Source organism: Pinus tabuliformis, chromosome 1_2 (genome assembly GCF_031772625.1).
Source record: "Pinus tabuliformis cultivar Carrire ecotype Pingquan chromosome 1_2, CPIR1, whole genome shotgun sequence".
NCBI lineage: Eukaryota > Viridiplantae > Streptophyta > Pinopsida > Pinales > Pinaceae > Pinus > Pinus tabuliformis.
Window position 1 is genome coordinate 1,316,666,565 of NC_142298.1, and position 288,358 is coordinate 1,316,954,922.

At 39.0% G+C, this 288,358-nt stretch overlaps 2 protein-coding genes across 4 annotated transcripts; both read right to left on the reverse strand.

The window, feature by feature from the left end:
- Positions 1-34,763: 34,763 nt before the first annotated feature.
- Positions 34,764-182,841, reverse strand: LOC149211071 (putative boron transporter 5). Of its 3 annotated transcripts, XM_089396889.1 has the most exons (10): positions 182,662-182,841; positions 182,346-182,511; positions 182,069-182,235; positions 78,355-78,528; positions 78,114-78,209; positions 77,867-78,004; positions 36,855-37,216; positions 35,777-36,041; positions 35,115-35,231; positions 34,764-34,992 (listed from the first exon to the last, which is right to left on the reverse strand). In XM_089396889.1, exons 3-10 carry the CDS (start codon positions 182,228-182,230, stop codon positions 34,963-34,965), a joined length of 1,344 nt encoding a protein of 447 aa, XP_089253015.1. In that variant the 5' UTR covers positions 182,231-182,235; positions 182,346-182,511; positions 182,662-182,841; the 3' UTR covers positions 34,764-34,962. The 3 variants fall into 3 exon arrangements, with proteins under 3 accessions (XP_089253015.1, XP_089253016.1, XP_089253018.1); XM_089396890.1 differs by lacking the exons at positions 182,346-182,511; positions 182,662-182,841 and adding an exon at positions 181,524-181,673 and having other exon boundaries at positions 182,069-182,204; XM_089396892.1 differs by lacking the exons at positions 182,346-182,511; positions 182,662-182,841 and having other exon boundaries at positions 78,355-78,442; positions 182,069-182,232.
- Positions 182,842-194,599: 11,758 nt separating this feature from the next.
- Positions 194,600-195,049, reverse strand: LOC149211072 (uncharacterized). Its single transcript, XM_089399178.1, has one exon. It carries the CDS (start codon positions 195,047-195,049, stop codon positions 194,600-194,602), a length of 450 nt encoding a protein of 149 aa, XP_089255304.1.
- Between the last annotated feature and the right edge of the window lie 93,309 nt (positions 195,050-288,358).

A 288,358-nucleotide genomic window follows, 5' to 3' on the forward strand; every position in this document is an offset into this window, starting at 1 on the left:
TGTTGATGCACTAGTGTATACTTGGGAGATAATTTGATCTGAATAAAGGAGTTGATCCATGTCATTAGTCAAATGAGCAAAAATTCACACATATGGTACTTTTATCTTATATGATTGATTATGTTTCTGTTTAATTAGTGACAACACTTTATTCTCATGAATTGTGTATGGGATATATTCTTTCTGTTAAGTGTTAATTGAACTATTGTATAATGCCTAGCTGAAATTGTCTACTTTCATATATAAATCATCATACATACGATATAGTTTATACAATTTCTTTGACTAACTATTTAGTCAAATAAATTATCTTTATACGTTATCATATCTGTTTTATGCGTGATTGATCTTTATTATCACATGTCAAGCAGATATCTTTGTAGATCGCATATCACACAGAAATACCCAGGTTTATATTAGAATAATTTAGTTAGAGATTTTCATAATAGAATAGGTCATTTAGATTATCATTACTCTATTGCAATGACTCGTGAACCACCCACTCTCATCTTAAAACCCACACTGGAAAACTGGTCCCGTTATCCCAATGAACATAGTTTTTACTAGGGAACCCAACTGGGAAAAACTTTCCTTTGTTTGTATTATATCAGATGAGAACAATGATCTATTACAATGAAAACTTCAATGCTTGAAGCTCAATATGCACTGCAATACTGATCTACTCCTTACTCATGTGCTTTCAAAAACTATGTACACTCACTAGTATACAATAATGATTAAAATTATGCCTTTTTCCTCCACCCCACTAGGTAATTCGAATTGCATGCACGACTAGGGATATTTTTAGTAAACTGACAAGTTAATTGAGAGATCAGTGTGTTAACAAAAATTACAACTACTCAATTGAACTCATACTGACTCTATTCTTGACTAGAGCTCAAATAACTTACTTTCACTAAATATAAATCCACTAGATAGCTAGATCTTAGCAATCAACTCATGCACAACTATACTTATTTGCCTCATACTCGAATTGAGTAACTAGTTAACTGAGTGACCTGGCCATGTCACTCTTGCTAATTGTCTAACAACTCATCCTGTAGAAGTGGAAATTTGAATTTCTCCATTTGACTAAGGCACAAGTCAAATGGAGCCTTTTCTTGCTACAATTTAACAATATGAGGCATGATATTCATGACATTCCCATCCAAGCTCATTGATCAAATATTATTCTATAAGGATTCCTTGTGGATTGGAATCAAATAAAGAATCGATCTTTGTTTTCTTGACCTAGATCTTAGCATGGAAGAGTTTAGTCATCTCCCTCTCTTACTTGGGATGAATGCTACTTAAACTTGCCTTCTTTTACATTGTCATCTAGATAATATTTTCATATACAACTAAGTCATTGTCTACTTGGTTGCTTGATTACATGTCTATCATGTTCTTCTCTGCATTCTTCTTGTATTTATTTGGATGAAACTCTAGATGTAGCTTCCAACACTTATCGTTGGTGAGAACATTAATATTACAATGGTTACAACGGTGTTTTGGATCCTTGCACTTATGTGCAAGATTGTTTCCTTCTTATCCTTTCCTTTCCATTTCTTCTTTCTCTCCTTGGAAGCATCTTAGTGGTATTTATGTTTGGAACCACTTGGATATTCTTTTTTTGTTACCCATACTTTCCAAATATTTTTCTTGCAACAAGACTCACCAACTATCCTATATTTAAAGAGCATCACTTTTCTCCATAAATAAAAATATGTAGAACACCTAAATATTTGAGAAGTCCATCTAGTATTTTGGGAGAAATACCCAACACAATGGCCATTTTTCTAAACTTAGTGGTGTAGTATTTCATACTTTTTCCTTGCTTCTACTAAAAGTAATGTCGATGGATTTCATATTCCTCTTTGTATCTAATAGGGTATAGTCACAGACTTAATGAGGGATTTAAATACCTCCTATATTAAGGGTCTTTAGACCTATGTTTTTATCATATATTATGTATGGTGTAAATGATAGTAATCCTTGGTTAATGTGTAATATAAAGTAAATGAAGGTTTGTTGAGAGCAGGTACAACCACTCCAACTATCTTATCTATGTATAAATATACCCAAAGTCTAATAGAATGTTGGTTGGATTTCCTTCCCAATAATCATGTTATTCTTTTTGTATTCATGTGTGTTATTTTTGTTCCAAGATGTAGCTTGTTCATACTTATGTATGCTTATAATAGTCTAGTTTTGTTGCCTCCTTCTTTTGGCTGGGTGACAACAACAACGAATGAAGGAGTGGATCAAAATTGCAAAGGAAAAGGTAAATATTATCAGATCAAACGAGAAGTCTGCAGGTAAAATATGTTGCAAGTCTAATTTTTGTGAGAAATAGTTATGAAATAATATTGAGACCAAGAATTTTCTGTTTTGTTTGCAATCTGAATGATGGAAGATATGCTTTTCGATTTTTGATGATACACAAACCTCAGTACATCATTTAGCAGCCAAGAAAGCCAACAAAAGACAAATATAAAAACATTCACTATGGCCAACATATATAAAATTGAAGAATAATTGACATAGCAACAACAAAAAAATTCTGATAAAAATGCTTGTAGTAACAAAAAAGATATTCAAGAACAGGAAATCAAATAAATAAAACACACAAAGAGTTGAACATTTAAAATGATGACAACATCAAAGGAATGAATGGATTAAACCCCTTGGTATAAATTTGTAGAATTGTTCTTGGATTGTGACAGAAGAAAAGGTAGGTGCTTCTTATGCAGATAATTTTCTTAGTTTATGAACGATGGAAGACTCCCACGAATGATAGTCACACATTGGACTTGTCCGTTTCTTTTGTGGTTTTGAGCTGCATAGCCTTGACGAATTTTGATTGAGATTGACTCCCTAATAGGGTATTGACAGCCTTTGCATTTGTTTCATACTACCTTTTACCAGTCATATCTGTAGGAGTTGATGAAGGAAATGTGTATCCTATTTCCACAATATCCCAAACTTCTGTACCAAGAGATTGAAGATAGGCAGTGATTCTTACCTTCCAATAAACAAAGTTGCTCCCATTGAAAATTGGTGGCCTGATTGATGCTTCCTTTTCGTAGTTGCTCATGATGATAGATCTTCCTTCAAGCGATCAAGCTTCTCCTGAAGGACCTGCTCTGATTCCAATTGTTGAAAATAATACTGAGAGGGGGGGTGAATCAGTATTATCAAATTCCTTTTCAATTTACACAAATATTTGCAGATATGACTAATGAAACTTGCGTATACCCTCCAGACTTATAATTTAATTTATTCATTAGATGTTGATCATTAATTTGTGTGTCAGAACCATATAACAGTAAGTAGGAACAGAAAAGTAGAGCAGACAGTCACACAAAAGAACACATGATATAAGGTGGAAACCCAATGTGGGTGAAAACCACCTACTGCAATATGTCTCTATCTTCTTTCAATTAGAAACTTCTTTTTACAATGATTCTATACTGGTGCAATCTTACACTAGCACGCAGGCTTCAACCTGCAGAAGGCTACAACCTTCTCTCGTTCTCCAGACTCTCCTGGAAGGGAGCTACAACCCCCTTAGCTCTTGTACTAGCTAAGGTACTAGTACATAGGTGCTGACCTACAGAAGACTTCTCTTTTCTTCCAGGGACCACGTTTCATAAATTTTCAGACTGGATCCATGAACATCAATCAAACATCAAATAGATCTGCGATCAACCAACTTCTTTGTAGAAATAATGAATCAATAACTTCTCAGAACACAGTACCAGTAACCAGACACCAATTCAGAACCCAGAACACTGCAGTAATAAACAAAAGCAGCTAAAACATATTTCAAGAAAAGTCTGCTACTTCACCAATAGAAATCTACGTATATACGCTTATACGTCAAAGCGAACCTGCGTGTATACGCAGTATTCATTTCCTTAACCTGCGGGTATCCGCGCCTCCGCTGTGTCGAACCTGTGGGTATCTGCGCCTCTGCTGTGTCAATCCTGCGGAATGCGCGCCTGCGCTGTGTCAAACCTGCGTATATCCGCACCTTCGCTGTGTCAAACCTGCGGAATACGCGCCTGCGCTGTGTCAAACCCGTGTATGTCCGCGCCTTCGCTGTGTCGAACCTGCAGGTATACGCGCCTCCACTGTGTCGGACCTGCGGGTATAGATCTATAAATTATAATTTATCCCTTTTCTTAATCAAACTTCAATTATACCCAGATTATCATATTTATAGATCTAATCATGCGCCAAAGAGATCTCGACCTATCAGTAGATCTTAACCAACTTGTAATGCTCAGGTTCCTCCTTGATTCAGGTCCAGCTATAACTCACCAACCGATCATCAGTATTTCAAATCTCGATCTTCTCAAGATATTCAACACATCAGTCCACACCAAACCAAATGATCTCCTTTCCTTTTTATAGTCTAGGCCTTACTCAAACCATGGTCCAAAACCATAGAGATCCAATGCTAGGGACCCAATACCTAGGTTTAATACTGTAGATGCAAACCCACGGACCAAAACCATAGGTTCAAAAATGTCAGACTAAATACCATGGACCAACAATAAGATTTCCCACGTGTGCACGCTTTTCTCTGCATGAAAGTGCGTGTACTGTACATACACACCTTTTGATCGGTACACTTGCATATATGTATGCATCTTTTGATCGGTGCACCTGCGTATGTACGGGGCTTTGTGAAAAGGAACCTGGGGGTATCTCATTTTCTACCATTCTGAGAGCCTGAAATGTGATCTGCTATTTGAGTGAGTTGCCATCAAGGACAACACTTAGGTCATCGAGCCAAACCTGTGCCAAACCTGTGTCATAATGCTAACACTTGAGATTGAGGAGACACACAAGGACATTCTTTTCATAGATTGGGACACAAGGATCAAATAAGTTGAGCTAGTAGTGCTAAGAGCAGCTGGGTGGTGAAGAACATAATCAAGGCGGTAAACCACACTCTGTTTGCCACCAACCTGGTAAGAGAAGGCAATTCAAAAGAAATGTTTGATTTAGGTGATTTTCATAAAAGCTGGCAAGAAAAAGAAGAAACTCAAAGGGAAGCAATCGCAAAATTGGCAAAGACCGACTAGGATTCGTATTGGCAATACCTCATCAAGCCGCATGGCCAAATCATGACCCTTAACTCCTCACTCCATTCAACTCAACGGATGTTGCCACCTCTCACCGATGTGATTTTCATAGGACAGGTCAGAACACATTCTGGGGCACCTCCTCAAGTCAAACCGATTGCCTACATATGCGATTTGAAGGACAAGCTGGCAGACAGCAAATCATCATCATAGCCTCTACTCATCAAGCCACTGTCTATTTTTAGAGTTAGTTAACTAGTTAGGAGGAAGTTTGCTTTAAACCTCCTCAAGTTTTTGTATAATCTATTTTTGCACAATAGTTAGAATAGCATTTATACCCTTCTAATGAATTTAAAGAAGGGTCCAGAATTTTATCAAAAACATTTGCAAAGAATACACTATTGTAAGTTTGTGAATGCTTTGGTGAAATTATGGAACATGATTGTTTCTTTTAAATATCAGACTACTTTCCTTTGTTGATGCACTATTGTATACTTGGGAGATAATTTGATCTGAAGAAAGGAGTTGATCCATGTCATTAGTCAAATGAGCAAAAATTCACACATATGGTACTTTTATCTTATATGATTGATTATGTTTCTGTTTAATTAGTGACAACACTTTATTTTCATGAATTGTGTATGGGATATATTCTTTCTGTTAAGTGTTAATTGCACTATTGTATGATGCCTAGCTGAAATTGTCTACTTTCATATATAAATCATCATATATGTGATATAGTTTATACAATTTCTTTGACTAACTATTTAGTCAAAGAAATTATCTTTATACGTTATCATCTCTGTTTTATGCGTGATTGATCTTTATTATCACATGTCAAGCAGATATCTTTGTAGATCGCATATCACACAGAAATACCCAGGTTTATATTAGAATAAGTTAGTTAGAGATTTTCATAATAGAATAGGTCATTTAGATTATCATTACTCTATTGCAATCACTCGTGAACCACCCACTCTCATCTTAAAACCCACACTGGCAAACTGGTCTCGTTATCCCCAGTCGGAGCCACCACTTTAAATGGAAAAGGAATTGTTTTAAGGTTCGGAGTGGGTGGTTATCCCCCATGTTGGGGCAGTAGAAATTTGAGGCCGCAACGCTTACCTATGAAAGTCTTTCATTTTTGTGTTTGTTTATGCCTAGGAATACCCGCGATATTGCTAGTAGCACTCTTTTTCTCTGCATCTTCTACCCTTAAATATAGAAGTGTCTGCATTGTGGGGTAACGATGCCCATTAAAAGGGGCTTGATATGAATACAATACTTTCGAGTGTACTATTTTCTTTGGATTGTTTAATTCTCCAACTTTTATTTTATCAACAATCCTGAATATAGAAATTTAAATCTTCAACAAATTGTTATAAGGAAGCTTAGAATGACTATTAATCGTGAAAATTTAAGGGTTGCCCTTTTCAATCCAAGGGCTAGCTTGAAACCTAAAGCAAGGAGGTTTTCCTAACCTCCATAGGCTTCCTTGGCATTGATCCCTAACTCAGATCAACCTAATGAACAACAAGTAGTAGCCTACAAATCGATCAGTAAAAGAATATGCTTCCGTACCCATGACTTGATCCAATACTTCATCATTGAAAGGAATTGAGAATGGATCATGTATATAGGTAATGTTAAGGCTTCTGGAATCAACACAAACCAAGATGTTATCAACAACTTTCTTACTTACGATGACTATGTGGTTTATCAAATTTGGCTTTTCCGTTGGAAATATAATTATGCAACAAGCATTTTATCAATCTCCCTCTTTACCTTTCCTTGACTTGCAAATTCTATCTATGGGTTTGATGTTTAACTGGTATGGAATCAGGATAATCCATAGTTATATCGTATGTATATTTCACTTCTCCATTACCCTTCGGCTCTTGGAAGGAGAGAAGTTCAAACTCTTCTATGTTGCCTTATTTCCCAACATCATATACAATTTTGTTATAAAAAAAATGTATCCCTATACTTGTGTTCCATCTCCTTGAATTTTATTGTATCCTAATGTTGTGAACAAAATTGAGTGGGAAGCCAAGGCCTCATACCATCAAAAAACAAAATTTGTTTATTCTTAAATAGAATCATAATAACTTTGGGGACTTCACCAACATAAGAGAAATCAACACATGTTTTTTCTCAAACCTCACCCTTGTACTTGGTCTCTCTATGATTCTCAATGAAAGTATCAATGTTTAGGAATTTGCCCCAAGGTATGCATAAATGTATGCACCTGGAATCTATATTGACCGCTCTCTCTTTTCCACTTCCGCAAACAATTCTCAATATGACTAATACGAGATAACAAACCTTCATACTACAAAAAAATAATTGCTTTCCCCTTTGTTTTGGAAGGTTGTGGAATTCAAATTTAGGGAGAGGAACAAATCTTTGGACCATGGTTAGTTGAAAAACATCCCAAGAAGGAAGGTCATTTATGAATGGCCCACCACCAAGTAGGAGTATCTCATAAGACAACATCTAAAGCTTCAACCCATTATTACTCTACAACTCTACATTCCATAACATCTAGGAACGTTTCCACATTTCTCAGTACGTCATAAATGGGAGAATCCCAAAACTATGTGCCAATTTAGTGAACCATTTCTCTATTGCACACTTGTGACTTAATAATCCATGCCTATGGTCTTTCCAATTATAGAAATATTCTTTTGAATCAATATCAAAATAGTGGATGCTCCTCCAACATATTGATCCATCAATAATGATATTAATATAATAATAATGTCATCCTACATTGAGATTATAGATGTGACCCCACATATACATGTTCATCTTATCTCAGACCTTCATATAAATCTAATGATTTCACAACCCTAATATTGTCTACTTCAAAGGTCATTATCACGTTTTTCAAATAAATAGTGGCTAGATTTTCAAAATCAAATTCAATACCGAATAAATAAAAATAGTGATACTTCACATCCATGATCTCAATGACCTCAAGTCTGTGAACATTTTTACTCTTGGCAATTCCATTTCCACATCTTCCAATCTTTCTCATGGGAAAATTCATATATTGATTGGTCATACACAACTAAATAGGGGTATAAAGTAGCTTGGTGATACTCATCGCTTCCCAAGAATTCTTAGGAAGGAAGTTAATAGTTGACCCCTAATGTAGCATAACATACTTAATATCATGACCATATCCCTATGCACCCAAATAAAACTCCCTTTACGTTTCCTTTTTTCTCCTCCTCTGTCAATGTGAGTATCTCTTAGATTTAAATAGGAAAGGATATAAACTTCTCTGTTACCTCCTACCAAAAAATTAAGAAAGGCATGCAACTTTCAAGATATGTACTCATCACTGAGAATTTTAGAAAAGTAACTATAATAATTTATACACAAGGGTGGATGAATTACCTTGAACTTTTTAGTGGGAATCTTTCCACAACTCACACCAAGTTCAAAAGCATTTGACTTGCATTCATCATGGATCTTTGCAACTCTCAAAGTGGCTAAAGCGTACATATTCTTGAACATCTCAACATTTATGAAAATGGTTTTATATTATGCATCATCAAACTTGGAAGCATCTTATCCAGTTTTCCCAACATGATCAAGTAAAAGGTTATTAGCATTTGCTCCAACGTTATATCCTCCTTTGGTAACAACATTGATAGTGGATCCTACATTATGCATATTCAACCTTGGCTTTCATTGATAAAAGTTGCATTTTACCTACTTAAGTCTCCCATATCTCAATGAGAGTGGGGTAGCCCTCAATAGCAAAAGTATTAACTTCAGAATGGGTACACCAAGGTCAATGAGGCAATGGAAAATATTTGGCAATGTGTCCCACCTTGTCATAGTTATAACACCTAATTGGATTCTTCCATCTATAATTATAACCTCCTCCTCAACCTATTCCACCTTGTGGATATTTGTTGTTTGCAACTCAAAAATGATCACTCTCCATTCATTCAACCAAATCATATGAGGATCAACATTTATCCTTTCTATGGATAATAGAATTGCAACATGTACAACAAATTATGCTAGGAGTGGAGGAGTATTATTATGGTATTAGATAATGTTGTAGAGGGTGTCTATAAGTACATTAAATATCACAATAATTTGTTAAGTGGATAATTTGATATTGGGTTCTGCTATATAATGTTGATGCATATTGGAGGGGACCTGCAACAAAAACCTATGTAACTCCACCCCCAAGTCACCTTGGGAAATTACCATGAAGAGGGGTCTGCACAACTCTCCATCTACTTAGAGGACACTCATGAGAATGATGTATCTCTATCTTGCAATTGGTAAACCAAATATGTTCTCTCCCAACCTTCATTTTCATCAACTCTCGAATCTACTTTGTAAGGGTCACAATATTAGACCTAAGATTACTTAGGATCTTCCCTAGTAGTTCTAATATTTATATTACCTAGATACCCTATTTTGTACTCGATCATCGTAGTTACTCTAAGGCTTCACTGGAGGTGGCGAACATTTATTGCATCAATGGGATTTTTGTCAATCGTAACTCTCCCTCCCACCCCCTTAAAGCCAATTGTGTTTGTGGAAGTTGTGACTTATTGATCTAGCCTGACCACTAAGGACTATTTTGAACGTAGGGTTACAAAAATACTTCCTTTTCAAAGTTTGCAGAATTAATTTTTGGTAACCACCATCACGCCCATCTCGTCGAGATCTTTCTGACGATATAAAGTTGATCTCAATTCAAATTCCAAATTGGAAGTTATGACCATTTAAAATTTGGCCAATTAAATTTTGTCGTCTCAATAAGGGGCCACCATGTATGACCCAGATGTGTTCCACGTGGCTCTACCACGTCACCACGATTAGTCCCATGCCACTCAAATCAATGTGGCATCCACATAGCTAATGTGAGCCCTCCCTGGCACTTACCACCTCACACCAGCTTGTGAGTCCCACAGGTCTCGACCCCTTCGTGTTTTATTATTGTCCTTCATTCTATCTATTTTATGGGAAATTTGGTGTGCATACAAGCATGCCCTTTCGACACACCCCCAGATCCCCATGGAGGTGCATAACCATTTCATTCTCACACTATCCTTAAAATAAATAACTATCGGAGTTTCATTCATTCTTTATTTAGTATACACTTAAGGAATTCTCTCCTCATCTTATAAAATAGTTTACAGACTCACTACTCATGTTGGGTCCCTATAATACTAGTGATTACCCCATTACTATTGTAGTTATACCCCTTATTTATATTGTTGTGCCCCTATTACCCCCATATTGTTATTTTTGTGCCCCTTAGAATCCTTCTATTGTTATTTTTGTGGCTTTATAATATTATTGTTAGGTCGGCTGGATTATATTGTGACTCCTTAGACTCCTATATATAGAAAGGAGGTTTTGTCATTTGTATCATCCAAGAATTGTTCATTTATGTAATGTAAAGGAGGTTGCCCCCTCGAAGAGGCTGAATTCTAAGGCGTTGATCTTTCTTTTCTATCTTTTCTTGAGCTGGTTTCATAACATTTGGTATCAGAGCTTTGGATTCTAGGGTTTCGCTGCTCCAAACAGGTCATCGTGCCATTTTCGCTATAACTTTTTTTGTGACATTTTAGAAGTCGCAAAAAAAACCCATTTGAGAAGACATCGCGCTGAACCTTGGGTCCGAATTTCAGAGTATTTCGCGCGATATTTTCGGAGATATGATCTGAAGAAGTTGGTCTTTTTGCAGACTCCTGAATTACATTCAAAACAGGTGACCTGGGGAAAATCGTCATAACTTTCTTTCTGAGCATCGGATTGAAATTTCGTAAGAAGGTAAAGAAAGAGGACAGACTGTAGTTTTCTTGTATATATTTTTTAGAGTCAAAGGTTGGAACAGTGACATGTGGAACTTCATACAAGTTCGCTCTACTGAACTAGTCTATAATCAGGTCACTGCGGGAGATTGTGCATAACTCTTTCTTGGAGAATCCAATTTGGATCAGACTAGTGGCATTGGAAAGAGGACATAGAAGGCTACTATAGGTCATAGTTTCAGAACTAGATGATTCGAAATTACAGAGATACATCAGATTCAATATCAGGCTTCTACAAAGTAAAAAAAAAAAGGTGTGTAGTATTTTTTTTTAATTTTTGCATAAGCTTGGTTTGAAGGAATTCAAAGGGCATAGTAAAGCATTATTATCGGTAACTGATGCCCCGAGGAAAGAAAATGCAAACACCTAGTAAGGAACCTGAAAGCTCTAGCATGACTCATGAAGAAGAGGAAGAAATGCTACATGATATATCAAAATTACAAGAACAAGTGCAACAAATGTCACGCTCACAAAAGCTAACAGATGCTAAGATAAATGGCGTGGAATCTAAGATAAAGGGCATAGAAGCTAAGATGGATGATCTGAAGACAGATTTGAAGATAGACATGGCAGATTTGAAGACAGATTTGACAAATTTTCTACAAGAAATACTTACTAATGGTGAAAAGGTTGTAAAGGAAACTCATGATGTGAACAAAAGAAATGTTAATCATGATTCCATAGACTCTAATGTTGGATCGAAGACCCACCATATTCCAAAAATCGATATGAGGAAGTTTGATGGCAAGGATCCCGCCACATGGATATTACAGATGGAGCAATTCTTCGATCTCAATAATGTGCAAAACACACAAAAGGTACGTATGGAAACTTTATATTTGGAACCAAATCAGTTTGTATGGTATCAATGGCTTTGCTCTCGTAAACAATTTATCACTTGGGCAATTTTTACGGAAGAATTGATAGCACATTATGAGGATACAAAAAGCAACACTTTTTTTAGCCAATTGATAAGTCTCAAACAAAAGGGTTCAATAATGGAGCACATTGAGGAGTTCCAAAAATTGAACATAAGGGTAAAAGATATTCCAGAGGAGCATAGGATTGATGTGTTCATAGGGTCTTTAAAGGATAATATCCAACATGATGTGCGCCTTTGGGAACCTGATTCATTAGAGAAGGCATTCAGGTTAGCAAGAAAAATGGAAAGCAAAATTATGGCAACTAGGAAGCATACCATTCACAACTATAAAGACGGAAGTGTTGTTGCCCATAGTCTTCCACAACCTACAAGGTTGACACCACAACAATTGGAAGAAAAAAGAGCAAAAGGGCTTTGTTACAATTGTGATAGCAAATACACAAAAGGTCATAAGTGTGCTGAGAAGAAATTATTCTACATAGATTGTGAAGAGGAAGAAGAAAAGGAGCAAGAAAGGTCAAAAGAAGAGGATATATTCCAGGAACAAAGCCTAGATGAAGAAAAAATAAATCCGACCATATCTTGTAATGCATTGGCGGGAATTACCACTCCTCAAACCATCAAGATAGAAGGACAAATCAAGAAGAAAAAGGTAATAGTGTTGATTGATTCAGGAAGCACCCACAATTTTATTCATTGTAGGGTAGCAAAAGAATTGAATTGCTTCCTATATCCAGCACCAGAGTGTCAAGTGATGATTGCAAATGGAGGAACAATAAATTGTTCTGGAAAGTGCCATAATATCAAGCTATCCATGGGAGAATATGTATTGACTAGCCCAATGCTTTCCATTCCAATGGGAGGTGCTGATGTTGTACTAGGAGTCCAATGGCTACAATCCTTGGGTACAATAGCTTTTAATTTTCAAGAACTTTTCATGAAATTTTCTGTGGAAGGAAAGGAAGTTGAATTAAGGGGTATTGCAGGGAAACCAGGAAAGATAATCAGCTCTAATGGCATGACAAAGCTTCTAAAAAAGGAGCAAAGAGGTGTAATTGCACAATTATGTTCGCTAGATGTTTCCACATTGGAATCATCTATTTCTCCAGATCTCCAAAAAGTCCTGGACAATCATTCCAAGGTATTTGAGACTCCCAAAGGTCTCCCACCTATGCGTGATCATGATCATGCTATTCATCTGATTCCAGGAAGTGTTCCTCCAAACATCAGGCCGTACAGATATCCCTATGTCCAAAAAAGTGAAATTGAACGTATGGTTGCAGAAATGCTAGAGGCTGGTATAATTCAACCGAGTCAAAGTTCTTTCTCAGCTCCAGTAGTATTGGTGCACAAGAAGGATGGATCATGGCGCATGTGTCCAGATTATAGGGAGCTCAACAAGCTCACTATTAAAGATAAGTTCCCCATTCCTGTCATTGATGAATTACTGGATGAATTGCATGGATCAATTTACTTCACCAAGTTGGATCTTCGTTCAGGATATCATCAAATCAGAATGAAGATTGAAGACATTCCGAAAACGGCATTTAGAACTCATGAGGGTCATTATGAATTTTTGGTCATGCCTTTTGGCCTTACCAATGCACCTTCAACATTTCAAGGTTTGATGAATTCAATTTTCAAACCATTCCTTAGAAAATTTGTGTTAGTATTTTTTGATGATATACTAATCTACAGCAAGTCTTGGAAGGATCATGTTGAACATGTTGACAAGGTGCTACAACTATTGGAGGAGAAACAATTATATGCAAAAAGATCCAAATGTTTCTTTGGAGTCCAGGAGGTGGAATATTTGGGTCATATTGTATCTCATGAAGGAGTTAAGGTAGACCCTAGCAAAATTAAAGCCATTAAGGAATGGAAAATCCCCACATCCATAAAGCATCTGCGAGGATTTCTTGGGTTGACAGGGTATTATCGCAAGTTTGTTAAGAATTATGGGAGAATAGCAGCACCTCTAACAACATTATTGAAGAAAGATTCATTTTCATGGACTTCGGAAGCAACAAAGGCCTTTGAACATCTTAAAGAGGCAATGTGCCAAGCACCGGTCTTAGCTACACCGGACTTCACAAAAACCTTTATTGTGGAATGTGATGCTTCAGGAAATGGAATTGGTGTTGTTCTAATGCAAGATGAAAGACCCATTGCTTTTGAAAGTCGTCCAATCAAGGGAAAGTTTTTAAGCAAAGCTATTTATGAGAAGGAAATGTTGGCAATACTCCATGCACTTAAGAAATGGCGACCCTACCTAATGGGAAGACACTTCAAGGTAAAAACGGATCATGATAGCCTTAAATACTTTTTAGAACAAAGATTATCCTCTGAAGAGCAACAAAAGTGGGTCACAAAGATGTTGGGTTATGACTTTGAAATCATCTACAAAAAAGGGAAGCAAAATGTGGTGGCAGATGCACTCTCAAGAAAGGATGAGGATGTGGAAGCATTGTTGTGTGCCATTTCTATTATCCAACCAGATTGGATAAACGAAGCAAAGGAGGAATGGAAGAATGACGAAGAAGTGTGGGCACTTATTCGAAAGCTACAACAAGATTCCAGTACTTCTGATACATTTAGCTGGCAAAATGATTCGTTATGGTACAAAGATCGCTTATACCTCTGTAAGAATTCCCAGCTAAAACAAAAGATTCTTATGGAATTGCACACTTCTCCCTTAGGAGGGCACTCAGGATTTTTAAAAACTTACCACAGGGTTAAGAAGGAATTTTTTTGGGATGGCCTTAAATCAGATATTCAAAAGTTTGTGGCGGAATGTTTGGTTTGCCAACAAAATAAAGTTGAAACAATTAAGACACCGGGTCTATTACAACCTTTATCCATTCCAAGCCAACGTTGGGAGGAGGTTTCAATGGATTTTATCACAGGTTTACCCAAGTCTGAGGGAAAGAGTGTCATCATGGTGGTAGTTGACAGACTTACCAAGTATGCACACTTTTGTGCATTATCACATCCATTTAAAGCCAGTACAGTTTCTACTGCATTTATGGAAACAATTCAAAAGCTACATGGAAACCCAAAGATTATTGTAAGTGACAGAGATCCCATTTTCACTGGAAATTTTTGGACAGAATTATTTTCTTGTCTTGGTACTCAGTTAGCTCATAGCTCATCTTATCATCCTCAATCTGATGGGCAAACTGAGATAGTAAACAAATGTTTGGAAGGATATCTTCGTTGCTTTGTATCTGATAAACAGACACAATGGGTCAAATGGTTGCCTCTGGCTGAATGGTGGTATAACACTTCCTTCCATACAGCAACAAAAATGACCCCATTTATGGCACTTTATGGGTATCAACCACCATCCATCACATCATATTTAAGAGAAAATTCTAAGGTTCAGGCAGTGGAACATCACATCGAACATCAACAACAAGTCCTCCAACTCTTAAAGGATAACCTCGTGTTGGCACAAAATAGAATGAAACAACAGGCAGATCAACATCGCAGTGAAAGAAGTTTTGATGTAGGTGATTGGGTATTCCTACGGCTACAACCATATAAGCAAATGTCCCTAAAGCAAGCTAAGAAGGATAATAAATTATCACCAAAGTATTATGGTCCGTACAAGGTGTTGGAAAAGATTGGTACTATGGCATACAAATTGGAGCTTCCTGCAGCTTCTCGATTGCACCCAGTTTTCCATGTTTCATGTTTAAAGAAGGTTATAGGCGACAAGCTCCCAGTTCAAACAATATTGCCAGAACTTGACGAGGAAGGAAAAATTATATTGGAACCGGAAGCAGTCACAGAAACAAGAACTCGACAGCTACGAAATCGATCAATTTCAGAGTATCTTATCAAGTGGAAGAACTTATCCGCTGAAGATTCCACATGGGAGGATGAGAATTTTATGCAGAAGTATCCAGAACTACTCAAGCGTTGAGGACAACACTTTTTTGAAGGAGAGGGGCATGTTGGGTCCCTATAATACTAGTGATTACCCCATTACTATTGTAGTTATACCCCTTATTTATATTGTTGTGCCCCTATTACCCCCATATTGTTATTTCTGTGCCCCTTAGAATCCCTCTATTGTTATTTTTGTGGCTTTATATTATTATTGTTAGGTCGGCTGGATTATATTGTGACTCCTTAGACTCCTATATATAGAAAGGAGGTTTTGTCATTTGTATCATCCAAGAATTGTTCATTTATGTAATGTAAAGGAGGTTGCCCCCTCGAAGAGGCTGAATTCTAAGGCGTTGATCTTTCTTTTCTATCTTTTCTTGAGCTGGTTTCATAAAAACTCACCTTATAGGGTAGTTTATAGACTCAAGTTAAAACAGTAAGCCATCAAATTCATAGCCATATCAAATAATTGAAAACACTTGCAATAGCTGTTTACTAAGGGTACTCGGGAACCCAATCACATTCATGTATATAACTTTGTAGTTCATGAAGCATTAGCAATCGCATAAATCCAAAGGTTCAAGATAACCACAAAAACCCGTAAAGCAAATCATTCACCATGAACATGCATAAATCTCAACAACTTCTCATAGGTGATATTGATCCATACATTTACACATCTCATATCAGACATTGTCATCATTCACAGTCCCAAGAACACAAGTAAATATACTTATCGATTTAATTTGAAATGGTTGGAAATTAAAGGATGGGCTTCAACTCTCTACCCAACCATAGGCCATCTACACTGCAATGTTTTTTATAGATGACCACCCCCGAACCAGATTTAGGGTTTGAGAGTTACTTGCACAAGGGAATTTCACACTCATACTCAATCAAACAAACAAGAGAGGGAGTGCATTATCTAGGTGGCTTATCAACTGCCCTCAGGTAGCAAGCACCACAGTGACTCTTCTACCTCTCTAAAATCGATCACAGGGATTCACCCAAGGCTTAGTTAAGGCACTACTCAGATCCAAGAGAATGAATGCACTACATAGGTGTTTTATCATCAATATTTTCAATGCAAGCACTACATGAATCTAAATCCCATTTTCCATGTGGTTTATCAACTTATTTAGCAGGCATCGAGAGGTTTATTAGCTTCCTCAGCAAGCATTCAGTGGTTTATCATCTCTTTTTAGCAAGCATCACAGTGGCTCAACTCATTTGCATGTGATTTATCAGCCTTCCAAAAAGCACCCAAGTGGTTTATCAACTCAATTAGCAAGCACTAACTGATTCAAACCTCCACTGAGCTCCCCACTAGCCAATCAAACACATACACTTAGTTCAAGCCTTAACATAGTCATAGGGATGCTTCCCCAATCAGTGCACTAGCTTAGGGAAATCTCTTCTATCTATATAGTTGCTTTTGAGCTTCCACTCCTATGTGATTTTTTTTTCAACTACATTTTGTGTTCTCAATTACTTTTTTGTTCTACATACTCTACGTTCTATTTTTCCGCATCATGCTCACTTTTTCCTCTTTTGGTATTGGTCCTTCCCATTGTGTCTCACGATGAAGGGGACAATATCGGCGTCGCCATCCACCCAAGCTACCCAAAATTATTGTATGTTTTGCAAACCATTTACTTCATCATAGGATAGGTAACGGAAAATTATGAGGTGAGTGTGGTTTGGCTTAAACATTGCACAACCAACCTCTCCTCCTAGACATATGAATCCATGTCCACTCCCCCAACTCAACCATAATTTGAATTTTTACATAAAACAAATTCATGTAGTTATATTTACATGTGGGGCAACAAAAAGGGTTGTTACATAAATGGTGATAATTCACTAATAGAACACTCTCTATGTTGTGTATCATGAATTTTATTGTTCAATTGACCCAATAAGCCTCTAAATATGACACATGCTCCCACACTAATTTCCCCGCCATCAATTAGATCTCCTTCAACTCCATAATACTAGATTGATTTGATTTTTCTAATTGAGACTTAGTCACAAATTGTTACTTGAGTTCATCAAAGGTTGACGATACCCCATATTATGAATAGTCTGTGAACTTCATATACTACTTCAGGGATCTACCATGTTGGGAACTTCATTATTTTATGTACATCATTAGTATATTTAGCTCTCTATATAATTTCACAAAGAAACCAAGGTTGAGTGATGTCTTCTTCTATTCCATTCCCATAAATGTAATCTTAAGGGAAAACCACCCAATGCTCCCAACATACTACTAGTAGAACACCTTACTAAAGTTAATCCTCTAGGTCTTGGTTACACAATTAAATTATAACTCAGACCACTACCTCCTTGAGCTTCACAATATAGTTCCACTAACACCAATATATTTAGTTACTTCCACCTAAGCTTGACTAATTGGAATTTGAACAACCACTTAAGTTTGTAGAATTAAGTGCCTTATTATGCAAAAAATCAAAAGGTGTGGCTATAGTTAGCTCAATGTTACTAGCATTATGGATCATTGTCTTAGCTTAGGGAGCTTTTACCTCTTCAAGCAATTGGCACATATCAACAAGCACATCATCTAACTGCACCTCTCCTCTAGTATTGATATTCTTAGTCAATTTGGATTCGGGTAGTGACAATACTCCCTCCATAAGAAACACTCATCCTTTAGTCTACACTCCCACAACTATTTCAACTTCTTTCCAAATGGATCTTTTGGATCCTTATGGTCCTCTTTCAATTTTGATCTCATGTATTAGACTCCCTCCCAACAGTAGTGCTCTCTCCTACAAGCATAAGCTACGAAACTTCCCCTGTCTCTTTAACTTTTGTAACTCCTTCAATTCATATTCATTATTACCTTCATTAAATATCTCCATTTGAAGTTGTGTACTTCTCTTTTTCGTCGCTTTCATCTAATTTATCCACCATTGATTTGGGATCGATACCCTTAAATCACATTCATCTATTGCAATTTCTTCCACTCCCTCCATTTTACTAGATCTACTATCCTCTCAATGTCATTAGCACCATGTTAGCCACCCCCAAATCATATGGTGTCTACTTAGCCATATTAATAGGTTCAAAAGTTAGTAACTGCTCCATTACTAGTAGCATCTTTATCTAGAGGGGTATTTTATGGATCAACCTCTTATGTGAGTACCTTTTAAATTTGACTTATGCTTTTGAAAACACTAGCAAGATTCCACTACATATACTACAAGGTAAAATTTGATCATGATCTGCACCTAGAATTCAACTGCACAAGTGAGTTGATGATCTACTCAATGAAGCACAAGCAAGTTTTAAGCATTGCACTCTACTACCCTTGTTTCTTTACTTGCGTACTTAGGTGCTTGTTCAAGTCACTGCAACCATTTGTATAAGCTTATAGGTAACTCAACCGAGGAAAACTCATAATCATATCTACTAGGTATTTCACATAGAATTTTTTTTGTACACCATCAAGGATCTCATCTATAACTCTCACTTCTTGCACTACAAAATTTTCAATTTTTTTCCCTCTAATTTTGAAGGTTCAACCTAAAGAAGAACCATAGTGTCATCCTACAATTATGTCTTTGTTAAAGCATGTTTGAGAAATGAAACTATTTAAATCTTTTTTAAAGACGAAGGTTTTCTCTAGGTGTTCAATAGAGTGCTTTTTCGTAATCTAATGTGTCAACATATTCAATCTCCTAAAGGGAGGTCTCACATTAAGAATAGTTAAGAAATTTAAGGATGAAGAGAGAGGTTGCAAGATGAAAGGTGGCTTATTATTAAGTGATAATGCATATAAAATAATAGCTATATATCCCCAAATAAGAAACATTCATACAAAATGCATAAAGCATCCATTGAACATACATGAATTAGAAAAATAATTAGCATAATAAATCGCATTGCATAAATACCATAACTAAAATGAAAATGGAGGTCTTCATTCATAATAGTTAGTACAACCATTACAATCACATGTCTGCAACAAGAACATGGGTGTCCCGTAACATGTATAATCAAATATCATTCTAAAAATAACCTATCAACCTTACCACCAATAATCAAACTTTCAACCTTTTTCTTGTAGCTCTCAAGGATCTACTTATCCAATATTTACATTAATTAAGGTCAATTATGTCAAGGCCTAACTAACTTAGATAGCTAAATAAATATGATACATTACAAAATAATACCAATCGACTTGAGTCACAAAACACTCATCTTTCCCTTGTCATGCAACTATCTACTTACTCTATTGACATGGTCAACACTATCCAAATTGCACATTGTTCATCCTTTTTATACAACAATCTCAAAACAAATGAAGGGGCCAACAATATAGAATCTAGATATATAATTAACTAAGTCTTCATTCATATTTATGCTACATCTGAAATGTTTAAGAGACACATCAACTTCTAGGAAGTATTTCAAGTTACTTCCTAATAATTTGACTAATGAGCATGTACCACCTATCAAGAGGTGGGACATAATGTTGCAATGATGCCACATTATTTTTGACATGAATTAATAATCATGATGACTTTTTCTTGGACAATGAACCCCTTACAAGGGTACAATAACCCACGAGAGAAGACATGTTGCAAAATGGAATTGAACCTTGGTGGAAATAATAATGATGCCTCACTTTAATCAACTCGACAAGACTCATTTGGCACACATCAATTTGTGGGGGTTAATAGAAGAGAAGAGAGGCTTTTCAGAAGGTGAAGGTTGTAATTCTTAGGAGTAAAGGCTTAAGCTCACATGGATCTTTATGTCGAGGGTTGAATTTGGGTCAACCACACTCAACACAAATGGGAGTGGAGTACCTCGAAGGTATTCTTCAAGACCGATACCTAAGTCTAATCGAGAAGAGACTTGTTATGAGTATCTGTGGAAAAGATTGATAAAGCATTTGAGTTCCATACAAATGTAGAGGAGGATGGGGGGTTGAGAACCTCCCAAGTCCATGATAAATATTATCTATTGAGGCACAATTAGGACAATTCACAAGGGTGGGGAACTCCTCCCCTTGACCATACTCCTAGAACCCTTGTAAAGATCATCCTCATCTATCAAGGTGTGATCACGACCATCTTATGGAGGCTTGGAGACACCTCCCATTACAAATGCACAACCCAATACCTAACCAAGAGCATCCAAATGTCCTTTGGTTGAAAACATGGTGAATCCCACTTCGAGGGGCGTGTATGAAAAGTAGATGGATTCACAATTGAATGTGTGTTCTGTGGCCCACACAAATCACAACCATTGAATGTCAACAATCTAAAATCCAATGTAGAGTTGCCATCAAGATTCTAAGAAAGTTAGGTTGAGCCCAACAATTATGATTGCAACACAACTTGTTATTTAGCCAACGGTTAGCCTCCATATAGAGATAAAATATGAAGTCAAGTTAATTCTTGGGGATTCAAAGTACAATGAAAAATGTTTGAGTTTCAAGAGAAAATCACTATCAAGGAGCAGAGGATACACGAAGGTGATTATAGAAGAGAAAGAATTCACATATTAATATTTGAGTCATTTAAACCATGTAGAAGCTTTTAATTAGGAAATTTGTTACATGTACTAAAATTCAATGAAAAAAGTTAAATTTTATCTAAACAAGCATAGATTCATCTTAACTTTGAATCTATCAAGCGCCAAGAGGGATTGAACCTCTCAAGATGCAAACCCCTTTTGAGTGCAAAACTTGAAGATATATTTGCAGTGTTGATTTTTGTAGGTAGAACAGGTACTTTTACATAGGTCTCATGTTTAGGCATGCAAAAATCACTCGCAATCTCCTTAGAACACTTGCTCAAGTGTGAGCAAGTTGCTAATGTAACTTAGCCTAAGTCTAAATTAGGAAAAAGTACATATTAATATGTTGGCTTATTGAGTTAAAATAAACTTAGGAAGAGTAGGGGGAGGCTGTAGCGGGAGGGGTCTTATTTTGCCCCGATGAAAAATGGTTTCACTAATAACCAAGTTGAATACCTAGCCTTATGGAAGGGTCTAGAGATTACAAAGGACTGTAAAATTTCCAAAATAAATGTATTTGGGGATTTGATGCTCATCATGTGGCAGTTTACAAATGCTAAGAAAACTATTAATGGCAAGTCGAAAGCATTAAGTCAAAGAATTATTGCTTTAATATCAAATTTTTAAGAAGTGAATCTCTTCCATGCTTTTAGACATCTAAATTTGGAGACCGGTGAACTTACCAAATAGGCTTCTACCATGAATCATAATTAGAGGCGAGAATTATTGCCAATCCCTTGGCATGATATGCACTCAAATAAAAAAAAATGATTCCAAGGGAGCAACCTCCCTGTTTCCTCCTATACTCAAGGAATTGAGTGGATCTCAAAGAACAAACAATATGCAATAGTGGACCGTCAGGCCCAACTCTTTCACTTTTTCTGGCTGACCTTCCCTCCCCTCCAATCCCAGAATATCAACCATCAATCCAATTGTCTTTTGGAAGTGTACAAATGGCTACCTTCTCAGGCATCAACTCTAAATGAAGGTCTTGCCTATTTATTCGACATGCAGCATGGGAATTTACATTTTCAGTGGGTCAAGGTGTCCAGTTCATTTTGCCAAGGAATGGACTTAATTCTCCTATATTGTGGCGTCCTTTCGATGCAGCTCCTTTGCACTAGGAAATTATCTATGGAAAATTGGGTCATTTCACTGTAGCTTGGCTCATGCCAGATCTTGGGTTTTCTCTATATAATTATACCTCTTGGTTGTCGACTCTCTCAAAGGGTTATTGTAGTTTCTCTTTGTTCTTTGGTTTTTCATCCTCTTGTGTTTTTTATTGTTTTGTCTAGCAAAATTTTGAGTTTCCAATTCAACATGGCAAGTAATTTGAATTCTCATGGAAAAACTGAGGTAGCAATTGTGGTTGACAGGTTGTTAGATGCCTCTCAGCCTCTACTTGTCTCAATTCATAGGGTAGAAGATATGTTAGAGTAGAAGAGATGTTCTTTTCCACTCTTATTGGAGGCCAAATTGCTCTCCCACCATGCCAAAGTGGAAGATTCCTTAGATGATCTGAAGGAAGAAATCCATCTCCTTATTGATCAAGTGGCTACATTATAAGTTTCCTCAGCAACTACAATAAGAGTGTCACATGGTAGAAATGGTCCTGGAGCTCCTTCTGATTATAAAAGGCTTCGTTGTCCTAAAGGGCTCGATGAAGGCGATCACAACACCAAGTGATTCATGCTTGTTATTATGGAATCTGTTTGGATGTGGTCGATTACAATCACTCTTTCTTATAGACTATGTTATTTTGTAAATGCAAACTATCGCTTGGGACTTTTGGTAGAGTATATAGCAATCTCATTTTTTGGCTAATCTGGTTAGCAACTTCAAAGGCTAGTAAAATATCAATTTATTATGACAGAGATATGTTTTTTGTATCAAATACCAGATGTAAGGGTTCCAGGCCCTCTCCCAGCTTTTCTTAATATAAATATCCCTATCCATTACGTTTAAAAAAAGAACTTAAGAAAAGTAAAGTAATTTACTTTAGTGAATAAGTTTTAATCTTAGCCACATTGGAAGGGAGCGGAACGCGACCTGGTGAAAACGGGGGTTTGCAGATTCAGGACTCTTCAGATCTAGGGTTCAAAACTGGAAAAGAACAGGGGCAGAGTGGCAGAGTTATTCAAAAGAGGACAAATTCTGACCAGACGGATGGAAAACGAGGGGTCCATAGGGACCCCTTCGTACAAGCATATAATGATGCACAGACAGACAACACAGGAAGGTGTGCAAATAGCTGGATATGAAAGATCACAGAAAGAGGACGGAACCAACAAGGGAAGGAAAAGAAATGAGGGCAAGGAGGAACACCAGAATCAAAAGCTAAAAGGAAAGGAGGATGGTGGACGACCAGAAAACAGAGGCAGGGATAAGGCACCGCTTGCACATCCCGATCATGAAAACAGACAAGGAAAGAAGCAGATAGAAGAAGAAGAGGAAGTAGATCTGAATAAAGAGAACAAGGAAAGAGGATACAAAGCAGGAGCAAGCAATGGCAAAAAAACTCAATGCCCATGTAAACCTAAGGCGGTAGAAACCCTAAGGGTGGTGATAATAGATCCAGAAATTCAAGCCTACCGGGATCACATGACCGAACATGCAATAATCTGCAAGTTTATGGGACTTTGGCCAACAGAAAGGGTTTTGTGTCAATGGATAAAGCAACAATGGAAACCCAAAGGTGATGTTAGACTGCATTTAGGAGCGGAAAGTTTTTTTACTGTTGTTTTTGCAAACCTAGAGGATAAGGATAGAATTTTTTATGGCGGACCTTACTTCTTCGCTTCTACGGGCCTATACATTAGGCCTTGGAAGCCAAATTTTGTACTAGAAAAAGAGACCTTCAAGCAAGTGCTAGTCTAGATTCGCCTTTTCTCCCTGCCAATAGACTATTGGGGATATGCTGCGCTAAAACAGATAGGTGACAAATTAGGAACCTTCATCAAAGCTTCAGAAGCTACTCTGCAAAGAAGATACACTTCCTGTGCCCGAATCTGCGTGGAAATGGATGTATCAGGGGCTCTACATGAGGGACAGTGGCTGGAGTATAGGGATGAGGACTATTTCCAAGCCATTGATTATGAGCAAATCCCATCCCGATGCCGAAAATGTCATGAACATGGACATTTAGTCAGAGAGTGTCCATTAAATAAAGCAGTAGAAGACCTAAATGCAGACAAAGCAGGAAAGAACAGGGAGATCTTTACTCGACCAAGAGCGAGACAAAGAGCAAACAGGAAACGCCCAACCAAAGCAGGAACATCACAAGGTAATACTAGTAATGCTTTCGAAGTATTGGAAACTGAAACCAAATCAGAGGACAATAATAAGGAACAAAGTACCGCGGAAGCAAACAAAACTACAACAGAGCCTGAAACCAAAACAATGGAGGAAAATCTTCCAAGCATTACACTACAGATTCAAAAGATAACAGAAGGGGGAGATGACGACTCAGAAATGCTCATAAGTGACATCGGAAGTGATGAGATGGAGCTTAATGACATACTAGAGCAAGAAGGAGTTAGCTTACCAGACATGGTGGAGCACTGGAAAAAGAAGGGGATGGAACACATACCAGAAGAGGAAGTTAGAAGAATCAATGAGATACTAATAGCACAACAGAAAGCAGAAATCGAAAGACAAAGCAAGAACCTGGGCATAGCCAAAGGAATGGGAAACCGAACAAAAGGTCTACTCCAAACCTCCACAAGCTCCAATCAAAGGAAAAAAAGAGGAAGCAGAACCAATAATGACGCATTGCAGGAATTGGGTCAGATGCTCTTAAACTCTGGTAAGATGAAAGCTCTAGAAGCTTTTTCCCTAAACTACTAAATATTGTTTTAAAATGAAAGTCATCTCTTGGAATGCTAGAGGGCTTAATAGCCAATTAAAACAATGACTGTTAAAGAACAAAGTTCAAAAGGAAAACCCAGACATCATATTTGTATAAGAAACCAAATGTGCAAATAGCACTATTCAGAAGATAAGGAAAAAATTAGGTAAACATCTGGAATGCCTGGAAACCGCCAGCCATGGATGGGAGGGAGGTTTAGTTACCCTGTGGGATCCGCGAGTTATCACAGTCCTCTCCTCGGAAGCAACAAGATCCTACATAGCCATAGAAGCTCAGGTGGTAGGTAATTCGGAAACCTACTTATGCACGAATGTCTACGGGCCTCAGAAGTTAGAAGAGAAGTTTCTATTTCTGAGAACTATACTAAATCTGATGCTGAGATATCCCAGAGCAAAGGCTGTCATAGGAGGAGATTTCAATATGATAACCACCCTAATGGAAAAGAAAGGAGGGATAAGAAGACTTAACAAATATTCTGAAGTCTTTTCAGAGTTCATCGATTCTGCTAAACTAGTGGATGTCTACCCCAAGAGTGGAACTTACACTTGGAATAACAAAAGGGGAGGGGAAAGACAAATCGCTTCCAGACTGGACAGATTTCTAATCTCTGAAAGCATTCTGTTGGAGGGAGCTGTAGTGGAATCAGATATACTCCCAAGTGGAGGATCTGACCATTGGCCCATTTCTCTGATTGCTACTATCCAGGGCACTCCAAGAAACAAGCCATTTAGATTTGAGAAATTTTGGCTCACTCATCCGGACTTCATTCAACTTATTGAAAAATGGTGGCATGAACCGGTGGACATCAGAGGCACCAAAATGTATAAATTACAAGGCAAACTGAGATATATCAAAAACAAAATCAAAATATGGAATAAAACAGTCTTTGGGAACATTTTCAAAGAAAAAGCCAAGTTAGAGGAGCAATTAGAGCAGATACACAAAGGCTGGATCATGGGATACATTGACCCAGTAACAACAGACAGAGAAAAAATGCTAATGCAGCAATGGCAGCTTCGTTGCCAGCAAGAGGAGACACTGTGGAAACAAAAGTCCCGGATTCAGTGGCTCAAGGAAGGGGAACATAATACAAAATTCTTCCATAGATCAGCAATGGACCACAGGGGAGCGAACAAAATACTCAGTCTCAAAAATGAACAGGGAGTCATTCTACAGACACATCAAGAAGTTTCAACCCTGCTTACTTCGCATTTTAGCAGCATAGCTCAAGAACCAGAGGTTGACAGGACAGAAGCGATTGAGGAACTCATCAAATCCATTCCCAAGACAGTCACCGATGAGCAAAACCTGGCACTTACTCGTGAAATTTCTTTGGAAGAGGTGGAAGAAGCGGTGAAGGATATGCCTAATGATAAGGCGCCTGGGCCTGATGGTTTTACCATCAACTTCTACAAGGCCTGCTGGGACATTGTTAAAACAGAGGTATGGGAAGTGGTGGAAGACTCTCGGCGCTCTGCCTCAATCCTCAAATCCCTAAATTCTACTTTCCTCACCCTGATTCCAAAAGAAGAGGAGGCCAACATCCTGGCAAAGTTTCGGCCTATTGCTTTATGCAATGTTATATATAAAATTATCTCTAAAGTCATAGCTAACAGAATGAAACCTATTCTTTCGGGTCTCATCTCTGAAGAACAATCCGGATATGTTGATGGGCGACAAATCCTGGACAACATTTTACTAGCTCAAGAAATGATTCATACACTTCACTCCAGGAAAATCGCAGGTATGATGATGCAACTTGACTTATCAAAGGCTTATGATAAAGTCAACTGGAACTACCTGGAAGCAATTTTAAAGGCTTTCGGTTTTTCCAGTCAATGGATAGTGTGGATTTTAGCTCTAATAAAATCTACTAAATTTTCTATTCTAGTTAATGGTGCCCCTGCTAAGCAATTCTCTCCATCACGAGGACTCAGGCAAGGTGACCCATTATCACCCTTCCTCTTTGTAATCCTGATGGAAGGTTTAAGCAGACTCATTAGCAGAGCCAAAGAGAAGGGAAAGATCAAAGGTTTGCAGCCCCTGCCTTCCATCCCAGCGACCACTCACCAACAATTTGTTGATGACACAATGTTACATGGCATTCCAACAGTCAAGGAAGCCTTAGGTTATAAAAGGATCCTCAATCATTTCAGCAAAGCTTCAGGTATGGAAATTAACCTATCTAAATCCACCATTTTCTTTTTCAATACTCATTTAGCAGTGCAAAAAAATCTCACTACCATTCTAGGCTTCTGGAGAAGCAACCTGCCCTCTCGATACCTAGGAGCTCCTCTAACGGATAAACCCTGGCAAAAAACTCATTGGGAGAAGATCCTAGCTAGCATGGAGAAAAGATGCCAACATTGGACCCACAGAGCCCTCAATTTTGCAGGGAGACTAGTCTTAACCAAAGCAGTCTTGCAAGCTATTCCTCAATACATGCTATCTATACTTCCTGCTCCCAAAGGAGTCCTGCAACAAATGAGGGTAATTCAGAGATCTTTCTTATGGTCGGGAAATGCAGAGAAAAAAAGTGGGCACTAGTTGCATGGAATAAAATGTGTAAGCCCAAACATCTGGGAGGGTTAAACCTGCTAGACCCCTCCACTATAAATAGGGCGGGCGAGGCTAAGCTGTGGTGGAAATCGCTGAAGGAACCCAATCTTCCGTGGGCTAGACATTGGAAGGAAAAATACGCTCCAATGCATAATATTCAGCACCTGATCAGAATGCAAGAGAATCCAAAAGGCTCACTGATCTGGAACCTAGCAAGGAACAATCGATACATCATACAGGAGAACATCTTATGGGAAATTCGCAATGGAGAAACAGCCCTTTTCTGGGAGGACGCCTGGCAACAACTCCCCAAGCTATAAAGGCTTGAGTTTGTAGCCTTACAGCGAAATTACCAGGAGCACGGAAAAATAACGGTGAATCACTATTGGACTCTTAATAACAGGGACCGGGAATGGAGAAATTGGGCAATCAACGAAACAGAGAACATTTCTGAAGCAAACAATGACATCAGGAATCTGCAAACATTGTTAAACAAAAGAAGAATTAGAATGGCGGAAGACAACGACCAACTAAGATGGGGAAAGCAAGGAGGGGGCAATTTTATGCTCAAAGAAGCCAGACACTGTTTCGAAGACTCGGAGCAAGAAGAAAAGGTCAAATGGAGCAACAAGGTCTGGGATTCTCAGTTCTGGCCGAAAATTAAAACATTCCTCTGGCTCCTAATGCACAGGAAAACTCTCACTTGGGAGAATCTCCGAAAGAAAGGGTTCTGTGGCCCATCCAGGTGCCCCATGTGCGAAAAGGAAGAAGAAACAATGAATCATCTCTTCAATACATGTGAGGTGGCAAACCTCCTGTGGAATTGGGCGGAAACTACCTTGCAGCAAACGGCAGAGTAAGAGAGTCCATTCAAGCTACCATCGAAAATTGGCAAGGCAATTTCTCCAACAATCAATTGGTCAACATCATTTGGAAAATTATGCCGGGTTTATCACATGGTCAATCTGGAAGGAAAGAAACAGGAGAGTTTTTTTAAATGAAACCAGAAACATAAATCACTCTATAGAAACAATCATTCAAAACACCAGGCAACTGATTCTTGTCAAAGGCAAACCAGGCAAAGATACTAAAGTATCAATTGGGGACTTACAAATCTTAAAAGGCTTCAACCTGGACAAGGAAACCTTTGCGACCACCGTAAATCACCAACAGGAGATATATACCACTTTAAGCATCTGGAAGCGACCACCTTCAGGCTTCCTCAAGCTAAATTTCGATGGGGCCTCGTGTGGTAATCCGGATCTGGCAGGTATCGGAGGCATTATCAGGAATAGCGAAGGAGAAATTCAGCACATCTACAACAGAGCCTTAGGGGAAGGAACCAATAATGAGATGGAGTTCGCAGCAATGGAACAGGGTCTTAGAATTCTAGGGAAATTACAAGCGGGCACAGTGGTGGTAGAAGGGGACTCCCAACTCACAATCACAGCAGCAAGAAGGATGTATGCGAGAGCCAAAGCAAATAAAGTCACACAGCACTGGCGACTGGCCAAAGTAACAGAGAGTATTGCCGATCATCTTGGGCGTTTGAAAGGGCTAATTTTTCAAGTTGTTCGCCGCAAATCCAATATAGTTACGGACCATCTAGCAAATTATGGTATAGAGAACCCAAATATTATCATGGACAGTTGTTGGCAGGACGTCACCTGTCCAGAAGTTAGAAACAAATGTACCCTGCTCTCGAGGCAAGATATGGTGAATGAAAGATAAGGACAGTGGGACAGTGCTCTTAACAGGCATAGGGATATGATCATGATTAATCATATTGAGGGGAGAATTAAAGATAGGCAGAGGAATGTAGGACAAGCAGGAAATGGGCATTCAATGCATAGGCAGGGGAAAGTCGCGCCCATCAACTCCATAAGTGGGAAGTATGAGCGACGTCGGCGATCATACAGAACAAGGGACACTTGGCACGTTTCAGAGAAGATCAAAAGAGGCAATCTTGAGAGTAAAAATCCGAAACATCATCGAAAGTATAAACCACGAAAAAGGGATAATCATGAAGAGATTTGCGATCAGCAGGTGACACGATGGAAGGCAGCAAGTGGCTCTTCCCATCTCTCCTATTTATCTACAATACCCAGTATCGGCAGCGCCAATGTGACTTCAATTAGTCTGCAGAAACTCTTTTCTTCGGCCCTTAGAATACAGTGTAGTCGGGTGCTCGATTTCAAGATAATGGCGGGTGAGGGAAGCAGAAATGCTTCGGCAAACCGGGATCTCAGACAAGCCCAGGAGGCCTATGAAACAAGGACGTCGCAGAAAGAAAAACGGAAGATCGAGGAGCTAGAGGCCATTGTGAATGAGGAAGAGGAGAATTTGGAGCAGGAGCTGGAAAAGGATATGGAATGGGTCCACGACCCTGGAACTTCTACAACCCGAGCCACCCAATATGTCCGCACCCAAGCGGAAATGTGGAGAATGAAAATGTTGCTGGCAAAAGCGATAAGTATGCAGGGTGACTATTTAAGCCAGGCTAGACAGGCTCAACATGCAATTGTTGTTACTTTGGCTGAGCATGCGGCGATCTTGGAAGGACTGGAGTTCAAAATCAGCGGCCTGGAGCAACAATTCGACAGCATGCCTAAAAAGCTGACTATCTTGATCAGTCTTCTGCGCCATTCTATATGTCAGGATGCTGCAAATACTGGGGAAAGGGCGGAGGGGATCACAAGCAACAGCAAGAGCACGCTTTCAGCGCCACCGCAGGCGGGCAAAGCCAAAGCTCCGACTGGTCAGGATTCCCCCAAGAATTATGTGGTTCTCGAGATGTAACAGATCGTTGCGGCAAGCTTTGGATGAGTTCTTGGAGCAAGGATCTGGATATCCATTCGATGACCCTGGAATTTATCTGTCTGATCAGCTAGTTCTGTTTTTTTTCTTTTTTTACTATCTATGGCTTCATCTGGTCTAAGTTTGTTCACTGTCTGCATTTTTTTGTCAACCCCAAACTGTCACAGCCGCCCTGCGTGGTGTGCCCGGGGTTCTGTAGGAGGTCTTTTTGGTCAAGATGATGTGTATGCAAAGTCGCGATACAGACTTCTCTCTGCACGAGCAGACCTTTTGTAAATATGCATTTTTGTCTTAATATAAAAAGTTGATTTACAAAAAAAAAAAAGTTTTAATCTTAGCCATTAATCACAAGTGAGATGATATCTAATCTTGATCATTAATCACTTTAACATTAGGGTTAACGTCGGGGTTTTAACTCAATGTAAAGTTATAAAAGAAAGGCTAGGGAGAGGGAGAAGACAACATACAACAACATTAGCCTCAAGAAGAGGAGTGATACTCCAATGTGCCAAGTGCAAGGAGCAATGAGGGGGATAGATCTTGATTGGCCAAGGAATTTCGAAAGACAAATTTAGGGCTTAATCAGGTGGATAACTCTAAGTTTATAGCTGCATATGTAATTCCTCAATTGGGTCATTTTCCCAAGTCGGGAGCCCTATGATACTCCAGTGTGCCAAGTGCAAGGAGCAATGAGGGGGATAGATCTTGATTAATCGAGGAATTTCGAAAGACAATCTACGGCTTAATTAGGGGGATAACTCTAAGTTTATAGTTGCATATATACTTCCTCAATTGTGTCATTTTCCTAGGGCGAGAGCCCAAGTAAGTTTTGAGAGTATTTTAATGAAGAATAGTGTTTGAGCAAAAATTTGTGTATTATTGTGATTGAGATTATATTTGCTTCTAAACATTTTGTTAGAAACCTAGTTGTTTGTTTATTCAGTAAATTTTATGCTAGGAATCAAATGTCAAATAATGAGTTCTATGCACGTCGAAAGATTTGATTCCTCTCGACACTTAGTAGATCCAAGATTAAGATGAATCTATACTAGTCCTTAATAATATTATTTATATTTATATAAATTTTACATTTTTGTATAGAAATGTTCTTAAAAATATCAAATATTCTTATTTTTATTTATATATTTATTAATTAAATTTATTAAAATCTTATATATTTATTAAATATATATTAGAATGTTTCTATTTAAATATTATTAATTAAATTTATTAAAATTTCATATATTAATTAAATATATATTTTAAAATGTCATAAATTTATTTTAATGTGATATTTTAATAAAAATAACAAATTTACTTGAATTAAATTAATTTATTACTTTTATTTTTTATTTTTTATTTAACCCCAATTATATTTAATTTTTATTTTTTTTCATTTTACAACCATTACCACAACTTTATATTTTAAACTATAAAACAACTCAAAAAATTATTACATAATTTTATTATGTAATTCTCAACAAATATATAAAAGAATTGAACCTCTCATATGATATCAAAGAGATTTTTTTATTAAATTTTAATAAATAAATAACTATACAATTTTATTAACCATTATATAATAAAAAAATTGAACTTCTCATGTGACATCAAAGAGATTTTTTTTATTAAATTTTAATAAATAAATAGCTATACAACTTTATTTTTTAATGCGATCATTTATAATTACACGATTAAAAAAGTTTCAACACGCCATTTCCAATTTAAAAAATTATTATAATAAATTATATTAAAATAAATTACTCTCCGATCTTTGTTCAGGGGTGGTCTAACGTTACAATAAATCCTTTGTACTAATCAGAAATTAACAATGAACTAAAAAAAATCTCATATAGAAAAGGCATATATTTATTAGATATATCTTAAGCTAAATATGATAAATAATCTTATAAAAAATCTCAAATATATCTCATATAGAAAAGGCATATAGGCATATTTTTATTAGATATATCTTAAGCTAAATAACTATAAAAAATCTCATAAAAAATCTCAAATATAGAAAGGGCATATATTTATTAGATGTGTATTAAGCTAAATAATTATGGATATCAATTATAAACTTGTTTAGGTTGTACTTTTTTATTCATGGTTTCTAATAAATATTTTTTTATTGTTTTTAATAATATTAGTTTCTATTGTATATATATATGTTAATATTTTTTATTAATTCAAAAAAAGATTATACATTGTTTCTAATAAATATTTTTTATTGTTTTTAATAATATTAGTTTCTATTATATGTGAACATTTTTTATTAATTCAAGAAAATAATACATTTTACATATGTTGAGTTTTAATCAAAATATATTTTGTCTCATTCTTATCATATTTATTGGTCAAATGGTACTAACAAAAAGATAAAAGATAACATCATAACAAAGTTAACCGATCAAACAGGCACTGCCCACTTAGACCAAAATTAACACATAATCAAAATACACCAAATTTGCATATCTAACCAACAGGGTTACCTGGCCCTGAGTCATCCATTCCATCTCGACATGGTTGATGGAAGGCTTCATGAATATGAGCCTCCATATGGGCCATCATGCCTTCAATGCTATCAACCCTTGCCTATAGCCTCTTCTGACCCCACTGAAGAGAAACCATTATGTCTAACATGTTCCCCTGGTTACTCGTTATGTTGGAGATCATTCATGAAAGAGATGATCTCGTTGTGATTGTTGTGTCTGTAGAGAGATGATCTCATTGTGATTGTTGTGCCTGTAGTGAGCCAGTTGTGATTGTTGTGTCTGTAAAGAGATGATCTCATTGTGATTGTTGTGTCTGTAGCAAGCCATATGCTCCACTATGGTTGCCAACTGACAAATTAACTTCAAGAACATCAAAGGGGGGCAACAAGTCAAAACCTCCTAGTGAGTTGCTCGATCATCGCACAAGCTCCTATCTGACATCCACCTGCCCAACACGATGACTTTGCTTGGCCTCTCTAACCACCTTTGCAATGGGCTCGCCCACACTGGCGAATCATGTCTGCCTCTTCCATCAAGCGATGTTGGCTACCCTCCTTCGAACCAAAGACCCTACTCGCACTCCAAGTCCACCTGGGCATACCACTCGCCCTCACATTTTGTGCAGTTGAGCACTTGAAACCCCACACTACTCACCAATTGTCTCCACTACCTTTTGGGCCCATAATATCCCTTGTCAAAGTTCCAACAACGCCTAGCTCAGGATCCTTTCCTGCATGGCCACCCTCTAAGCAAACAAGCCAACCCACCGCGCTACTACAAACTAAATCACTCGAACATAAACCACCAACCACTTCCAAAGAGCAATCCACCCACACCAATCAAGACCTTGGGGACCAAAAGTGTGAAGGGGGGAAGCACTAAACGTCCCAAGGTCCCCCCGACCTCCTGCAGACTTACGAACTTCCTACGCAACAGATCTCATATCCACTACCATAATCCCCACAAATGAAACTCCAAAAGATAAAGAAAATTAGCCCAAGATGAAATCCCTGCTCTTCCAAGTGGGTTGTCCGAAAGCACCCTTCAAGCCCTATGAGAGTTTGCGCCCCGAATGCCCAGCTCTTCTCCAATTCCCCACAGACCCCGATCCAGGCTCCACCAGCGTGTCAACACTGCTGACTGGTTGAGGAGACTCCCTGAAGCTTCAAGCTACTCACATTGAAATGAAGGCCCCAGAATCTTGAAAGCCCCATGAGCCCCATCCTCCAAAGTACACAAACCAGTTCAACTACACAAAGCCTTGAGCGGCTTGGACCAAACACCTCCCAACTCCACATTAAAAACTTTTTGTTCGACTCTCATTACGCTCCACGCACTTAACCCAAAGGCCATCTCCCTTCGCACGTTTAAGGAATTAAAACACTCAAGATTCTCTAGAAACTTCAATGGTCAGGTGCCAAGTGAAGCCATCTCCATCTCGTCAACTTACATTAATGTAGCGTGGGGAGGGAGGTATAAGCCGACTACCTTACCGCTAATCCAATTTATATCACCACATTAGGTAATAAATATTTATATTAAAATATTAAAAAAATTAATTAATTAAAATATATATATGAATAATTTTAAATCAATATAATTTTATTTTTCTCCGCGAATAGTGTTAAATAAATATTAATTTTTATTTTTATTAGTTTGTAAATAAGATAAATATTATAAAAATAAAATCCCTTTATGGAACCCTTTATTTAACCATTAATAAAACATCTAAATAGATAGAACTTCAAATGATTAAATAATTAATTTAATGAAAAAAAAAGCATTAAACATTTTCATTAGTATACTTTACACATTTTAAACGGATGTAAGTAACAATATTGGTATTTCCGTGCATATAAATAACCTTTGTATTAATATCCAATTTCAAATAATTTTATTTTCACTTTACATCGTAATTCAAAAATTACTGCTGTATGATACTCTATATCATGTCACCATTTCCAATATGACCCTGTCGACAGTGCAGACGAGTTTGAAGTCAGCAATTCATATGAGAAATCTTTCAGAGACCATGGTGAGTATTTGATATAGAGATTTCATTGATAATAAATGACAGCTGCAGGAACAACTTACTGAACGATGCTTGACTTCGACACGGCTCCTTGTAGTAATCTCGTCCAGAATTTCGGCATCTGACATCTCCTCGGGCAGGCTTTCCACGGTGCTATGAGTGCGTGATAATTCTGTATCCTGATGGATTGGGCATGACAAAAATCAGCTTAAGCTCCCAAGCCAGAAAGAAATCTATTAAACTTCTACGCTTATAAGGGGATTATAAAACTCTAGCTGCAAACGTAACAGTGGCTCTAATATTTTTAATATGGGATAACATTTCTTTTTAAAGGTAACAAATGGATTTAACAGTTGGAAGCATATATTTCCACGTAGGAAGTAATAGGTTCACATTCAAAAAGTAAGAGTATATGTCTCCACAAACTTCAACTGTGAAATCGTTGAACAAAGTCCCATTTCACTGTTGAACAGAGGTGAGTTCTTTCAAACCTAAATAAGTAAACATATATGTCTCTATAAACAGAGAATCTCTTATCCCACAAACAAAAAGTCTCATAGTCTTATACAGCAATTTGATCAAAAATTCCTAATTCTCCCCGACATCACGAAACCGTTCCGTTCTCAAGTTACATAAAACTGAACTAAATATATAGCAAATATATGTGAAGCAAGACTTATATTACTGCTGTGGGAAGCAAAATAAATTTATGTATTTATATTACCGTTTTTTCACGGTATATTCCTGGAGCTTCTTCATACTCGGCTGCATCAAGTTCCCACAAGTATTTAGTATTGAAATACTTGGGAAGAATGTATTGTCGGATCGGAATAAGCACCAGGAACAACACCGGGAAAAGAATGCCGCCAATTGGAATCCAAGTAACCCCATAGCAAGCCAGCAAGTATAGGATCTGAAAGATGGTGAATGCAGATATGACCTTGAATGGTACTGTCTCCACAAACGAAGCATGAGCATTTTCTAGGACCCTGTTCATCAGTTTCATGCAATCAGAAAATTGAAGCTCTAAACGATTTAAGTATATTCTATCATTGTAGTACAAACATACTGGTATCTTTTGCACCTGGAGAAGTGAAGAAACTTTTACTGTGGATCTGAGTAATGCTTTTGAAAAACGCAAATTTATCAAATGGCAGAGGTATTAAGTCTTTCTGACTCCACTTACTAGAGGAGAAATCTATATTTGAGAATAAACATTGTGGGCAATTTAGTTGGCTACACTGGCCGGCGGCATTCCATATCAGCAATATTTGTCACAACATAGGATTCATTTGAGCAAATATTAAATATAATGCATTGGGCTAATGATTAGCTTACGGCCTTTACATCTTGTGGATTGGATGAAAATAAAAAGATATTCATCGATTGGCTTATGTAGTGCTTAATATTTACTCTATAAATTGTAAGACCTAATAGTACAAGTCTATAGTATTATTAATGTGGTATTCACATGTCAAGCCAATACAAGTTGGTAGGGTTATTGATATGTGTTTTACATCATCCCCAGTTTCTACATTCCCTGGCTTAGGCCACCGTCACTCTAACAAGGTGAGAAGTTAAGTGTAGGTGAAAATAAATAGCAGAATGCAAAAATATGTATTTATGCACCTTCACCTTCATCAGGGAGAGTAGAAGATCTATGCCTTCACCTCACTACCCACCTATTTCAGGATGAAGGTGTGTCCCGCGCAGCTTATTGATACGCTGGACTGGACGATATCGTCATTCCGGAAAAACACATTATCATTCATAATCTATCATTTTGCTCTAAACATACTTACTTGAATCTGCGGTTAGGCATGATAAACAGGAGGAGGCTTCTTTCCCAGAGCTGATTTCCTGGTAAGCTGTCGAGAGCCATGTATGCGAAGTAACCCCAGAGTACAGAGGTGGGGATTTTCTTAATAATTGGCATCGCTACTACACAGAGTCCAACCATAACGGACTGCATTAAGTTGCTCAGACGTTGCTCCTTCACCCTAACGGGAAGCAATGCATCCACATGTTTTTCTGGGATGAAATAACTGCCATCGATCCCCTCGGTCCCATTCAAATCTTGTAGATCTTCCATGTTCAAACCCACATCCTTCCGTGGCAAATCTTTCAGTTCAGTCAGATTCTTCAATGCTCGATGTTGTGGGGCCTGTAAAAACAATTTAATTAACTTACAGTGTTATCTAGAGGACTATAATCCATTTGTGCAATTAACTCACCTTTTAAAGCTCTCGGAGCCTATAATTGAACTGACATTTTTTATGTTTTTACATTTCATGGCCTCAGAAGTCTATTTATTTTTGGCCTATACAGGTTGAGATAGATAATAATTACTAATTTTCAAGAATCTATTGCGAGTCCCGTTACCCCACTGCATTAGTGTGCGTTAGAAAATGACAATGTGAGACAGGTGGTAAGAGTTGGGGTTAAATGAAGGTAACAAAAAGGATATGGAAACTGAAAATAACCTTCTAAAGGGTGGACTCAGCTTATTTCGGGATTTACTGACTAAAATAAAAAATTTATGTAAAATATTTATAAGATCGATTAAGAGACAGCAAAATATTTATAAGATCGATTAAGAGACAGCACTGATATATATATATGTGTGTGTCTGTGTGTTGGGGGTGAAAGTATCAATGTAGATAGGTAGATTGTTTTTTTCATTCAAGGTTGTCTCTGAATTAAACTCAAAAAAAAAAATATTAAGAATTTTCATTTTTTAAGGAAAGAGTTAATACCTGCAATAGGGTGAGTAAACTTTAGTAGAACAGTGGATTCAACAGGTAGCAAGAGTGGGGCAACGTAAGTACAAGACAATATTGACGTTAGTATTTGACAATTTGTTGAGGAAAGTACTAACTGGTTGATGAAGCTTTTGATTGGAAGCACGGACCCATTTACGGTTATTAGAAGTAGAGTGAGAGTCGAATGGACGAACTGTACTGCAATCTTCTTTTGTGGTACTTTTGTAAAGGCTTTACGGTTTCTGAGGATGGTATTGTATTAGTTTTTGGTTAATAAAAATTATGTTATGTAATTTATATTTTTTTTGCTTTTTGTTGAAATATTAGTAGAGTTGTAACAAATCTGTGGCGTGTCTTTATCTTTTCATTTCAGTTCGTATCAAAGGTGAGAATATCTAAACGTTGTTTAGAAGTTGTAAATTTTCAATTTTCAATTAGTAAAAAAAATAATCAGCCACAATGACAAATTTTTCACTATTTATTTTCACGATACTAACGATACCAGATAAATGAGAAAAAGTTGACAAAGAAAAAGGACATCATAGGTAAGGTTTTAATCCAATGTGCTATAGACGTGAGCATTTTACCAAAAGCAATGCAACAAAAAGGTACTGAGGAAGCTTGGGATAGATTACAATGTGCTTACCAAGACATACAAAGTCACATTGGTACATTTACATAATGAGCAGAGAGAATTTGAAAAATATTCAACTGAAGGAGGGTAAGAAGATAGATGATTTTTCCGTACGAGTGTAAGACATTGTTAACCAGTTACACACCCATGCAGAGACAGTTACAGACTAGGTAATTTATGAAAGAAATACTTAAACCTCTTGGTAAACTTCAATTGTTTTTCTGTTTACAAAGCTCTTTGTTATAGAAGCCTTAAAAGTCAATTTTGCATTTTCTGAACTCTGAAATCACCTGGTATGGGAAAAATTGCCTTCAATGCACCTTTTTCATTGTTATAGGTAAATACTATGAACCAACTGAAGGCACTGCCATGGGTTCCCCCTTCCCAAATTGTCGGTATTTATGTGGAACACTGAATATAAAGCCCCTCGACTGTTTTCCCCTTAAATGCAACTAAGGCACTGCGATGGGCCCCCCACTTCCTAAATTGTTGCTGGTATTTATGTGAAACACTGAATATAAAGCCCAACGCAAGTGTTGGTAGAGATTTGTGGACAACATTTTTGTCATATGGCTTCAAGGTATTTTTAATCTTCAAGCTTTTCTTAGTTATCTTCACAGTATTTCTCTCAACATCCAAATCACCATGCAGCTCCCTCTCCTGCCGTTCTTGTCACCAAAGAATTGATCCTTCTGCTGAGGAAGGAAACCTACACATAGATATCTTCATACCCTTCACCAACACCTCCCAGCACTAACGTCTGTTCTAAAAACTCTAGTCATGAGCACTATCAAAATTCCAGATTCTGATGACCTTTCTCAAGAGAAATCCCACCTATAGACAGCTATCCAAGCCATGATGTTTATTCCAACACCAAATTTAATAAATCTTTCCCTAGAACCCTCCATCCAAAATCCCATGAACCTGCCACCATAACCCAAACTACCCTCCCTCACAGCTACCAGTACTAGACTAGATTCACTTTCCTGTTGTGATCCTTGTTTCTTGGTTTATGACATATCCACACAAAAATCATATGAAAGCAACTTAAATAATGCTTCTGTATATCAAGGACATCGTGGATCATGACCTTCATCACGCAACATCGGAGATTTTGGATACAACATCAAAGAGTATGGAGTTAATTGGATTTTCAGATTCAGAACAAGTGGTTTCAACAGATGATTGAAAATCAACTTCAAGATATTATTTCCGTCTTGCATTGGATTATAGCATGAATGATGTAGGAGCATCTTACCTCCAAGTCAAAACGCATTTTGACTAGACTTAGGGGTCTTTCATTTTCAAGGGAGTTGGTTCTTAATTAAATGTAATTGTTTAATTATTTGTATTTCCTATGTTTTTAAAGAAAACTAAAGAAATTGTAATCAGAACTACTTCTAAGGAGAGATCTCGAAAATGTTGAGTGAGTTAGAGATATTTTAGAGTTAATTAGATCCCTTAGAGGATAGGTGGATCTAGAGGATCCTAGAATAGAGGTTTGTTGAGGATTTTGTGGATCTGAACTGATTGTAGTTCAGAATCCTCTTTCATATAATTATGTAAAATGAGAACAAAGGTATGATGTAGAAGAAGTGAGTGAGAGAGGAGTGTCGAGAGGGCCAGCAAAGTAATGCCAAATATGGCCATAAGGCCAAGAGGGGCGATTAATGTAAATCAGGCTGAGAAGAGGGCCTTTTGTAATCTTGTACAAAGTATGTATTGTTAATATAAGAATCCATTTGTTCGAGTGGGAAGGGATGCAAATCCCGTGTAGGTGTGAATTGAACCCTGTATACTATGTTATAAATGTGAATCAAGAGTGTTGCAGGTAAACCGAAACTTGAGAGAGTGTGTAAATAGTACGCAGAGGTTGCAGAGCCGTTGTTTAAAACTCAGGATGGAAAGCATCCGAGAACAAAAGTTAAATACAAAGGAATTGATTGCACAGAGGAGGTGGACATCCCTTGGAAGGGCCGAAGTCAGATGAACACGTAAAGCAATGATCCAAAGTAATCAAAGTCGCGTAGCAAAAGAATTAGAGGGGTTATTCGGAGGATCGAAACCTATGATAGAGCCGATTTCTTTTGAATCGGATAGATCAGAGAAGCGCAACAAAAGCGGGGAATACAATAATCATGAAAGATAGAGATGAGGAGCGCGAGGTCTATGTAGAAGACAATATTAAAGCCTAAGAAAGGAAGAGGGTGATCATATATTAATTCTTGTGTAAGCCTTTAACGAAAGTCAAGCACAGAGTACAAGCAAAAAGGGGAGCTTGCAAACAAAAGGTCGAGATAAGAGTATAAAGGGCCAAGGACCTAGAAAGGAGAAAGACTTAGCTTTTTTTTTAAGTTCAACGGGAGTCCATCTATTGACAAAAACGAGAGACAAAATTGAATTCCTGTCAAAAGAAGTCCATCAAGAGATGATGTCGGGTTGACGTGTCCTGGAGATTTCCCTTCCCAGATGATTGAAGGAAGAGTGCATAGAAGAACAGTCGGTTGACTAGGCACTGGACTTGCATGTTGGTTGGTGATGTGTAAAGGCCACATTAAATGGAACCAATCAAAGGCATCAGAGATTGAGCGATGCGAGCTTGGTATAATTTAGCGTCTGAACATTACAAAGGTGGGGCCCAAATGTTAACGGAAATGGAAGACAAGGTTGGCAACTTATGGAAATTATTCGAGTCTCCTAGAACCCATCTCCCGAGAGGATCAACGGTGTGCATGAAAGGGAGCCTCAGGATGACATGTTAACAAAGGTGTTGGGCCTATAGCTTAGAGCATGTCGAAGGTTGGGGAAGCGTCGGGGTGACATGTCCTGGAAGGATCTTTCTCGGGAGCTTTAAAAGCGACAATAAACAAAATTGTCGGGATAATATAGGAGCGGGCTTATGTGTATAGGTGGTGACATGGAAACGACATGTTGGTTGGTGAAAACCAACAAGAACAATGATGTGTCCCGAAGGTTTGGTTAGTGCTTGAAATTGAGCCAGGGCTAAGTTATATGAGGTGATCACGAAGAGTTTTGTCATTGAGAAGAGGAGCTACGAGAAAGGTAAAGGGGCTTCAAATTGAATTTATTCCACGCGCTTGGTATAAAGAAGAGTTCGGCCACAGTGATTCTGCTTATAGTTTGGGTCATGTTGGATATATAAAAGCTCTTGAATCTGGTGGTTTTCGAAAGGGTTTTGTATATACCCTTACAGCTCCTCCCACTTAAGTTTAAATGAGCAAGTTTTGGGCATAAAAGGGATTTATTTCCCAAAAGGGTTGTATGGAAGTGCCTATCAGATTAGATTCAAATTCAGTAATTTGGGAGTGTTGATCAGATCCTACCCGAGTATGCATCAAAAGTGGTATCAGAGCAGGTTTTAAACCCACTTGTTTGAATGATTAAAGAAATAGTGGCAGTATTGGAAGCAAACCAGCAAAGGAGATATTAGTAGAGGAGCTGTGAAGCAAGGCATTATAGCAAGATCAAATTTGGAGGAGTCTGAAAGAGGTAAATTTGCTTTTTGTTTTACAATTCATATTGAGTTGAAACCTGATGACCACGGGATGAAGTTTTGAGGGAAAGCACTAGATATTTTGGGAGAAAGGAGAGCAGAATGTTCTGAGTCACAAAAATATTGAAGGATTGGATGGTAGAGGCAGAGCCAGTACAATTAAAGGTACAAAGCTCTTGGGCAGAGTAGGTTTGCATTGAATAATTTGTAAAGACCGGACAGTGGTCTTTGTCATGACCCTGACTCTTGCATTTCAAACACCATACCTCCTTGTGCACCTCTGGCCGAACTGTCTTATCCTGCTTCAAGCTTTGCATCTCTAGGCATAGATTCTGCAGCTACGCAGGGATCTATTGAACTCCTAGATTAGGATCTTGGATCGGAGTCTCATGTAGTCTCATGGCAATCTCCAAGGCCTCTGCCTGAGTTGTTAGCTTCTACTATGATAGCGCGCTCCTTAAATGAGGTAGTAGCGAAGCCACAAACCACTCGCGATGTTGTCCATCTGTCAAATTCATATTGGCTTCGCAGATTTGACACTTCAATATTTGATCCAATTCCCACAGTGTCTCGCCTAGTCGCATTGTGATTTCTTTGAATCCCACAATCGACTGCGACTCAGACTTAGGCCTGCTAAATTCCCTATTTAGTGTTGCTTGGATGTCCACTACTCTCGCATTCGGGTTATCATTGGAGTACTTAATATACCAGGTCAGCGTGCAATCCTGCAGAGCGCTAACCAGTGTCGCTTTCTTTATATGGTCATCTGTAACACCTTGAGCTTCCCATACAGCCCTTACAACGAACCAGAATTGGTCCGGATCCTCATTTCCCAAACCTTTGAACAAAGGAAACTTCATTGTGTTTGCCATACTGAATCGCGGTGATGGTGGAGGTGGTACAGGTGAAGTCGAAGGTGATGGCGGTGAAGACGAAGGTGGTGTGCGCGGAGGTGGTATTCGCAGATATCCCTGTCTTATCAACTGAATAGCACTTCACGGAGAGGCCTTCGTTGTCCCTTCTTCGTCCCTTCGCGGAGGTGAAATCAAGGGGCTATACTCCGAACCCTTATTTCCTTCGTTTCTATAACTTTTTCCGCTTCGCGTAGTCCCAAACATCAAGGTCTCTGCATAACTCGTTTTTCGCACAACAGCATTTTAATCCAAGTATTCAAAGATTTTACGTACTTACCTCGTAGTCCTTTGAAAAATCGTCGCTCTGCCGCCTCACTATAGTTGTCTGAGGTGTCGACTGCAAATTCAGTAACAAATCCTCCTATGATGCGATTGAGCCAATGATCGACTGCACGCGCGATCTTATCCCCTGATGCTTCCAATCTTTGCACTAGCTCAGGAGTCCACACAATAGGACCGTCAAGTTTCCACCTTCCTTATCTATCTGCTAGCTTCTTGATCCACTTGTATAGCTCAGTAGGAAAGGATGCGAAAAAGATTTTTTGGATCTCTGTATACAGGGATTGGTCCAACCACTGTTATTTTGACAGTAGCGGGTTTCTGTTCTCCTGCGCCGCAAACTCGTGAATCCTTCTGTCCAACCAACCTTTGATTTCTTTCTTAGTTGGATTCCAGTGATACGACATCACACACCTCTCATGTAGATTCTGGTCCCAGCAACGGAACCATTTGTTGGCTTGTGGGGGCTTAACTCAGGTTCAGCATTAGTTAACCAAACAAATCCCTACACTACTAGCCCTTTTGGCATCAGCCCACGAGCACGGACTAAAGTCTCACCCGAAGCAGTATGGGGGGATGTTGGAACCAAGTTTCCGCACCCTTGAGATGGATGTGATGTCGTTTTATTCCAGCTATACCTACCTTCGCGCAGGTTGCTTAACCCTCTGTTCCACCCTACAGTACCTTCGCAAAAGGGTACAATCGTCTTTCACGCAACCCTAACCAGGGGTTGAAGTCCTTTCGCGCTGCTAGGGCAGCGAACTGTGATATCTTCCTAACTAGGCTAAGTGTTTATTATCAGATCTTAGTTAGCTTCGCGTAAACAGATGTTCCTACTTGCGGTCACTTATCCAACACAATTACATACATTCATGCATCATATAAGCATTATAAGTGAAATTTATACCCAATATAACAGATGCATAAACATGAAATAAAGACGCAGAAATTGTAGAATACTTCTCTTTATTGATAATTCCGACGATTACAGACTCGACCCACCCTGCGCACTCAGCTGCAGGGGTCTGCGCACTCAGCTGCGGACTTCTAGGCCTCTACGCACTCAGCTACAGAGCCTCTACCTATGCTATGACCCAAAACTTAGACTTCTACTCAGAGCTATCTCTCATACATCATATCTTATTCCATAATTCAATAATCTAATGCCCTAACTACTTAGAGCTTAGCTCTATTTATACAATCCCATGGTCCGCGGACCATGGGTAGATCTTCTACAGCCGACATTACATTTCCAAAATAAGGGCGGACAACCCTATGACTCTTTAACATCTACGCGCTCCGCGACCACAAAATGCGGAGTCTTTACATTTGGATTACAAAATTGGACCAAAATCTGGGCTTTAAGCCCCAAAACTGCCCTTGGGGGATCCCGCGCCCAATAAGGTGGTCACTCGAAGAACCATTTTTCTTCACCTTTCCCTTTTTCTTCTAGGTCTAGCCAAGTTGGGTCACCTAGGGCATCACCTATGATGTGTCCTCAAGGCCTCCTCCAAATTTGAAGAAATTTCGACGGTGGGATTGTGAGATATCCCAAGCCCTAGCTCTAAGATCAAACTTTGCCGTGGTGTTCCCTAGGCTAGTACCTCATAGGATCAATTTGACACCTTTAAGTGGAAATTCTTGTCTTGATAATTTCCCTTTCCTTGTTTGGGTTAATATCATCATTGGTTGCTAAACTCCTTCCCCTTAACCTAGGTTGGGTCCACTTGGTCTCGTGTCGTCCCATACCTTTGAAAAGTCGAGTCTTCAAGAACCACTTGGATATCAAGTTCAACAAGGATTTTAAAGATTAGGAAACTCCTTTACAAGTCATATCCCCTCAATCTAGCCCTTAAATCCTCACCTCCTACTAGAAAGCTTCGTACCTTGCTTGAAGAGCAAGCAAGCTCCATTCTTGACCTCCTTCTAGGAAAAGGATCATTAAGGTCACTTCACATCCATTTGTTGATTCGTCCTTCACAAGTGACTTTCCATATACTGGGTCTCCTCCCATCGATGAAAGTTCCTAAAGAGGAGGGAGTCTTAGTTGAGGTGGCAGTGGGCTAATCTCCATTGTTGCCCTTGATCTAGTAGTTGTCCCTTAAGGAGTCCCTTTTAGGCCCCCCCTGCTAGTTTGAGCGGTAAGAGGCCCAACTAAGGATCCCCTTGCCACCCCTTCCTTGGACCCAACACACCCATTGAAAAGCATCTCTCAATCTTATGTTGGTGTTACGGTCATCTCCTACGCCCTAGCCTTACTTTTATAACTTTACATTGAAATAAATCCCTAACCCTAATCTCCAAAGTGATTAATATTAAAAGATTATATCGTGCCTCACTTGACATCAAGGGTTGAGATTAAAACATATTCACTAAAATAAATAATTTAGTTTTCCTAAGATTACTTTAGCTCAATAAACCAACATAATAATATGTGATTTTCTCAATTTAGACTTAGGCTAAGTTACAATAGCAGCTTGCTCACACTAGAGCAAGTGTTCTAAGGAGATCTTTGGCCAACTTTTGCATGCCTAAACACTTAAGTCTATGCAGCAATATGTTCCTAAGCTACAAACATCAACAATCAACATAGTCATTAATTGGTTTTTTACCATTGGTAGTTTACAAGCTCGTGGTTTTGGTAAACCATGGTATTCACCCATGGTATTTGACAAGTAGGAGGAAAATAATAATAATAAAGTAGTGAAAATATATTTGCATTGTCGTTAATTGGTTGGTGATTTACAAACCCGTGGTTTTTGTAACCTATGGTATTTGCAAGATAATAATAATAAAATTGTGAAAAAATAACTTTTAAGTGAAAAGGTACCTGTATTAATATAGACATATGTGTTGAAGAATCTAGGGCACACATAAATTAGAATGATTCTTCTTTACATGATAACAATTTGTGAAGTATTTGTACACTTAATCTTAACTTGATTTTTTGTTCATTATTAGTGTGTGTATGTTAGCTTCATCAAACTGCTATCAAAACAAAAGAGACAAGAACGCAAATATTTGGCTTACTGCCAAGGCCAAAACCTCTCCCTCTTGGAGAGAAAAACCCACGCAAAATTCTTCTTATAGAGATTCCATTGACGAATACCAAGACCATGACCCTTGACACAGTTAGCCTCTCTGTAAAGTTTTGTAGATGTTCTATGCTAAGAGCAATTTCACTTTTCTCACAGCAATCATACAAGTAGATAAGCAAAATGCAGATAGAACATATAAGCAGATCTTACAGAAGACAAATCAGAAACAAGAAAAATGTATGTGTTTGTTTCGGCGGTCAACAGGATGCTTCAACCAGCAAAGTCTCCTTTGGTCAGCCAGCCCAGCATGTGTCACAACAACCCTCCAACCAGTAGATGAGTCAACCCAAGTCAGTTCTACAAAAGTCAACGCTGTCCTGAAAAGTCAACGCAGGGGCAGCAAGCTAAAAGTCAACGCAGCAGCAAAACGGTCAACCCTTTGACCTCGATTTTTGTGCCAGGTAGTATGGCCTTTAAAAATCAAACCTCCCACAAGTTTTCAGCTTGTTTGGACCAAGCGTTGACCAAAGTCAACGCTGGTCAAACTTCTGCGAAACCCTAGCAGCAGAAACCCTAGCAGCAGAAAAATCCTCTTCGTCCTTCCCACGTGTGGCTGAAATTCGTCCTCCAGGTAGCTCGTACTTTTTAGGATGAGACAGGAAGATGTGAGTTGTGTTGTGATCAAATTCTCTCCAACTTTTCCTGTATATATATATCCATCAATGAGGGTGTGTGACACATCTGTTGGGCATGTGAGCCTACATTACAAAACTGGCTGACCTTTGCACATATAATTTATTAAGAATAATAAATTCAAAATATAAGTTCTGCTCATCGGATTAAGACTATTTTTATATGGATTTTACACCTCTCAGAAAGAGGAATCCAACAAAAATATTAGCCTCTTAATCTGAGCATCAGAACATGGAGTTTGGACCTAGTTGTCCAAATTTAACACTCCCTCTCAACTAGGGAGAACTCCATCTATTAGTGCAATTAACATCGTGAGTCATCCCGCCGAAACTTGCTTTGCTGGCTTCTATATTTCAGAACAGAAGTGGGTCAGTCACAAAGACATCATTCCCTGACTGACATAATCAGTCCAGAGGTCCCAGACCTCACAAATCTTGATCCCGGATCAAGTGGTTGGACCATGCCATCCTAGATAGAGAGTACGGCAATCTCTGATGCGTCCATCAGTCTTTGCTAATAGTCTCTAGCTTTTCCACACCTCATTGGCCAAATGAGAAGTACTTCCCATGAGCCCTGAACTCAATGGGTAGGATGCATACGGGGCACAGATTAAATGAGTGGCGAACCAGCTCAATAATCACAAGGGTGGGGCAGAAGCATTATGAGTGCTTATAGCTCCGAGAAGCTATCCCCAAAGCCCCCCAAAGCTCCCAGAGCTCATCGTCCAACAGGACCCACATCATAGGGTCTTTCCACGACACCAAGACTCTCACGGAAGGTTAGGAACTTGACCTTCCCCAGGGGCTTAGTGAGAATATCCGCGACCTGCTCATCAGTTCCTATATGATCGAGCCTTACGGCGCCTCGCTGTACCATATCCCGGATAAAGTGGTACCTGATATCATTATGCTTGGATCGGTCGTGGAACACAGGATTCTCAGTCATATGAATCCCACTCTGATTATCACAGAGTATTACAGTGGTATCTAGCACATGTTGGCACAGCTCACTAAAGAGCTTCCTCAACCAAACTGCTTCACAACAGGCCATACTAGCAGCAATGTATTCGGCCTCCGCGGTGCTCAAAGCCACCGACTTCTGCTTCCTGCTCATCCATGAGATCGAAGCAGAACCAAGATTGAAACAGCATCCAGATGTGCTCTTACGATCCACCACACTGCCAGCCCAATCGGCATCAGTATATCCCCGGAGTATCACACTCCCGGCAGTGTATCTCAGCCCATGGTTTATCGTGCCCCGAAGATATCTCAAAAGATTCTTGGCACCAACCCAGTGAAAATGATGAGGCTCAACCATCTGTTGACTCAAAGTATTCACTGCAAAACATATGTCCGGACGGGTGTTCACTAAGAACATCAAAGCTCCTATGAGTTGACGATACTCAGTAGGATTGGCCAAGATAGGCCCTGCAGCGCTGCCACTCAACTTCTTAAAGTTGAGTTCCATTGGTGTCGACACGGACTTACAATCCACCATCCCAAATCTTTCCAGAAGCTTCACAATATACTTTCCTTGAGAAAGGAAAATCTCTCCAGGTCTCTGCCAGACCTCCAGGCCTAGGAAATAGTGCATCAGTCCTAGGTCTTTCATCTCGAACTCAGCAGCAAGCTCCCTCTTACATTGATGAATGAGAGGGTCATCACCTGTCAGGAAGAGGTCGTCCACATACAGCACTAGAATGAGAGGCTTTCCTTCCTCAACCTTAAAGTAAAGGTTTGGATCAGCATTGCTTCGAGTGAAGCCCAGCTTCATCAAGTAACTATCCATCCTCTCATACCAAGCTCTGGGTGCTTGCTTTAACCCATAGAGGGCTTTCTTCAACCTGCAGACATAAGTGTCTCGATCTTGAACTTCAAATCCCAGAGGTTGTTCTACATACACCTCTTCCTTTATTGCAACATGCAGAAAAGCGGTCTTGACATCCATCTGATGAAGACTCCATCCTTGCGTAGCAGCAAGGGCTATGATGGATCGGATGGTGGTATATCGAGCCACAGGTGCAAATATATCGTCATAGTCAATTCCTTCCTTTTGAGAGAAGCCACGGGCAACAAATCTTGCCTTAAACTTTTCAGCACTCCCATCAGATCCATGTTTAATCTTGTAGAGCCATTTAGCGGTGACAACAGATTTGTCCTTCGGTCTCGGGACCACATCCCAGACATCATTCTTCATAATAGCCTCATATTCTTCATGCATAGCATCCTTCCAGACTTGATGCTTGATGGCTTCTTCAAAAGATCCAGGTTCAGATTGTATAATAGTACTCATGGCAGCTAGATACCCTTGGTATCTACACGGCTTCTTGCTTTCTCGGAATGTTCCCCTTGGGGCAGCAGCATCTTCGAGGGTGTCCCTGAGCCATGATGGCCTCTTTCCTAGAGAAGGGGAAGGATCAATAGGGTCCATTGGCCCTTCAACATCAGGCATAGTCTCATCCTGGGGTTCTTCCAGATTTCCAGGTCTTTCTTCATGTTTTTCTTCAGATCTAGGAAGATCTACTACTTTCTTCAGGGAAGCATCTTCGTCAAAAGTGACATCATGGCTTATCTCTACTTCCCTTTGACCAGGTACATAGACTCTATATGCCTTAGAAGTCTCACTGTAGCCCACAAACATTCCTTTCTTCCCAGTAGCATCCAGCTTACTTCTCTTTTCTTTCGGCACATGAAAATAGACAGGACATCCAAAAATTCTAAAATGTGAGACATCAGGTTTCTTACCAGAGAAAACCTCTTCGGGAGTTTTGGAGTCCAAAGCGGAATGAGGGCATCGGTTTTGAATGTACACAGCAGTATTTGCAGCTTCTCCCCACAGAAACTTTGGAAGACCCTGGTCACATAGCATGGCACGGGCAGCTTCCACAATAGTCCTATTCTTGCGTTCAGCAACACCATTCTGCTCAGGAGTATATGCAGTGGTAGTCTCCCTCTTAATGCCAGCTTCTCTGCAAAAGTCTTTGAACTCATTTGACTCATATTCAGTGCCATTGTCAGTCCTCAAAATCTTGATCTTCTTTTCGGTCATATTTTCCACCAAGGCTTTGAAGGTACGGAACCACATGAAAGCCTCATCCTTCTTCTTCAAGAAGTATATCCAGGTTTTGCGAGAGAAGTCATCAGTAAATGTCATATAGTAAGAACATCCCCCCAGGGATGTTACAGGCAACATACCGGAAAGATCAGAATGGACCAGTTGCAATATCTCAGATGTCTTTGTGACACTTGAGGGGAAAGGTCCCCTTGTATGTTTTCCTTCAGCACAGCCCTTACATACACCTTTATGATTATTTCCAAAATCAGGCATCCCTGTCACCACCTTCCTTGCTTCGGGAAGAGCCTTGTAATGAAGGTGTCCAAATCTTCGGTGCCATAGTTCGGTTTGACGGATAGTATCACAAGTCATAGCTCCCAACGGACTCCCTCCAACCTGGTAGAGTGTACCAACTCTAAAACCAATTGAGATAGCTTCCTTGAGGCTCTTCTTCCACATGAGTACCTTTCCATCAGAGAAAGTTACATTGAATCCTTTGTCTTCCATGGCAGATACAGACACAAGGTTCTTCTTCAATTTGGGTACATAGAGTACATCTTGTAGATGGAGGACTTGTCCTTGAGACAAGTGGAGGGTCACAGTCCCGGTCCCTTTCACAGGATAAATGGCATTATCCCCAAGGATAATTTCTAGATTAGTATCCCTTTCAACCATGTCAGAAAGTGCTTCCTTGAATCCGGTGATGTGTCTTGAGGCACCACTATCGATTAGCCAGACATCCATAGTGTCGGGCGGAGATGCAGCTGAGAGAGCAGATATTAGAATATACTCATTTCTTTTATCAACAACATTAGACTCCTCATACCTGGTATTTCTGGTCCTTTTAGAAGGTGGATGGTTTCCTTCAAAGTGAGCCTTCCTCTTTCCTTTGGATTTGTCATTTCTTTGATTCCCATTCCTTCGGTTGTTGTTGTTGTCGTCACTATCGGGAGAATTCTTCTGGAAGGGGCATTCTCTAGCATAGTGTCCAGTCCTATGGCAGGTGAAACATTTACCCTTCTTCTTTTGAGTCTTAGTCCTTCCTTTGTCCTTGGAACCACCAGAGTTCTTCTTTCGGGAATGAGCAACATAGGCAGCATTTCTTTCATTATCAAATTCCTTCATCCTTGTTTCTTCTTGCATACATCTAGACAGAAGCTCATCAAAGTTAGGGATGGTATTATTGTTGAGAATGGTAGTTGTGAATACTTGCCATTCATATGGAAGTCCTCCAAGTGCGGTGAGAACCATCTCACGATCAGCTATTGTCTCCCCAATAGCTAGCAGATTGTTCCTGGTTTCGGTCAACTTCATAAAGAAAGTTTGAATAAACTCGTCTCGGCCCTTCTTCATATTCTTCAACTTGTTCTTGAGGAATAGCACTTGGTTCACATTGTTTACTCGGAACATAAGTATCAGTTTGTCATATATCTCCTTGGATGTGCCTAGTTCAGATATGTAGGCAACCAGACTCTTATTTATGGATTCCCTGATGAGCAGTTTTGCTCTGATTTCTCCCTTCTTATACTTGAGTTTAACAGCAGCAGAGGCATTTGATGGAGGTTCTTGAATCTTCCCTGTCACATGATCTAGGAGATCATGATCTTCTAATTTGAGATCTAATAACATCTTCCAGGCATGGAAGTCATCACTTCCAGTCAGCTTGTCATTCTCCCTGAATTCAAGCTTAGAGGAATCCATTTCCTTCGATGATGATTGCTATAGATAGAGTTTGTCTTCACCTCAGCTCTGATACCATGTAAAGTTTTGTAGATGTTCTACTCTAAGAGCAATTTCACTTTTCTCACAGCAATCATACAAGTAGATAAGCAAAATGCAGATAGAACATATAAGCAGATCTTACAGAAGACAAATCAGAAACAAGAAAAATGTATGTGTTTGTTTCGACGGTCAACAGGATGCTTCAACCAGCAAAGTCTCCTTTGGTCAGCCAGCCCAGCATGTGTCACAACAACCCTCCAACCAGTAGATGAGTCAACCCAAGTCAGTTCTACAAAAGTCAACGCTGTCCTGAAAAGTCAACGCAGGGGCAGCAAGCTAAAAGTCAACGCAGCAGCAAAACGGTCAACCCTTTGACCTCGATTTTTGTGCCAGGTAGTATGGCCTTTAAAAATCGAACCTCCCACAAGTTTTCAGCTTGTTTGGACCAAGCGTTGACCAAAGTCAACGCTGGTCAAACTTCTGCGAAACCCTAGCAGCAGAAAAATCCTCTTCGTCCTTCCCACGTGTGGCTGAAATTCGTCCTCCAGGTAGCTCGTACTTTTTAGGATGAGAGAGGAAGATGTGAGTTGTGTTGTGATCAAATTCTCTCCAACTTTTCCTGTATATATATATCCATCAATGAGGGTGTGTGACACATCTGTTGGGCATGTGAGCCTACATTACAAAACTAGCTGACCTTTGCACATATAATTTATTAAGAATAATAAATTCAAAATATAAGTTCTGCTCATCGGATTAAGACTATTTTTATATGGATTTTACACCTCTCAGAAAGAGGAATCCAACAAAAATATTAGCCTCTTAATCTAAGCATCAGAACATGGAGTTTGGACCTAGTTGTCCAAATTTAACACTCTCCAAGACCAAGACATCTTATCCTCTTCCTTGAACACTGTTGAGATCGTCATGATTGTTGCACTGCTGAAGCCATTATTGTTGCATCACTGAGATCTTCATCATAGCCTCTTCATCATATCACAGAGATCTCTTGTCTTTATTGAGATCTTCATTGTGACCTTGATTCTCTCCCTTGATCAATGCATCGAGGGCTTCATTGTTGCTACACCATACTTGGATCATCACTGTACTCTAGCTGGAATCATCATCATGTTGACTGTGAGTGACAGAGAGTGTACGTTATAACAAAAGTGTTGAGACAGTGAGGGCAACGATAGGATCATTGCGTTTCTCCTTAAGCCGAGACAGTGAGACTGAGGTTATACGAAGACAATCAGGATTCTGAGGTCCTTTCCATCACATATATACATTCACTGCCATGGAACAGGTCCACCGAGACTGTGATTTCATCCTTTCTTGCACTGAGATCCTTACCTTTCATTTAAGCTGAGACTATGATAGTTATTGCTGCTCCTCATTATGTCGAGACTGTGATCTTAATCGAGATTGTCATCATGTTTTTCCTTGCAAAATATATGTATGACAGAGGTACCTTATTGTACCTATCCGAAGATTCAGATCTCCTAGAGATACACGTCTGTCTGCACTCAAACGAAACAATAGATCTGCATTTTGTCACCGAGATCTTGTGCCCATTCGAGATCTGTGTCACGTCTTCCTGTGTTGCAGATCTTTGCTCCCATACCTATCTGTAATATGGTGATATCCAAGACCCAGAACATTAGCCTTCATTTAGGCCGAGACTGCAGAGAGGGTTTAACTGCGGCTCACTGTCTCATTCGAATCCTTGCCTGCAACTATATTATGTCTGAGGTTGCCCCTGCCTGCACCCATACAAGATCTTCAACCTGCAACCAATCCGAGACCTAAGTCGTGCCTTTCTGCACCCTATACCCATAGACATTTCAAAGGATAATGTGAATTATGTCTCTGCCATTTGCAGATAAATCAATAGGGTATTTATAGTGGTTTGTATCATCTATTTGAGCTGACATGAACCATGAACCGACGTGACCCTTTCTTCAAGCCGACATGTCATATATTTATTTATTTAATTCATTTTGGAGCCGACATTACATTCCTTTGTTGTTTTTCTTGCAGATTTCGGTGAGCTTGCTCTTGGAGGATTCTTCTTGGTCTTGGAAGGCTAGTTTGACACCAATACATTTTACATATGCTCCAAAGGAGCTTCTCCATTCATGACATGACTCTTTGACATAGCAATAAATCCTAAAGACATCAAGAAGAAGTCTTTTACCTAGAGACACTTCTTGCTCATGAAACCCATGTAACAAGATTACAAAAATGATTTATTTCCTTTTATTACATCAAATACAAAGATCATGTCATCATGAAGACCGAATCTAGTTACACTTTCTTCAACACTCCCTCTTAACTAGGGAGGTATTCATAATGGTAATTGGTCATTCTCAATTTGAAGAATTTCTCATAAGAAGAATCGGATTTGAAATCCATATGTTATAGATCATTTCAACCAACATTGTTTCCATTTAGCAAGGCCTTGACGAACAGCTCTATCTCTCACTTAGATCAGAGCACACAATGTTGGCGAGACCAATGATTGATAGACAAACATCATCATTGCTTCTCTTAGGGTCATATCCACCCGGGTGTTCTCCGAGTATGCCCTACTAGGACCATTCTCATCTTGGGTTCCCAGCCCCCAAGAATATCGGTCCTCTTGTCTGCTCTTGTCTTGGATGCACTACAACATCCTCAAAGAGTGTCGGATGCCAGATGATTACACAATCCTCCATTCTTTCTTCCAAACTGAAGACAAGAATGTCGTGTCTAACTCTCCCTCTTAACCAAGGACAAGTTCCAAGTTTCTCTTTACTCAAAAACTTGCTCGAGTTCCTTTGCTCATAGGAACTTCCCAGAGCTCCCTCTTACCCAGGGACTCTATCATTAGTGCTTTATAGGGTCTTCTAGTTGATTGATGATTCAAGACTTCGATGTCATCAATTTCTTCACATGTAGGGTCAGCCATCCATTACTTTCCTCCATCATGTCATTCCTTCTTTTCCAGAAAGTATCCTCCTTGGCTTCATATCTGGGGCTTCCTTCATAAGCTCATCTGTCTTCACTCTTCTTCAACAGTGATTGCTCTGGATCACAAGGTACATAGTTGTGACATCCTTCACAACTCTTCTTTCCTTGATCCTGCACACATACCCAGATTTTTCCAAGAGGTCAGACACCAAAAACAAATCACATATTACCAGTGACATCTTCTTGTAGGTATCAATCATCCTGCATTCATGTTGACACATCTCCCAATGATATCTGTTGTCAAGGATCCTCATCTTTTCAGACTTCCATCAAAGTCTTCACATCATTCCGGGAGGTTTCCTAGTCAAGTCTTCCTGATCCTTTGGATGTTGACTACCTTTGTCATGGTTGCATGTTTCACGATCTCTTTCATCCTCATGTCTTTCATTCCCAGGAGCTCTCAGAGTTCTTCAATTGTAGTCAACTACCTCATACTTCATATGAGGACATATTATGTTGATTTCATCTAGTTAAACTTATGTCTTTCCGCATCCTTTCAAAGGAGGAGATCTATTCCCTTTTGATCATGCTTGATCTATTTTATCTGCAACCACATATCATGACATTACAATATCAAATGCAAATACAAATACAATCATACATACCTCATTTTCCTTCAAGTATTTTCCTGCAGCTTCCTTGATTGAAAAGATCTTCAATCCCTTGGTCTGCTCCATTCTTCATGTCATTGAACCACCAACTCATGAGTTCCAAGAGTTGGAATTTCTGACGAGACATTTGCTGCCTTCCCAGACTAGGAGATCCTCCGCTGAGATCTCTATCAGAGATCCTTCAGGGTCTAGTATATCCCCATCTGGCAAATGTTTCCTTTGACTTCTTCCTCTTCTTCAATGTATAACAAGATTCCCAAGAGCTATGTTCTTCATGATTCCATACGAGCTCTTGATGCCACAATGCATCTTACTATGTTCATATCTGCAGGGACTTCTAATAGGATCCTTTTGAGAGGGATACCATCTCATCCATAGTGAAGATCCATTACTCCCTCTTTCCCTTGATCCTTTCCTTAGCTTTCTCTGTCTGTCAAGTAATATTTTCATAGTACTTACTTTGACAACCTTTCCTCTGCTTATCTGCACTTATTTGTATCCTATCAACTTGCCTTTCTCTATCTGACATAGACCACAGACTGTTGATCGAGGTAACCATTTTGTTTATGGACATCTGTTACCTTGCTTATCAATATCAATGATGATTGTCAATTTACCAAATCTCTTCATTGAGATTTTATGAAGATATTTCTTCATCCTTTGGCGCCCTCTGTACTTTATTTCAGAGAGTATATCCTTTTGTGTCTCCTTTCTTACTTCATAGAACCTTAAGAGTTCTCATGACTTCAAAGGAGACCTTGAGGTACTGACTTCACTCCTTCATGAGGATTATGTCAATCCTGTTGCAAGAACTTTGTCTAACCCATAGATCTTCTTGCATTGATGAAGTCAATAAACCAAAACTTGATTATAGAATAAAAGATACTTACTTGATACGTGAAGACAAGATCTTCACCTTGATCATGTTGGTTGTTGTTGAGGTAGATGCATTGATGCTTCCTCCAGATAGGATCCTTGCTGAAGCTTTTCTTCAAGTCCTTCAAGAATAATTGTCTTGAACATCTGGTCCTTGCAGCATCGACTAGAGGTTGCTTTCTATGATGTAATAGGATAGTGCAGCATCTGATTTGAGTCTTGTCCATGTGCTCTTGAATCAAAAGGGTATTAATCTGAGATAGTGACTATCACTGAGATGTTGTAGGTGCAGCTGTGGATGCATCTGCTGTCATGTACCCTGAGAATTGTTGTCGTTCAAAAGCCCTTATTGCTGCAGACCTGTGGTTCTGAACTGTTTCCTTGATCTAAGGTCTGCCATCTTTGAACTTGCGTTGATGCTTGAATCTTAATTCTTGCATGTCTCTCTTTTGCCCTTCCTTTGAACCTATCCCTTTGATACCATGTTGAAGAATCTAGGGCACACATAAATTAGAATGATTCTTCTTTACATGATAACAATTTGTGAAGTATTTGTACACTTAATCTTAACTTGATTTTCTGTTCATTATTAGTGTGTGTATGCTAGCTTCATCAAACTGCTATCAAAACAAAAGAGACAATAACGCAAATATTTGGCTTACTGCCAAGGCCAAAACCTCTCCCTCTTGGAGAGGAAAACCCCTTCTTATAGACATTCTATTGACGAATACCAAGACCATGACCCTTGACACAGTTAGCCTCTCCAAGACCAAGACATCTTATCCTCTTCCTTGAACACTGCTGAGATCATCATGATTGCTGCACTGCCGAAGCCATTACTGTTGCATCACTGAGATCTTCATCATATCACAGAGATCTCTTGTCTTTATTGAGATCTTCATTGTGACCTTGATTCTCTCCGTTGATCAATGCACCGAGGGCTTCATTGCTACTACACCATACTTGGATCATCGTTGTACTCTAGCTGGAATCATCATCATGTTGACTGTGAGCAGCAGAGAGTGTACGTTATAACAAAAGTGTCGAGACAGTGAGGACAACTATAGGATCATTGTGTTTCTCCTTAAGCCGAGGCAGTGAGCCTGAGGCTATACAAAAACAGTCAGGATTCCAGGTCCTTTCCATCACATATATACATTCACTGCCATGGAACAAGTCCACCGAGACTCTGATTTCATCCTTTCTTGCACTAAGATCCTTACCTTTCATTTAAGCCGAGATTGTGATAGTTACGGCTGCTCCTCATTATGCCGAGACTGTGATCTTAATCGAGATTGTCATCATGTTTTTCCTTGCAAAATATATGTATGACAGAGGTAGCTTATTGTACCTATCCAAAGAATCAGATATCCTAGAGATACACATCTGTCTGCACTCAAACGAAACAATAGATCTGCATTTTGTCACCGAGATCTTGTGCCCATTCGAGATCTGTGTCACGTCTTCCTGTGGTGCGGATCTTTGCTCCCATACCTATCCGTAATATGGTGATATCCGAGACCCAGAATATTAACCTTCATTTAGGTCAAGACTGCAGAGAGGGTTTCACTGCGGCTCACTGTCTCATCTGAATCCTTGCTTGCAACTATATTATGTCTGAGGTTGTGCCAGCCTGCACCCATACAAGATCTTCGACCTGCAACCCATCGGAGACCTAAGCCATGCCTTCCTGCACCCTATACTCATCGACATTTCAAAGGATAATGCGAGTTCTGTCTCTGCCATTTGTGGATAACTCAATAGGGTATTTATAATGGTTGGTATCATCTATTTGAGCCGACATGAACCATGAACCGACGTGACCCTTTCTTCAAGCCGACATGTCATATATTTATTTATTTAATTCATTTTGGAGCCGACATTACATTCCTTTGTTGTTTTGCTTGCAGATTTTGGTGAGCTTGCTCTTGGAGGATTCTTCTTGGTCTTGGAGGGTTGGTTTGACACCAATACATTTTACATAGGCTCCAAAGGAGCTTCTCCATTCATGACATGACTCTTTGACATAACAATAAATCCTAAAGACATCAAGAAGAAGTCTTTTACCTAGAGACACTTCTTGCTCATGAAACCCATGTAGCAAGATTACAAAAATAATTTATTTCCTTTTATTACATCAAATACAAAGATCGTGTCATCATGAAGACCGAACACTTACTTCATCAATATGTGTTTGTGTCTATATACATATATATGGCCTCTCATTTGTAAAGGGGGAGATCTCATCCCTTCATGATGTAAACATCAAGTATTGGTCTTAAGCATTGAAACTTAATTACTTTTGGTGAATGAGCATAGTTGACATCTCTATCTGTGAGAGATAATCTATCACCATTCTAAGCTAGTGTTTGGTCTACAATATTTTACTATTATAATAAAGAGTGGGTTCTTCCTATATTATTGTGCTCTAAAATATATTTCTTTGTATATATGCTGCATTTCCTTGCCTACTTCCATTTTGTTCCTTACGCAATTTGAATCTAGTTACATTAAAGGTAGAGTCTTTGATGATAAAGCATTTGCATATTCTTGGTTTTTATTGGCCTAATCAATATTGTGTTATTAGTAGGTTGATGTGTGCAAGTTACACAAAACAGCAGGTCATATCTCTAATCTTGAGGAGTATTTTTGCACTCAAACTTGCATCAAGAACAGAGGTCTCAAAATCAATTATGAAGGTGAAGAACTCTACACCAGATTGAGACCAGTTAATTCCATAAACAACCCACGTTAAAGAAGCAAGTGGGCTAAAAGTCCTTTGCTTACAAATAAAAATCATCTAGAAACATATCCCCTAGGCTAAGTAAGACGGGATGTGGAATTGAGAGTGAACAAGTAATGAAAATTCAAGTTTCCATCAATCAGAACTTCATAGACAATGTGGTTGCATATGTGATTCCACTACATGCATATGGAGTCATTTTGAGAAGCCCATACTTGTATGTGAGAGATGTCATCTTTAGGAGGAGATCAAATCAATATAGGCTAATCAAGGATAGAAAGGCATATACCATAAATGCACATAAAGACAAAACCAATCTCTTTCATTAGTGCTTCTTAGGCCAAAAGAATCATTGGCAACACAAAGAATTTTGTCTTGTTGTTTGTAAAGGAAGAGGGGTTCTTTGGCTAAGAGTGAAAGAAATGCTGCCCAAATTCCCATGTGGAGTATGAAGATGAACTCGAATGCCTGTACGCTACACAATGTTGAATAATAGGAAAGCCTTGCCGAAGCCAATTGTATGTTAGTTTCCCATTTGGGTATCCAAGGTAAAATGTCTCAATATGCAATGATTTATCTATATCTGTTTTTTATTGTGCTATGCTAGCTTGCATTTGTGGTCTAATGATTTTCCAATGGGTACTCTATAGATTTCAAATGTAATAAGAGATAAGACAAGAGAGAAGCAACGAGCTTGGGAAGCTAAAAGGTTGGGGACATTTGACCTTCAATGTATCCCCTAGCTAAGTCATCCTCCTATATGCTAATTCTCCACAAAGGAAGAAGGGTTCTTTGGCTAAGAGTGAAAGAAATACTACCCAAATTTTCATGTGGAGTATGAAGATGAACTAGAGAGCCTATAACCTACACAATGTTGAATAACAAGAAAGCCTTTTTTTGACAAAGGCAATTGAATGTTAGTTTTACTAGAATTTCTAAGTCTAACTGTTAGAAATCCTTCTTGTACTTTCTGATTTATTTCTTCCTACTTGTTTTGTTAATTAACAAGTTATTTACCATGTAAATATTGAAAATAAATACAAGTACAGTCTCAACACATACAGATCATCAACTGAAGGAAAAACAAGCACACAAGTGACACCGTTATTTTTGGACTAATGTCCTCGGAAAAACCCAATGTGAGAAAACCGTGCAGCTATCTGAGGGTTTTACTATTAAGCAGTTTCAAAATACAATCTGGGTGCCAAAAATGGCTCCCCCAATAGGGAATGCCCTCGGTAGTAGTACCTCTCAATCGGAGATAGATATCAGCCCCAATCTGCCCCACGAAATCTCCCAACGTCAGCCTCTAGGGTTTACGTCAGCCTCTCTGGCCCAGCGTCAACCTAGCATGAGCCTCTCTGGCCCAACATCAACCTCTATAGCCCAGCGTCAGTCTCTTGGGGCTCTGCGTCAACCTCTAGAGCCTCTGCGTCTCCCACGCTGGCCCTCCTCAGGCTTTGCGCAGCTCCTGGCTGCCTCTGCCTGCTTCTGCGTGGCCTCTAGCTGGCTCTGCGTCAACCCTCTCAAGGCTTCTGCGCTGATGTTCCAGTACTATCTTTGCCTCTCTGCTACTACATTCACTGCCCTCAGCTGCAACTCTAATCACTTCTTCGATTTCCTCAGCAAGCCTTGCCCTAGAAAATCAAATTCTTGATCAACTCAGTGTGTCCTCCAAGTGACCCTTAAGCCTCCTCTTATACTTTTCTCACTGACAATTCAACGGCCGAGATTAAGTCCCTAATCAACGGCTAAGATTAGATCTGGCTTGATCCATGACTTTTGGACCATTCTAACTCAATTTTATATTAATTCACAATAAAATTTTATTTTCCCTAAGTTTAGACTTAGGGACTCCATTAAAAATATTAATTATTTTAATATCTCCCAAACTGGTTAGATTATGCCCAAACCATTTCTAGGTCTTGAAGATTTCATGTGCTTTAGCTCTCCACCAATTTCATGGCTAGAGCACATCCAATTCTACCCCAAATCAACACTCCCTCTTAGCGAGGACTGTGCTCTATTAATACTCCTCTGCATCACCCTGATCATCCAGCATCGATGCCTGTGCTAATGCTAGGCCTGCTGCCCAACATCCTCTGCACTGTTGCATCATGTACTACTACCCATGGCCCTGCCACTGCCACTGCTGCATCTGTACAGCAGCTCCCCCTGCATCCATGTTGTTGCCCATGGCCGTGCCACTGCCACTGTTGCTTTTGCACTGCAACCCCTCTCATCATGTTGCATCATGCTGCCCCTAGCACTGCCACTGTTAATTGCTGCACTGCAACTCAGTTACTGAGAAGTAAGTAACTGATCTCCCAACTCTGACATCTCCGTCGGGCTAGAAACACTCCCGATGTTGAAGCTCCCTCTGTCATTAACAAGTGCTCCCTCTCTAACCTCTTCGCTACTGCAACAACTCTGTGCATCTCGCATTGCTGCCTCAAGCTATCCTGGGACTCTTGCATTGTAGCTCCCTCTATCGCTCCATCCGCATCCGTCTCTACCGACATCCGCCAGTGCTGCTACTCCTCTTCGGGGTTCCCGTATCAAGGTATAATCCAAGAGGTTAGGTACCTCGAGAATCCTGCCCCTCATCGCCTATAGTCCATCTGACTACAGCTCGATGTCTCCCCACTTCCTCTCAAGTGGCGTATGAGCACTCATGGCACAGTCATCATCTGTCTCCACTTCTTTCTCCGCCCTTGCTGGTGCAACCTTGGTCTCAGAAGCCTCTCCCTTGCTCTTCTTCCTCGGACACTGGCTCACATAGTGACCCAGTTCCCCACAGTGGAAGCATTTGACCTTGGAGAGGTCCTTCTTCTTCCGTTTCTCCTGCTTTCCCTCAAATGCTAGGGCAACATCCTCCTCTTCCTCCTTCTTGATTCTGACCCCCTTGTCGTTGCTTCCTGCCTTGGTTAGCCTTCTGATCTCTTCTTGACGAAGAGTCGCCCACAATGCCTCCCCCTCTAGAAGGGTCAACCTGCCCAGTATGCTCTAGACAAATACCTCCCAATCCTCTGAGACTGCGTTCAATGCGGTCCTCACCGTCATCTCCTCATCTAGCGTGGGCCCTATGGAAGTCAGTTGATCCCGGTTCTCCTTCAATCGACCGAGGAAGGTATCTATTTGTTCTTCCTTCTGCATCTGGTATGATCGCAGCTGATTTTCCAATAACATCTTCCTCTGCATGGAAGTATGCCGATACAATTTCGTCAAGGCCTCCCACATCGCATTTGCTATGTCCTTTTCGACAATATGTGGTACTACATGGTCCTTGACCCCATCAAGGATGATTCTCTTGGCCCTCGCCATTGCCTCTTGGTACTTTTCGTTCTCATCTGGGTCAACTAGGATCGCTATCGTGTTCAAGGCGAAGTGCTTGAGACGATTCCTGTCTAGAATGGACAAGATCATGGCCTTCCAAACTACGAAGTTTGAGGCTCCGTCCAGTCTGTCCTGATCTCTTACCCCGTTCACTACCATTTCACTGCTCCTCTTTCGACTCTTCTAAGTCTCTCTACTTCCCTCCTGGAGGTTCTCGGTGTGACTCCCTCTGAGCCTCGATTTCCCTCTTGGAAAACCCTCTGCCAATGTCGAGATGCCCCCACTCTGATCATTAGTGCAGCTGCACCACTGATCTAGATTTCTTGGCTAGAAATCCTTCGCAGATTTCTTGGCTAAAAATCCTTGGCAACAACTCCCTCCTCCTTGGTCTTTCCCTATCAGGTATTGTTCTGACCACAGTACCCCACCAACTTCATTCCGCAACTTACCCATAGCCTCCTATGCCCCAGCAAACTGAAGGTTAGAGCTTCTAAGCTCTACGCAATCCTGGCACCAGCAAAATCCACACCTCCTGGCCCCGGGCGTCAATCCTTCCTGACTGCTAAAGATGACCGGGCACTGCATAGGTCAAGTCTGCTCCTCTCTGCCACTGCGCTGATCCTCTTCCCGGCTCGAACTGATGACGCAGGCACTACGTCACCCCTTCCTTGCTGCTTTTTCGCTAGGAACAACTTCTGTCACTCGGAACAGTTGTTTCTGGTGCTGCTGCTCTGTTCAGCTGATGCCCTCAGTTATCCTGTGATCTGCAACCATGCTCCAATACCATGTTGGAATTTCTAAGTCTAATTGTTAGAAATCCTTCCTGTACTTTCTAATTTATTTCTTCCTACTTGTTCTATTAATTAACAAGTTATTTACCATGTAAATACTAAAAATAAATACAAGTACAGTCTCAACACATACAAATCATCAACTGAAGGAAAAACAAGCACACAAGTGACAGTTATTTTTGGACTAATGTCCTCGGAAAAACCCAATGCGAGAAAACCAGTGCAGCTATCTGAGGGTTTTATTAAGCAATTTCAAAATACAATCTGGGTGTCAGAAATGGCTCACCCAACAGGGAATGCCCTCGGCAGTAGTACCTCTTAGTAAGAGACAGATATCAGCCCTAATCTGCCCCACGAAATCTCCTAGCGTCAGCCTCTAGGGTCTGCATCAGCCTCTCTGGCCCAGCATCAGCCTCTCTGGCACAACGTCAGCCTCTCCGGGCTCTGTGTCAGCCTCTAGAGCCTCTGCGTCTCCCATGTTGGCCCTCCTCAGGCTCTGCGCAGCTCCTGGCTGCCTCTGCATGGCCTCTCGTTGGCTCTACGTCAACCCTCTCTCGGCTTCTACGTTGATGCTCTGATACTATCTCTGCCTCTTTGCTACTACATTCACTGCCCCTCTGCGGCAACTCTAATCACTCCTCCTATAACCAAGTGACCCTTAAGCCTCCTCTTATACTTTTCCCATTGATAATTCAACGGCCGAGATTAAGTCCCTAATTAACGGCTAAGATTAGATCTGGCTTGATCCATGACTTTTGGACCATTCTAACTCAATTTTATATTAATTCACATTAATATTTTATTTTCCCTAAGTTTAGACTTAGGGACTCCATTAAAAATATTAATTATTGTAATATTTCCCAAACTAGTTAGATTCTACCCAAACCATTTCTGGGTCTTGGAGATCTCATGTGCTTTAGCTTCTCCACCAATTTTCATGACTAGAGCACATCCGATGTTACCCCAAATCAACAAGTTTTCCCATTTGGGTTTTCAAGGTAAAATGTCTCCATATGCAATGATTTATCTATATGTTTTGTCTATTTTTCTATGCTAATGTAATGACCACTAGTCGTATACGTAGCAGAAATATTAAAATACTTCGTAGACAAATACATCCATTGTAGGATAGTAAGTGTAAATTGTATATTATATAAAGAATTGATGTAAGATGATACAAATGAGAAAGAGGGTCCTGTATATATAGCCATGTAAGTACCCTTTCACTAATAGTTATGTCCTTAGGGACATAACGTTTCATTAATTGCTAACTAATTAATCATTAATCTAATTTGTTGTCTTTTACATTATTTGTGTTTATTTTTATATAAATTTAGTTTGTTACGTTGCCTTCCCCTTCAAAAAGCTTACTGATGACAGATTGAAACTTTTTTGTGGTTCAAAATATTTCCTCATTTTTGAACTTTCATTTTTGTTGATACAAGACGATATGATGTTCTAAGCGATAGACAAAATTGCCATACTGAAAACAGATCCATCTTGGATTAATCTTCTGGGAAACCTTCTGACCCTTGGAGATGTGTGGTGAATAGTTATCATATCACTGGATTGAGCTTATTTCAGTATTCTTCGGAACCTAAGTTTCTTTAAGTTCCACATATATAGATTTGTAGATTTATTAAGGCGTCTACTCTTGTGATTTAGACGAAGATAAGGAATTTTTCTTGTTTGAACTTCCTTAAACGTTTTTATGGCAGTTTCCTGATTTCCATTAAGCATTGTTGTTGTTGACTTAACTACTGAATCCTTATTAGGGGTGTCCTCTGTTTGAACAACAAACTCTAAATACGTTTTTACTTCAATAGGGTTTCCATTTTACCTGAACTGCGAGATTTGTGGTATTGATGTTTGTTTATTCAGTTTGGACCAATGTTGCAAGAAGCGCCCCCCCCAGTTCCAAGGCCCGAAGCAAGTCCCGTGCGGATGCATCCAAGAAGCGTCCCCGGAAGCGCGCTTCTACCTGTTTTGGACGCTTCCTGGAAATTTCGGAAGCTTTCCTCCGAAGCGTGCTTCCAAATCTCCGAAGCGCGCTTCGTACGGCGCTTCGGAGGGCGAAGCATACGCTTCCGTACGATACCGGAAAAACGCCGTGCTGTATAGAAAATCGTTTTTTTTTTTCAATTTTTTTCTTAATTTTAGGTGAGTTTGCTTGTTGGGGGTGGGTCCACCTTGGGTTAGGGTGAAGAATGAAGGCAAAAAAAATATTTAAAAAAAAAATATAATATAGCAGATGCTCCCTCATGGTAATGTTAAATTCTTAAAGTAAAAGTGACATTCTCCTTTATTTTTCATTTTCCTCCTTTTACTTAAATTTTTAACATTACCATGAAATGACTCAGGATGTTTGAGAGTGGTTCCAGCCTCATTGGACTTCATATGGAGAAAATAGAATTTCATATCCTATTCAAAATTCAACAAAATTAACAGTTTTCAGGAATTCAGAATCAATGGGATTGTGGCATTTCATTAGATTATATCAAGTATGAAGGTATGCGATTAGCATAATCAAGAGCACCAAGCCCTATATGTACCCTAGTGTTGGTGGTGTTAATTGTTGAACTCCTTTGTCACGCGGCACGCCCTTAGCAAAAAATTACCTTTCAATCAAGTCAAAATCATCAATCAAGCATGTTAAGCTTTTTCTACCATCTTTTAAGTTTTGAATTAGGTAGTTTGATCAAAATTGGGCAATGTTGACTAATATCCCTAGACAATCGAGGTAGAGGCAAAGGGTAGACAAGAGGAGAAGAATCTAGATTCTAAATGGTTGATGCTCGAATAATTAATCATTAATGTACAATGGATGTTATATCTATCTTGATTTATGCAAAAATATGAATGTTTTCATGTCTTCTACAACTAATTTAGTATTTGGGATGTTTGTTTTGAGTATAAATGCAAAAAAATATAAATATATATATAGCAGACGCTTCGCTTCCTAGATTTTTGGAAAATGACGCTTCTGCATCCCCGCTTCCAAAAAACTTCCCCGCTTCGTGCAACATTGGTTTGGACTACTACATCTAGAGATTTTGATGTTTCCTTTGCAACAAGTTCTTTGAACCTATTCATCAATGATTTATTTTCATGCTTAAGTTTTTTAATCTATTTGAGCAGATTTTAATTATGATTTTTGAGACGTAAGCATTCCTCAACTTCTGAGTCAACTTTATTTTTGCCTTCATGCTTCTCGTCTTTTAAACACTTGATTTGTTCTACTAATGTTTGGTTAAGGCTCTTTAAACGTAAATTTTCTTCTTCTTGTTCTAATAAACGCTCCTTGAGTTCCTTCTTTAATGCTTTAGCTTTCTTGACTTGTTCGAGTAGTTTTTCTTGGTGATCTCTGAGGCGTGAAATTTCTTTGTCTTTGCTGCAAATGACTTCTTCAAGCTCTTTTTGCTTCTTTGATATAGTTTTTTCGTTATCTTGGAACATCAAGTCTGAGATATCCTTAAGGTCTTTTAATGAAAATTTTATTGATTTTAATTTACTTGTTAAGTCTTGAAACATGACCATCTTCCCTTTATAAGGAAACGTCAAAACTTGTTTCTCTATGTTTAACATGAATGTACCCAAATCCTTAAACCAGGGTTGACCGAGTATGATGTCAATCTTTTTATCCGTCCTTACAACATGAAATTCGGATATGTACTCATAATGACTTATTGTCACTTGTAGATCACTAATTTTATACTCTTTTTGGTCAAAAATATTTTTCTTTACACCAATGCTTAGCTCTGGAATTAATATTTGATTTTCCAAGTTGATGTTGATATATTTTATCATTGCTTGGGCTGATGGCGATATTAACTTCTCTTCTTTGTATACTTCCTTCCAATGTAATTACTCTGTGATCTCTAACTGAAAGACCATTATAGGAAAACCTTTCATCCTTCGTCATTTTAGAATTGAGCTCCATCATTTTTTTTTCAATGATTGATCCCATTTTGTTTTGTCGAGATGACTTAAGTATATATTTAAAGTTCCGTTGGACTTTGTACTTTAAACCTCCTTTAAAAGTGTCTTTTTAATTTATTTACTTTTATAATTCTTCAAAACTCTTTTAATCAAATTTCCTATTATCCTTAATATTTCAAAAGTCCTTTATATTCTTTTTATATATTTCTACTTACGCTTTTTTCCTTTTGTACTTTAAAAAGAATATTTAAATATTGTTTCAGTTGGCTTCTTTTAAGTAACCATCTAGTAAATGTTCGATAATAGACTTAGTGGCTCTGCAACTCTCTGACCTAGGGTTTTGGATCGCAATCTATGCACTGTTACCCACTCTGGCAGGGGGCAGTGCCCTTTTCACTGATCTAAGGCAGCGGGGGCTTGCCCTGGCCCAACGAATGAAGCAAGCAGGGGCCAATGGGGCCCCTTCCTACAAACAGATAATGATGGACAAAGGTAAAAGCCCATTGGAAGGAGCGCAAATCACGGGTTCAAACTATAGGAAAAAATGAGCTCAGCAAAAAGACAAAGCTGGATGGCAATACAAAGGAAACCCAGCATCCAAACCAAACAAAAGGCATCAAAATTCTGGAAGGAAAAGACAAACCAGATCCCACTCGAGAGCAGGTACCTCGAGGAGCAGGAAAGAAAACCAAAGAAGCGGAGGCAGCTGAAACCTCCCCCCTGAACGGCTCCGATCCAGAAGGACTAGCCACTGAAGACAAACAACATAGAGACCAAGGGCGTTGCAAGCCAAAAACCACAGAAAGCCTGAGGGTTATCATTACCGACCCCGAACTGCAAGCCTATAGGGATCATATGGCTATTCATGCAGTGATCTGCAAGTTTATGGGCTTTTGGCCCACAGAAAAAGCCTTATGCCAATGGATCAAGCTAACTTGGAAGCCGAAAGGAGATGTGAAACTCCACCTGGGGGCCAAAGGTTTTTTCACGGTTGTCTTTGCAAACCTTGAAGACAGAGACCGCATCTTTGATGGAGGCCCTTATTTCTATGCCTCTGCAGGCCTCTACATGAGACCCTGGAAACCAAATTTTGCACCAGAACAGGAAACATTCAAGCATGTTCCTGTGTGGATTCGCCTGTTTTCCCTCCCCATCGACTACTGGAGACCGGCGGCGTTGGAACAAATCGGCAACAAACTGGGCACCTTCATCCAAGCTTCCGAAGCTACCCTCCAAAAAAGGTACACCTCTTGCGCTAGAATCTGTGTTGAAATGGATGTTTCAGGTGCTCTTCATGAAGGTCTATGGTTGGAATATAGAGATGAAGTCTTCTTCCAAGCCATAGAACAAATACCCTTCAGATGCAGAAAATGCCATGAACATGGCCATCTGATCCGGGAATGTCCCCTGCACAGACCCGTAGAGAAGGCTAAGGATCTCCCAAGCAAAAATCAGGATGGTTTCGTCCGACCCATGGGCAGACACCGAACCAACAGAAGGAACCAACCGAAGACAGGAAACACCAACAAAGGGTCTATGAACGCATTTGAGGTGCTTGGAGAGGAAACTGGTGCAGATGAGGATACCCAAACACCAGCATCTGAGCAGGAAACCCCGGAAACGACCAATCAAAATGCCCAGATGCCGACTCCAATCTCAACTGATGACTTTCTCCTAGATCCAGGATTGAGGAAAGACGCAGAAGGGGACGAGGAAATGACATTAAGTGAAGTGGGCACAGAGGATCAGGACCTAAATGACACTCTAGAAAAAGAAGGAATGGACCTTAATACCATAGTTGAGCAATGGAGACAAAAAGGAGTGGATCACATTCCAGAGGAAGAGATTGACAGAGTCAACTTCCTCTTCCTATCAAGGCAGGATGCAGCCCTGAGAGGGCAGAAAAGGGGTCTGGGCACGACAAAGGGACTGGGCATCAAGGCACAAAACCTACACCAAACACATTCTACTGCAAAACACAGAAAGAAACAGGGTAGAAGAACAAACAATGAAGCGCTCCATGAGCTCGGCCAAATGCTCATCAACTCGGGCAAGATGAAAGCCCTTGAGGCTTTCCCATTCTCCTCATAATACCTATTTAAAGATGAAGATACTCTCATGGAATGCAAGAGGGCTAAACAGCCAAACCAAACAAAGATTATTGAAAAAGAAAGTCACAAAGGAAAATCTGGACATTGTTTTCCTACAGGAAACCAAATGCTCCAGGCTAAAGCTGGAAGGGATAGGCAGGAGCCTAGAAAAGAGAATGGAGCACACGGAGGTAGAAGGTCTGGAAGGGGGCTTAGCCATCTTCTGTAACCCCCACTCCCTACTCCTAAACACCGAGGCCTCCACATCTTTCATTTCCCTTGAAATGTAGATCCTGGGAGAAGCTGGCACATACTTATTCACAAATGTTTACAGCCCCCAAAGGCTGGAGGATAAGCTTCAGCTACTGGACAACCTATCCAAGCTACAACAAAGACACTCTAATGCTAAGGCCATCTATGGCGGCGATTTCAACATGATTACCTCTCTGGAGGAAAAGAAGGGAGGGCTTCGTACCCTAAACAGAGATGTTGAGGCCTTCATTTCTTTCATCAGAACAGCTAACCTGGTGGACATCCAACCCAAAAATGGCATATTCACTTGGAATAATAAGAGAGGAGGGGACAGGCTTATCGCATCTAGGCTTGATCAGTTTCTGATCTCGGATACCATTCTCCTTGAGGGAGTCACAGTGGAATCTGATATTATTCCATCTGGAGGATCGGATCATTGGCCCATCTCTTTGAATGCAACTATCTTTGGTACACCTAGAAACAGACCTTTTCGCTTTGAAAAATTCTGGCTCAGTCATCCGGCTTTCACCACCAACATCCAACTATGGTGGAACGAGCACTTGGACGTTAGAGGTACCAAAATGTTTCGGCTCCAAGCCAGATTGAAGCACCTAAAGGCAAAGCTACGAACATGGAACCAAGAGGTTTTTGGCAACATTTTTGAGGACAAACAAGCCCTGGAGGATCAGATGGCTCTAATACACAACAACTGGATCAAGGGGGACATCTCCCAAAACTCCATTAACACGGAGCGTGACCTCCTGCAAAAGTGGAATGAGACATTATGGAGACAAAAATCTCGCATACAATGGTTGAAAGAAGGGGAGAAAAACACCAATTTTTTCCATCGATCAGCCATGGATTATAGATGCACTAATAAGATAACCAAGCTTAAGGATGAACAGGGGACCTCCTTTCAGTCTCATCAAGAGATTGCCTCCATCCTCAGGAACCACTTCAGTCTTATTGCTATAGAACCGGACATCAACAGACAAGAGGCTATCAATGCAGTCATAACCTCTATTCCCAAGCTGATCACAGAGGAGCAGAACAGATCCTTAGACCGCCCGGTTACCCTTCTGGAGGTAGAAGAGGCAGTCAAAGACATGGCCAATGGCAAGGCTCCGGGACCAGATGGTTTCACCATTGACTTCTTCAAAGCGTGCTGGGACATTGTGAAGCAGGACATATGGGCGGTGGTCGAGGACTCTAGAAGATCCTCCTCCATACTCAAATCCCTAAACTCCACTTTTATTGCCCTCATCCCCAAGGAAGAGGTTGCCTGCACACCTTCTAAATTTCAACCAATAGCTCTCTGCAATGTGCTGTACAAGATCATCTCCAAAGTCATGGCCAACAGGTTAAAGCCTATTCTCCCCTTGATCATCTCAGAAGAGCAGTCGGGTTATGTGGAAGGCCAACAAATTATGGACAATGTCTTATTGGCACAAGAAATGATCCACACCCTTCAATCTCAGAAAAAGGCTGGAATGATCATTCAACTGGACCTCTCAAAAGCTTATGATAAGGTCAGTTGGAATTATCTCGAAGTTGTTTTGGAAGCTTTTGGTTTTGCCCAGCGTTGGATCAGATGGATTATGGCCATGGTCAAATCTCCCAGCTTCTCTATCTTGGTCAATGGCACCCCTTCGGACCCCTTCTTCCCATCCAGAGGCATTCATCAGGGTGATCCTATCTCCCCTTTCCTTTTTGTTATCTTAATGGAAGGCCTGAGTCGCATCATTAAAATGGCTAAGGATAGGAATGTCATCAAAGGTCTCCAACCCCTGAATCATAATCCTGCAACCACTCATCAGCAATTCGTGGATGACACCATGCTGCATGGTACCCCTTCAGTCAAGGAAGCCCAAGGTTTCAAAGCCATTTTGAACCTGTTCAGCCAAGCATCTGGTATGGATCTTAACCTGGATAAATCCTCTGTTTTTTTCTTCCATACGCACTTGGCGGTCCAGAGGCACCTCACTAATATCCTAGGGTTCAAAAGACGCAGCCTTCCATCTAAATATCTTGGCATTCCTCTCACTGGCAAGCCTTGGCAGAAACTCCACTGGGAGCATTTGCTCTCCAGGCTAGAGGACAGGGGCAATTATTGGACCAACAGAGTCTTGAACTTTGCAGGAAGACTTGTAATGACTAAGGCGGTTCTTCAAGCCATTCCTCACTATATGCTTTCTATTCTCCCAGCTCCAAAAATGGTGCTCCAGAAAATCAGGAATATTCAAAGGGCCTTCCTTTGGTCGGGCAAAGCGGATAAACACAAATGGGCTCTTGTAGCCTGGGCTAAGTTATGCAAACCCAAAAACCTAGGGGGTTTAGGGCTGCAAGACCCAGACACTGTCAACAAAGCTTGTGGAGCCAAGCTTTGGTGGCGTTGGATCAAGGAACCCCATACACCTTGGGCAAAACTGTGGAAGGCCAAATATGCCGAGAATTGGAGGACTGAGGATCTGATCAGAATGACAGATGCCCCTGAAGGTTCCCCTATTTGGAATTTGGCCAGAGCTAATAGAAACCTCATTCAGGATCACTGCTTTTGGGAAATTCGCAATGGCAACAATGCTTTATTCTGGGAGGATGCATGGCAACAGCTACCTAAACTAGAAAACCCCAATTATCTCACCCTACAGAGATGGTTTCAGGCAACAGGCAAGATAAAAGTCCATCAGTATTGGTCTGGCAACAACGAGAACCAGCACTGGAGGAATTGGAACTTAGAGCCTCCCCCCCCGGAGGATGACATGATAAACCTCCTCAGCACCCTAATCTCCACTTTGGATAAGAGAATGATCCGGTCCACTCAGGAGGAGGACCAACTCAGGTGGGGTAAACTCGATGGGGGAACCTTCAACCTCAAGGAGGCCAGAATGTATCTCGAGCACAGGGACCTCGAAGACAAAGTAGCTTGGTACTCTAATGTCTGGGACAACACACTCTGGCCAAAAATAAAGTCTTTTCTATGGCTTCTCATGCATCGCAAAATCCTCACCTGGGAGAATTTAGTGAAAAGGGGCTTTATTGGGCCATCCAGATGCCCCCTCTGTGAAAAGGAGGAGGAAACAATGAACCATCTCCTTAATGACTATGACTGGACCAATAATCTTTGGGATTGGATGAAGGAAATATTCAAACAAACAGACAGACACAGGGATTCTATTCAAGACTCCATTGCGAATTGGCGCACCAAGTATTCCAGTTGTAATACGGTTAACACCCTTTGGAGGCTCTGCCCCGGTTTTATAGTCTGGACCACTTGGAAAGAGAGGAACAGACGAATTTTTCAAAAAGAAGCCAGGCAGCTTGAAACCATCAAAACAGTAATAATGCAAAGTTTAAAAGAGACTGCCCTTACCAACTGCAAAGCTAAGCAGGCCAATTTGCTCACCCCTAATGATTCACGCATCCTGCTATTGTTTGGCATGAATGGTCTATTGGGTCACTGGACTCAAGCAAACCACCCTCAGCAAGCTCCCTCTCCTTCGACCTGGCTGCCCCCCATCTCAGGGTTCTGCAAATTGAATTTTGACAGGGCCTCCAGGGGTAACCCTAGCCCTGCAGGGCTTGGAGGCGTCATCCGTAATGACAGAGGAGAAATCCTTCACATTTTCTGCAGAGCAATTGGGGAGGCCACCAACAATGAAGCAGAATTCGCAGCCCTGGAACAGGGGTTGCGCGTCCTCATCCGTCTGGGTAAAGGCTCTGTAATAGTGGAAGGAGATTCTCTCTTGGCCATCACTGCGGCAAGGAGAATGCAAAATGGCACGCGGCCGGAGAAAGTCACAAAGCATTGGAGATTAGCCATGGTCACAGCGCTCATTACAAAACATCTCTCCTCCCTCAGCAGCATTGTTCTACAAGCAATTAGGCGAAAGGAAAATGTCTTAGCGGACAACCTTGCCAACCACGCGGTCGATCATCCGATGGAGATCATTGACACTTGTTGGCAAGATGTCACAGGAGACGATCTTAGGAATCAGTGCACTCTCATCTCAAGGTAAGACCTTACAGGAGGATCGAGAGCGGAGGACGGGCTGCAGGATACGGCTCATCAGTAACTTATGCGGACTAACCATACACTTAATGCCAATCGAAGGTACCACTGGCGACAATCCAATGGGGTACCTGGGGCAGGGTGGAAGATCACCCAAAAGGACGAAGGATATCGGACAGGGAGTACAATCTACAAAAAGAATGATCAGCACAGTCAACAAGAAGCAGATGAGGACACATGGCATTCAACCAGCAACCACAAGCATGGCAGAGTAATGGCTCTGGATCGAAATCATGAGAAGGTGCTAGGAAATCCAAACAAGATTTATTATGACAAGAACAACGGATCTCAGAAGGCGGAGCGGGAGATCTCAATCCAGAACATTCAACCTCCAGCTATAACTAAGGTAATCCACCAGGAAACCAAGACATCGCATTCTCCTCGCTCGATTCTTGGCAATCTAAACTCTGTCAGGAAGCCCGCAGTCTCTTCAACCCACGCCAACACCTGCAACAACACAATGGAAAAGGAGGGCAGTCGCAATAAGTCTGCTAATCGGGACCTGGAAAAATGCCTGTGAGGCTTATGAGACCTCGGTCTCTAGGAAAGAGAAACGAAAAATTGCAGAGCTTGAAGCTGCGGTCATCGAGGAAGAAGAAAAGCTGGACATTCAAGCAATGGAGAAGGAAATAGACTGGATCGCGGACCCAGGCACCACGGACACCAGAGCCACGCAATTCGTAAGAACTCAAAGTGAAATGTGGCGCATGAAAACCATGCTGGCCAAAGCGCTCAGCATGCAGGCAGAAGCAATAAAGGATGCGCACCAAGCCACTTCGCTCGTTTCAGCTGGAAACGCAGCAAGGTTAGACACCATGGAGTTCAGCATTAGTGCTTTGACTCAGGAACTCAAAATGTTGTCGCATAATCTGGGAGCTCTCACCAGACTCCTCAAGCTCTCCATCCAACAGGGGACAAATATTGCAGTTGACATCCCGGCGGAGGAAACCGACACCAGCACGGTGAAGCGCCCCATTCCTCAAAGAATTTTGAAGCCAGATATAGTCACTGCAATGGCCAGCCCAAGTAACACCAACAAGGATTATGTGGTATTGGAGCTGTAATGGTTTCAACTGCTAATTTACACAAAAAAAAGTAACCATCTATAATAATACCCGCTTCGTACTTATATATTATTTTCAATAATTTTATGACCTGGAATTTTCTTTAAATACCCCTTTATAATATAAGACTTTTCTTTACATATCTTTTATTTATAATCTTTTCTTTTATTTTTGAAAAGTTACAACCATAGTGAAATGTGGCTATTCACCTCTTTGGGGTATAATATAAAATATATGTCGACTTATGTGCTTTTGACTCAGTCAATGTTCTCTACGTAAAAAGTAAAACTTATCATTCACATAAAGAGTTTTGTATTCATTTTGTTTTTCTTTTACCTTGAAAATACCATGGGCAATTACCATGGGTTGCTAAAACCACAGGCTTGTAAACTACTTAATGAAGAATCATGATAATATTATCTAGTCTTCCTTCTCTTACGTATAGTTTTAAATATATTTGGAAAGATTCCCTCTTAACTTTATCATGCACTTTTTACCAATAATGTAGAACCTTTTTATATATATGAATTTTCTCCTTCAAAATTTACATCGGACTATATTTATTTATTTTTTATTTTTTTTTATTTTTTATTTTTTAATCTTTATATATACTTTTATTTTCTTTTTTTTCTTTTACTATCTTATTTTTTTCTTCCTTTTCTTTGTTGGTTAATGGCCAAAGCCCTCAATGAAAAAACTAGTGGAATAGAGAATCTCCAAGGTTGGTGTAGTGAAACGCTTAAAGCACGACGACAACAAGGTTGACGATAGGTTGATAGCCAAAGGCCGGATCAGACGTAGCTCTGATACCAATGTAACGACCACTAGTCGTATACCTAGCGGAAATATTAAAATACTTCATAGACAAATACATCCATCGTAGGATAGTAAGTGTAAATTGTATATTATATAAAGAAATGATGTAAGATGATACAAATGAGAATGAGGGCCCTGTATATATAGCCATGTAAGTACCCTTTCACTAACGGTTATGTCCTTAGGAACATAACTTTTCATTAATTGCTAACTAATTAATCATTAATCTTATTTGTTGTCTTTTACATTATTTGTGTTTATTTTTATATAAATTTAGTTTGTTACTGCTAACTTGCGTATATGGTCTAATGAGTTTCCAATGGCTACTCAATAGATTTCAAATGTAATAAGAGAGAAGCAACAAGCTTGGGGAAGCTAACAGATTGGGGGAAATTTGACCTTCAAACCATCCCCTAGCTGAGTCATCCTCCTATATGCTACTTCTCCACAAAGGACCCAAATTTCCATGTGGAGTATGAAGATGAACTAGAGAGCCTATAACCTACACAATACCAAATAATTAGAAAGCCTTGCCGAGGCCAATTGAATGTCCGTTTTCCTATTTGCATTTCCAGGGTGAAAATGTCTCCATGTGCAATGATTTATCCGTATGTGTTGTTTATTTTGCTATGTTAAATTGCATGTCAGGTCTAATGAGTTTCAAATGGCTACTCTATATATTTCATGGCTGTCGTGTTTACTTATTGAGCTGAGATTTTATTTACAGCTGTAGTATTGGATGTTTATTTCATACTTACAGTAGTTTATTAGTAAATGCATATCCCAATATCACGCTATCCTCCACTGTTGGTTTATTTCTAAGATGGGAGATCTATGGACACTGTTATTTGGCTATTGCGATGTTGTACAAGGTTTCTAAAGTTGTTCCTCTTGTGAATTTAACTATTGGAAGTGAATAAAAACAACACTGTGTTTTGGCATGGCTGCCATGAGCTGCCTATCAAGTTTGAGAGTTTAATTTGGCTGCCTGTAGCTTATCGAGGGCCAATATACAGCCCAATAAACCTGAGGAAGCCATCCACTGCATTTTAAGGCCATTGCTCAATATCTACAGACTGTATGGCCATTTTCCTACCAATTGAGAGGTCATGCGTGCTGTATGCTTCTATGTGGACGCATCTCCTGCTTGGGAGAGTAGTTATTGGATGGTTGAATGAATTAATAATACTTGTTCAGCATTTCCTTTAAATCTTTGTTTTATGCTCTTTCCTCTCATCAATTACGGTGTCCTTTCAAGACTTTGACTTCATTTCAAGTATGCTTGGTGAATGGTGTTCAGACCAATGCATATCGCATTGTGTTCTTTATATTCTTGCCACCATCTCATGAAACCGTCACCGATGTCTATCTCTTGTATGCTAGCAAGTGGTTTTGGAATGAATTTGAATTTGGTTATAAATGGAGAAAACTTGGAAGGGGAATCATCTCCAAAGCAATAAGTGGCTATTGAGCTGAGTTACTCCAGAATTCAAGCCTTGCATTGCAGAAAAATCCAAAAACAAGCAACAAGATATATTTTATTACTGTATTATACTTCTCAGTCTTGAAATTACTTACAGAAATTGCAGCAGATTGTAAATTGTTTGGAAATTTGTGTTGGTGAAATGGACAGGCTATAAGTCCACTGTTTACAGAACAGTTTTTGGCTATTAAAAAGATTGTTGTTTAATTGTTGGAGGAGAAATAAATAAATTTTTCACTTTCTTTTTTCAATCTGTATTATATTATAATAAAAATAAAAAATAAAAATCAGTCTACAGTGGATTTGAGTTGCATGAAATTTATGTCTTTTTCTATTCAATATATTGGATCTGTGTTGAGTTTTTATCATCTACAGAAAAAGTTGAGTTGCAACAAATAGATATATTTTCTGTCCAGTAACAAATTGAAGTTCATGTTAAACTTGCAACAATTATATTGAAAAAATATTCAAGTGAAATTTGCATGAATTACATTGTAAAAATACAAGACTTGTTTAAGAACTGGGTGAAGTAAAAGATGAGCTGGTAAAGAACTTTGTTGAACATATTCAGGAAGTGTTAAAGACCTCCTGGAGTAACAGAATGTGGCTACATAGTTTAGGTTCAAAATAATTATAAGTTTATTAAGCTAAGAGAAAGTGTGTGTAACACTGTAATTGTTTCGTTACCTGTATTAACTAGGTTTGTCAAGAGGTTAACAGAAACCAGACACGCTAGGTGCTCTACACTGGGATATGGGAGATCTCAATTAGGTTTTACAGAAATCTGTCCCATCCATATTGAAATCTGTCCAGGCGTCATGTTTGTGTTCATAGTACATACACTAGACCGTTGTTAAGACCAGGTTGAAACCAAGTACAAATTTGAGCTGTACACAAATGTCATATTTGTGTTTATGCACACTCAAATGTTGTTGTTGAGACCAAGTTGAAATCAAGTGCAAATCTGAGCACTTACCCTCATGAAACCAAGTGCAAATTTGAACACTTAGCCCCATTGTGAAGAGTAGAAACTTAATTTTTAGAAAAACAAAACAACTCGTTTACTACATTTAATCAGCATGAATATTCAAAAAGAACATGGATGGATGGATCTAGCATTACCAGTGCTGGCGAGTGAACAGACGATAGCGGTGTGTCCAGCTTTTGAAAAGTTTCTTGCATTCTTTCATACACTTCACTCAATGTTGCTTTCTTCTCGATGCTTTCTCTTGCAGTCTTCATAAGTTTTTTGCGTGTTATCTGGTAAACATATTAATACAGCAATCTGTTAACCAATTGTTCATAAAAGCAATTGCCAGACGAGCGTTCTGATCCTCAATAGTCTGAGGCATCTGCTGCGTTCATGTACCTGTCTCCTAAGTGTCGCCAAACTTTTGGTATGCATCGGGGATTGAGGTAGGACACCGTTTGATGGAGGCAATCCAATGAGTCCACTTATCCCAACCTGTGTTCACTTAAGACTGTCAGATGTACAAAGCATGTAAATTGATCTAACAGGAACTTAAAACTGTAACATTTACAAATCATGCAAATTGATATAACAAGAATCTTGAAGAGTTGTTGAGGGAATCGATGTACATACTACATACCATGAAACCTAAGACTAAGATATCATAATGGTAAGCTGAGGGGTTCCGTAAATTGAAATCTTTCTGCTGAGCCAACTGTGATGCCACGCTGTGATCAAACCAATACAGGCACGTCATCATGATAGCAGGGATTAATGCTGCAAAAATATATGAGACTGGAACCTTTCCCATATCCTGCACAGAAACAATACTCACATGTGATCGTAATAGCAGGGATTAATGCTGCAAAATTATATGAAACTGGAATCTTTGCCATATCTGGCACAGAAACAATAATTAAAAATTCATGTGATTCTGGCTAAATGGAATTATTCACATGGATTCATTATAACCACTGATGATTGGGATTTAAAAAAACAGATGTACAGTTTATTTATCCTTCTTTGTAGTTAATTTACACTGTTTTCTAAGGTTTTAATTGAGTAGGATTCTGGGTGCGATGGAATTACTATGGTAACCCTGAATGATTCGGATTTTGTAAAAGAAGACTTCAAAGGATTTTTATCGAATAAATCTATGTTCGATTGTAGTTTATTCATATTGTTTTCTGAAGTTTAAATTAAGGAGTCATATGATTCTGAGTAGATGGAATTACTAAACCCTGGGTAATTGTAAAAAAAAGAAAACTTTGATTTGCAAACCTTGAGGGATTTCGGTCCTTCATTAATCTAGGCATAGCACATTTTGTATTTGATTTTTGATTGTTTTTAATCTTTTGATTAAAAATATTATAATTATAGGTGAATGGAATTATTAGCATAAATTCACCATAACCGCGAGTGATTATCATTTAAAAAAACAAAAACACTATGGTGTGTAAATCTAAAGATTTTCATCCTACAAGAATTCTGAATTTATGCTGGTTTGTAGTTGATTTACAGTGTTTTCTAAGGTAGATTTTCATCTTACAAGAATTCTGAATTTATGCTGGTTTGTAGTTGATTTATAGTGTTTTCTAGGGTAGATTTCATCCTACAAGAATTTATGAATATATATTGATTTGTTGTTGATTTCAGTTTGTTCTAAGGTAGATTTTCATCCTACAATAATTCATGAATTTATGATGTTTTGTAGTTGATTTACAGTGTTTTCTAAGTTCTAACGTTTCACATAGGCACGCAGAAGATCCATTGGTGTGGGCTACCAGACAAAGACCAACGTTTTTTTGCAAAATTTTGGCACATTTCCACTAACATGTTGTAATGAATAATACTTCTAAATGGATTATTAGTGAAATTTTGAGGTAAAAAATGGACCTCAAAACAAAAATGTACAACAAAAATCAACTTTATAAGAACCAATAGGATTCAATATGATAATGTCAACCATGGAGGATGAATCACCATTTTTTGTGTAAAAAGGTAAAAGATTTAAAATAAAAAATAAAAATTACTTTTTCAACTTATCTCCCTACGATTTTACTCAAATTTTGTGTGGGAGCACTCGTTGGATGCAGAATTTAATTTTGCATCCAAGGAGTACCCATGGTGCATACTTTCGATGGACCTTACCACACAAAATAATAAAATAACTATGCTTTATATGAGTTATGCTTTATATAACTATAAGTGACCATTGTAACACTCCCTCCCACACCCGTGGCCTTTTTTGGGATGTGGGGGTTGTTACCTATTCATTTTAACCTGACCACCAAAATTTGTTATGAAGATGAGGTTATCAAAATCCTCACTTTTCAAACTTTGCAGAAATTAATTCTGATACCAGCATTGGAATCATCTCGTCAAAAGATTTCTGACGATATAAATTTATCTCAATCTAAGTCCTAGATCAAAAGTTATGTCCACTAAAAGTTTTGACTTGTTAAAATAAGCCACATCATCACAAGGGCACCACTTGCATCCACCTGGCCTTGGTGGCACGGCCACAACATCATTGTGAGGTCCTTGGAGGGGCGGTCGCTCCTTGACATGCCTAACCACTACAAGCTAACAGGTTACAAAACCTGGTGGTGCGCAGTCTCCCTAGTGGGCAGGGTTCTCACACTAGAACAACAACTAAGCTAGCGCGGAAAACACTTCAACCAAACTAGTAGTATCACTAGCATCTAGCGGTGGTATCATGTTTAGGAAGGAGGGGGTCCACAATCATTCACAATCATTAATCTGGGAGAGGTGGGTTGGTGCTAATCCCAACCACAGCCCCTACCCTCCCGTTAAACATTGACCATAAAGAGGGGGCCCTCAATCATCAATCTATTGCCCAACAACCATCCACCTAGTCTAATGAGCACCTAGGAATTTGGCAGTGAGCGATGGCCATTGTCAAGGTTCCACACCAGAACCACGGTCGAATCGATCGATCTATCATCAACACGCCTGTATGGTTTAACAACATGCCACATAGCTCAGCAATCAATGATGAGTAGTGGAAAGGTTCCACAGCAGAACTGCAGCCAGATAAATTGATCTTTCATCGGCATGCTCGTATGGTTTAACAACAAACCACATAGGTCCATGATGGGAAATAAGCGGCGAGTGGTGACAAGGTTCCATAGGGGGACCATTGTCGAATCAATCAATCTATCATTAGGGTGCCCATATGGTTTAACAACATGCCACATAGCTTGGTGGCCAGTGGTGGGCAATGAGCAATGGCAAGGTTCCACAACAAATTTGCAATCAAATCAATTCATCTATCGTCGACGCACTCGTTTGGTTTAACAACACACCACATAGCTCGATGGTGGGTTGTGAGCGGTGAGCAGTGGCAAGGTTCTATAGCATCCCCCTCCTCATCCTCATCATAACATAGGTTAAGAGGAGGTGGTTACTATGTTGACCCAATATCCAAAGTGTCATTATGGAAATGGGGTATAAAAAAATAGATCTTTTCAACTCACTTAGAGCCTTGGTTTGAAATCACCACTGCATTCGTCTCGTTAAGACAATTCCGATGATATAAAACTTGACCTCAATCCAATCTTCGGATCAAGAGATGTGACCATTTTAATTATGGCGAATTAGAGAGCGCCACATCAACATCTTGGCCACGTGGCTATACCCACCTAGCTAAACTCCCAGCACCACTTGGCAATTAATTATTGGTTGTTGACCTGTTCATGGGTTTAGGTTCCATAACCCACGCCTCGCAATGAATGCAACGCCTATACATATATGCACCATTTTATATATATATATATATATATATTATATATATATAATATATATATATATTATATATAATATATATATATATTATATATAATATATATATATATTATATATAATATATATATATATATATATATATATATATAATATATATAATATATATATATATTATATATATATAATATATATATTATATTCAGGCCACTTGAAGGGTAGTTTTCTGCCAGAAATATTCTCGTCTCCCAAGCCCATTACCCTAGCTCCTCTCCCTTTGCACTTTCACAAATTACTCCAAGGCTCTGGGTTTGACTGGTTTGTGGGCCCACGCATCTATACCAATGGTTAGGCTATCGGGCTCGTGTGTTTGCCACATCTTGGGCTACATCATCCACCCATTTTATTGTGCGCTCTTGTCTATGCTTTCGAGGAATAGCCTCCATGATTAAGTGTAATGTGGAGCCACATCGCTCAACGTGCAACTTCTTGTGAATGATCCATCACTAGCGTCAAGCTAACAGCCTTGCCAACTTAGCCCGATCCTTATCAACCTAGCTCTTCTTCTTGCATGACTTTCTATGGGATTCTGGGATGCAACCCCTCTAGGCTTACATCATCTTGGGCCCTAGTTCAGCCATCGATCACCTTCCCCACTTTATCATGGTCACTCATTACGCTGGCCTTGCATTGAGTTATGTTGCGCAGTCTTATGGCTATCGATCTGCCCTAGAATCCAGCCCTTACTAGGCTTGATAAATCCCTTCGCAATCATGGATAAGGTTTTAAGATCAAGGGAATGTGATATGGTTGTCGTCTGAGCCATTTGTGAAGGTTCACAACCATGGCTCTGCCACAGTGGTTCTGCAAACGCTTAAACTCAAGCCAACACTTAAAAATCGTTATCTAGGCTATATGAAGAACGCACTGGTGCTATCCCTTCTAAGCTTATGACCAATTCTACTCCTTTAGGTCCTTTACGGCAAAAAACACAGAATACGAAACAAGGACTTGCCCATTTAGCCCTTCAAGACTTGCGATCTCCTCAGTTCCTCAATAGCTTATGGAGAACAAGTCGACCTCAATCCAAAGATCCCAAGGCCCCTCTTGAAGGTCCAACCAGTACAACAAGCTTACAATGACAACTAAAGAGCATATGATGCCCAAAAGGAAACAAGGGATTCTCCTATTAAGTCCAATTACCAGCCTAGACCTAAGCACCACCACTTAACTGGCAATAACACAAGCCTACAACATCTCATTTGTTTGGATGGGAATTCCAAGCAACTTAATAACATAAGCACCCAATACATGAATACCCACTATGAAGTACCAATCAAACTTATCACTATGACTAAACTAGTCATTCAAGCAGGGATTTTTCCCACGCCATCTCCACACGAAGACAACACGCTCAGCCTTGAGGCTTCAACCTTAACAAGAGCATAGCAAGGATGCATCTTTGTATGGAATACAGAGCTTTAAAGTCAATTCATTCAAGCTCATAAGGTTGTGCCTCACACCGCACAGAATATAGATTTATGAGAGCGAGCCTTGATAAAATGGATGTACATCCCCAACACCAAGGTATGTATCATTGGAAACTTGAAGAAGACCCTCACATAAAATACCGGTTCAATAAGATTAAACAAACAGGAAATCCTCCATAGTACCACATTGCAACACATTAATGCAATGCAAAGTCGAAATCAACAGAGTCATCATATTGCAATAAGGAAGAAGAAAGCTCATGCTAAATAATTCTACACTTGGCCATCATCCTTACACACTACCACAACACCTTTAAAACAAAGACATGGCATACTAATCACTATAAGTATGAATTACACAATCATATCTCTACAACCATATCTCATGTATTAATGAAATCATTTCAACCAAAAATACAAGGCTCATTCGTTAACATAGAGGATACATTAGAAAAACTTATCTTAGGAGTTCTAGGCAACCACGTCTAGGACTATGACTCTCCACCCAACCATAGACAGTTGCATCCAAGCCTTACTTGCAACTGTCACCCCCGAGCCAAGTTTCAAAGCTTGAGGTGGGGTGGTTCTAAGTATTTTCAATCAGCCAACACTGTTGAAACAAGATGTCACAAAGCCCTCACAGCCTTCATTCACTAGCTAAGCTCTTTATATCTCATACAGTTCACGTAGAAACACAGTCATGCCAACATTTCACTATGCAAAGAACTCCAACTCACTTTCAGGAGGAGAGAGTCCAATATCAAGAAGGCTTAACAGTGACTAAGTTGTCAATGGGTGAGAAATCACTTCTCTAGGTGGCTCCACAATGAGTCAAGCACCAGAGTTTCAGCCCCAAGGCACTCCTGGTGGTTCAACAGCCCTCACAAGCACCTATGTGATTCTCCCCCATCCAACAAATTCACAAACCACAAGCTTCTAGTGCAATATTCTGCCTTACAAGCGTCTTGTTCTCTAAAACCAATCACAAGCAAGCCTCCTCAAAGGGTTCTTCAATTGGTGCCCCCTTTTTCCAGGGCTCAATTCAATGTCAAGATTACTTTTTCCTTTCGACTCTCTTTGTGGTTCTACATAGCGAGCCCATGCATTACATTCTTGGCTAATGTTCTCCTTCTTGCTCCCTTCAACACATGTTGAGTCGTGGGTGTTTTCCCCACAAGAGCCTCTCAGCCTCCACTTCTTTCTTCATCAGGATCCTCTCGACCTCCTATTTTTGTTCAGCAAGAGCTTCTCAACCTCCTTGCTTATCTTCCACAAGAACCACTAGGCCTATTGTTTATGTTCAGCAGGGGGCTCTCATCCTCCTTGCTCGTGGTCACTCTTCCTTTGTGCGTATATGGTTCCCTTCATGCAGTGTGTGATAAAAAAATGTCCTTTCCCTAGAATATCCCCCTGCCTCTCCAAGAGGATTGATTGCCTTCCTTCTTCACACAAGTTGCACAGCAATCCTCCCTTGACAGCGTAGCCCATGCTGCTGATAACTTCTTGTCATTTTCTTTGTTTGTTGTATAAGCAGAAGGACACTTGGACTAGTCCTTCCTCCTTTAGTTACATTCAATGCACAGACAACACATTTAGTTCTTTCAACCACCTAGGATTGATATTTGAAAACAACATTTCCTCAAGCGGACCCCCTACCTCAACCAATGGAATTTGTGTCCCTCTCTCAACCATTTTAATTTATAAAAGTATTTACATTGCATACACGAGGATAAGCAATTGCGTTGTTACAAATTATGTTACCCACCAAAATTGCATGACCCCATAGGAGAATTTTTCTCCTAGATTTGTCTTCAGTCGGCAACCCTTGACAGCCACCAGTGTAGCCGATATATTGTGTCATTTGCTCATCACTCCCTGAGCCAGTCATATGTCTCCTCGCCCATCTGTCAAGAGCATATGTTTGAAGGTGAGCAGTCCAATCCTAAAGGTATGTTTTTCATTGTGCAATTGAGTGCTTATGCTTGTTTTTCCTTGGGCACTTTGGGCATGGATTATTGGATGACTTAGAAGAAGAAAGGGTTTTGAATGTAGTTTGTTTCCCTCACCTTAAATGGGGGGTTAATCTTGAATCCTAGTCTTGTGGGATCTCCTCTATTGGCCTATGGCTTTAGAAAAAGGCACTACTTGGGAAACCCTGATTTTGGTAGCGTGGTTCTAGGATGTTGTTAGTGGGAGAGAGAACTTTCCGAATTGGGAAATGTTTTAGCTTGACTGCATATAAGAAGAGATCTGAAGAGGAACCATAGAAGGGAGATCAATTATGACAGTGGACGGGGAGAACCTTGCCCTAGCAGGCAAGGCCAAGGGCAAGAAGGGCCAAGGAGAGGTTGAATCTAGATATAAGGGCAAGAAGAAGGATTTAAGCAAGATCAAGTGCTTCCATTGCCATGAGTTTGGGCACTATGCTTCTAAGTGTCCTAATCGGAAGGAGGAGTCCAAAAAGGATCATGTAGCGAGGTTCCAGGCTTTAAACAAGGTCATGATCCTTTAAACCCTTGCAGTAAACCAAGCTTTAAACAAGGTCATGATCCTTTAAACCCTTGCAGTAAACCAGGCTTTAAACCCTTACAAAATTGTTGATCCTTGCCTCCTAAATTTATGTACACAAGCTTCTCTTGGCACACCTTTCTCTCACAAGCTCCACACATAAGCTCGTGAAACCTTCTCACAAACCCATGAGCTCTATTGTCTTATCTCACCAACTCATGCTCACAAGACAATGATCAAATTGTGCCTTAGTTCCTCCTTTTAAAGCAATTCGAATGGCTAAATTTAGTGAGTTTCTAATTAAGGAGTTTGTTTTGTGATTGTTGCCGGTCCTATCTCAAATCAAGGACTTGGGACTCAAACACACATGCTTTTCCTCAATTAACTCACAGTAGAAGACTAATAACTCGGCCTTCCACTTTAACACATCAGTTAACTGCTTCTAAACTCATCCTGATTTTTAGGAATAATTCTTAAATTTTAGGAAATCGTCTTAAATTATAGGAAACTCAAGCATGCCAAGAAGAAACTCGTTGTGGTCCTTGTTACCGCTCAAACTAGCAGGGGCCATAAAAGGGACTCCTAAAGGGACAACTGCTAGATCAAAGGGCAACGATGGAGGCTTAGCCCACTGTCACCTCAGCTAAGACTCCCTACTCTTTACAGACTTTCACTAATGGGAGGATACCCGGTACATAGAAATTCACTTGTGAAGGATGAATCAACCAATGGATGTGAAGTGACCTTAATGATCATTTTCCTAAAAGGAGGTTAAGAATAGAGCTTCTAGCTTGTTAAGCAAGGTACAAAGGTTTCTAGGATAAGGAGGTGAGGATTTGAGGGTTAGGTTAGAGGAATATGCATTATAAAGAATTTTCCCAATCCTAAATGGTTCTTGAAGATTTGACTTTTCAAAAGTGTGGGACCACACGGGACCAAATGGACCCAGCCTAGTTTAAGGGGAGGGGGGGGGGGATATAGCAACCAATGATGTTCTTAACCCAGACAAGGAAGGGGAAAGGATCAATACAAGAATTTCCAATTAAAGGTGTCAAATTAATCCTATCAGATACTGGCCTAGGGAACACGAGGGGAATGTTTGATCTTGGAGCTAGGGCTTGGGTTATCTCACAACTCCAATGTCGAAATGGCTTCAAAATTGGAGGAAGCCTTGAGAACACACCAGTGCAGTTGACGCTAGGAGATTGAACTTTTTCTTGGGCTATATTGTCGGGAAAATGATGCCTTAGGTGACCAAACTTGGCTAGACCTAGAAGAGAGAGGGAAAGATGAACAAAAGTATTCTTTGAGTGATCACCTCTTGGAGGACCAATGCCTTAATCCCCTGGGGAGAATGGAGTCTAGGAGAATAATGAGAAAGAAACTTGTATTTCGGTCAAGGAGGCCTTAAGGACTACTTTGCTTAGCCTTTAGGGCAAAAGGAAGAGAACTCAAAGCTTTTATACATCGCTTGGCAAAAGAGATGACTTATCAAGATAAATTCCTCAGTGGAATTATCCCTAGGAGATTTCATTCACATACATGGCCCAAACATTGAGAGATGCTATATAGAAAAAATAATTCCGCAAATTTGCAATTATGCAATGCAGCAATTAGCCCTATTATAGCGAAAATCTCATTCAATGCATATGACAAAAGTAAAATAAGAATAGCATTAAAAATGTGTACTCACATGTAATAGAACATATCCAACCATCAACAATTTGACAATAAAGAATCTCCAAGATAAAATACTCCAATCCAAACATCAAAATTCACCCATGCTCCAATTCTTCATCCCAGAAAAAGTGTGAAATTTTCTAAAGAGAAGAGAGATCCAATCCCAAGTGATGATGGGAAAATGAACTCATCTCACTTGTATTTATACACTAATTAAGAGTTCGAATTAGTCTCTTAGGCCTACATAAGCCCCAAAAATAAAATAATGTGCTAATAACCTAACTTTTGGTGACAAACCCACCAAACTAGCTCATAAATGAAATAATAACTCTCTTAAGAGGTCCAATGATAAACAATGCATATCGTAGGGCCCTCCAAGAGGCCTAATGAGGTCCATAGGTGCCATAATGAAGAATAGGACCCTCAAAAGTGATGGACAAGGGGGTGGCCCTTGTTCTCCAAACAATAAACTTGTGGTGTTCCCAGTGGGTGTGGGGGAACAATAATAAACTCATGGGTATCCAAATGAGTCGAAGATTCCTGTAGACCATATGTAAGGGCTCCGATGATGGTGTGGGTGATGCCATATCATCCTACAAGTCTTGGGTCAACTGCCAAGTGCATGGTACATCTATGGGGCTGGTTGAGCAAAGGTGAATGAAGTGCATCTTCCTCGCCCAATAGATGGATCTCGATCCAATCTCTGAACATCTCAGGGGATCCATGGAGTGTTGTCTACTGTTGTGGAGGCCCATGGATCTCAACACACACCCTACATGTGCCAATGTAACCCTCTAGAGGGTTAGGACCTCGTATAGGAAGACCAAACCCAAGATGGAGACCACCTGCAATCGGAGACCACCTGCAATCCCACATAAGATCCAATACGTCCCCTAGTCTTTCAGTACAAGAAGTCATCAAAGAAATTGAGTATAAGAGCTTACAAACTATGGACCACAAGTGGGGACTTCATAATGGTCTGCCCTTCCATAATTGTGATTTTTATGTAATTGGTGTAAAGAAGAAAAAATAAAATGATTGTATGCTTGCTTCATGGGTTTCATGAGCAAGAGATTTTATTTTTAGATGGCTCCCATTGAGAGCCTTTAGGATTTGTCATAAAAGTCAAATAGAGTCAATGTCATGTATGAAGAACCCTTCTTGGGCATGTTACAAATGTATATGAGTCTATAGAATTATCAAGAAGCCCTCCAAGACAAGCACTAGTTACTCCTCTTCAAGTTGGCCTCAAGATAAAGTGAAGAACTTATGTCGGCTTCACCTAATGGAGACACAATTGTTCGAATTCATATGTCGACTCATTTATATGGGACAACCACTATATATATGTGTGTAGGGTATTCGCATTTCCACAATCATCAAGCTCAGATCTCTCTGAAATTCGGATCACAGTTACAACGACAAGAAAAGAGACAAGTTCAGATGTCAAAGTACAGAAGGAACTCGGATAGGTGATGAAGGGACAACGAGGATCTTTTTGGGTTATCACAGAAACAAAAGTTCATATTTTTGAGAGGTGGTCTCGGTGCTACAGCAAAGGAACACAGTTTGGACAAGGGTATATATATTACAATTCAGTGCTATGAAGAAGCCACAGTTCGGTGCTATAATAGAGACTATAGTTCGGTGCTATGAAGGAGCTACAATTCAATGATATATCACAGTGTTTCAGTGCTACTACAGTGATGTGTTTCGGGGCCATCTCAAGTGTGTCTACAATTCGTTGCTATCACAGTATGCTCAAATAGGAGATGATCCCAGTACTAAGAAAGTCAAAACGGAAGAGGAGTCAAGAAGAAGAAAAAAGCAGAAGACAAGCAAGAGAACTAGTGTCTTGGTATTGGAGTGTCTACTAGGTCAAGGGTCTTGGTCTTGGTATTCGTCAATTGGAACCTCTATAAGAAGAATTTGTGCGGGTTTTCCTCTCAAAGAGTGAAAGGTTTTGGCCCTAGCTGATAACCTACATTCTATGTCTCTTGTCTATTTATGTTCATGCATTGGTAGTTGTTTGATGAAGACGAACACTAATAATCTAAGTAGAAGAAGATCCTAATCTAAAGAAGTAAAAAGCACTCACAAACAGTTACTAATCGAAAAGGAAACGCCTAACTATTGATGCCCTAGATTTCTCAACAAACCAAGTATCCTATTAGGTGGTTTCTACTTCTAAAGGGGATAATATGTCCAAAATACATCATTTAAAAGGTGGTGGTATGTGATAAAGAGGTGAATGGAGTAGGGGATAAGAAGGGGCAGCCCCAGGCCACATGTTGGGGTACAAGGGTAGCTAATAAAAGGGAAGTCCACACTTGGGTATGTAATGTATAGGAGGGAGCAATCGTGGTACATGATGTGCCTCGGCCTTGGTTTTTCCACCCTTCTTTAAATGCCTTTTGCCTTTTTATGATTTTTCTCTAATTAACTGGTCGGGTCTCAAAGGGTAAGAGCATGATGTGTGAGATGTAGTAGTGGATACCCCCATTTATGGTAGGGAAGTTCATTGCCCACCAGGGATTGGGACAATCATGGGTTCCTATATGATGAAGGAGGCTCATAGAATCTGTAGGAACCAGGGTGATTGTTAAAATTGGCAACTAGGGCCAAACTCCATGTAGGTCATCTTATTTATGGCAGCTAATATTTTTCTTGGATCCCTCTCATTGAGAGGTGTAGGATTTATCTAAAGATCATCCGATTCCGATAAGTATTCATGGAGTTATGAATTTATTTGTGTTATAAGACAATTCGTCAAGGTCGGCCAGCGACCAAATAAACCCCACATGTGCTCAACGTTTTAGTATAAAAGGAGATGACTTGAGAGTCGTTTCTCACACACACTTCTATCTTGATTTTTCTCCACTTGTCTTGGGTTTTACTGGAAGAGAAATCTAGGAGTGGTTTCCCTAGACGCAGATGGAAGGCAGCCCTAGACACAAATACAAGGCTGCCCTAACGCAGTCCTAAAGGCTATCCTAATGCAATCCTAAAGCAGCCCTAACGCAGGATGCCCTAACACAATCCTAAGGTACATCAATCATCAAAAGCTTTGAAATATAGTGCGAGTTTGGAGCAAGGAAGGCTGAGGCAGGTCCGAGTTTGTGGATTGTTTTGGGTGCGGATTTTAGAGAAGAAGAGCCGCAACTCTTAGCCATTGCAGGAGGCAAGAAGGATGGCTTGAGGTGACACATTGGAGCAGTCTTACCATGCAAATCAGGCCGCAGACTAGAGGTGAGTTTCATGATTGTTTTATGCATGATTTTGGGGTGTATATCTATGTTTATAGGGTCGCAGTGAGGGACTATTACAGCAGTTGTTGGGAGATGAAGTTTAGGTGGCCAAGAGGCCTAGAAAGGACCTCCTAACTAGGCCACAATCATCTCTAAGGACAGCGAGGCAAATAGGGGTATTCTCCCTATACGTTAGGCTTGTTGGTGTGCCCTAACTAGACTAGTAAATGCACAAAACCCTAGGCAGAAATCAGCAATAGCATGCAGCAGAATTGAGGGTTGTTTCTAGACTGATTGATAGATGCATGGGACAGCAAGGCAACTAGTACAGCAGTGCTAATAAATGGGACAGTTGGGCTACATGGTGCTGCTAACTAGTGCAACAAAGTAAATAGGACAACTGGGCTACATGGCGCTACCAATATGCATGGGACAGCAAGGTACATAGTACTATATAAATACATGGGACAGCTGTGACATGGCAGCAAAGGCACATGGGACAGCAGCAAGCATGGATAGCAGCCAACATGGGACAGTAGTAAGCATGGACAGCATGGCAAGCATGGGCAGCATGGATAGCAGTGGCAAGCATGGCGCTGCAAGCATATGAGACATGTTGTATGACAACATGGTTATGACACATGGGACAGCAGTGCAGCATAAGGTGCAGCAGTATGATGTGTACAGCATGGTCATAAGGTCCAGCATTGTGATAATGGGTGCAGCATGGTGCAGCAAGGTGAGGTACAGCATCATGACAAGATGCAGCACAATGATAGGAGAAGGAGTCACCTTGGAGAATCAGTTGAAGCAACATGTCTTCAACTGATCTCATGTATCATCTTCTTAGAGATGATCTATGCTCTTATCTAGATAAGTCAATGAAGCAAACAAAGTTCCTTCTATAAATTAATTACTCCAAAAGACTTGGAATATGAACTTATCCATCGAGGATATAAATATTATATTAAATAAATGAATGAGAATGTGAATAAGAATAAGAATGATTGAATGAATAATTTACAATGAGAACGAGAGGCTTGCTTACATATTAGGCAAGTGTCTCTTCATGAAGAGTCATGTCTCATTTAGACATGCCTCTTCAACCTAATTACTAATTAACTAATAATTATTTATGCTTATTATCATTTACATTATTTTACATTATTTATATATATTTTATTCGTTACATTGCCTCCTTCCTCAAAAAGCTTTGTCCTCAAAGCTTGTCGATGAAAAAGGCTTGATCTCTTTTTCGGCTTTGAAAGTCTTTCTGTCTCGAAACAGTGATCTTCGTCGATACCCGTTGATATGATCTTCTAAGTGACAAACAAAATTGTCGCACTGAGAAGGGATCAGACCATCCCAAATTAATTTTCTATGGAATATTCTGAACACTGAAATTTTGTAACGACTTGTCAGCATAAAACGAGATTGATTTTACGTCCTTATTCTCTGAAACATCAATTTTTTGTTTCTGGTCTGAATGGTACCGATACGTAGCATGGTTGATTTGTCTACTTTCATGATTCGGATGTCGATAGGGAACTTTTTTGGTTTGATTTCTCCTTACTAGGCATGCGGCAATTTTTATATTTTCTTCTGGCGAAGATGTTGTTGAGTTGGTTATGGAACATTCTCTTGGGAAGTTCATTGTCTGAACTGCAACATCCAAGCGCGTCTTTTCTTCAACTTGCTTGTCTTCTTCCTGAGTTGTGACATTCACTGAATCGGTATTTGATGTTTTGTCATCAACTTGAATTCCTACATTTGATGCTTCTTTCTCAATAAGTTGTTGTACCTTGTTTTCTAATGACTTCTTATCCTTCTTAAGTTTCTTAATTTGTGACAGTAATTTTTCGCTATGGTTTTTAAATCGAGAAACTTCTTCATTTTTGTCAACATTGATTTTGTCAATTTCTTTTTGCATATTTTGTAATACCTTTTTACCTTCTTGAGACATTACTTTTGAAATATCTGATATATCTTCTGGTGTTACTGAATTTGGTTTCAGCGTAACATCTTGGAGTGTTATTTTCTTCTTCTTGTAAGAAAATGTTAAAAACTTTTTCTTTGTATTTAAGATGACAAATCCTAGAGTTTCCATCCAAGGTGATCCCAAAACAATGTCACTATCGTCAAGAAATAAGGTTTTCACGGTGAATTGCGAGGTAAAAGTGTAATCTCCAATACTTAGGTGTAGATTGCTTATGTCATATTGTTTGTCATATTCGCCATAAATATTCGTTTCAACTATATTTGATTCAGGAATCACCAATTGGTTAGCACATTTAGGACTAACATAATTACTTTTTTTAGCAGGACTAATAGAGATTATGATATCTCTTCTTGCGAGTGATCCTTTGATTTTAAATAGTGTATCAACACATTTACTAAAGGTTTTAGAAAATATTTCATTACTAGTCTCCATTTTACTTCTAAATTATTAAATACCTTTTTAGATCACTTTTTTTTTAAATAAATACCTTTTCTATATATATATATATTTCCAAATATTTCTTTTATAAAAAAAAAAAATTGATATATATATATAAATTTTATATATGATTAAACTTATGTTAACAACCTGAAGCGAAAATACGACCTTCTACTGTATCATCAAACGACGTGACTCAGTCAACCGTCGCAGTATGGACAGTTAACGCTTCGCGTGGCTTGATACACCAGGTTACCACTTCCTCGGTGGCACATGGAATGCGACGCGGTGGTGTGTATTGGATGCAGGGCGTCAACTGAAGCGAATTGTCGGACGGTTGAGTGGATTCCGACAGACGGAATGTTGATTGGGGAAACAGAGTGGGAGCCAAGCCTGGTCGGACCACTACGCTACAGGTGGCTGCGGTCGGTGGGTACCGAATGGATGCAAGGGAAAGCGTGGGAGTGTTGAGCCACAGCAACGGGAATGGTGGCCAAGCGAACAGGAAGATGCAGAAAGGAAGATGCGGTGGGGGACGAGAGGTCTGTCTGCAGAACAACAACTACAGCTGCGTCATGGACAGTGTAACAAAAAAACCGAACACAAGTTTCCTTGAGAGCGAAGGATCTGAGAGGATGGCGTGGTTTGAGTTTCCTTGGCAACGGTGTTGTGGATTGTGGGTTGTGGATGGCGTAATGGTGTGAACCCACCCACAATGCGGCCAAGTAAGTTGCTGCTCTTTTTTTTTATTATTAATATAATTTTATTTTTAATAATAATTTTCTCCTTTTTAGATTTTTTTTTTTTAACAAATGGCCAACGGTCAACTAGAGAATTGGAGACCCTCTAGTGAATTTTCTTTTAATTTTAATTTTAATGGCCAAAGGCCTAAAAAAACGAAGAAAAGGAGAAACTCCCAAATTCTGAGCAAAATGCTTCAATTCTACGGCAACAAGGTTGATGAATTTCGATAGCCAAAGACCTGGATCAGAGAATGAGCTCTGTGCAGCGGTGGAGCGGGCAAAAGATCGACAACTCTGATACCAAATTAAGCAAACAAAGTTCCTTCTATAAATTAATTACTCCAAAAGACTTGGAATATGAAGTTATCCATCGAGGATATCAATATTATATTAAATATATGAATAAGAATGTGAATAAGAATAAGAATGATTGAATGAATAATTTACAATGAGAACGAGAGGCTTGCTTATATAGTAGGCAAGTGTTTCTTCATGAAGAGTCATGTCTCATTTAAACATGCCTCTTCAACCTAATTACTAATTAACTAATAATTTATGCTTATTATCATTGACATTATTTTACATTATTTATATATATTTTATTCGTTACAGTCAAAGTGTTGACTTCTGTTATAAATGTACTATCTCTCTCTCTCTCTGTTGAACTATTGAAGAACATATAAGAAGAATTGATCAAGGGTTTCCCCACATTGCGGTTTGTCCCTGGCTAGCGCCACATCTTGTGTCCTCTTGTCTTGGCTTGTCTTCTGCAATTTATGTTTATGTTCTATCTACAGTTTACTTTAATGCTGATGTGATTGTTAATCTGGAAAAGATATTGAGCTAACTGTGAATATTGAAATAAATTTCTCTAAGCATAGAACATACCTAAATTTAACATGGTATCAGAGCTGAGGTGAAGACAAAGCCCAAGCAAGAGTGAAAGAGCAATCACCGAAGACAGTTGGGAAAGGACAAAAGGATCAGTGGATTCCTCATCCCTCTTCAAATTCACCAAGGGTGAAATCGAAGCAAAGAATATTATCAGAATGGCGTAGCGGAAGCTTCTGATGGCCTACCTAAAGACCACTTCATTGGGAAGTTCGGATCTAAGGGTGGAAAGAAAGGCAGATGCCTTGTTTGTAATAAGTTCAGCCATTATGCAAAGGAGTGTCCGAATGGTAGGGACACATCACTTGATGATGATAACAATCATTCCAGGGACATCTTCAATGATCAGAGGAATGACAGGTAATGCAGGTCATCAAGGAAACAGTCGACTCTTCAAAGAAAGCAAGGAACCCCAGGTATGAAGAATCAAATGTTGTTTCCGATAAGATAAAGAAGCGTTATCTTGTATTGGCCCTCTCCTTCAGATTCTGTGGGAATCTGGCTTATTGATTATAGTGCTTCAAGGCACTTCATCGGATAGAAGGGTGATCTCTCTAATTTTGTAGAGATGGAAACAATCATAGGATTTAACTTGGAGCCGATGCCACCTATCCCGGAAAGGGTGTAGGGAATATTACCCCTCAATTGAATGACGGTAATTCGATTCATTTACCGAATCTCTTTTATGTACCTGATCGCAAGAAGAACCTAGTTTCCATTTCGGCAATGGAAGTCAAAGGTTTCAGGGTGGCATTCATCGATGGAAAGGTACGTGTTTGAAAATAGAATTTTCTAAGATGCCTTTACTCATGGGTTCAGGGTTGGCAATTTGTATCAAGTTGCAGGATGGTCCATTGGGGACGTGTCAGTTGTCACATCTCATCTATAACACTGGAGGTCTACTTATTATGAGGCCCTATCCGATGTGAGTCAGATGGTGACAGGGATGCCTAAATTCAAGAAGAGCATGAAGGTACATGTCCAAGATGTACCGAAGGAAAATCTTACAAGGGAACCATTCCCCTCATGTAGCAGGTCCACAGCCTTAGAACAACCCGAGGGGTTTGAGATTCATGATCGGGAATCTCATGTGTGCAGGTGGAAGAAAGCCATGTATGGCTTGAAGCAAATCACCCCGGGCTTAGTATGAGAGGATTGATAACTGTCTGATGAAGCTGAGATTCACTAGGAGTGAAGCTGATCCAAACCATTGCTCGAAGGTTGTGGATAATAGACCTCTCATACTGGCACCTTCTGAGGACGACCTATTTCTGACAGGTGCAGACCCTTTCATTTGCAGAAGTAAGAGAGAGTTGAATTCTGGATGTGGAATGATAAACTGCAAGCTCGTGACTACCTCGAGGATCTTAACTTTCAAAAGTTATATGGTAGTGATGCCGGACCAGATTTGGGAAATGCCTTTGAGTTTCATAAACTCATTCGCATTGATGTTCTTGGTGAACTTCCGTCCGGACATATGTTTTGCAGTTAGCATGATGAGCTCATATATAGTTGAGCCTCACTGGATTGGTGCCAAGAATCTTCTAAGATATCTTCGGGGCACAATCTATCATGAATTGAGATACACTGTCGGAAATGTGAAGCTGCATGATTATTCGAATGTTGACTGGGCAGGCAATGTGGAGGATCGCAAGAGCAATTCTGAGTGTTGGTTCTCTTTGGATTTTGCTCTGATATCATGGATAAGCAAGAAGCAGAAGTCAGTTGCTATAACCACCATTGAAACCGAATACATAGCTATGAGTATGATCTGGTGTGAAGTTGCCTAGTTGTGGAAGCTCTTTAGCGAGCTGTTTGTACACATGATGGATACCACCGTGATCCTCTGTGTCAAATAGGAGGAGATTCGACTGTTGAGGAATCTTATATTCTATGATTGCTCCATCATATAGACATCAGATACTACCTTATCTGGGATATGGTACGTCGATGAGCGAGGAGGCTCCATCGCATTGAGACTGATGTACAGGTCGCAGACATTCTGTCAAAGCCCAAGGGAAAGGTCAAATTTGTGACTTTCCCGAACGACTTGGAGTCGTTGAGAGACCCTCTTATGAGGGTCCTGCATGTTGCATGCATTGAGCTCTGTGAGCTCCGAGGGGCTCGGAGTACTTACTGGAGCAACACGCGACCATAGGGCGACTCACCCTCTCCTAATGATGTGTTGTGTACAAGGTGAACGACTCAGCCTTCCCTGTGATACCCCGTGGCAACTTAAGGATAGGATTAGTGGTTCTCCTGTCGAGGCATCCTACCCATGCAGTCTGGGACTCATGGGAAGTACCTCTCATCTGGCCAATGAGCAGGGAAATGGGGTTAGGGATTGTTGTCGCACAAAGTGTCTAGGCAGCCCGACAACGCTCAGGGTAAGGGCTATCACTCTTAATCCTTGCCCACTCTGTTTAGACTCTCTCCTAGGCAAGTCAACGAGGGTAGTCCCTGAGGTAAATGGATGAGAAAACCTGTGGATCACGGGCTCCAGGAGATTTAAATGATGGACAACTTGATGAATCTAAACGATTAAATCAGATGAATAGATTAGACGCTAATGTAACCAAGACACGACCACAAGATAGAAACAATTATAGAACAATGCCTTCGATATTTGAATTAACCATCAATAAAACAAGTTATCTAGCACGATTTTCAATATGTGACGAAAAGTGGCAATCATAAATAATCCGCAAGATATTCCAGATTTAAGACGATTATCGTTAATGACCAAGATCTAGATTCAATTAGTTTTCTCCAATAGTCAATATAACTTAAAACATTTATCGCACTTTGACCATCATAAAAAATGCATTTTATGACCAAATGACACTAAGGAACTTTAGGTTAAAATTTTTTAATTATTCCTTAAGCAATAATTTTTTATGGTAACTGAAGAAATTAAAATCTTTTGACGGAAAAATGAATCAAAGGGCATAAAAATAAAAAATTTAATGGGCCATAGGCCACATTTAAAATTTTTAACTTATTTGCGCAAATCCCTTTCAATTATTTCTCTAGCCACCAAAATTTGATTTAAGATTTAAAGTTTTTCTTTTAATTTTCTTTTTAGAATTTTTTAATGTTTTTGGATTTTTTAAAATTTTTAATTTTTAAATTTTTTTTTAGAATTTAGATCATAATAAAATCAAAACCATAAATCAAAATAAGAATATCAAAATCAAACCAAAAAATAAAAAATAAGAAAATCGAAATCAAATCAAAAAGTCAAAATAGCAAATCGAAAATCAAAAAAATAAAATAGAATAAAATTAAAAATTAAAAAACTAAAATACATTCTAAACACTGACTTTTTAATGTATATACAAACCTAAATGTAAAACGAAAATCAACTAATAAAAACCTAACCTAACGGACGTGCATTCATATAAGTGAAAGTAAAATATAAAAAAAAGAAAATCGAATTGTATTTGTTGACTGCAGGTCCACGGGAGGAGAAGAGAAGCTCGACGGCAGCTTGGGACAGCGGATTCATTTGCAGGTTTGCGTGGAAAGGAGAGGCAACATGCAGGTGGCAAAGGAGGAGCGATGAGGAGCTTGGATGACTGCGGATTTAAAATGGGCAGCGATGGTGAGAGAAGAGGGTATCACGCAGGGTTTGGAGAGGAGAAAAAAAAGCGTGAAGGAGAAGCTGAAATACGAAGGAGGGAGGAAAAGGTTGCAGGCTTGCAGAAGGGTCAACGGCAGCGTTGGGAGCTTGGAGATGCGGATTTGAGGAGAGGGAGCTGCGAACAACAAAGAAATGCGGCTAGAGAGGAAGGCTAGCAACTTAACAAAGCAGGGTGAAGGAACACGCAGGGAGTGACAGAGGTTATAGGGTTTTAAAGAGTGAGGGCCGAGGTTTTGCTTGACAGGTTTCAGGCAGCACGCAACCGGAGCAGGCAGTGTTAAGGAGTTAAACTCAAACGGGAACGAGGGCTTTTATGGCAGCGCTGAGGAGATGAGAGGACTGCGATGGCAGGCTGACAACTGAAGAAAGAGAGCTGCGTGGATCAAGGGTTTAGCTGCGATGAAGGAGAATGTCGCAGATTGGAATGCAGGGTTTAGGGGAGATGAAGGCCAGCGAGGGTTTGATGAGGAAAGCCGCAGGGATTGCGGGTTTCGGATAGCTGAGAGAAACTACAATGGGTGATGGAGCTGTAGGCTAAATGGGTAAATGAGCTCAAATGACAGCGTTCAGGAATGAAGATGCAAAGAGCAGAGGATGGCAGCGAATAGGAGATAGACCTTCCCAAAAAAAATCAAAATCTTCAGCTTAAAAATCACCGGTCAAACCCTTAAAATAAAAAAATAAATAAAAAATTAAAATATTTCCAGATTCAAGTATTTTAAATTTAAACTAGTCAAACCCTTAAAATAAAAAATTTAAAATTTTTCCAGATACCATGATTAAAATGTCACATTTCTGCTTCAGATTTTTCAATGAAACCCCTTTCTAATTTTCCGAAAATTAAAAATTTTAAATTTAAAACCCTAGACTGCAAAAGGTTGAATAATATTCCCTGCAAAATTTGATGTTGTTGAACCCTAGAGATCCAGATCTTACCCTCCAAGGCCTATATCTGGACTCTGCACAACCTTCAACTTCAGATATGTAGTTGCAATACAACAAGAAACACCCAAACAATATATACAATGACCCAAAAAAAACACCCAAGTCAGAAAACTAAAATTTTACAGATCTATGTACATAAATAGCAAATATGTCAGATCTAGAGGGTGTGAGTCTGACTCCGTTCCCAGATCTGATGATCTGAGGCTCTTAACAACCAAATCTAACGATTTAGCACAGAAAAAAAAAATAAATAAATAAATAAAAATAAATAAAAAATAAAAAATAAAAAATAAAATTTGAATTTTAGAGGAAGTACTAAGCTCAAAACCCTTCATGCATCACCCATAAAAAAAAATATATATCTTATGATAAGCCCAGGATCAAATTTAAATTGGGCTCTTCAGAAAACACGGATTGGGGGTTGGTTGGTTCAGCCGAGAACTTCCCCGAACGCCCGATGATCTAATAATCAAGGATTTTCCTGCAAAACTCAATTTAGCCGTCAACATAGAGCGAGAAAACGATAATAAAACTCAAATTTAATAGAGATACCTGCTATTATATTCAAAACATAAATTATCATTCAAACCCCAGCAACCAAGCAAGATACCTGTACTCAAATCGTTCTTTAAAAGCTATTATTAATGGCAAAAAAGAAATTACACACGAAAATAATACATCTTACAACATTTCCATGAAGAGTAACACCAGCAGAAATTAACCCCAAAGTCTTTCTTTATTGCTCATAAAAAGCTTACAAGAGAGAGCTTTTCGCTTAGTACACGATCAAAAGATCAAATCATACTGACTGACAAATGACCTCCTATTTAAAGATAAATCCTCCAACGACTAGTTCAAGTGATCCTTGTCAAAGTGATCTTGACCGTTGATGAAGATCAAAATTTCTTTTAATCTCATTCATCAAAATTTTAAATGTTGAGGAAATTTCGAATTTTTCAATTAAATGCATTTTAAATTTTTGAATTAATTTCCTCAAAATTTGAACTTTGACTTAACCCCAGGGACCAAAGGCATAATATTTAGCAAAATAATCAATTAAACTTAATCCCTAGACCTCTTAAAATTTAATTTTTTTAAAGGACCCACGAATTTTGCCTTTGGAAACTTTAAATTTACATAGGACCTAGGACCTATGAGGAGATAAATTATTTTTCTAACCCTCAAGACACTTTACATCATGATTTTTACATTTTTTACATCTCAAGGGGGAAAACCCATTTGCAAAAGACCCTCACAGACTACCCAGTTCTGCGACACAAATATAATCTAGCAGATCAAGCAATTTGTAATAAAATAACCTAACCAAATGGTTAGGATTATTCCCAAATCACTTTTACATAGACTCGATCTAGAACACTAGGACTCCCCTAAGATGCCAGTGACAAAACTCATTCCAGCTTTGGGGTAAGACTAAAGGAAAACTCTGCCAACCATCTAAGAATGGATGGGTGAGACAAAAAACCTCCCAGAATGTAGACCGTCACCAGAAAAGTAGGTTTACCTAGGTGATTACATACACAACACGGATCTGCTAAGATTATTTACATTATACACATGCAAATTGGGTTTACATTGTAAGATGATGATCAAGCTGATGATGATAGCTGGACGGCACGAACACATCGATCAGGCGCTATCCCTTTCGCGAAAAAGGGGGTGTACGACTATGGGTCGTTTACAGTGTACACGTAGTGGTCAACAGGGACCATAGTAGTACTATTGATGGATGCATCGTTGTATCTACCGTACTCCCTATGCTAGGATGACCTCCATTGATCTGCGATCAATGAAATTGATATGGGATCAATATGAGTGGTTTGAAACACTCTCTTGTGATATTGATCTAAAGATCAATAAAACTGACTTCGGGTCAGTAGAGAATGGTATGAGACATTCTCGATCAATTCTTCTTCTTCATGGTTCAGCAGAACAGAGCAGTGCAGGGCACTGATGGCAGAGATAGTATAGTCAGACATATGGATCAGTGGATGGAGTTCTCCCTAGTTAAGAGGGAGTGTTAAAATTGGCAACTAAGGCCAAACTCGATGTGGGTCATCTTATTTATGGCAGCTGATATTTTTCTTAGATCCCTCTCATCGAGAGGTGCAGGATTGATCTAAAGATCATCTGATTCCAATAAGTATTCATGGAGTTATGAATGTATTTGTGTTATAAGACAATTTGTCAAGGTCGGCCAGCAACCAATAAACCCCACATGTGCTCAACGTTTTAGTATAAAAGGAGATGACTTGAGAGTCATTTCACACACACACACTTCTATCTTGATTTCTCTCCACTTGTCTTGGGTTTTAGTGGAAGAGAAATCTAGGAGTGGCTGCCCTAGGCACAAAGAAGGCTGCCCTAGAAGTAGATGGAAGGCAGCCCTAAACACAGATAAAAGGTTGCCCTAACGCAATCCTAAAGGTTTCCCTAACGCAGACCTAAAGCAGCGCTAACGCAGGATGCCCTAACGCAATCCTAAGGTACATCAATCATCACAAGCTCTTAAATATAGTGCGAGTTTGGAGCAGCGAAGGTTGAGGCAGGTCTGAGTTTGTGGACTGTTTTGGGTGCGGATTTTAGAGAAGAAGAGCCGCAGCTCTTAGCCATTGCAGGAGGCAAGAAGGTGACATGTTGGAGCAATCTTACCGTGCAAATCAGGCTGCAGACTAGAGGTGAGTTTCATGATTGTTTTATGCACGCTTTTGGGGCATATATCTCTATTTATAGGGCCGCAGTGAGGGACTATTACAACAGTTGTTGGGAGATGAAGTTTAGGTGGCCAAGAGGAGGCCTAGAAAGGACCTCCTAACTAGACTGCAGACATCTCTAAGGACAACGAGGCAAACAGGGGTATTCTCCCTATACGTTAGGCTTGTTGGTGTGCCCTAACCAGATTAGTACATGCACAAAACCTGATCCAAATGGATCCCGAAAACCTCTAAGTCTTCACATAGTTAAAAACTATCGCATAAATAAAACCTTTAAAAAAGGCAGATAACACTATCGGGAGTGAAAAACATGAAGAAAACACTGAAATAAGGCCTATTGAACGCTTAAAACAACTTTGCACCTAAGTTATCGGAAACTCCTGAAGAATTTCCCAGAAACGCGGATCCCCGTTTCCGATACATAAACGGATACGATTCTTGTCTGAAACACTGTAAAAACGTTTTTGTGACGTTTCAAAAAATTCGAAACTTTAGATTTGGAATTGGATACGTTTCCAAGGGATTTAAATTTTTTTGGATCCGTTTCCGGTAAAACGGATCCACGAAAATTGTGATCAGAATCCACCCTTAAAATGTTAAAAAGCTTGAAAATTTGCATAGCCATAAATAAATAATAAAAATGAAGAAATTAGATTTGCAAATAAACTCACTATAAACAGAGTCTCATAAAATCTTTTCTAAATCTTTAGAAACAACAACACTCCATATATTTATCAAAAATTCTTACTAAGAAAAAGATAGATGTTCAAAAATGCAAATAAAGGGGTTTGATGAATGTCTTCGTAAAGAGATTTATTTGAGCGATTAATTTTCATTTTGGTTAAGGTTTTGTTAATTGTCATTGATTTTGCTTTTGATTTCATAAATCCCTCCAATATAACAAATCTTCTCTAGCCAATCTTGTGCCTGCATATAGTCACAAGACCAAGCTAACATTGAGAAGATTGAAATGTTCAGATAGGTCTTGATGGAATATCCCAATGATTCCATGGGCCTTTTAATTTTCATGCAAGGAAGATAGATATCATCTGCCATGCATGATACGTTCTTTGGAGGAGTTGGACTTGAAAGCACAAACGTTGTTGCATTTCTGATTACATTATTAATGATGATGATAATATGTTGAATGTTATAATAATCACTAATGATGATGACAATTTTTATGCTGAATTGATGATGATGATTTGTTTATGTTGAATTCATGACGATGACTATGCATTTTTTGATATAGATTCTAGATTCTAGATTCTAAAAGATGAATGGTAATATGAAATATATATATATATATGTATATGCATGCCGTTTCCTTGCCGTATCGTATCCTCATATTTTGAAAATTTGTCGTATCCGTTTCAAACCCCGTATCTGTATCCGTTCCCGTATCCGTTTCAGTGCAACTTAGCTTTGCACGGGAGTCTTCGGATCTAGCTGATCAATGGTCCGGATCCGATCGGCATATCGCAATCGGCGAAGGCAGGCAGAGCTTATCGGAGGTGACCATATAAATGTTGTGATAGCGATCAGCGGGGTCAACGAGGACCGTCGATCAAGCGCGCAGATTGATGGCCCAGGTTAACCCGCCATATCGCATCGGCAAATTACAACGGAGTGCTTACAACGGCCCGGGGGCTTATGCGATATGCGATTGCAACAAGTCGCACCGCAATATCACATCAGAGCAACACAAAGGAGCGGGGCCGATGCATGCGACTGCGATAGCCGGACCCGACGGGATTATAAATGAAAACACATATATTTTGAGTTCCGGAAAATAGGGTTTTCCTTTGTATTTCGCGTTTTCATTAAATAAACGAAATACAAAGAACAAAGCGCTGATGCGATGAAAACGGACCCAACAGGATTATGGGTGATAGTTGATAATATTTCAAGTCCAGTAAAAGGGTTTTTTCAATGTAAATCGCATTTTCGTTAAATAAACAAAAAACAAAATAAATGCGAATAAAACGATGAACCCGGACCCGAGAGGGTTTATACATGCAGGTGTATATGTTTTGAGATCTGAAACAAGCGGGATTTCGGGTGGGCCGTAGGCGCTAAGTGGTTTTGGCCGGGCTCTGCCCGAGCCAATACACTGGCTACCACGTGGCCAGGCGGCGGAGCGAGAAAACCACCATTTTTGGGCGATTAACTCCTGTATCCATGAACCGCCCGAAATGAACCTCAGCCATTGGATCTAGATCTCTCAGATCAACGATGGAGATGCAATAAGCGATATAAAGGCGGACCCGATAGGAGTTACAAGGCAGAATTTATAATATTCCAAATCCGATAAACGGCAGATTGGCGGATTTTCACAGTTTTAGTGTATTTCTCTGTGTAAAGAGAACGCTATTTTTGGGGATTTCACAGGCCCAATGGTCCCTTCCGTTGCAGAACAGGTGGCCACCTTCCTTGAAGAAGTTATGCCATGATTGCTAACTCTCAGAAGGGGATTCGAGCAAACAGAGGCCGGGAGCTCGAGAGCCTGAGAAGGGAAATGAACAGACAGCGCCGATTGGCTTTAAAGCCACAGATTGACAGAGACAGAGACGGGCAGTGCCGAGACAGAGAGCGAGTCTGTGTACTCAGAGAGACTCGAGGGATTCAAGTAAACTCCTGTTGTTTTGTATCTATGTGTTGAGACTCAAATTGAGCTCACTTTTGTAAAACTCTGCTCTTGAAGACATAATAGAGAGGCCACCACTGAAGGCTGGACCAAGAGACGTAGCCCAAGAGTTTTGGGTGAACTCCATATTAAACTTGTTGTGTTCATGTGTTGTTTTCTATTATGTTTCTTTAACTGCTTCCTTGTCTAAGTTATTCGCAATCTTATCGATCCATTGCAATAAGTAATATAGGCAAATCCATGCACATGAGTCTGTAATACCTTAAAATTAATCTAAGATTTTCATTTTCAGATCAACTGGTATCAGAGCTTTAGATTTGCTAAGGTTAAACAAGCTTGTGCTAGATTGTTGAATGCTAACTAGGTCAAAGCTCAAAATAGGAGAAGGAGAACTTGTTGAGGCTAATCCAGAAATTGGAAGAGTCTATCCTAGGAGGAAAATGGCAGAAGAAATTCCCTTGGAATCAGACTCTCAGTTCATGGACAGTTTCATGACTATGAGAGCCATGGTAGAAGAGATGTATCGAGAATTTAAGAAAGGTCGAGGTGAAAGTACTTCAACCTCCAAAGAAGACAAAGGAACAGAGGAACCTCTTCTAAATGGTCATTCAGAAGGCAAAGGGAAAGGGGAAGAGCCTCCTACATCAACACCTCCTTCTAGCCCTAAAAATAAAAAGAAGAAAACATCTTTGATTAAATTAGATGTAAAATTTGATTTGCCAATCTATGATGGAGAATTAAATGCAGAAAAGCTAGATAACTGGATTAGACAGATTGATGTATATTGTAGGGTGCAGAACATCGATTCAGAAAGGAGAAAGATTCAGTTGGCCAGACTTCGCCTTGGAGGAACTGCCCTAGTGGTGGGAAGGCAGGACACAAGCTGATTTGAAGAAGCATGGTAAAATTCTTTCTACCTAGAGTGAATTTGTTTATGCCATTAAAAAACAATTCTATCCACTACCTTATATGCAACAAGCAATGATGAGTTGGCAAACTCTTCGCCAATTAAAGGGGCAATGTGTACAAAGCTATACCCAGGAATTTAGAAAAAGAGATTGGGGAATCATCAAAACCCACTGCAAGCAAGAACAAGGAAAAGAATAAGCACAAATGGAAAGAGAGGAAGGCAAACGTTGTACAGAAAGACAAACCTTCATGCACTCACTGCAAGAAGGATGGACATGATGATGCACATCGTTGGTCTTTGCATCCGGAGTTGAAACCTAAGAAGTTCGATGGCAAGAAGAAAAAGATTGTCGCTGCTATTCAGAAAGATTTGGGGTCAAACTCAAGTGATGAAAAGACAATCACAGCCCCAGGTATAAAAGGTAAAAATTCTGACGCATCTTGCTAATAATTCTGCACAATCTATTGATAATGAAGAAAATGAGAGGAAAAGACATCATCTTTTTCATATTAGAGTTATTTCCAAGCATCAAAAGATTGATACTTTATTTGATAGTGGATCGCAAGTAAACTTGATTTCTAAAGCAATTGTAAAGAAGTTGGGACTACTAACCACATCTCACAAGAAGCCATATCCATTAGGTTGGGTATGTGATAAAGCAAAGCTACAAGTGACTAGACAATGTAAACTTAGGTTTGCTTTTGGTTCAACATTTGTAGATGAGGTTGAGTTAGATATAGTTCCCTTGGATATATGCGGTATTGTTTTAGGAAGTCCTTACTTGTATGATAGAAAAGCCAATTTCTATAGAGCTGAAAATAAGTATCAACTCACAAAAGATGGAATAGAATATATTGTAAGAGCTCATCAGCTCAAAAATAACTACACTCTCATAAACTCAAGGCAAATGAAAAGAATTGTAAATTCATGCAAGCAATTTTTACTAATGGTTGTAAAAGAAAAGAACCCTGATAAAACCAATGTATTTGAAGGTTGTGATGCTAAACAGAAAGTTGATTTAGAAAAAGTTGTTTCAGAATATGATATCCTATTTCAACAACCTAAAGGTCTGCCACGCAAAAGGGAAATAGTACATGATATTCATTTGCAGCAAGATGCTTCATTGCCTAACATCGGAATGTACAGGTTATCCGCTTTAGAGGATGCAGAGATCAAGAAACAGGTACAAGAGTTGCTCGATAAAGGGTTCATAGACCAAGCACATCACCATGCGGATCTCAATTCGTGTTGGTGAGAAAGAAAGATGGTTCCTGGAAGATGTGCATTGATTACAGAGCACTGAATAAAATAATGATCAAGAATCATTATCCTCTTCCTCACATTGATGATCTATTAGATCAGCTGAAAGAAGTTGTTTATTTTTCCAAGTTAGACTTGCGTAGTGGCTACCATCAGGTCAGAGTTGCAGAACAAGATGCATGGAAAACTGCTTTCAAAACAAAGCAAGGGCTGTATGAATGGCTGGTTATGCCTTTTGGCCTGTTAACCACTACGTGTCAACTACCCATAGCAGTACACCCCCTTTTTTGCAAAAGGGATAGCGCTTAATCGACATGTCCGTGCCATTCGACAGTCATCGTCGACCTGATCATGTTATGTTGTAAACCCAGTCTGTATGTGTAAATTGTAAATACTAAATAATCTTAGCAGATCTGAGTCATGTATGTAAATTGTCTAGGTAAACTTAATTTTCTAGTGATAATCTACGTTTCGGAAGGTTTTTTGTCTCACCGATCCATGATCGGCAGAGTTTTCCTTCAGCCTAACCCTAAAGCCGGAATGAATTTTGTCATTAGAATCTTAGGGGAATCCTAGTGTGCTTCGAGTCTATGTAAAAGTAATTTGGAAATAACTCTAACTATTTGGTTAGTTATTACAAATTGCTTGATCTGCTAGATTATAGTTGTGTCGCAGAACTGGGTGGTCGATGAGGGTCTATGTCAAATGGGTTTTCCCTCTTGAGATGTAAAATTGTAAAATTGTAAAAGTCATGATGTAAAGTGTCTTGAGGGTTAGAAAATGTTTTATCCCCTCATAAGTCCTAAGTCCTAGGTCCTAGATGATTTTTCCAAAGGCTAAGTTCGAAGATCCAAAAATTAAAACTTAATTAATTAATTAATTAATTAATTAAAAAATAACTAAATTAAAAAAATAATAATAATAATAAGTCAAAGTTTTGAGAAAATAAATGCAAAGTTTTAATTTTTTAATATATTAAAATGCATTTAAAATTTCGACGGATGAGATTAAAAGAGATTTTGATCCTCATCGACTGTCGAGATCATTTTGACATGGATCACTCGAACTAGCAGTTGGGATTTTTCCTTTAAATAGGGTGCTAGGGGTCATTTGAGATCATTCGATCTGTGAGTCTTGTGCTGAAGAAAGCTCTCTTGTAATCTTTTTCTTGTGCAATAAAGAAAGACTTTGGGGTTGAAATCTTGCTGGTGGTACTCTCTTGAAATGTTGTAAGGTGTTTCATTCATTTTCTGCATAAATTTATTTTCAGCCATTGGTGATAGCTTAATGAAGAGTAATGTTGAACACAGGTATCTTGTTCACTCACTAGGGTTTAAATGGTAATAAAATTTCTGAAAATAATGGCAGGTATCTCCATTAGAATTGGATTTTACTACTGTTTTTCCCTCTTTATTGATAGTTGAAGTGAGCTGTGCAGGAAATCTAGATTGTGAAGATCAACGGGTGTTTGGAAAAGTTCTTGGCTGAACCAGCCAACTCCCACAAAGCATTTTCCTGAAGAGCCCAGCCAGTTTCGATTCTGGGTCTATCATTTAAATTTGTCTTTTGAATGCATGAGAGATTTCTAAAGTATCTCATAGTAAATCTGAAATTCTGAAAATATTATTGTGGATTATTGACAAATCTGGCTACTTAAGAGCCATAAATCTGTAAATATTGTAATTGTTTGACTGGTTTGTAGGGTTTTAGTTTTAATCCTTGCATATATTATCTCTGGGTGTTTGTTTTGCCATTGCAGGTTGCAGATCTAAAGGTGAATTGCAGATCTGAAAGTGAGCTTCAATCTTGAAGCCAGATCTAGGCCCTGGAGGGTAAGATCTGGCCTCAGAATCAGTTTTCTGCAGGGGCATAGTTCTGCTGTTTGGAGTTTCATTTGCGTTGCAGGAAAAGAATTTTATTGTGAAGTGGGTTTCTCTGCACTTACGTACAACCATCCTCACTCAGCATTCCTTACCTCATCTACCATCATCCCTTTGCCATCGCATTCCATACAACCATCGAGCCCCACCGTTTCATTAATCCTATCGCTGCGCAACTTAAAAAAAACAACGTCTTGTCTCAGTTGCCCATCTGCTGGCCGTTATACACATAGCTCGATCCACCTCCACGCAAGTTGTTACCTCTCCTTTTCACGTTTCTGCTATAGCTGCCCTCCTCACATCCATTCATTCGGTCGTCGTCATCGCAGCACCCTCATCCTTCCCCTGTCCACCATCGAATCCGTATCCAAACGCAGTTTCATCGTTGCCATTGCTCCTTTTCCCAGCTCCCATCTCTGCGCTACAGCCTTTCCATCGTAGCTGCCTTCTCAAGTTACCCAAGCGCTGCCATAAACTGTTGCGCGCAGCCTCCATCTGCGTGTTGTCCCCTCTGCCAATTTGCATCAGTGGCTCATTTCCATCCCGTGAGTTTCCCTCTCTTCTGCTGCTCGAAAACCTTGCTGCCATTTCTTCCAGGCCTGCGGATTTTTTCACATGCAATCGCAACCCTTTCTGTGAGTTCTCCACATCTTCACGCCGACCTGCAATCATTCCTTTGTCCTGACAGCCATATCCACGCAGCCGATTCCACCTATGTATATTTTTTTTTTATCTCAGACGCAACAACATACGACAGATATTTCGATTTTTTTTTACATAAGTATATTAGTAGGGTTAGTATAAATGTTTTGGTCTTGTTTATTTTTTTACGTTAGTTCATTTTAATTCAGATTTTCATTTCGATTATTTTTGGTTAGGTCTTAGTTTTAGATCTTAAATTAATTTAAATTTAGTTCATTTCATTTTGACTTTAAAAAAAAAAGAGCTTAAAAATTTTTTCCTTCAGGTTTCATTTTTCTAGTTTTGTTTATTTTTCATTTCATTTAGATTTAAACTTTTTTAACTTAGAAAATAAATAAATATAAGGCATAAAAAGTTTTCTTTTAATTAAGATTAGATTTTAGTTTTATTTAGATTGTAGATTTATTTGGCTTTTGTTTGAATTTTGACTTTAATAATATATATATATATATATATATATATAAAGATAAAAATCCCAAAAGCATAAAAAAATAACCTTTAAGCCTTTTTTATTTTGTTCTGTAGTTTAGATTTTTATTTAAGTTTCATTTATATAGACTTTAGTTTTGTTTTGTTTTGTTTTATTTGAAAATATAAAAATACCAAAAAAAAATTGAAATATTTTGTCAGATTCAGTCTTGGCTCAAGGATTTGTCATGTTTGCGATTTTGATGTGTCTTTTTTCGCTAAGGCTAGAATTTTGATATGGGATTAATATTTATCATTTTTATGTGGTTAAACATATTTAAATGCTCATTTAAAGATTAGCTATGTGAAAATGATAACTGGTTAGCATTTAAAATTGCGTGGTTATTTAAAGCATTTAATCTTTTGAATTTTAATTGCTGGAATATCGATAAGCCATTGAACATTTATCGATTATCTCGCATCTGGTAAAATTAATCTTTGTTTGAGTTATTTGATGATAAATGATTGTTAATGAGTTCATATATCTGCAGCATTTGATAAACAGTTATTCAATCATTAACTCCATAAGGCACTGGTACATCAATTCTTAAATCAATCAAGTGCTTGTTGCCTCGCTGTATCTCCCAACCTAACTGGTCCACAGTTGGTCATCCTTTATCTCATAGGGTCTACCCCCCTTAGCCTCAGGAGACGGCTTAAACGGAGAGATCGGGGATCAGGGTGACAGCCCCCAGTCTAAGCGTTGTCGTGACAATCTATGCGAGAACATGGCCTAACTAATGCTCCTGCCACTTTCATGAGAGTTATGAATGATGTACTCCGACCTTTTATTGATGATTTTGTATTTGTATATTTAGATGACATTCTTGTTTTCAGTAAAACATGGGAAGAACATTTGAAGCATGTAAAGCACACTCTAGATGTTTTGAAAAGAGAAAATCTCTATGTTAAGTTATCAAAATGTGAATTTGGCAAAACATCTTTAAATTATTTGGATCATATTGTAAGGGGTGGTGAATTGAAGATAGATCCCTCTAAGGTTGAAGTCATTGTGAACTGGCCTAAACCCAAATCTGCTACAGAAGTTAGGAGCTTCCTGGGAGCAGCACAACATTGGAGAAAGTTTATTGCTAACTTTTCCTTGATTGCAGCTTCTTTACATGCTTTAACAGGATTGAACAAGGTGTTTCAGTGGGGAGGAAAACAGCAGAAAGCCTTCGACACCTTGAAAGAAAAAATTAGTACAGCACCAGTACTAGCATTGCGAGATCTTCGAAGACCATTTGAGATCGAAACAGATGCCAATGACTATGCCATAGGAGTAGTGTTGATGCAACACGGTAAACCCATATGTTATCATTCTGAGACATTTAATTCTGCAGTAGTTAATTATCCCACATATGATTAAAAAATTGTATGCATTAGTGCAGAGTGTGAAAAAGTGGAAACATTATCTATTGGGCAAGGAAACAATTATACATATAGATCATCAACCACTTCAATATTTGCACTCACAAACTAAATTGCAGCAATCAAAACACTATAGGTGGATGAGTTTTCTACAGCGGTTTCATCTTGTCATCACATATAAGAAGGGCATACACAATAAAGTTGCAGATATGTTATCAAGACCAATCATAAATGCATCTACTATACTTAAGCATAACTCAGTATTGCATGAAAGCTACATTGAACAATATGTTCAAGATGTAGATTTTAAAGATGTATATGCAACTTTAAGTCATGGCAAACAAGTAGAAGAATTGGATCATCATGTTAAGGACCAACTCTTATATCATTTGGGAAAGTTATGCATTCCTCAAACTGAAAGAGTTAACATAATCCGAGAAGCACATACTTCTCTAATATCAGGTCATTTTGGTGTAAGTAAAACAGTTGCACAACTGCAAAGTTTTGTTATTGGCCAAGAATGCATGAAACAGTTTCTAGATATATTAAAGTGTGTACCATGTGTGCTAAAAGCAAGCCCGGCAATAGAAAACTAGGCTTATACACTGCACTTCCAGTTCCCTCTCATCCTTGGGAAAGCGTTTCCATGGACTTTGTTGGAGGATTGCCAAAATCTAGAAAAGGTCATGATTATTTATATGTTATTGTGGACAGGTTCAGCAAAATGTGTATTTTAATACCTTGTAACAAGCAAATTACAGCTGAACAAACAGCAAAGTTGTTCTTTCAGCATGTATGGGTTCATTTTGGGTTACCCACTTCTATTGTATTTGATCGAGATTCCCGATTTGTTGGGAAGTTTTGGTCAAGTCTATGGGAGTTGATGGACACCAGATTGAAAAAGAGCACAGCATTTCATCCACAAACAGATGGCCAAACAGAGGTGGTCAACAGGACAGTGATCCAGTTGCTCAGGGGCTATTATAGCAAGCATCCCAAGCTTTGGGATGAACATTTATGTTATGTGCAACATGCTTACAACCGTGCTAAACACTCTTCTACACAAAGATCTCCTTTTGAGACTTGTTTTGGTTTTACACCAAGGTCTCCCTTGGATTTTGTCTTTAGTAAAGACATAGCAATTGATGGACATAGTGATGTGGACAAAGAAACCAAGTTCATTGAACAGATCCAAGAAATTCACCAGGCAGTGCAGGAATAGCTGGAAAGAAGCCAGGCCAAGTACAAGGCAAGGCATGATAAGCATCGAATTGAGCATAGCTTCCAAGTTGGTGATCAAGTCTGGCTGTACATCAGCAAAGACAAAATGCAAGGTGAAGGTAAGAAGCTGAAGCCAATAAGGTATGGGCCTTTCAAGATACCTGAAAAAATTGGTGAGGACGCTTTTCGCCTTGATTTGCCAGCTTACATGCACATCTATTCAGTAATTAATGTAGAGAACTTGAGACTGTTTGAACCTTCATTGGTTGAAGATATCGAAGAGCAAATTCAGTTGCCTTCTATTGATGATCTATTACCTGAATATCTCAATGACTTGCAGGAAGATACAGTTCTGGACAGGAAGGTGAAAGCTACGCACAGAAGGGATATTGAGTACCTAAGTATCGGACTCAAGGGTTTAAAACCAAGCAGTGCAAGATGGATAGAGATTGGACAAGTGAGGAAGCTGTATCCTCACTTGATTGATGCTTAAAAACCAACTTTTGGTGGTCCAAAAGCCTTTTCAGTGGGAAGGCGTGATCCAAATGGATCCTAAAAACCTCTAAGTCTTCACATAGTTAAAAACTATCGCATAAAGAAAACCTTTAAAAAAGGCAGATTACACTATCGAGAGTGAAAAACATGAAGAAAACAGTGAAATAAGGCCTATCGGAGGCTTAAAACAACTTTGCACAGGAGTCGTCGGATCTAGCCGATCAACGGTCCAGATCCAATCGGCATATCGCAATCGGCGAAGGCAGGCGGAGCTTATCGGAGGCGACCATATAAATGTTGCGATAGCGATCAGCGGGGTCAATGAGGACCGTCGATCAAGCGCGCAGATCGACGGCCCAGGTTAACCCACCATATCGCATCGGCAGATTACAACGGAGCGCTTACAATGGCCCGAGGGCTTATGCGATATGCGATTGCGACAAGTCGCACCGCAATATCGCATCAGAGCAACACAAAGGAGTAGGGCCAATGCATGCGACTACGATAGCCGAACCCGACAGGATTATGGGTGATAGTTGATAATATTTCAAGTCCGGTAAAAGGGTTTTTTCAATGTAAATCGCATTTTCGTTAAATAAACAAAAAACAAAAGAAATGCGAATAAAGCGATGAAACCGGACCCGAAAGGGTTTATACATGCAGGTGTATATGTTTTGAGATCCGAAACAAGCAGGATTTCGGGCGGGTCGTAGGCGGTAAGTGGTTTTGGCCGAGCTCCACCCTAGCCCATACACTGGCTGCTACTTGGCCAAGCACCGAAGCGAGAAAACCACCCTTTTCTGGCGGTTAACTCCCATACGCATGAGCCGCCTGAAATGAACCTTAGTGGTTGGATCTAAATCTCTCAGATCAACGGTGTAGATGCGATAAGCGATATAAAGGTGGACCCGATAGTTGATATAAGGCGGAATTTATAATATTCCAAATTCGATAAACGGCAGATTGGCAGATTTTCACAGTTTTTAGTGTATTTCTCTGTGTAAACAGAGAATGCTATTTTGGGGGATTTCAAAGGCCCGATGGTCCCTTCCGTTGCTGAACAGGTGGCCACCTTCCCTGAAGACGTTATGCCATGATTGCTAACGCTCAGAAGGGGATTCGAGTGGACAAAGGTCGGGAGCCAAAGAGCCTGAGAAGGGGAAACAAACATATAGCGCCGATTGGCTATAAAGCCACAGACTAATAGAGACAGAGACAGGCAGTGCCGAGACAGAGAGCGAGTCTGTGTACTCAGAGAGACTTGAAGGATTCAAGTAAACTCTTGTTGTTTTGTATCTGTGTGTTGAGACTCAAATTGAGCTCACTTTTGTAAAACTCTGCTCTTCCTGTTGTTTTGTATCTGTGTGTTGAGACTCAAATTGAGCTCACTTTCGTAAAACTCTGCTCTTGAAGACATAATAGAGAGGCCACCAATGAAGGCTGGACCAGAAAACGTAGCCCAGGAGTTTTGGGTGAACTCCAAATTAAACTTGATGTGTTTATGTGTTGTTGTCTATTATGTTTCTTTAACTGTTTCCTTGTCTATGTTATTCGCAATCTTATCGATCCATTACAATAAGTAATATAGGCAAATCCATGCACATGAGTCTGTAATACCTTAAAATTAATCTAAGATTTTCATTTTCAGATCAGAATCCTAGGCAGAAATCAGCAGTAACATGCAGCAGAATTGAGGGTTGTCTGTGGACTGATTGATAGATGCATGAGACAGCAAGGCAACTAGTACAGCAGTGCTAATAAATGGGACAGTTGGGCAACATGGTGCTGCTAACTAGTGCAGCAAAGTAAATAGGACAGTTGGGCTACATGGTGCTACCAAGATGCATGGGAAGCAAGGTACATAGTGCTATATAGATACATGGGACAGTTGTGACATGGCAACAAAGACACATGGGACAGCAGCAAGCATGGACAGCATGGTGCAGCATGAAAAGCATGGACAACATGGATAGCAGTGGCAAGCATGGTGGTGCAAGCACATGATACATGTTGTATGACAACATGGTTATGACACATGGGACAACAGTGCAACATAAGGTGCAGCAGTATGATGTGTACAACATGATCATAAGGTCCAACATTGTGGTGATGAGTGCAGCGTGGTGCAACACAGTGAGGTACAGCATGATGACGAGATGCAGCACAATGATAGGTGAAGGAGTCACCTTAGAGAATCAGTTGAAGCAGTATGTCTTCAACTGATCTCATGTATCATCTTCTCAGAGATGATCTATGCTCTTATCTAAATAAGTCAAAGTGTTGACTTCTGTTATAAATGTACTATATATATCTCTCTCTCTTTGTTGAACTATTGAAGAACATATAAGAAGAATCGATCAATGGTTTCACCACATTGGGGTTTGTCCGTGGCTAGCGCCACATCTTGTGTCCTCTTGTCTTGGCTTGTCTTCTGCGATTTATGTTTATGTTCTATCTGCAGTTTACTTTAATGTTGATGTGATTGTTAACCTGGAAAAGATATTGAGCTAACTATGAAAATTGAAATAAATTGCTCTAAGCATAGAACATACCTAAATTTAACAGTGATGGTCATGATGATGGGGTAGAGCTCATGTATTGGCTTTTGCCCACATGCTAAATGTGTTTGTCTCAGCCATCTTTTGCACTTTGTGGTGCATTTTCCTATTGAATGTGGTCAATCACGCTTTTACTTTTCTTTTTAGCTGCATCAACCTCTGCGGCATCATTCCAGGCCTGACCCAAGGTGTGGGCAAGGGATAGGGGAAAACTAGCCCTATGTGGACCCAAGTGGGAGAAATGATGAATGGGGTAATAATGAGTGGAAAGAGGGTAATATATGCAGATGAGGGAGCAAGACCACAACCAAAATTAGGGTTTCCCGTGAAATACCATCCCTAAAGCCAAATGGTCAATAAAAGAAATCCCACGGAACTAAAATCCAAGGTTAATATCCAAAAGGGGTCTAGGGGACAAGAGCACAGACCTAGCCCATTCTTTCTGCCAAACCCCCCTATTAATCCATGCCCAAAAGTGTCCATGATAAGCGAACTACAATACTGAATTGCCAAATGACAAGGCATACTATTAGGGTTGGGGGGCCACCTTCAAACATATGATCATGGCAAATGGGTGAGGGACCACATGGCTAGCTCAGGTGGCGGAGAAATAGCACAATGATCTAATTGGTGGCTGCAAGGGGTTGCTGGCTACTGACTGAGGACCATCTTGGAGAAAAAAATTATCTTAAAGGTATCACCCACAAAGTGGTGGGTAACAGTTCCTTTGATCAAGGCACAAATCAAAAAACCCTTTATCGATTTTATTTTCAACAAAGACATTAAAATAACACATGGACAAAATCCAAATATGAGCTCTAACCCTTGTCATTATGGCCATCATCTTGGTTCCTAGGGCCCTATTGACCACTCTGTGTCAACTACCCTATAGAAGTATACATTTTCGCAAGAAGATTCCATCATGATCGAACAGTAAAATCATGCAGATTTCACCATCATCTTCAGCGATCATTGTTTAAAGTTGTAAACCCATCATGCATGTTTGTAATGTAAATAATCTTAGTAAGACCATATCTGTATGTAACAACTTAGGTAAACCTATTGTTTTGATGACGATTTTCATCCTAGGAGGTTTTTCGTCTCACCGATTCATTTGTGTTTCTTGACACAAATGATCGGCAGAGTTTTTCTCTCCAACCTCACCCCAAAGCTAGGGTGGATTTTGTCGTCAAGATCTTAGGCAAGTCCTAGTGTTTTTAAATTGAATCTTTGTAAAAGTGATTTCGGAATAATTTTAGCTAATTGGCTAAATTATTCTATTACAAATCACTTGGTCTACTAGATTATATTTGAGTCACAAAATTGGGTAAAATAAATGAAGGTCTATAACGAACAAGTTTTTCCCCTTTGAGGGTTAAATTGTAATATCTTGATGTAAAAAAAAATTTAGTGCATAGTCCCTCATATTTAGACACCATGGCTAAATTATTTGAGGGTTGGAAAAATTATTAATCCCCTCATGAGTCAATTAATTAAATTTTCTTGCAAAAATAAATTAAAATCCTAACCCAAGAAAAATAAATTAATTTTGTGTACTAAGAAAAATTGATTCTCTTAAAGATAAAATTTGTGGGTCCCAAAGAAATTAATTTTTGGAGGTCCCCAACCAAGGGAATATTGAAAATTTCAAGAGATTTTGGCCCCTTGGGCCTTGGTAGTTAAGTCAAATTCAATTTTTTGAGGAAATCAATTTTGAGTTGATTAAAATTCAATTAAATGAAAATTTCGAATTTCCTCCCAAAAAAAATATCGACAAAAGAAATTAAAAGATAATTAAATCTTTATCAACGGTCGAAATTACTTTGACGGGGATTAAGCCAACTAGCCGTTGGAGAATTAATCTATAAATTAGAAGTCATTTGTCATTCAAATCATCTGATCATTGAGTCGTGTACTAGTTTGTGAAGCACTCTTGTAATCTTTTTTCTAGAATAATACAACGCAAAGCTTTTATGGTTTTATTTGATGGCAGTGGTCCTCTCTAGTGTTTTATAATAACATTATTCTTTATATTTTGCTGATCTTATTTGATAATTTGTTAGTTAATACCTTTCATAGAGTAATCTATTGCACAGATATCTTGCTTAGATTATTGGGTTTGAAGTAGCATTATAATTTGATTTGATTAACAGGTATCTCTAATCTTTGAAAATTTAATTGTTATTTTGTATCTCTATTGATTTAACAACTTAAATTCTAAGTGTGCAGAAAGCATCCATATTCAAAATTGGGCATTTGGAGAAGTCCTCAGTTGGACTAGCCGACACCCGCGACATAAGATCTGGAGAGTCTTCCTAATTAAAAACCTACGATCATCTGACAAATTTCTTCTTACAGGGATTTTTTGAGCTAGTACCTAAATTAAAATTTTTATTAATTTTTAATAATTGGTGCTAAATAATTAGATCTGACTAGCAAAACCCTGAAATCTACAAATCTGGAAGCGGAATCAGACTCATACTTTAGATCTGAGAGATCTGTAATTTAATTGTATAGTCTTTGTAGAATAATTTTGATTTTCTAACCTTTGAGGTTTTGGATTTTGTTTTAAATTTGATGTTTTGGGGTTTTTAACATACTTATAAATATTTTTTAGATTTATTTTGTAAATGATTTTTAGATTTCAAAAGCATAAATATTTATATGATTTAAGTTTTAATTTTGTAGTTTGATTGGGTTTTAATTAGATTTAACTTTTAAATTTAAATTTTTTTCGTTTTTACCCCATATTCAAAACTTGAAAAGAGTTTTTCTAATTTGTATATATATACTAACTTTTTACCTTATATTATTTCACTAACCCATTGCATTTTAAAAATCCTTCTTGTATATATAATTTCTTGGGTTCTTATTTTATTTTTATAAATATTTTATTTGTAAACATTTTATTTTTATTTATCTTTTGTTATTATTTTGTTTTAAATATATTTTGAAATGATAATTGTAAAATCTTGTAAATGATTTTATTTTATTAACTTTAGTTTTCGAAACCTTTTATTTTAAATTTTGTAAATATAATTTTATATAACCTTTCATTGTATATTTTCCATGTAGTTATTTTCTTCAGAAGTTTGAAGAGGAAGAATTTTCTTGGATAAAAAGCCAAAACATTTTACAGGGTCGTCCAGCGCTTTAGATCCACATCTTTTGAAGGCAGCCGCAAGCATAATTGGCTCTCCATAATAGTTTGATCTTAATTTGTGGCTCCACACCCTCACTGAAAAATTCTCTTAGAAGCCTGCTTGTCACGCCCCTACACCTGTGGTAGTCTTCCAACAGCTTATAGCGAGGTGCGGCACCACCGAACACTTTCTTTTCACCAATACTAATGTTCATGGACTACGCCTAATTCACTTTTCCTTACTTAGTTTGTGTTTCGCAACCAAGTAATATTATGTTTATCCTTTATACTAATGAACACCCATACTCATTCATTATCATCAGCGATTATAAAAGAGAACAACAATTGCACAGTATAAAGGGAGGGGCAACTCCCTGAACAATAAGTCTGCCCAACAATATATAATAATCAATCTTTTTTCAATAATACAAGCTTCACAAGTATTCTTGGCAAAATCCAAGTCTATACTTAGTCACTTTTACAACATAGGCAAAACAGCGTTTACAACACTTGTGCACACCTTGCACGGTGGGAGGGTGCTCACCCGAGACACCAAGACCCCCTCCTCAAGCCTTAAACAAATCTTCACTTCAATTGTTCACCCGGGCACACCTTGCCCACGCCTTCACCCATTCACCAAGTGTCTTTCCAAAGTGCGATTTCACCAAGAGAGCGCATGAGCTATCCACTTGCCTCTCTTATTTCTGCGCACTTAAACACTCTCCAACCTTGAGCGAAGATTGAACAAGTGAGTTGTTGTTGTTTGAACTCCATCACAATACATATATATAGCCATCCTTGTGGGTGGGTGGGCTGCCTAGCCGACCGCCCACACACCCCATACACACACCTGTTCGGCGCTCCACAAGTCGGCCTCACCCGCCCATCACAAGTCGGCCAACCCTTATCGCAACGCGCTCCTTGTGTGGGTATAAGTTCATCGCATTTCATTTGTTTCGTCGCATTGTCGTGTAGACCGCACCCGCGCCCTGCCCGTGTGCAGCCCAGCTCGCGCGCCCGTGCCTGCACTCGTTCGTCCGTCGTGCGGCCCGGCTCGCCCGCGCCCAACCGCGCCCGCTCGCCCAACCGCGCCCGACTACCCGAGGACCTTACATCCTCCTCCACCTGAAATCGTTGTCATCCTCGACAACATACCATCCCGGTAACCATCTACCAAGATCATCATTGTCCATGATGTCAACTCCTCCACATAAGGCAAACGTCCCTGCAACATATGTAGAACTCCATCTCCATCATGTCTCACCTTAGTGACCAACTGCCACCAAGCTCTCCATACCAAGGTATATACCTCATCAGTATGTCATACATCAGATATCATCTCGATCCATGATCATCGACCCCTCTGTCACAATCTCGACTGCAACATCCCGTGTCGACCTCATCACATGTCATCCCTCCATGTAGTCTCTCATCAGATGCTCCAACATGCCAACACATTTGTATCATGTGTCACCATGTCGATCCAACAGCAACATCCTTCTGTCAAGTGTTGACTCGTTTTGACTAATGCCAACATACCTCTGCACATTGGTACCCCTCATGACTCGAACTAGTCGGGTGATCAGTCCAACCATACGCCCAAATCACAAGAATGCACATCCTTATGCCACCACAAGTCTTCCCCTGACTTCTGCTACATCTCGGACTCATCAAGAATCTATCTATCATCCCATGCTCAGGTCCATGGAAACTCAACATGTCCAAGCCATGGTCTTGTTGCACAAGAGTGTACAACCTTTCAACTAGCTCATACATCTCCATAACAGCATCTGCACAACAACCTTTGCTTCGGCACTCCCCATAGAATGTCCATGAATGACACCTCTACACATGCACCTGCTTCATGTCCCTGCATCAAACTGTCATGCTCCATATCTCCAACCTGATGTCCATGACTCTAGTTGTCCATGATGTCCAACCCATGTAGACTCCATCCCAACATCTGGTCAACTGCATCCAACTCTGCATCTGTCATAAAGAAGCCCCCTTCCAAGGCCCCTTGCAAAGTTGGTGTGGTTCCTCCCTACCAAGGCCTCCACACCAACCTATCTCCAAGGTTGTCTATAGAGAAAGGAGGGCCAGGAAGTTTCCTCCCTAACTCTCATCCACCCATGTGTCAGATTGATGTTGTGTCCTCAAGTATCTATGCACAGCCTCAATCTCCTCACATGTACATCCAAGCTCACCTAGCTTGTCCTTTGTCAACTGAAAGTCATATATGCCCATAGCATACCTGCAAAATTCCACTATCCCAGCAGGATCTCTACCTCCATAATCCTCATCAACCACTGCCTCTGAAGTAGTACTCGGACTCCCTTCATTTGCAACTCCATTGTGAAGATCATTAGTAGAAGATGCTCCTATCAAGTGTCTCCATGTTCGTGAGGTTGTCTTCTCACCTTCTTCATCCTTCTTCCCGGCTCTTGCAACGAAATCAATCAACTTCTTTTCCTTCGTTGTTTGAGTCACACTCCCAAGTCCTCTTTGCTCCACATCCTCATGCTTCACATTCGGATCTTTGGGATACAAAACCATAGAAGTCATCCTTGGCCTATACCCCAAGCAACTTCTATTCATCTGTACTGTTGACCTCTACTGGTCAACTACCCATGCAGTACATCCCCCTTTTCTTGGCAAAAAGGGGCAGCACCTGATCAGCATGTCCGTGCCATCCTGCCATCATCAGCAACTTGATCTTTTTGATTGTAAACCCAGTCTGCATGTATTGATTGTAAATAATCTTAGCAGACATGAGTCATGTATGTAATTTGCCTAGGTGGACCTAACTTTCTGATGATAATCTACGTCCCGGAAGGTTTTTCGTCTCACCGATCCACGGATCGGCAGAGTTTTCCTTCAAACCTGACCCCAAAGCCGGGATTGATTTTGTCATTAGAACTTTAGGAGAATCCTAGTGTGTTGATCTGCTAGATTCTAGTTGTGTCGCAGAACTGGGTGATTTGTAAGGGTCTGTATTAAGTGAGTTTGTCCCCTTAAGATGTAAATTTGTAAAAGTCATCATGAAATGTGTCTTGAGGGTTGAAAATGTTTTAAATCCCCTCATGAGTCCTAAGTCCTAGGTCCTAGGTGATGTTTCCGAAGGGTTAGTTCGGTGATCCATAATAAAATGAATAAAAATAATAAAATAATAATAAAAAATTAAAAAATTGAGCAAAAACCCTAACTAATAAAATAATAATTTTTTAAGTGAATGCTTTTTTTAATAATAAATCGACGGATGAGATCAAGAGATGTCTTGATCCTCATCAACGGTCGAGATCATTTCAGCATGGATCACTCGAACTAGCCGTTGGAGACATTTCCTTTAAGTAGGGTGCTAGGGGTCATTTTCAGATCATCTGATCTGTGAGTCTGTACTGAAAAAGCTTTCTTGTAATCTGATTTTCTGGTTAATAAAGAAGACTTTGGGGTTCAAAACTGGCTGGTGTTACTCTCTGGAATTGCTGTGAGATGTTTGTTTTTTCTGCATATTTCAGTTTTCAGCAGTTAATAATAGCTGGTTTTCAGAGTACTGTGAGTACAGGTATCTTGCTCACGTGCTAGGGTTTGAATGTTGTAGGGTTTCTGGAATAATGGCAGGTATCTCCATTATTTCTTGAAATCTAGCAGCATTTCTTGCCCTCTTTACTGATGTTTGCTTGAGGTGTGCAGGAAATCTTTAGGTGAAGGGTATTGTGGGCGTTTGGGGAAGTTCTAGGCTGAACCAGCCGACTCCCACAGGCTTTTCTTTGCAGAGCCCAGCTGATTTTGCCCTGGGTCAATCATTTAAAGTTTATTTCGTATTTTGCATGAGAGATTTTCTTGCTGTTCACAGCAGAATTCAAGTTTTTCTGATATTTCGAAAATATTACTGCTGTTATTGCTAAATCTGGCATTTCAGGGGCCACAATCTGTAAATTATTAGGCTGATCTAGGGTTTTCAAGATTCCTTTTTTTTACAAATTTTTCATTAGGGTTTTCAGTTTTGGTTTTATGTACATATTACTTTTGGGGTGATCTGGTCTATTTCAAGTTGCAGGGTTTCTCAAGCATCCAAGGTTTCATCAGATCTGTCTGCCGCTCAGGGGATCAAGCTTCCTGCAAAACTTTTGCTGCTGCATGAACCAACCAGAACCATTTGTGGGCTAATAATGAAAGAAAGATATTGATCCGTTTTATAAATCACTGCTGGAGGACTTATGCTTCAAAACAAATACCGGACGCATCGCAGAAAGGAGACAAAACTATGTATAATGTGTAAAGACGCAGCGTGAAGCCGTTCGTCTCATTCTTGCTCAGTCAACAGAAGGCAATAGTATGATCGTCTCTATATCAGATCTGGGTACCTAGGTGCTTGCTGCCGCTGTCATTTGTAGAGAATCGAATCTGGCCGCCAAATCGATTCACTGTTTATGTGCTTGTGCATCCATCCTTTGCTGAGCCAGGGTTTCAAGACCATATCCCATCAGCAATACACGCTCCTCACTCACGCAAAGGCCCTTCAGTCCTCAGCGTGAATGAACGCCGGATTTGTGGTGCGTTCTGAAGCGCAGGTCACCACGTCAAACCAGCAAGAGGAGCCACGGTTTCAGGCATCGAAAAATCAAGGCCATCACCCAGGTAAATGAGGTAAGTTCTGAAACGAATTGAGTTTCTTCCTGTCGAGAGTCCTTTCCACGCGTTCGATTTTTTTGTTGACCTGGTTTTATGATTTTCTGCCGTCGAAGCTTCCTGTAATCGATTTTTGTTTCTTGCCTTCCTCCCGTGGCTGGCTGAATGTCACCGTTTCATATGTCGCCGCCATACCTGGTCTAAGTTTATGGGCACGCGTTCATGCCTGAGCCTGGTCAGGCCGCCTTGCAATTTTCTTTCTGTTTGTTTGTATTATGCGATCAACGAAATCGATTTTTTGGGTCATGCGTACGTTAGTTAATCCTTTAGCGTAGTTTTTTAGAGTTTTGGTAATTTTTAATTAGAATTTAATTTATTTCTTAGGATTCTTGTTTTAGGTTTATGAATGTATATATGGTTTAATTCATAGATTTTAAACTTAGATTAATTTTAGTTCAGTTTTCTTTAAGTTTGGTTTTCTTCAGATTTTAAAATAACTTTAAAGTTTTGTCACAAAAAAATAGAAAAAGGAAAATGTTTTTTGATTTGATATTTTTTTAGATGTAAAAATATTTATTTAGTTTTTGTTTTAAATTAATTTAGATTTTAAAATAGATTTTAATTTTATGTTCTAGATTTAATTTCAATTAGATTTTAAATAGATTTTAAAAATTTTGTTTTATTTTGGTTTTAAAATAAAATAAAAATACAAAAAAAATATTTCTTAAAGGGATTTTTAGGGTTTAGGTTTAGATTTAAAATTTTGCTTTTTTTTAGTATTTAAAAAAGAAAAAAAAAAAAAAAAAAAAAAATGAAAAATAAAAATTTTGTGGGAAATTTCAGGAACTTTCACGTTATATGCTGAGATGCTAAATTTTCAAGTTTGAGATACGAATTATGATATCTGTTTACTAATTTACGGTTTTCGTGGTGGTTTTAAGCATTCATCTTTTCGAAGTTTTCAATTGCTGGATATCGTTTTGGTCATATGATTTAGCTGATGATAGATGGTTGTCGTTCATGGTCCATGTTTCTATATCATTTAACAAGTAATCATTTCTACATCAATCTCTTAAGGCACTGGTCTGCTCAATTAATCAAATCCATCGAGTCCTTTTTATATTGTATCTCGTGTCTCCCAACCAACTGGTCGGCAGTTGGTCTCATCGTCTCACAGGGACTCCCCCCCTTAGCCGCGGGAGACAGGCTCAAACGGAGAGACCGGGGATCAGAGTGACAGCCCTCGATCTGAGCGTTGTCGTGCCAACCTGCGCGACAACATTTTTTGGCGCCGTTGCCGGGGACACTTTGTTCTCGGTGTTTCAAACGACAATCATTCATCTTCTCATCTTTCTCATCTCTCAGTTGAGCTGGCAGATTCAATATTTTGGCATCTTTTCATCACATATCAGCACCGCCTCTTGGGTTTGTTTCCTGTTTGGGTGGCGACTCCACTTTCTCATTTTTTCCAGACAAGAAGCTCTCCTCATATCTGTTTGTGGTTACTTTTTGGATCCTAGAATCAGATTCATTGTTCAAGTGGCGACTCCACTTCTCTCATCTCTTAATTCTCTTGAGCAGACATCTCTTTCTATCATCCATTTGATCCCTTGTTGTTCATCATGGATTATTCATGTAAACCATGTCATTTTACTAATAATCTCCATGATCTTCCGAAAGAGGCCATTTCTAAATTATTTAAGTTCTCGGGTGATGATCCGGTCGCTGTTAGACATCATTTAAACATGTTTACTTGTGTAATGACCATATATTGTAGACTTCCTCAATATAATCATGAAGATTTCAAGATGCGTCTATTTGTCCATTCTTTAGAGGGTGATGCCTTGAATTGGTTTAATAACTTTCCTAATGATTTTTTCACTTCTTTACAAGACATTCTCAATGCTTTTAAAGATAGATATGATAGTCCAAACAGCTTGCCTTCTGCCCCTAAAATTGTGCAACAGAAAGAAAGAGTTCAAGATCAGAATGTGTCATCAACCGGAACTACTGCAGATCAAGTTCATGATAGTAAAAAATCAGGGGTAAGTGACAATGAAAAGGAAGAACAAAAGCAAATAATACAAGATTTAATGATGCTGGTGAAAAATATGGAAAGCAACCAAACTAATCTTATCAATGATGTTAAAACTTTACGCACCCATCTGGAAAAACGTAATAAGGAGATTGAGGACACGCAAAATCAGCATGCTAAGGAAATTGAGGCCATGAAAACTAAACATGAAACATAAATTGGAAACATGCAAGCGAATCATGAAGAAGTAATAAATTCCATGCAGCATTGCTTGATGAACATAAAGGAAGAAAATGTTAAAGTAATAAAAGACATGGAAGAACATCATGCCAGACAAATTAGTGCTATAAGGGTTGAACACTCTAGACAGATGGATGCCATTAGAATTCAGGTTCAAAAGTTTCAGCAATTGGAAAATGAAAGAAACCAGATAACATCAATAGATCAGGAGCCTTCTCCATCTTATTATGAGGAGGTTATTAGTTCAGTTGAAAGATGGTTGATTGAAGATGGACTTAAGAATGATAAAGATCAGATGCGGGCTAAAGAGAGACATATCACGCATACTTCATCTGATAGTTTCGAGACAGAAAGTTCCAGCTCATCAGTAATTCATCCTGCCAGAAAGAAAAAGCGCAAGAGGAAGAAAATGAGAAGAAGATTTGACGCATCAGACGGCCGCGAGCTGCTTGATTTTCGGATAGGAAAAAGTCCTACCATATGCAAAATTGGACATGGCACATCCGACAAGCAGCCGACAGATTTGCCTGAAAGCAGGCAAATGCTCAGTATACACTATATTGAACACATCTGATGCCGTGGGGCATTTTTGTATTGTATTTCTAACTCTACTCCTCGTCTTTTCAGCGTTTCATTTATGTTTTAGGATTAGATTTACTTTTCATGTTATTAGATAGTTAATAAATGAGGAGCTTTTATGTGCTTAATGTATATGCTGATTTTTTGGATGGACGCTACTTATTTTTTGTGTTTTATGGATGCAGATTCTGGATTCTCACATTCCTGCAAGCAGCAACGTGTCCCCAAGTAGAGCCAGATGTTGACCTCTACTGGTCAACTACCCATGCAGTACATCCCCCTTTTCTTGGCAAAAAGGGGCAGCACCTGATCAGCATGTCCGTGCCATCCTGCCATCATCAGCAACTTGATCTTTTTGATTGTAAACCCAGTCTGCATGTATTGATTGTAAATAATCTTAGCAGACATGAGTCATGTATGTAATTTGCCTAGGTGGACCTAACTTTCTGATGATAATCTACGTCCCGGAAGGTTTTTCGTCTCACCGATCCACGGATCGGCAGAGTTTTCCTTCAAACCTGACCCCAAAGCCGGGATTGATTTTGTCATTAGAACTTTAGGAGAATCCTAGTGTGTTGATCTGCTAGATTATAGTTGTGTCGCAGAACTGGGTAATTTGTAAGGGTCTGTATTAAGTGAGTTTGTCCCCTTAAGATGTAAATTTGTAAAAGTCATCATGAAATGTGTCTTGAGGGTTGAAAATGTTTTAAATCCCCTCATGAGTCCTAAGTCCTAAGTCCTAGGTGATGTTTCTGAAGGCTTAGTTCGGTGATCCATAATAAAATGAATTAAAAAATGAATAAAAATAATAAAATAATAATAAAAAATTAAAAAATTGAGCAAAAACCCTAACTAATAAAATAATAATTTTTTAAGTGAATGCTTTTTTTAATAATAAATAGACGGATGAGATCAAGAGATGTCTTGATCCTCATCAACGGTCGAGATCATTTCAGCATGGATCACTCGAACTAGCCGTTGGAGACATTTCCTTTAAGTAGGGTGCTAGGGGTCATTTTCAGATCATCTGATCTGTGAGTCTGTACTGAAAAAGCTCTCTTGTAATCTGATTTTCTGGTTAATAAAGAAGACTTTGGGGTTCAAAACTGGCTGGTGTTACTCTCTGGAATTGCTGTGAGATGTTTGTTTTTTCTGCATATTTCAGTTTTCAGCAGTTAATAATAGCTGGTTTTCAGAGTACTGTGAGTACAGGTATCTTGCTCACATGCTAGGGTTTGAATGTTGTAGGGTTTCTGGAATAATGGCAGGTATCTCCATTATTTCTTGAAATCTAGCAGCATTTCTTGCCCTCTTTACTGATGTTTGCTTGAGGTGTGCAGGAAATCTTTAGGTGAAGGGTATTGTGGGCGTTTGGGGAAGTTCTACGCTGAACCAGCCGACTCCCACAAGCTTTTCTTTGCAGAGCCCAGCTGATTTTGCCCTGGGTCAATCATTTAAAGTTTATTTCGTATTTTGCATGAGAGATTTTCTTGATGTTCACAGCAGAATTCAAGTTTTTCTGATATTTCGAAAATATTACTGCTGTTATTGCTAAATCTGGCATTTCAGGGGCCACAATCTGTAAATTATTAGGCTGATCTAGGGTTTTCAAGATTCCTTTTTTTTACAAATTTTTCATTAGGGTTTTCAGTTTTGGTTTTATGTACATATTACTTTTGGGGTGATCTGGTCTATTTCAAGTTGCAAGGTTTCTCAAGCATCCAAGGTTTCATCAGATCTGTCTGCCGCTCAGGGGATCAAGCTTCCTGCAAAACTTTTGCTGCTGCATGAACCAGCCAGAACCATTTGTGGGCTAATAATGAAAGAAAGATATTGATCCGTTTTATAAATCACTGCTGGAGGACTTATGCTTCAAAACAAATACCGGACGCATCACAGAATGGAGACAAAATGATGTATAATGTGTAAAGACGCAGCGTGAAAACGTTCGTCTCAAAATCGATTCTTGCTCAGTCAACAGAAGGCAATAGTATGATCGTCTCTATATCAGATCTGGGTACCTAGGTGCTTGCTGCCGCTGTCATTTGTAGAGAATCGAATCTGGCAGCCAAATCGATTCACTGTTTATGTGCTTGTGCATCCATCCTTTGCTGAGCCAGGGTTTCAAGACCATATCCCATCAGCAATGCACGCTCCTCACTCACGCAAAGGCCCTTCAGTCCTCAGCGTGAATGAACGTCGGATTTGTGGTGCGTTCTGAAGCGCAGGTCACCACGTCAAACCAGCAAGAGGAGCCACGGTTTCAGGCATCGAAAAATCAAGGCCATCACCCAGGTAAATGAGGTAAGTTCTGAAACGAATTGAGTTTCTTCCTGTCGAGAGTCCTTTCCACGCATTCGATTTTTTTGTTGACCTGGTTTTATGATTTTCTGCCGTCGAAGCTTCCTGTAATCGATTTTTGTTTCTTGCCTTACTCCCGTGGCTGGCTGAATGTCACCGTTTCATATGTCGCCGCCATACCTGGTCTAAGTTTATGGGCACGCGTTCATGCCTGAGCCTGGTCAGGCCGCCTTGCAATTTTCTTTCTGTTTGTTTGTATTATGCGATCAACGAAATCGATTTTTTGGGTCATGCGTACGTTAGTTAATCCTTTAGCGTAGTTTTTTAGAGTTTTGGTAATTTTTAATTAGAATTTAATTTATTTCTTAGGATTCTTGTTTTAGGTTTATGAATGTATATATGGTTTAATTCATAGATTTTAAACTTAGATTAATTTTAGTTCAGTTTTCTTTAAGTTTGGTTTTCTTCAGATTTTAAAATAACTTTAAAGTTTTGTCACAAAAAAATAGAAAAAGGAAAATGTTTTTTGATTTGATATTTTTTTAGATGTAAAAATATTTATTTAGTTTTTGTTTTAAATTAATTTAGATTTTAAAATAGATTTTAATTTTATGTTCTAGATTTAATTTCAATTAGATTTTAAATAGATTTTAAAAATTTTGTTTTATTTTGGTTTTAAAATAAAATAAAAATACAAAAAAAGTATTTCTTAAAGGGATTTTTAGGGTTTAGGTTTAGATTTAAAATTTTGCTTTTTTTTAGTATTTAAAAAAAAAAAAAAAAAAAATTGAAAAATAAAAATTTTGTGGGAAATTTCAGGAACTTTCACGTTATATGCTGAGATGCTAAATTTTCAAGTTTGAGATACGAATTATGATATCTGGTTAATAATTTACGGTTTTCGTGGTGGTTTTAAGCATTCATCTTTTCGAAGTTTTCAATTGTTGGATATCGTTTTGGTCATATGATTTAGCTGATGATAGATGGTTGCCGTTCATGGTCCATGTTTCTATATCATTTAACAAGTAATCATTTCTACATCAATCTCTTAAGGCACTGGTCTGCTCAATTAATCAAATCCATCGAGTCCTTTTTATATCGTATCTCGTGTCTCCCAACCAACTGGTCGGCAGTTGGTCTCATCGTCTCACAGGGACTCCCCCCTTAGCCGCGGGAGACAGGCTCAAACGGAGAGACCGGGGATCAGAGTGACAGCCCCCGGTCTGAGCGTTGTCGTGCCAATATGCGAGACAACAGGTACCATCATGGTTCTTCCTTTAGCTGTGATCAAGAGAATGTCTCGGTCCACCATTGGTATGGCTTGTGCAAGCTCCATAAAGTCCAGCCCCAACACCATAGAATGATCATCCATGTCCACAACCCTCAAGTCCAACTTTCCAAACCACGATCCTACTTTCACCTGAGTGTTCTTCAACATACCATCAACAGCTCTTATGGTAGAGTTGACTGCTTTGAAAGCACTCCATTCCCTCTCCATCTTTGCTTTCTTCCCAAAAGACTTTGCTGCCTTCCTGCTTAAGAAGCTATGAGTAGCTCCCGTATCCACCAAAGTTGCAAATCTGTTGCCCTTCACGGTTACGTGCACAAAACTTAGCTTCAAGGAATCACCTCCCTCTATTGGCTTCGTCTTGCGCCTTACATCAGCAACCTTTTTCAAGAATTCGGCCTTAGAAGTGTCAATTGGCTCATGCTCCATCTTGACATTCCTCCTAAGGTACTTCACCTCCTTGCTTGGCTCTTCTAGACAACCTGATCCTGGTCCAGCTTGACTTCCTTCAAGCTTTCCCTCCATCGCATTCTGCTCAAGTGCACCAACCAAGTTCATAGAACTAAACTTCTGAATATCCTCTGGATTCTCTCGGTAGTGAGTTCCCAACCTGTCAACGTAGTCGAGCTCTTCTTGCTCAATCACAACAACCTTCTTACCAAGAAGCTTCTTCTTTATCTCTTCCTCAACTTGCTTGATTTCGGCTTCCACCCTGGCACTTTCCTTCCTCAACCGGGCTCTTTCATCAAAGAGCTCTTGAAGATCAAGACCACTCTGTTGGATCTCCTCATCAAGTTCCTTGAGTTCAACATCTGTCGTACTTTCGCATTGGCTCTTGAGTTCCTTAAGTTCCCTTCTTAGTTCCAAACAGCTCTCCCGAATCTTCATGTTCTCAGCCTTCATCGAAACCCAATCAGAACTCCATCGACTCATCTGTTCCAATACTTTGTACCGGAAAGCTTCAACTGCATTATGGCTAGACTCACCTATCGTAGGTTCATCCACCATCTCTACCTTTTCAGCCATCTCCATGTTCACCAAGTCCCTGCAATCATGAACCAGCTCTTGTTCCACTTGTATGTGAAACAGCTTCCTTCACCTGCAAGTACCTGTCATGAGCAACCCTGCTCAATCACCAATCATCAAGCTTCTTCAACCCTGAATCAGCTTCAATGTCTACACTTCGTCACGAGCAACCTTGCTCTGATACCACCAGTCACGCCCCTACACCTGCGGCACCACCGAACACTTTCTTTTCACCAATACTAATGTTCATGGACTACGCCTAATTCACTTTTCCTTACTTAGTTTGTGTTTCGCAACCAAGTAATATTATGTTTATCCTTTATACTAATGAACACCCATACTCATTCATTATCATCAGCGATTATAAAAGAGAACAACAATTGCACAGTATAAAGGGAGGGGCAACTCCCTGAACAATGAGTCTGCCCAACAATATATAATAATCAATCTTTCTTCAATAATACAAGCTTCACAAGTATTCTTGGCAAAATCCAAGTCTATACTTAGTCACTTTTACAACATAGGCAAAACAGCCTTTACAACACTTGTGCACACCTTGCACGGTGGGAGGGTGCTCACCCGAGACACCAAGACCCCCTCCTCAAGCCTTACACAAATCTGCACTTCAATCGTTCACCCGGGCACACCTTGCCCACGCCTTCACCCATTCACCAAGTGTCTTTCCAAAGTGCGACTTCACCAAGAGAGCGCATGAGCTATGCGCTTGCCTCTCTTATTTCTGCACACTTAAACACTCTCCAACCTTGAGCGAAGATCGAACAAGTGAGTTGTTGTTGTTTGAACTCCATCGCAATACATATATATAGCCATCCTTGTGCGTGGGTGGGCTGCCCAGCCGACCGCCCACACACCCCATACACACACCCGTTTGGCGCTCCACAAGTCGGCCTCACCCGCCCATCGCAAGTCGGCCAACCCTTATCGCAACGCGCTCCTTGTGTGGGTATAAGTTCATCGCATTTCATTTGTTTCGTCGCACTTGACTCGTTGTTTCATCACATTGTCGTGTAGACTGCGCCCGCGCCATGCCCGTGTGCAGCCCAGCTCGCGCACCCACCACGTGCAGCTCAACTCGCGCGCCCGCCCGTGCCTGCGCTCGTTCGTTCGTCGTGCAGCCCGGCTCGCCCGAGCCCAACCGCACCCGCTCGCCCAACCGCGCCCGGCTACCCGAGGACCTTACACTGCTGGCCTGAGAATCTGTCTGCTCTGCGGATTTGATTTGCATTCAATGGTGTCATAATTTTGCAATAATTTTTTCCTGAGGCCATTGACAAATTTTTAAAGTTAAATTCAATTTTTGAAGGGTGGCTTCAATTCTGAGCAAAATCCCACAAAGGATCGATTTTTCTGGAAAGTGTCTTCACATTTCTGACCCTGTACAGAATTCCTTTGATGCCTAGTTGCTTGAGTGAAATACCTTTGCAAGGAGGATCAATTAACATTTAATTTTTCTCCCAGCCACAAGAGAGTCGATTTGGGGAAAATTTCATAAGTTGCAAAGGTTTTCTTTTATTTATTCCCCTTGGGCATTTAGTGATTTTGAGCATAATACGTGTTTTATAAGATGACAATTGTGTTGCAGACATATAGCCTTTGTATGCAGGCCTAGTGTTCAAGTACTAGAGACGTGATATGAAAGAGGTCAGCGTGGTTTTATTGGAGAGGTTTTATCCCGTTTGAGGCCCTGCATTGTCATTTTGCCTTTTGATTTGATATCCTAGCTGTTTTGGAGGAGGGCTGCAAGGTATTTTGGCTTTGTTCCTCTCCCATCGCAAGCTACAACATACTGTAAAAATACACCAGACCTAAACCATTTCACTGCTGATCCTAAATTCCAAACTTGACACCTAACCTAAGCCTACAAATCACATTAATTTTAACTCGTAATAAGTGCAAGATCAATCCCTCATTAAGTATTAATGTTTGGCTATTATTTTATGTATATTTTGGTTCTTGATTTCAATGACATTGGTCTGATTTGATTGACTCTAAAGTTTATCATTGGTATCATTTGGATTGCTAAGGACATTGGCATTTGGGTTTTACACAGTGTTTCCTTGTCGAGTTTCCTAGCTCCCTCATGCTCCGACGACTTGGGGACGAGAGGGGGACATTTCCCCTCGCTCCCAAAAAACAAGGTATGCAAGAAACTTGAAAAGGGTTGTTTCCTCCATTTTTTGGGTCATTTCCTAGGTGAAAGGGGTCTTCAGGGGTCGTTTCCCTAGAAAATATTTGCAAAGTTTTTTTATGAAACAAAAAATCGTAATTTTTAGTATTTGTTGACCGACCAGGAAGGGTTTACATTATGTTCATTTCACATTTCATTTTCTGTTTGCTTCTTCGTTGCACTGAACACTGCCGCCATCACCAAGCAGCGTTTTGTCTCCTCCTTCGTTGAACGAAACGATGTCGCTCATGTATCAGACTTGACTTTTATATTATTCAATATTTAATGTCCATAGTTGGAAGTGGAACGTCAATATGGTTTAAAGTTTAAAGTTTAAAACTTTAGAAATTTATAATTTATTTTCATTGTGCATTGTTAGTAAGTTAGCAGACTAGTAATTACAATGTACAGTCACAAAATTACAAGTATGATGTATGATTATAATTTATATGATAATGATATCAATGATCATGCTTTTCGTTTTAAATTTGTTTCAGTTATATGATTCATCGACTTATATTTTATATTTATAAGTTTTTAAGACCCCGACATCCCCCCACGTTTCCTAAAAATTGGTGGGGAGCTTTTGCATAGGCCGCTCCTGCGTATCCTCGCTCTCTCGCCTACTCGTCCCCGAAACTTGGTGGAACATATTTTTACATTAATCAATCTTTTCAGGTCTAAGGCATCATTTACAGTGGTTAAACATATAAGAAATTTTAATAAACATATTTCCTAAGAAAAATTGCATACAACACGCAACAAATTTAATATCTCTCTCTCACATAACTATGAGCTATATCATGAATGATCGAGTTAGACCATGCAACTGATATTAAGATCTGGAGCTTAGCTGTTCATTTTCTCAGCATATGATAATTTGAGGAATAGTGCTGGTCGTTAAAGTGTTTACCATCATTAAGGTCTCTTCAAAGCATTGGATACCAACCATTTCTCTTTGGATCGGCAAATCTCAGCTGTCATCAATTATTTGCGCTTGTGTCTATTTTTCAATTGTCTCTAAATGATATATCATATGAGTGAGGAGCATTTGATATTACTGTCATTATTTTCAGTGCTTCATTATATACTGTTGGAATCTTGCAGTCTTGGCATCTCATTAGCATATCATTGATGCATGAGCACCCTTAACTTGCAAAGTTACATTTCTCTTGTACTTGCCACTCATTTTTATCATATGATATTGCTATATTGTGGAAGTACATTTCTTTATCATTCTTGCAAGTCATCTCTTGCTCACATATCAGTCTTGCATCTTGCACTAACATTTCCTTGCAGCATTACTTATCTTGTGGCTTGAGGTATATTGCATCATTGAACAAGTTCTCTAATTTATTTGAGCATTGTATCTAGGCATTGGTCTCTTATGGTTTCATCTTAAGTGTCATATTATTCTAACTGAAGTTATCTATCTCACATTGCTCAATTTAATAACTTGCACCCTAATCTTAAATCAAACTACCCAGAGAAGTAATTGTCTTACCTCAGATCTCCTAGAACTTGTTGACCCCTCATTATCACCCTTAGGAACTACCCCCCTTGACTTCGCTAGGAGAGAGTCTAAACGGAGTAAGGATCAGGATGACAGCCCCTACTCTAAGCGTTGCGCCTTAGGTGTACACTTTGGGTGACAACAGGCCCCATGAGTGCCCCCACATCATTAAGGAACCCATGTGCATCCCAACCCCTGGTGGGCGGTGAACTGCCCCACCTTAAAGGAGTAATAACTACTTATATCATACACAGCATGCTCTCATCTTCTAGACCCAAGTAATAAAAACAAAGAAAAATCAAGAAAAGGCAAAAATAAAATGAAGAAAGGTGGAAAAACAAAAGGTCGAGATAACTCATTTATCCACGATTGCTCCCTCCTACATCTATACACCTAAATATGTGGACATCCCTCATCATTACCATCCTTGAACCCATGGAATTTGGCTTTGAGACCCCTGTGTCCCTATCCATCTCATCATTATTCACATGACCCCTATCAATTGAAGGATGTACCTTGGACCTGTCTTTCCCCTTAGGGGTTGGGAACACCTAATAGGGTTGTTTATTAGCTACTCCTACCTAGGGAGGTAACACTATTACAAGCTTAAAGCCCCAAATTTGGAAGGGAAGCCCATTATGAAGTCTCAATGTGCCTTTGATTAACAAACTTGGTTATCTTAGATGCATTAATGAATTATTGTACTTGATGGTAAGGAAGCCCATTGGATCTTATATATAATTTGCAAGTAGTTTCTTCATGGGTTGGGCAACTTAAATGGGTCCCAAGTGTTGAAGAATCTAAGGCATTCAGAATTATAGAGATTCTTCTTAGCATGATAACAATTTGTGAAGTGTTTTTACATTTTATCTTAACTTGATCTTCTTGTCATTATAAGTGTGTATATGTTAGCTTCATCAAATTGCTATCAAAACAAAAGAGACAAGAACCCAAAGTATATGGTTTTCTGCCAGGGCCAAAACCTCTCCCTCTTGGAGAGGAAAACCCACGCAAAATTCATCTTATAGAAATCTCATTGATGAATACCAAGACCAAGACCCTTGACTGAATTTGCCTCTCCAAGACCAAGACATCAATCCTTTACTCTGCCATTGATAAGATCATCATCTACACCACTGGAGTCATTACAGCTGCATCACTAAGATCACTGAGATCTTCATTATTGCATCTTGAGATCTCTTGTCCTCACTGAGATCATCCTCTTCACTGCTACCATGCCATTGTCATCATACTGTTGTTGCATCTTCACTTGTAGTTCTTCTTGTATGAGATCATCAAAGATCATGATCCATATTCTATCCATGCTAGAGATAAGGTTTTGTATATATCACAAAGATCCTTCTTTTCATTCATATGACAGGACGGTGATTATATTCCGTTATACAGTAGTCATTATATGCTACATTCCTTGAGACTCTTATTACTGTTGTTCTTTGAGATTGCAACAGAGATATTACGTGAAACAATTGAGATGATAGATCCGAGTCTTTTACTTGACACAATCATGTCGAGATTGATATCGCAGGACTTAAGATAATGCCGAGACTGTTATGCGTCCTCATCTTAAGCCCTTTCTGCTCCATACGTTTGATATTGACACATGACTGCACCTACAGGTATGTCGAGATCCTTGATTCGAGATCTACACCTTCAGATCATAGATACGCCGAGACTATCATCACAGAAATTATGTTTATGCTGAGAATATATCTAACCCAGATCATATGTTAATACTGTGTCTATATCCGCACCTTTTTCTGCTCTATCCATCTGAGAACTTCTCCTTCAGATCACAGGTATGTCGTAAGGTAACTCGTAAGGGAGATCTCTGCTCCATCTTCCATGCGAGATTCATCTTCAGGTATGACGAGATAAGATATAGCCCAATCCTTAAGTCAATGTGAAGTCCTTTCTACTTCATGCATCCGAAATCTTGCTTAACTGCTCCTAATCCCCAATCGAGGCACAGTCAAGCCCTAATTCATTGCGGACCAGCTCCTTCTTCCATGCGAAAAACTTAAAGGAAAATGCGAAATTCTCATCTCTCTTAGACCCTAGATGGGTATTTATAGTGGTTTGTGCCACATATTTGAGCCGACGTGAGAGTATGAACAGTCATGACTTTTTCTCAAGCTGACATGACTTCCATTTATTTAATAATTTCCTTTTAATTCATTTTGGAGCCGACATAAGATTCCTTTGTTGTTTTGCTTGTAGATTTCGGTGTGCTTGCTCTTGGAGGATTTTTCTTGGTCTTGGAGGGTTGCATTGACATTAATACATTTTACATAGGCTCTTAAAGAGCTACATGGCATGACTCTTTGACATAATAATAAAATCCTAAAGACATGAAGAAGAAGTCTTTGACCTAATTATACTTCTTGCTCATGAAACCCATGAAGCAAGATATACAAAAATTATTTATTCTCTTTCTTACATCAATTACAAAGATCATGTCATTATGAAGACCGAACCTAGTTACATTTTCTTCAACACCAAGCCCACCAAAGGATCATATTTACACTTAAAGGGGATGCGTTGAGAGCCATGGGACTCCATCACGTGTTAGAGCATCATTTCATGCCATGGGCACCCTCAACACCTTCAGCAGTTTGCCCATTGCCCCACATTATTCGCAAGATGATGCACTTGGGACCAGTATGCCCCAACTGGCTTAGCATGATTATGGCAATTGATCCAAGGCTCAAAGGAGGTTTGTCTCACCCTTGAGAAATGGGAGGGCAGGCACCATCATCAAAGCCCTTATTAGCAACATTGTATAAGCTTTTCTTTCATCTAGTGACCCATGAGACCAACAGTGGTGCCCCAAACCCACTTTGGGGCCCCACATGATGACCTGCACAGAAAATTAGGGTCCATCCTCTAATTCATCTTTATTGGAGTCGTTTCTCTCATCATGGCACTTAGAGGACTCAATGTGGCCTTCCAACGGCCCTACATCATCATGAGGTCATTGACTCAGCATGCATATGGATGGCTTATTCATAACTTGTGTTAGCTACTTGGTCGGCTTGTGACCAAGACTTGTTATTAACACATTATTTTATAATTTTGGGGGCCAATTAGGCTAAGTCACTTTAGAGAGACTCATATAAATAGAAGTGAGAACTCATCATCATCACTTGGATTCTTCTTTTGTAAAAGAACACGCATTGTTTCTTTGGAAGCTATTGGAGATTCTTTTATGCATTTTGAAATTTGAAGCTGAAATTTTCGATCTTCTTTGGAGCTATCTCATGATTTACGGATGGATATATCATATTGTCATCTTGTAAGTGCTTCTTGTTGAATATTTTCATAGAAGAATGTCCAATGTATGGAATTGTCGCAACTAGGATATCAATCTTTAGACTCCTTATGGATGATTTTGGCCAATTTAGAATCATCTAAGACTCCATAGCCCAAAGGACTAGGCACTAGTCCAAGGATTTTGGCGATCAAACTCCTCTTTCTCCTTATTTTCTCCTCCTAAATTTCGATCCCCAAAAGGTAGGTCGGAAATCTAGGGCTTGCAGCAAAATTTTAGGGAAGTGATTTTTTGGGAATCTGAGGGTCTAAACATCAAGCTCAAGGTCTAGGCTACCTATGCTCCATGTTTGGTGGGCATCCGCCCGAGTTTCATCCATAAAATCTCTCTCTAGGTGGTACTCCAAGAGGGAAAACCTAGGTCTTTTTCTCTCACCGTGGGGACTTCCTTGAGGGTTTTATCAACATAGTATTCGTTGGAATAAATCATAAGAAACCCTTTCTCCTCACTTGTCTTGACCTAGTGAGTACCTTGGAAGCATTTCTTCCCACATTTATTCATAGAATCCTAGGTCTAGCACAAGTATTTCCTAGGTCTCTCAAGGGAGCAAAGAGTCTGTTAGAAGTTTTAAACATCATATAGAGCTTCTTTAAGAGGTCCTACCCCATCACTCAAAGTCTTGATCTTAGGAATACCTATTATTATCACATATCTCAAAACCTAAGTCTTGATCTCCTCAACTTAAGGCATTTCTTAGAGAGCATTTTAGCTTCGTGGAAGCATCGGTCCATTGTTGTGTCTCTCCTTGAATGGGATTTGTGGAATCCTGTCATACCTAAATCATTGATCTATTCATTCCAAGTGATTTCCCTTCCTACTGGGACTCCTCCCATCGGTGAAAGTTTGTAAAGTGCAGGAGAGTTTGACTGAAGTGATAGTGGGTCATTGTCCCATTGTTTTTAATTAGTCTAGTAGTTGTCCCTTAGGTTTTCCCTTCCTTAGGACCCTTTTAGATTATGTGGTAACAAGTTTCACAGTGAAACTACAACCAAATCGATCTATCTATTGTCGGTGCACCCATACGGTTTAACAACACACCACATAACTCGGCAATGGAAATACAATCTGGTGGCCGAGAAATACAATAAGCTAGGGTGATAGCCCAAGAGGGGCAATGGAAAATGCCAAATTCGAAGTATGAACAAAACAAGGGGGGGCAAGGCCCATAAAAACAAAAGGAACTGATCCTAAAATAGAAGGGGAAAGACCCAAATACCAATTTTACACGGTTTTCAATGTTGTGCATGGAGTAATGCACCAATCGCTCTAGTTCTACTGGCCTCTTGTACATTCCATTTAAATTCATTCAAAGAGATGTGAACTCCTAGTTTGTCTAAACATGAAACTCACAAGTGACATTACTGCTGAAAGAAAACTACAACCTAACCATCAAGCATCACAAACCCTTTTGAGCAGGTTGAGCTATTATTTTTAAATCAAGATTGTCAAGTAAAGGAAAAGAGAGCATGAACACATAGTTTTCTTACTTACATCATGAACATAACATTAACCAATACAACCAAGGCTTTATTTCCACTATAAATAGATAAGATAGTTGCAATTCACAGGTATGTTAGAAATCTTCATAATTCAAGCATTCAACACAACTATGGACTTCTAAGGTAACTTGTCAATCCCAAGTTTAATAGTGAAATTTAGGGAATCAATTATAAACATTTAAGGTACCATCATGCATCTGATAATGACCTACTTAGTTCAAGCATACACCCTATATTCTGTTAGTTTTTGAGTTTGGTAGCAACGAACAAGTGTTCAAGTCTCAGATGATGTCTAAGAGGCTAAGGAACACGAGATCTCCAAAACCCAAAAAACGTTTCACAAGATAACACTTGGGGATGCCTTAATTAATTTAATTAGCATAATTAGAATATTACCTAAGTCTAACTTAGGAAAAGAAGTTAATTAAAGGCAATTAATTAAGGAAGTTTAATTTTGCTCTAGAGGCTTCTATTGATGAAGTCAAATTGATCTTAGCCATTGGTTGAGATGTAATCGTAATCATTGAGATTCCAAGAGATTATAAGAGCAAGTCGAAGGGCATGGAAATGGCATCAATTATGAGTTGAGCAGTTCAATTACCCAATTGCAGGTATTCAACAAGGGCGCAGTTGAAGCTAGGCAAAGCATCGAAGTAAGGGTTTGAGCAGAGATTCAAGAGCAAGGGTCCAAAGGAATTTTTCTCAATATTTTTCAGTGTCCAGGAGACAGGAAGAGGAGGTTGAATTCATCTATAGAGAGGGCCACTACAGCGAGTGCCAATTAGCCAGTTTACCCAATGCAAGTTGTCGAAGGAGCCACATTCAATTTCCAGCTATGGGATCAGCGTTCCGGAGGAAGAGCGAGTGGGTTTCAAAGGCAAAGGGAGGCTAGACAACTTTCCTAGAGGTATTTCCAAGGTTGTGTGAATTTATTCAGCCAGGCAGTGTGCATTTTTGGCCGACAGTGTGAGTGGCCAGGGAGAGTGCAAGCAAGGCTAGGAGAGGCCAAATCAATTACAAAGGGAGACAAGGGTGTCTTCTAGATTATTTTGTCAATAAAAGATAATCGGAGCTTTGCCAGATTGGCAAGCAAATCATTGTACTCTTGAATTGGTGAAGAATAATAATAAAACCCTCATTTGTTCCACTAGTTTTCCCTTCGGGGTTTTTCCAGTGACAACTGTCCAAAAACAATCGTTTTATATTTTTGTGTGTGCGACTATTTCTCAGTTCCAATTTTTATTTTCCACAATGTTTTTATTGTGAAAAATGCAATAGTGAATTTATCATTATTTGTCGAATAATAATTCAAAAGACAAATAAATTGCCAATAGTTAGAAGATAAATCTCCAGTTGTTGCATTCAAGGAATTTTCACATGGTATAAAAGTGACAAACATCAGATCAGAGGCTCTAGAAGCGTTGGAAGCGAGATTGTGCAGTTCAGAGAGGGATCTGAAACACATAATTCTAGATTTGCGCAAGCCTAGCTAGGTAGTGTGAATTGCATGAGAGGAAACAAATCGATTTCTAGGCCAAGTTGGAGGAAAAGTTCGATCTGTCTCAGGAGCAGTAGCGACAGGCAGTAAAGTTGTCAGAAAGGGGTTCCAGTGAGCAAATTCGTTATTTTGCAAAGAAGATCTAGCGCAGTGATTTTGTAGCAAGCGTTTTGCAGTAGCATATCAGCGCGGGGCAAGAGAAAGCACATAGAGAGGGAATTTCCTAAAATTCTCAAAGGGTTTCCAGCTTTCCAGAGGAGGAAAGGAGGCCATGATTTCCAACAAAAGAAGGTCGTAGAAAGAAAAGCGATTTGACAGTGTGACTTGCCAATCAAGCCAGTGCGTGCTTCAAGGTTAATAGTGCATGTGCCAGAACCGACATAGGTTCCAAAGGTAGAGCGAGTTGCCCAAAGGAGTAGCAAGCAATGCGAGTTCCGGGAAGGAGTCCAAAGGCAAGAGTGAATTACCCAAGAGAAGATTTGCGCATTCCAAGGAGTGTGAGCAACAAGGAAAAGGTTGAGCTAATTAGTTGGAAGGAGAAGGAGATTTCCCAATTTATTTCTCCAGTTTTTTAGTTTCGCAGAGATGGTCGCAGTATGACTTAGAGATCAGGATAGGTTGGATGGAGCCTCCAACTTTGGCATCTGGAAGGCCAAGATGTTTTTCCTATTGGATGAGCATGGTCTAAAGGAGTTTGTGACAGCAGTTGTAGTTGTACCAGCAGATCCTATCTTGTTACATGATTACAGGAAGGATATGGCCAAGGACAAAAGGATGGTCTTAGACGGAGTTCGGGATCATATCGTCCCGCATATTACAAAGAAGCAAACTGCAAAGGAGATGTGGAACGCCATCAACAAGTTGTACTATGATCCTTCCGAGAGTCGGAAGATGATTCTCAAGGAGAAGTTGAGGACCATCAAAATGTAGAAGGGCGAGAATGTAACATCCTATCTCACCAGGATTAAGGGTGTCCGAGATGAATTTGTAGTTGTTGGAGAGAAGCCAATAGAGGATGAATTGGTGCGTACAACTCTAAACAGGTTTACCAAGGAATGATGAGCCGTCATTCAGGTGATTACTGGACGAGACAAGCTACCATATTGGGAATGCTTGTGGAGTGACTTCACTCAGGAGGAGTTGAGGCTTAGTCTCATAGATGGTACTACCAGCAACACTGGCAAGGGACCAAAAGTAGAAGGAAGAAGAAAACATCACTCTTACAAAGAAGGCAAAAGCAAAGAAGAGTCCCAACCAGGGGTAGGACTCTAAAGGAGAGAAGAAGAAGAAGGGCCTGTCAAAGGTCAAGTGCTTCGGTTGTGGTGAGTTTGGTCACTAAGTCACCCAGTGTCCAAAGAGGAAGAAGGACAAGAAGGGGAAGAAGACAGCAACTTCGATAGAGATCGATGACTTGTTCGCCAAATTGGAGGATGAGTTCACTACGCTTGTAGCATTATCCTCAGATGGGGGAGGAGTATGATACTCCAGTATGAAAAATCGAGCAAGATTTGAGGGAGGAATAACAAGAGATCTAGAGACAACCAAGGAGGGCTTGATCAGTAGATCAAATCCAAATGTTGTGAGTTCTCAAATGGAACATTACCTATGCTACAGGAGCCCAAGAGTTAAATTAGCAAGAGGATCGAAGTGCCTGCAAGGCGAATCAAATACTTGAGAGACAGTGCAGAGCCAAGGAGGCATAATCAGAGACTCAAGAGACAATTACAGGACCGGTTGCAGTGGCACAATAGATCAAATCCAATTGTTGTGAGTTCTCAGATGGATCATTACCTATGCTACAAGAGCCCAAGAGTTAAAGTAGCAAGAGGATCAAAGTGTCAACAAGGCACAGTCAAATAAATGAGAGATAGTGCAGAGCCAAGGAGGCGCAGCCAGAGACTCACGAGACAGTTTCAAGGCTAGTTGCAATGGCATAGTAGATCAATGAGAGTTTGAGACTCAAAGGGAGTTCAAATTCAGAGGGAGCAACCATATGGGAGCTTGGATCTTCAGGTTCTAAGAGATGAAACACACAAGTGCAGTGGTTACAACAGCGCAGGGGCAACTCAAATGCATCAGCAATGTGAGATTAGAGTATGTGCAATAGCATGGTGGATAGTGACTGCCAAAGTGTTTTCTTCACATTTTTTTCCAGTGACAAGGAGTTAATTCAGCTTGAAGATGTGAAGAAAAGTGGTATCACAGATGTTAAACACAAGCAACGTGGATCAGTTCGGCTACAACATGTTCCCATAGATCAGCAGGTGGTTGATACACTCATGAAGGCCCTGGGGAGGGCCAAGTTCATCTATTTCAGAGAACAAATGTGTATAGTGGAGAACACCTTCCTTGCTAAGAGGGAGTGTTAGTTTTTGAGTTTGGTAGCAACGAACAGGTGTTCTAGTCTCAGATGATGTCTGAGAGGCTAAGGAAAAAGAGATCTCCAAAACCCGAAAAAGGTTTCATGAGATAACACTTGGGGATGTCTTAATTAATTTAATTATCCATAATTAAAATATTCCCAAGTCTAGCTTAGGAAAAGTAGTTAATTAAAGGCAATTAATTAAAGAAGTTCAATTTTGCTTTAAAGGCTTCTATTGATGAAGTCAAATTGATCTTAGCGATTCATTGAGATGTAATTGTGGTCGTTGAGACTCTAACAAGAGATTATAAGAGAGTCGAAGGGCTTGGAGATGGCATCAATTATGAGTTGAGCAATTCGACTACCCAGTTGCAGGCATTCAACAAGGGTGCAGTTGAAGCTATGGAAAGCATCAGAGCAAAGGTTTCAACTGAGATTCATGAACAAGAGTTCGGAGGAATTTTCCTCAATATTTTCCAGTGTCCAAGAGACAAGAAGAGGAGGTCAAATTCATCTGCAGAGAGGGCCACTACAGCTAGTGCGGTTAGCCAGTTTGCCCAGTGCGAGTTGCCGAAGGAGCCACGTTTTAGTTTCCAACTGTCAAATCAATGTTCTGGAGGTCGAGCGAGTGGGTTTCAGAGTCAAAGGGAGGCTATACGACTTGCCTAGAGGAATTTCTAGGGTTGTATGAATTTATTTAGCTAGGAAGTAGGCGTTTTTGGGCTTCAGTGCAAGTGGCCAAGGAGAGTGGGAGTAGGCTAGGAGAAGCCAAATCAATTGCGAAGGGGGACAAGGGTGTATTCCGAATTATTTTGCCAGTAGAGTGTTGCTGAAGCTTTGCCAAATTAGCAAGCGAATCATTGTACTTTTGTTGCACTAGTTTTCCCCTCAGGGTTTTTCCAAGGAAAATTGTCCAAAAATAATTGTGTTATATTTTTGCGTGTGCATCTATTTCTTAGTTTCAGTTTTTATATTTCCGCAGTGTTTTTATTGTGACGAATGCAATAGTGAATTTATCATTATTTGCCAAATAATAATTCAGAAGACAAATAAACTGCTAATAGTTAAAAGATAAATCTTCATTTGTTGCATTCAAGGAATTTTCACATATTCATAAACACATAAGACAGTTAGTCAATCGTTAGCATAACAGTGAATTTAAAGCATTCACTCATGAAGATACAAGATTAAATATTAATCATAAGCACAAACAAGGAATATCATAATCTGTTCTAACATGCATAAACAAGTATACTTATTTGTGTGTGTTAAGGTGACTGGCAACTGAAGGAGAGACCTTCACTCTCCACCCAACCATAGGCTAGCTAAACTGCAACCTTTCTTGCAACTGACCACCCGTGAGTCAAATCCAAAGTCTACGGGGATGTTTGCTCAAGGAAAAATTCACACCAATGGCTTGGTAATGATCTGGATTGGATCATTATTTGTTTGCCATCCATCTCGCTACTTTTAGAGTAAAAAAATGGAGGAATCAACTCATAGGACCATTTTTACCAGCAAGATCTAGTTTGGAAAATTGGGGTCTAGAACTTTTCAAGAGCATTTTGAGGCATCAACGACACTTTTTTAGAGTAAAAATTTGTCGCTTCAGTACCACATCTTTCTTTCATATTCTACACACAAAGACCTTTCCAACTGCGCAAGAATCACATCAATTCGTGTTCGTATGCAAAATTTATGCAAGTTAGAAGTTGACCTTTCTGTTTTCACTACCATAATTTGAGAAGATGCCACATCAGTCTTATTATTCATGGAAAAGGGGCTAGCCATGTGACTATGATGAAGAAAACTCCAGAAGAGTCCATATTGTAACTTTGTTTAAGAGTTAAGGTAGTCAAAACTAACCACTAATAGGCTATTGAGTTGTTTTATAACCGGGCCACTAAAAGGAAAAGGGATTTCATTCTTTCAAGTGAATTTGTTCCATAAATGAGCAAAAATAGCCTAGAGGGATAAGAGATAGAGCACACATAGAGGATTTGTAGTAGCCCACGGGACACAAGTCATACTTCTTTGTATGCGCAGCCATTTTTTATTTAGAGAAAGAGAGCAAAGCAACCTCACCTTCCAATTGGGTTTTCTCTCGAAAGGGTTTCCCAGGTCATATCTTGTGTCATATCGTGGTTTGTCAATTCTTATTTCACTGTTCTCTATTTTCTGCATAATTTTAATTTGTATGCATACACAATTAACAATAATCTACAGATCCAGAAATCTAAAGATAAATAAAACCCTAATAGTGTATATAGTTTTATGAAATTTGTCATGAAAAACTATGCAATGGAATATCCACAACAATTTATGAATCATATTGATATTAGAGCAAGATTCTTTAGGTATATTGTGGAGCTCTACAGGGGATCTAGATCAGCTAGGCCAAAAGTCATAAAACCCTAATCATGGTCGACGAATCTGTGAATGACCCTCATGATCCTGTAAAGGAAAGGTTTTCGTGGCTAGAAGCACAAGTTGCAAATATAAGTCATACGAATATCCTCATGTCGGATTTGAGCAATAAGCTCAAGATATTTGGAGAAAATAGGGGTTCTAATGTAGAGGACAGATCAAAGAGGAAATCAAGAGACTGGGAAGAAACAAAGAACTGGTCGAAGAAAGAACCCAAAAAAGGTCAACCCAGTGCAAGTGTCGTGAATCATTCACAGTCCCTATTCAAAATAGAAGAAAAGGTCAATATCAAAACATACCAAGGCGAAGCCGACGCTCTAAGCTAGATCATTGATTGCAGCAATTCGAAGATATTTTAGTGTCCGTCATGTTGAAGAAAAACAGAAGATTTCATTTTCGCCGCTAAAATTAGAGAGCCATGCCCTCACTTGGTCGGAAAGCCACATGAAGACCCTGAGGTTGGAGGGAGATCCTCCAATGACTAAGTGGGAGGACTTCAAAACCCTCATAAAATCACAATTTTACCTTATTGAGTATGTAGAGGACCAATCGATCTGATGGCACTACTTCGGGCAAAAGCAAGGGCAGAGCATACAGGAGTATACCACAGAGTTCAAAAAGATGGTCATATTGCCGGGTACCTCCCCAAAGAACCCAGATATACTCCTCAAGTATCTGGGGGGTCTACATAACCATCTGCAAAAGCAAGTGATGTTGTTCAAGCCTAAATCAGTGAACAAGACTGGTGTACAAACACAATACATAAAAAGCATAAGCTTGAAGAAAGGGCAATCAAGTGGATCCAAACAAAAGGAGAAACAAAACACTTCTAAGGAGGGGAAGAAGTGGAAAGGGGGAAAAGATCAAAAGGCGATAGTCACAGCACACCAATGCAAAGATCCCAACAACCACTGCAACCATTAGAACATTGATGGCCATACAAAGGAGAAGTGTTGGAAGTTGCATCTAGAGCTTAACCCAAAGAACAAAAAGAAAGACAGTAAGAAGAACCTCATGGCCATCGATTCGAGCAAGCAAGTTGAAAGCACTTCAGATGTGGACAAGAAGATTGCTTGTACAACAGTGCAAAAGGAGGTGAATCTAGCTACATTTAGCAACAAGAAGAGAAAGAAATGACCAAATTCTTCCACATAAAGATGCAAGTCAAAAAACAAAGATTGATGCTCTATTTGACTCAGGATCACAAGCAAATATCATTACAACAATGTTGGTCAACAAACTGGGATTGGAAATTCATAATCATCCAAGCCCATATCCATTAGGATGGGTAAATAAGGATGCAGAGTTAAAGAAAACAAAACAGTGCAAAATTAGATTTGCTATTAATGTTGATTTTATTGAGGAAGTAGAACTAGATGTGGTTCCCCTTGATGTATGTGGAATGACGGTTGGAAGTCCCTACATGTACATGCGAGATGCAATATTCATGGGGAGAGCCAACTAGTACCAACTCGTCAAGGATAGAAAATCATTTACCATCAACGCGCATAAAGGCAATTCAAAAAATTCACTGATACTTGTTGATTTGGAGTAGCATAGGATGTGCTCTAGCCACGAAATTTGGTGGAGAGGTTGGGGCACATGAGATCTCCAATACTCAGAAAGGGTTTGGGCAAATTCTAAACAGATCAGGAGATATTAAAATAATTAATATTTTTAATGGAGTCCCTAAGTCTAAACTTAGGAAAAATAAAATATTAATGTGTATTAATATGAATCTGTGTTAGAGTGGTCCAAAATACATGGATCAAGCCAGATTTAAACTTAGCCGCTGATTAGGGACTTAATCTCGGCCTTTGATATGTCAACAGGAAAAGTATAAGAGGAGGCTTGAGGGTCACTTGGAGAACACACCAAATGATCATTCATTCTATTCTCTAGAGCAGGGTTTGCTAAGAGAGATAGAATCAATGATCGAGAGAGCAGTTAAGGGGCATTGAATATAGAGAAATAGAGAAGGCAGAGATTTTGCAGGGAGAGCAACGCAGCAGCCGAGGAGGGTGACGCAGAGCCAGCAAGGGTTCACGCAGGGCCACGCAGAGGCAACCAAGTGTTGCGCAGAGCACCAGAGGGGCCAGCACAGCTGACGCAGGGCCTCCTGGGGTTAATGCAGGCCTAGAAAGGCTGACGCAGGGCCAGCATGAGATAGAGAGGGGCTGACGCAGTCCAGATTGGGCAAAGGTTGGGGTTGCAGGAGCAATTTTGTGTTGAAGAGTTGCCGGAAGGATTTTTTCGGGGTTTCAGCCAGGAGATTTCTCTCAAACTGTGAGGTATAGCTACTAAGGAAATTCTTTGTTGGGTAGGCCAGTTTCAGCACCCAGATTATACTCTAATATTGCTTAATAAGAAAACCCTCAGATAGCTGCACCGGTTTTCCCGCATTGGGATTTTCCAGGGACATTGGTCCAAAAATAATGGTGTCATGTGGTGTGTTTGTTCTTGTTTATTTTAGTTGTTGATCTGTAATATGTTGAACATGCACTGGTGTTTATTTTCAGTATTTACTTTGTAAATAACTTGTTAAAGAAAAATAACAAGTAGGTAGGAATAAATTAGAAAAAGTGCATGAAGGGTTTCTAAACTAGTAAATTTAGAAACTTCAACATTGTATCACAACGTGATTGCAGATCACAGGAGGACTAAAAGACATCAGCTGAGCGGAGCAATAGCAACAAAAAACAGTTGTCCCGAGGTGACAGAAGTTGTTTCTAGCAGCGCAGAAGCCAAGGAAGTGTGACACAGAGCCAACTAGAGCCACGAAGAGGAAGCCGGGAACTGTGCAGAGCCTCAGAGAGGCCAGCATTGCTGATGCAGAAGGCCAAAGGGCTGACGTAGGGCATCCCAGGGCTGACACAGACCCGTCTGGGGTGACGCAGAGCCAGCGTGGGGCAGAGAGGGGTTGACGCAGTTCACAGAGAGGCAATTGTTGGAGTCTAGAAGGTTGCAGAAATATTGCAGACTGGAGTTGGTGAGGTACTGTAGTCAGAACAGTACCTGACAGAGCAGGGCCAGAGGAGTTGTTACCGAGGGTTTCTAGCCGAGGAACCTGGATCAACAGTGTAGTTGCACAAGACGATCAGAGTAGGGGACATCTCGACGAGCGGCTAAAGGATTTCCAGGAGGGAAATCAGGACTCAAAGGGAGTCCAGAAGAGAACTTCCAGACGAGAAGTAGAGACTCAAAGGAGTCGAACCGAGAACTTCGAGGAGGGAAGTAGAGGAGCATCATGGCACTACACGGGGTAAGAGAGCATAATAGACTGGACGAAGCATTGAACTTCATAGTCTGGAAGGCCAGAATCTTATCAGTGCTTGACAAGAATCGTGTCAAGAACTTTGCCTTGAAGGTTATAGTTATCCCAATCGACCCCAATGATAACAACAAGTACGAAGAGGCAATGGCAAGGGCCAAGTGCATTATCCTTGACGGGGTCAAGGATCATGTGGTACCACATATAGCCGAGAAGGAAACGACAGTTGAGATGTGGGAGGCTCTCAAGAACCTGTACCAGCATACTTCTGTGCAGAGAAGAATGCTGCTCGAGAACCAGATGAGGTCATATCAGATGAAGAAGGGTCAATCGATTGACACGTTCCTCAGAGGACTAAATGAGATCCAAGACCAGATGACTACTATAGGAGCGACACCGGATCAAGAACTTATGGTGAGGACAGGCCTGAATGTTGTCTCAGAAGATTGGGAAGTGCTTGTCCAAAATACCCTGGGCAGAGGAACTCTCCTACCTGGGGACGAGATGTGGGTAGCTCTTCGCCAGGAATAGATCAGATGGCAGTCAAAGACAGGTAGCAGCAGCAAAGGGATCAAAGTTCCTCAGGAGGAAAAAAATGTGGCCCTAACATTTGAGGGAAAGCAGGAGAAGCGGAAGAAGAAAGATCTCTCCAAGATCAAGTGCTTCCACTGTGGGGAGATGGGTCATTATGCGACCTAATGCCCAGGGAAGAAGAGTAAGAGAAAGTCTTCCGAGACTAAGGCAGCGCCAGCACACGCAAAGAAGGAAGTTTTGACAGACAATCACTGTGCCATGAGTGCACACGCGCCACTTGAGCGGAAGTGGGGAGACATCAAGCTGTAGCCAGGAGGACTACGAGCGATGAGGGGCAGGATCCTTGAGGTACCTAGCCTCTTGGATTAGACCTTGCTACGGGAGCCCCGACGAGGAGTAGTAGGATTGGCTGAGTGGGTAGAGACAAATGCAGATGGAGCGGCAGAGAGAGGTACAGTGTAGGAGTCCCGAGATAGTGCAGAGCTAGCAGGCTACAGCAGTGTGAGAGGCACAGGAGTGTTGCACCAGTGCAAAAAGGCACAAAAAGGTGTGCAACGGTGCGAGATGCAGGGGAGTTGTTGCAGCAGCGCAGAGGTCAGAGAGGGAGCACTTGTCAACAACAAAGGGAGCTTCAGCATCAATGGGTGTTTCTAGCACAACAGGGAGGTCAATTGGGAGATCAGTTACTTACTTCTCAGTAACTGAGTTGTAGTGCAGCAGTGGGCAGCACAATGCAACATAATGAGAGGAGGTGCAGTGCAGGTGCAGTGCTGGGAAGAAGGACCAGCAGCAGCACAGATGTAGAGGGAGTTGTCATACAGATGCAGCAGTGGCAGTGGCAGAACCAAAGGTAGCAGTACATGAGGCAGTAGTGCAGAGGATGTTGGGCAGGAAGGCCTAACATCAGCACAAGCACCGATGTCAGATTAGAGTAATACTCGATGAGGAGTATTGCTATAGCACAGTCCTCGCTAAGAGGGAGTGTTGATTTGGGGTAGCATCGGATGTGCTCTAGCCACGAAATTTGGTGGAGAGGTTGGGGCACATGAGATCTCCAAAACCCAGAAAGGGTTTGGGCAGATTCTAAACAGATCAGGAGGTATTAAAATAATTAATATTTTTAATGGAGTCCCTAAGTCTAAACTTGGAGAAAATAAAATATTAATGTGTATTAATATAAATTTGTGTTAGAGTGGTCCAAAATACATGGATCAAGCTAGATCTAATCTTAGCTGTTGATTAGGGACTTAATCTCAGTCGTTGATATGTCAACAGGAAAAGTATAAGAGGAGGCTTGAGGGTCACTTGGAGAGCACACCAGATGATCAGTCATTCTATTCTCTAGAGCGGGGTTTGCTAAGAGAGATAGAATCAGTGATCAGGAGAGCAACTGAGGGGCATTGAGTACAAAGAAACAGAGAAGGCAGAGATTGTACTGGGAGAGCAGCGCAGCCCCCAAGGGGGGTGACGCAGAGCCAACAAGGTCTCACACAGGGCCACGCAGAGGCAGCCAAGTGCTGCGCAGAGCACCAGAGGGGCCAGCGCAACTGATGTAGAGGCTCCCAGAGCTGACGCAGGGCCTCCTAAGGCTGACGCAGGGCCAGCGTGAGATAGAGAGGGGCTGACGCAGTCCAAATTGGGCAGACGTTGGGGTTGCAGGAGCAGTTTTGTGCTGAAGAGCTACCGGAAGGATTTTCCGGGGTTTCAGCTAGGAGATTTCTCTCAAACTGTGAGGTATAGCTGCTAAGGAAATTCTCTGTTGGGTAGGCCAGTTTCGGCACCCAGATTGTACTCTGATATTGCTTAATAAGAAAACCCTCAGATCGCTGCACTAGTTTTCCCGCATTGGGTTTTTCCGAGGACATTGGTACAAAAATAATGGTGTCATGTGGTGTGTTTGTTCTTATTTCTTTTAGTTGTTGATCTGTAATATGTTGAGCATGCACTGGTGTTTATTTTCAGTATTTACTTTGTAAATAACTTGTTAAAGAAAAATAACAAGTAGGTAGGAATAAATCAGAAAAAGTGCATGAAGGCTTTCTAAACTAGTAAATTTAGAAACTTCAACAACCAACCAAGCCAAGACATTAACCAATTCCAGCAAGAAGTATGTTTTACTATTTTTAAAAGAAAATTAGTTTGTAGAAGAGTCTGTAAGAGGCAAGGCATCCCTAAAAGGATGTACTAAGAAATAGTGATAACAGCTGGAAGAGGGTCTACAAGCATATAGGGATGTGTTCCAAGAGCCCAAAGAGTTACCATCCAAGAGGGAAGTGGAGCATGAGAACTAGCTATTGTCAAATTTTCCATTGCCAAATATTGGGTTGTATAGGCAATCTGTTATGGAAGCGAGGTGGAAGAACAACTACAGCAGATACTAGAACAAGGTGCCATTCATTCGAGTACATCACCATGTGAGTCACCCATCATCATTGTGCCAAAGAAGGATGGGACTTGGTGGATGTGTATTGATTACAGGGCATTAAACAAAATCATGCTCAAGAACAAGTACCCCTTGCCCAGAATAGATGATCTGCTAGATCAGTTGCAAAAAGCAAAATACCTCACCAAGCTAGACTTAAAGTCTAGATATCACCAAGTTCGAGTCAAAGAAGAAGATACCTGGAAAACCGCCTTCAAAACAAAGTAAGGTTTGTATGAGTGGTTAGTCGTGCCATTTGGCCTATGCAATGCACCAACTACATTTATGATGTTAATGAATGATATACTATGCCCTTTTATAGATTCAATGTTGTTATCTATTTGGATAATATACTAGTATACAACGCTACCTGGAAGGAGCACATTTCACATTTGACACAAGAAGCACAAACTGCTAGCAAATCTCAAGAAGTGTGAGTTTGCACAACAGTGTTTGGTGTATTTTGGGTATGTGATAGGTAGAGGAGAGCTAAAGATAGATACTGCCAAGATGGAGGCCATCGTGAAATGGTCAATGCCTACTAATGTTTCTAAGGTTAGGAGTTTCGTTGGGGCAACATGGTACCTGAGGAATTTCATAGCTTCATTTTCAACGATAGCAACACCACTCCATGCCATAACAAGTGGCAAAACTTTCCAATGGGGAAAGGATCAGCAACGGGCCTTTAAGGAGCTAAAGAAGAAAATTAGTCAAGCACCAATTCTAGCATTACCAAACTTGCAACAACCCTTCAAAGTGGAGACAGATGCAAGTGGGTATGCTATTGGCGTGGTCTTGATGCAAGGAGGAAGGCCTATATGCTACCATTATGAGGTACTTCATGGGGCAGCTCTTAACTACCCTAACTATCACAAGGAGCTCTATCCCCTGATAAAAGTTATGAATAAGTCGAAGCACTATCTGATAGGAAAGGAGACAGTGATCCACACAGTCACCAGCCACTACAATACCTGCAAGCCCAAAGTAAGCTATAGCAAACCAAGCATTACAAGTGGATGGGATTTCTACAATAGTTTCATTTAGTGATCAAGTACAAGGGAAACACAAACAAGTTGGTTGACATGCTTTCAAGGCCACCCATATCAATAATCACAACTTTGGGAACTCTAACGCACATGGAGCCATTCACTCATGATGCATACCAAGAGGCATATTCAAAGAGGATGAAGGAGGTGTTTCAGCAATCTGTGAAAATTCTATCACTGCAACATTTGATTTACTTTGCCTACTTATTTTCAATAAGTTATTTATGAAATTCCTTCAATAAACATTAAAATAAATTCTACTGCAGATATCACACCGTAATACAGAAACAAACACATGCACAAGAATCAACACATCAACACAGATATTTTGGACAATAGTCCTCGAAAAAACCCAATGTGGGAAAATCGATGCAGCAAGGGAGGATTTTATTATTCAGCAATTCTTCAGTACAACCGGGGAGGATTTTATTATTCAGCAATTCTTCAGTACAACCGGGTGCCAAACTGGCTTACCCAACAGAGAAAAATTCTCTAGCACTTCTCCTAGTCCCAACGTCAACTTGGCTAACCTCTGCGTGGCTCCCAGAAACTCTACGTCAGCCCCTACTTGTTTGCGTCAACCCTAGGTCTCTCTGCGTCACCCACGCAGGTCCTCTAGTGACTATGCAGTCTCATGTTGCCTCAGCGTCTACCTGAAAGGACCTGCGTCTGCCTCTCCTGCCTCTGCGCTGGTCTTCTGTTGCTGATCCTAACTCTCTGCTCCGTACTTGCTGCCTCCTGCTACTCTCCAGACCACTAGTTCAAATTTCTCAGCTAACCCTACTCCAGAAATCGAACTGACTGGTCTCCCTCAGTGTGTTCTCCAACTGACCCTCAAGCCTCTTCTTATACTTTTCTCGTTGGTCCATCAACGACTGAGATTAAGTCCCTAATCAACGGCTAAGATTAGATCTGGCTTGATCCATGACTTTTGGACCATTCTAACTCAGTTTTATATTAATTCACATTAATATTTTATTTTCCCTAAGTTTAGACTTAGGGACTCCATTAAAAATATTAATTATTTTAATATCTTCCAAACTGGTTAGATTCTACCCAAACCATTTCTGGGTCTTGGAGATCTCATGTGCTTTAGCCTCTCCACCAATTTTCGTGGCTAGATCACATCCGATGCTACCCCAAATCAACACCCCCTCTTAGCGAGGACTGTGCTCTAGTAATACTCCTCACTGAGTATCACCCTAATCATCCAGCATCGGTCCCTGTGCTAATGCTAAGCCTCCCTGCCCAACATCCTCTGCACTGTTGCATCCTGTATCGCTGCCCATGGCTCTACTACTGCCACTGCTACATCTGTACAGTAGCTCCCTCTGCATCCGTGCTACTGTTGGCCCTTTTCTCCCAACACTACATCTGCATTGCAACTCCCTCTGCATCCGTGTTGCTATCACCCCCATTTCTACTACTGAAACGGGTTCTTTATCGTCCCCATCTTTTCCCTGAAGTAATCAAACTTTGTCCTTCCAAGGGCCTTGGTGAGGATGTCTGCCACCTGTTTTCCCGTAGGAGTGTAGCTCAATTGTACAGCTCCTTGTTGGACACAGTGTCTGACAAAGTGACACCGAATATCAATATGCTTTGACCGATCATGAAACAATGGATTCTCAGAGAGCTTGATGCAACTCTAATTATCGCACATGATCCTAGTCGCCTCCATTTTCCCTCTTTATAGGTTCATAAGAAATTTTCTAAGCCATATGACCTCACACGAAGCTATGCTCGCCGCCATATATTCTGCCTCAGATGAGCTTAGAGCCACGTACTTCTGTTTCCTACTACACTAGGAAATCATTCCTAATCCAATGTTGAAACAGTACCTAGAGGTACTTTTCCGATCCACTGAACGTCCTACCCAATCTGCATCAGTAAATCCACTCAATCTGATATCCTTACCCCTAATATACAAGAGTCCATAATCAATTGTTCCCTGTAAATACCTGAGAACGTGTTTGGCTACTACCCAGTGTGCCCTCTTCGGTTCCACCATGAACTAATTGAGGGTGATAACAGTGTAGCAAATGTCTGACCTGGTATTGACCAAATACATCAGGGACCTATGAGCTGCCTGTATAAGGTGGGATCAACATCCTTGTCTTATGATGCATCAATCTTCTTCCAGTTCGTGATCATTGAAGTAGCCATGGGTCTATAATCCTCCATCCTGAATCTTTTCAGGATTTCTGTAGCATACCTCCCTTGCCCAAGGAAGAACTCTCCCTTCTGTTGCCAAACTTCCAACCTTAGGAAGTAATGCATTAGTCCCAAATCCTTCATATCGAATTCTGTGGCTAGATCCTTCTTGCAGTCCCCAATGAGCTTGGATGATCCTATCAAAGAGAGATCATCCACATACAATACTAAGATTAGCAGCTCATTCTCTATAACCAGATAGTAGAGATTCGGATTCGCGTCACTCTTGACAAATCCCGTCTTCTGCAAGTAGTCGACGATTCGACCATACCATGCTCTGGGTGTTTGTTTCAGCCCATACAAGGCTTTCTTCAATCTGCATATATGAGACTTCTTCTCATGTGTCTCAAAGCCCTCTGGTTGTTCAATGTATACCTCTTCTTCTATTACCCCATTCAGAAAAGCCATTTTGACATCCATCTGATGAATCTCCCACCCCATCTGAGATGCAAGAGATATCACGGTCCTAATAGATGTATACCTGGCTACCAGGGCGAAGGTCTCCTTGTAGTCAATTCCTTTCTTTTGAGCATACCCCTTAGCCGCAAACCTGGCCTTGTATTTCTCAACACTGTTGTCTGTAGCGTATTTGATCTTGTAGATCCATCTCAAACCTACTACTGATTTGTCTTGAGGCCTTGGCACTACCTCCTAGACATCGTTCACCATTATGGAGTTGTACTCCTCTACCATCGCATCTAGCCAAACCTGATTTTGAGCTTCCTCCTGGAAACAGGCAGGCTCCCCATCCTGAGCTATTAATGCCTGATATCTATCTGGTTGTTTTCGCTCCCTCTTATTTTTTCTTGGCGCACCAATGAAGTCCTCTGCATCTCACAGAATCTGACGAAGTTCCCTGCTAGTTCTTCATCTGCCAGCAAGTGCCTCTATTAGCTCCTCATCCTGTGAATCTTCCTGATCTGAGGAAGAATTCTTTACTTCTGTTGGTTGAAGAGGTTTAAGTTTTAACCAATGACTCTTCTTTTGACTGCTCCTCAGAAGGCATCTCATGAGATTTTCTGAAAGCCCTGTCCTCCATGAACTTTACATCTCGTCAAACCACTACCTTCCTGCTCCCTAGAAGATAGATTATGTATGCCTTAGCATTCTCGCTATATCCCACTAGGGAAATGACTGACTTCAAGCATCTTCCCTGTGAAAAATTTCTCTGGAGTAATCTTACCCAACGCTCGATGAGGAGTCTTGTTCTGAACATACACTGTTGTGTTGCATGCTTCTGCCCACAGGAATTTTGGCATATCCTAATCATACATCATGGCACTAGCTGCTTCTACAATAGTCCTGTTCTTCCTTTCTGCTACTCCATTCTACTCCAGATTGTACAGAGCTATCCACTCTCTTCTGATGCCCTCCTTAGCGCAAAAATCAATGAAGTCCTTATCGACATACTCTCCTCCATTATCTGAGCGCAAAACTTTTATTTTCTTCCCAATCAGATTCTCCACCAAAGCCTTGAACTCTTTGAATTGACAGAAAACCTCATCCTTGGTTTTCAGAAAATAAATCCAAGTTTTCCTTGAGTGGTCATCAATGAAGGTAAGGAAATACTCGACACCACTAAGAGCTTTGGTGGACATAGGTCCACAGATATTTGAGTGTATCAATCCTAGTACACTCTTGGCCCTATGTTTACTCCTAGGAAATGTTGCCTTGGCATACTTTCCTAGAGCACATCCTTTGCATACATCATCTCGTTCCGTACTAAGATCTGGAACTCCTGTTACAGTGCTCCTAAGAATTCTCAGAGCCCCATGGTGCAAATGTCCCATTCTTCTGTGCCATAGTTTGTTCAAGTCCTTGTCTCCATGACTGCCTATTAGTGTCATTGGTGATTCTAGTTGTAATATGTACAACCTGTTACTTTTGATCCCGATCTGCACTTTCTTTTTCCAGCTCGGGTGTTTGACGTATACCTTCTCCTTGATGAAGTAGACATCATAGCCCTTGCCTTGAAGTTGCGACACGGAAAGTAAGTTCATCCCCAATCCTGGTACATGCAGCACATTTGTAGCGCAAAACCGTTCTCCCGATTCTATTTGAAAAACTATGGTACCCTTCCCTACTGGAGTACACTTTGCCTTGTTCCCCATGGTGATCTGAAAGTTCATCTTCTCTTCTCAATACTCTGAGAAACATTCCCTGATTCCCATCATATGCCAAGAGGCTCCATTGTCTATATACCATACTTCTGATGATGCAGAACTAGTCATACAAGCCACTTCTTCTTCCATCCTGGAAGCCAACATGGAGAAATCGAAATCTCTTGTGCAATTTTCTAAAAATCTGTGCGAGTCCCCTGACGTGGATGCCTCTGCATCATGGTCTCGACCCATAACTGATTTTCCCTCCCTCTCTTTGATTACTCCCTTTGATACCATGTGAAAATTCTATCACTGCAACATCTGATTTACTTTGCCTACTTATTTTCAATAAGTTATTTATGAAATTCCTTCAATAAACATTAAAATAAATTATGTTGTAGATATCACACCATAATACAGAAACAAACACATGCACAAGAATCAACACATTGACACAGATATTTTGGACAACAGTCCCCAGAAAAACCCAATGTGGGAAAACCGGTGCAGCAAGGGAGGATTTTATTATTCAGCAATTCTTTAGTACAACCGGGTGCCAAACTAGCTTACCCAATAGAGAAAAAAATTCTCAGGCACTTCTCCGAGTCCTAGCGTCAACTTGGCTAACCTCTGTGTGGCTCCCAGACACTCTGCGTCAGCCCCTACTTGTCTGCATCAGCCCTGGGCCTCTCTGCATCACCCACGCAGGCCCTCTAGTGACTGCACAATCTCTTGCTGCCTCAGTGTCTGCCTGAAAGGCCCTGCGTCTGCCTCTCCTGCCTCTGCGCTGGTCTTCTGTTGTTGATCCTGACTCTCTGCTCCGTACTTGCTGCCTCCTGCTGCTCTCCAGACCACTAGTTCGAATTTCTCAGCTAACCCCGCTCCAGAAATCGAACTGACTGGTCTCCCTCAGTGTGTTCTCCAACTAACCCTCAAGCCTCTTCTTATACTTTTCTCGTTGGTCCATCAACGATCGAGATTAAGTCCCTAATCAACGGCTAAGATTAGATCTGGCTTGATCCATGACTTTTGGACCATTCTAACTCAGTTTTATATTAATTCACATTAATATTTTATTTTCCCTAAGTTTAGACTTAGGGACTCCATTAAAAATATTAATTATTTTAATATCTTCCAAACTAGTTAGATTCTGCCCAAACCATTTATGGGTCTTAGAAATCTCATGTGCTTTAGCCTCTCCACCAATTTTCGTGGCTAGAGCACATCCGATGCTACCCCAAATCAATACAATTGCAGAGTCAAAGTCATGTTCACAATGGCGATAATGTCGTTGACTACCATCTCTAGGATGGGTTACTCTACAATCTGGATAAGTTATCTGTTCCTAAAGGTGAGCGATTGCAGTTGATTAGAGGAGCTCACACCTCCAAGGTTGCAGGGCACTTTGGTGTAGGGAAGACAATGTCCAACTTGCAGAGGTATGTGTATTGACCCAAGATGCAAGAACATGTAGCTAGGTTCATAAGAGGATGCATGCTTTGTTGCACCAACAAACCTAATAACAAGAAACAAGGTCTACATCATCCCCTACTTGTACCCACTTGCTCTTGGGAAAGCATTTTCATGGACTTTGTGGGAGGTTTACCAACAACAAGGAAGGGACATGACTACTTGTTCATGGTAATTAACAAGTTCAACAAGATGTGTGATTTGATGCCCTATAAAAAGACCATCAATGGGCAAAAAGAAACAAACTTGTTCTTTGGATAAGTTTGGGTGCAATTTGGGATACCAAGGAGCATCGTTTCAGACAACGACACAAGATTTCTCAGTGCATTTTGGACTACATTGTGGGAGAAGATGGACATCAAATTGAAGAGGTCTACAACATTCCATCAATAAACAGATGGGCACACAGAAGTAGTCAACAAGGCTTTGGCACAGCTTTTGAGGGGCTATAATCAGAAGCATCCAAAGACCTAGGATGAAAATCTAGTATATATACAACACTCTTGTAACAAAGCAGTCCACACTCCTACTAGTACATCTCCATTTGAAACTTGTTTTGGATATTTGTTGCCTTCACCTTTGGATATTACATTTGGGAAGCAAGGACAAACGAGGGAGGATCTTACAGGGGATGCTTTGAGGGCTGAAAAGTTTGTAGAGAAGATCAAGAAGATCCATATACAAGTACAAGAGACACTGTAAAAATATAAGATCCGGCATGATCAACACAAAACAAAAAAATTGTTCAAGGTGGGAGACAGAGTATGGCTACAGTTGAACAAGGAGAGGCTACAAGGTCGTAGTAAGAAAATCAAAGCATTGCAATATGGTTCGTTCAAGATACTGGAAAAGGTGGGTGATAATGCCTATCGACTCAGATTACCACAATACATGCGCATTTACTCTTATGAATGTAGAGAATTTGAAACTCTATGAGCCTTCCATGCTAGAATGGGAAGAGGAACAAGTCCTACCTTCTATGGAGTATTTAGCTCTAAATGCTCAAGCAAAGGTGATAGAAGATACAATTTTGAAAAACAAGTATAGAACTACAATATAGGAGCAACATGACCTTTGATATATTAGGTTGAAAAGACACCTTTCAGGCAAAGCTAAATAGCACACCCGAGAAAAGGTGGAGGAAAAATCTCCTCACCTCATTCAATGGATGCTTTTGGCAACCAAAAACTTCCTCCCCAAATGGGGAGATGTGATTTAGATTGGATCATTATATTGTTTTCCATCCATCTCGATGATTTCAAAGTGGAAAAAGTGGAGGAATCAACTCACAAGACCATTTTTAGCAATAAAACCCAATTTGGCAAATTGGGGTCTGAAACCTTCCAGAGCATTTTGAGGCATCAAACGACATTTTTGGAGGGCAAAACTTTGTCACCTTAGCGATGCAGCTTTATTCATAATCTAAACTCAAAGACCTTTCCAATGACACAAGAATCGCGTCAATCGGAGTCCATATGCAAAAGTTATGCCACTCAGAAGTTGACTTTCTTGTTTTCACCACCATAATTTGAGGAGGATGGCATGTCAACCCCCATTATTCATGGAAAATGGGTTAGCCACATGATTATGATGAAGAGAACTCTAGAAGAGTTCATATTGTGACTCTGGTTAAGAGTTGAGGTAGTCAAACCTAACCACCAGTAGGTTATCAGGTTGTTTTCTAACTGGGCCACTAGGAGAAAAATGGGCTCCATGTTCCATAGATAAGCAAAAATCGCTAAGAAGGATAGGAGATAGAGCATACATATAATATTTGTGCACTATAATAACCCACCGGGCACAAGCCATAATTCTTTGTACTCACAACCATTTTCTATTTAGAGAAAGAGAGCAGAGTGGCCTCACTACCCACCGGGTTTTCTCCTGAAAGGGTTTCCCAAGTTATATCTTGTGTCAAATTGTGGTTTGTGGGTTTTTATTTCACTGTTCTCCATTTTTTGCATAATTTTAATTTGCATGGATATACAATTAATAATAATATACAGATCCAAAAATCTAAAGCGAAATAAAACCCTAATAGTGTATATTTCTGAATTTTAAATATAGTTTTATCAAACATGTTATGACGAACTATCTAGTGGAATATCCACAACAATTTACAGATCAGGTAAACACTCAAAGATGGAGTCCACTGTCCAAGTGGGTTATCAACTTCCCTTTGGCAATAAAAACCGCAGTAACCCAGTTACTCTCCTAAGTTCAATTACAAGGCTTCACCCAAGGTTCAAATGGGGTATTACTCAGTCCAAGAGATTGGATCCACTATCCAAGCGGCTTATCAATTGTCTTTTCATAGCAAGCAACACAAGGGTTTGCAGTCCACTATCCAAGTGGTTTATCAGCTCTTTAGCAAGCACCACAATGACTTAAATTGCCCTGTCCAGGTGCTTTATCAACCTATATAATGAGCACCACATTGATTTGGTCATCCATTAAGCCTCCCACTGACCAATTCAGGCATGCACACACGATCCAATGGCCTCAAACAAAACACAAGGAATAACACCCAAATTCACAGAGCACAAGGCTCAACAATTTGCTCCATAATCACCTCGACTTCATTTTGTCATGCTCCACAACTCCACAGTGTTTACACTAGTCTTGAATAGTCAAAAGAACATCAACCAACCAACCAAGAAGTAGAAGGAAAACCCAATCTAGAAGAACCTTGCTTGCTTCTCTCTTGTGAGTACATATAATTTCTTCTGTGTCCCTTCATTTTCTGAAGGAGCGTAGTCTCTCTTGGCTTCTACGTCGACTAGGAAAATGGGCACCGCCTTATGCTTCCATCACCCTAGTCCAATCACATAATGAACTAACGGTTAGTCAACTCTTCCCTAATTGCATCATATACAAAATTTGACATAGCATGGATTTGATTAGCCTGCCACTGAATTCCAAATTTAATTACGTCGACTTCAATATTTAATTCTGCTAGGTTCATGGCCTTTCAAGACACTCAAGCTCACCACCCTGTCAGACCATGGATCTATGCGTCCCTTCCTTTAGGCTAGAATCAAAATTTTATATTTTAAAAAGATTTTCAAGTGTTCATAGGAATTTGATTCAGCCAACCGTGGCTTTCACGTTGGCACACAGTGAATTAATTTTACAAAATCAGGGTGAGGTGAGGATGTTACAACTATAATGAATTATTTAGTTCAACCAACTCCAAAATTGTCTCATAGATGTTCCATGAATCTCTCAACCAAATCTTCATCCCTGACTTTGCCTATAACAAACATATGCAGATAAATATGAAGAAATACAAAGCAAGGGACACAAGGATAAGGAAACCCCCCAAAGGGGAAAATCTATTAACTTACCAATCCCCTATATTACACTTTCTATAAAAATGATCCCTTATATAATGATAGGTGACCATAGACTTCTATAATTGGTCTACTTCAATAAAATTTCATCATGCAATTTAGACATTAGTTATGATTCACAAGTAGGGATTATTCCTTCATACTCTCCCTTAACAAGTATTTGTGATTTCGTTATGTAATCATATGTCTTTCGTCATCCTTGTACTTGTGATTTCAATATGTAATCATCTACCTTCAATTGTCCTTGTACTTGTCCCATCTTCATCTTTTGCACTTGTAAAAATCTCTGTTTTCCCACCCCGGTTTTCAGTTTCTCCTTATTTCTCCCATGTAGTTAAATGCCCATTCCCATAACCATACATTTAACAGACTGAAAAAATAAATATTGCTGAAAACACAAATTCTGGAAATTTTTCAGAATGCTGGAAATTGCAGAATTAAAAATCAGCAATCAAAAACAGCCATTAAAACACATTAAAACACTGATATTTTTTGTCAACTTGACCCTGGAAAAACCCCCTACAACTCTTGGGGAAAACCAGTTTGAGAGCTCTTCTTTATTTCTGAAAATTGCCTTTTTACAGTGAAAATTATTCAGCAAAAAATCAGCAAGCAAATTTACAACTTATCTCCTTTCCCGTGCCTCACAGCAATCTGGAAATTACAGCAAACAGGACAGCAATAAATGTTGTACGGCCTCCCTTTTGTGTGCAGAAAAATCAGCAAACTGCTCCTCGATTTTTGTGCAAAAATCTGTCTTTCACTATGTGTTGAATCAGCTGTACAAATCTGCTCAACTGCTGCCTTGGAATGTGTGCCAAGTTGCTGTCTCCTTCTCCTCCCTGCTCAGAAATCTTTCTTGCTCTTTTGCTCTCCTTCTCCCAATCTGCTCATAAAAGAATGAATGATCTTTTCCTCCTTTTCCTCCCTTAACCCAACCCTAAATGACTTTTGGGTGATCCCTAAATCCAATGGCTGAAATAGATTTAGATCAATGGCTGAGATTAAATGCTCATTTAAATCTCACTTTCTATTTTTTAATTCACCCCACTTTAATAAAGACCCATTTAGTCATTTATTTCCAAAGTCATTTTTCCTTTCTAATTTTTCATTGACTTTATAAAAGTCACTTTAAAATTAGACATAGTAACTTTATCACTTAAAGTCACTTTCAAATTAGATTTAACTTTATAAAAAATTATAAAGTTACTTTAGGAGAAAAATTAAATTCTTTTGGACATTTTTCCCTAGGCCAAAGATCAAAGCCTTAGGGAACCACCTGTCCTCCGGTACCAAATTTCAACACTCCCTCTTACCGAGGAAGGTGTTCCTCACCACACCCATCTTGTCTCTGAAGTAGACATGCTTGCCCCGTGGTAAGGCTTTGGTAAGAATATCTGCAACCTGCTCATCAGTGGAAATATACTCAAGCTTCACAGCTCCCTTCTGAACATAGTCTCTGATGAAATGATATCTGATCCCGATATGATTTGACCTGTCATGAAATACTGGATTCTCCATGAGTTTAATGCAACTCTGATTATCACAGTAAATCACTGAAGGTCTCAACGGCTGACCAAATAAGCCAAACAACATCTTGTGAAGCCAGATGGCCTCACAACTAGCTAGACTAGCTGCCATATACTCTGCTTCCGCTGAACTCAGTGCTACTGACTGCTGCTTCCGGCTGAACCATGACACTACTGCTGAACCCAACCCAAAACAACACCCTGAAGTGCTCTTCCTATCAGAAGCACAACCTGCCCAATCAGAATCAGTGTACCCTGCCAATCTCACTCCATCTCCCTGCCTGTAGTCCAGACCATAATCCACTGTCCCCTGCAAGTACCGCAAAATGTGTTTTGCAGCCACCTAGTGAACCTTCCTAGGCTCACACATAAACTGACTCATCGTGTTAACTACAAAACAGATATCTGGTCTAGTGTTGACCAAATACATCAAGGAACCAATCAGCTGCCTGTACAATGTGGGATCCACCAACTCGGAATCCGAAGCATGAAGCTTCTTCCAGTTGGTGATCATCGGTGTCGGCATGGGTCTACAATCCTCCATGTGGAATCTGCTAAGAATGTCCACAATATACTTCCCCTGCCCCAGGAAGAAATGCCCCTCCTCCTGCCACACCTCCAAACCCAAAAAGTAATGCATCAAGTCGATGTCCTTCATCTCAAACTCCACCGCAAGATCTCTCTTGCAGTGCGCTATGAGTCTCTCTGCACCAGTAATGATCAAGTCATCCACATACAGCACCAGAATGAGAGGCTCCTCACCAATCACAATAAAGTAAAGGTTCGGATCTGCCTCACTCTTTGTGAAACCCATCCCCTGCAAGTATGCATCTATCCTGGAGTACCAAGCTCTGGGAGCTTGCTTCAGGCCATAAAGGGCCTTCTTCAATCTGCACACATGGGACTCCTTCCCATGCACCTCAAAGCCCTGTGGCTGCTCAATGTAAACCTCCTCCTGTATGAAGCCATTGAGAAATGTGGTCTTCACATCCATCTGGTGGATCTTCCAACCCATCTCTGCTGCTATCGATATAATGGAGTGGATCGAAGTATATCGAGCCACGGGAGCGAAGGTCTCCTCATAATCAACTCCCTCTACCTGGGAGAACCCTCTAGCCACAAACCTCGCTTTGAATTTCTCAATGCTGCCATCTGCAGCATGCTTTACCTTGTAAATCCATCTGGAAGTAACCACAGATTTGCCCTCAGGCCTCGGCACCACCTCCCAAACATCATTCTTCATGATAGAAGAATACTCCTCCTGCATGGCCTCTCTCCAGACCTGCTGGCTAGCTGCCTCCTCATAGCTAGAAGGCTCAGAGTCAAGGATGTTGGTAACCATCGCCATATAGCTACAAAACCTCTCAGGTGGTCAACTCTCTCTGACCGGCCTCTTCGGCTCAGCAACAGATGTGGCATCTCTCAAGGTGTCCTGAAGCCACTTGGGCTTCCTCTTCCCTAAGCATGCTTCTCCCATAGGAGAATGAAACTCCTCCTCCTCATCACCATCAGTAGCCTGAACTCCTGACTGTCTGTCTGTTGTCCAAATTACTTTAGGAGAAAAATTAAATTCTTTTGGACACTTTTCCCTAGGCCAAAGATCAAAGCCTTAGGGAACCACCTGTCCTCCGATACCAAATTTCAACAGCACTTTTCTTCTTTGGTCTTTTGCTTTCATCTTCATTTATCTATAACTTTCATCTTGTACCCGCAAACATAAACAATTGCACTCTCCCTGCATCATGATCAATCGTCATCTTGGATTTTCTTTGGATTACCCATAACAACATCTTGGGTTTTCTTTGGTTGACCCATTGCTATTACACCAATGGATATTTGTGGATGAGCCTCACCCATCACACATTTTAAATGGTTTCTACTTATCACATCAATACATCACATCAAGTGGTTTATGTTTACTACAAACATCAGTAATTTTGAATGACCATGAACCATCAAGTGGTTTCAGATTACCACAAACATTCCCCTTGTCATGAAAAGTGGTTTTGGCTGACCACAAACCTTGCACTACAAAATGGATTTTAGAGCACCACAAACTTTTCAATAGAGGGTATACTTACCTCATTAGGCATACTAACATTGACTCAAAGGCATTCAATCATGTGGAGAATTTTGTAATAAAAAATAGATCTCAAAATGAAAAATGCACTAACGAAATCAACTCTAAAAGAACCAATAAAATTCAAGATAATGATGCCATCTCCAAGAATAAACAATTTTGGAGGGAAAAGAAGACTATTCTTTTAGTTGTATTTTTTAATTCTCCTTATAGCTTTACTCAAATGTCAAGTGTAGGTGCTCATTGGATGTGAAACCAATGGGTGCCTATACTTGACATTTAATTAAACCCATAGGACATAAGCCAAAAATACAATTTAAAAAAACATAGTTTTATTTATTTTCCTTTACAAATTTATAAGTCTTATTTTAGTATTTTAACTATTATGTTGTTATTTTTCTTAAGAAACCCGTCTTAGACCCCAAAATTCCCTTAATGTCAAATTTCCATTCAAGCCAATCCAACCCTTATAAAAACATTGGATCAAAATATTTAGGAATCATTAAACTTTTTAGAGATATTATTCCTGTGGATACACTGTTTTTCATCAATACATAGTGCTAATATTCTTAGCTTGCTTCTCTTATTTCTTCTTCATTCTTGCATGTTCATTGTCTTTCTTTCTTCTTTGTGTCTTCATCGTTCATTTTCACATGCCATTCTCTTTGTTGTTGCATCATTCTCTCTATCATCATCTTCTTTCACGCTACTTTGGTTGCAATATCTTCGTTCTTCATTTTGCTTTCATTATTGTCTTATTATGTCATGGAGTTTGCTTCTTCGTCTCTCTTCATTTGTCGACTTCCTTTGTTTTGCTCTCTTTTATTTAAATCAAAGAGTCCATCTTTCATCTTCCTTCTTCTTGCTTGCAATTTTCTGTCACAAAGTTTGCATCTCCCTCTTTATTCATTGGTGTTCTTTTGTTGTCATCTTCTTCTATAATGAACGTCATTTGCTTTTTCATCATTTTTCATTTGGTTGCTTCATTTATTAAGTCTTCTTCTTTCATTTACACCTACATTTTTTTTATTTCACATGAAATAGCATCTTCTTCTTAATCCTTCATCTAAATCTTCCACTAAAATATCTGCATAAAATTGATTAGCTTTCTACTTATTCCTGCAAACAACTTATCATTGATGTCCATAAAAAAATAAAAATGATCTCCTGAGATACATAGGTTCCATCCTCCATACTTGCCAATTCTCTAGGAATCCTTTCCATCTACATGGTTCATCAACATGTTAATCTCTCTTTTAATCATAAATTGGTCCCCGCCTTCTCATATTCTAAGATTACTCCATTTCACAGACCCCCCTTGATCAAAAATTCAACTTCTTTGATTCCACATCAAGTTGGCACATGACTACACTTGCCACCCTCATACCCACCTAGTGGTTCATTCCACAATTTGATGCCACATCCTCTCTATGCATAAGAGAGATACTTGCTACATGAGGACACGTGCTATCACACTAATGCATGTAGGCTTTGTTGCACTCAAATTATCAAAGTTCCAAGGAAGCGAAAGTACCAACTTTTTCAACAAGGATCCGCTCACATATCAGCAGTCTAAGTGTCATGGTTATCCCATTCTGCAAGTTATGTAATGTAAATGATCTTAGGAAAACCTTGAATCTATGTAACAACCTAGGTAAGCCTATAATTTGATGACGAATTCCATCCTATGAGAATTTTGAACCTCGTTGATTACCTGTGTTTTTAGACACAGACTAATCAAAAGAGTTTTTTCCCTCCAGCTTGAACCCCAAAGCTAGGGTGAAATTTATTGTTGAATTATAAGGTGAGTTCTAGTGTTTTTAGTCGAGCCTAATGTAAAAGTGGTTTGGAAATAATTTAAGCTAATTGCCTATATTATTTTATTACAAATCACTTGTTTTACTAGATCATATTGTGTCACAGATAAGTTATGTGTCTTGAGAGTCTAAGTCAGATGTGTATTCCCTCTTTGAGTCTTGCAAATGAAAACTCTTATGTATTAGAGGATTGGAAAAATAATTAAATCTCATGTGTAAATCAATTAATTTTCTTGCAATATAAAATTAAATGCTAAACCAGAAAAATTAATTAATTGGAGTCAAATTAAATTGTCTTGGGAAAATAAATTTTCCAAATGGAAAAATTCGTGGGTCTTAAAAGAGTCAATTTTTAAAGATCCTTCACCAAGGGAATATTGTATATTTCAAAAAAAATTGGACCTTTAGACTTTGGTGGTTAAGTCAAAGTCAATTTTTTTAGAAAATTAGCTCAAAATAATTAATTTTTGGCTAATTAAAATGGAATTAAATGACAAATTCAAGAGGGTTGGAAAATAATTAAATCCCCTCGTGTGTAAATTAATTAATTTTTTGGAAAAATAAAATTAAATCTTAAGAAAGAAAAATTAATTAATTAGAGTCAAATTAAATTGTCTTAAGAAAATAAATTCTCCAAATGGAAAAATTCGTAGGTCTTAAGAGAGTCAATTTTTAAATATCCTCCACCAAGGGAATATTGTATATTTCAAGAAAATTTGGACCCTTGGACCTTGGTGGTTAAGTCAAAGTCAAATTTTGAAGAAAGTAGTTCAAAATAATTAATTTTGAACTAATTAAAATGGAAATAAATGATAAATTCAAAAATTCCTCAAAAATAAAAAAATCAAGAGCCAAGATTAAAATATCTTGAAGTGTTTATCAACGGCCAAGATTATTTTGACAAAAATCAAATAAATTAGTTGTTATTTTTCTATTTGGAGGATTTGTCTATAAACTAGAGAGTCGATTGAGTCTCTATTCATCTTGATCTCTGGCTAGAATTGTTGTTGAAGCATGTTGTAAACTATTGTCCCGCTAAGAACTATTTTTTCTACTATAATAAAAGATTTTGGGGTGCAACTCGAGGTGTTTTTGTTTGTTGATCTGTGATATGTATTGACTACGGGCTTCCTATGTGGTGCTTTATATTGTTATTTTGAGATAATACATAGTGTTTGCAGGTACTCAATCATTGGTCTCCAAGTTCACACACTGTGGGTAAGGGTTACTTTGCTTGGATCCTTAGTTTTTATATGGTGGATTGAATCTTCACTAGGGCTATAGTGAGCATGAATTTTTTTGAAGCGTTTCAGCCATTCTTTCAAGGAAAAATATATCATAAAAAAATATTTTCTCAAATCTATTTTAAAAACCCTTGTATAATTTGTAAATTATTTTTCTAACTTGGGTTGGGATTTTTAGATTTATTGTGTATATATTTGGGGTTTGGGTGATTTTTATTTTCATTTTTGCAGGTTGGATCAAGAAATCAAGTGGGAGAAGAGCTAGATCTAGGCCCTTGAGGGTAAGATCTAGTCTCTTGGAATTTTTTGCAAGATTTCCCATGGAGAAATTTTCAGAAAATCAAAGAGCTAAAGCATAAAAAAATTTGAGCAAGGGTTTCAAACATTTCAGGGCTTCTAGACCCGGTTTCTCCCTCCTAAGCCTCAACGTCCCTCCTTATGCCCTATTCGTGTTGGTTTAAGGCCATTTTTTGGCCTTGTCGTGGGTTTTTGAGGCCTCGGCCTCCTTCCTCCTCTCCTCCTTCGCCCTCCGTCCAGCTCCCCTTGGCCTCCCTCGTCGCTCCATCCTCCTTCGCTCCCTCCCTTTTCGACCTTCCTCCCTCCTCCCTTGCCCCTCCACTAGGCCTTCGTCCCTCGGCCCCTCCGCTAGGCCTTCCTCCCTCCTCTGTCCTCCCTCAACCTCCTCTCCCTCTTTACCTAAGCCGCAACCCTCTAAAGGCTTGCAACTCTCCCTTTTTTGGTCTTTAGGCCATAGGCCTCAGGTCTTTCCCTAGGCCTCTAAGCCCTCTTCATCCCCAACACTAGCCGCATTAGGCATAGCATTGGCCCTTTGTGGCCATATGATTCATCCTTGGTGTTGATTTGAAGTAGCATTGGATGTGCTCTAACCATGAAAATTGGTGGAAAGACTAAGGCACATAAAATCTCCAAGACCCAGCAATGGTTTGGGGAAATTCCACCCGGTTGGAGAGATATTAAAATAAATAATATTTTTAATGGGGTTCCTAAGTATAAACTGAGGAAAATTAAAATATTAATGGGTATTAATATAAAACTGAGTGAGAATGTTCTAAAGGACATGGATCAAGCCAAATCTAATTTAGTCGTTGATTAGGGACTTAATCTTGGTCGTTGAAGACTCAAGAGGAAAAGTAGAAGAGGAGACTTGAGGGTCAGTTGGAGACACACTAGGTTGATCAGTCAATTCGATTTTTTGGGGCAGAGTTTGCTAAGAAATCGAGTTAGTGATCTATTGCAGCAAGAGGCAGTTCGGCAATAGGCCAAGAATACATAGCAAAGAGGCAGAGAAAGTGTCGGAGAGACAGTGCAGAGGTAACCTAGGTTGATGTAGAGGCAGCCAAAGCTAACGAAGAGTTGAAGGAGTTGCGTTGTGGTGTTTCTATGAGGCAAACTAAGAGCTGAGAGGCAGACGCAAAGTCGTAGAGGGTGACGCAGTCCCTGGAGGGTGACGCAGCTCCGAAGATAGGTTGGAGCAGCTTTCGTTGTTCAGCTAAGGAACAGTCAAAGTTGCTGTGGGACCAATCATCTGATTGCTGATTAGCCAGAATATCTGTCTTCGGAGAAAGGTACTTCTACCGAGGATAATCTCTGAAGGATGAGTCGTTTCTGGCACCCTACTTGTATTCAGAAAACTGCATAATAATAAAACCTTCTTATCTACTGCAACGATTTTCCCGAATTGGGTTTTCCGGGGGCGTTTGTCCAAAAATAACGTTGTCCATTGTGTTGCCTCAATTTCTTTCAGTTGTTGATCTGTATGTTTGTGAAGGTTGCAATTGTGTTTATTTCGATGTTTATATTATTAAATAACTTGTTAATTTAAATAACAAGTAGGAAATAATAAACCAGATATTGCAGTAGGGGTTTCTGATGTATTAGCTTCAGAAATTTTCACACTAGGGCCCCGATCTATCATCCTAGCCCTTTTATCCCCGCAAATTTGTTTTCCTTAGTCTTGTTCTCCCTTTTCTTTGCTTATTTTGCCTAAATTGACCAGAAACCCTAATTTGAAGTTTTAAGGCTAAATACTTAGCGATTTTACACACTTAAAGTCTCAAAATTCATATTTTTTCAAGCGGCAATTGTGTTAGACATCACCATGGCGAAGACCAAATATGAAGGATAAGCATTGAATGAATATATTATTCACATGATATACATTTTATAATACATTGGAGTGACCATTGGATTTCATATTCCAAGGTCTCCTAGACTCCCTTTGACTGCTCACATTCCACACCAACCCTTAGAGGATTAGGTGTCCAACATTCTCCCCTTAATCCGAAGGGGTATGTATGAGTCCAAGAAGAAAGTTGTAATGTGCAAAAATGCATGGCAACACTAGGCTGAATGTGCTCTCTGAAATGTTGGCAGAAGATGGTGGTTTAAGGATGACCACCAACACTGGAACGCTTAGTGCGGTTCCTGGAACTCTTCCAAATCTGGAAAGAATTTGAAGTCTTCTGCGAGAGGAAGTGCTCGTAATGCTTTGAAGATGGGGACCTTCAACCTGGAAAAGGGAGGTCTACAACCTGCGTAAAAAAGGAAGAACCTCAACCTGAAAAAGGAGGTCTCAACCTATGGTGGTTTAAGGATGACCACCAACTCTAGAATGCTCAATGTAATTCCTGGAACTCTTCCAAAACTAGCGAGAAGTTGAAGTCTTCTGCTAGAGGAACTGTCCCCAATTCTTTGAAGAGGGAGAAGCTCAACATGAAAAGGGAGATCTCAACCTTGCATAGGTGGTTTAAGGATGACCACCAAACAAAGGCCTGCTCAAGGGCATCTCTGTCTCTGGCTACAACTTTGAATCTGGAATGGCAGGTTGCGGCTCAGGCATGCTTGATGAGGCTTTGAAACTTGTAGATGACCATCATTTCTCCTCCTATCAGATACAAGGTGAGATGATGGAGAAAACTCAACTGCAAGATTGTTCAATACTCTAGAACAAGTTCTAACATATGACTGAAATATCTTCTTGATTGTTGAAGCCCATTGCCAAGAAGTGATCCATCCAAGGTGAATCTTTGTTCTTGCGGGAGGTTTGTTTTTGAAGCATATGTTTAAAGAATGAGTGGTTTTATCATTATGACAGTGCTTACATGGATGAAGATCAAAATAGTGATCTTTCATATGGCCAACTCGGTCACAATGTTGGCATATAACATTTTGTTGTTGTTGTTGTGGAATAGGAGCAGAATCAGGAACATCTGAAGGTGAAATGTCATGAAAGAATCTAGCACTCTGAAACTAGATGGGGTTTTAGTAATCTGGAATACACATCCTTGTCATATCCAAGACCAATTATGTGTTTGTTATGGACAAGCTCTTCCCAAGGTCTGATGATGGGCTTGGGAAGTGCAAACTAGACTATTGCATCTACATGCAAATATGGTCTTGAACTAGGCACTGAATGTGAATCAACCTCAACTTTATATTCTTATTGTTGATGGGAGTCTATCTCAATGTTCTGAACAGAAACAGGTTCAGAATGATGACTCCACTGTTGTAATTCTTCTTGCTAAAGTTGAGATTCAAGCTATAAAAAATAAATCTTCTCTTGTGCATTTTGTAGATAGATTCTAATGTCAGCAAGAGATGATTTGTTGATTTTCACTGTGTCATTAGTTGTAGACTGTATTATAGTTTTCAAAAAATCTAATACTTCATAAACTTTGGCCATTTTCTTATCACAACTATGAACCAAAGAGGAAGAAGCAACACTCACTCACAATTCAATGTCACTGCAATATGTTTTGTAAATGTGCACCAAACAACCAATGTGCAATGGCTCTATTCAATGTACATACTAGGACTTCAACGCACAAACTTAATGCTCCAACCAGCAAGCAACAATGATTGTAATGCATTCACAATCCACTCACGCAATCACCATAGCAGTCAACACCATACGCTCTCATATGCCACAATGCACTATTTTCGAGTTCAACAACCATATATACACCAGCCTTTAAAAAATCTCAATGCACAACATATAATTAACGCACCTCCAAACTCAAGCTCAACATTCAATACACCACTCAGCGTTCAACGCAACTAACACAACCTTAAATGTGTAAATGAGTCAATGTACATATAATCCAATGCACATATAATTCATATCAAATATGAGCGCACGAATCCATGTATGTACCTTGAGCAAATATAACCATATAGTTCGCCAAATTTAATGTATCAACATTTATATATGTATATGCAATTGCATTCAAAAAAGGTGCTAACCAGTTGCTCACTCGAACCAACATTATCCTTGTTTGTTGGTTTCCTCGCTATTTTTTTGTGTGGATAATGAGAATGGTTTAGCTCCCACAGTACAACTCCAATCGTTTGGTATTCCTTCAGTCAGAACTTCACAAGCATTGGCAATCTGCCTCAATTCGTCATCTAAGGTTCGAGTTCATTGTGTTGAAGCCTTGAGGACACCTCATGAGGGGGAAGTGACATCTTTAGTCCCGATTTTATGTAAATGGCAACCACCCTTCCTGCAAAAGAAAATATACGTAGCCAGTAATAATACACGCAGGTTACTAGAGTAGCCTATGTAAGGTCATCCTCCTCAACCTCCTTAGCTTTCAAAGTGTTCTCAAAAGGAAATGAGGTGTTGCGAAGATCCGAATCAAGGTCACAAACTTTAGAAAACCTTCACAGTAAGGACGCGAAAGAACAGAAAGACGTCAATTTGATACGCACACAGAGTCATATTATCATAAAATAACGACAATCATACCAAAGTGATTTACCGTCCTCAATAAACAATTTGGTCACAGAATTTGAACCACAGAGTACTTTAACTCGAACAAATAAATTGAAATATTTCTTTTGCAGTTTCTACGTTACTACTCTCAACTAAAGCCCCATGAGCGTTGAACTCGCCATCGCCATGGATCCTCAAGAAAGCAGATCTCAAACTCTATGATGGGTATCTGTCTCTATTGCTATTGATGGATGATGATGAGACTTGAACCTGTAGAAAGCTCAAACAATGGCAACTATAGCTACAATTGTTAACAAAGGCGTGTTCAATGTCGTCTCTTCTTACTCCTTATCTACCGATTTTGCTTTAATTGCCCCCAATCTTTGTATCTAGAACAGATAGAATCATAAATTCCCTTCCATTATTATAGATTTTTGCGTTCCTGACTTACAAACACATAAGAGAATTCAAGTACCTAGAGATTTCTAACAAAATAGCCATTAAATTTTTGACTGAGCAGAGGGGTGGCGCCTGGGAGGAGAGGAATCCAAAGGGACAACTACTATATGCACAGAGAGCAGAGAATGCAACTCACAATTGCGTAAATGCTTAGGCCAATGTATATGACACGCTGAGAGAATAGGAGTTACTACACAATAGCACAAAAGCATTTTGTCAGGCCAACACACAAATGGTCAGATAAATCGCTCTTCAAGAGCAAAATCTAAAAGAGAAACGGTATTGCTGACAACAATTGTGAGTAGCATTGAGGGTATGGCATCAATTCTAATGAGTAAAGGGAAGAACTGATATGCAGAGAAAGGCACAAAACCAATGGCTCAAATTGGAGCAGGGCAGGAATACGCCTGCTCTGATACCATGTTAGACATCACCATGGCAAAGATCAAATATGAAGGATAAGCATTGAATGAATATATTATTCACATGATATACATTTTATAATACATAGGAGCCACCATTGGATTCCATATTCCAAGGTCCCTTGGACTCCCTTTGATTGTTCACATTCCACACCAACCCTTAGAGGATTAGGTGTCCAACAAATTTGATCCCAAATTTTCAACAAATTTCAACCACAGGATCTCCAAGACCTTGGGCCTAGGGTTTGACCCCTAAACCCTTATTTTGCTTCAGTTTTACTACAACGGTCAAATCAATAATATTTAAGCCCTAAAATCACATTTTAAATAGTCAAAATTACTTAGAATTGTAAAATCTAAATTTTCACAAGTTTTGGCCACTTAGGCATTATGAATTTGGCCTAGATCTAACCTTTTTCTTGTTGGAATTTTCTGTGTAAAATGTTGAATCAAGTCTACAAAATTTTTTGAATTAAGCACTTAAAAAGGGCCAAAATTTTCAAATTTTCAAATTTTCAAATTCCAGCAAAATTTTACTATTTTTGGATATATTAGAGATTGTCTTAAGCATTGTGTATATAATATCGCCGATTTTCGCAAATGTAACAATATTTTCGGGAAAACGAAATATCGTCGAGGAAATATCACAATATTTTCACTCCCCAAAAATATCACGATATTTCCGAAATATCGTTGATATTTCGGCAAATATCGCGCGACAATCCAAAATATCGCCGGTCGGGTAAAAAATCGTTGGGCCACGGCTGAAAAAGGAAAAATTTGGTTTTTTTCTCATTTTTGTTTTCTGATTGTTGGAGAAGGAAGGGGAAAGCATTATGCTTGCTATCAAGGAGGAATTGAGGGTTGAATAGCCATTATTGCCACCAACAACGAATTTTTTTGTTGATCAAAGATTGAAGAATTGTGAGACAATCTCCATTTCTTCCATTAACAGGTATGTTCTAAAAAACCCCTATGTTAATGATTTTTTTGATAGATTTAGGGTTATTCTTGCTTGCCTCTTTGTCTACCAACATTTTTTTTCTTCTTCTTTTTTCCATTTGCTATGATTTTCATGCCCATGAGCCAATGCAAGGGTTTTCTCCATATTTGGACAGCAAACTCCAATTCTTTTTTTAACTTTCAAATGCACCCTCTTATTGTCATTTTTCATTGAATTCACATTGCAAATAATGTAGCAAAAAAATTATTTTGTAAAATGAGGTGGTTATTACTTATTATTTTTTGTGTATGGATGGAGTAACTTTAATCATTAATTCCAATTTATTTTTTTGATGCCCGAGGTTTGAGTTAGCTCACTACAAAATTCAAATATGACAAAGCCTTGGACCCATTTTGGGAGTATGGGGAGCCTGATGGTGGGACAAATAGGGAATATCTATCATGCAAACTGTGTGGGACCAAGATGACAGGAGGGGATACGCGATTGAAATACCATCTGGCTAGACTCACTGGACATTATGTTGGGATTTGTACAGTTTCTAGTCCGGAGCTTATACAAAAAGCTCTTGAAGCAATTGATGAAAAAGACAGAAAGAAGGAAGAGGCAGAAAGAAACAAGGTTGAACATGCAAGTAGATATTTCGGGATATCTTCTTCTGATTTTGAGGTTGAGGGTAGTGGGAAGAGCTCCACGGCATCACCTGCTACTGCTAGTGCGAAGTCATCATTTTTTTTTCCACGAACAGGACATGGAACACAATCTTTCATAAAATCAATTGTTAAAAAAAAAAGAGAAGCAAGAAGCAGATAGAGTCATGGGGAGGTGTCTTTTTTGGAGCGACTTACCTCTCAGTATCACCAAAACCAATCCATTTTGGCAACCAATGTGTGATGCTATTGTTGTTGTGGACCCAGGGTACAAAAGTGCTACATATGAGGAGTTGCGGGGGCCAATTATTCAAGCAGAAAAGCAGGACATCAACTCTAGATTGGCAAAGTTGAAAAAAACATGGGAAGTTTCTAGATGCACGGTGATGTCTGATGGGTGGACAGATAGGAAGGGTAAGACCCTTCTAAATTTCTTGGTACATTGTCCTAATGGTACCATGTTTATAAAATCAGTGGATGCATCATCACATATCAAAGATGCAGCAACGATATGTGAGTTGTTAGATGGGTTCATTCGGGAGATTGGTGTGCAGAATGTGGTGCAAGTCATAACAGACAATGCAGCTAATTATGTGTCTGTCGACAAGATGTTTATGGAGAGGCATCGCACATTGTTCTGGACTCCGTGTGCAGCACATTATATCGATTTGCTGCTTGAGAATATGGGGAAACTCTCCTTCATCAAGGAGGTGGTTGATATGGCTAGGAGCATCCCCAAGTTTATTTATAACCATGTTTTTGTTCTTAGCCTCATGAGGAGGTTCACTAGAAACAAGGAGTTGTGGCATCCTGCAATCACACGTTTTGCCACAAACTTTATTACTCTTCAGTCTTTGCTTCCATGCCAGTTCGAGTTGAAGCAAAAGTTTGTTGTTGATGAGTGGTGTGATTGTAGATACAACAGAAGACAGGACAAGAGAGCCATTGCAAAAATGGTGTACTTTGACACGTTTTGGCAACGAGTAGATGAAACATGCTCAGTTAGTGAACCTATAGTAAAGGTTCTAAGATTGGTAGATGGGGAGAACCCTGCAATGGCTTATTTGTATGAAGCCATGGATAGGGCCAAGGAGGCCATTCGTTCTTATTATGCGGACAAGGGTTCTGCTGGGATTGCTAGGCATATGATGTTATGGGATGTGATTAATAGTCGGTGGACAGCAATGCTTCATCGACCCATTCATGCAGCAGCACTCTTCCTCTACCCCGCATTTTCATACAAATGCAGCTTTGACTTTGATGGCAAGGTGATGGAAGGGCTCCATTCCTATATTCATAGGATGGTACCTGATCCTGATCTTCATAGGAAAATCAACCGCGAGATACAATTTTATCGAGATTGTGTTGGCCTATTTGGCTTTGATGATGCTATTAGGAAAAGAACCCTCTTCATGCCACGCAAGTGATAATTCGTCACTCATTAGAAATTAGAAATTTCAATTTAGAATTTCCTTACTTATAATTCTAGATTTTTAAAATTCAATTATGTAACTTTTATTTGAAAGTTTAATTAAGTTTTAAGTTTTTGACTTTTTTATTTCTTTATTTTGTTGTAGATATTTGGTGGCGAAGCTATGGTGCAAGGGCACCGAATTTGCAGAAATTGGCCATAAGAATCTTGAGTCAAACATGTAGCCCTTTAGGATGTGAGCGCAATTGGAGTGTATTTGAGAAAATACACACAAAAAAATGCAACAGGTATAACTTTGAGCTCTAGCCTTCAGTTGAGCAATTACACTTTTAGTAATTTTAAATTTTTAATTTATGACCTTCACGTGTCAAGACTCATTAATTTGTTTGACGCTCTTACAGGTTGGAGTTCGCACACCTCAATGATTTAATGTATGTGCATTACAATATCCGACTTTGAGTAAAGCAAATAGAAGCACCAATGGATCTAGAAGCCATTTCCTTAGACAATATTGATGTATTGTCTCAGTGGATGGTGGAGTCTGAGGAGCCCATCTTGGAGGAGTCACCTTCATGGTTAGAGCCAGATGATCCATTAAAACAGGGGCAGCAAGAGGAGGAGGACTCAGAGGAGGAGTAGCACGAGGAGGAGGAGCAAGAGACAAAGGAGGAGGAGGAGGAGACTGTGGAAGCATCAACATCAACACCATCTGTTATAGATATAAGAGAGCACAACTCCATACCTAGCACTCATTATTTGACATTAGGTGCAGGGGCAGGGCTAAGGCCTTCTATTGCTACGGGCAAGCCTAGCAAACAGCCCATCATGTTTTCCCATAAAAAGGGGAGAGGGCACTGATTTCAGATAGATAGTTGCTAGTTTTTTTTGTTTTGATGCATATAACTCATGATGATGAGATACGTTTATATATGTGATGTTATTTTGTATTGGTCCTCCACATTTGAGTCCTTGATTGGACAATTATCAAGGATCAGCAAGATTTGGTATCGCCTTTGATGTATCATTTCTATTTGACATCATATATATCAGTGTTTTCTTCATATTTATGTGCAAATGTGTTTATTTCATGTTGTTATTGCTTTATATGTTGAAAAATCTAGAATATCATGTTTTCTTCTCTGGAATATCATTTACCCTTTATTTAATATCATTTATTTCATGTTTTCTTCTCTGGAATATCATTTACCCTTATATTCAATTTTTTGAAATCCCCAATGTGCTCTGCCATTGAACCCTTTTGTTTGAGATTTATCAATTGGCTAAAGAAGGTGTTACTCTTTGTATCCTCATAATGTGATATCATTTCTTCTGTGAAAATTGACCAAGTGACAAGTGCTTTACGAGAACACAACCCTTTATACCATAAAAAATGATCTGGTTCTAAATATGAAGATGCAATACGTACCTTTTGTAACAGTTGCACCTCATGTAGATCAAAATATTGCTCCATCTATAGTATCCAATTTACCGGATCCTTGCCATCAAACTTCCTCATATTGTCTTTTCTTGATTTTAGGAGCTCGATCTTGAAACGACTATAACTCTATAATTTCGGATTTTCCAGTTTCTAAAATCGCGCCCTGTAGTAGCCCTCTGCGTCCTCTTTCCAATGCCACCAGTCTGATCGAAATTGGATTCTCCAAGAAAGAGTTATGCACAATCTCCCAAGATGACCTGATTATATACCTTTTCAGAAGAGCGAACTTCTATGAAGTGCCACGTGTCACTGTTTCGACCTTCGAACCTGAAAATATAAAAAGAAAACTATAGTTCGTCCTCTTTCTATAACTTCTTACGAAATTTCAATCTGATTCTCAAAGAGAAATTTATGATGATTTTCCCAAGGTCACCTGTTTAGGATGTAATTCAGGAGTCTTCAAAAACCCTAACTTGCTCAGATCATATATCTGAAAATATAGCAAGCCAAGATCTGAAATTCCGACTTGAGGTTCATACCGATTTTTCAAATGGGTTTTTTTTTAGCTTCTAAAACTTCGTAGAAAAACGTTATAGCGAAAATTCCACGATGACCTGTTTTAGATGAAATTCTAGAGCTTGCAAAAACCCTATCTTCGTCAGATCATATCTTCAACAATATAGTGCGACAAAATCTAAAATTTGGACCTAAGGTCTAGCGCGATTTCTTCTCAAATGGGTTCTTTTTCGCTTCTAAAACATCACAAAAGAAAAAAGTTATAGCGAAAATTCCACAATGCCCTGTTTGGAGCAGCGAAACCCTAGAATCCAAAGCTCTGATACCAAATGTTATGAAACCAACTCACAAAAAAGATAGAGAAGATAGATCAATGCCTTAGAATTCAGCGTCTTCGAGGGGGCAACCTCCTTTACATTACACAAATGAACAATTCTTGGATGATATAAATGACAATACCTACTTTTTATATATAGGAGTCTAAGGGGTCATAATATAATCAGAGCCGACATAACAATAATAATGTAAGGGCACAATTATAACAATAGTGGGCTTCTATGGGGCACAATAATAACAATATGGGGACTACATGGGCACAACAATATAATAAGGGGGTTGTACTAATAACAATAAGGGGTTACATTGGTAGTATAGGGACCTAACAATAAAAATATAGGGCAACCCTTCTCACTTAGCTTGAGGGGCCTCGGCAACTCTTCAGCGGTTAACACAGTGACCTTGCAGTCGTCAAAGCCACAGTCTCTGCAACGTCAGAGGCATTGGGTGATAGAAGCACAACAGAAGGTATCGTTAATCAAGCCCTAGTCTGCTTCCTGTTGGCCTCCTTCCCACAACCTACCTTGGAGCCCAGCTTTAAAATAGTTAAAGAAAAGTTACATCTAAATTAGGCATTTAACTAAAAAAAAAACCAAGATATTTGCATCACACATAGCTCATAGGTTTGCATATCATTCAGATTAGTCAATCATCTTAAGCAGCAGGTGTCCATCCGGTCATTTGGTTCCAATTTATTATAAGCAAAAATTTGTGACTCCATTAAGGCACTGGTCTCATACTTTAAAATCTAATCTAATCAATAATCTTGCTCGAATTTAACCAATTGGTTAGGCCACTCATCCATGTCTCCTAAACAAGTTCATCTCATTCCATAGGGACTACCCCCATAGCCTGTTGTTGGGAGACAGTTAGAACGGAGTGGGCAAGGATTAGAGTGACAGCGCCCATCCTGAGTGTTGTCGCAGTGCCTTTACAATCCGGGCAACAACAAGCCTAACTCAACAGGGCTTACAAAACAACTGGGGAAATCAACTTTCTTATGGCTAGACTTTTACAACTGTAATAAAAAAATAAAAAAAAAATGGGGTGTCAAGTACAACACCAAACATGCACCCTTCTTCATAGAAATATATCAATGACTTCTTCATTCCCTGAGTTTTAACTTGACTCCAGTTCAAGCTTTCAACTTCAACTTACATGAAGCAGTAGAAACTAAACAATGAAAAAAGGAGACAAGAGAATTGAAGAAGAAGGAAAAAAATGAAAGGGGGTGCATGACTTCTTATACTTGACATCCCAAAGTTTTGGTCCAAGCTATAAAAGTTTTGATTTCCCCAAGTGTTTTGTAAGCTCTCTATAGTCAAACCTACGTGCATTAGTGTGTTCACACACATAATCATGTAGTGTGTATCTCTCTAATGCATAGAGAGGATGTGGCATCAAGTTGTGAAATGAACCACTAGGTAGGTACAAAATTGATAGATATACTCATTTGCTAGCTTGATGTGGAATCAGAAAAATTAAGTCTTTGATTAAGGGGGAACGTGAGAAAGTTGGGACCAAGTAATGATTAAAAGTGAGTTTAACATATTGATAAACCATGTAGGTGAAAAGGATTCATAGAGAACTAGCATGTACAAAGATGGCACCCATGTATATTGGTAGATGGATTGACTTTTATATGGACATCAATGATCAGTTGTTTGCAAGAAAAGGCATAAAGTTTGTGTAATAAACAATTTTATGCAAGTATTGCAATGGAAGACTTACACAAAGGATTAAGAACAAAATGGAGTTTCAAGTGAATAAAATGAAAATAAAAAATAATAATTGTAACAATAATAATAACAATAAAATAAAATGTAGGTGTAAATAAAAAAAGAAGACTTCATGAATAAAGCAGCCAGATGAAAAAGCAGTTGACTTTAAAAAGAAAACTAATGAAGAGAAGGAGGAAGATGCAAACGTAGTGACAGCAAATGATCAGAGTAAAAATGATGAAAAAACAGTTGACTTTACGGAGTGATAGCAAATGATAAGAGTAAAGTAAAAAACAGAATGATAAAAGATGGACTCCCAAACTTAAATAAAAAAGCAAAATGTATGAATCATCAAGGACAAGTCTTATAAAGATTAATGAAACACACATGTTTTCAAGCCACTCAGCAAAATCATTTTCATGCTTCTACCAATTTTGTGTTTTCCAAGTTTTCATGAGGATCTCCGTCGAGTGTGAAACCTTCAATACTCTTTAGGCACGAGTTGTCTAATCAAACTCCTATCTGGCTATTGGAACCCTGTAACACAAAAATCAGAGGTTTGACAATGTGAAATTTTAATATTTTATGGAATTATATCTATTCTCATCTTACTCTCCTTCAACATATTCAGCCAAAATCTTGGGCATTATTCCATTATGCAAATAAAACTTGTATCATAATAAAACTCTCGTTCTGAAATGTCTGATTTTGAAGTTTCTTTTTCAGAGGAGATTAGCTTACTCCCCTTCAGCATATTGAACATGGGCGGAGCCACAAGGAGATCCATTGTTTTTCCATGAACGGTGCTAAAATTTATACTGGAAAAGGGTGTATTTTGATTGATTTTTATTTCACTCAGAACAGGTCATCACTTTTCTAGATGCAATAAAAAAAAGTTTAATAATCCATCACAAATATCATCCTGAACAAACCTGAAAAACTGTCCACGTTTCTGTAGCTTCATGAGACCATGCAAGCGGACTTTGTAACCTTTTTGGGATAGCAGAAGGTATATGTCCAGCAGCTGAGTAGGAAACGCCAGTCCAAGCGATTACCATAACTGGGACACCATAATCTGCTATAAAGCTTCGCATCCAAGCTGAAAATTAAGATTGCAAATAAATACAAGATCAATTTGTATTAAGCTACTAGTAATCGGATTTAATTCTTAACCCGGTCTAAGCTTCAGGAAATTTTATTTAGTATTACCTGTACCATACCGCCATGAACGAGCTGTTCTACTTTTCAGTGATGTCAAGAGGAGACCAAAAGCTAAGATTAATCCAAACAGGCCGTTGGCGAAGCGCCACTGAAATTGAAACTGTACCCGTGAAGGATCTTCCCCGTCTGGTATGCGAAATTCTTCCACGGCTCCCTAATAACAACCACCCAATAACTTTAGATGTAAAAATGGCAAATAGGAAAAAAAATTAGACTATACATATCTGAACTTCCTTGCTTCTATGAAGTAAAGATTGATGAGAAAATTGTAAGAACCAAAAGACTGAGACTGGAAAGTATACACTATTGATTGGAGTTTCCTTGAGCTGACAGCAAGTACAAGTATGGGAGGGAATCAATTGGAAGAATAAGAGATGGCAAATGACTATTGAGCAAAAAGAACAAAGGCAATGGATAATATTTGTGTTTCACTCGTATTTCTTGACTAGAATAGCATGGGCTTTCTTCGACTAGAGTGGCAGAACCTTTTATAATTAGGCAATTTGGGTGCAGCTATGAAAGCTGTGTTTTTTCGTTTGTCATGCCGATTAGTTTAATTCGGAGATATGCAAGTTGTCGAAATCATTTATTTCATGATATCTATATTTGGATTTTAATTTTTTTAATATAAATTTGGATTAGAATAATAAATATAATTGGAAAAAAAAATTAAGGTTAAAAAAATTATATTATAATATTTATATTTATATTTAAAAATATATTATAATTGATAATTTTAAAATTAAAAATTAGGTATATTATAATTATTTTAATAAATATATAAATGGAAAATGTATTTTAATTATTAACAAAAATTATTAAAAATTTATATATATAATATTTATAGTTATATTTAAAAAATATATTATAATTGGTAATTTTAAAATTAGAAATTAGTTACATTGTAACTATTTTAATAAATATAAAATGGAAAATGTATTTTAATTATTAACCAAATTTATAAAACATTATTTTTTTATATGTGTTATTTTTAAGAATAAAAATTATTTTAAATCTATAAACTAATGAATTAATATGTTGATTAATTCATCTATAAAGACACCATGGCCTAGTTAAACAATTGGGATATTGACGAGAATGTCGCATTGCAAAACATTAATAACATTAAAAATATTGTTACTTCTAAGTTCAAAGAAAAATACTAACATTAAAAATATTGTTACTTCTAAGTTCAAAGAAAAAATGTGGTGTGAGAAAAACTTAGCAACTAAAAGAAAATTAAGATATTATAAGGAGGTCATCAACCGCACCCTAGAAGATCAAAAGTATCTTTCTATTTTAACTAGCTCAAAGAAGAAAATTAATATAGCCAAGATTAGAACAAACTCTCATGAGCTCCATAGTGAAACGAGTCGTTGTGTAGTGCCTAAAACACCATGGATGGAAAGGTTCTACCATCTCTATGAGAATAGGAACATCGAGGATGAAAATCACTTCCTATTAGAGTGCCCCACCTACAACCATATTAGATCTCAGTTTCAAAATCTTTGTTGCAACACTGACCTTCCTAGCCTTTTACGTTGTCAAAATTACAGTGAGCTCGAGAGGCTTCTCTCCAAGCTTTTTGAGTATAGGAATAAAATCTTAAATCAAACTAAATAATCCGTTTCTTTAGGTCCGATAGACCAAAGTTTGGTCTCAGTGGACTTTAACCATCATCATCATCATCAAGATCTTCCAAAAAATTATATGGAAATTATTGGTCTGTTCATTTCAAATCCCTCAATCTAGGTTCATCATCATGACTAGGGTAAAGAGCAAGATCAACATATTGCTAAAATATATGATAATGATGATGATGGTGGTGGTTAACGTCCGCTAAGACCAAACATTGGTCTATCGGACCTAAAGAAACAAATTATTTATTTTGATTTAAGATGTCAAATGACTATTGAGCAAAAAGAACAAAGGCAATGGATGATATGTGTGTTTCACTCATGTTTCTTGACTAAAATAGCATGGCCTTTCATCAACTAGAGTTGCAGAGCGTTTTATAATTAGCCTTTAGGCAACTTGGGTGTAGCTATGAAAGCTGTGTTTTTTTCGATTATTGTGTCGATTGGATTAGTTTAATTTGGAGATATGCAAGTTGTCCAAATCATTTATTTCATGTTATTTACAATTGGATTTTTTTTAATATAAAATTTATATTAAAATATTAAAAACTTAAGGTTAAAAGATTTATATTATAATATTTATATATATATTGAAAAATATATTATAATTAATAATTTTAAAATTAAAAATTATATAATATAATTGTTTTAATAATTATAAATGAAAAAATTATTTCAATTATTAATAAATTTATTGAAAGTTTATAAAACATTATTTATATATATATGGAGTTATTTTTATAATAAAAAATATTTTAAATTTATAAAATAATGAATTAATATGTTATATTTTATCAAAATTGTTTCAATTATAGTTAAAATTACTATTTGTTTCTCGAGGGGATGGTATAACGATGTCTAATTTTGATTAGAACATTAAAAAATAAAAGAGGAGATGGTGTTGCAAAATATAGATAATATTAAAAATATTATTGAGATGATAAATAATCATAAGGAGAACTGAACCTAGGTTATTATAAGAAAGTGACAAACCAAATCTAGAAAATCAATCATATCTATTTTAACTAGTTTGAAGATGAAAACACATTCTCTTATACTATACTCACATTAAATCTAAATTTCAAAATATTTATTACATTATGAATCTTCTTGATTTTTTAAATTATCAAAATTATGGTAATTGTAGAATAATTTCTTTTAATGTGTTATAAGCATATAAATGAAATAATAAAGTATTTAAAATAATATATTTTCTTAGGGTTAAATAAACTATTTTGATTTAAGTAGAAGTAATTATTATCTTTATGATATATAATTTAATTATTAAAATATAAATTACAAAATTGTTTTTAAAATATTGATTCTAATAAAAGTGGGTTTGGAGTATGTTTTATAACTTCTTTTGCTTCGCTAAGAGTTTGTCTTCTTTGGACATGAAGAAATAGGTTAAAGGCCCAAGATCCATAGGTATGTGGCAACACTGAAAGCCTACTCCTTCTGGTCAACAAATGAGTCATTCCAAGTGGCATGGTTTCCTTGAATAAGCGTGATAAGTCAACCTGCATTTGTAAATAACAATCAGAGAAGATTGTTATCATTGCCAGTTTGACAGCTAAATTACTATAAGTTTTCCTACAATTTATATATATATTATCACGATTAAATTAAAAACAAATATATATATATATATATATATATATATATATATATATATATATATATTTGTTTTTATATATATATTTGTTTTTAATTCCCCAGATGCAGGTGGCACTACAGCTCTTAATGCTCATCATGCAGCACATTAAAGCCTGGTACTGCCAGCTGCAGAGCAGCATGGCTTCCCAAGACTTCACCTTGCGCGAGCGGGAGGGAGGTTTTAAGGCTAGATCTGGTAGGAGATTTGCATTAATGGCTCGCGCTGTTCAACGCAACATTCCCTCTGTTATAATCATGTCGATCCTTTGTGTCTTCCTCACACCTTGCGCTCAGTCTCACGGCAACAGAACCTGGTTAGCGGGGGTAGATGGTGACGGGCCTATTCTTGCTCACAGACGCGAGCTCCAGGCTAAATTTTTCAGGGTAAGCTCTCCTCTGTTCTGGACTTAAGCATTGGTTGTATTGTGCCTTCGTCTTGGGTGTTTTATGTGCATTCAATTTGGTATCTCTGTCGTTTCAACCAACCCTGTTTTGTAGTCTCTGGTTTCTATAATCTCTCTGCGCCCTACCCTTCGTCAGTCATAATGGTTCGTTCGAGTAAAAGACATCGCTCTGTGGGGCGTCATGACAGTGGCTTGCATTCATCTGCCAATCACTCTGTAGAACCTGAGCAGGCGCCCATCAATCCTCCCCCCACCCATGAGGCTGTGCCACCTTTGAGCTCTGTGCGCAAGCCAATTCCGAACAGTGCTTTCCAAACCACGCACTTTAAATTTCAAAGTAATCTGAACAAGCCTCTTATTACTGCTCACATCACCATTATCCTCTCAGAAGAGGAAAATCAAGTCTCCCCTCTGGCCTGCATTGCTCCTGATCCTTCCCAAAGTAGTGAGCATTCCATGGATAAAGATAGCCCGGATAATTGGAAAAGTGAGAAGTCTGGTCAAGAGGAATTTCTCAAAATTATTTCGCCCCTTGAAGACATAGGCCCTGCTGTTGAGGAAGGGACTCACGGTGAAGCAAGTCACTCCATTGCAATCCCTGTCAGCGAAATGGATGGCAATGAGAGTTTGAGGACCGGCAGTGCGTGTCTGGTTGAGGAAAAGAATCATGGCAAGGTTAAGGAAGGGTAGCGCCACCTGGGACCGCTTTTTCCTTTCTGTTTTGGCTACTGCTCAGATAACCACCTACAGGCATCCTCGCTCACAGTCAGGATTTAGCACTCATGACCTGTTGTTTTTGGCTTCCCGCTGGGGAATTGGTGATACACTTACTGCTGGTTTGCACTGATTTCGCGCTTTTGTTGCCAATGTCTCCTTCTCAGCTAAACATGTCACTCTCTGTGTTTTATATTTGGTTTTTTGCTATATGTAACTGGTCTCCCCAACTTCTTTTTGTAAGGGGGCAGTTTTGCTTTGTTGAGTGTCCTCAAGCTATGATTTCTGAGGCCTCAACTCTATGTAAAAATATTCTTCTTTTCAGTTAATAGAATTTAATATTTGCAGAGAAAAAAAAATTATGTGTTTTTAATTTAATCGTGATAATATATATATATATATATATTATCACGATTAAATTAAAGACAAACAAATAAATATGTATATATATATATATATATGTTTTAATTATAATTTAAAACATATATATATATATATATATATAATTAAAACATATATATATTTATTTATTTATTTATTTATTTGTTTGTTTTTAATTTAATGTGATAATATATGTATATTATCACGAGTAAATTAAAAACAAATATACATATAAAATAATTGTTTATTAAGTCCGATAAATCATTGTTTGGTCTCAGCGAAAGTTAACCATCATCATCATCGTATAAAATAATTAAAATTAAAATTAAAAAATAGATATAACGTAATAGATATTATAATAAATAACTAAAAATAAAATATAATGTAATAAAAATTATAATAAAGAAATTGAAAATAACTAAACAACTAAAATGCAATACATGAAAGAAGTTAATAATAATAAAAATTAATTTGACGTTATGGTCAACACTTGATAACACCATGCATATTTCAGAAGCAATTTCCTGGGACCATTAAAAATTGGCATTCTTATGCTTTCGCAAATCCCATTCTTAAAAATATGGACCCTCCTCTTCGGATTCTAACCATGGGCACGACGGAAAGAACCAAATCGAAGAATCTTTTATAATAGCCCTCTACAGCTAAATGAGATGTGGAAAATTGTCAAAGCCAGTGGTAAAGATTCAATTATTCTTTCCCATACAATTAAGGCTGAATTGTTCAAGTCATGGGAGTTAATAACTCCAAACTTTCTCGGTCAAAATCCTAACAACCATATGACTTTATCCATTTCCACTTATTGGTCTCCTCTTTTTTTTTACATTAAGTTAAATTTTGATGGACCCTCCAAAGAAAACCTCGGCATGGATGGCTATGGTGGTGTGTTTAGAGATTATTCTAAACAAATTCTCTTTTTCTAGTATGGTAATTTAAAATTCACAAGTAACAACGCAATTAAACTTAAAGCTCCTAAACATGGATGGATTACATTTAGCCCTTTCTCTAAATTTCTCAAAGCTTATAGTTGAAAGGGATTCTTAACTTATCATCAATATATCATCAATAAAGTTTCCAAAAGTTAGAGATTAGAAAGTAGTCTAGAAAACGTAGCCAAATTATTACTCTGCAATCTTGTAATTCTCACCTCACATATCAAGAGATAGGGCAACAAAATCACAAACCTTCTAGCCAATCAAGGATGTACAAGCCAATCCAACCAATTAAGTACAACTTGGTAAGCTCTACCCATGTTTGATATAAAACAGCAATGCTTAGACCTTGCAAAACAAGATTCTTCTCCCTCGAATGAGGTGGTAGGGAAAAGATAGTTGGCAGGGTCACCCAACTAAGTATCACAACTGGTGGGCGTTGCACATCACCCCCCATCCTTAATTAAACTCCACACACCTCACCATTATGGTGACACTAAATTTACAGCATGAGGAGTTCGATAGCCTCAATTGGATTTTAATTACTAGTTAGTCCATCATCATCTCCAAGCTAAATGCAGACCAGAAGATGTGGGAGGTGTTGAAGTGTTGTGTTTCAACACCAATGAGGTTAATTGCACGGCAAGCCATCTACACCATGCATGCATAAACATGAAAGCACTATGAAAAAACAAGTTATTACCCAAGCTAGGGAACACTGGTATTGTCCATCTACACATCAACCAACACAAACGAGAACTCATGGTGGCGGGTTTCCACTTGCAACTCTCGGGTTCAAAAGGATCAGCTATAAAAATTTGTAGCCTTCTACAGGTGTGCTTCAAGTTTAGTTATTTCTATTACAAGCTTTTCAAGTTCTTTTTCCATTTATGGTTTTACTTGTATATTTTGATCCTCCCTTCCTCATTATCCTCCTTGTTGTCTCACTCCATTTCTTGCTATGATACCTCACGCTTTCACGCCTTTTCTTCAATTGTTTCTGCTTTAAGACCTTTAATATTTATTTCTAATGATCTTGGAAAACTCTAATGTCAAAGGATATCTCTGGGCAGCATATTGAAACACTCCTTGCTCTTTCTCCCTACTACTTGTTAAAAAAACTAAGTCTAACACATCAAAAAAATTTCTTGCATTATCTGGTTTATTTCACCTACTTGTTTATTCCTTAACAAGTTTTTTAACCATATAAATACTAAAAATAAACACAAATGCAGTCTCAACTCATATACACATCATCAACTGAAATAATAGACAAACACACAAGGGGCATCGTTATTATTGAACAATCTCCCCCAGAAAAACCCAACTTGGGAAAATCGGTGCAGCAGTTTTGAGGGTTTTATTATTAAGCAACTTTCTTGAGTACAACTAGGGTACCAAACTGGCTCACCCAACAGAGATTTCTATCTAGCAGTAATACCTCTCCTCGAAAGTAGATATTCAGCTTCTCAGCACTAGTCTGCCCCACGAAAATCCTTCCAGCGCTTCTCCAAGGCTCTGTGTCAGCCCTGCTAGCCTCTGCATAGCTCTGGAACCCTTTGTTTCAGCCTTCTACCTCTCGCGTCAGCTCTCTGGCAGTCTGTGTCACCCACGCAGGCCCTTCAGCCTCTGTGTAGTCACTAGCTGCCTCTACGTGGCTCCTGCTACCTCTGCATAACCTCCTCAATCACTGCGTTGGCCCTTTGCACTATCTCTGCCTCTCTACTATGTACTCATTGCCCCTCGCTGCAACTCAGATCACTTGTTCGAATTTTCTCAGTAAACCCCACTCCAAAAAATCGAACTGACTGATCAACTTGGGGTATCTCCAACTGACCCTCAAGCCTCCTCTTATACTTTTCTTGTTGAGTCTCAACGACCGAGATTAAGCCTCTAATCAACGGCTAATATTAGATTGGGTTGATCCATTTCATTTAGAACATTCTCACCCAGTGTTATATTAATACCTATTAATATTTTTAATTTTCCTAAGTTTAGACTTAGGAACTCCATTAAAAATATTAATTATTTTAATATCTCTCTAACAGGGTGGAATTTCCCCAAACCATTTCTGGGTTTTGGAGATCTCATGTGTTTTAGCCTCTCCACCAATTTTCATGGCTAGAGCACATACGATGCTACCACAAATCAACACTACTTTCATGGTAGTCGCTTCTCTTGGTTCCTTTGTGATTGGTTCCAATCTAAGCAATAATATGCCATGGCAACAAGACTCAATGTAAAGAGGGGTGGCAAACTACAAAGAAATGTGACAATCTTAAGTCCAACAAAGAGCAAAGACCATGGCTAGGAGGTACAAGGAAAACACAACGTGCCGATCCAGGAGGAAATTGAGCAAGTTGAACAAGAGATTGTTGAAGAATGAGGTTGTTTGTAAGATATAAAAGTTGTTGGAGAATTTGTTGACTGAATTCTAGATGTCGGCCATACCCGAGGAAGACTTAACCACTACATGCATGCCATTAATATTTAGTATTTACTAACATCTCAAGATGCTTATGGGACGAGTGCTAATGGACCATAACTCAACAAAGGAAGAAATGTTGCTCATATTGAAAATTCAACTTATTTCCCAAAGAATTAATTGACATATGGAGCAAATTGAGACGCACCTAAGAATTCCTCAAGATCCAGACTACTCACCAAGAAGCAGCGAGGAACTAATTGTTGTTGATTGAGTGTGAATCTCAAAAATTTGGTTGAAGCACTCAATACTCTCAATTTGTGTTACTCTATATATATGCTTTTCTAGTTTTAAGTTGGTAGTTTTTCTTGCTAATCTGAAATCAAAAAATATTAATTTTTTGCTTACAACTCTATCTTAAGTCAAAATATTTTGTACGTTGAAGAAACTATAGCATTGTCACTGATCAAATTTCTCTAATAACAAACCAAGGCAAGCTATGATGTATATTTTTATTAGAATCTAATGAAATGATTCACCTTTACTTACAAAATAATAGCAATAAAATATTACATTTTAATAAAAATATATAATATTTCTATTTAAACCCAAAAAAAGACAAATTATGTAAATTTTTAAATAATTATCCACATTATTAAGCAATATCATTTTAAATAAGTTATAAATTTAAAAAAATTATCACTTATAAAACTATAAATCTTAATAGCATTTTAAAATAATTATCATTTATTAAATGATAAATCTTAATAACATTTTAAAATAATTATCTTTTATAAAACTATAAATCTTAAATAACAATTTAGTTTACAAATAACATAACAACAACGAACTTATTAAATATTAAAAATAAAAAAGGTTTTTAGCTTACCACATTGTCGACACCAACACCTTCTAGGCAGACAAGTGAGTCGTTATGCACGCACATCAAACTAGGTACAGGCTAACATTGGTCGCAGGGGCTAGGTACAAGGCTAACACTAACACCTTCTAAGGGCGAACAATATATATATGGATTTATTGCTTCATTAATGGGTGAGGGCCATATATGCTACTTGTGAAAAAATGTTGCAATAATTGATTTATTTCTCCTACTTATTTTCAATAAGTTATTCACCAATACTTTAGTAAATATCAAAATAGATTTAGTTGCGGTCTTCACAAATTAGGAATTGAAAATTAAAAGGCAAGAGAAACATCAACATATGAACAATCACATTGACACACTTGTTTTTGGACAATTGTCCCCAGAAAAACCCAATGTGGGAAAACCGGTGCAGCAGACCTGAGGGTTTTATTATTGGCAGTAAATATCTTAATACAATTTGGATGTCTTAAAAAAACGGCAATCCACTCAGAGAAGATACCTGAGAATTCTCTCAGACTGATTCTGGAGATTTTGCTTTGTCCCCAGCTCCTGGATGACCCATTGTGCATTCTCTACGTGAGCTTACGCAGCCTTTGCGTGATTTTTGCGTAGAGGCTCCCTCTGACAGTGTCAACCTGGATTGTTGTCGCTTCTGCTACTGAGAAATCGAGATTTCTCTTGCCAATCACCTATTGTGGTTCTCGGCACTGATCTCTGCTTATCCCCTGCCCTTTTGCGTTACCCTCCACCAGTTTTTGCGTTGTCCCTCTGCATCAATCTCCTTTAGTTGCTGCGTTGTCCCTTCTTGGCCCAGCACTGGCTCTATTATCCTTCGTATATTCACTGGAACTGGAAATCACTTCCTTCTAGTACTGCCTCTGATCCTCACTGCTTGATCATTGGTTCGAATTCCTTAGCAAACCCTGCCCTAGGAAAATCGAACTAACTGATCAACTCTCTATGTGTCGCCAAATGAACCCCAAGCCTTCATCTTATACTTTTCCTGTTGAGACTCCAATGACTGAGATTAAGCATTTAATCAACGGCTAAGATTAAAACATGACTTGATCCGCCTTCTGAATCATTCTCACCCATATTTTGATTAATACCATTAATATTTTAATTTTCCTAAGTTTAGACTTAGGAACCCCATTAAAAATATTAATTATTTTAATAAAATACAATCCAGATGGAATTTCACCAAATGGTTTATGGGTACTTTAGAACTCATGTGCTTTAGCCTCTCCACCAATTTTCAAGGCTAGAGCACTTCCGGTGCTACCAAAAACTAACACTCCCTCTTAGCGAGGAAAGTGCTTCAACAACAATGTCCAACTTCATGTTGCTCTGCTTCTAAAGCACCTCCTTTCTGCACTGTTGTTGCCACCAACATTGTGTTGTTGCTACTACTGTATTGTTGCCCATGACACTGCCACTACCATTGTTGCATCTGTACTACAACTCCTTCTCAAACGCTGCATCACTCTATTGAAAGGGATTTTCCAACATACCCATATGTTTCCGAAATTGAACAAACTTTGCTCTTCCTAGAGCCTTGGTGAGTATGACTGCTACCTGATTTCTTGTGGGGGTTTACTCCAACTGTACCGCTCCACGCTGAACACATTCTCTGATAAAGTGACATTGAATATCGAAGTGTTTGGAGCGATCATGAAATACTAGATTTTCAGAGAGCTTGATACAACTCTAATTATCACAAAAGGTCCTCGTCGCTTCCATCCTTTTCCTAAATAGATTTACAAGCAGTTTCCTGAGCCATATAGCTTCACATGTTGCTTTGCTAGTTGTTGTGTACTCAACGTCAGCAGAGCTCAAAGCTACAAACTTATGCTTCTTACTACACCAAGAGGTCATCCCAGATCCAATACCGAAGCAACACCCAATGGTACTTTTCCTGTCTACTAAACTTCTTGCCCAATCTACATCAGTGAATCCACTCAATTCAATATCATTGCCCTTGGTGTATCTTAATCCAAAATTGATTGTTCCCTGCACATACCTGAGAATGTGCTTTGTTGTTGCCCAGTGTGCCCTTTTTGGTTCCACCATGAACTGACTAAGGGTGTTGATAGCATAACATATGTCTGGTCTGATGTTGACTAGATACATAAGCGACCCAATGAGTTGTCTGTATAAGGTGGGGTCCACTTCCTTGTCCCCTGAAGCATCTATTTTCTTCCAATTGGTAATCATAGGCGTAGCCATAGGTTGACAATCCTGCATTCTGAATCTTTTCAAAAATTCTGATGCATATCTTCCTTGGCCAAGGAAGATCTCACCACCCCACTGCCAAACTCCCAATCCCATAAAATAGTGCATTAACCCCAATTCCTTCATATCAAACTCAGTTTCCAAGTTCTTCTTACAATCCTCTATGAGTCTAGATGATCCTGTCAAAAATAGATCATCCACATATAATACTAGAATTAACGGCTCACCTTCTACCAGCAAATCATAAAGATTGGGATCGACATCACTCTTGATGAATCCCAACTGCTATAAGTAGTTGTCAATTCGACCATACCAAGCTATGGGTGCTTGTTTTAGCCCATACAAGGCTTTCTTCAACCTACACACATGAGTTCTCTTTTCATGTGTTCTAAAACCTTCTGGTTGTTCGATATATACTTCTTCTTCTATCACCCCATTCAAGAACATTGTCTTGACATCCATTTGGTGAATCTCCCATCCCATCTGTGTTGTAAACGATATAATGGATTTGATGGAAGTATACCAAGCTACTAGGGCAAAGGCTTCCTCATAGTCTATTCCTTCCTTTTGTGCATATCCTTTTGCGACGAGCCTAGCCTTGTACTTGTCTACGCTGCCATCTGCAACATACATGATCTTGTAGATCCATCTCAAACCCACAACTAATTTGATCTCTAGTCTTGGTACAATTTCCCAGACATCATTTGTCATGATAGAACTATACTCTTCTACCATGGCATCCACCCATACCTGGTGTTGTACAACTTCTCGAAAACTAGAAGGTTCTTCGACCTGAGCTACCAATGCTTGGTACCTGTCAGGTTGTCTATGCTACCTTTTCTCGGCTCTAGGAGCTCCAACGAATTCCTCTATGTCCCTCAAAGTTTGTCGTACTTCTTGGCTAGTTCTTCCACTAGTGGTGGGAGGTTCCATTTGTTCCTCTTCCTGTTGTTGTACCTATTGTGACACTCCTGGCTCCTCTTCTCTTGAGGAGATGCTAGTACTAGTTACCGTGCTTGAACCAAACACTTGTCTTCCTGCCAGATCTGATCCCTGTTGTTGGACCAAAGGAGCATCCTCAACCTGTTCTTCAAACGGCATCTCACGAGATTTCCTGAAGGCTCTATCTTCCATGAACTTTGCATCTTGTCTTACTGCAATCTTCTTACTGCAGGGAATGTAGATTCGATACGCCTTTGAAGTCTCACTATAACCCACGAGATACCCAACGTCAGCAGTCTGCTCTAACTTGCTCCGCTTCTCTTTAGGAATATGGCAATAAGCCACACTTCCAAATATCCTGAGGTGACTTACTTCTAGGTTCTTTCCCGTGAAAACTCCCTCTGGAGTCTTTTTCCTAAAGCCCTGTGAGGAGTCATGTTCTGAATGTGTACAGTCGTGGTACATGCTTCTGCCCATAAAAACTTGGGTAGATTTTGATCATATAACATCGCCTTTGCTGCTCCAACAATAGTTTTGTTCTTCCTTTCTGCGACTCCATTATGTTTTGGACTATAAGGTGTTGTCCATTCTCTTCGAATCGCTTCTTTTGCAAAAAAATTGTGAAGTTTTTATGCGTGTATTCTCCGCCATTGTCTGAGCGCAATATCTTGATCTTCCTTCCTGTCAGGTTTTCCACTAGAGAAACCGATCAAAGACCTCATCCTTGGTTCACTAAAAATGAATCCAAGTTTTCCTGGAATAGTCATCTATGAAGGTGACAAAATACTCAGCACCATTGATGGCCCTTATAGACATTGGACCGCAGATGTCTGAGTGTATTAAGCCCAATACACTCTTAGCTCTATTGTTGCTTCTAGAATACGTTGCTTTGGCGTACTTGCCTAGCACGCAGCCTCTGCATGTATCGTCATGCTTGGTAGTAAGCACTGGAACCCCCGTAACAGTTTCCTTGAGCATCCATAATGCCCCATGATGTACGTGTCCCATCCTCTATGCCACAGCTCATTTAATTCTTTTTCTCCATCGACATTATTGCTTATCAGTGCCATATGAGACTCGAGTTGTAACTTGTATAATCTATTCCTTCGAGTTCCAATATGGGCCCTCTCTTTCCACTTCAGATGCTTGACATATACTCTATTACCAATGAAGTACACATCATATCCCTTATCTTGTAATTGAGAGACAAAAATCAAATTCATTCCCATAGCTGGCACATGCAGTACATTCGTGGCCCGAAGACTATCTCCTGTTGTTGTCTGGAATATAACAGTTCCTTTTCCTACTGGGGTGCATTTAGTCATGTTACCCATTGTGATTTGGAAGTTCATATGTTCCTCGTGATAGCTCGAGAAATAATCTCGTCTCTAGTCAGATGAGTTGAAGCCCCGCTATCAATGTATTAGTCCTCTGCTGATGCAGAACTCGATAAGCAAGCAAATTCCTCTTCTAGCCTGGAAGCTAATTCGGAAATATTTTGATCCCAATTGTTCTTCATGCCCTTTTTCTTTGCTTCCACCTTTACCTGGACCTTGCTCTGATACCATGTGATAATTTGTTGCAATAATTGATTTATTTCTCATACTTTATTTCAATAAGTTATTCACCAATACTTCAGTAAATATCAAAATAAATTAAGTTGCGGTCTTCACAAATTAAGAACTGAAAATTAAAAGGCAATAGAAACATCAGCATATGAACAATCACATTAACACACTTGTTTTTGGACAATTGTCCCTAGAAAAACCCAATGTGGGAAAACTGGTGCAGAGGATCTAAGGGTTTCTATTATTGGCAATAAATATCTGAATACAATTTGGATTCCTTAAAAAAATGGCAATCCACTCAAAGAAGATAACTGAGAATTTTCTCACACTGATCTATGTTTATCCCCAACCCTTCTGCGTCAACCTCCTCCAATTTATGTGTTGTCCCTCTGTGTCAAACTCCTTCAGTTATTGCGTTGTCCCTTCTTGGCCCAACGTTGGCTCTATTATCCTTCTCTGTATATTCACTGGAACTGGAAATCACTTCCTTCCTATACTGCCTTTGATCCTCACTGCTTGTTCACTGGTTCGAATTCCTTAGCAAACTTTGCCCTAGGAAAATCGAACTGACTGATCAACTCTCTATGTGTCTCTAAATGAACCCCAAGCCTCCATCTTATACTTTTCTTGTTAAGACTTCAACGGTCGAGATTAAGTCTCTAATCAACGGCAAAGATTAAAACATGACTTGATCCGTCTTCTAGATCATTCTCACCCATATTTTGATTAATACCCATTAATATTTTAATTTTCCTAAGTTTAGACTTAGGAACCCCATTAAAAATATTAATTATTTTAATAAAATATAATCCGAGTGGAATTTCACCAAACGGTTTTTGGGTTCTAATGCTACCAAAAACTAACATAATCTACTTGGTTAAATCAGATGAGTGGCATATACTACACCCGCTCATTAATGGAGCGATAGCTCCATATATTTTGATTGCCCCTTCTAAGCAAACAAAGTGAATCAATATGTGCACACATCAAACCGGGTATAGGCTAATATTGGTCGCAAGAGCTAGGTGCACGCTGGTGCATAGGAGTACAAGGAGAAGCCATGGCGGCCACTTTGCCACGGCCTGAAGCGAAACTCTTTAATCACTAGACCTTTGAGGATGTAGAACATTTCAAGATGATGGGGGCTCTCAGGGTCGAGGTTTGGTGGTCCAACAAGGGTTTTTTTGTTCGAATCCTAAAGCGAGTTGATATATTGGTGCACCACCGCCTTCAGTCGGGCAGGGCAATGGTGGGCATACAAGAGAGTTTAAGCCTTCAGTCGGGCGGGGCGATGGAGGGTATGCTATGACTCTTGGCAACTTTGCAGCTAGCGAGCATGGTGGCTACACGAATGAAGGTTATGTCAGTGGTGCAAGTTTTGGCAATTTTGGTGGCGGGTATAGCATGGGTGGGTTTGTTGCAGTCTTGTCGCCTCCTCTTAGTGGAGGTTATGGGGGTGGGCTCTGATGATTGGATATAGGCATCCACCTGCTACAGACCCCTCTCTAATGGTTGAATATGTGCATCCACTTGCTACAAGCCCCCCTCTAGTGGGTGTATTATGCCAACTATGGCCCAAAGCGACTAATGGACGTTGGTTACAGTGAGCAGAACCCCAACAAGGTGCATGGTTATAGAAATGGACCTGCGACAACATATCCTTTTGGCGATAGGGGTTACAATTTTGGTGCCCCTCATGGATTTGATACATGATTTGATGCATCGGTCACGCCTTTTAAAATGGTATTGGGTGGAGACTTCAGAGACTCTCACAAGTCTCTCAATGGATTTCCAAATACAATACAGACGACAGATGGGGGGTTGACGTTTCAAGTAGTGCAACTATGGGCGAATATGGAGTTGGTGGTGGCAGAGCTCCTTGCTAATGGGATAACGAATGCTCTTTCTAGCTAGAGAGGAGGGAGTCATGGCGCAGCGAGGCGAACTGGGCCAGAGAGGTCCAGAGTGAGTAACTTCTTTTATCAAATTATCTTCTAGCGTTGTTGTTTTCCTTGCTGATCAGACTAGCTTCCAGTTTATTTCTTGCCAGTCAGAGTATCTTCTAGCATTGACATAGTAATGTGTGGTTGCATGTTACTAGGCTAAATCTGATGCTCCCAACGGGATTCTGCAACGAGTCCGCTTACCTTCTTTCTTGTTTTTTTCACAATTTGGTGCCTAGGGCTGGTTGTTCTTAGTTTTTTTAAGTATGGTGCTAATATCAATCATATGTTATATGGGGAGGTTGTGGTCCAAAAGCTAGGTGTGGTGGTTTGCTCCCCACAAGTCTTGTGCCTTGTGGTCCAATCTTCAGCAAGGCTATGTACACTTGCGCGAATTCTTCAATTGAAAACAAAAATATATATAGAGAGAGATAAAATATACTAACACATATGCTACATACATACTATATGTATGCATATTTTTATTTAATAAGAAGTTATTGGCATTTTCTTTCTTAGAATATATATATATATATATATATAACAACAACAACAAAAATCCAATTTACTCATTGAACATGGTGATCCCGTTTTGTCTATTTATGATATTACCTGATTGCCTTAGTGCTATAATTCTGCATTAATCAACCTTTTGGTATAGTATTGAGCAAACTTAAAACTTTGTTGCATTCAACGTTGTCCGGTGTGGAAATGTTTACATTACAAGCTTCTTGTTTAAATCTGAATTCCTTTCGTCCTTCAAACATATTGTACAAGTTTTTCAATATATTTAAGGTTGTTTTGTCTTGACGTTAGTCCAACTAAAAAAGAAATTCCAAAAAATTACAAATATGTAAACAGAGCATATTATTGAAATCAAATGTGACACCATTCAAAGCTAACCGACCATATTAAGCATATTACTGAGATTGACACCTTAATTGCTTCCTGCATGAATAGCATGGCAATGAGCATTCCAAAGAGCTCTCCCGCTACTCTCGTGAATCTGTTTATCAGGTCACATGCATTGGCAATCCCCATAAGTACTAACATAATCCCTGTCCACACACATACCCTACAAAACAAAACAAGAAAAAGTAAGATCTCCTCGTCTTAATATAGGATCGTCATATTTCCAATCAATGAAGTACATTGCAATGTTTAACCTCTCATGACTGCACCGATAGGTCTATTCTATCATCTAGGTGAGGGAGATCTCGCCTGCTTAGTGTGTCCAGAAAAGATAGATTCCTTTTTTTCTCAGGTAGATCTCTCCTAGATTCCTTTTATTTCTCAGGTAGATCTCTCCTGCTTAATGTGTCCAGGAAAGATAGATTCCTTTTTTTCCTCAAATGTGATGTTTATAGAGAGGTCAGAGAAGATCTCTCTTTCTCACTCAGTCCGGGAAAGACAGATTCATGTTTTTATTAAATATGATAAGTGTATAGAGAGATTAAAATCCTCTGGACTCTACTTGCACCTCAAAATATATAACTCTATTAAAGATAGATGAGGTTTGTGCATTAAAGATAGATGAGGTTTGCACTTCAATGTATTATTTTTTAATAAATAATGTGATTTTTAAGCTAGTTGTTTTTGTGTCACAAATAAAGAGATGTCATATACTAATTTGATGATTGGCTTGGCAACGACCTTAAATTGATATGCAATTGATATGCAATTGCTTAAACAATTGATATGCAATTGCTTAAACAAATTGGAATCAGAATGATCCACCCCTTCATGGTTCAAAACCTATTTAATGATTGGCTTGGCAACGACAAGAGATGTCATATACTAATTTGATGATTGGCTTGGCAACGACCTTAAATTGATATGCAATTGCTTAAACAATTGATATGCAATTGCTTAAACAAATTGGAATCAGAATGATCCACCCCTTCATGGTTCAAAACCTATTTAATGATTGGCTTGGCAACGACCTTAAATTGATATGCAATTGCTTAAACAAATTGGAATCATGAATGATCCAGCCCTTCATGGTTCAAAACCTATTGATTGCTTCATGGTTTAAAACCTATTGATGGCTCACTCCTGTCAGATACGTTCGATGTCCAGGGATCAGAAACCCTATGGATGCTATCTGCAATTCAAATTATTATTGAATACATTGAGGATTGAGATTTGCACTTAAAGATACTACTTCCATGCCAATATGGCAAATTTTAAGCACTACCATGATTCTTTGCTCCCAACTGGCTCAAACCATGAATGGGTAAGTTCTGAGCATAAATAGCCAACTCATTCATGAGTCAACCCGTTGATGTCTCCAGTCAGTTCATGTAATCATTAAAATTAACTTATTCAAGTGATTATAAGACAAATGTACTTATGTTTGCACTTCCAAGTGATCCCTCTTGGTAAGTTTGTTTTTTTTTCAAAATAAAACCATGAGTCTATGCTAATAACACCTCAATCTCGAAATCTTTTTAAAGCACAAATATCAGTGGGACAAATATCATAAATTACTTACCAGCCTGCCCATGCTAAGAAGAGCTCATGACCAATCTCTGTTCTCTTCTTAGCGAACTCATACATATATTTGTACATCAATGCAGTAGGCTCTGCCACCCCTAAAATTAACAAGGACTGTCCTCCAAAGATCGAATGGATGATTCCACATATCGCAGTTGATGAAAGCGTATGCACAGCATTCAGTCTTCCCTCTATTAAAAAAGAAACAAATTCACAGCTTAAATCAGTACATAAAAGGTTTTCGCCATCTTCATGATAAAGAGTACCCAAAACCCTAAAATTATAACTTATATTTCTGCAGTTTCACCTGTTTCTCTCTCGAGCTGCTCTCCAAAGGCTATCACAGGCAGAGCCGAAGCGAAGAAAATATAAGTGGCAGGGGCCAATATTCTACAATTCAATCCATACATATGTATTATCAAAAAAATCCATGGATCAAAACCAGAGCCAAACAGAATATTAACCAAGATCCAGAGTTGCAGAAAATAATTGAAAGTCATGATTCAATTAACAAGCTCAAATAGTGCTACAATGGAGCATAGAATTGATATATAATTAAATATTACCTCATGCCGGCATTGAATCCATCAACCCAGTCTTGCTTGTAGCACACAAGCCTCCCTCTTACATCATTCGAGATGCCCCTGCAAGGCTGAAAGCCTCTTATATTCCCCATTGTCTTGAAGTCAAGCGATGAGATGCAAGACAGGAGTGCTAAATAAGCCGAGGATAGTTAATAAGAAGGCCACGGGGCTTCTTTAATCCACCTTGTCAGGTATATGTGTCCTCGGACTCTCATCCAGACCTTTGACGTGGAACACCCAGATAATTTATTGGGCACAGACAACCATGGCAGATCAGGTGGTGATGAATTCTATGACTGGCAATCCCCAGACTAGGTTGGATTTTACGCGGCTTTAGAGGTAAGGCGCTTCCTCTGGCCCGCATATCCATGTCCCTATTCTGTTTCATTCTGTTTCTGCAACTCAAAATAGATAACATGGAGGAGGGAGAGGGATAGGTATACGCACAAAGAGTATTCTTCAACAACTTCGCCTTCTTCGCTTCCTATCGTGTTTTGCGGAGGCACCATGACTGTAGTTGTGGTGTTTTGTGGAGGCACCATTACCGTAAGCCATCGATATTTTTCCCCGGGACTCCCAAATTCCGAATGTCGCCTCGTCCGCACAACATGCGCTCGGAAGCTTCCATAACTAAAACATGTCATTCTATTTATGGAAACACAGACTCCTATTATAAACAATCAACGATTTTTGCTCTCTTGTCATTCCCTCTTCCATTTCGCCGGAGTGTTTCCCGCGAACCAGAAGCATCAGGCCGGAATCTCAAATGCAAAAATATATATTTCGGATCTTACAATGTAACCGGGAAAATTTTGTTTTTCAAAATTAATATTAGAGATCTAGATTCCAAACTTTTGTCCCGATTTTAAGGAAAATTATACTATATATTAAATTAGTTTTGAAACATTCTAATTTGAACGTGCCGTTCAGACTTTGAACTGGTTTTAAAAATATGGAAACTAAATAAATTTATAAAGTAAAATTTGTTTAAGAAGAATTAATACTGCTTTTTTATTTTAAATATAGCTTAATTAAACTAAAAATTAATAAATAAATAAATAATTATTAATAAAATATTAAATTGTTAAATATAATCACTTAACATTGAAATATATAATTAACCAATATTATTTATATTAACATATATACACATTAATATATATGTTTATTTTTTAATATATAATTATGTGTTTTATTATATTTATGTATATATGTTTTTTTAGTTTAATAATAAGTGATTTTAAATTGAAAATCTAGAGAAAAATTATAAATCATGAAAATAGAAATAATAGAAAAAATCAAAATCAAAAAGTTAAATAGAAATAGAAACAAAAAATTATTAAATAATAAAAATGGAAATTATTAAAGATCCTATAATAAAACTTCAATCAATAACCTTACAAATAATTAAATTTAAATAAATAAATAACAAAAATTGAATTCCCAATATTAAACTACGAATAAGTGGTTGCATTTGGTCAAAGACAAACTAATAGGTAGTCAAAACTTAAGAAAAATGAATAAATTTGAAATTCAATGGAAACAAATTGAAAAAATTAAGAAGAAATTGATTACAAGCAAATTCAAGATTAAAAGTGTAGTTCCTTATGCTATCTTGTTAAGTGAAACATGGGTTGATCCTATTGAAGCAATTGCTATAGTGCGAGTAATGAGGTATTTAAAAAAAATTGAGCAAATGGAAGAGGGTAGATGGCCTAAGGTTATATTTAATGACATATTGTGCAACAGAAAAAAAGGCTTTGATGCAGCAAAATAACAAATTGTTTAGTAAATGGGGTATTTGCTTAAACAAGTGTCACATAAACAGCAAAGAGATAAAATATTTTGTTATGGATAAGTTCCACAAGCGTACTTGAGTTAAGGAGCTAGGAGGAAAGAAAAAAGTATTATACTGAAGTGTTTGATCCCACTCATAGTCATCAACCAAAAGCATACATAGAGGCCAATATCTCTTGGAGAGTCAAAATTCTTATTGCTCAGTTACGCACTAATTCTCATCAACTCTGTTGTGAAAGAGGGCGCTCGAAAAGGCCAAAAGAAGTGTGGGAGGAAAGAGGATGCATTTTTTGTTGTTCAAGAAAAGTGGAAACAGAAAAGCATTTCATTTTAGAATGTGAGGTCTTCAAAGACAACAGAGAAAGTTATGCAGATATGTTGGCAGCTAGGTCTTGGGATAAGTTATTTAGTGAGGGGTTTGTCGAAAAGTTGGGAGCATTCATTGTGAGGCTTCACAGAAAAATGGTCGAATACATCAAGCATACGAAGAAGCAATCTGTCCCATAGGCTATCTTTAGCCTCGTGGACGTTAAATAGCTTTCTTTCTTTCTTAAATTTTAACAAATAGGAAAACAAGTTAACTATAATGTACAGGTACACTGTTTTTTATTAAATAAAAAGTTTTTATAAATTATTTACATTTGCATGAAGAATAGAGTTTTATTATATTGAAAGATATTTTTATAATTTTATAGAAAGTGAACAAATATATATTAATATTAATTATGAATAAAAATATGTTTACTTTAAAGTAAAATAATTGTATGGTAGAGGGGTATGGGGTGGGAACCCGGCCAGCAGTCATTTCATAAGCCAGTAACTAAGCAAGTAACGAAAGCAGTAATGATGAAGCATTATATCTTTTATTATACCAACCGTGCATAATCAACTGACTTATGGTATTAAGAACCTGTGGTATTGACACATGGTATTCATGTGGAATATAATATCTTTTCGCTCTAAAAGAGTTTTGCATCTAAAGAGATTTGATCCATGGTATTCATGTGGAATATAATATTTTTTCACTCTAAAAGAGTTTTGCATCTAAAGAGATTTGATCCATGGTATTCATGTGGAATATAATATTTTTTCACTGTAAAAGAGTTTTGCATCTAAAGAGATTTGATCCCTCTGGATCCTTGGTAGATCTAAAATGATAAATCTAAATTGGTTTATATTCATTTTTTTCTATAAAAACAAAATTATTAAAACAAATATTTCTTACTTTTTATATCTTAATACTAGGGATATGTATCACATCCTTTTAAGAGTAAAAATGTACATACTCTACACTCTTTTAAATTTAAAATTATTTGCATATTTTGGAGAGCCAAAATTCTTATTGCGTTAAGGACTAATTCTCATCAACTCCGTTGTGAACAAGGCGCTGGAAAAGGCCAAAAGAAGTGTGGGAAGAAAGAGTATGCATTATTTGTTCTTCCGGAAAAGTGGAAACAGAATGCCTCCTACGTTATCCATAACATACGAAAGTATTAGCGTAATTTGATAAAGTCATTCATTCTGAATGCTACATAAAGAATATAAGCCAGATGATGGAATACAGAGACCTAGGATGTAGAGAATCGGGACATAGAGAATACAATAGATGCTCCTTCTCATCTCGATTATATTTATTCAATATATGTGAATATAATATACATCCAGAAAGCTGTATGCCCTGAGAGAGGCTTGTACAGTTTGGGAAGGGATTTTTATTCATCGGAATAAGAGTCTACTTCAACCAATATGCCCTTAGGCACGGCTATACACAACATAGAAATAACACTTGGAAAGGGTGGACAATTGGCTAGAGCGGCAGGTGCTGTAGCAGAACTGATCGCAAAAGAAGATCGATCGGCCACATTAAGATTACCATCTGGAGAAGTTCGTTTAATATCTGAGAACTGCTCAGCCACAATTGGACAAGTGGGTAATATCACTGCAAACAATAGAAGTTTCGGTAAAGCCGGAGCTAAACGTTGGTTGGGTAAGCGTTCTGAGGTAAGAGGAGTAGCTATGAACCCTGTAGACCATCCTCATGGAGGTGGGGAAGGAAGAACCCCAATTGGCAGGAAAAAACCTGTGACCCCCTGGGGCTATAGTGCACTTGGAAAGAAAAGTCGGAAGAGAAATAGATACAGTGATGCTTCAATCCTTCGTCGACGTGAGTAAGAATGGTTGGATATCCATAAAAAAAAAAGGAAAGAAAGGTAATTGATCATGGCACGTTCACTGAAAAAAAATCCTTTTGTGGCTAATCATTCATTGAGGAAAATTAAAAATCTAAACATAAAAGAAGAAAAGAAGATAATAGTTACTTGGTCCCGGGCATCCGTCATTGTACCCGCAATGATCGGTCATACAATTGCTGTTCATAATGGGAGGGAACATTTACCCATTTATGTAACAGATCGTATGGTAGACCACAAATTGGGGGAATTTGCACCTACCCTACTTTTTCAGGGACATGCAAGAAACGATAAGAAATCTCGTCGTTAATTGAGAAAGACTTGTCATTCATTAGGGAGGATGGAGTCAATGGGAAATAATAGTCCAGGTCCAGAGATACGAGCTTTGGCGAGAAATATACGTATGTCTGCTCATAAAGCGCGTAGAGTAATTAATCAAATTCGTGGTCGTTCATATGGACAAGCACTTATGATATTGGAACTGATGCCTTATGGGGCCTGTTATCCCATATCACAATTAATTCATTCTGCGGCGGCGAATGCAAATCACAATATGGGTTTGAACAAAGCCAATTTACTCGTTGGTAGAGTCGAAGTGAATGAGGGTGCTGTTTTTAAAAGGATTCAACCTAGAGCTCAGGGACGCGGTTATCCAATACAGAAACCCACTTGTCATATAACTATTGTATCGGAGGAAATCTCCAGATCGAATGATCCGATTATGTCAATAGAATCCCGAAAAAAAGGATATGTATGGCGCAGAAAATAAATCCACTTGGTTTTAGACTTGGTGTAACTCAAAATGAGCGTTCCCATTGGTTCGCACAACAAAGGAATTATTCCAAAGATCTCCGAGAAGATCAAAAAATACGTACTTGCATTGAAAACTATGTACGAACGCATATAAAGAGCTCCTCGAATTATGGAGGAATTGCACGTGTAGAGATTCGCAGAAAGATCGATTTGATTAAGGTCAAAATCTATATTGGATTTCCCAACTTGTTGTTAATAGAAGGTAGGGGTCAAGGAATTGAAAAATTAAGAAACGATGTACTAAATATGCTCGATTCTGTGGACCGAAAACTTCACATTGCTATAGAAAAAGTTGCGAAACCCTATAGAAAACCTAATATTCTTGCAGAGTATATTGCCCTACAACTAGAGAAGAGAGTTCCATTCAGAAAAACAATGAAGAAAGCTATTGAACTGGCTGAACGGGAAGAGGTAGAAGGTATTCAGATCCAAATTGCAGGACGTCTCGATGGAAAGGAAATTGCCCGGGTCGAATGGGACAGGGGAGGTAGGGTTCCCCTACAGACAATTCGGGCTAGGATTGATTATTGTTATTATCCGGTTAAAACCATCTATGGAGTTTTAGGGATAAAAATTTGGATTTTAGAAGAGTAGGAATAATTGGTCTTTTTTTTCCAATCTGCCTGATCATGGATCATCAATTCTATCAGATCGAATAGAAATTAGATTTACCATTTTGGAACCGTGCTATGCTTAGTGTGCGACTCGTTGGAATCGAGCTTTTCATTCTTTTCCGAAGTTATGTTATGGAGAACTCGAAATAAGAACGGATTGGTCTCTATAAATAAACTAGAGACTAACTCATTGCTTCATATTGCCAAGATCCAATAACTATGGGTAGATACTATCACCTCGTAAATACTTTCTTCCAGGAGAGAAAAAATGTTTGATCTCTCGTGAAGCGAGAAAGGTGTTTGGTAATGCGGAAAAAGAAGAAAAAGGAGAAATATTCTCCCAATATTGTATGGTTCATTAACTACCCTCCAAAAAGCAGTGTGATAAAGCATAAGAATCATCCTGATTCATTCAAGCAAGATTGAAGGAATTCAGTTTATGAAGGAGAAAGAGCTTCGGGTCAATGGAAACTAAGGAAATTGATTCCGTAACAGATGAAAAGAAAGCTCCATTGCGGAGGGAAGACCTGGGCATTTAGATAGAAGCTATGGAACGATGGAACCTATGACTGCATAAGATCATATAGGAATCTTAATCATTCATTGGATAGGATGGCGAAATAAACCAAAAACCAATTAATCTCATTGGAGTCTATAGGTAAGTCGACCCCATGGAGCAAATACTGGAAGAGTAAATATTCGCCTGTGAAATTCTTTATTAAGACATTGGATGGAAATTTAAGAGTTATTCGTCCTGTAAATTAGATTCTATATACAATATGTGTAATGCATAGATATAGACTCATTTATCTACACATTGATTATTCACGAGGAGCCGGATGAGAAGAAACTTTCATGTCCGGTTCTGGATTAGAGATGGGATCAAAATACTATTAACCATCGACTATAACCCAAAAAGAACAAAATTTCGTAAACAACATAGGGGAAGAATGAAAGGAGTATCTTACCGCGGCAATCGCATTTGTTTCGGTAGATTCGCTCTTCAAGCACTTGAACCCGCTTGGATCACATCTGGGCAGATAGAAGCCGGACGAAGAACGATTAATCGTTATGCCCGTCGTGGCGGAAAAATATGGGTACGTATATTTCCCGACAAACCTATTACAATGAGACCTGCAGAAACACGTATGGGTTCCGGGAAAGGATCTCCCGAATATTGGGTATCTGTCATCAGACCAGGTCGAATACTTTATGAAATGGGCGGAGTATCCGAAACCGTCGCTAGAGCAGCTGCTAGAATAGCTGCATACAAAATGCCTATACGTACTCAATTTGTTACTACTTAACCCAACCCATCCATACAGAATCAAAGAGTTATTTCTGGTGGAAGAAGATTACTAGTTCGTAAGAACTCTTCCTTTTTTTTTCATGTTATCTGCCGAGGTAAAAAATATTTTGGAGGAAAAATGATTCAGTCTCAAACTTATTTGAATATAGCGGATAACAGTGGAGCCCGAAAAATAATGTGTATTCGAGTTCTAGGAGCAAGTAATCGTAAATGCGCTCATATAGGTGATGTTATCATTGCTATAATTAAAGAAGCAGTACCTAACATGCCCCTGGAAAAATCGGAAGTAGTTAGAGCCGTAGTTATACGCACCTGTAAAGAATTTGAACGTGACAATGGAATGATGATACGATCTGATGACAATGCAGCCGTTGTCATTGATCAGGAAGGAAATCCAAAAGGAACTCGAGTTTTTGGTCCGGTTGCTCAGGAATTGAGACAATTGAATTTCACGAAAATAGTTTCATTGGCTCCCGAAGTATTATAAGTACTGATAGATCTTGTAAGAATCTTTGACTTAAGGTTCATCAAATGGTACATGGATCAATTAAATTCATTGCACCTCAGGCATATTCCTCAAAGAAGATCGAACATGCCTTTTATATCGAGACCAGGAATTCCTAAGAATTCGTTCGTCATGGGTAACGATACTATTACCAATCTAATTACTTCTATAAGAAACGCTGACATGGTAGAAAAAGGAACGGTTCGAGTAACAGCTACTAATATTACCAAGAACATTGGAAGGATCCTTTTACGAGAAGGTTTTATAGAAGATGTTAGGGAACATCAGGAAGGCCAAAAATATTTTTTGATATCGACTTCAAAATATCGGAGAAGGAAGAAAAGGACATATATGACCACGTCAAAGCATACCAGCAAACCTGGTTTGAGAATTTATTCTAATTATCGAGAAATTCCAAAAGTTCTAGGTGGAATGGGGATCGTAATTCTTTCTACTTCCCAAGGAATTTTGACGGATCGAGAAGCTCGACAGAAAAAAATTGGAGGAGAAATTTTATGTTATGTATGGTAATTAATCCAAATGTTGTCCAAAAATATTTATTCTGTAAGATATCCCCATAGTATGAAAAGTCATAGCAAGTCGAGACACCATTCATCTTCATCCAAGCACGTTAGTCAAGTTTTTGAATCAAAAGAGGAGGAGATTCGATGAAGAAACAGAATCTAATCCATGCGGAAGGTTTGGTTACTGAATCACTCCCCAACGGTATGTTTCGAGTTCTGACAGATAATGGATGTCAGATTCTGACTCATATTTCGGGTAGGATTCGACGTAATTCCGTACGAATACTACCAGGAGATAGGGTCAAGGTCGAATTAAGTGCTTATGATTTAACCAAAGGACGTATAATATATAGACCTAGCAACAAATCTTCAAACGATTGAATCACCTTTTGAACATCCGATAGGGATCGAGAATCACAGATGAAACAGACTCTCTGTCTCAGGAAACAAAATGTAATATGAGAAAATTGGAGGGTCACAAATATGAAAATTCGTGCTTCTATTCGTAGAATTTGTGGAAAATGTCGACCAATTCGTAGACGGAAACGAGTTATGATAATTTGTTCTAATCCGAGACATAAGCAAAAACAGGGGTAATCCTCTTCGATATCAATTAACGGATCTAGTGGTAAAATAGATTTCGATATGCATTTTTCGAACTGAACTCATAATGATTAATATGTCAAAAACTATAAAAAGAATTGGTTCACGTAGGAATGAACATCGAGTACTCAAAGGAGTTATTTACGTTCAAGCAAGTTTTAACAATACCATAGTGACTGCTACAGATGTACGGGGACAAGTTCTTTCTTGGTCTTCTGCTGGTGCCTGTGGATTCAAAGGTACAAGGAGAGGTACACCATTTGCTGCCCAGACTGCAGCAGAAAATGTTATTCGTGCATTAATGGATCGGGGTATGGAACGAGTAGAAGTTATGATAAGTGGCCCTGGTCGAGGGAGAGATACAGCATTACGAACCATTCGTAGAAGTGGCATACTATTAAGTTTTGTACATGGTAGAAAAAGGAACGGTTCGAGTAACAGCTACTAATATTACCAAGAACATTGGAAGGATCCTTTTACGAGAAGGTTTTATAGAAGATGTTAGGGAACATCAGGAAGGCCAAAAATATTTTTTGATATCGACTTCAAAATATCGGAGAAGGAAGAAAAGGACATATATGACCACGTCAAAGCATACCAGCAAACCTGGTTTGAGAATTTATTCTAATTATCGAGAAATTCCAAAAGTTCTAGGTGGAATGGGGATCGTAATTCTTTCTACTTCCCAAGGAATTTTGACGGATCGAGAAGCTCGACAGAAAAAAATTGGAGGAGAAATTTTATGTTATGTATGGTAATTAATCCAAATGTTGTCCAAAAATATTTATTCTGTAAGATATCCCCATAGTATGAAAAGTCGTAGCAAGTCGAGACACCATTCATCTTCATCCAAGCACGTTAGTCAAGTTTTTGAATCAAAAGAGGAGGAGATTCGATGAAGAAACAGAATCTGACCCATGCGGAAGGTTTGGTTACTGAATCACTCCCCAACGGTATGTTTCGAGTTCTGACAGATAATGGATGTCAGATTTTGACTCATATTTCGGGTAGGATTCGACGTAATTCCGTACGAATACTACCAGGAGATAGGGTCAAGGTCGAATTAAGTGCTTATGATTTAACCAAAGGACGTATAATATATAGACTTAGCAACAAATCTTCAAACGATTGAATCACCTTTTGAACATCCGATAGGGATCGAGAATCACAGATGAAACAGACTCTCTGTCTCAGGAAACAAAATGTAATATGAGCAAATTGGAGGGTCACAAATATGAAAATCTGTGCTTCTATTCGTAGAATTTGTGGAAAATGTCGACCAATTCGTAGACGGAAACGAGTTATGATAATTTGTTCTAATCCGAGACATAAGCAAAAACAGGGGTAATCCTCTTCTATATCAATTAATGGATCTAGTGGTAAAATAGATTTCGATATGCATTTTTCGAACTGAACTCATAATGATTAATATGTCAAAAACTATAAAAAGAATTGGTTCACGTAGGAATGAACATCGAGTACTCAAAGGAGTTATTTACGTTCAAGCAAGTTTTAACAATACCATAGTGACTGCTACAGATGTACGGGGACAAGTTCTTTCTTGGTCTTCTGCTGGTGCCTGTGGATTCAAAGGTACAAGGAGAGGTACACCATTTGCTGCCCAGACTGCAGCAGAAAATGTTATTCGTGCATTAATGGATCGGGGTATGGAACGAGTAGAAGTTATGATAAGTGGCCCTGGTCGAGGGAGAGATACAGCATTACGAACCATTCGTAGAAGTGGCATACTATTAAGTTTTGTACGTGACGTAACCCCTATGCCACATAATGGATGTAGACCTCCCAAAAAGAGACGTGTGTAATAATTGAATGAATTTCAAGAGAAAGAAATGATTTAATGATCTGATCAAATATTCTTGGTATGATTCGAGATGAAATCTCAGTCTCTATTCAGACACTACGATGGAAATGCATCGAATCCAGAGCATACAGTAAGCGTCTTCATTATGGCCGTTTTGCTCTATCCCCGCTCCGCAAAGGTCGAGCCGATACAATAGGCATCGCAATGCGAAGAGCTTTACTTGGAGAAGTAGAAGGAACATGTATCACACGTGTAAAATTAGAGAACATAAAACATGAATATTCCGCGATAATAGGTATTGAAGAATCAGTACATGACATTTTGATGAATCTAAAAGAAATTGTATTTAGAAGTGACTCGTACGGAATCCGAGAAGCTTCTATTTATATTGTTGGACCCAGAAATGTAACTGCTCAAGATATCATATTACCCCCTTCTGTGAAAATAATTGATACTACACAACATATAGCTAGACTTACTAAATCAATTACTTCTGATATCAGATTACAAATTGAAAAAAATCGCGGATATATTATACATAGTCCAAATAATTATCAGGACGGAATTTTTCCTATAGATGCTGTTTTTATGCCTGTTCGCGATGCGAATTATAGTATTCATTCCTATGGGAGCGGAAATGAAATACGAGAAGTCCTTTTCCTGGAAATATGGACGAATGGGGGGTTAACTCCTAGGGAGGCACTTTACGAAGCTTCTCGAAATTTGATCGACTTATTTATTCCCTTCCTGCATGGAGAGGAACAGAACATCGATGGAATGAACAATAAAAAAGGGTCTAATATGCTTCCCTTCCCCCTTTCGCACGTATTGACTGATATGGGGGAAACGAAAGAAAAAATAGCATTTCAACTTATTTTCATTGACCAATTAGAGTTACCCCCCAAAACCTATAACTCCCTCAGAAGAGCCAATATACATACATTATTGGACCTCTTAAATTACAGTCGAGAAGATCTAATGAGAATTGAACACTTCGGGAAGGAATCTGTCGAACAGGTATTGGAAGTTCTACAAAAACTTTTTGCAATTGATCCACCCAGGAATTAGTTTCGGGTTCATAAAATGGTTGGTTTCATTTCATCTCTTCATTTCCTTTACCCAAGTTCTTTTGGAGAGTCTTGAGAATCTTTGACATATCTCTCTTTCGTGGAATATTCGAAAGAAATATCTGACAAGATGGGTATATCTAGGGAGATATAATTTGTCTTAAAGCAACTACTCCCTAGATATATGAATAAAAAAATTGAAATATTTTTATATTCGACAGTTGGATCAAATTGGATTGGAAAAGACCTAAAGTTAAAGATTCATCAATAGGCAACGCTGCCCCAATACCTAACCAAAGGGCTACTGCAGTACCGATCAAGGATACTGTTGTAGCTACTGGACGACGAAATGGATTCTGAAATTGATTCACATTCTCTAGAAAAGGCACCGTCAATGATCCCGCGGGCACTAAGCCCATTAAAAGGACACCTAATAATTTGTTAGGTACTGTACGAAGTATTTGGAATACAGGGAAAAAATACCATTCGGGCAATATCTCCAAAGGAGTTGCAAATGGATTTGCTGGTTCACCAATCATTGATGGTTCTAGAACCGCTAAACCTATTGTACATGCAATAGTACCTAAAATTACTACTGGAAAAATATATGAAAGATCATTGGGCCAAGCGGGCTCTCCATAATAATTATGTCCCATACCTTTAGCTAATTTAGCCCTTAATACAGGATCATTTAGGTCAGGTTTCTTTGTTATTGGGATAAGTAGATCTTTATGGATCTATCCCCCGAAAGAACCGGACATGCCAATTTTTATCATCCGGCTCGAACAATAACTGGAGGAAGTATATATCACTTATTTTTTCCCGTGATGGAAGACGAATTGGAAAAATAGGAACTAATAATGTCTATGATCATCCATCATTGGTCATTTTATTATTCCAGTTAAATGCTCATGACCCAAGTAAGCTCACAAATTCGATCATGATCGATATGCCTTTTGGACCATCTTAGTCCTTGTAATTTGTGTTTATCACCACGAATAGACCTCAAAAGTTTTTTAGCATACAAGGTATTGACTTGTTATTGATCCGGCCTCTCTCCTTCCTTAGATCCCTTCTTTCACTCCAATAGTTTTCCCATCGAAATGGATGCAAGGGAAATGGATGCATTTTCACACTATGAAAAGGAGAAGTAAAGTCATATAGTCCAATTATTGAATATATGAAAATATTGTCCCATTGTCCGGATCTCACGGAGCCCTTCCTGATTCGGATTCGATCATAGAAAGAATTCTCTTGGAACGGAACAAACTGACCAATGCCTTTCCACCCAGGTGCTAAACTTCCTATTTCTGATAAGGAAATTGGGACAGAGACACATTTTATCAGAAATATTTATGTGGTAGATCGGAGAAAGTATCTGCATGGCCTAATCAATAGTTCAAGTCACACACTCCCATAATCCATCTTCTCCGTCTGAGAATCTACTCCAATTATTTGTTTGTATTGGATGAATAATACTCCAAAATCGAAAGGAGAAATCCGAGGACCGTATTTTCTATGGATATTTCCATTTTTGAATAATAAATATTCCTGGCGATGATATATTACTGTCGTTATTCGGAACGATAAGTTATGAATAGTTATTTTCAATCTATCTTTCCTCTCTATAAAGGACCTGGAATACCCTGCTTACGGATCATTAGAAAGTGCATTGGCATAAATACAGCAGTAAGAAGGGGTAATATGAAAGTGTGTAAACTATAAAAACGAGTCAAGGTAGATTGACCCACACTAACACTTCCGCGTAATAATTCTACCAGAGGAGATCCTATTACAGGAATAGCCTCAGGCACACCAGTCACAATTTTCACTGCCCAATAACCAATTTGATCCCAGGGCAAAGAATAACCAGTTACACCGAAGGATACGGTCAACACAGCCAAAATTACACCTGTGACCCAAGTTAATTCACGGGGTTTTTTGAATCCACCTGTGAGATAAACACGGAATACGTGCAGGATCATCATTAGAACCATCATACTTGCCGACCATCGATGAATTGATCGGATTAACCAACCAAAGTTAACTTCGGTCATTAGGTATTGAACAGAGGGAAAAGTGGAAACAGAAAAGCATTTCATTTTAGAATGTGAGGCCTTCAAAGACAAGGATAATCTATTTAGCGAGGGATTTGTCAAGAAGTTGGGAGCATTTATTGTGAAGCTTCACAGAAAAGGGTCGAATACTTCAAGCAGATGAAGAAGCAATCTGTCCCATAGGTTATCTTTAGCCTCGTGAACGTTATAATCATTTATTTCTTCTTTCTTTCTTTATTTTCCTCTTAAAAAATTGTAATATAAAATTAATTACAACAAAAGTGACAATAATTATTGTTATAACTTTTATTAATAATACATATTATTTATTTGATATAATATAACTTTCTTCATTTTAATTGGTTAATATTGTGTGTTTAATATAAAGCATCTCTTTTATTTTATATGTGTGTGTGTGTTTAAAAACTGATTTTGCTAGTGTAAGAGCTTGTCTTTCTCGAACATAAAGAAACAAGTTAATGGCCCAAGACCCATGTGGCAGAAGTCAACTTGCCCCCTTAATTCCAAGTGGTGTGGTTTTCCTTGAAATAGTTGTGATGAGTCAGTGTGCATTCACGAATAGAAACCAATTATGGCTGTTGGTTTGATAAGTGAGTTATGATAGGTTTTCCCATTGTGTAAAAAAATAAAGAACTTAAAACATATACAATAATAAACATTTTATAATAGTTAAATCTCATTAGTGCAATTTATAAGGTGGCCAAGATTTCAAACTCAATATGTCTTGGGAGGAGACATAAAAATAAAAATTTACCATGTTAAGGGTTGTGTGGTCTATGTTAGGTGTAATCCCCAAGGAATTTTGTGCTTTGACAATTTAAATACCAATAAATCTTGATTTCTTAAACCACGAGCTAATTCCACTAATCACATAAGAAATCGGACAAAAAAATACAATACATTACATTCAAATAAATTTACTTGGACTTGAAATCTTTCATATCTCCTCATTCCCATGGAGTTAGAGGGAGTGCCATATATCGTTGAAAAGATATTGGAATAAGCTTTCCAACGATACATCCTATGCCCCAGTTTGAGCTATGGAAATATAGTAAAGGTTTCTTCAAATATAGGGTATCTAAATTGGGCATCAAAGGTCCAAAAACAATATTTCTAACAATCTTCATTTTCCAATCTTTATCTTGGACATATGTAGTCTCCCCTGCCTTGGCATCAATGGCAACACTATTTCCAACACAATTACGTGGTTTTTAAATCACAACAACACCTTCTATTTCCAAATGGTTGCATATAGCCATATCATTCAAACCAAACAATCTCCAACACTAAGATTGCAACCATATTTTAATTCCATTTAAAAACTTACATGTACATCCATAGAAAGAAACCCCCATCACAAACAAACAACCATCCAAAAGAGAACCATATTTGATATTCATGCATAAAAGAACATAAATTACCATAATACATTCATTGGATTGCCTATTTTTATTATCCAATATACAAATCTACTAAAGACAATAATCCTTTATCATTCAACAATGATATCACTTTTGTGAGATGCATCATATTAATATCATGTATAAACCAATGAGAGGAAGAACTTATATTTTTTAAGGTCAAATTGAATAAGGTAAATCCATGTTCCACCCAACTATACCACTAAGGCAAAGAAGGTCTCCATAGGGTGGTCACTCTATCTCATGCTCCTAAAAACTACAAACTAAAGGCCTCGCTATTGGGTTCTCTTGGAATAACATAACTCTCTAACACCCCACTATCCAACCCGTATAGCACAAGGAGAAGGCCTTCCTTCTCTATTGCATAGTCCCTTAGAAGCCCCTCCCTCTTGTTAGGAATAATATCACATAGAAATAAAATACAAAAATGAATGCGGAAATAAAATATAGAATGAAACAATACAAATGATACACCAATATCTATGGTTCACCCAATTCGGGCTACATCCATGGAGAAATAGCTTGTTCTTCCTTATGTTTCGTATAGCAAAATCAAGGGATCACAACCTACAACACATTCAGTGCAACCTCCTCTCTATCACAATATTCTCCCTCTCAATTATAATACTAACTCAATAATACATAAGCACAATATAATTCCCTAATAAAAGAAGAGGGTTGCTTTCTAGAGCAAAAAACCCTAACATAACATCTACAGTTGGATCTGGGACCTCTTGATAAATTATCTAGATAGACTATAAAATTACAATATTTTACAAGGCATTTTTTCCAAAAAAAAATTCTTTCAAGGCATTGCCCCTGAACCCTCGTCAGGGGGAGGGGCAATATAAAGAAATTTCACTACCCCCATTGGAATCCTTGGTGACAATAATAGGGAGGAAATCTCGTCTATGCACCACATCAAGAATTGGGGTCTAAATGCAACTAAAAGCAAGACCTTTGAATCAGGAAGTGTTGAGAAATGGAAACAAAAAATTCCAGTTTAATTTGTCCTTGAATTAAACTGTGAATTAAATTCGAATTCTATTCTCATAGCAACTTAAAATTAGTTAATTAAGTTTATTGAACTTACTTAACTTAGGAAATTTGAGTTGGAAATCTTTCTGTCGTCATGTGTATGTTCTCCCTACTTTGTAGGAGTCCAGTGTGTGTTAACTGTGAGTTGTAAAATAGAAGACTCAGTTTCATAAGTCAATTCAGCTAAATTAGTTCTCAAATTGATTGAGAGAACTAATAGTGAGTTAATAGTCAGTGGTGTCAGTAATGAACTCCACCAATGTTGCTCTAGTTAATTGAATTTTTACTCATCAGAAACTCATGCATGTCGATTTTGAGAAAGGCCCACTTGAGACTAGAGTGTAGGGATTGTTTACTATTTGTTTTAGATTTTTCTGAGTTGCACTTATAGTGCATGCATTCAGGAACTGACCCTTGAGGGATTGTGCAGTTTTTAGAGGCTTTATTTCCATTTAAATACAAGTTATCCTCCACAGGAATTACTCATTGGAATAGAGACTTGGAGAGCTTGTGAAGAGGCTAAGCTTTGGCCTTGATCTTACTTATGAGTTGGAGATTGAATTTGCTGAGTGTTGGGATTGTTCTAGAGAGAACAATCATTGTAATTTCATCTTGATTTTCCGGATTAATACAAAACAGATAGTGGGGTTTTGAGTTGTGGCTTTCCCCGGATATTTATTATGTTATGTGCCTTTGATTTTCTTCCTCTATTGATTATTGTTTGCTCGATGTTTAGGGGCTTCCGTTGTAAAGAGTAAAAGTAGATTCTTGTCTCTTGCTTTAGCAAAATTGCATTATCTTGTGAATCTACAGGATTTTCTACATGGTATCAGAGCTGAGAACATTATACTAGAGGAGGTTTCAAAGTTTTGAGTTTTTGGGTTACAGATGAAAGTTGAATTTGCAATATATACTTCAGGATCGATAGATGGCGTTCCATGGGTTGAGGCTTGAGTATGCCTTGGAAGGCAACTCAAATTTAATATCCTAGAGGGACAAGATGGAGGTTGTGATACAGGACAATGGATTGAAGTAATTTGTTGAACAAGCAATTCCTAAGCTAGCAGCTACTAATGTACAGAACTTGGCCGAGTGGAAGAAGTGTCTGGTGAAGGCAAGGCCGATAATCCTTGAGGGAGTTCGAGATCATATTGTCTCGAGTCTCCATGGAAAGGAAACCCCGCATATTATGTGGAAAACATTGACAGACTTGTATCAGAATAGTAGTGATCAAAGGAAGTTGGAACTGAAGGATAAACTTCGTAAAATCAAGATGGAGAAAGTTGAGACGACTCCAAAGTACTTGACCAAGTTCACTTAATGTTGGAATGAACTTGGAAGTGTTAGAATCACGGTTACCGAGGAGGATATGGTGAGCCTTGTTGTTCTTAGAATCCCAAAGAGTTGGCATAGTTATCAACTATGGTCGGATTTGATGTAGGATGAGATCAGGAGGAACACCAGGGATGGCTCTTCATCAAAGATTGATGATGAAGAGAACTATGCCTTAGCGATTAAGGCTAGGAAGGAGAAAGGTAAAATTTCCCATTCCAAATCAGATTCTTATCATGGAAGTAAGAAGAAGGACATGACGAAAGTTAGATGCTTTCGTTGTCACAAGATGGGACACTTTGCTACAAATTGTCCATTGAAGAAGCCCAAGGAGAAGTCCTCAAGAGGAGCGGCGGGTGAGGCTTTGACCTCCCAATTCGAATTGGACTTTTCCCTCATTGCATGGATGGTGTCTTCAATGATGGGAAGTGTCTGGTACTTAAACAGTGGAGCTTCATTCCACATGAATTGCGACAAAGAGTTGTTCAGTGAACTAGAGGAGAAAGATCTCAAGATGCATATCGAGATGGGTGATGATGGTAAGTATAGTGTTACTGGTGTGGGGACCATTACTTTTCAGAGGGAGCATGTGGCTCCACTCACCTTGAATAATGTTATGCATGTACTTGCACTGACGAAGAACTTGGTATGTGTTGCGATGCTTGAGGATAGAGGCTATGATGTGATCTTTTTGAAAGGAAAGGCGTTCCTTCGACACATAGCCACAAGTCAAGTAAAGAAGATAGGGATTCGAGTTTGGAATCTCTATAAGATAGAGGTAGAGGAGTGTGTTGCTTTGAGTTCACAAGCGGAAAATATGTTGAGCCGAGACGTCGGCAAGTTGTGGCATAGTCGATTGGGCCACTTGAATCATGGGGCTTTGAAGATATTGCAACAAATCTCTACCGGTATTCCCAAAGGTAAGCTTGAGCAAGTTGATACATGCAAGGGTTGTACTTTGGGAAAATACACCAAGTCTTACTTTGGAGATAGAGACAGTCGAGCAGAGTCTATTATAGAGAGAGTCCATTTAGATGTGTGTGGACCATTCTCAACAACATCCACGGTCAAACACATGCATTATGTTATATTTGTTGATGACTATTCTCGTAAATGTTAGGTATTTAAAGCATTGGGAGAGAAAGTCTGGCAAGAAGGTTAAAGCTCTACAGAGTGATAACAGTGGTGAGTATGTCTCCAATGAGTTTAAGAACTTCTATGCAGTTGAAGGGATTAAATGTGAATTGAAGGCACCCCATAACCCTCAACAGAATGGGGTTACCAAGAGGAAGAACAGGAGCATAGTAGGGGCAACAAGGGTGATGTTGCATGATCAGGGCCTACCACTACACTTGTGGGCTGAGGCATGCAACACAACGGTTTATGTTCAAAATCGTAGCCCACATCGGATACTTGAGATGAAGACACCAGAGGAGGCTTATTCCAGTAAGAGGCTAGATGTTGGTCACTTCAGGATTTTTGGGTCATCAGTTTATTGCCATGTGACCAAAGATGCACAGAAGAAGCTTGAGCCAACAACAGAGTTGGGGATCTTTGTGGGGTACACTGATACACCCCACAACTATCGAGTGTACATGCCGACCAATCAGATAATAATGGTTCGCAGGGATATCAGGTTCGATGATGAGAAGGCCATGCGAGTAGCCTTTGTGAGGGAGGTTGAGCTACATGCAGATGAGGAACTTTTAGCTCCCAAGGTTGAGGGACCTCAAGTTGATGTGGAGTAGCCACATGCAGAGGTTCAAAGAGTGGAGACATCCACTCAGGCAGAGTCTTCCAAAGAGGGAAGAAATCGCACTAAGGAGGCTGACAAATTGTTGGATGATGCACGGGAGAATGTGGGAGCGCCCTCTTCTCAGCACAGACAGAGGAGGTCACTAAAGAGGTACATTGGATACATGGAACTTATGGGTCCATGTGTTGTGACAGAGCCATCTTCCTTTCAGGAAGCAGTGCAACAGTCGGTTTGGGTTGATGCGATGGTGGAGGAGTATGACTCCATAGTTCGAAACAATGTTTGGGATGTGGTCCCGAGACCGAAGGACAAGTCAGTTGTGAGCTCCCGTTGGCTTTACAAGTTAAATCAAGCTAGCAGATGGTAGTGTGGAGAAGCATAAGGCCAAATTTGTGGCCCGTTGCTTTTCACAAGTAGAGGGATTGACTATGATGAGACCTTTGCTCCTGTTGCAAGGTACTCGTCAATCATATCTATTTTGGCACTATCAGCACAGATGGGTTGGAAGATCCATCATATGGATGTGAAGATTGCCTTCCTCAATGGCATGATTGAGGAAGAGGTGTACATAGAGAAACCCGAAGGTTTTGAAACCTTGGACCGTGAGTCGCATGTGTGCCAACTCAAGAGACCGTTGTATGGGTTGAAGAAAGCACCCTGTGCTTGGTACACTAAGATAGGTAGCTACTTCACTGGTTTGGGCTTCATGAAGAGTGAAGCGGATGCGAAACTGTATCACATAGTGGTGGAAGGTAAGATGTTGATCATTTTACTTTATGTAGATGATCTTATACTGACAAGTGATGAGAAGCTCATCAAATCTTGCAAGGAGGACCTTTCAAGAGAGTTTGAGATGAAGGACATGGGGCTCATGCATTACTTTCTTGGCATGGAGGTATGGCATGGAGATGGGGAGTTGGTTGTATCTTAGGGCAAGTATGCCAACGAAATACTTAGGAGATTCTGCATGGAGAGCAGTAAACCCATGGAGACTCCTCTAGTTGGTAACTAGAGGAAGGAGGATGCTACTTCAGGGGAAGTAGTGGAAGCTATTGTTTACAGATAGCTTGTGGGTTCACTCATGTACTTAGTGAACACACAACTGGATATGTGCTATGCAGTTAACCAACTTAGTCAAGTGATGGTTAGGCCTACCAAGTTGTATTGGAAGGTAGAAAAGCATGTATTGATATACCTCAAAGGCACTATTTAGTTTGGGTTATGGTATAGACGGACATAGGGAGTGAAGCTTGAAGGCTTCACCGATGCAGATTGAACAGGGATTCCATCTGACCGTAAGAGCACATCAGGAGGGATCTTCAGTATTGGGTTAGCGACAGTTTCTTGGTACAGCAGGAAGCATAGATCGGTTGCACTCATTTAGGCAGAAGAAAAGTACATGGCTGCAAGTCAGGCAACATGTGAGGCCATTTGGATGAGGAAGATCCTGGTTGGTTTATTTGGTCAGTAGATGGATCCGCCAATGATTTATTGTGATAACCAAAGTTGTATCAAACTCTCTAAAAATCTAGCCTTTCATGATCGGTCCAGGCATATTGATATCCGGTATCATCATCTTAGAGATTGTGTATTGAGGCAGATCATGTTATTAGATTACATTCCCACAGAGGAGAAAGATGTTGACATCTTGACAAATTCATTGTCAAGATGTAAATTTGAGTTTCACAGAGATAGGATCGGGGTAGTTGATAATCCCTTTCTTGTTGAGAGGGAGCATTGAGAAATGGCAACAAGAAATTCTAGTTTAATTTGTCCTTGAATTAAACTATGAATTAAATTTGAACTATATTCTCATAGCAACTTAAAATTAGTTAATTAAGTTTATTAAACTTACTTAACTTAGGAAATTTGAGTTAGAAGTTTTTTGTCATCATGTGTATGTTCTCCCTACTTTGTAGGGGTCTAGCGTGAGTTAATTTTGAGTTGTAAAATATAAGACTCAGCTTCATGAGTCAGTTCAGTTAAATTAGTTCTCAAACTGATTGAGAGAGCTAATAGTGAGTTAACAGCCAATGATGTCACTAATGAACTCCACCAGTGCTACTCTAGTTAATTGAATATTTACTCATCAGAAACTCATGCATGTTGATTCTGAGAAAGGCCCAGTTGAGAATAGAGTGCAGGGATTGTGTACTATTTGTTTTAGATTTTTCTGAGTTGCACTGGTAGTGCATGCATTCAGGAACTGACCCTTGAGGGATTGTGCTGTGTTTAGAGGCTTTATTTCTCTTTAAATACAAGCTATCCTCCATAGGAATTACGCATTGGAATAGAGACTTGGAGAGCTTGTGAAGGCGCTAAGCTTTGTGTTAAAATAGCACTGCTATAAATAGAAGTTTGGGTACCAGTGCTGGATTGAGCAACAGGGAATGAAAAATGGAAGTTATACAAATAGCATTGCTATTTTTAGCAGTTCAGGATGGAGTCCAATTTTAGTCATTCCCTGGACTAGAATAGGAAGTAAAATTCGAATTTGAACTTAACAGTTGTTTGAAAATAAATTAATTAATTCACCATGAGTTAATTAATTGTGAAAAAATCAAACATGAAGTCTATGTGAGGACATGCAACATTTTCTCCATCAATTGAGGAATTTATCCATCAGTTAAAGAGATAAGGATGAGTTCTAATTTGAGTTGTAATTAGTTGGCTCAGTTAACTGAGTCAAGTCCAGTTAGATTGATTTAAACAGATTGTTTACATTAATGTTTCTACAGCTAGTTAATGCATGCTTGCATATAACTGGTGTTCTTCAGATAACTGAATATTCTCTCATGAATAACTCATACATGTCAGTTCAGACAGAGACCCGGTTGAGATCAGAGGAGGGACAGTGTACTATCAGTTGGATGGATTTTTCCTATAAAAGAAACTCATCCATGGAGAAGGATTTATCTCCTTTAGGATTGTGCAGTTAGATCAGAGGTTAGTGAGTGTGTGAAGAGGCCAATTCACACATGTGGCTTCATTGGACTCCAAGAAAAATTGCGCAAAGAAATAGGAGGCTTGGAGGGCAGAGGAGAAGGTTTGAGAGAGGCCTTTGATTGTCTATGAGCAGCAGAGGGATTGCAGAGAGAGAATGATAGCTTTTGAGTTGATTCTTGTTGTAATCCAGACTATATTTCCACTTGTATGATAATACAGAGATTGGGGTTTTAGGATGAGGCTTTCACCGGCTTATTTCTCCTGTGTTATGTGTGATTGCTTCTCCTTCTCAGTTATATGTGTTCTCATTGATCGTGCTCAAATTGATTAAGCTTCCGCAAAGTGTTGTAGAAGTAGATCTTGTATTGTGTTTTATTATATTACATAATCTGTTGATCTACAGTGGGAATTTCTACATGGTATCAGAGCAAAGGTGATCAAGGAATAACAATATACAAGAAGGGAGAAGTTCGAAGTTTGTGATTCCTGAATATAGAAATCAAGTTCTTATCACATCTCTATTTCACCTATGGCATTCAGTGGTTTAAGACTCGAGTATGCCCTTGATGGTAGCTCGAATTATATAGCCTAGAATGGAAGTAGTATTAGAATACAACGGTCTAAAGGACTTCATTGATCAAGAAGTCCCCAAGTTGATTGATGCTACTCAATTGGTGGAATGGAAGAAATGTGTGGCTAGAGCAAGGAGAATCCTTCTGGAGGGAGTTCGAGATCACATAGTCTCGAGTCTCCATCGGAAGGAGACACCATTTTCAATGTGGAAAACATTGAAAGATCTATATCAGAATAGCAGTGATCAAAGGAAGTTGGCGCTGAAAGACAAGCTTCGGAAGATCAAGTGTGAAAAGGGCAACACGATCTCTACATGTCTGAACAAGCTCACCACCTTCAGGGATGAGCTTGGAAGTGTAGGGATCACGACAGCTGATGATGATTTGCACTCCTCGGTCTTCCTAAGAGCTGGCATAGCTACGAGGACTCGGTCAATGGAAGAGAGAAACTACAAGATTGGGAACGACTTTGGTGGGATTTGATGCAGGAGGAGATAAGAAGAAGCACCAGAGATGGTTCTTCATCCATGGAGGATGAAGAAAACTGCTCCTTAGCGAGAAAGGCAAAGAAGGGGAAGGAGAAGGATTCTCTTTCCCAATCTAGTTCTTCCCAAGGTGGGAAGAAGTTTGACAAGTCGAAAGTGCGATGCTTTCGTTGTCATGAGGTGGGCCACTTTGCTACAAATTGTCCACTGAGGAAATCCAAGAAGGGATCCATGGAAGGATCAGAAGGTGAGGCACTGACCTCACAGTTCGAGTTGGATTTCACACTGTTCGCATGCATGGTTTCATCCATGGTGGGAAGTGGTTGGTTTCTTAACAGTGGAACTTCTTTCCACATGATCGAAGACAAGAGTTCATTCAGTACTTTGGAGGAGAAAGATCTCCAGATACTCATAGCGATGGGTAATGATGAAAAGTATAGTGTCTCAGGTGTAGGCACGGTTGTTTTTCAGAGTGAGCATGGAGCTCACATTACCTTGACCGATAAGTATGTACCAGGACTGAAGAGAAATTTGGTGTCGATTGTGATGCTCGAAGACAAAGTCTATGTTGTAGTCTTCAGTAAGGGAAAGGTCTTCCTTAGACACATCATCACTAGATAGGTGAAGTAGATCGGTTCACGAGTCAAGAACTTGTATGCTCTTAAGGTTCAAGATGCATGAAAAGCCTTAAGGAGCAAGGCAACTAATGGAGACTTGGTGGTTGAGAGGGAGAGTACATTACCTCTCAACATGCAACGCCAGACGAAGTCTCAGACAATTGTGGAGGAGCCATGATTGGTGAAGTAGCTTCAGGAGGTTGGGGAGCAACCACAACTAGGGAAGCCAGGAGACAGAGTGGAGGCATCCACTCATGCAAAGACCTCCAGTAGGGGGAAATTTCAAGCTAGGTGGGTAGAGGGATCACATACATCCATACCTCCAGGTAGGAGGTGGGGCGATGTGGAGTGATCGTCCCAAGAAGGATGGAATAGGGGCACGATCCTTGAGGTACCCAACCTCTTTGATTTGACTTTGCTATAGGAGCCTCGACGAGGAGTAGCAAGACTGGTTGAGTGGGTAGAGACAGATGCAGATGGAGCGGCAGAGAGAGCTACAATGCAAGAGTCCCAAGACAGTATAGAGCTAGCAGGCTGCAACAATGCGAGAGGCACAAGAGTGTTGCACCAGTGCAGGATGGCACAAAGAGGTGTGCAACGGTGCGAGATACATGGATTGTTGTAGCATCTCAGAGGTTAGAGAGGGAGCACTTGTCAGTGGCAGATAGAGCTTCAGCATCAGAGTATGTTTGTAGCCCAACAGAGAGGTCAGTGGGGTGTTTTTTTTTATTTCTAGAGTTGTTGGAGCAACCACACTTGGGAGAAGTGTTGCATGCAAAACATTCCAAAGGTACAGGATCGAGTTCAAGTTGAATGCCTTTCTTGTCAAGAGGGAGTGTTGAAAATAGCAACAAGAAATGCTAAAAATAGAAGTGCTAAAAATAGCATTGCTATAAATAGCAGTTTGGGTACTAGTGCTGGATTGAGCAACAGAGAATGAAAAATGGAAGTGCTAAAAATAGCATTGTTATTTTTAACAGTTCGGGATGGATTCCAATTTTAGTCAGTCCTTGGACTAAAATAGGAAGTAAAATTCGAATTTGAACTCAACAGCTGTTTCAAACTAAATTAATTAATTCACCACGAGTTAATTAATTGTGAAAAAATCAAACATGAAGTCTATGTGAGGAAATGCAACAGTTTCTCCATTAATTGAGGAATTTATCCATCAGTTAAAGAGATAAGGATGAGTTCTAATTTGAGTTGTAATTAGTTGGCTCAGTTAACTGAGTCAAGTCCAGTTAGATTGATTTAAACAGTTTGTTTAAATTCATGTGAGTTCAGTTAGTTAATGCATGCTTGCATATAACTGTTGTTCTTCAGATAACTGAATATTCTCTCATGAATAACTCATGCATGCCAGTTTAGACAGAGACCCAGTTGAGATCAGAGGAGGGAAAATGTACTATCAGTTGGATGGATTTTTCCTATAAAGGAGACTCATCCATGGAGAAGGATTTACCTCCTTCAGGATTGCGCAGTTAGATCAGAGGTTAGTGAGTGTGTGAAGAGGTCAATTTCCACATGTGGCTTCACTGGACCCCAAGAAAATTGCGCAAAGAAATAGGAGGCTTGGAGGGCAGAGGAGAAGGTTTGAGAGGGGCCCTTGGCTATCTATGAGCAGTAGAGGGATTGCAAAGAGAGCAGGATAGCTTGTGAGTTGATTCTTTTTGTAATCCAGGCTATATTTCCATTTGTATGATAATACAAAGATTGGGGTTTTAGGATGAGGCTTTCCGGGGGTTATTTCTTCTTTGTTATGTGTGATTGCTTCTCATTCTCATTTATATGTGTTCTCATTGATCGTGCTCAAATTGATTAAGCTTCCGCAAAGTGTTGTAGAAGTAGATCTTGTATTGTGTTTTAGTATATTGCATAATCTGTTGATCTATAGTGGGAATTTATACACTTTGGCCTTGAGCTTGCTTATGAGTTGGAGATTGAATTTGTTGAGTGTTGGGATTATTCTAGAGAGAACAAGCATTGTAATTTCATCTTGATTTTCCAAATTAATACAAAACAAATAGTGGGGTTTTGAGTTGTGGCTTTCCCCGGATATTTATTGTGTTATGTGCCTTTGATTCTCTTCCTTTATTGATTATTGTTTGCTCTATGTTTATGGGCTTTCCTTATAAAGAGTAGAAGTAGATTCTTGTCTCTTTATTTAGCAAAATTGCATCAGCTTGTGAATCTACAGGATTTTCTACAAGAAGATAATCAGAATCCACAACCAACAATCTTCCACTTGAAGTCCTATTACAACAAATCCATTATTAGTACATGTGTTGGACGATGCTTCAACTTAGGACCTAGTTAGTTTCTCATCTTCAACATCCTCCTCGAACACCAACTGAAACTAAGCAAAAACTTAGTTTCTCCTTGGTTATTGCCTTCTTTAACATGTTTGTAGGATTCTAGCTAGTATGTATCTTTTCCGATTTCAATCGTCCCTCTTCTAAAATTGATCGTATGAAATGGTACTTGAACTATATATACTTAGTCTTAGAATAAAATGTCGAGTTATTTACAATATGAATGGTGCTCTCACTATCATTATATAACCTGATATTCTCTTACTTCTTTCCCAATTCCTCCATGAACCTCTACAACCAAATCATTTCTTTACTAGCCTTTGTAGTAGAAACATACTTTGCTTTTGTTGTTGAAAGTGCAACAACCCTTTGCAATTTTGAAATCCAACTTATTATTGTTCCACCTGCAGTAAAAACATATCTTGTGGTGCTCCTCCTACTATATATTTCATCTATCATCTTTGGGTCCACAACACCCTATAGAACAATATTGGAACCTTTGAAGCATAACTCTTTAGTAGTAATACCTCTCAAATACCTTAGAATCCACTTTACTTCCTTCTAGTGCTTTGTACTTGGATTATTAATATATCTAATCACATCTCCTATTGCATGTGCAATATCTGGCCTTTTGCACACCATCGCCTACATCAAGTTACCAACCACATATGAATATGGAACCTTGGACATGTAGTTTATCTCCTCTTGTGTTTTGGTACACATCTTCTTAGTCAAATTGAAATGGCTAGACAAAGGTGTACTAACTGGCTATGCATCTTTCATTCTAAATCTTTCCAACACCTTTTCTATGTACTTACTCTAAGACAATGCTAATCTACGATTTTCCCTATCTCTTATTACTCTCATACCAAGGATTTGATTTGCAGCACCCATATAATTCATGGCAAATTAATTAGCTAAATTTCTTTTAGAACATTTAGATCTTGCATGTTAGACACCGCAGCAAGCATGTCATCTACATATAATAACAAAATAATATACTTGCAATTATCTAGTTTCTTAAATAAACACAGTGGTTAGACTAACATTTACCATATCATTGTTTTGTCATAAACTTGTCAAACTTCAAAGACCACTGGCTCAAAGCTTGCTTTTGTTATGAAACCAGCTCACAAAAAGATAGAAAAGAGAGATAAACGCCTTAGAATTCAGCCTCTTCGAGGGGGCAACCTCTTTTACATTACACAAATGAACAATTCTTAGATGATACAAATGACAAGACCTCGTTTTTGTAGAAATTTTGAATAATATGACACTTATTCACAGAGATTATCCTGATTATACACTATTTGCAGAATGCATGCATGATACATAACCTCCTCTACTATTGATCATCAACTTGCAGTATTCAGAAACAATCGCATGTGCACATTAAAGCATCAATTGATCTCCTCCTCATTGTCACTCCCCTCCTGATAAGGAGCGACAACATCAATCAGGCGGAGGGCGCGCCTGGCTATTGGGGACATCCCAACAGGCCGCTCTGGTCCAACGTCTGCATTAACAAGAGAAATTTTATAAGCACATATATACCAAAAACAATTAAAAATTTGAATTTTTTTTAACCTTCATCGTCAAAATCCTCTCCATGTAGTAAGGGCACGTCCGAATCTCCACGGAAGTCAATGCATTGTATGGCCAGTCCTCCATGATGATCTTCTATCGTCATAGCCATGAAAAGAATGTAGGTTTGTACGACATGTGCTGACCCCCAGTGATCCTGGGCATCAAACGACTCCAGTGGGCCATCCGCGAATCACATGGCATAGGAGGATCCACCTTAGTTAGCTGATACTAGAACAGTGGCACCTGTTCCAAGAAAAAGGTCACGAGCACAGATCCGAAGCAAAATTGCTTCAAACTCCCTACCTTAGCTTTGGTCAGCTGGCGCTTTATGTTGATCTTCATGGCCTCCGCCCAGTTGAAGATCATATGTGTTTTACAGTCGATAACATATAGGAACTTAGACTTGTTGGTCTCATCAATTGCCTGGGACCCTGCTGTTACACAGTAATTTGTCACCATGCTTGTTACTCCTCTTGTCGTACCTTAGAGGACTCATTCCGGGAGTTATAAGAAGTGACAAGGGCTAAAAACACTTGCATTATGTTCCCCTGAGTATGTACTCCATGTTCCCTGAAGACACCTTCTGCAGATCATCCCTAAAAAGTGCTCTTTTTCCATTGGCGCAAGTCCACAGTATCCTACCCGCGCCAATGATGGAGATCCTCAAAAGAGGGCACGACCATTGGTGCTCTATCTTAGAGCAACAGTCGCGCCAACCAAATTTAGTCGTGCTTTTTGCCTTAATGCACGTCCGACTGTTGTTTCCTTCATTACATGGAGCTTTTCTGAGGATAGAAAATCAGTTTTTTGTCGAGCTTTATCCATCTTTATGGCTTTTGCTAATTCCACGAAAGGTGTCCCGGTTCATCGCATCCTCCTCCCTTCTTCATCTATATAAGCTTGTCATTATGCATTGGACAAGCTAGAGAGAGTGTTGGTGTTAGTGTTATGCTAGTGATTTGGTGATTGAGTGATAGTAGTGATGATTATTGGTCATGGAGTGTTAGATGTTGAGTTCTTGGAGGAATGCTAGTGAGTGCTAGAGAGGTTATGCTGCCGGAGAAGAGATGCATGTCAAGACACATATAGTTACTCGCCCAGCCAGGAGAAGGGTCGACGTCAGAACAATGGTTGTAACTTTTCCTGTTATGAGCGACTGCTATTATAGTTCTAATCTCATTATCTATCATGGTGATATGTTGATTTATTTCCTTTCTGACTGAAATATAGTTGTGCCTTGGTAGTTTTTATGTTGGTATCTGTCTCTTCCTTTGCATGTGCAGGTATTCGTTATGATCTGTTGGAGCAAGGGAGCGAGGATATCAACTCTGCTTCAATCATAGCGTTGGACTCCAGGTTAGTCTTCTTGATTCACCTTTGATGCATAACTAGGAACTTGCGTAGCAGCGTGGTTTGTTTGTGGCTAGTTCTGTGATAGGCTAGTGGGATTGCCTCTGTCCGCAGAGGGGATTTACCTTACCAACAAATTGGCGACTCCGCTGGGGAGTAACTCTTTGATTTCTGTCTTGCATGTTAATTTTCTTCTGCTTGCTTGAGTGCATGAGCTTCCTGAGTCAGTTTTGAGTTGATTCTTTACTGTTTGACCCATCTGAGCACTGTCAACCCGACCTGAGGTCGTATCATTTATCTTTTTAGTTGGCAAGCTTAATTGGCGCGGTTATTTCTCTGACAGTCACGCCAGTTGGCGCACGTTGCTCAAAAGCAACTCGCGCCAATTCTGTGGTAGCGCAAGTTGCAGGCTGACAGTCGCGCCAGCTCTGTAAATTTTGCCTGTGTGTGGGTGGAAAGCTCATTCAGTCTCTTTATATATCTCTTTCAGCCTCTGGAACTGTGTTGAACCTCTGCTTGACTGGTTTTAGCCTGTATCCCTCAGCTGTTTGCTTATTTCCAGTGACTTTGCATGTCTAGCCTTCTGTGGGAAGTTTCGGTCTCTTGATCATCCAGTCAGCTTGTTGATTGTTCTACACCTATCCAGTGCTTTGTTAAAGCTTGATCTTCTATACTCTGAATACTTCACTTCTAGCCTCTTTGAAGTTCACTAGTTTTTGTGTTTTTCCTTGCTTGCATGGTTCATTTTGTGTTTTAGAATTGGTTCTATTTCATTGACTGAACTTGGATTGTGCATATCTCTTAGAATTTGTTTACATGCATCATGCCATCTTAAAGGAAAGAAAAAATCTCTTGCATCATAGTAGTTAGCATTTATTGTTATTTGTTGCTATTAAAAAGAAAAAGACAAAATTTCGTTTCTTGTTATTAGCTACATTAGGATCTTTGTTGAAGTGATCATTTCATTTGTGAAAAAGATCTCAACCCTCCTGTAGATAGAATTCATCGAATCAAATGATTTAATTCCGGCATATAGTTTGCATGTAAGAAGTTTTCGAGATATCACATACGGTAGGACCAAAAAACTAAAACATAATCAAAGATAAACTTTAAAATGAACCAAATGAACATAACAACGCATTGGAACATAACGCAAACACTCTAGAGGTCTAGGTTAGAGACGTGTTCCGGCGTCGTTAAACCTGGTAGTTTATCGTCGAGTGGTTGGGTGATTCCTCCACGGTGAAACGGTAGCTGCCAATACGGACTGTGCTCCCACGTACCGTCGAGTATATATTGGGAGACCCCTATAGGAATAAAGCCTTTATCCATAGGAAGCCGTGTCAGCCGCCCTACGATTCGCAATGCAGTGAACACAGCATTCACGAAGATCGACCACCCGTACCCTAAAAAGTATTCTGTGGTTTTGCGAAAAGTTTGGCACACCCTCTACCTAGAATTCCAGAGCAGCCACTTTTGATCCTTTTTGGACTCTCTAAACGAAAAGGTGCCTATGAGCGTCTTGTCACTTCGTGCTCATTAAATATTCGAAGGAGACTAGAGTCATCTTTTACCCTTTTCTCGACTCTTAAAAAATGAAAAGGTTAAGTTCATTGTCTTAAAAATTATTGGCCACGATAACATCTACCCAATTAGCTTTCGTTTGTATCAGTCCGAAGTAGGAGTTATCTCGATAAACTTCTCAAGTTTCATCCTGGCAGAATTACTAGTTTCGTCTTCTACCGAAACACCGGTGGTGAGTCTTCCTGTGGTTTTAAGTATACAACCACTTAGTTCTCGTGCCCCGGGTGACGAGACTTACCAGTATCATTGGAACCCTACGTGGGAACCTTTTGAGGACGATATCCCTTTTTGGGACCATCCTTCCCCTCGTGAGTTAGTCCCACAAGTTTCATCCGACATGGATGAATTATCCCCTACTACAACTGATGAGTCCGTTGCAACGAGCGGTGAAATTCCCACCTCAACGGACCCTATACATGTTAGTAGTACGCCTACTACTACAAATTTACCACTGGGTTATAAAGCTTTGAGAGATGCTACGCCTTCTGGAACTCCGTTCACAGGTCCCATGTGGTCATCACACACTTTTCCTGCTACGGAGCCTTTTACTCCACAAAGTCGCGGTCTATCTGTTACCTCCGTTACAACCGCTCCAACGGTATGTGCAGCCCCTTGACTTCTATTTATAGTCGTCCCTCAGCTTCTTTGTTTGGAGTCTTTGACCCCATGACAAATGTCTCAATGCAGGAGCCATATGATCCATATTTGTCATCTCAACCGGTTGTTGAGGTATCGGTCCCATTGTCAATTGATTGGACCTCCACCTCTTTCCATGGTGGTCAAGTTTTATCTGCGCAATCTCCAATACAACCCCCTCAAGACCAACTAGGGCAATCCATTTATGGAAACCCTTTCGTTACTGCTGCTCCTTTTTCCTCTTTGCAACCTTCTGGTAACTCAGGTCAGTCGTCCTTCAACAAGTCCAACCTGGTATCCAGCAAGGCTATCCCGCTGGACAAAGTGGTCAACAAACTGTTAACCCGAACCAATCCAATGTCCAGTATAGTCCAATGTCTGGACAAGGTACTCAACCACTCGGTCAACCTACTGTCCAGTATTCACAACCCTCTGGGCAGATTGGTCAGCCCCAAACACAGTTGGGCCAACCAACTGCCCAATCTCCTCAACCATCTAGTCTGCTAGGACAACCTTCAACTGCGCAACAACCGTTCCAGCAGGTAGGCCAACCTCAGTATCAGCAGGTCCAACCTTCTGGACAGATCGGCCAACCTCACCATCAACAAGGTTTTCCTTCTGGCCAGATAGCCCAACCTATAGGACAGTTCATTGGTACTGCTCAGTCTGGTCCATGGCCCCAAATGGGACCCCAACACCCATCTGGCCTTCAAATGCAGGCTGGGTCTCAATCACAAACTTTTCATCCAACCCAGCCTGGTCCTTCAACTCAATTCGGAGCCCCACCACTGTATGGCTACCAACAACCTCAAGGGCAATTTCCGTTTGCCCCGTACCAGAATTACCAACAACCGCAAGCAAATCCCTCACAAACTTACCAACAGCAATACGGCACGCCTGCAGCATCATTTGGTAATCCTTATGCTGGGGGGCACTATACAAATCCTTACGGCCAATCCACTATGGGGCCAAATCCTTCCGGACAAACTCTATGGGGGCAACCACCACCTGGGTGGAACCCTGGTGCTCCACCCTACCAACAGCCCCAGATGCCTTTCAATCCTCAATTACCATTCTTAGCGACTTTAGAATTACCAGATGTATCCAAATTAACCAATGATCCTATCCTTCATAATCCTTATTGGCCTCCAGTTCCAACTAAAATACCTGGTGACTGTCCAAAATTCGATGGTAAAGCCAATGAAGACCCACAAGCCCATATTATGACCTATCATTTGTGGTGTTCGTCTAATTCATGGCTTGACGATTCAATTCGGCTTCGCCTTTTTCAAAGGACTCTCACTGGCTCTGCCGCTAAGTGGTATATCGAACTTCATCGCGGGTCCTTTCAAGATTTCAATTCCTTGGCTATGGTGTTTCTCACTCACTTCCAGTTGCCCATTCGATACAAAACGGGTACGCACCTCCTCACTTCCTTAAGACAAACGACAGCTACGCATATCTCTGATCATATTCATGAATGGAGACGGCGTAGACGTATGATCAAATTTTGGATTCCCGGCCAGCTTCTTACCGATTGGTTTACGACTTCGTTCGTGCCTCCAATAGCTCGGGATATCGCCATGGGGGCGTGTGTCACTGAAGAGCAAGCTATTGCTCGAGCTCAGTACCTTGACTTGGTTTATTCTCAGTCAGGTACGTTATATGATTATCTGCCTGATGTCCCAAGACAAGGAACATCTAAAGCCCCGCCAACACCCACTGTTGACGGTATCATCGGTTCGGTTAATTCACCCTCTAAGAAAAATACGAACCCTGCAAAGCAAAAAACATCTGCTTCGAATGGACAACCTTCCCAGGCATCGTCTGGTTCGAATGTTACTTCTGAGGTTAATGCCGTCCAATCTAATACGGCAAGCAAGGCTTCGAAAGAGAAGAAAAGAGGGAAAGCGAAAAATAAGACGGAGCAACCTAAGCAGGAAACCCCAAAACCTCAACCTGAGGACGACACTAAACGCAAACCGAGATATCCTTGTCTTATTTGCGATGAAAATCACTTTACCAAGGATTGCCCGAGGCGGTCCGAAGTTAGTCGTTTGTTGAAAGGCACCCCCGGGCCTCCTGCGGTGCTTAAAGAACCCTTTCCCTCACGGCAAACTCAGAAAACTCAAATGGTGGCTGACCCATCTCAACCTCCCTCTTCCTTTGGTTCTCAAGTGTTTATGGCTAGAACGATACCCATCAATACCAGTACTCGAACAAAAGATTACCCGCCATCTACCGGGAAGGAGCCTGAGATACCCTCTAGTGCTCCTCCGTTCAGTTCGGGTCCACCACCACCTCTTCCACCCGAACAACGTCTTGCTGATTCCAAGGTGGACCCTTCCCCTTCTTCGCCTACTGCTGCGTCCTCATCTTCTACTTTGCCTGGTGAACCTCTGGATTCAACTAACCAGGTGGCTAAGAAGAAAAAGAAGAAGAAGACCCCTAAACCAGAGGTTAAAGGTATAACCCAAGTCGAGCCACCTTGTGCTCCTCCGCGGAAGGTCAAATTTCCTTGTAAGTTGTGCAAGGAAGACCACCTTCTCCGCGATTGTCCTGGCATTCCCAGGGTTTTAGAAGTATGGTCTCATGATCCGGACCGCCCTGCATTGTCCTCTATAGATCATGGCGATGTTACCTTATCACCTGGAAATGGTAAGGGAAAAGAGAAGATTCGAATCCCTTGTAAACTTTGTGAAGGCAATCATCCCCTTCACCTTTGTCCATTCATGGATAAAGCCTCTATTGTATTGGAAAGTCTTACAGCTCCCTCGACCCAACTTCCTACTGGTTATCAACGTCTTTCTGCAATTTCAGAACGTTCCCCTGCTAACAAAGAAATCAACCAAGATTCCTCTCTTGTCCAGCCTCCTCTTCCTGAATCTGGCTCTGCCAAGCCTGTTCCAGACCAACCATTGGTCGGAAAGAATGTCGACTCGAGTTCACCACCCGTCGACCACTCTATTTCAGAAGAGCATCATTCTCGTGTTCTTCTCGTCTCCTCAAATTCCCCTACATCTGAGAGTCCTACTGCACTCTCTCCCGAGCAGGGGGGCAATCATATGATTCCCCCACCAGGTAGTTCAGTCGCTTCCTTCAACTGGAGACGTTTGACTACCTTCCGCCTCCCATCTCATGTGCCTTTTTGGGTCACGGTACACGCCTATGACAAGGCAATACCTGGCACAGTCTTGGAAGAGGGCGCATCTGTTAGTCTTCTGTCTGCCACTATTTGGCAAGCTTTGGGTTCCCCACAGCTTGTGCCCGTAGCATCGAATCTGACTGCTTTTAACGGAAGAACTAGCCAATCATTAGGGCTCCTTCCAAAGTTCCCTATTACTTTGGGAGGCAAGACCGTCTATCTAGACGTATGGGTTACCCAAGGTGCTTTAGACTTCAATCTTCTCCTTGGCCGTGACTATGTTTATGCCATGGGGGCCCTTGTCTCTTCACTTTTCCGTGTGGTTTTCTTTCCACACGATGGAAGAATTGTGACTATCGATCAATTATCGTTCGTTTGTCCACGGGTCCCCCCTGCGCAGTCGTCATCCCCTCCTGGTTGTCATCCACCAGTTGCATCTGCCCCACCGCAGGTCAACTACGTGGCCACCTATCCCATGCTTGTATCCAACGATGCCGCCGTCGTGCATAGTGTCCTGGGGGCATTGGGTCCTGACTTCCGAGATGTTGACCTCCCACCGGGAGAGGCACTCCTAGAAGCCCCGACTTCCTGTTCATTATGATAAAGGTCTGCCGAAGCATAGTTTGTTTTCCTATGTCAAGCTCCTTAAAAAATGAAACAAGGAGTCTGGAGCACAGTTCCTTGTCTTGTGTCAAGCTCGCTAAAAAATGAAACAAGGAGTCTGGAGCACAGTTCCTTGTCTTGTGTCAAGCTCGCTAAAAAATGAAACAAGGAGTCTGGAGCACAGTTCCTTGTCTTGTGTCAAGCTCGCTAAAAAATGAAACAAGGAGTCTGGAGCATAGTTCCTTGTCTTGTGTCAAGCTCGTTAAAAAATGAAACAAGGAACCCCGAGGATAGTTTTGATTTGTGGCGACCTCGTTAAAAAATGAAACAAGGGTTATGAGGATAGTTCTTTTACTGTGTCAACCTCATTAAAAAATGAAACAACTCCCTTTCCAAATCGAGTCTTTTGATTAAGATCTCGTAAAATACAAGTCGAGTCTTTCATCGATCTCGAGAGTGAACCTTCATTCCATCCACTTTGTTGAATGCAATGAAGCTTGGGGGGCATGTACCTCGATTTGCGTTATTATGCTGGGGGCATGCGAACTTATAACAAGCATAGTTTTTTCGTTTCAAGCTTGTGTAAACATGAAACCGAATCCAAGCAAAGTTCTCCATGGTTCAAGCTTGTGTAAAAATGAACCCATACCTGATTTACATCCCGTGATTGCCTTTTATCTGCTAAATTCTGCTATATGAGCCTTGGTTGTTTCATTCCATCGCCACCATCTCTTTGGCCAATCATATGCTTTCACCTGGTTGTTTATCCTTTCCTGAGGAACTGCAGCGATGAGTGGTTTTATTAGCCAGCCTCTTAACCTTTACATGTTTCGAGCAAGTTCCACCATTACCGGAACTAGTTGCTACCCTTTATACCACTCGTTCCTTCAGGACGAGTCGCCTTTACGCTCTTTTCTGACTCGTAAAATATGAAAAGATTGCCGAGTATTTTTCCATTTTGACTCGTTAAAGAGAATAAAAATGGAGGTCCGCTTTCAGCTCTTTTCTGACCATTTAAAGAGGAAAAGATTGTCGAGTCGCTCCTCTTGACTCGTTAAATGGTAATAAGGGGCGGTCATTTTAAGTTCTTTTTGTCGACCGTTAAAACATAAAAAGATTACCGGGTTTTTGTCGTTCCAAACTCGTTAATGGTTACGAAACGACGTGGCTTTGACCGCTTTTTTACTTTTTCAGGTTGAAATCGCTAATTATGAAAAGTACTCCTCGATCATAATGATCGGGCGGTTCTTTCGGGTATTATTTTATACTTTTTCGGGCCCGAGAGACACAACTTTACGAAAAAGGACATCCCTGGAGTTTCCTTTTCTGCTGTCTTTTCAAACTCTCTAAACAAGAAAAGACGCCGAGTTCTTCCTTTGTCAGACTCGTTAAAACTTAATGACATTGGATTTTGTCACAACACAAGCATATGCTATCCCCATCAAGCTTGTTAAAAATAACTGGGGTACTCGCCAGAAATGGTGGGGGAAAATAAATTTTTTTGAACCATAATTATTACCGTAACGGCAGTATGTCGCTCTTGAACATGGCACTTTTTGCTTTCGTGTCCAGGGTGGGGATATTTCATCTCATATCTTTCACTTGCTTCCATGGATTTGGGTACCCTATTTGACCTCTCATTCACTCATTGCCTCGTCATAATGACCTTTGATACATTGATGTCAAATACTGCCAATTTCGTTAATGTGCCGCCGATATGTTCAAGAGAAGTTGACCTCTGCAAATAAACAACCTCCCTCTGATAGTTCGCACAATCTTGATTCACGAAATTATCTCTCTGTCTCGTGTCGATGATGTGGGAAACATTATGGCCCACCTTCGATCAAGGTCACTCCCTGTCGACTTCAGCTCATTATCCAGGAAGTTGACCTAGAGACTCCCTTCCGGTGCCTTGGAGCCTGCATGCCTCAATGGCAGGTTCTTCGTGTTCGACGTGAGGTTTTCATCATTGGCCTCTGATCGAATGATTCTACGGGTGTTCGACTTCAACTCATTAATTCACACACCGTAGATTGTACCTATAGTACCTTGAGGGCCATTGTCATTATTGGTGGTACCTCTCGCGTCTGTTAACAGTTTCCATTATTGACTGGTAATCAGGCGATGTTCATGCATGTTCGACTTCAGCTCATATATTCACATGCTTGGACTTGTACTCTTGTTCGGGTCGAGATGGAGCGCAAGACCCTGGATTGTGTCTGTTGTAATCCAGGCGTGATTCTTGGTACTTGACTCATTCACTGGATGGCTGCGACAATACCTGAGTCAGTTCATTGATCCTAACCAGATGGCTGTGTCCATACTATGGATCCAGATTATTTATGTACTCTCTTATGGATGGCTGCGACCATGCCACGTACATCATGTAATTGAACTATCAGTCATGTCTCTTAATACAGCTCCTCAGCGGCAGTAACTATATGTGCTCTTATGTGCGTTCTGGTAAAGCATTTCACCCCTCTCCACCTCTCGGACTTCATGCTTTAGGGGGCATCTGTTACACAGTAATTTGTCACCATCCCTGTTACTCCTCTTGTCGTACCTTAGAGGACTCATTCCGGGAGTTATAAGAAGTGACAAGGGCTAAAAACACTTGCATTATGTTCCCCTGAGTATGTACTCCATGTTCCCTGAAGACACCTTCTGCAGATCATCCCTAAAAAGTGCTCTTTTTTCATTGGCGCAAGTCCACAGTATCCTACCCGCGCCAATGATGGAGATCCTCAAAAGAGGGTGCGACCATTGGCGCTCTATCTTAGAGCAACAGTCGCGCCAACCAAATTTAGTCGTGCTTTTTGCCTTAATGCACGTCCGACTGTTGTTTCCTTCATTACATGGAGCTTTTCTGAGGATAGAAAATCAGTTTTTTGTCGAGCTTTATCCATCTTTATGGCTTTTTCTAATTCCACGAAAGGTGTCCCGGTTCATCGCATCCTCCTCCCTTCTTCATCTATATAAGCTTGTCATTATGCATTGGACAAGCTAGAGAGAGTGTTGGTGTTAGTGTTATGCTAGTGATTTGGTGATTGAGTGATAGTAGTGATGATTATTGGTCATGGAGTGTTAGATGTTGAGTTCTTGGAGGAATGCTAGTGAGTGCTAGAGAGGTTATGCTGCCGGAGAAGAGATGCATGTCAAGACACATATAGTTACTCGCCCAGCCAGGAGAAGGGTCGACGTCAGAACAATGGTTGTAACTTTTCTTGTTTATTAATTGATGAGTGACTTCTATTATAGTTCCAATCTCATTATCTATCATGGTGATATGTTGATTTATTTCCTTTCTGACTGAAATATAGTTGTGCCTTGGTAGTTTTTATGTTGGTATCTGTCTCTTCCTTTGCATGTGCAGGTATTCGTTATGATCTGTTGGAGCAAGGGAGCGAGGATATCAACTCTGCTTCAATCATAGCGTTGGACTCCAGGTTAGTCTTCTTGATTCACCTTTGATGCATAACTAGGAACTTGCGTAGCAGCGTGGTTTGTTTGTGGCTAGTTCTGTGATAGGCTAGTGGGATCGCCTCTGTCCGCAGAGGGGATTTACCTTACCAACACCTGCCACTCTATTGATGGTCAACAGAAGCACTCTCAGTGTCAAATCCTGAACAGTGGAAATCTAAATTTTCCCACTTTTGGATTTCAGGGCCTCAGGGCAGTGTTCAGCAAGCAATGAGGATATGCTTGCCCCAATCAGTCGTGACCCGTACAAGTTGATTGGTTCCCCTCTTAGGGATAGTCCAATGATGAAATATATATTTGAAGTTTCCAACTCCATCTCTTGGTCACCAATGACAAATATTTATTGATTTATGTCCCAAAGACTAATAAGGTACCGAAGCAACTCAAGTTAGGCCCGCATCCCTGGCGTAAGAAAGAATTTGAGGATCCCACAAGCACTCAACGCTTCCAGAAAATTCGGATCATTCAATGCCTGGGTGTCCACATCCTCATGTTCCCGTTCTTTCTCGTCCACCATTTTTAGCGATTCTTTCCTGCAAAAGCCATTAATTTAAGTCAACAATCATGCTTGGCCCATAAAATTCAAGTTTTGACTGTGATTTGTGAGGAAATAAGGCTTTTTCCCTATTCACGGCGCCGATACGCTTGTTGTAAAAACAGTTGCACCGACGGCACAATAGGCCTTGTTAGTCACCCTCGACCAGCGCGATTCCATGCGTGGAATTCGCGCCAACCGAGGGCGGCTTTGGTGGGATTTGATGCAGGAGGAGATAAGAAGAAGCACCAGAGATGGTTCTTCATCCATGGAGGATGAAGAAAACTGCTCCTTAGCGAGAAAGGCAAAGAAGGGGAAGGAGAAGGATTCTCTTTCCCAATCTAGTTCTTCCCAAGCTGGGAAGAAGTTTGACAAGTCGAAAGTGCGATGCTTTCGTTGTCATGAGGTGGGCCATTTTGCTACAAATTGTCCACTGAGGAAATCCAAGAAGGGATCCATGGAAGGATCAGAAGGTGAGGCACTGACCTCACAGTTCGAGTTGGATTTCACACTGTTCGCATGCATGGTTTCATCCATGGTGGGAAGTGGTTGGTTTCTTAACAGTGGAACTTCTTTCCACATGATCGAAGACAAGAATTCATTCAGTACTTTGGAGGAGAAAGATCTCCAGATACTCATAGCGATGGGTAATGATGAAAAGTATAGTGTCTCAGGTGTAGGCACGGTTGTTTTTCAGAGGGAGCATGGAGCTCACATTACCTTGACCGATAAGTATGTACCAGGACTGAAGAGAAATTTGGTGTCGATTGTGATGCTCGAAGACAAAGTCTATGTTGTAGTCTTCAGTAAGGGAAAGGTCTTCCTTAGACACATCATCACTAGATAGGTGAAGTAGATCGGTTCACGGGTCAAGAACTTGTATGCTCTTAAGGTTCAAGATGCATGAAAAGCCTTAAGGAGCAAGGCAACTGATGGAGACTTGGTGGTTGAGAGGGAGAGTACATTACCTCTCAACATGCAACGCCAGACGAAGTCTCAGACAATTGTGGAGGAACCATGATTGGTGAAGTAGCTTCAGGAGGTTGTGGAGCAACCACAACTAGGGAAGCCGAGAGGAGACAGAGTGGAGGCATCCACTCATGCAAAGACCTCCAGTAGGGGGAAATTTCAAGCTAGGTGGGCAGAGGGATCACATGCATCCATACCTCCAGGTAGGAGGTGGGGCGATGTGGAGTGATCGTCCCAAGAAGGCTGGAATAGGGGCAGGATCCTTGAGGTACCCAACCTCTTTGATTTGACTTTGCTATAGGAGCCTCGACGAGGAGTAGCAAGACTGGTTGAGTGGGTAGAGACAGATGCGGATGGAGCGGCAGAGAGAGCTACAGTGCAGGAGTCCCAAGACAGTGTAGAGCTAGCAGGCTGCAACAATGCGAGAGGCACAAGAGTGTTGCACCAGTGCAGGATGGCACAAAGAGGTGTGCAACGGTGCGAGATACATGGATTGTTGTAGCATCTCAGAGGTTAGAGAGGGAGCACTTGTCAGTGGAAGATAGAGCTTCAGCATAAGAGTATGTTTGTAGCCCAACAGAGAGGTCAATGGGGTGTTTTTTATTTTATTTCTAGAGTTGTTGGAGCAACCACACTTGGGAGAAGTGTTGCATGCAAAACATTCCAAAGGTACAGGATCGAGTTCAAGTTGAATGCCTTTCTTGTCAAGAGGGAGTGTTGAAAATAGCAACAAGAAATGCTAAAAATAGAAGTGCTAAAAATAGCATTGCTATAAATAGCAATTTGGGTACTAGTGCTGGATTGAGCAACAGAGAATGAAAAATGGAAGTGCTAAAAATAGCATTGTTATTTTTAACAGTTCGGGATGGATTCCAATTTTAGTCAGTCCTTGGACTAAAATAGGAAGTAAAATTCGAATTTGAACTCAACAGCTGTTTCAAACTAAATTAATTAATTAACCATGAGTTAATTAGCTGTGAAAAAATCAAACATGAAGTCTATGTGAGGAAATGCAACAGTTTCTCCATTAATTGAGGAATTTATCCATCAGTTAAAGAGATAAGGATGAGTTCTAATTTGAGTTGTAATTAGTTGGCTTAGTTAACTGAGTCAAGTCCAGTTAGATTGATTTAAACAGTTTGTTTAAATTCATGTGAGTTCAGTTAGTTAATGCATGCTTGCATATAACTGCTGTTCTTCAGATAACTGAATATTCTCTCATGAATAACTCATGCATGCCAGTTTAGACAGAGACCCAGTTGAGATCAGAGGAGGGAAAATGTAGTATCAGTTGGATGGATTTTTCCTATAAAGGAGACTCATCCATGGAGAAGGATTTACCTCCTTTAGGATTGCGCAGTTAGATCATAGGTTAGTGAGTGTGTGAAGAGGTCAATTCACACATGTGGCTTCACTGGACCCCAAGAAAATTGCGCAAAGAAATAGGAGGCTTGGAGGGCAGAGGAGAAGGTTTGAGAGGGGCCCTTGGCTATCTATGAGCAATAGAGGGATTGCAAAGAGAGCAGGATAGCTTGTGAGTTGATTCTTTTTGTAATCCAGGCTATATTTCCATTTGTATGATAATACAAAGATTGGGGTTTTAGGATGAGGCTTTCCGGGGGTTATTTCTTCTTTGTTATGTGTGATTGCTTCTCATTCTCAGTTATATGTGTTCTCATTGATCGTGCTCAAATTGATTAAGCTTCCGCAAAGTGTTGTAGAAGTAGATCTTGTATTGTGTTTTAGTATATTGCATAATCTGTTGATCTATAGTGGGAATTTATACACTTTGGCCTTGAGCTTGCTTATGAGTTGGAGATTGAATTTGTTGAGTGTTGGGATTATTCTAGAGAGAACAAGCATTGTAATTTCATCTTGATTTTCCAAATTAATACAAAACAGATAGTGGGGTTTTGAGTTGTGGCTTTCCCCGGATATTTATTGTGTTATGTGCCTTTGATTCTCTTCCTTTATTGATTATTGTTTGCTCTATGTTTATGGGCTTTCCTTATAAAGAGTAGAAGTAGATTCTTGTCTCTTTATTTAGCAAAATTGCACCAGCTTGTGAATCTACAGGATTTTCTACAAGAAGATAATCAGAATCCACAACCAACAATCTTCCACTTGAAGTCCTATTACAACAAATCCATTATTAGTACATGTGTTGGACGATGCTTCAACTTGGGACCTAGTTAGTTTCTCATCTTCAACATCCTCCTCGAACACCAACTGAAACTAAGCAAAAACTTAGTTTCTCCTTGGTTATTGCCTTCTTTAACATGTTTGTAGGATTCTAGCTAGTATGTATCTTTTCCGATTTCAATCGTCCCTCTTCTAAAATTGATCGTATGAAATGGTACTTGAACTATATATACTTAGTCTTAGAATAAAATGTCGAGTTATTTACAATATGAATGGTGCTCTCACTATCATTATATAACCTGATATTCTCTTACTTCTTTCCCAATTCCTCCATGAACCTCTACAACCAAATCATTTCTTTACTAGCCTTTGTAGTAGAAACATACTTTGCTTTTGTTGTTGAAAGTGCAACAACCCTTTGCAATTTTGAAATCCAAGTTATTATTGTTCCACCTGCAGTAAAAACATATCTTGTGGTGCTCCTCCTACTATATATTTCATCTACCATCTTTGGGTCCACAACACCCTATAGAACAATATTAGAACCTTTGAAGCATAACTCTTTAGTAGTAATACCTCTCAAATACCTTAGAATCCACTTTACTTCCTTCTAGTGCTTTGTACTTGGATTATTAATATATCTAATCACATCTCCTATTGCATGTGCAATATCTGGCCTTTTGCACACCATCGCCTACATCAAGTTACCAACCACATATGAATATGGAACCTTGGACATGTAGTTTATCTCCTCTTGTGTTTTGGTACACATCTTCTTAGTCAAATTGAAATGGCTAGACAAAGGTGTACTAACAGGCTATGCATCTTTCATTCTAAATCTTTCCAACACCTTTTCTATGTACTTACTCTAAGACAATGCTAATTTACGATTTTCCCTATCTCTTATTACTCTCATACCAAGGATTTGATTTGCAACACCCATATAATTCATGGCAAATTAATTAGCTAAATTTCTTTTAGAACATTTAGATCTTGCATGTTAGACACCGCAGCAAGCATGTCATCTACATATAATAACAAAATAATATACTTGCAATTATCTAGTTTCTTAAATAAACACAGTGGTTAGACTAACATTTACCATATCATTGTTTTGTCATAAACTTGTCAAACTTCAAAGACCACTGGCTCAAAGCTTGCTTTTGTTATGAAACCAGCTCACAAAAAGATAGAAAAGAGAGATAAACGCCTTAGAATTCAGCCTCTTCGAGGGGGCAACCTCTTTTACATAACACAAATGAACAATTCTTAGATGATACAAATGACAAGACCTCGTTTTTGTAGAAATTTTGAATAATATGACACTTATTCACAGAGATTATCGTGATTATACACTATTTGCAGAATGCATGCATGATACATAACCTCCTCTACTATTGATCATCAACTTGCAGTATTCAGAAACAATCGCATGTGCACATTGAAGCATCAATTGATCTCCTCCTCATTGTCACTCCCCTCCTGATAAGGAGCGACAACATCAATCAGGCGGAGGGCGCGCCTGGCTATTGGGGACATCCCAACAGGCCGCTCTGGTCCAACGTCTGCATTAACAAGAGAAATTTTATAAGCACATATATACCAAAAACAATTAAAAATTTGAATTTTTTTTAACCTTCATCGTCAAAATCCTCTCCATGTAGTAAGGGCACGTCCGAATCTCCACGGAAGTCAATGCATTGTATGGCCAGTCCTCCATGATGATCTTCTATCGTCATAGCCATGAAAAGAATGTAGGTTTGTACGACATGTGCTGACCCCCAGTAATCCTGGGCATCAAACGACTCCAGTGGGCCATCCGCGAATCACATGGCATAGGAGGATCCACCTTAGTTAGCTGATACTAGAACAGTGGCACCTGTTCCAAGAAAAAGGTCACGAGCACAGATCTGAAGCAAAATTGCTTCAAACTCCCTACCTTAGCTTTGGTCAGCTAGCGCTTTATGTTGATCTTCATGGCCTCCGCCCAGTTGAAGATCATATGTGTTTTACAGTCGATAACATATAGGAACTTAGACTTGTTGGTCTCATCAATTGCCTGGGACCCTGCCACTCTATTGATGGTCAACAGAAGCACTCTCAGTGTCAAATCTTGAACAGTGGAAATCTAAATTTTCCCACTTTTGGATTTCAGGGCCTCAGGGCAGTGTTTAGCAAGCAATGAGGATATGCTTGCCCCAATCAGTCGTGACCCGTACAAGTTGATTGGTTCCCCTCTTAGGGATAGTCCAATGATGAAATATATATTTGAAGTTTCCAACTCCATCTCTTGGTCACCAATGGCAAATATTTATTGATTTATGTCCCAAAGACTAATAAGGTACCGAAGCAACTCAAGTTAGGCCCGCATCCCTGGCGTAAGAAAGAATTTGAGGATCGCACAAGCACTCAACGCTTCCAGAAAATTCGGATCATTCAATGCCTGGGTGTCCACATCCTCATGTTCTCGTTCTTTCCAGTCCACCATTTTTAGAGATTCTTTCCTGCAAAAGCCATTAATTTAAGTCAACAATCATGCTTGGCCGATAAAATTCAAGTTTTGACTGTGATTTGTGAGGAAATAAGGCTTTTTCCCTATTCACGGCGCCGACACGCTTGTTGTAAAAACAGTTGCACCGACAGCACAATAGCCCTTGTTAGTCACCCTCGACCGGCGCGATTCCATGCGTGGAATTCGCGCCAACCGAGGGCGAAAAACTTTTTCCAAAACCTTCCCCAAAAAACCTAAACATGGTTAAAAATGGGAATAAAAGACATGAAAATGGAGCTCAAGGCTTTGGCTCTTACCTATAACTAGCCCTAAACATGGTTAAAAATGGGAATAAAAGACATGAAAATGGAGCTCAAGGCTTTGGCTCTTACCTATAATTGGCGGCTCGAAAAATGACCTCCCAGATCTCCTGCAATCTGCTCCAAAACAATTAGTGCAAAAGTGAGTAAAAAGTCTTCACAGCAAGGTAAAATGGTAAATGGTAAAAATATATTTACTTTTCTCCTTTTTATCCATTTTTTCATGAAAATTTTGGGTTTTTGTAAATATTTTAACCTATTTTTCCTCAAGAACTCGATAATACACTTTACATTTTTGTGCAATGATAAGTGATGGATGTTCGATGATAATGACGAGTCACGTTTCAGCTCTTTTCTCGACTCGTTAAGCTCATTTGAAAATATTGTCGATTATTTTCCCTTTTGACTCGTAAAAGAGAATAAAATAAGGGGTCCACTTTCAAGCTCTTTTCCAACCCTTTAAAAGCAAAAAGATAGTCGAGCCCTTGTCATTTCGAACTCATTAACAGATGTGAAATTTCATGTGCCCAGTATAAGTTTACCCCTTTTTCGGGCTAGGAGGCACTATTTACGAAAAAAAGTACTCCTTGACTGAAATGGTCAAGCGGTTCTCTCAAGTATTGTTTTCTACCTTTTCGAGCTCGACAGACACAAATGTACGAAAAGGGACCATGTGGATTTTTCCTTTCTGTGTCTTTTTAAACTCCCTAAACATGAAAAAGATACCGAGTTACACCTTTTTTCGGACTCGTTAAAATATTAAACGACATGGAATTCGTCGTCATGATGAACATGAGCTTCTCCTTCCTAGGGCTCGTTAAACTTACTAGGTCGGATTCGTTGGAAGGATGAACTCACAGTGCAAGCATATGATATCCTCTTCAAGCTTGTGATTAAAAATAATTGGGGTACCTGCCACAAATGGTGGGGGTGAATTTGGAAATCTAATCAGTTGTGTCGACAACTCACTCTTGAACATGACACTTTCTACTTCGTGTCAGGTTGGGATATCCTCCTTTGTATCGTTGACCTTCCTGGGTTGGGAAGTTCATTTTTACCTTCCATTTGATCTCTGCCACATCATCATGACCACCAATACTATGGATCCAAAAGTTTCTAAACTTCCGATCATGTTGCCCATATGTTTAAGAGTTGTCCTTCTGCAGTTACATTTACCTCTGATTCTTTGTATCATCCAAAATCATCTTGCATCCTTTTGCTTCATGTCAATGATGTGGGATACATTATGGCCCTCCTTCGACACGGTCGCTTCATGTCAACTTCAGCTCATTATCCAGGAAGTTGACCGAGAGACTCCCTTCCAATACCTTATAGCTTGCATGCCCTAATAGCAAGTTCTTCACACTCGATGACAAGTTTACATCATTGGCTTTCGATCGAGTGATTTCACGGGTGTTCGAATTTAGTTCCTCTATTCGCATTTCCTGTGTTGATAGTGCCTTGAGGACCATTGTCATTATTGGTGGTTTCTCTCGCGCTTGTTAACAGTTTACATCATTGACTAGTAATCAAGTGACTTTCTAGCATGTTCAACATCAACACATCTATTCACATGTTAGAATTTGTACTTTGATCAAGTCGTGTTGGAGTGCAAGACCTCAGACTCTGATCACAAAAGTCGAGGTTGCGAAGTGATGTGACATGGTTATATTTATATGCATGTCTCTTTCAGATGGATGGCTACAACCATACCATGAGTTGTCATATGTGATCCTTCTCATTGTTGGATGGCTGCGACCATACCTTGGTTTCATTGTGATTCTCTTTGACGGATGGTTTCACCCATGCCTGGATCCATTTACATGATCATTCTTTGGATGGTTGCGTCCATGCTACGATTCATGTATTATTTGACAGAGTTCTTAGTTATGTATATGTATATGTACATGCTTGCAGGTTTTTCGACGACAGACTATGGTTCCTCGCACTAATTTATAAAGTGTTTCATCCCTCACTCTAGTTCGGCCTTCACACTTTAGGGGGCATCTATTACACAAAATTTTGTCATTGTCCCTGTACTCCTCATTCCTTGATCCTGGAGGACCTCTACAGTGAACCCTACATGCTTTCCCTTCATGAAGAAACCCCCATTATGTCCCTCTTCATGAGCAGATCAATTCCCTTTTTGCACCATTTCCACTGAAACTTTTGTTTTTCCCAGTTTACAAGACCGACGCTAATCGGCCTTATCTTCCTCACACCAATATGCAGGGATTAACACTGTCCCTAGCACTGATCAGAGCGACTAGCTTTGTTTCAATCTCGTTGACCCTCTTATGGAAAATTTTTTAAATAAAGAGTCGAAGCTTCCAGCTCTATAAGCTTCGTAACGGAAGTCTAGTAAATGGTTCGGCCGGATGGGGTCGAGGATGTCAGTTTGGGTTCCTTTACCCTATAATGATGGAACTACCTCAAGGGATAAGACCTTCTCCCATGAGAAGAGGATCCATCTCCCATCCATTCATCCTATATAAACCTCCCTTTTTCCCAGGCACAAGCTAGTGTTAATGTTGGTTTGCTAGTGCTAATTAAGTTTGGGTAAACATCAAGCTATTCGTAGTTGTATCTCTCTAGTTATGTGAGGGAGAAGTGTGAATTTGGTTTCGAGTGAAGCCTAAAGGGAAGAGCCTTAAAACTATTGTTGTTGAGGCCATCATGGAATGCTAGCAGAAGTGTGTGGGAACCTGGTCTTGTCAGAGGAGAACGGAAACGTCAAGACAATGGTTGTAATCTATTCTTGATTCAATATATACGAAACTATCAATTGATTTCCTACATGATTTGTCATCTTACATATTCATGACTTAATGTTTCTTGACTTGTTAAGTAGGTTGAATTACAATTTTTCTATTATCACGGTTGTTGTTTGCTGTTGTTTACTTGTTTCAGTTGTTTGAAGAAGGAAGCAAGAGATAGCTGGAGCAAGCAAGCAAGGACACCATCAAATGGGATAAGCGTAGTAAAAGGTAGGCCCTCTTATTTGGTTCTAACCTAAGGAAATATTCCATAGAATGTATCAGTTGTGGCTAGACCCATTATCGGGCTAGAGGAATTTGTTTGTGTCCGTACTTATAATTTTACTTCACCACACTAGGCCATGGAATCGAAAACCTATAATGATCGTCTTCCAAATCAATGAAGTCCCGACATTATGAAGTACATAGAAGATATGCCGAGGGGAACCCCCGAGAAGTAAATTTCCCAAAAACATTCATCAATTGATCTACAACCACAATTTATCCCGACAACACCCTTCCATATTTCCAAAAACCACGAGAGGAGGTCTCGAGGACAGGAAATGCTTTTCCAAAAACCATTCTTGGCTAATGACGTGTGCATGATGAAGCCCGGGCCTTGGTTGGACTACCTTTTATTTTGGACAAATATTATTATATATTTTGGTTCAAGGGGTAAAAACAAATCCTCGAAACATTGTATTGTATTATATTGTGTGTGTGTGTGTGTAAATATTTTTTATAATTGTTCCAAGAATCAATGTTCAAAACTAATTGAGACATTTGGTCTACAAAAAAATATAAAAATCAGAAATGAACAGTCTAAAAGGGTTCAAAGATCAGATAATTTTGGGAAAAATGTAATGTGAAATTTCCTTGGAGATTAATGTTGTTGGAAATACTCAGGGGGGGGGGGTGCGAATCAATATTCCTTAGAAATTATCACTTTTAAATCTTTTTAGAGCGTTAGTTAATCTTCAATTATTATTAATGTTTATCGAGTAACAATAGTAAACAAAAGAACACAATAAACATAATAATTTTAGGTGGAAAACCCCCTCTGGGTCAAAAACCACTGAATGCTTTTCTAATAAATTCTTTAATCTTCATCCCCAACTGAAATGAAAGTTACAGCTTCCTAGAATTCTAGAAAAGCATTCTTCTCCAGCTCCCACTGGAAGGACGCCCCAACGCCCTGGTTTCCTCAGTAGTCAACTGAATGGATGCCCCAACATCCTAGACTAACCTACCACCCTGAAGTATTCACAGGCTCCAACCTGTAGGCGGCTTCATGCACCTTCCTAGAACCCCCCTGCCACCCTATAATGATCAGAACTGAGACAAGAGTGTGGACTCCCATACCAAGGAAAATGATCCATGATAAATATGGTTTACAATGATTTTCTTGTACTTTACCGAACACCCAATCACGCTATGACCCGCAACCCAACCATGAAATCATCCCAGTAGTGACTCTTATAACTCCCAACAATGCCTCTTCAACTCTAGGCAAATTGACTCTTTTACAATAATGACTCTTTCAATGATGACTCTTTTACAAATTTACAATGATGACTCTTTTACAATGCTGGCTTTTTGACAAGATCTGACACTTGACTTGACATTGCTTCTTAGATAACTTGTAGTTGTTGTTGTTCTTGCTTCAAGTAATGTTATTTTCCCATTACATGTCCTTCTAGTATGTGTCTGAGTTATTCTAAAGTGTCATCCTTCCTGCACATGCATTAACAAGCAAGACCTAAACAAATACAAAACAATATACTTATGTTGTCCTGGAAAAACATATGTCAGAGATGATACTCAAAATTCAAATACAAACATTAATCATACATACCTTGTTGTAGCAAACTAACCCTTAACTGTTGATGTGTAGTCATTGCTACAATGATCATTGAATGCATACTTTTTCTTGCCTTCTAGGAGCTTGATATTGAATCTATTATATCTATGTAATTTCATATCTCCAAGGTTTGAAATTTCGTCCTCTGGTAGCCTTCTGAGTTCTATTTCCAACCCCACAAGTTTGATCGAGATTAGATTCTTCAAGAAAGAGTTATGCCCAATCTCCCACGATTGCATGATTATCGATTGGTTCAGTAGAGCGAACTTGTAAGAATTTCCATGTGCCAAGGTTTCGACTTTCGGCCTTGAAAACAATACCCATAAAACTATATTTCTTCCTCTTTTTGTCACTATTTACGAAATTTGAATCTAATGCTCAGAGAGAAAGTTATGACGATTTTCCCAAGGTCACATGTTTGATATGGAATTTGAGAGCCTGCAAAAACCCTAACTTCCTAAGATAATATATCTGAAAATATAGCGAAACAAGATCGAAAATTTGGTCACTACGTTCATCACGATTCCGTCTCAAATGGGTTTTAATTTTAGCTTTTGAAGCTTTGTAGAAAAAAAACATTATAGTGAAAATGCCACGATGACCTATTTGAAGCAGTGAAATCCTAGAATCCAAAGCTCTAAACTTGCTTCAAAACATACCTTCAAACTTGATCATAATTTTGTACCCTAACCAGACCTCAACGAAACCTTAAACTCCCTATAATAGATTTTGTGTTAGAAGCTCGTGAGAGCCGAAAAATTACATAGATCTTCTCACAAGATAGTTCGTTTAAAAGTTCTTGCTAGAGGAGGATATGAGGGTCACTATTTATACAAATAACTTGAGTTGAGAGGGTCCTCAACAAGTGAACGTTGGAGGGATTTTAGGAGCATAAAACAATATTAATTATTGACTATTCAATGACCAAAACTAATTATAAGTGCCATGCCACAACCCCAAGGGGTTTTAGCCCACTCATGATAATGACACCTATGCCTACTTCCTTCTCTCCTCCTTTGTCATCAATGGAAAAGGGTAACTCCCCCTGACAAATTGTCATCCTGCGGACATGTACACACCTCTGCTCCCCATTTTTACTTAGTTATATAAGAGAAAGAGTCTAATGAGAACTTGGGAGAATCCCAAGCTTTTGGCGAAGATACTCAAATGCTTCACGAGGTAATGGTTTAGTAAAGATGTCAACAAATTGTTCCTTTGTGCCAACACATTCAAGCTTGATATTCTTTTCAGCAACGTGCTCTCTAACGAAATGATATTTGATCGAAATGTGCTTTGTTTTGGAATGCATCACATGATTATTAGATATACTAATGGCACTAGTGTTATAGCAGAAGATGGGAATAATCTCATCAAACTTGACTTGAAGATCTTGCAAGTTTTGCTTCATCCAAAGAACTTGAGTACAACAAGCTATTGTTGTGATATATTATGCTTCTGTTGTGGATAACGAGATTGAAGACTACTTTTTACTTAGCCATGAAACAAGGCAACCACCTAGATAGAAGGATGCTCCATTAGTACTCTTACGATAATCAACACTTCTGCCCAATCTGCATCTATATAAGCTTGAATAACTAGATCATTTCCTTTGGGATACCATAAACCATATTCCGTTGTGCCCTTAAGATATCGAAGAATTCTTTTGACGACAATAATATGAGATTCTTTTGGTGCTGCTTGGAATCTTTCTACTTGTCCAACTGCCTGCATTACATCTGGCCGAGAAGTTGTCACATATAGAAGACTGCCAATCATAGATCTATACAACCTTTGGTCCACATCCTTTGACGAATCTTCTAAGCTTAACTTGCAACCTGTTACCATTGGGGTAAGGACAAGCTTGCAATCTTCCATCTTGAATTTCTTGAGCATTTCCTTGATGTACTTGGTTTGATATATAAATATTCCTTTATCCTACTGAGATATCCGAAGCCCTAAAAATTATGTCATCTCACCAGGCAGAGACATTACAATCTCAATTTTCATTTTTGTGGGAAAGTTTTTGTTTAATCTGTCATCATTGCTTCCAGATATTATATCTTCCACATATACCTCTATAATCGTTAGATTATCTTGATCCACTTTCACATAGATATTGTTGTCAACGCTTCCTTTTTTGAATCCTTGTTGATGTAGATATCCATCAAGATGAGCATACCAAGCCCTAGGAGCTTGCTTGAGACCATATAGTGCCTTCTTTAATCTGTAGACGTAGTCTTCTTTGTCAGAGAGCAGAAAACCTTGGTGTTGTTCAATGTAAACTTCTTCCAATTCACCATTTAGAAAGGTTGACTTAACATCCATTTTGTAGACCTTGATTTTTCTCGAGCATACATAAGTGAGAAACATCATGATAGCTTCCATTCTGGCAACGAGATAAAATGTTTCTTCAAAATCAATTCCTTCAACTTGTGCATATCCTTTGCAAACTAATCTTGCTTTATTCCTAGTAACTTGTATGTCCTCATTCAATTTGCTTCTGAAGGCCCATTTAGTTCCAATAACATTTTTATTCTTTGGTCATGGAACAAATTCCCAGGTGTCGTTCTTCTCAATTTGATCTAGTTCTTCATTCATAGCTACTACCCAGTGTTCATCTTGACTAACCTCCTCAAAATTGCTAGGTTTAAATTTGTTAAAAGAGCAAGGTGGGCTTGTTGTGATGAACGAAGTTGTCGACTTCTTATGGTTCCAATTCCTTCATTTATGTTGTTGATGATTTGATTTGACAAATGATTCTTTTGATGCCATTCTTCTAAACTTTTGGAGAAGATTCTTGTACATCCTACTGATCATTTCTTATTTCCTCTTGGTTGAGCGTTGTTTCCTTATTTGATTGGCCTTGTTCTGGAATTTCTTCTTCATCCTTCACAGATTCTACCTCTATCCCCTCAGAGACAGTCTCATTGTTATCGTTTAGAACATAGTCATCGTCAAAAGTAACATTTATGCTTTCAACTATTTGTTTTCGCCTCAGATTGTAGCATCTATAAGCCTTTCTTTTAAGTGAATAACCAAAGAAAATACCTTCGTCAACATGGGAATCTAAGTTGCCAAATTTTTGGTCTTTTCTTTTGATGTAGCATTTACTTCCAAATATTTTGAAGTATTTGACGTTAGTCGGTCTTCCCTTCCATAGTTCGAACGAAGTCATGTTACAATTGTTCCTGAGCATACCTCTATTTATAAAGAATATGATTGTATCGATTGCTTGAACCCATAATTTATCATCAAATTTTGAGTCATTTAACATTGTTTTTCCTATATGGTTCTGTTTTTTCTTTCTGCAACTCCATTCTGCTGTGGTGTTCTAGCTGTTGAGAATTGCCTTTTTATTCCATTTTTGTCACAGTATTGCTAAAATGATTTGGATGCGAATTCTCCGCCATTATCTGATCTTAGACATTTGATCTTCAAATCGGTTTCATTTTCGACCAATTGCTTGTAGATTTTGAAACATTCGAATGCCTCAATTTTTTTCTTTAAGAAACTAATGGTTGTCATTCTGGTGTAATCATCTATCATTAGCATAAAGTATAATTCATTGTCTAAACCTGTGGTTCTCATAGGAGCACACAAATCAATATGTATTAATTCCAATGGATGTGATGCAAAGTGTTCCTTTATCTTGAACTCAACTTTTGTCTATTTGTTGTGCAAACAAGATTCACATATCGTATTGGTAGGTTTTGAAATTTTAGGCATTTATCTTACTGCTTCCTTTTTGTTGATCCTGACGAAATTGTCGAAATTTATATGTCGCATTCGTTTGTTCCATAACCAACTTTAATCTTCTTTTTCCAAAAAGCACCCTTTAGGTGTTTCATCCAAAATTTACATGTCATTTGGAGCTCTGCTCGCTGTAGACACAATTTTTCCAAAATTTTCTTTCTTGATTCCTTAGAGTTGAATAACATCGCGTGTCCTTGATTGCACATATGTCCAACGCTGAGTAGATTGTGATTCATATTTTCAACCAACAACACATCTTTCGCTAATGCATCCTTGCTTCCAAGTGTGACCGTACCTGCTCCTATGACGTTTGAAGACTCGTTGTTTGGCCAATTTAATGTCTTTAAATTTTCAATCATAAATTGTCAACCATGGTGCGTAAACTGATGAAGTACATATACACTATATGTGCTAGAAGTTATTCCTTGTGTCATTATGTTCCTGTTAGGGTCTAAACATAAGATTAATATGGAGATGGTGTCGTTGATTTTATTAATGTCTCGATCGTTAAAGTTATCAACTATTTTCTTAAGAGTTATTCTCTATTGAATTAGTTTATGGATGATATGAGAGTGCTTCTAACTTCTACTTGTGTTAGATTATTTTGGGATTTTTGTCTTAAGTCTTTAGGCTACAGCTCTAATTCACTAAGAGAAATCTATTCTATTAAACTAAAAAGAAGTATTGTTTGAATTCGATTGTTAAGAAGAAGGCTCTCACACTTTTACTTACTCAATATTATTCAAACAAGATATTCTAAGCAACATCTATACTTATGGAGCAAACACAATTAACTATTCTAGATAAAAAGCAAATGAAAGAACCGTGTTGTACCAGGTAGAAAGCAATTCAAATAGAAAATTAATCTAGGTATAAAGTAGATGAAAGTACTCATGCATACAACGATTCACTGGTGAACTCATCATACTGCATTTCTCACACAAAAACAGAGTATTCAAAGGAATGAAAAGAAATAGAATTTCTTTTGTTTAAAGACCTGTCACTATTGTAGGGGTCCTCCACAGATCAATCCATTAGCTCCAATAAACGCAATGTATACACACACAAAACTAGTTCTATTACTTGTAAACGGAATTTAACAAACTGTCTCAAAATTACATCATCTGGCACGCACCAAATAACATTGCAGCCATAGTTTTTATAACAAGTCTTTAGCATAACAGTCATGAGTAATTTAAGCCTAGATATCTTTATTCTAACTAACTATACCTCTAAACCTTCGATTTGCTATTCTGAAAGCAAATTGATAAGGTTTTGATGAAACTCAGATTTCGTTCCAGCGATGATCTTGCGGTTCACTTTAGCGTTCCGTGATATCCTACGCTCATCTTGACGGATTGGTTCAAGGGGATAGGAAGGGATCCATGCTAGGGCCATTTCCTATCCATCTCTATACTTCATTGCTGACCTCGAGCTTCTGAACCTTGCAAACAGTGGAGGCAACTACAAAAATCTAGATTAGCTGCGGAAACGAACCAATTTTGTACCCAATTGCATTCTTTAACAAAAAAATAGGGTATATAATCAAACATGAATAAGAAGACATATTATTACTTACTTTTATCAAAACTTGGTGAATGTGGCATTATTTAGGTGGAAAATGTAGGAAAAGAGAGAAAACATAGGCAAAAAGGGGTGTCATGGTAAGACTATCTTTGGACTCTACATTCCCCCAGACTAGAGGTTTTGTATGTCCTCATACACTTCATTCTTGTCAATAACTTGTGCCTTATATTCATCACCTCCAAGTTGCATTGGTTTCCTCTTTTTGGAAGCTACTGGCATCCTAGGTTTTCTCATGAGAATTTTATATTTTAAGCTGATAATCTCTCTTTGCATTGTCACATTTTCCTTCTTCAGCTTTTTATTCTTTTTATACCACAAGCTCAAATGGAGGATGATATTGTCACTTTTTGCAATCTGGATTTCACTTTGTGCCTCCAATGCTTGATTCTCATTCTTGAGATACATGTTCAATGTTTCTAATTCAAAAATCTCCTGCTTTAAAATGCTTGTGGTTGAGTGTTCGTATGGTTCATTTAACTGGTTGCTCCCTTCTCTAGGACTCTAAATTGTTTCCTTGGTTGTTGTCTCCTTTCTTTCCAACGACTCTATATAGTCATATATCTCCTACTGGACAGGGTCAATACCCGGACTATGCACTGGGCTTCTCAGAGGTGAGCTGCAAGGTGGTGATACCCTCGGTGATGATTCTAGTGACCCTTTTGGAAGACTTTCAGGGTTTTCAGTTGGCTCATTCTCAGTTGGCTCATCCTCAGTTGGCTTGTTCTCCTCGAGATTAATGTACTATGTAGCTTTGGGGATTGTCTGTTGGACTGTGCTCAACCTTGTGCTCCTCCTCAGTCCTGAGGTTTGTGATCCCTGAACCTTCTTTCTTTTAGTTTCTAAGTTTTCTTCTTGAGGAAGGGTCCTGATTTGTGGTATTTATTTTGCTCTCTTGCTATCTTTCTTCCTTTTAAGATTCCCCTTCTTCATTTTTTGTAATATGTCTACTATGGGCAACTCTTCTTCTGATAATTCTAGGTGAGTCTGGGGTTCCTGCTCTTTTATCCCTTCTATAGTTCTCTTCCTTCTGCTGGGGTTCCTACTACTGCTAGATTTTTTTGGGGATCTTTCTTCAAAATGGTTCCTAACCAGGAAACTCTCCTATTTATCCCCTATACTCCGAAGATGGAACTCAACTAATATCTTTATCAGGGCATCATGATACATGGTGTTTTCTATACACTGAATTTTCTTTTGAATGTTTGTAGACATTTTCTTGAGACTATTTAAGAGGAAGTAAGGTAGGTTCATCCAATGATCTTCAAGGAAATGCAACATCATTCTAACATGGTAAAAATACATATACCTAAACCTATCCTCACAGGTGACAATTTTTTTAAGTATAAGCAATAAATTTCTCCATTTTCTCTTAAGGGATGAGCTGGGAATACCTTTCTTGAAGACAGTGGTGTCCATATTTGGATTTTTGAGGAAGACCTTCCAGTCGTCTCCATTGACTCCCTTGTTCTTAAACCATTTTTCACCGCTCCTTGGTAATTTCGTAGCCTCTGCTATCATGGATTCTGTTACGGTGATCTTTATGTCTCCTATTTTGGCTTCAGTTCCATCAAACGAGCACACAAATGTCTTTGTCACTTCCCTCTGAAAGCCGTTGAATTTTTCAATGAACTGCAACCACCGTTTCTTTTGCAGAAACTCTTTAGTCTGAGGGTATCCCTCCAGGAATTTATTCCCTGTTGGCTTAGTTCAAACAATTATCCCATTTTAGAGGATGCTTTGCCTCAAAGACTGGTTACCTTGACAAGAGAATTGTGTTGGTAGGGTTTTGCAAAATGGCGGAAGGATGGAGTGGCTATGAAATTTCATAAGAGTGTAAGAACAGGTGGATTATGGTAAGGGTTATAAGAATGAACCGAATCATTAGGCACATTTAACATGATGATTTGGTAATTACTTCGGTGAATTTGGAATGAGGACATGACATGACTTTTTAAGTGGTGGCTTATGTTATTTTGTTAGGCGGCCATCACCCTTAAGTTATAATGATTTCATTTTAATCTTCAGTAGTACTATGTCTTCTTTGTCATGTATGCAATATATCAATCCCTATTTCTAAATTAAATTAGCACATACCTTTGATCCACTTTTTCTAACCTTGTTTGTTGTTATGAGATCTCCTACAGGTATTTTGCTTTGTTAGTTGTCCTTTCATTCAAATCACCAAGTGTACTTGTAGGCTGAAAAACTATTAGGCTGCAGAAACTTGTCGTACCTGTGGAAACTTGTCCAAGCTGTGGAAACTTGTCCAAGCTACAGAAAGTTACTGATTTTGCAACTGTGAAAGAAAAACTTTTTAATAAAGGGATACATATAATTTAATTATTATTTTTTTTTCTCTTTTTTTTGGTTTTTGTTTTTTTTGTAAACTAAGTAAAAATTTCTAAGGTGGAAAAGAAGAGGAATTCTTCTTGATCATTTTCAGTTCTGAATTATCTTGGAACATTTTCACAAACTCCTCTCTTTTCAATGGCTTCTGGTACAATCTGAGTCGATGTCCATTTACTAATAAAGGAAATTTCTCTCCATCAATAGTCCTGATTCTGACCGCACCATTGTCAAAAACACTTTCAATTTCATAAGGTCCAAGCCAGTGGGTTTGGAATTTCCCTTGAAAAATTTTGAACTTTGAATCAAAGAGTAATGCCCAATCTCCTGGATGAAATTTCCTTTCCTTAATGTACTTATCATTCCATCTAGATCTTTGTTGTTGAACTAGGCTATTTCTTTGGAAGGCTTCTTGTTTGATTTCATCAAGTTCATTTAGTTGTTTCATCCTTTTATTTTTTGCTTCTGATAAATCAAGATCTAACTGGACTTCTGTCTTATAGGTACGGATCTAGAATTCTATTGGAAGTAAGAATTGTTTCCCATAAACAAGTTCATAGGGAGTATGTCCTGTAGTATTTCTCCATGTAGTTTTGTAGGCCCATAAAGAAACTGGAAGCTTTTCCACCCAATCCTTTCTGTGTAGATGTACAGCCTTGGTAAGGACAACTTCAATCACCTTATTTGTGGACTCAACTTGTCCATTGGCTTGTGGATGGTATGGAGTGGACTTCCGATGTTTGATTTTGTATTGATCCACAAGCTTCTGCACTAGTCTGGATGTGAACTGTGTTCCTTGATCTGTTACAATTTCTCTTGGAACACTAAAACGAGTAAAAATATCCTCAAAAAGAAATGAAACTACAACATTTTCAGTAGCAAAAGGAAGTGCTTTAGCTTCTACCCATTTAGTGACATAATCAGTACATACCAGAATATACTTCTTTTGCTTTGAAGGTGGGTTGATTGGTCCAACAAAATCTAGTGCCCACTTCTCAAATGGTTCGATGAGTACCTGTGGTTGTAGTGGCATTTCATTTGAAAGAGTGGGTTTTCCCATTCTTTGACAACTGTCGCATATTTTAACATATTCTTTGGTGTCTTTGAAAATGGAAGGCCAATAATATCCTAAAAGCAAGATTTTGTAAGCAGTCCTTTTGTCAGAAAAATGTCCCCCACATGGCTCATCGTGGCAAGGTTTAAGTATTTCTGGTATTTCATCCCCTCAAACACATCTTCCGATGATGATATCTGGTCATGTCTTGTATAACTCTTCATTTATCCATGAATAAGATGTGCTATTGTGGACTATTATTCTCTTTTCTCTAGGAGATAAATGAAATGACATTTTTCTTGTAGCTAAATAGTTAGAAATATCTACATACCAAGGTGATTTAGTAGATACTGCAAAAAGATATTCATCAGGAAATTTATGTTCTACGGGTTGATCATTATTTTCATTTTGTATTCTAGATTGTATTTTGTTTTCCTAACATATCTAGAATGGTTATGTTGAATTCTTGTAACAGTAAGAGCCATCTGGTTATTCTTCCATTAGTAACTAGTTTATTCATTAGGTATCTAATGGCAGAATGGTCTATGTGGACAAAAGTTTCATAGCCAATTATGTAATGTCTAAATTTGTTAATGGCATGAACTACAGCTAAAAACTCATTTTCAGTTATAGTATAATTTAACTCTGCACGAGTTAGATTTTTACTGGTATAATAGATTGCATAAGGTGTAAGATCTTTTTGTCCTAACACAGCCCCTAAGGCAGAATCTAAAGCATCTATTGAGATATGGAAAGGCAATTTCCAGTTAGTCCTTTTAAGATAGGTGCTTTAGAAATTCTCTTTTTCAAAGTTTCAAAGGTAGCTTGACAATCATAATCCCAATTGAGTTCATAGTCCTTGGTGAGTAATTTAAAGAGTGGTGATGCAATTTTTGTGAAGCTTTCTATGAATCTTCTATAGTAACTATTAAAACCGAGAAAAATTCTAATATCTTTTTGACAATTTGGCACTGATAACTTAGAAATGACTTCAACTTTAGATGAGTCTACTTTGATTCCATCTCCTGAAATATGATGACCTAAAACAATTCCTTCGTTAAACATCATGAAGCATTTTTCATGGCTTAATGAGAGATTTTTTTCTTTACATCTTATTAGTACTTTTTCCAAATTTTCCAGTGCTTCATTGAAATAATCTCCATAAACTGTGAAATCATCCATGTACACTTCCACACAATCATGAATAAGATCAGAGAAAATTCTGAGTACTACTCTTTGGAATGTTGTTGGAGCGTTGCATAATCCAAAGGGAAGTACTCGATAAGCATAAGTTCCCCATGGGAAAGTGAATGTGGTTTTATCCTAATCTTCAGGGGCTACCTGAATCTGGTTATATCCACTGAACCTGTCCAAGAAGGAAAAATATTTTTTTCCTGCTAGTGTGTCTAAGACCTGATCTATAAAAGGTAGTGGGAAGTGGTCCTTTAGTGTTGCTTTATTTAGTTCCCTGTAATTGATGCATACTCTCCATTTTCTATTTTTCTTAGGAATGATTACTAGGGGTGAAACCCATTGACTGTCAGATATTGGGTAGATGAAATTTACATTTAACAATTTCTGCAATTCCTCCTTAACAATTTCTTTTAAATTTGGGTTCATTCTCCGTTGAGGTTGTCTAACTGGTCTTGCATTTTGTTCAATGTAGATATGATGTATGCAAGTTTTAGGATCAATCCCTCTCATGTCAGTGTATTCCCATGCAAAAGCAGAAGAATGTTTCTGTAAAATTTCTATTAACTGATTCTTTTGCACTTCTTCCAGGTTTTCATTAACATTCAAGGTTTTTCCTGGAAAGATTTCTATCGAGGAATTCCCAAATTTTTCCATGGAAAGCAATGATACTTGTTTAGATGAGAGATACTCATTGCGAGTACGATCATAATGTGAGGAAGACTCATTATTTTCTAGTAAATTTAGAATTTGGTCTTCCTCCTTTACTTGTTCAGTAGTAAAAATAGTTTGTATATCTTCTTCATCTTCTATCGATTCTTTAGTATCTGTATCTATTGTTGTTCTTGCAGGAGGATATAATGTAAATTTCTTCGTAGAAATTCCATCTGAGATAAACATGTCACTTGATCTACAACCAATGAAAGCATCATTTGTAGCTAACCAAGTTCTTCCTAGAATTAATGGATGTCCTCCTAGATTATTCTTGGGTATTAAGACCATGAAATCAATAGGATATTGCAAAAAATCTAAGGATACACAAACATCTTCTAATACACCATCAGGCTTAATCATAGACCTATCTGCTAATTGCAATAAATTTGGTGTGTATTGAAGGTTAGGAAGCCTAAGTGTGTCCATAACTTGTTTGCTCATTATGTTTATGGCTACTCCTAGATCAATCAGTGTGTTTGGTAGTTCAGTTCCATTGATGTGAATTTTTATAATGGGGCTTCCTAGGTCTAAATATTTTTGAATTGTCGTCTTCCCCATCATAATTTTTGCAATTTTTCCAACTAAATGAATTCTTTTTATATCTTTTCTTTTTCTCTGTGATCTTTGTGTACTGAGTTCCTTAATTGTTTTTGCAAAAATTGGTATTTCTTTTATGGCTTGTAGTAAAGGAATCTTAATACAAACATTTCTCAATTCATCCATCATGTTGTAATCAGGCAAGATAATTTGTTTTTCTACTCCTTCACCAATTTTCAACCGTTCAAGGAAAGGTGGTCTAATTCATACCGAGGGTATGGGAGTGTTTATTAGAACTTCTTCTGTTTGTTTGTTTTCCTTCTGAGGGAGAGAGGTCTCCCCTTCTTCTGTTTGGTTTTTGTGTTTTTGAAGATCAGATCTTGATTCTTGAATGACAACAGGGGGTTTTCTTAGTACTACTCTTCCAGACCTTAAATTGAAAATTATTTAGGTCTAGTGGAGTAATTACATAAGTTTGAAGATTCTGCCCCTCCATGTTGTATACTTGTTGTTGTGGTATTTTATTAGTGGGATTCGAAAGTGTTTGAGCGGGTAATTGATTTGGTTTTTGTGGAAATGGTAGGGAGAGTTGTGGGTTTTGATTCTGAACTGGAATTTGTGGTAATTGGTTAGCTTGGGGAATTTGATTAGATGGTGGTAGAAATTGTGGTGGAAGGTAAGATGGCGAGTATTATTGATATTGAGCATAGGCTCCATAAGGATTTTGCCATCCTTGATTCCAAGGTTGTGACTGTGGTTGAGCCCAAGGCTACCAGGCTGAATTCCAATTATTTTGTGAAGACTGGGCGAATTGTTGTGGTCTAAATCCTTGTGATTGATTTGGTTGGGGATTTTTCCATGGTCTTTTGGCTATAAAGTAGAGAGGGTCTACTGGTTCTGATATTCCTTCATCATTAAATACAACCTTAAGACCTGGTAAGGATGGACATTCCTTCGTATCATGATTATTTGCACATATGACACAGGTTTCTATGGCTTTTGAATCTAAGGGACACTCTCTTAGAGCATGTTTCTTCCGACATTTGGGACAAAAGATAGATAATGCAGCATTTTCAGAATTTTTCTTGTTTTTTATTTTAAGGGTGTCTATCTGTTCACTTAGGCTCCCTAAAATATCTGTTTTGAAGGTATCAAGAAAATTTCCTAATTCTGCCCTGCTGACTGTCCCAGCTACGGATTTATTAATTCTTGACAAGAGAGGGTCTCTAGGACTCCTTCCAACTTGTGCTTTACCCCTTGAGATATGTACACATAAATCACAAATATCTGCAAATAGTAGTTGGGAAATATCTCCTTTCCCAATTAGGTTAAGGAGATCGATCCACTCATATTTAATAGCTCTGAGTAAGAGGGCTTTTAAGGTTTCTTCATCCAAATTATCCATTTTTGCTCTTTTAACATTATAAACAAACCTTTCTACCAAGTCTTCAATATTTTCATCTTCTTTTTGTGTCATTTTGAAGACTTCATCTTTAAGGTTACTAGGCATACAATAATCTCTATATTTTCCTAAGAAGGCCTCTTTCATTTGCCCCCAGGTTGTTATAGAATGCACTCCTAGACTCATGAACCATTTTAATGTTGAGTCTTTTAATGTGGCATGGAACAATTTTAACTTTTGAGCATCATGTAGATATTCATATGATCTGCATAATACTTCAACTTCGAAGAGAAATGTCTCTGGATCGTCATTTCTTTTTCCGTGGAAATTAGGAAGAATTGAGGGTTGATATATTTTTCATTGTGAGGGTTGTATCTTCATCAAGAATAGGGAATCCAAAGGGATCTTGGTTTCCTCTACCTCTACCCCCTCCTCTTCCTCTCCCTCTTCTTCTTCCTCTTCTTTTTCCTCCAATCCTATCTTCTTCGCCATGGACATTGTGTACTTCTCGTTCTCCTTCTTCGGCCATGATAGGTTCTCCGGAACTAATATAGTGTTCTTCTAGTCTTTCTGGTTCCTCTATCAATGGTTGCTCAAAATAAGTTTCTGGTTCCTCTTCCTCACTAGGAAATTCTGATTTTTCTCCTAAAATTTTCTCACCAGTGGAGGATAGAAAGATTACTCCTGTAGTTGGGGATGTAGGATTTTCTTCAATTACAACTTTAGTAGAGGAAGTGGGTGAAGTTCTGGATTGGATTTCTGACCTTGAGATTTCAGGAAGCCTTTGTCGATCTCTAAAAGGAATTCGATTTTGAGTAGGTGGTGTGGATTGTCCAAGTCTAGGTGAAGTGAGTGGATTTATGGGAATTAAACTTCTTCCTCGCCCTACAAATATACCTCTCGAATCTCTATCCCTACGCATATCATGTTTTGATTTTTTTTTTAACTTCTATTTGTACTTCCTCGGAAACAACGCCAAAATGTTTGTCCAATTTAATGTCTCTAAATTGTCAATCATAAATTGTCAACCAAGGTGCATAGACTGATGAAGTACATATACACTATATGTGCTAGAAGTTATTCCTTATGTCATTATGTTCCTGTTAGGGTCTAAACTTAAGATTAATATGGAGATGGTGTCGTTGATTATATTAATGTCTCGATCCCTAAAGTTATCAGCTAATTTCTTAAGAGTTATTCTCTATTGAATTAGTTTATGGATGATATGAGAGTGCTTCTAACTTCTACTTGTGTTAGATTATTTTGGGATTTTTGTCTTAAGTCTTTAGGTTGCAGCTCTAATTCACTAAGAGAAATCTATTCTATTAGACTAAAAAGAAGTATTGTCTGAATTCGATTGTTAAGAAGAAGGCTCTCACACTTTTACTTACTCAATCTTATTCAAACAAGATATTCTAAGCAACATCTATACTTATGGAGAAAACACAATTAACTATTCTAGATAAAAAGCAAATGAAAGAACCATGTTGTACTAGGTAGAAAGCAATTCAAATAGCAAATTAATCTAGGTATAAAGCAGATGAAAGTACTCATGCATACAATGATTCACTGGTGAACTCATCATACTGCATTTCTCACACAAAAACAGAGTATTCAAAGGAATGAAAAGAAATCGAATTGCATTTGGTTAAATACTTGTCACTGTCGTAGGGGCCCTCCATAGATCAGTCCATAATCTCCAATCAACATAATGCATACACACACAAAACCAGTTCTATTGCTTGTAAACAAAATTTAACAAACTGTCTCAAAATTACATCATCCAGTGCGCACCAAATAACAATGCGGCCATAGTTTTTATAACAAGTCTTTAGCATAACAGTCATGAGTAATTTAAGCCTAGATATCTTTATTCTAACTAACTATATCACTAAACCTTCGATTTTCTATTCCGAAAGCAAATCGATAAGGTTTTGATGAAACTCGGATTTCATTCTGGCGACGATCCTGTGGTTGACTTTGGGGTTTGACCGTGATATCCTACGCTCATCTTGACGAATTGGTTCAAGGGGATAGGAAGGGATCCATGTTGGGGCCATTTCCTATCCATCTGTATACTTCATCGCTGACCTAGAGCTTCTGAACCTTGCAAACAATGGAGACAGCTACAGAAATCTGGATTAGCTGCGGAAACGGACCAATTCTGTAGCCAATTGCATTCTTTAACAAAACAATAGGGCATATAATCAAACATGAAGAAGAAGACATATTATTACTTACTTTTATCAAAACCTGGTGGATGTGGCATTATTTAGGTGGCAAATGTAGGAAAAGAGAGAAAACATAGGCAAAAAGGGGTGTCATGGTAAGACAATCTTTGGACTCTACACTCGTCATTTCCAAAAGACATTATTCCACCCTTCTTTCCCTTCAGGGACATGAACTTATTTCTATCTCCAATCATATGCATTGAGAAACCACTGTCAACATACCAAATGTTTTTGTTGCTTTGAGCCTTGTGAGCGATAACACATTTTTCAGTCTTCTTTTTCCATACTTTTTCATTTTGATTTTACGAGAATTCCTTTGAAGAGATTCCAAGTCTACAATCTTTAGCCAGATGTCCAAAATTGTAACATTTATAACATTCGACATCATCTCTCAAATGATCAAATCTGTTGATATTCTGTTGAGTTCTAGTATATCCATTTTTGAAAGATCTCCTGGAACTATATTCATTCAAAACATACATTCGACATTCTACAACTTTATGTTCAAACCTTCCACATGAATAATAATGACCATACAAGATAATTTGATACCTGGGAGGAAATATTCTTCGAGGAATTGTTTTCCATGGTTCTTCCTGCGAGTCTTGATCTCTTGATTTAGCTGAGAGATCTACCTACTTGGTAGATTTTGCATATCCATCTTCTTTTGTTGTCATAGAAGGACTTGACTCCTTTTTGGATTTTTCTTTGTAACCAAGACCACTCTTGTCACTGCATGACTATTGATTTCCGATGAGTTCTTCCAATACCTTTGAGATGTTGGTATAGTTTTGAAGAGTTTTTCCATTTCTTACTTCCTTTTGTAGAGAGACTATTTCAACTTCCAATGCCTCTTTCCTTGTTAATTTCCTTTAATTATTTCTTGAGCGATTCTTCAATTTGTTTGTATTCTTCAACCTTGATTTTAAGATTTAGGACTTGTTCCCTTTCTATCTTTAATCCGTATTCAAGAGTGTTGACATGCTTCTTTTCGGCCTTGAGTTCTTTGATAACCCTGATCACTTCGTTTTGAAATTCAACCTTAGTCATCTCTTCTTCTCCTTCTTTGTCAAATGCCTCTTTATTATTGTGCTCAACCATAAACAATACTCTTTCGTTGATTTCTTCTTCGTTATCATTGTCTTCATCAAATGAGGAGCTATCTTATTTGGAGAAGAAACTCTTCTTAAACCATTTCTTCTTGCCTTGCTTGTTGTACTTCCTAATACCTTTCTTTCCCTTAGTAATAGCCTCATTTTTGTGAGGACGCTTGGTTGCCAAATGCTTAACCTCACCAAAATCAAAAAATATTAATGGAAGTTTACATTTGAATTTTCACATACCTATTCTCATTTTCTGCGTGAAGTAGGCAAATTCTTTATCTTAAAATTCTTCTTCATCTTATTCCTTTTCTTCATCCTTAACTCTACAAGTTTTTGCTTTTGGAGTCTCCTTGTTCTTACTAGTATTCTTGGATGTGGCAAATGATGTTTCTAAATGAGATGTGCCATCCTCTTCTTCAATCCCATTTCATACACCGTAAGAATTCCATGCAGTTCATCTATGTTGAGATTGGTCAGATTCGATCTATCTTCCAAGACAGATACCTTTGGGTTGAATCTTGCTGGCAAGGTTCTGAGGATCTTTTGGACAACAATTTTTGTGTCGACAAGTTCTCCCAAACCTTCCAATGTATTTGTTGTTTCATAAACATGTTAAAAGTATGCAACATTATCTTCATCTTCCTTAATTCTGAGTTGCTCAAATTTTTCCCTAAAAATTTTAAGCTTTGCTTCTTTCACCTGTGAGTCACCTGCATATATATTCTCAAGCTTGCCCCATACCTCTTTAGCAGTTTTACAACTCAATACCTTAAGATAGACAGATTCGATAAGCCCACTAATAATAAGATCTTTAGCCTTTGCATCATATACCATATTTTTCTTACCTTGTTCATCTGGGGTCGATGTGAAGCCTTTTTCAATGATTTACCATAGTTCATATCCTTGTACCAGCAAATGAACCTGCATTCTTCCACTCCAAAGTGCATAGTTATTTCCATTGAACAAAGTAACTCTATCCTTGGTGTATTCCATGATCTCCTTCCACTTGTTAGACTGTTATTGAAGGAACCAAGGTCTGATCCCAATTGTTGGAAATACTGAGGGGGGTGAATCAGTATTCCTTAGCAATTAACACTTTTAAATCTTTTCAGAGAATTAGTTAATCTTCAATTATTATTAATGTTTATCCAGTAACAACAATAAACAAAAGAACACAATAGGCACAAGCATTTTAGGTGGAAAACCCCCTATGATTCAAAAACCACTAACGCTTTTCTAATAAATTCTTTAATCTTCAACCCCAATTGAAATTAAAGTTACAACATTCTAGAATTCTAGAAAAGCATTCTTCTCCAGCTCCCATTGGAAGGACGCGCCAACACCTTGGTTTCTTCAGCAACAAACTAAATGGATGCCCCAACATCCTAGACCAACCTACCACCCTGAAGTGTTCATAGGATCCAACCTGTAGGAGACTTCATGCACCTACCTAGCACCTCCCTACCACCCTATAATGATCAGAACTGAGACAAAAGTGTTGATTCATGTACAAGGGACAATGATCCACGATACAATATGATTTACAATGATTTTCTTGTACTTGACCGAACACCCAATCACATTATGACCTGCAACCCAACCACAACATCATCCTAATAGTGACTCTTATACCTCCCAACAATGCTTCTTCGACTCTAGGCATATTGATATTTTACAATAATGAATCTTTCAATGATGACTCTTTTGTAGCACTAGCTTTTTTACAAGACTTGACACTTGACTTGACATTGCTTCTTGGATCACTTGCAGTTGTTGAGTTACTATTGTGCTTGCTTCAAGTAATGGTACTTTGGAATTACATGTCCTTCTAGTATGTGTTCGAGTTGTTTTAAAGTGTTATCCTTCCTGCACATGCATTAACAAGCAAGACCCAAACAAATACAAAACAATATACTTACGTTGTCCTGGAAAAACATATGTCAGAGACGATACTCAAAATTCAAATGAGAACACTAATCATACATACCTTGTTGTAGCAGACTTACCCTTGACTGTTGATGTGTAGTCCTTACTGTAGTGATTTTTGAATGCATACTTTTTCTTGCCTTCTAGGAGCTTAATATTAAATCTATTGTATCTATGTAATTTCGGATCTCCAAGGTATGAAATTTCATTCTATGGTAGCCCTATGATTCCTCTTTCGAACCCCATAGGTCTGATCGAGATTGGGTTATTCAATAAAGAGTTATGTCCAATCTCCCACGATGGCTTAATTATAGACTGGTTCAGTAGAGCGAACTTGTATGAAGTGCCATGTGTCATTGTTTTGACCTTCGGCACTAAAAACGATACCCAACAAACTACATTTCATCCTATTTCTATCACTATTTACAAAATTTGAATCCAATGCTAAGAGAGGAAGTTATGACGATTTTCCCAAGGTCACCTGTTTGATATGGAATTCGTGAGCCTCCAAAAACCCTAACTTCCTCACATCATATCTCTGAAAATGTAGCAAACTAAGATCTGAAATTCAGTCACGAGGTTCATCAAGATTTCGGCTCAAATGGTTTTTAATTTCAGCTTTTGAAGCTTCGTAGAAAAAAAGTTATAGCGAAAATTCCATGGTGACATGTTTGAAGCAGTGAAATCCTAGAATCCAAAGCTCTAAACTTGCTTTAAAACAGACCTTAAAACTTGATCATAATTTTGCACCCTCAGCAGACCTCAAAGAAACCTTAAACTCCCTACAACAAATCCTGCGTTAGAATCTCACGAAGGCTAAAAAATTATAGAGGTCTTTTCACAAGATAGGTCGTTTAAAAGTTCTTGCTAGAGGAGGATATGAGGGTCAGTATTTATAGAAATGTCTTGAGTTGAGAGGTTCCTCAACAAGTTAAAGTTGGAGGAATTTAAGGATCATAAAACATTATTAATTATTTACTATTTAATGACCATAAACAATAATGAGTGTCATGCCACAACCCCATGGGGTCTTAGCCCACTAACTGGGGTTACTAACTTCAAACACGAACTGTTGAAAAGTGTGCAACAAGAAATGCTTGTTGAGAATGCAACAAGATGATGGAGCTTAGTGAAAAGAGTTGCCTTCACTAAGTGGGCCCGCAAGAAAATTATGGCGCAAGTTCTATTTTTGATCACAGTGTGGATGATCACAGTGTGGGTGATCACAGTATGAGTGATCACAGTGCGGGTGACCACAGTGTGAGTGATCACAGTGTGAGTGATCAAAGTCTATTTTTAGACTGGCTGTCAAAAATAGAAATGTCAAATATTATTGTCTCATAATAATATTTGGACTATAAACTTGATCTTATTCTCTTGGAGCACTTCAAGATGAGCTATGGATGTGGTACATGCAGATCCCAGAGGGAAATACGTGGTTACCTATGGGATGACTAATATTTGCATGCAGGACTTCAGTTAGAACTTAAGTGAGTTGAGTTTAGTGGACTGGAGGTGCAATTGATGGAGTTGTGTTCAGTTTAGCTTTGTTAAACTAGTTGTATTTAGTCTAACTGATCAATAGACTAGAGATGAGTTGGGTGAATTAGTTATTAATTAGTTCACAAGTTATTAACTCATAATGCAACTATAGAATACATCAATTAACTCAGTTTCATGTCAGTGCATGTTCAGTTCAACAGGGACAGGTGTTAGAGGATCAGATTGCTATCAGTTGTGACTATAGTTGTGCATGATGATTTGCACAATCAGAGGGATTGAGTATGCCAATGAATTGGCCAATATCAAGATTTGTAGCCTATGCTCACATCCAACAGAGTGTGAGTGATTATTTGCAGGTCAAATACGAGTTTGGTAAGCCATTCTCATAAGTTCTTGAGCAGGTATTGAGCTGGGGAGGCAGGCAAGCAATGGAATAGATTTGGAGATTAGATCTAAGCTGTATTGTGTGTAGCATGTGGAGATAGTACTGAGTACTTGTGAGGAGTATTGTACTATGTATTGTTACATGATTCAATCACTATAATATACAGATAGTTGGGGTTTTTAGCGAGATGCTTTCCCCGGGATACATACTGTGTTAATGAGTTTGATTGATGCTTCTATGTGTGCCTGTGAATGTTTCTGCTTCTGTAAATTGATGATCAACGTAGAGGAGATTATGTATTATACATGTTCCGCTTATAATTGTATGATCAGGATAATCTCTGTGAATATGTGTTAAATTATTCAAAATTTCTACATGGTATCGGAGCTAGATAATTTGTAGAAAAAGTTTCTACATGGTGTCAGAGCCCTTTGATTTGTAGGAAAAGTTCTACAAGATATCAAAGCAAGGATTGATCATCAGATCTATTATTCAAAAAGTGTTTACATTTTATTTCTTCAAGCCGAGTATGTAATCGGGCCAGGTAGCCTCTGGATTCATCCTTCTTTTGGAAGGTGAGATATCCGGTGAATGCCCAGACAGTCAATCTCTGTACAATAAATACTTTGTTCTCACGAATTCTAGATCAGAAGCGGTTGAGTTTTGAGCTGGTGGAATTCGAATTTAATTCCAAAGCAAGAGATAAAACTTAGAAACATTCAGTGTGAGAATGGAGACAGTATGCCCCAGTATCTCACGAAGTTCACCCAATGTCGGGATGAGCTGGGAAGTGTGGGGGTGATTGTCGGATGAGGATGGTGAGTCTAGCACTCCTTGACCTTCCTAAGAGTTGGCATAGCTACCAGGACTCAGTGAATGGAAGGGAGAAACTGCCAAATTGGGAATGACTATGGTCGGATATGATGCAGGAGGAGATTAGACGGAGCACCAGAGACGGTTCTCCATCCATGCAGGATGAGGAGAACTGTGCCTTAGCGAGTAAGGCGAAGAAGGGGAAGGGGAAGGTTTCTCTTTCAGAATCCAATTCTTCCAATGATGGGAAGAAGGTTGACAAGGCGAAGGTGAGATGCTTTCGTTGTCATGAGTTAGGTCATTATGCTACTAATTGCCCAAAGAAGAAGTCCAAGAAGGGATCCGGGGAAGGGTCTGAAGGTGAGGCACTTGCTTCACAGTTTGAGTTGGATTTCACACTCTTCGCATGCATGGTTTCATCCATGATGGGAAGTGGTTGGTTTCTTGACAGTGGAGCTTCTTTCCACATGATCGGTGACAAAAGTTTGTTCAATGCTTTGGAGGAGAAAGATCTCCAGATACTCATAGGGATGGGTAATGATGAGAAGTATAGTGTCTCAGGTGTAGGCACGGTTATTTTTCAGAGGGAGCATGGAGCTCGCCTTACCTTGACCGATGTCAAGTATGTACCAGGACTGAAGAGAAACTTGGTGTCGATCGCGATGCTGGAAGACAGAGGCTATGATGTAGTCTTCAGTAAGGGAAAGGTTTTCCTTAGACACATCATCACTAGACAGGTGAAGCAGATTGGTTCACAGGTCAAGAACCTGTATGCTCTTGAGGTTCAAGATGCATGCAAAGCCTTGAGAAGCGAGGCAACTGATGAAGACTTGGTGGTTGAGAGGGAGCGTATATTACCTCTTAACATGCAGAGCCAGAAGAAGTCTCAGACGATTGTGGAGGAGCCATGATTGGTGCAGCAGCTTCAGGAGGTTGTGGAGCAGCCACAAAAAGGGAAGCTGAGTGGAGATCGAGTAGAGACATCTACTCATGCAGAGACCTCCAGTAAGGGGAAACTTCGAGCCAGGTGGGCTGAGGGATCGCATGCAGCCATACCTCCAGGTAGGAGATGGGGTGATGTGGATTGATCGTCCCAAGGAGGAGGGGCAAGATCCCTGAGGTACCCAACCTCTTAGATGAGACCTTGCTACGAGAGCCCCAGATGTGTAGTAGCAGGAATTGACTGATTGGGTAGAGACAGATGCGGATGGAGCGGCAGAGAGAGCGACAGTGCAGGGAATCCCAGGACAGCGCATAGCTAGCAGGCTGCAGCAATGCGAGAGGCACAAGTGTTTTGCACAGTGCTAGGTGGCACAGAGAGGTGTGCAATGGTGCGAGATGCATGGAGATGTTGCAATAGCGTAGATGTCAGAGAGGGAGCACTTGTCAGCAGCAGGTAGAGCTTCAGCATCAGAGGATGTTTCTAGCCCAACAGGGAGGTCAGTTGGGAGGTGCAGTGCGGATGCAATGCTGGGAGATAGAACTAGCAGCAGCACAGATGCAGTCAGAGATCAAAGTGACAGAGGCTAGAGCAGTCAGATACTGAAGAGCACAGAGATGGAGCAAGTGGACCAGCCAGATGTGTTGCATGGAGAACATTCCAGAGTTACAGGATCGGGTTTGAGAGGAATCCTTTCTTGTTGAGAGGGAGTGTTGAAAAGTGTGCAACAAGAAATGCTTGTTGAGAATGCAACAAGATGATGGAGCTTAGTGAAAAGAGTCGCCTTCACTAAGTGGGCCCGCAGGCAAATTATGGCGCAAGTTCTATTTTTGATCACAGTGTGGATGATCACAGTGTGGATGATCACAGTGTGGGTGATCACAGTATGAGTGATCACAGTGTGGGTGACCACAGTGTGAGTGATCACAGTGTGAGTGATCAAAGTCTATTTTTATACTGGCTGTCAAAAATAGAAAAGTCAAATATTATTGTCTCATAATAATATTTGGACTATAAACTTGATCTTATTCTCTTGGAGCACTTCAGGATGAGCTACGGATGTGGTACATGCAGATCCCAGAGGGAAATACGTGGTTACCTATGAGATGACTAATATTTGCATGCAGGACTTCGGTTAGAACTCAAGTGAGTTGAGTTTAGTGGACTGGAGGTGCAGTTGATGGAGTTGTGTTCAGTTTAGCTTTGTTAAACTAGTTGTATTTAGTCTAACTGATCAATAGACTAGAGATGAGTTGGGTGAATTAGTTATTAATTAATGCACAAGTTATTAACTCATAATGCAACTATAGAATACATAAGTTAACTCAGTTGCATGTTAGTGCATGTTCAGTTCAGCAGGGACATGCGTTAGAGGATCAGATTGCTATCAGTTGTGACTATAGTTGTGCATGATGATTTGCACAATCAGAGGGATTGAGTATGCCAATGAATTGGCCAATATCAATATTTGTAGCCTGTGCTCACGTCCAAAAGAGTGTGAGTGATTATTTGCAGGTCAAATACGAGTTTGGTAAGCCATTCTCATAAGTTCTTGAGCAGGTATTGAGCTGGGGAGGCAGGCAAGCAGTGGAATAGATTTGGAGATCAGATCTGAGCTATATTATGTGTAGTGTTAGTGCTTGAAATTTCACCTCAGGCTGAGAAAGGTAAACCTCAAGGCAACATCAAACCACTTAGCCTCGTAGCTAGCCCTACGGGGCTGGAGAGGGCTCTCTCTGGTCTATCTCGGTAAAGATCTTCAATGGGCGAGATAACCAATAGGGTAACACTGATTTTAGGCTATTAAACTGATCAAAAGGGTTGACTTGGGATTTTTAGGGTTTTTGGTGGCAAATTGAGGAGTGGAAATTTTGGGTGCGGGGATTGGACACAGTTTTTGCAGGGGGTTCTTTGGGGCGAGGTAGGAGACAATATTGATGCCTTTGATAGAGGTGAATGGATGAGAAAGACAGGTGAGGAGCTAAGGATAGCAAACAATAACTTTGAATTCTCCTTAAACAGTAGAAAACATTGAAATTAAACAAACTTAAAAGCAGAGCATGACAGTCATGAATTCTACTTTAACACTTCATTTGTTTAATATGCAGAAGGAAAAGAAAGGAAATGATTCACATAACACACTTACAAGTACATAGAGAAACACACCATCAATACATGTAACCACAAGAATCCCAAAAAGGACTGCAAAACCCTGGTCTTCCTTAGCCAAAAATTGCAGAGATACAGTGAATAATACAATGATAGCTTATCAATCAAGAGTCCAACCATGAAAATGAGCAAGAAAGTACATAATATAGATCAGATAACATCTTTCCCTGCCTCTAGGGGTCGAGCTCACTATCCTAGGAGTCGTTTCAACCACTTATAAACTAAGCACTACAAACTAGGCAGTCAAAACAACTTGCCTCTATAAGCTAGGAAACCAATTCATTCATTTAATTTTCACCTTTTTCATGAATGAATCTTCTAGAAGAGGTACATAAGTGTAAAAGTGTCATAAAAGTACATTAATTACATCAAAGAGGATAATAATCCACCCCAAAAAGTCAAACAGGGTCAAACTGCGTTTTTCTGAGCTGTACACTGAAATTTGGAGAAATTTGCCTGACGGGTCGCGCGCCTTTGGGACCACTTTTGGGGCACTTCCAGGTGTCCAAATTGAGCAAGAGTAGGCTTGTTGGAAAGGTCTGTGAGTCTAATTTCCAACCCAACTAGAATTTCTGAATTTGGTGGTCATTTGCCCCTCCAAAATTGCAATCTCCCAAGACTTCTTTCTGTGTCTCAAAAATGTGGCAGAAAGTCATTTTTTGCTTGTTTTTTGACTTTATGGAGGCCCAAAACTTCATAAAATCTCTTGGCCGTGGATGAGCATATGTAAATTCTCATGACAAATCTGGAAATGCTGAGTTTTTGCAAAATGGATTTGCCAGGATGAAGGGTCGCGCGGGGGGTGAGACCCGTTAATGGAGAAAACCTGTAAATTGCCTGAAAAAACCAAAATTTACCCAAAATGCTCAAAATTTCTTGGGATTTGTGCTGTGGCTGAGATATTTAGTGCCATTCTCCTTCAAGGAAGCCTCGGCCAAGATGTGGAGGGGATCGGGCCTTTTCCGTCGTTTTAGTGCCTTGGCCAACCTCCTTGGATCCGGCGATTGTAATTTTGACATTTCTCTAAAACCATGACACCTGTGCAAAAAGTGAAGGAGGTTTTTCTTCTTTGGCGTATTGTGGACAAAAACCTCTCTCAGTTTTCCAAAATGCATCTTTGATTTCTCTGGAACTTCATTTGAGTGCGACTTGTCCCGATGTGTGAAACAAGGAATTTTGTCGAAATGGAGCGAAATGAAGGGGATAAGAGGCTTCTAAATTCTTGTGGAAATTTTTGGGAGTGGGGAGGGATGTTAGGAAGCAGGGGAAAGTGGAATCTCGGAGATTGAGTGAGGGGAAGGGGTCCAAAAAGGCAAAACACAGGCCAAACCTAGAAAATTGCCAGGTTGTAGCTAGAAACTAGGGTTTGTGCAAAAATGAGGAATTTGGCGGATCTAAGGGATGGGAAGTGTTTAATAAGGTACATGAAGGATAGGGGAAGGTGTATGAACATCTGGAAACAAGTTTTGCCGATGATTTGACCGTCCAAGAGAAATTAGCTTTCAAAACCCTAGGAGAGGGAAATGACCTTGCCTAGGTGCAACTGAAGCATGGATAAGATGACATGGACCGACATTTGGACAAATTTAGAAGGAGTGAAAGCAAACCCTAGACCTAATGCCTAGTGACCAAATTTTGCTTGAAGACTCACTGAAATGACAAAATTTGACCTTGACACTTCAAAATCACTTTGTAAGAGCACGTTTGATCACTGGAGGAAGGCTGGAAAGACTGACACTAACATGTAGCATGTGGAGATAGTACTGAGTACTTGTGAGGAGTATTGTACTATGTATTGTTACATGATTCAATCACTATAATATACAGATAGTTGGGGTTTTTAGCGAGATGCTTTCCCCGGGATACATACTGTGTTAATGAGTTTGATTGATGCTTCTATGTGTGCCTGTGAATGTTTCTGCTTCTGTAAATTGATGATCAACGTAGAGGAGATTATGTATTATACATGTTCCGCTTATAATTGTATGATCAGGATAATCTCTGTGAATATGTGTTAAATTATTCAAAATTTCTACACGAATAACTCTCAAACCGTGAAGAACTACATGGTGTGCCATATATCAATGGAAACATATCGACGAGTAGAATCCGTCTAGAAGATCCTTGAATCAGAATAGGATGAGTTGTCAAGTCAAAATTCCCATGCAAGATCAGGGTAGCCCTTGGTGCTGCTTGGGTTGACATCAATGACAACTGTTGATCAACAAATGCAAGAATACCAATGTGATTGGAGCTCTTTGATGCATTGAAATATGTATTGTTTATTTCTTATATGTTATTTACATGGTTTTTCTTCTTCATGTGAGGTTGATGTATGATGCAGCAAGTCTTTCCTGAAGGCATACAAATTTATTTCTATTATGATACATAACAAATAATACCTGTGTTCATTCAAAGAAAACCTTAAAGGGCGCCACACAACCTCAACCCTCTAATTTTCTTAGTTTGTGTTGTTCCACTCATCGTTTTCCTCTCGAGGTGAAAACATTGGATTCCTTTTGGCCCAATGTAATAAACCCTGTTCCAAACTATTTCTTCTTCCATTCATAAATTTTAGAATCTGCAGTCATTAAAGTAAAGGCCCTTCTGTTACATTGAGTTTGTCTCCAAGATTAAGCCGACATTACACTCAAGGGTGTTATGTCTCTATGCAAACATTTATAAAAATATTTATTGGTTTTGTGAATGTCATGGGCAATAACCTCCTGTGGCCAGAGTTTGTCTCCAAGGTTACAACATCTTTTGGTGTTGTTGTCAGGGAACGAAGAAATGAAGCTATTTTTTCCCTGGGTATTAAGATCCATTTCTTGAAGGTGACAAGATTTGGATACCAAAAATTCGCTTCTTATTATTCACATGATGAATCTAAGGTTGAAGACTTCACTAGTGAAGAAATTTTGCTGACAAGAAAATGAGGAAGCGACATGGAAAAATCAGGTATCAAACTTTGAGGTTTTTTAAGGAATCTTTATTTTTTTCTTATCAACTTTATCATCTATTTTCTGCTACACATTAAAGATATTTATTTCCTGCTTTATATTCTCAAAAGATTATAAAACTAAAAAAAATACATTCTTTATTGGAAAAACATAACCTCCCTTCTTCATATATCATTGATCTTGGGGTGATTTCGTCCCGTGAATCTAAGGAGAGAAATGATGTCTGCATTAGAATTCCTGACAATAACCAGTCATACTCTGAACATAAACAAAATGATTCATCATCTTTAAGAGCCACTAATTTTCCTCATAAACAAACCACTACTATTCAATTGAAAATTAGGGAAACCTTTAAACCCCTGAAGTTGCCCACAATCCTTCATGATTATCCTTCAAAAGGTTTCAAGTTTCTGCCAAATTTTTGTGGAGAAAACAATGATGTTACAACTGAACAACATGTCTTGGAATTTGAGTATTTTTTGGAAAAATTTGAAATTATTCATGAAGATGTGGCTTTGAGGTTGTTTTGTCATTCATTAAAGAAGGATGCTCAGCAATGGTTCCAACATTTAAAGGCTAGTTTAATTAGTTCATGGCAGGGTTTTCATGTAACCACCCCTCCCACATTTACCCAATTTCACCAAACTACTAGGGTAAACATGAGACAAAGAACTACTATGACATGACCTGACCTCCTAGATCTAATTAAGGAAGTGGGGCAGACTACTGACGATAAAATGACAACTCACCACATCCTACATGGGCTACAAGTCACTCAAGGGTTGAACAACCACCCCAGGTGGCCAAACCCAGAGCTAGACCTCTTTTTATCAACCTTGGGCCCACAACCGCAACCATAAAAAGGCCTCTATGCAATTAGTAGCCTCCAACGACATGCATCAAACTGCATCCATGCCGTTGCAACCCAATTTCTCCTGTTTAGAGGGTGCGGTCCTGAATTCTGAGCCTAAATTCTAGATAAACCTCTAGACCATTGCCCAAAACTCAGTGAGACCTTCTAAAATGATAAATGACATCAATACAAAGCCAATCATACAAAACTTGATCAAAGACTTGACCTAACCGGGCCTAACCATGAAAAACATTTCGTCAAACATATGGTGAACATGTAAGCTACACGCCATGAATGCATAATTGATCATAATAGTATGAGATTCACCTGAGAATCACCAAGAAGGCCCTATTCCCTCTCCACATGGATGCAACAACACTTATTAATCTATGCATTCATCAACCATTCATATATTCACCAAACATGTCAAGAGCCATATAGAATATACATCATATATCCGACATATAACCAACAAATAACCAACATATAAACCATGGAAACTCAGCCATAATATCACCAACATAATAAATGCATATGCTCATAGATCGAAATAGAAAATACCTCATATTAACAGATGAAAAGGCCAACCAAGAGTTAGAAAGAGTTAAAATCCAAATTCCACTTTTAGAACTTTCCAAAAACCCTGGGTATAAAAATCAAGTCTCCAAATGGATACAAAACACCTCGGTTGATGCTGAAAGTGATATCATTAGTTTGCAAGATGAAAAAACAATAGTTGTCTTTGGTCCTAGCTCAGATATGATAGATGAAATAGTGCCTCATTTCTATGTAACTCTTAAGAAAAATGATTCCATGTTATATAATTGTATGCGTGATTCTGGAGCATCACATAACCTCATGCCAAAAACTATCATGGACCATTTGAAACTTGACATAACTAGATCCTATCATGACTTGTACACCTTTGATTCTAAAAGGGTGCCCTGCTTAGGATTTATTAAGGATTTAGTAGTCACCCTTGCCCAAATTCCAGTGAAAAGTGTAGTGCTTGATATAGTTGTCACGGACTTCCCTCCCAAATTTGGAATTCTCCTTTCTAGGTCTTGTTTTGCCAAATTAGGGGGAACTCTTCATATGGATATATCTTATGCCACTATTCCAGTTTATGGGGAAGAACAACTAAGGTTATATAGAGAGGTAATATTTGTGCACACTGTTTGCAAAACAGACCACCCAAGGAACCATCCAATTTAGGCAATTGATCGGGATTTTGGTTGCTTTCAACTCTCCTCAAACCAAATACATGAAACTCAAGTTAAAATAGAAGATGTAATTGAAAGTCCTGTACCAAATCAAACTGATGTATGGAAACTATTTTTTGATGGTTCTTATACAAAATATGGAGCAGGAGCTGGGGTAGTTTTAATTTCACCAAAAAAATAATAGTAATAAATAAATAAAAATAAAATAAAATATCGCCCAATCATGCAAACTTAACTTCGAAGTTACAAATAATGTGGCTGAATATGAAGCTTTCCTTTTAGGACTCCAATTAGCCAAAAGCTTAAAGGTTCAAAACTTAAGTGTTTTTACTGATTCAGAACTTATTGTCAGACAAGTGAGAAATATTTGCTAGACTAAGCATCCTAGACTTACATCTTATAGAAATGACGTTTGGGATTCAGTTGAAAACTTCTTTGATGCTTTTAATTTGACTTATATTCCAAGAAATCAGAATATTCATGCAGATGCCTTAGTTGTTTCTACTAGTTCATTTAAAATTCCTGATCAGACCAATGTACTCTATCAAATACAAGTCAAGTACAAACCATCCATCCCAGAAAATCTAAAACACTGGCAGATATTTGAAGATGATGAACATTTGAAATATTTTCTGTAGGTTATAGATGATTTTTCAGTTCTACAAATTGATGAAGATAGAATAGAAATAAATGAAAATGATACTTCAAATTTCAATTCAAAAATTGTTAATCATGACATTATTCAATTGTCTAACAATTTTATTCCCAAAGGCCTCATTCCTTTAGAAAAATTGTTTGATCAAAATGATGTCCTCTGAAACCCTCAGTCCATTTCTTCACAAGATGACATAGAAGAAATTAATATTGGAACAAATGATGATATTAAAAACATCAAAATCTGTGCATCTCTAGATCCTGAGATCAAAGCTCAATATCTTAAGTTACTTCAAAATTATAAGGATGTTTTTTCATGGACCTATGCTAATCTAAAAACGTATGATACTTCATTAATACAACATAAGATTCCTTTAAAGCCAGAAGCAGTCCCTTATCAACATAAACTTAGGAGGATCATTCCAGCTCTTCTACCAACTGTAGGAAAGGAAATTGAGAAAATGCTAGATAACCAAATCATTCTCCCTCTTAGATATTCTAATTGGGTTGCAAATTTAGTTCCTGTTAGAAAGAAGAATGGAGAAATCAGACTCTGTGTGGACTTTAGAAATTTGAACAAAGCATCATTAAAGGATAACTATCCTTTGCCCAAAATGGATCAGTTACTTCAAATGGTTTCAGGAGCACAAAGAATTTCTATGCTTGATGGTTTTTCAGGCTATAATCAAGTAAATGTTGATTCAACAGACAGAGAGAAGACAACCTTTACTACACCCTGGGGTACATTCATGTATGCTAGAATGCCATTTGGCTTAACCAATGTTGGAGCAACATTTCACATAGCTATGGATGTAGCTTTTATGGGTCAGGTAAATGAATTTGTGGTCATTAATCTTAATGGCATAATTTTTTTTTTCTAAATCTGATTAGAAACATCTAAAGCACTTGATGAAGGTTTTTGACAGGTGTAGAAAATTCGAAATATCATTGGGTCCTAAAAAGTCTTTATTTGCTATCAAAGAAGGAAAATTGCCAGGCCATATAATTTCAAAAGAAGGAGTGGTCATTGATCCCAATCGTGTGTCTGCCAATGAAACATTGAACTTACCTAGAAACAAGAAAGAGATTCAAGTTTTTTTAGGCAAGATTAATTTTTTAAGGAGATTCATCCCAAAATATGTTGAGATTGTAAAAGATATAACTGACATGCTCTGAAAACATCATGAAGTTAAATGGACTATCTTTTCCAGGCGTGTATTTGATCAGATCAAGAAAGCCATCTCTGAAGCTCCCACCTTGGCTAGCCCTAATTACACTAATACATTTAGTATCTTTTCCTTTGCCTCAAAAACAACCCTTGCTACTGTTCTACTACAAAAGAATGAAGATTCCCATGACTAACCCATAGCCTTTTTCAGTAAGGTTATGAGAGATGCTGAGCTTAAGTATGACATAATTGAGAAGCAAGCCTATGCCCTTATTCAAGCCCTGAACCAGACACTGATGGAAAGAGAGGTAGATGGATCACTCAAATACTGGAGTTTGATCTAACTATCAAAACTACAAAGCTAGTAAAAGGCCAAGGATTAGCTAAGCTTCTAGCTGAATCCAACTGTAAAGTGCTTGGAATCAATTCTATTTTAGAGATACAAGGGAAGAATCCACAAGAACCTTCTCAAAATTCAGATAAGAAGAATACACAAGAACCTTTTGTCCTTGTAGAAGGGGAGAATCCACAAGAACCTTCCCTTCATCCTGAAGAGGAGAATCCACAAGAACCTTTACCTTCAGATCAGATTTCCCCTTTATACATTGATGACAAATTTCTGTTGTCAGATTGGTACCAAGACATTGTAAATTTCTTGATCCATTTTGAATGTCCAGCATCATTCTCCAAAAGCCAGTGTAAAACTCTCAAACTAAAAGCAGTCAAGTATTGTATCATAAATGAAAATTTGTACTGGAAAGACCCATTAAATATTTTGTTATTATGTTTAACAAAATCAGAAATTGAAGGAATCATTGATCAATTTCATACAAGATTTTATGGAGTACATTACGCTTGGAGAGCAACAACATATAAGATATTAAGGGGAGGATTTTATTGGCCAACATTGTTCTTACAAGTAGGAGCAAGGGTCAGAAGTTGTGTTCCTTATCAAATGTTTGCTGGTAAGAAAAAATTAGCAGCTCTTCCACTGGTTCCATCAATAGTCTCAGAACCTTTTAGTCAATGGGGATTAGATTTTGTTGGAGAGATTCATCCCACTTCAAGTAATCATCATAGATGTATCCTCACTGCAACAGACTACTTCACTAAATGGGTGGAAGCAATTCAAGTGAGAAATGCTACTGATTTAGTAGTAATCAAATTTATTGAAGAGAACATCTTATCTAGATTTGGTTGCCAACTCAAATTGTCACTGATAATGCAACAACTTTTTCCACTGTTAAAATGATTGAGTTTTGCCAAAAATATCAGATTTTGTTACATCATTCAACTCCGTATTACCCACAAGGTAATGGCCTTGCAGAATCCTCCAATAAAAGTTTGATAAAGATAATAAAAAAGACTCTAGCAGATCATAAAAAGAGTTGGGACTCTCATTTAATTTATGCAGTATGGGCAAACAGAATTAATCCAAAGAGATCTACTGTAAAATCTCCTTTCTAGTTAGTTTATGGGAAAGATGCAATCTTCACAACCAATTTGGCCTTCCTTGTTTTAAAATTCCTGCAGGATTCAACAGATGAACCTGATGATTTTTCAAGGAGAATAAATCAGAGTATTGAACTAAAAGAAAACAGAGATGAAGTTCAATACAAATTTAAAAAGCATCTGAGTAAGATGAAGAGCCAGGGAAAGGGACTTCAAGGAAGGTGATCTAGTTCTAATATGGGATTCCAAGAGAGAAGAAAAGGGAAAACATGGCAAGTTTGACAAATTGTGGTTTGGACCAAGGATAATTTTAGGGGCGAATGTTCGCCCTTTGGCGAAATTAAGGGGTTTTAAATTTTTAGTGGGTGAATATTTTGTATCATAGTACATTTTTACAAATCACCTCAAATAGCCCACCTTATTTTAAGGGACAGGCTAAAAAAGGTAAATTTAGCCCTTGAAATTAGGAGTTACAACCTTCCATTCGCCCATTTTCAAGAATAGGTTTTATTTAAGTGAATCCATTCGCCCATTTTCAAGAATAGGTTTTATTTAACTGAATCCTATGGGCCAAATACCATATTTATAAAAGAGGTATGGTAAATTAATAAAAATATAAATAAATGAGAGGTATGGTAAATAAATAAAACGTTTTTTATATTTACTCCATAAGTCACCTGGTGTAAACAAATAAAAATATAAGTAAAGTGGAGGTACGATAAATAAATAAAACGTCTTTTTATACTTACTCAAAAGGTATGGTAAATAAATAAAAATATAAATAAACTAGACGTATGGTAAATAAATAAAACCTCTTTTTATATTTAGTCCATAACCCTCGTTCTATTTATGAAGGCTCAAGAAAGAGGTTTTATTTAAGTGAATCCTATGGGCCAAAGACCATATTTGTAACAGAGGTATGGTAAATTAATAAAAATATAAATAAACTAGAGGTATGGTATACAAATAAAACATTTTTTTATATTTACTCCATAATTCACCTTATGTTTACGAACACTCATGAAATGGGTTATATTTAGGTGAAACCTGTGGGAAAAATACTATGGGACAAATACCATGGACTAGATTGCTATTAATGCCATGCAAAAAACCATTATTAACCTACCATGCAAAAAACCATTATTAACCCTAGTGTTAGAATTAATAAAAATAAAAATGGCACATGGTATTGACCCATGGTATTCACCTGGAATGTGGCCTATTTAAATGGGGCAATTAAACCATCATAGATCCATTTTTACTCTTCTCTAAGAGTTCACAATGCTAAGATTCACTATGACTTTACAAAGTTTTATTATTTAGTGAAAGACTCGCCAAGATCTTACAAGATTTTATAATTGAGTAAAATATTCGCCATGCCTGGTGAGAGATTCGCCAGAAAATTATATATACATATTATATTATTGATAAAATCGCCTTCCATTTTTCCTATATACCATGGAGATTCGCCCATTTATTATATTTATAAATTTAGGGGGGGTTCTTAAAATTTTCCCTGGTTTGGACCTTTAGCAATTGTTGAAGTGAAGGGAAACAACACTTTTGTGCTACAAAATCTTGAGGGGCTATACTCCACTTATCCGGTAAATGGAAGATTTCTCAAACATTACATTCAGTACTGAGAAGTTGAAGTAGATTTCATTACTACCATTGTATAAACTTCGGTTTCTTTTACTTTTTAAACTGTCAGTATGATTTTTTACAGCAAAAGACTCCATAGCCCGAGGAGAAGGCACATGGAGCTGCACATTCTCTGCATTCCACAGGAGAAAGCAGTCCCCAGATGAAGCCAACGTTGTAGTATTTTTTGGTTTTGTTAAGTTAGAATAAATTAGTCCAAAAAATGAAAATATTTTTGTAAAAATGTTAAGCTAGGATATGGATAAAAAGAATACTGAATAAAAATGTTAGGAAATATTTTGATAAATATGTCCATATCAAAGAAAATGCTAGAATAGATGCCCTAAAAAATGAAGGCAAAAATAAAATGTTAGGCTAGAGAGAAAAGAAAAAATCAATAAACTTTGAAAGTGTGCAAGTCCAAGTGCCACTACTTTTTACTTTATTATGAAAAATAATGGTTGTGTGCATCTTGTCATAAATGCCACAACCCATTACAGTCAAATAGTTTAATATTGACTAGTTCATGCTTTAAATTTCATGTTTATAGTTAGAGAATAAAGATCTAGCCAAATTGTTTAATCTTGGCAGATCAGTAGTTAGGTAGAGAATAATAGGGAGCTCATTAGTTTAATCTAAGCCCTTGGATGTTATAAGGTTAGAATTAGACAGTTTTCTTTTCAAAAGAAAAATGAAAGAAAAGGGTCTACTAGTTTACATGCACCCAATTAAGTGAAGAAAAAAGGTTAGGGTAAGTAAAGGGTAGGCAGAAGAAAGGTTGCATAAGTACAGATTTTATTGAGGCATAAGCACATTTATCATGCTTGATCATGTGTTGCAGTGTGCAAGAGCAGTTATGAAGGTGAAAAGATGTTCACAAGTTGATTTGGTTAACTTCCCCTCATTTCATTTCACCCCCCACTACATACTTACTAATTTCCTCATTATCCCATCATTTCCTAAGAAAATACCCTTTTCCCTTCATTTTCACCTTTGCCCCTTGGTTTCACACATTTTCCTAGCAATTTACCCTCCAAACTCATTCTCCTACCCAAAAACCCCTTTTCCCTAGTGTGAAACCCTTTCCCCTTGAAAAAATCACCTTCCCCTTGTAATTTTCCAATTTTTCCTAGAAAACCCATAATACCCCTTATCCTAACTTCATTTCCCCCCTCCGCTTTATAAAGTTAACTCCGCTATATTCATGTTTTCCCGACAAAAACCCTTTTTACACATAAAACCCCTTTAACCTAAGTTTTATGTTAACCCTGCATTACTTAACAAAACTGCGCAAATCACCATTTTCCCGACAAAACCCGTTTAACCCAACCTCGTGGTGTGGTTAAACAAACCCCGCATTTAACCCTAGGTATGGTTAATAAACCTTCCCCGATACTTTTTTAACCTATATCCCTAGTGTATTTATTCCATGGTCCCACTTTATTAAACCCATTGCAATATGCTTAAACCCCGCTTATATCGTAAAATAATTACAAATCCTTTGTAATTAACCCCTAGGCCCCACTAATCTCCGTCGACTGTCCTCTGTGCAATTCCACCATGTGATAGCCATCAAATAATCCACTCCTAGATCCAATGACCCACAGTAATGTCGTGCGCTCCCAATCTCCGACCTTTACCCGCCTAAGAGCACGCGAGATTCGTGGTTTTGCTCGGGCCCCTTGCGGTTACGTGGTAGCTCTACATTAACTCACGTGCTTGTTTTAGGCAAATTTAGTGTTCTTCAAACGCCTAACCCTCTAGACTTAGTAGCTAGTCTAGAAACAACAAACAAAGTAATTCATCGCTTTTCCTATAGTTAACAGATAAGAGAAAGAAGAACAAAGGTACCAACCTATAACCTTCGCTCAATCCCTCTTTCCTTTGACCGATTTCGCCACTCCTTTCCGTACTTAACTCACTTGGAAAGTACTTGCACACAAGCCAAGACAGAAACCCATAAAAGCACACAATAATGACGATCTGTTAACTAAACATATCATTGAATCAAGAATATGATATACATCATATAAACACATGAATGGAAAAAGCTTAGAACTTTTTATTGATAGAATGAAATATTACAACCCATGTAGATGCATGCTTGATTCAGTGTCATCCCTCCAGCTTCAAACCCTTCTCTCCTCATGAAGTAACAATTTGACATCATCACAATACTCTTGCAAATCTCCCTCAAACAACATTTCCTTAGCTCAAGAAGTTCCAACCTCCCTAAGCCTTTGAATGCTTGGTTAATTTATAGCTGAATGGAGGAGGTTAATCCATTAATGGCCCTCATGAATGCTTTGCCAAAATTGGGAAGTGGTTCCATGGAGGAAGGGATAATGGATTAACGTTCATTCATCTCCTTCCTCATCCAAAAGCGAGCTCAATCCATCTAGAAACTTCCAGAAGCATCCATTGGATGAGGAATCCAATGGATTCATTTCAAAAATTTGATGAATCTCGCTCATCGCAGGTGAAACAAAGACTAGGTATGATGCATAGCACCCAGACGCTGTAGTTCTCGCAATGCATTGCAACCAGATAGAAGGCTCCCTGTGTTGATCTCCTTAGGGACACTTTTGGGATGAATGGTGTCATGGAAACTCTTCGGAAGCAAGCATGAAGTAGGTTAACTTCATTGGGGAATGAAAACAACTGAATTAGGGGTTGATGGACCCTAATAATATGGATCTAGAAGTTGGGGTTTATGTGCCCAAATTTTCCTGTAACAGTGCCCTCAAGAAAATACCACCCCATGGCCAAAAGCGGTGTGATGAACCTCTGAAACCGCTCCCCGCATACAATGAAACCATCCACTGTTCACTTAATGCTTTCACGCCAAATTTTAAAAGTTTCCCGTTTAAACTCCGAAACCCTCACTTTTGCTCTTTTCGCCCGTTTACACAATAAAACCCGTATAACCCTTCCTACACCACCCTGAGCCTCTACAACCTATTTTGACCTCCGATTACCGTTCAAACACTGCTAGGACTCTATCCACAGACTTTCCTGTTCCCTGAATCCATTTATCACCTCCCTGTCAGCCTGTGTTTTTCTTAACAATTGTTGTATTTTGCAAGTAATTAGCATAATACCAGAAGTTTGGATAAATGGTTTGACACTAGTTAAAAAATTGTTTACTCCAATATTCACAAGGAAATCCATTCAAAAGCCTTTATTCAGAAGAAAAAGACAATTATCATAGAGCAGAAGACCATTTACACAGTAAATGTTAAAACAAAGGAAACAGATCAAAGTGTATCAGATGAAAGGTCATAAGTAAATATGACATCCAGCGTGAAGACCAAATAGCCAAGCAGCTTAAATGGGCAAAAGATCAAAGACCAAAGCTAGCAGAACCTAAATAACAGGGACAGCAAGAAGCAGTTCAATGGCTGTCTCTATCTTCTTGCATGAAGATATTTCCTTTTCCTTCAATAAATCTATTTTTGTAAAAACAGTTTAGGATATTTTCTTAGTTCTACTGTTGTATAAATAACTCTCCTTACGAGTTATTATAGGTTCACCATTGGACCAGGTTGACCATTGAAAGAGAGTTGCACTCTTGAAGAAACGTTGCATCCTTGATGAAGCATTTCTAAACACTTGATGTACTTGACTTTTCTAGACCCTTAATACAAAGCAAAGGATTCTGAATTCAGTTTTACATAGTTTGTGTTTCCTGTAAGTTTTTCCAGTAACACTCATTATGTTTTTCTTCATATTCTTATGTCTTACAGAGATACCTAGGTAGGAATAATTATGTTTCAATCTATTCCTATAAGCTTATGAAGTGATAATCTATAAAGAGAATGGATTAATGAACTGTTTGTTTAATTAATTCTCTCTGAATCAATAAATCATCAGCATCTTGTTGTAAGCATAAGCATATTCTCTTGAACATTCTAAACATCGGTCAAAGGTTTTCATACTTATGATTATTTAATTTTCTATCTGAAATTTGTGATAATCATATTATTTTTTGTTTCTGCTCACCACTATTCAAGCTTTATCACTGTGTGAAATTTTATAGCAGCCCTCTGCTTTGGTATTAATATTATTCAAAAGGTTAGGCATTACAGTGTTACATCTGTTTCATTCATTGGTCTTCAAAATTAAAACAAAAACCCCAAAACAATTATCTTAGATGCTCTGGCTTGATAGGTTACCATTACTAACTCAGAGGTACAACACCAATGACAACACATAACCAATAAATCACATGCATATACCATGCATGCCAAAACTAACAAGGAAATCATACATGCAACTCGATAGCTGCAAAGAAATCCAACTATAGCCGTTGATTCACA

Excerpts from the sequence above, each read along its gene's own strand:
- LOC149211071 (XM_089396889.1), bottom strand. The coding sequence starts at position 182,230 with ATGCGAAGCTTTATAGCAGATTATGGTGTCCCAGTTATGGTAATCGCT. Across the intron at positions 78,005-78,113 it reads TGGCGACACTTAGGAGACAG|ATAACACGCAAAAAACTTAT; the intron begins GTACATGAACGC and ends TATGTTTACCAG. Across the intron at positions 34,993-35,114 it reads TCGAAGTCAAGCATCGTTCA|GGTCATATTGGAAATGGTGA; the intron begins GTAAGTTGTTCC and ends CACTGTCGACAG.
- LOC149211072 (XM_089399178.1), bottom strand. The coding sequence starts at position 195,049 with ATGTACCACGACTGTACACATTCAGAACATGACTCCTCACAGGGCTTT.